The sequence below is a fragment of the Epinephelus lanceolatus genome, chromosome 22, assembly GCF_041903045.1.
Source record: "Epinephelus lanceolatus isolate andai-2023 chromosome 22, ASM4190304v1, whole genome shotgun sequence".
Taxonomy (NCBI): Eukaryota; Metazoa; Chordata; class Actinopteri; order Perciformes; family Serranidae; genus Epinephelus; species Epinephelus lanceolatus.
The window spans coordinates 17282794-17571151 of record NC_135755.1 but is presented as its reverse complement, the minus strand read 5'-3'; the positions used below and the strand labels follow the sequence as shown (position 1 = coordinate 17571151).

The window sequence follows — 288358 nt, the reverse complement described above, 5'->3', positions numbered from 1 at the left end:
TTCTGACCCTCAGAGTGGGCGGACCTTCGCTCTTCATATCTCACCTGGCGGCCATCGTCGGACACAACCAGGTTCCTCTGGGCCGTGGCAGGATCCAAAATCACCTCACCTGGACAGGACAGTGCAGAAAATAATGGTATTTCAACTATCACAGTAAGGAGTTGCCCATGTCTGAACATGTCTGCTTGATGCAACATTGTATAAGTGCCTTCTAAAGCTGGCTTTTGGCATAAATAAAGGACCTGAATCCCCCCAAGAACTCACCATGCCTGTCAAAAAGGTTTCTGTCATAGCTCACCCTTTAATTTACGCACTCTTTATTTGATGATTCAGACCCAAACTATTTTGTCCCAAGAAGTGTGCCACTGAATTCACCTAAAACAGAGTTGCAGTGGTAAAACCTGTGTGTAGATCCTTTTATATAAAGGTATACGATGCAGGATTGTCGAATACAGTTTGTAAACACGCTTGCCATCAAAAGTAAAAGTAAATGCCAACTCCAGATTCACTCTTGTTTGGCATTTTGCCTCGCTATATTTGTATTTTTGTCTGTGTTGTGTCTCTTGGGTGCCTGCTGTTTAATGTCTGGCACCTGGTTGCTACCTTTTTATAAAGCCTGGACCTCACCTGAGTGCTGTGTTGGTACACACCCATGAACTTCCCAAACACAGAAAACAAGAGGAAAATGTGCAATACAGGAGAGTCTTAGTAGTAGGAACTGCAAAGAACTTACACTGACACTCTTTCCTGAGTGGGAATACAACTAACTGGGAAATAAAAAGCACTATCCTCTTCCTGTTCTTGCTGCGCAATGGTTGATGCACTTACTTTGTGACATAAATCAGGCCTTCATTTTCAAGGGCGGTGAAAGCGAGGACTATAGGGCCATTAAAACTAATTAGTTGTATTTATTATGGATTTTGGTGGCCACATCAAAATCCTAGTGTAGCTTTGTACAATTCGTATTTGAAAGCCACAATACCTGTAAACACCTGCATGGGTTCACAGGGCCTTAATCCATAATAATAAATCATATTTTGTGAATTTATTGAGGTTTTTATTTATTTATTTTTTTTTTTACATAAGATCAAAAAACTAAATCTGAAGAAGTACAATGTTTGTTGCTGAAGTGAACTTAACACTCTTAAAGGGCTGCATCGCCCTGCATGGAGCTCATCTGTGCTGTGGAGAAGTGGCGCCATCTTGTGGACAATTTTGAGAACTAAATATATGAAGATCATCAAAATCTTCCTCTCTTTTCTGAAATCTCATATGGAGAGTCATGACTCACTGCCACAGACAAAACATAAGAGGAAACTACTGGTCACCAAGCTGACAGTATAAAGTTTTACTCACTTGAATAGTTCTGAACCTTCCGGAGCTCTGAGGGAGAGAGAGAGAGCAAACAGAGAGACAGAGAACCAAGTCAGCAAGTCGTTCAGCTGAAGAGTCAAAGTCAAAGCAGATGGCACGTGTGGGTGGTAAACATGTCGATCTAATCCAGAACTGTAAATGCTCGAGACATGTGCTGCTGTCAGTCAGCTCTCTACTGAGTCCAAGTGGGTGAACTCTGGCATCAACACTACATCCATCTGTCCGACCATCTTGTATGTGTGAACGTGTGAGTGCTGTGGAGAGGTGCTGGCGAAATGATGAGTCACTATTCTATTTCAAAGTGCTCGTACAGTGACCTACATATCCCTGTGCTGAGTTTTGCACAGGAAGTGCTGTTGCTATTAGACAAGGAGGGATGCCTTTTACTGTAAACAAAATTTGAACAAATAATCCAGCAGCACTGCATTTTGGGTAGGATTATTTTCAGTTGACAGGGATGGACACCAACAGCACCGATAAATTATTAGAATATAGTTTAGTTTACTGCAGTTACTTACACTAGTACATACTGTATATCAGTGGTTCCCAACTGGTGGGTCGTAGGTCTATTCTAAATGGACCACAAGTGACTCTCAAATGTGTCAAGTTTGTTAAAAACACACTTTATTCTGAAGTACAGTGAATTTCCAGCACAGAGCCTCTACTTTGAAGTGCTGTTTCCTGCTGTAGAGTGTGACTAATGGACAGCTACTTGACAGAGACAGCAAACCAGCTCTACAACACGGCCAAACCTAAGTTTGTGTTGAATATATTAAATTGGACCTAAGACGAATTACTAAGGAGAAATCTGGACCCATTGACCAGACCAGTTGGGAACCACTGATGTATATCATTATGAGCATTTGGCTGACTTTTATTTTTCTAATCATTTCTGATCTATGCACTTTGCACAACTTAGCATATAGACTGATGCAGGGATGGTTTTCTGTAGGCCGATGCGGAAGTTAGCATCACCCTGGTTCCTCCGCCAAGAAGCCTATGGGATTTTACTAGTGATGGCCAAATGAGGCCTCATGAACCACTGTCTTTATTTTCTGAAGCCACCAGATGGCGCTGTCTGTTCAACAAAGGTTTGAAAGCACACTTCATTGCAAGTCCTTCAGCCTTTATCTTTAAACCAAGAGCGCCATGTGGTGGGGTCAGAAAATAAAGGAAGTGGTTCATGAGGCTTCATTTGGCCATCACTAGATTTTACAATTGGATTTGGCTTCTTGCAGAAAATACACTCTGCGGCAAACAAGCATTTATAACAGGGCTACTTACATGTTCTGTTCACAAATGAACACAACTGTCATAATATTAGTATCGTAAATGCAATTGCTAGAAGTACACAGCTTACGTTAGGCAGTAAACAAACTACACTTTGGTCGCATGACTTAACATCACCACCACAACGAGGCTTCAAAGCAGTGTTCGGTATGATAATGCTCTTCAGTCTCATTAGCTACTTGCTAGCAATCGCATTTTGTATGACACATAACTGATGTATTTTATATTGTAGAACAAAACCTGAATGTCTCTTTAGCTTGTGTTACCACAGACCTTATTTCAGGCATCTCACCAAAAACCCATTTTGAAATGAGGGAACCGGGACCAAAGTGTGAACTAATTTCCAAGTTTAGGACTCATTCCTGCAGCAATCTATTGTATCTGAAGTGGACTGAGAGAACACTAGACTTCAAGTTCAGGTTTATGTAGCTAACGTTAGCTAGAGCCTCTAATCACAAACCACAGCTCAGGGGGACCGCACAGCCCTGACTCCCTGCTAAAGCAGCAAACTTTCTGTTGCTGCCATTACACAGCTGTGACCAGCTCTGGGGGGTTTGCGCTTCAAGCCACCACAGCTGCCGAATGGAGGTCCATCTCTGAGCTGCTGCCCGCTCCCCTCCCAGCAAAGCAGTCCACACCAGCTAAGAGTGAGTTGGAAGGACCCAGTCTCACTCCGAAGTTGTTAAAATCCGGCACTTGGGCAGTGACTTGTGACATCAGAAACCAACAAATATAGGCGTCATCATAGTTTAACGGCACCCGGCAGCATCAGGGGGAAACGCGGCAGGACAATGACGAAAGTTGGCTAGTGATGGCCAAATGAGGCCTCATGAACCACTGTCTTTATTTTTGGAAGCCACTAGATGGCGCTGTCTGTTTAACAAAGGTTTGAAAGCACACTGCATTGCAAGTCCTTCAGCCTTTATCTTTAAACCAAGACCGCCATCTGGTGGGGTCAGAAAATAAAGAAAGTGGTTCATGAGGCTTCATTTGGCCATCACTAGTGTTCGCGTCCCGTAAGATTCTAAAGCTAAACCCTGTTTTTTTCCCCTAAATCTAACCATGTGTTTTTGTTGCCTAAATCTAACCATGTGTTTTTGTTGTTGAAGGAAAAAAACATCAATTTGCAGTATTGTACCGACGTAGTGCATTTATTTTAACTGCCCATAGTAATCATGTTACAAATAAATTCCTATTTATTAACTTGTTTTAGTTTGTGACACATCTGTCAAAAAAACCCTTTGTTTTATCATAACAGTGAGAACCCCTGCCCTCACCTTTCCCGTACAGCCTCTTGAGCTCCTCCTGGAACTTGTCTATAAGGCTGCTGACGGAGGAGCGGATGGTTCCCAGGTAGAGGTCAGTGTTGATGCTGACCGCTGACCAATCGGTGGGCTCGGGTGGGGGCGGCAGCGTCGCCAGGCTCTGCAGGAAACGGAGGAGAAAGGTTATGCAAGGTAGAGTGAAATTAAAATTGAATGACCCCTCAGGGGAAATAAAGTCTTTGCAGTGAAAAGAACAAACTAAATATGATTTCCACAACTGTATGCAATGAGAAATCTTGACAGTGAGCAGATTTATCTCTATAAATAATTGAAGAAGCAATTTTTGTATCAGAGGAGTTGCAGATACAGAACAGTGAATGTATTTGTCCTCAAACTTTGTTCTCGCAAACAACTGTGTTTGGGTGTGTGCGGTTATAGCTATGCCTTCACTTCCTCTCAACTATGTGCAAAAATTCTGACTTCAAAGATGTTTTCATGAGAGAAAAATCAACATTTTATCAACATAAACAGTCCAGGGTAAACGCACAAGGGGGTACTTCCATAACAGCTGGCTCTGTTCGTAGATGCTTTTGATGTTGTGTTATAAATCTCTTAGCAACCCGAGCTGGAGGTCTGCTGGATAATTGGCTGTGTGGATATTATTTGGATGATTGCTGACGATAAAACAGAGATATTTCAAAGTGTATTTATATAGTTGCAGCCTGGTTGATAACATTAATATTAACAGTATAATGTCTGTTTAGGTTGTCTTTCCCATTTCTATTACTGTAAATGGAACATCAGCATGTGTTTGGCATTTTAACTAATTAGCTCCCTTGCTGTGTCCTAAATGCATATTAAGTGTGTTCTGTGTATGTAGGCTACACACCGGAAAACTGACTAATGAAGTCATAAATAATATGCCGGCATTCATTTTTAAAATTGCATTTGGAGTGTTGTCTTGATTTCAAATATTGATCGTCAATAGAACTGGAACAAAAATGGAAGAGCTCCGCCAACAGCCACAAAAAAGTGGGGCATTAATAGAGGGTGGTGTAAATGTTGCTCCAGTAACAGCTGGCACACATAGAGAGATTTATTTTGGAATTTGAAAAGCAGATTTCATCATTTCCTGTTGTAACCTGAGCATAAAACATATTGGATCCTGTATCTGGACCTCCAACATGGCTGCCACAGGGTGTGCCTGTCTATCTGCTCTACCTGCAGGAAGACCACTTTGTCCTGGGTCTGTGCGCAGGCCTCCAGCTCGTTGCTCCTCCTCCTCAGCTGGCTGAGCTCGTTCTCCAAAGTGCGGGCCATTTCCTGAGCATGACGCTCGGCCTCGCGTTGCCTCGTGGCGATCAGCTCCACCAGCTCCGCCTGACTCTGCTCCACCATGCGCTGCAGCTCTGCGTACACCTGCCAGCTCTCCTCCAGCTCCTTCTGAGAGCTGGCCTGTAAAGGAGAGGACATGAGGTAAGGGGGAACGTGACATTTCAGTTAAGATCAGCTTAAGAGGGAGTCCACATAAATCAAATTTACCCTGAGAACAAAGTATCAAAGTGTGTGAAACAACCCTCTGTGGCTCTGAAGGAGCTCTCCAAAGAAATAACCCTGATGATGTCACAGTAAAGTAGGTGTTGTGTGGTGACCCATCATTGTTTCTCCAGCTGCTTTTTGGCCACCAAATGTGGGTGTTCTGTGGTGACCAGCCGCTGTTTTTCCAGCTGCTTTTAGGCACTAAACATGGGTGTTTGGTAGCAACCCATCACTGTCTTTCCAGTGGATTTTTGGGCACCAACTCTGGGTGTTTGGTAGTGACCCATCAATTTTTATCAGCATGTTTTTGGGAAGCAAATGTGGGTGTTCTTTTGTGACCTGTCGCTGTTTTTCATGTGTTTTTTTTAGGCATCAATTATGGGTGTTTTGTAGCAACCAATTACTTTATTTCCAGCAGCTTTTTAGGCACTAAATGTGTGTGTTTGGTAGCGACCCATCACTGTTTTTCCAGCAGCTTTTTGGGCACCAACTGTCTGTGTTCTGTGGTGACCCTTCACTGATTTTCCAATGGATTTTGGGGCACCAAACATGTTTGTGTTTTTTTAGCGTCCATCACTGTTTTTCCAGCTGTTTTTTAGGTGCTAAACATGGGTGTTTGAAAGTGACCCATCACTGTTTTCCCAGCGAATTTGGGGACCCCAAACATGATTTTTTTAACAACCCATCGCTGTTTTTTCAGCAGCTTTTTGGCCACCAAATGTAGGTGTTCTGTGGTGACCTACTGCTGTTTTTCCCACTGCTTTTTAGGCACTAAACATGGGTGTTTGGTAGCAACCCATCACTTTTTTTTCCAGCGGATTTGGGGGAACCAAGCATGGGCTTTTTTGGCAACCCATCATTGTCTTTCTAGCGGTTTCTGGCCAACAAATGTGGGTGTTCCGTGGTGACCCATCACTGTTTTTCATGTGGCATCAAATGTGGGTGTTTTGTAGAGTCCTATCACGTTTCTTTCATCAGGGATAGTGCCACATAAAATGTTTGTTTTGTGCCTAGAACTAACCACTTGTTACCACAGCACTGAAACGTAAAGTTTCAGTGTGTCCACACATTAATATGTGAATCTCCTGCTTCATCTGTTTTATTTTTAATTTCATATCATGTTTTTATCTGCTACAGTATGTAAATTTGTGTCTTTTAATATCACCTCATGTTTCTTTTATCTCTTGTCTAAATTATTTTTTTGTGTTATGTATAAGCTGCCTTGTTGTTGAGGGTGTGATACAAATTTGCCTTGCCTTAAACTGTCTGTTGTCTACATTGTTTCTGTATCCTTAACTGGGTTAGGCCTAAAATAAAAAAACATTAAGAGCAATCAGAGTCCAACCAATTAACCTGTGAAAGGCTAGTTTCAAAAGTTAATGCTCACCTGTGCGACTGGACAAACAGGTCACGAGCGAAGGAAACTACCAAGCTTTTTAACTCAAACTTATCCTGAATAGGTTTCAATATTATTCTCCGATCTCCAGTTATGTTTGTACTCACCAACAAATGAGCAACATTATGCTTTTAGAGAGGATGTCATTCATTTATTAATATGAGGTTTATGTCAGGTTTAACTTGGGTTTGTGATTGCGTCATTGTCTTTATTTGCATGTCTATCAGTGGCATCAGTCGAGCCCTCACATACAACACCATGCACATGAGCAGTCATGTGTTTGCAGTACACACACGCACACACACACACACACACACACACAGATTTGGATATCCTGATATTCAACCCTCTGGTAACTGAATCCTCATTGTAGTCGTAAAAGTAGATAAAAATGTCGTCAAGCAGGAAACCAAAACAACCAAAACCTCGATAGCACTGCAGTCATTTTACAGCTAATGTTAGGATCCTTTAATTTAAATGAACAAAAGCAGTGTAATCCCTCACGTTTTCACACCCTATCCTTGGGTTTACTGTAATGAGGCTGAACGTAAAAACAGGGTGTGGGAAACTAAAGGTAAATGTGAACCCTGGTCGCACCGGTTGGGCAGCCTCAGACATGGAGACAGACAAACAAACTGCAGTCACCAGCTCACCACAGAACACGACAGGTATGCAAAAGACGTATCTAACGTGTAAGCGTGTCACAGATTTTCCAACAAAGCAAAATCTTCAGCGAGGTGGGCGAAGTGTGATCCCATCAACAGCTGTGTGTCCTGCCAAAGTGCCCTTGAGCCACAGCCTGATAATGTTTTGTATCCTTGCCTAGATCAGAGTGCTGCTTGAAGTGCAAATAAAGCCTAACAGCGCTACATGAGAGGAGACTGGGCAAATATTTAACATGCAGTACCGAGGGGAAGTACAACAGCAGTGCTGCCTGATCAACACAGACTTCAAAACACATGGCGTGCATGTTTTAAATGGTACAAAGCAAGTACTTATACTAGCCAGACAGTGTCATCCAGGTCTGATAAGATGTTGTCATAACACATTTATTACATAAAAAAAACAACATAAAATTTGATGCTAGTTTTATCTTTTTCAAATTGAATTCGTCAAAACAACTTGATCTAAAGGTGCTAGTTACTAAGAAAGAGATCAATTGTCTTTTAATGCCTTGAGGGGAAAAAACTGTCACCCAGTTGTTGATAGCCTGCCTATTGTGGTTGTTATTGTGCATCATAATACCACCAGGTCCTGTCCTCTACCTTTAAATGTCAATACCAGGCTCTCAATTTACTGTCTTTAAATGCCACATGCCAGCGTGGTCCCTGTGTTCCCCTGTGGTTCCCTCAGTCTCTGCACAAACATTTGAAAGGCTCCCATTCACTTGGATAGTTTATATAGAGTTAGAGCAGTGTAAGTTTTGGCATTGAAAAAAGAAACATTGGCACTAAATAAACGTCCCATTGAAAAATAAAAGCCATGCATAAAAATGTATTTTCAATTTAATTATATATTATACAATATGTTTTTTTGTTTGTTTGTTTTTACGTCATGTCACTGTTTTTTTTTTTCAGGGTGTTTTTTTTACATTGACATTTATTCACTTTTTTTCTGTTATAACTTTGTTACTTTTTGTGTGGATGAAGAAAAGATTAAAAAATTTTAATGCCTTTCTTTCTTTTTTCAGTGTCAGTGTTTTCTTTTTCAAAACCAAATTTTATTTTCAATGCCAAAACCTACTGTCACTTTTCTAGCTCCATTAATTCACAGTTGCACATTAGATTCACATTCACATTTTTTTTTAGGATTTATCAAAATAAGCCTGAAATGAAATAAAATAACTTTCCTCTTGCTTCTGATTTTTTTAAATTTTTAATTTTTTATTATGATTATTATTATTATTATTATTATTATTATTATTTTAAAATTAAAGCTTTTTTCACTTTTTTTTATTTTTAATTTTATGTCTTTTTTTGTGTGGAAGAAAATACATCACAGGAATACCAATAAAAAATGATGCAAATAATATAAAAATAAAATTACAATACTTTTGAATGCCTTTTTTTTTTTTTGCGGATTTCTTTTCAGTGTCAGTGGTTTCTTTTTAGAGGCCAAATTAAATTTTCAGTGTTCTAGCTCCATGAATTCACAGTTACACTTTAAATCTACAATATTTTTTTAGGATTTTTCAAAACGATCCTGAAATTAAGTTAAATTAAGTTCATGTTACTTTATAATTTTTTTCTTTTGTTGTATGTTTTTTTATGCAAAACAAGATGTCAAGAGGGTTTTCCTGTTAAAAAAAAAAGTGTTTTTAATTTCAAATCCTGTTTTTTTTTTTTTTTTTTTACTTGAAGTTATATATGTGGATTTGTTAAAACAGGAGCCACTGTACAGGCATCATCAAAAAAGTTGTTGCTCCCACTGGTTTCATGTTTTAAAGAGCTGAAAATCGACACCCAAACTCTCAAACACGCTGTGTTTTGTCACCCAAGGCTCTAAACACAAGGACTCACAGGTGAGATCTTGTTTCCTAAATACTGTCTGTTGTCAGCCCAGTCAGCAGAGGAAAATGTTGGCATGGTATATTTCCACATACCACGAGTATGTTGCATTTACCTTGTACATTCCATGTGTACTATATCAACGTTCATAAGGTGTATATAAGGTGACATAGTAGATAAGCTGACTTTGACATAAGGACATGGAGGGGATGGTGGATGCCATGACATCTAGGTGAGATATCTGCCAAGCTGCAGACAACTGTTCGAGACCAACAAACATCAAAATTGGTTTTGATTTAGCAATCATCACTGTGTTTCCAGTGTAAACCCAACCACATGTTAACCACAGCACTGTTGAAACCTATTGTATCGGCCCTCAGATGACTCACCTTGATGACCTTGATGGATTGTTTGATCTCGTCCAGTTTCTTGGTTCTTTCCTTGATCAAATGTTTCAGCTCCGACTTCTTCTTACTCAGATTACTCTGTCAGAAGACGATAAAAAAGGATTGAAGCATACTGGAATCAACATCAACACAGCTTTATATCATGAGAGTCACATTACATTGAAACCCTCAGCGAGGTGTTAATCAGGTGCCTTCGAGGCAGGATATAGAATCTGAACCCATTCACAAACAGTTTAAAACTAGACCTCTCTAGCCACCACTCACCATCCTCTTCTTCCACTCGTGGTCAATGGAGACGATGTCGTGGGACTTGTGCGTGGCCTCGGCGCAGGCCGTGCAGATGCAGGTGTGGTCCGTGCGGCAGTAGACATCCAGAAGACGTTCGTGTTTCTTACAGATCTTGTCCTCCAGGTAGAAAGTGGGTTCAATCAGACGATGAGACGTCAGAGACTTCACCTGGGAGTTACAGCGACAAGGAAGAGTCATGAATTTCAATGGCCAGTTGTAGACATAAAAAACTCAGGGCTGTGGTTTGGTTGATTAGTCTCTGAACAAGACTCTTAGCCCAGAGTACAGTCAATGAATCGGCTGATAGTAATCTAAATTCTGATATGACCGTAGTTAATATTTAATGTCTGAATGAAAACATCAAATTCCAACAGGTCTGAGATCACTGACTACATATTAAAAAGGCTTTAACTTGCGGAGTAACCTTTACTCCACAGCTCAGGCTGCTCACATGCACTGTTCATATGAATACCTACGAAAGCTAATGCACCAGAACTCTTATATTACCTACATAATCATGAGCAGTAGTTGTGTGTAACCCACATTATCAGGGAGGCACAAATCACGTAACCAATGTGCTGACAGTAGTAAGAAATTAAGTAGTATAAAATCAACAAGTCCACATAAGGTGGTGGGTTGGGGTGGTGGATCGGTCAAACACACACAGGACTTTCCCCCAGCAGACTCGTGTTCAGGATTGTATATCTCTTTCCCTAAACCTAAACCACGTAATTGTACTTGCCTAAATGTAACTTACGTATCTCTGTATTAAGTACGTAACTTTACGTGAAGTACGAAATGTGAGGATGGCCAAACAAATTTATTTTTCTAAAGCTAACCCATGTAACTTTGTTAACAATGTAACTTAACATTTAATGTGTAACTTTACTTTAAGTACATACCATGACAACACCAAACCATGTTTCTTTTCCTAAACGTGACCTACATCAGTTAACATTATGTACATAAAATGACAATGCCCAACCATGTTTATTTCCCTAAAGCTAATCTACATAACTTTACGAAGTGTGCGTAATGTGAGGATGGCCAACTACATTTATTTTCCTAACCAAAACTACCTAGCCTATGTAACACTGTTAACAACGTTACTTTACATTTAGCATGTAACTTTACGTTAGGTACATAGCCCAACCATGTTTCTTTTCCTAAACCTAATCTACATAACTTTACGTTAAGTACGTGATGTGAGGATGGCCAAACATGTTTGTTTTCCTTAACCAAACCTGCGTAACTTTATTTTCTTAATCCTAACCTATGTAACTTTTTTAACAACTTAACTTTAAGTACGTAACGTGAGGATGGCCATCTATGTTTATTTTCCTTAACCAAACCTAAGTAACTTTATTTTTCTAAACCTAACCTATGTAACATTGTTAACAACGTACTTTTACATTCACTACGTAACTACGTTAATTATGTACCATGAGGATACCCAACTATATTTCTTTTCCCAAAGCTAACCTATGTAACTTAACATTAAGTACCTAGCATGACGACGGCAATTGTGCGGTGCTAATTCGTTAAATATCACACAAACAGTTGTACGAGGATACACTGCACTGGGAAAATCACTGTAAACTCATAGTGCAGAAAAAGATTTATAAATTCCACAAAAAAGTGTACTTAAAATTGTAGTTTAAGATCAAGTCAAATGACACCATAAAATGCAGAAATTATTATTGTTCCAATATATCAATTTACAATGCGTGATATATGATGTAACATCAGTAAAGGTCTCTCACAAGCAGATGTAAAGTATATACAGAACATGATGTTGTCAAAGAGTGCGGAAAAGTAAATAAAGTGATTATGAAGAAAAATCTTGCAAAATAAGAAGTAATTAAATATAAGACAAATGGAAGTGATAGAGGCATTGTCAAGGAGACAGAAAACAGATATTTATGATGCAATAATTCTAAAAACTGACCTTTTTGTGATGTCGGAGGTGAACCTCACAGAACGATCCAAGACAGTTCACACAGGACTTGAGCGCCTTCACCTTCCTCCCAATGCAGGCGTCACAGGGAACCTCCCCCGCCCGGGCAAACTCCCCGTTGTCAGACCCTGTGGAGCCCCCGTGGCTCATATCTAGGCTCATGTTCAGAGTGGATCCCTTTGAGTTTCCCCTGGTGCCCACGGCCCCTCCAGCGCCCACGGCCCCTCCAGCTCCCCCGGCCAGCATCAGCCCCTGGAACTGGGAGGAGATATCAGCCAAGACCCTGTTGACACTCATCTCTGGTTTTTTGGAGTAGCTCTTCTTGCACATGGGGCAGAGGAACTTCTTGCTGTGGTTCCAGTAGCCCTGCAGGCAGGCCTTGCAGAAGCTGTGGCCGCAGGGAGTGGAGACGGGCTCCACGAACACCTCCAGACAGATGGAGCAGCTGAACTGGTCCTCGGAGAGGCCATTGCCTCCCGGAGAGCTCATGCCTGGAAAGAAATGGGAGAGACAGAGAAACATGACATACTTTAGGTTAGATGCACAGAGCTCAAGTTAAATTGGCAGACAGACAAAACATTCTATATCTAAAAGTACTGCTGGACTTGTTTGACCTCTAACACATCTCACCACCCACCCAAGAGGGTCGTTCACACCTCTCTGTCCTGTGCAAGTCACTGACTACACAGCGGTCATGTCAGAGTCATGAGACATTAATTATCTGAGGTGTGAATTGCTGTGAAACTGCCTGAGACAGGATTTCAGGACAGAAGTTTAGCTGTTGAACTTGCAGATTAAGAAAAACAGGATTTATTATTTGACTGAAAACAAGGCTGTACTTTCAAGGGTAAGTCTCAATCCGACATCGGGGGAGACACATATTGTTCCATCAGACAAATTAGAGCATCAAACACTTAATTTCCTGCATTGTGATGAATTTTGATGCATCAGTTTATGGTGTGAATGTCATCAGTTTTCTCAAAATGCATGGATGGATTACTGAACAGGCCTACAAGGCACAGGCCCAGGGACCCAAAGAGTCAGGAGCCCCCTAACCTTCACCTGCAAAATGTCACTTGAAGAGACAAGTACTGACAAGGAGGAGACTCAAGGTGACCACAAAGAAACAACTGCTATGAGACACAAAACAACTACAGACAGAAATTGCTCAGGACGATTAAAAAAAGGCACAAAAAGGAAAAAAAAGACAAAGAGGCTGAAAATAAAAAATGGGTTTAAAATGACTATTGACAGATGCAAAACAGCTACAAAGAGAAACAAATTGCCTACACAGAGACCCAAAATGACACATAGGGACCCCAAATTACTTCAGAAATACTCAAAATGACCACAAAGAGATGCAAAGTAACTAAGGAGACATAAATTGACCGCAAAATGATTGGAGAGAGACTCACAGTGACTATGAAGAATCTCGAAAATTACCATAAGGAGACAGAAATTGATTACAAAGAAACTTAAATTGACTACAAAGATGCACAACATTACTACAGGGGGGCTCAAAATGACAACATAGGACAAAGAGCCTCTATGCTACAACATAGAGACCCAAATTACTGACCACAAAGACACACAAAATTATAATCAAGAAATTCAAAATGACTACAAAGAGATGCAACGCAACTACAGAGAGATCCAAAATTACTACAAAGAATCCTACAGTGACCATAAAATGAACAAAATGAATACAAAGAAACTCAAAATGACTACAAGGAGATGAGAAGCAACTACAATGATTTAAAATATCCACAAAAGACACTAGATGACCACAAAGATACACAACTCACACTCACTGCTTTAACTTGAACTGACTTGTTGCAACATTTCCATGAGGCACGGTGCACTTTTCATTTTAACTCAGGCTTTTAAGTAAGCTTTTTTTTGTTTCTGCTGTGATGGAAAGTTCTGGTATTTAACCATATTTAGCCGATAATGTGTTCTGCATGTTTTGTATACCCATGTTCTAAGGTTACTTGTTTTGATGAAACTGAACTTCTCACCTAATGATATGTGTTGCTCATTTAACCCCTACTGTGATAGCAGTGTGACATACAGCAGGGGCCTAATCGAAGCAGGTTAAAGGTTATGAGTAGTGATGGCCAAATGAAGCCTCATGAATCACTGTCTTTATTTTCTGACCCCACCAGGTGGCACTCTCGCTTTAAAGATAAAGACGGAAGGACTGGCAATGAAGTGTGCTATCAAACCTTTGTTGAACAGACAGTGCCATCTGGTGGCTTCAGAAAATAAAGACAGTGGTTCATGAGGCTTCATTTGGCCATCACTAGTTACGAGCCAGGGAGGCTCCCACATCAAGTGTCCTTGTGAGCATCAAGAGACGTTGTGTCTTAGGGATGCTTACTGCAGAACCACCTGCGTGCTATATTTTGACTATTGACATGCATGTGTTTTGGGAACTATAAAGATAGCATGGCTGAAGAACATCTAGGCACTCACTCACTGACTGACTGTTCACGCGGTTGTATGTGTGTGACTCCATTCAGGAATGCTTACTAAAACTCAAGAAAGACAGCCGCCGTGTGAAGACTTTTTTTTAAACTGCTTATTAAATAGACCGAAGTTGTTTTGCCACCACACTGCTTTTTTATTTATTTTTCTTAATATGAGACTGACAAATAAGAATTTCACTGTACGGTGCAAACTGCTGAGTTCTCGCCTGTGCATATAACATTAAACTCCTTGAATCTTGAACACGACTACAAAGCAGGGGCGTAAATACAGACAGCGCAGGTGGCGTGGACGCGCTGGGGCCTGACTGCCACCTGGAAATACGCCCATGTTAAAAAAAGGACTAATGTTAAATCAAAAATGGTGCGATTTTCTACATATGCCCTCAAAAAGGCAAACCCATCTCCATCGTTTTCTGCTCTTGTAAAATAGTATCAGTCTATAACAAAATTATATGTTTATTCTACATAAACTAAAAAAAAAAAAATCTAGAATTTAACGATAAAAACTACTTAGTTGAACTAATAATTTTTCTCAAGACTGACACGCCTGGCTCATCTGCAAGTGGGTATAACATAAAGCGGCAGTAAGACTCACTGTTAGTAAAATATATACACGCCTAAAACTCTGTGTGTGTGCGCACTCCATAATAACTAGTAGCTAGGGCACATCATAATAACATGCAGTGGGGCCCATTGTAACTACCTTACGCCACAGAGCGATGTGTAACCACTACAAAGAGACTAAACAGCCAATAAATCTGCGTGTCTTGCTTCTGTAAAGGAGAGGTGGTGGGGCCCTCTGCTAGGTGCCCAGGGGCCCATTATCTCATGATCCACCCAGGTCTACTGTATGTGAACAATATGTTGTTTTGTAGCCACACAATCTGACACTAATCTGGCTCGATGAAACCCCAGCGGTGACACTGACAAACCTCTTCTCATGTCAGGGAGAAATGAGCTGCAGATATGTTAGTCTCAGACTACGGGGTCAAAGGTCTGTGTCTGCCGTCGGCCTGTATTGTTCCTCTGGCGATTGAGCTAGGTCATAAAAAGAAAAGATGTTCGGCAGCAGTGAACACAAAGTCTTTTCACACAAGCAGGAAGTGGATTAAAGAGCGTCACAGGCAGGTGAGGAACTATCTGAGGAATGCAGAAAGTCAGGACCTTCAGCAGCGGCTGCAGGTTTAAAAGAAAACACCAACTCCCACTGGAAATTCAGCCAGAGTTGATTCAACTAGAGTTTACATAAAATTAATAAAATTGGATTTATTTAAGTTTTACAGTGATGTAGCTTATTCTTTTTTATATTATGTAACAGCATATAAGACGAGATTTAAACATCAGCCGGTGTAGAATCATTTCAGGACATGGAGCCAGCTAAAATAACATTATTATTTCCATTCTAGTCGAACAAAAACATGCGCTCAGCTTTAATTTTTATTAATATATGCCACTGAAAAGGTGCTTCATTGTAAAGAAGTATGTCAAACTTCAGTCTGTTTGTTACCTCTGCTGGACATAACAACCCTACTGAGCTGTACTTAACACAAGATTCACAAAACAGTCCAAAGAAGAGGCAATCTCTAATAAAAACATATATACATATATATATATATATATATATATATATATATATAAAGTACAACTTACTCTGCATGTTTTCCTGTGACGTGGAGCAGTGCAGTCCTTCACTTCATGTACTTGCTATGAGTCACACACCGACAGGTGCTGCACTCTTCCTGAAACTTGCAGTGGCCCTCCCACTCTCAGTGCAACACACCCAAACGTCCACACATGCCCTCCCTTTGTTATCACACACTCTGATTTCTATGGCTCTGCGCTGTGGATATGCAAAACCCTGAAGCAAAGGACATGCTGTGTGTTTTTCTTCCATTTGAATAAGACTGAGGAGGCTCTTGTAGAGGTAGGAAAGCAGTTATGGACAAGATAAAGAAAAGTTCTCCATAATTTTTTGTAGTTTCTGTCATTACATAATCTTAAGTTCTCGCTCTCCAGACGGTCGCAGAGACACGTGTCTGTGATCATAAACTCTGATTTTGAGACAATCAGTCGATCACTTTCACTCACCGTATTTATGACTCTGATAAGTGTCACACTGATATCTGTGTCTGGCTGCGGTTACACTGGGGCCTGTGAGGTGTGGGGCCCATGGGGAGAGTGGGCCCTCTAACAATGTGTTGGGTGGAGAATGGGCCCTTATGAGTGATTGCCACCATGAAAATATCCTCCTGAGACCCTATGTCTTCATATAGTGATGGCCAAATGAAGCCTCATGAACCACTTTGTTTATTTTCTGACCCCACCAGATGGTGCTCTTGGTTTAAAGATAAAGGCTGAAGGACTTGCAATGAAGTGTGCTTTCAAACCTTTGTTGAACAGACAGCGCCAACTGGTGGCTTCAGAAAATAAAGACAGTGGTTCATAAGGCCTCATTTGGCCATCACTATCCTCATATGAGGACATCACATTTTCGGTTCACTTGACCTTCTACTTCATTCTACTTAACTTCATGGGCACTTTTTGTGCCATCTAGTGGTAGTAAGAGCACAATACACTAATCCATGTAAAAACAAGATGGCAGCCATCTCTGCCAAGTCAGGTTGTGTCCACAAAAGTGGACACAACCTGATCAAATTCTTTGGTTGAAACTTGTCTATTTATGATCAGTAATGTTTGTAGTTTGACACGGCAACAAATTTGACCAATTTTAGCAACAGTAACAAGATAAGACGTTGTTAATTAGGAAGTACTTGTTTGAAGACATTGGGACTTTACTGTCATCTCATTTGTGGATATAAGGACTTAATAATCTTTAACAATGTTTAGTTTTTTATACTTATTGGTTCCTACTGATCCCAAATAGCTAGTAGAAATCAAAAATGCATACCGTACAAAAGTTCAGGTCTCAGGAGGATATGCCTGTTTTTTTTAATGAAGAACTTTTATTAAATTAAAAACAGTGCGATCTGCTATATATGCCCTTGCAAAAAGCAAACCCATTTCCATCATGTTTATTTTTCCTTTATTTGTAAAATAGTCAATAGCATCTATAAGAAATCAACAAATCAATTGTTAAATTAAATTAATAATTTCATATATATAGTGTCATACAAGTCACAAGTTGTAAAAAAAAAAAAAAAAAAACACCCTCTCACAAACACTTTCTTGCTGTGTTTATATTTATTCATCTCTTATTTTTGTCTTCACTCAATCACATATTTTAAATATTGAAAACTGATTCATTCATTAATCATGTAGGTGTTTTGATAAGGACTGGAACCAGGGGTGTAAATAAAGACAGTGCAGGCAGTGCAGTTGCACTGGGGTAGTGATGGCCAAATGAAGCCTCATGCACCAATTTCTTTATTTTCTGACCCCACCAGATGGCGCTCTTGGTTTAAAGATAAAGGCTGAAGGACTGGCAATGTTCCAACCTTTGTTGAGCAGACAGTGCCATCTAGTGGCTACAGAAAATAAAGACAGTGGTTCATGAGGCCTCATTTGGCCATCACTACACTGGGGCTTGTGAGGTGGGGGCCCCATAGAGAGAGTGGGCCCTCCAATGTGTTGGGTGGAGAATGGGCCCCTATGAGTGATTGCTATCTGCCTGTTTTCAAAGAAGGACTCTCACTAAATTAAAAACAGAGACAGTGCCATTTGTTTTATATACCTTTGAAAAACGCAATTATCTGAAGGTTAATTGTTATTTTAGAATATAAAAACTGAACCCTGTTCCAAACTTGTCCTTACCTGATCAATGATGTCAGGTAAAATTCAGGAACTTTAATAACATTTTCTTTAAAATTAAAGATTATTTTGAAAAAGTTAGATACACAAAAAAACATCTAAGATACATCTTTAAATAAAAACAGATATTTGGAATTGAACAGATCAATGAAAGAAGAAAAGGCTGAACAAACCACACTCAAACACCAGGAATCATATTAGGTGATTCCTCATATAAAATGGCAAACAATTAAAATTATACAAGGAAACATATAAACATACATTAACAGACTAGAAAATACAAATTGATGATAAAAATCTAAAACAATGAAAAATGAGTGAATGAATGTACTGAACTGTATAAGCATTTAATAGTGCTATATGGTAGTGATGGCCAAATGAAGCCTCATGAACCACTTTCTTTATTTTCTAATCCCACCAGATGACACTCTTGGTTTAAAGATAAAGGCTGAAAGACTGGCAATGAAGTGTGCTTTCAAACCTTTGTTGAACAGACAGTGCCATCTAGTGGCTTCAGAAAATAAAGACAGTGGTTCATGAGGCCTCATTTGGCCATCACTGATATATGGTATAAAAACATGAATTATATACAGTAAATGCACCATGATTAAACCCCATTATAGCTGGAAATATATAGATGTGATCAAAATCAATTCTATGGAAATAATATCAAAGCTAGTAAACAACAATCGGCCTAGAAATATAGCCTTAATGGAAGATAAGATAATACATGTTCTACATCATATTGCACATTCAAAGGACCAGTGTGTAGGATTCAGGGCAATATACTGGCAGAAATGGCATATAATATAATAAGGATGTTTTATTTAGTGTAAAATCACCTGAAAATAAAATTTGCTGTGTTTTTGTTACCTTATAATGAGTCGTTTTATATCTACATCCCTGTCCATTCATGTTTTTCTTCAGCCACTGTAATTGGCAGCCCCTCCATGACGGGCAGAACAGTGTCTGAAAAACACTGATTTTAACATGAAACTGCTTTATTCAGTGTTTTAACGGTTATTAATCATTGAGTCTGTTTGTTCTAGAGAGGAGGAGACCTCCGTGGATAATTCCGCTCCTGCTAAAAACCTCCTGAACTGGATCTTAAGCTATTAGAGAAAAAGAGGTGAACACATATTAGCAGTAGTGATGGCCAAACAAAGCCTCAAATTTCTTTATTTTCTGACCCCACCAGATGGCGCTATTGGCGTAAAGATAAAGGCTGAAGGACTGGCAATGAAATGTGCTTTCAAACCTTTGTTGAACAGACAGCGCCATCTGGTGGCTTCAGAAAATAAAGACAGTGGTTCAGGAGGCCTCATTTGGCCATCACTAATTAGCAGGTGCTAGTCAAGTGGTTCATCTGCAATGTACTGAACAGCATTGGAAAAACACTGATATGTAACATGAAACGTCTTTATTCAGTGTTTTTACCGATTTTAATCATGTCTGTTTGTTTTGAAGAGGAAGAGACCTCTGTGGATAATTCAGCTCTCAGTTAAAACCTCCTGAACGTCTGGATTTTGTTAGCAGAGACAAAAAGTTAGTGCAAATAGAGTGTGCCAGGGCTGACGTCAAAACCCGGAAGTTTAGCATCGCACTGGTTCCCGGAAGAGAAAGTGAATGTGATTTTTGCATTGCGTTTTGGATTATGTCATAAAATGAGCTCTGTGGCTAACACAAGTTTATGATACTTACAGGTTTTGTTCAGCGAGATAATCTTCACATATGAACACCTTTCATACCGCATTTGAAGCTTAAATGCGATCGCTCGAAGTAAAAAGCTAGCGTTAGGCTTTAACGGACTACTTGACTACTCCACGGTTGCATGACTCTTGATGTCACCGCCATAAGCTTTCAACTGATTTCAGCCGCTTTATTTTAAAAACATTGTATAATAGGGAAATCGGACTGTTTATAGCTAAATAAGAAGCTGTAATGACGGACTGCCAGCACTCTTGCCTGTTCAGGGGTGATGGCGTTTAATGTCCCCGACAGGGTTTGTAGTTGTATTGAGCAACTTGCTAGCAACCGCCTTTTTTACGACAAGTAAAAGCTTCAAAATTCACAAGTAGGGTATTTACTGACGTGTTTTATGTCGTAGAACAAAACCTGAAACTTGCTTAAGCTTTTGTTAACCGCAGACCTTATTTGAGGCATTTTACCAAAATCCCATTCAAAAAACGTATTGACTTTTAGACGAGAGAACCAGAAGTGCTAAAAGCGCTAACGGAGTTCCGGGTTTACTGGCACACTCTATTAGCAGGTGCTGGTCTAACAGCCTGTCTGCGATGTACCAAACAGCATTGAAGAAACGCTGATTTGTAACATGAAACTTCTTTATTCAGTGTTTTTACCGGTTTAAATCACCTAGTCCATTTATTTTGGAGAGGAGGAGACCTCTGTGTATAATTCGGCTCCCGGTTAAAACCTCCTAAACGTCCGGATTTTGTTAGCAGAGACAAAAAGTTAGTGCAAATTAGCAGGTGCTGGTCTAGCAGCTTGTCTGCGATGTACCAAACAGCATTGAAGAAACACTGATTTGTAACATGAAACTTCTTTATTCAGTGTTTTTACCGGTGTTAATCACTTGGTCTGTTTGTTTTGGAGAGGAGGAGACCTCTGTGAATAATTCGGCTCCTGGTAAAAACCTCCTGAGCAATAAACACTGAGGGAATTTTAATTGGTAGAAGATTCAGCTTGTTGCAATTTGCAATGCTCGCCACTAGATGCCACTAATGGATAAAGCATGTAACTACTATATTGTGTAAGTCTATTTCTGGTTACATATTGATAACTGTGACTCCTGTAATGTTGACCGCTGCTCAGGATGATGAATCTATGTCAGTGTTTTATTTTGTGAGCTCTACCATCATAATTTTCAGAGGAGCCACCTCCTTTTTTTCTGCCGCCACACAGGGATCAAATACGGGGTAAACCTTCTGTGTAAAGTTACACTTTGTGAAGGTGAAGATGTGAGTCTTGGCCTCCACATCGAGGAACGACACCTGCCTCTCCTCGTAATCCACAAACACACCCACCCTCTGGGGAGGGGTAGACGGCGTTAAAGGGAATGGATTTCGGGTGTACACAAAATACTGCCCTCCATCCCTGTGACCTAAGGTCCACAAGCCGTTCTCCGGGGAAGGAGCGACGTGTTCCCTCCTCTTCACCGTGCCAGAAGCGACTCCCAGCACCCAGTTGGATTTCTCCTTCACCCTGACCTCCCAGTAGTGTCTGCCTGTGGTGAAACCCTTTGTTGCAACAACAAAAGTGTTTTCTGTGAACCTCGCCGGGCTAGTCAGAACCTTGTGCTTCTTTGGAGACTGCCTGACTTCTTTCCCATCGTCAGAGACAATAAGCCAGGGTCCTGCGGTGTCAGGGTCAATGGTGATGTCCTCTGTTAGAGCAGACAGGATGCAAGAATTGAATATGTTAATCTCATTCTCACAATGACATGTAACTTTTTCATTTTCATTTTAAATTGAATTTGATTAAAAAAATCACAGGAAAACATCCATCTTAGACGTTAGGGGTGACAAACCTGCAAATTGCTGCATTTTCTTAAGCTCTGCAGGAGGAGATAGACCATAATTAATGATGTGATAAATGATGCAATTGATGTGTTCAATGACAAATGAGAGTGCTGTAAAAATAGCTCAATTCATCAAATCACCTGTAGTGTTCAAATCGTCCTCAGTGACAACATAGTTTATCACTCTGTTTCTAATGTGTTTTCATCAAATGACCTTCCACTTATCAGACTGTCAGCGACGCAGAGTCAGAAAAAGTGGCCGACCAATATGATCGCATATTTTCATTTCTAATGTTCAATGATCAGATTAGGATACGCACATCTGGACCAATCAGAACAGAGCTGGATAACACTGTCACATACTTCCATATATGGAGCAAAGCACGCCTCTATGGCAAAACCATGACTCTCAATCGTGTATATCACAACCTCCCGAGTGATCAATTGAGATTACAATAATTAGATTAGATTATAATATAACATGACAATGCCTTTTCATGTCTTGTGGCTAAACCTAACCATGCCTTAACACTGTTGTCATAATGTAAAACTGAAAATTGAAATGTGAGAAAATGTTAAGTTTCAACATATCCACTACATATGAAACATACAAATGTACCATATCTGTTGTCTGCAGAAATGTACAATGCCAACATTTATTCTGGTGATTAGGTTGTAGATGTTAGACACCAGTATGATACTTTGCTTCAAACTTACTATTGGCTGACTGTTTCTTAATTTCCAGGTTGATGAACTCTCTTGCTTTAATCAACGACGTCTGGATATAACCCAAGAAATCCACCTCATTGACGGGGATGCTTGGCCAGGTCTGAGTTGACGGTAGTGTGTAGGCTTGATTGAATGCCTGTCAATGGAAAACAGAAACAATGTTGTCACAGGCTGTTGGGTTGCTGTTCACTGTGAGTGTGCTGAAGTTCATATGCTAGCATGGTACATGCTAATCATGAGTATATTTAACACCCAACTGTTGTTGATATTAGCTTGTTAGCATGCTAATGTAAAAAGATATATTTAGCTGTAACAGCTGAGTTTTACTACAGATTGTGAAGGCCCTACAAATGAGTGGCAACTACCGGGAATGAAAAATGAAGCCAATGCAAAAATTCCCAAAAGTGCAGTTCTGCAAATGGCCACTTGAGGCTGGCTCAAAAAGTGAGTCTATCCCTATAGATAGTGACGGCCAAATGAAGCCTCATGAACCACTTTCTTTATTTTCTGACCCCACCAGATGGCGCTCTTGGTTTAAAGATAGAGGCTGAAGGACTGGCAATGAAGTGTGCTCTCAAATGTTTTTTTGAACAGACAGCACCACCTAGTGGCTTCAGAAAATAAAGACAGTGGTTCATAAGGCCTCATTTGGCCATCACTACCTATAGACACCCATGATAAAATGTCCAACTTTACAGAAATAATAAACATGTTTACAGCCTGATACAAAAAACAATTTCAGTCTTTATAACTAATTTTTATATAACATTTATAAAACTTTTTTTTTTTTTTTTTTTTACGTTTATATTTTATGGAGTCCTAAAGTTATGTATAATTAAGGGCATGGCCGCTGTGGGTACCATCCGTTGACAACTAGCTATCACAGCAACAAAGTAAGGTAATGTAGCCATGTCTTAACGCCAGTTTTCAGTTTGTGAAAGAAAATTTTAACATTTTGGTTGCCCCCAAAAAATCTTGCTCAGCGTTTGCTTGTACTAAAAGACCCTCTAAGGAGTCGAATGTTTGGTTTTACCAATGATTAAATTTTATTTTTTTGGCTTTAAGACTGTTTTTGTGCCAGTGAATATTAGCATTAGCATTAGCATCATCACAGTTAACCATAGGTTATAGGGTTATCTCCACCCTCTTGAACACATATGGTCTCTTCTGGCTCCAAAAATCCAACAAGGCAACTGTCAAACTTCAAAATGGGAGTCCACAAACAAATGGGTGACATCATGGTGGCTACGTCCATAACCTTTATACAGTCTTTGCCTCAAAGATATTCTGATTATGGACCATATAAATGAGATTGACTGTACTTATCACAAGTACAGACTCAATCAGGAAGTTGTTGTACATTTAACATCCACATAAAAGACGAGGTTAGATCGTTTCTGTACTGACCTCCAGGAGCTCGATATGGTCTTTAATGCCCAAGAGCTGCTGTAGTTCAGCACTCTTCTTCTCCAGTTCGTCGATTTCCTGCCTCAGCTCCTTGATGAGCTTTTCAAACCTCCTCTGTTCTGCATTGTGTCTCGCCTCAATCTCCTCCATGAGCTCTGTGTGGATAGTCTTCATGGACTCCATCACAGACATGAAAATCTCGGTACTGTCCTCTATTTCTTTCTGCGCATTTTCCTAAATGTCAAGTATAAAAACCATGTCATCATTAAAACTATACGTACCTTATAAATGATTATATACTGTACAAGCTCAGTTATCTAACTTATAGATAAGCAGTGTGGGATTTATTTTGTACTTGATCGATTACATGAACTTTATTCCAGCTCTCACTTGTCCATGTGGTCAAAAAAGGGAAAACACCATCCACCATTGATATTTTTTTTTGTTTAGGTTAATGTAATTCATGTTTACAAAAGGCTCACTTTTAATTTTAGTGACTCTTCTGCCAGGCATTTGTGACGTGATTGTTTGTATGTTTTTGCCATGTGAAGAGCTCCAAAATATTTTTGTTTTTAACTCTGTCTCTAAAACAACAGAGAACAAGAAAATAATGACAAAAAATTCCAAACAACGTGAAGTTAGACTAGAAAATACTGTATTTCCTGAAGAAATTCTACGCATGCTTACTGCCAAAAATTAAATAAACTGCAGTTTACATATTTTAAAAAGCTGGAGTCGGAATATAATTATTGAAAGGTTAAAATTAAAGTGCTGAAAGAAGTTTAAATGTATGCGCAAATTAGAGTTAAAGATTTAGTTGAAGTTCAAGCACGGATATTTAGGTTATAAATAGGCTGGAGAGTGTAACTGGTAAATTGTGCCGAAGTCCTGAGAGAAATTTAAGCCAGTTCAAGTGTCTAAACTGAAAGATTTCAGTTTCTCGATTAAGTAGTGAAAGCAGTTGAAGTGTAAGATGTGGTAATTATTATTATACTAATCCTTTACTATTATAGTTCCAGCCATGTTTTAAGCAACAAAAGCAGGTATTTTTTAACGAAAGCTCAGGATATATTCAGCTGTGTTGGTGGCAACAAAAGCAAGTATATATTAACCAGAGGTCGGGATTTTTCCAGGCAACTCTGTGGCAACAAAAGCGGGTATTTTCTAACAAAGAGTTTGGGGCATTTCCAGCCGTGATTTTATCAAGAATAGAGAGTATATTTTAACAAGAATTCAGGACATTTTCAGCCATGTTTTAAAAGTCAAAAGTGGGTATATTTTAACAAGAGGTTGGGACATTGCCAGCCATGAAAGGGAAAGTGAAAGCATTTAAACAAGTGTTGGCATTACTGAAAGCAGTGGAACTGTCATTTTGAAAATACGACATGCAAGTAGTTGAACTTTTAATTTTTTTCAAATGTCTTTTGAAGTGAAAATACTGAAGACAGTTTACAGTCAGTTTAAGAGATAAAAGGAGTTGAAAGTGCCAGAGAAGGTTGCGGGTGTGTCGTAGGCAGCTGGAATGAGACGAGCACACTAACTGATTACACCTGTGAGATTTTTTTGTCTGTGAGTTTTTAAAGAAAACCTACCTAAAGCAGTTTGCCTCACCCTGCCTAACTGTAGATACATTTCATTTAATGATTTCTACATGTTGCTCTTGATGATGTTAACTTTTCATATTCTTACAAATAATGCTATAACGTATACATGTATTTTATGTGGAATTCAATATTAACAAAATTATTTCAGTGATTCACAATTGTTTTTAACTCCAGGCTGCTCCGTGTTGATTTAGAAATGAAGGTGTGTGACCATATATTGTTATTTGGGAGCATTTCTTTGTGTAAAGAGCCTCTCAGGTGTGGAGAGTGGAGGGTTAATGAAGGCAGATCGCTAACAGGTGTGTCTGAGTTAAGGCAGGTGTGCAGAGCTGATAAATAGGAGCTGCTATGTGCTGCCTGCGACACTCTGATCGTCTCTCTGCCAGAGTGCAGAGCCTTTTTTTTTTGACACATTTGACCAGTGAGGGTTTTGTTGTGTTGAATTTGAACTCACCTTGGTTTGTTTCTTTGAGTGACTGATTTCTTCAATCCTCTTTTGCCGATCCTGAATCATCAGCTCCACTTCTCTCCCTTTCCTCTTAATCTGAATCTGGGAGAGGAATAAAAACATCCATCTATCCATTTTCTAACCGCTTATCCTCTTGAGGGAATAAAAACAGTTGGAGTGAAAACACATATCTGCAGATACCCTAACCAACCCTAACCCTGCTCCCCATAGACCACATTTAAACTAAACCTCACTGTGTCCTTTTTTTTAACAAATAATGTACATCTTAAATTTAAGATGTTAAGTTTTCTACCATATGTTACTGCCAGGAACTGAAACCTTTGACTTCTAATGTCAAAGAACAGCATCCTCTGTTAACTATGCTTAATGTGTGGTTATGTTTAGGCACAAAAACCACCTGTTTCTGGTCAGGAAAAGCTTACACAAACAACTGCGTTTCATGTCACTATCCCCCACTGGAAAAACTGTGACGGGTCTCTATAAAACACCAACGTGTGGTGCTTATAAAAAGCCACTGGAAGCAAAGCAATGCCATGCTAAATCATAACCAGTTTGATGGTTTGTGGATCTCATACAGTGGTTTACAGTTTAACAGGCTTGCCAAGATTACAATTTCTGTTGGAAAAGCAGAAGTGTCTGTAAAAAAAACAACTACTTGCCACTATCCCCTCTGGAAAAGCTGCTTTTTAGTGCCACTATCGCAGCATAAAAAGCAACATGTCAGTAAAAAATAACTGGTGCTGTAATGGAAACACAGTGATGGGTCCCAAAAAAAAAAAACACCCATGTTTGTGCCTAAAAAGTTACTGTAAACACAGCAATTATGGACTAAATCAAAACCGGTTTGGTTGTTTGTTGGTTTCCAACAGTGGTCTCCTGCTAAAAAGCCATTTTACCTAGCTGACAGGCTCAAAAATCTGGGTTTGGGGATACTTTCCCTGCTGGGAAAGCAGAAATGTCTTGTTTAAAAACAACAGCTTTTGGGGCATCGGTAGCGTAGTGGATAGTGCCAGCGCCCCATGTACAGAGGCGATGCCTCGCTGCAGTGGTCGCAGATTCGACTCCGGCTTGCAACCCTTTGCTGCATGTCAACCCCCACTCTCTCTCTCTCACCCCATTTCAATCTGTCCTGTCCATTAAAGGCAAAAAGCCCCCCAGAAAAACATTTAAAAAACAACAACAGCTTTTTATGCCACCACACACACTGGAAAAAGTGATGTCTTGGCAACTATTTTTCATGCCACTATGTTGGCAGGAAAGGGAGCAAGGTCTAAATAAAAACAATTGCTTTTTGTGTCCAAAAAGCTGCTCAAAACACAGTGATGAGTCTCTAAAAAACACCCACATTTGGGGGCTGAAAAGTCGCTGGCAAAACAGCAGCAAGTCCCTAAAAAAAAAAAAACCCACTGTTTAGTGTCTCCGCTGGAAAAGCAGAAATGTCTTGGTAAAAAACAATAGCTTTTTATACTCCTATGCTGGCAGAAAAGGCAGCAGTGCCTCGGTAAAAAAACTGCAGCTCAAAACACAGTAATGGGTTCCTAAAAACCCTCCACACTGGGGCCTAAAAATCTGCTGTAAATACAGGGTTTACTGACTAAATCACAACTGGTATTTGTTGGTCTCAAACAGTAGTCTATAGTAGTTGGCAGGTCGTATTTTGACCTAAAAATACCTAGGTGTGGGCACACAATCCCCGCTGAAAAAGCAGAAATGCCTTGGTTAAAACACAACTCATTTTCATGCCACTAACCCTGCTGGAAAAACAGTGATGGGTCACCACAACATACCCACTTGTTTGGCCTAAAAAGCTGTTGGAAACACAGCAATGACGCACTAAATCACAACCAGTTTTGTTGTTTGTGGGTCTCAAACCATGGTCTGCAGCGTGACATGCTTGCCAAGATGACAGATTATGTTTTGGCGTATAAATACCAGATTTGGGGGCCACAATCTTCGCTGGAAAAGCAGAAATGTCTTGGTAAAAAACAACAGCTTTTTTATACCACTATGCTGGCAGAAAAGGCAGCAATGTCTCGGTAAAAAAGTTACTGCTCAAAACATAGTAATGGGTTCCTAAAAACCCCCCACACTAGGGCCTAAAAATCCGCTGTAAATACAGGGTTTACTGACTAAATCACAACTGGTATTTGTTGGTCTCAAACAGTAGTCTACAGCTTGGCAGCCATTTTGCCGAGCTGACAGGTCATGTTTTAGCTCAAAAATACCTGGGTTTGGGGACATGATCTCTGCCAGAAACGCAGAAATGCCTTGGTTAAAAAACAACTGCTTTTCATTCCATTATCTCCGCTGGAAAAACAGTGATGGGTCACTACAACACACCCACTTTTGGTGCCTGAAAAGCTGCTAGAAACACAGCAATGGTGCACTAAATCACAGCTGGTTTTGTTGTCTCTCGGTCAGCTCACATACTTTGTCACTTACACAACTCATAACGACAAAATAAAAACTACATTTTGCCATTTTCTGCTGTGACGCGGCCTCTGCTGTTAAAACTTGGTGTTGGCTGTGGTCCGTCTCGGCACAAATCTGACATATGAACCTCTCCTCCATCTTACAGAACAGCTCCAGGATCTTCCCATGCTTCTTACATATCCTGTCCTCCAGGTTCCTGACTGGCTCAATCAGCTTATGTCTACTCAGGGCTGCTGCTGTCTTGTGAGGCTCCAGGTGACCCTCACAGTACGACGCCACACACACCAGGCAGGACTTCATGGCTTTTAGTTTCACACCTGTGCAGACGTCACACGCCACTTCACCAGCTTTGGCCTCACAGGCTTCACCGCTCGTCACTGAGCCTGCGTTTGTGTTTTTAAAGTCATTGACGACCTCTCAGAAGGAGACGTTGATCCGCAGCTCGGGTCTTTTGTGAAATATCTCCTTGCACAGGGGGCAGCTAGACACTTCTGTGTTGTCCCAGTATTTGTTAATGCAGAGCTTGCAGAAGTTGTGTCCGCATGGAGTGGAGACAGGATCAGTGTAAAGCTCCAGACACACGGAGCAATGGAAGCGATGGTCATCCGGTGTTTGGGCCATGTCTGAAACAACGGAGAAACCCAATCTACCTGAATGACAGCAACAAACATGAAATGATTCACCATACTTCTTAAAGGTCCAGTGTGTTATTGGCTAAAATGGACTAAAAAAAGTGCTTTCTTTAGCATATTATCACCTAGAAATAAGAATCCTTGTGTTTTCATTTCCACCAACATAGCTAGCAGCCCCTCTGCGATGAGTAGCGCCGGAAAAATCAGATTTTTTTTTTTTTTTTTTTTTTAATCGTACTGATTTTGAAACTGCTTTATTTAGTGTCTTGATGGGTTTTAGTCACTGGGTCCATTTGTTTTGGAGAGGAAGACACCTCTGTGGATAATTCAGCTCCCGGTTAAAACTTCCGGAACGTCTGGATCTTAAGTTATCTGAAAGATGTGAGCACACATTAGCAGGTGCTGGGCTAGCAGCCTGTCTGCGACATGCCGAACAGCGTTGGAGAAAACTGATTTGTAAAGTGAAACTGCTCTATTTGGTGTTTTTACCAGTTTTAATCACCTGGTCCGTTTGTTTTGGAGAGGAAGAGACCTCTGCGGATAACTCGGCTCCTGGTTAAAACCTCCTGAACACTGAAGGAATTCTAACTGGGAGAAGTTTCAGCTGGCTGCAATCTCCAATCCTCACCTCTAGATGCCACTAAATCCAATACACTGGACCTTTTTAAAGGCCAGTAGGAACTTCATAGCCTCAAATAATGCAATAAAATCCATTTTTAACTCCCATGTGTTCAATGTAGTTCAGTAAAATCATCTCTTCCTTTTTGTCAAACAAGTTTTTTGGTATGTAAGGTTAAAAATAGACACAGTAGAGAGCGTACAAATCGAAGTATGGCTGTGTTAGTGTTATGTTATCTGGATAAAAACTGGATTTAGTAAGTTTTAGCTCTTGAAATACCCTTTAAAATACGATAAATCTCACAACAAACTATGCTGCCTTTCTAAAACTTGACTGGCACTTGAACACATGCGTGAGTCCAACGCTTTCATGAAACAAGTGTTTGTCGCTTTTGTTTTCTACTTACGGTGCAAAAACCCCCCGCAAGAATCTACTGTAGACCAAAAGAGTAGTGTCTAAATTATAATATGCACTTAATCTATCATAAATAGCAAGAAAATAAGTCTCACAAAAAGAACTTCCCACACATTCAACACAGTACCCATGTCTACGCAGTTGATAGATACCTGCTTGTCTCTTGGCGGTCTGCTCAGGTATGACAGGTATCAGTACTGATCTTTTTTCCTTGTTTAGACCATGGGTGTAACTGCTGAGTCATGGTTTGTGATTGGTGTATTTTCACATTTATTTTCTCCCTCCTCTCGATGCTTTTAAATAGTTTCGTGGGGAGAATTTGTACATTCCCTGGGTGTTGAGGCTGACAGTCTGACAGTCACTTCCTCGTCTGTTTAGAAGGAAGTGAGACAGCTTGAAAAGCTGCTCAGCATTAAGTCATTTATTTACACAAATTTGTCTTGGAGAATTTAACAAACCCTACATGATATAACACCTCGGCTTGTGTGTGTTTTCCTGTAGCGCTTTAACAGTATACTCAGACTATTAGTATGTAGTGTGGGATTATTTGGGAGCATTCCTTTGTGTAAAGAGACTCTCAGGTGTGGAGAGTGGAGGATTAATGAAGGCAGATCGCTAACAGGTGTGCCTGAGTTACAGCAGGTGTGCAGAGCTGATTAATAGGAGCTGTTCTGTGTTGCCTTTAACACTCTGAATGTGGTTCCTCCAGAGTTTAGAGGCTTTTTTTTGACAGTTTTGAGAATTCACCGTTATGTTTCTTTGAGTGATTGACTTCTCCAATCCTCTTTTGCTGATCCTGAATCATCAGCTCCACTTCTGTCCCTCTCGTCTTAATCTGAATCTGGGAGGGAGTTGGAAACTCTTATCTGGAGAAAGCACATGCATTCATTTTACAAACATGTCCATAATTGTAGGCCCATTTTATGTCTATGAAAGTGAGATACAAACGCGACCATACCAGAAACTACTGCTGTAAACCAGTGAGACCATGACTAAGACTATTCGAAGCCTGAACCAATGGAATAAAAAGATAACCCTAACCCTAGTTTTCCTCTGCCGAGACCAAATGCCCTTTTTTGCAATGTTAACAAAAGTGAAAAATGACTTGAGATTTGGATCCGTCCCAAAATTTAATGGATTCTTCACCTTTCCACCAAGTTTCATGAAAATCAGGGCAGAAGTTCTGCCGTAATCCTACTGACAGACAGACAAACCAACTAAAATGAAAACATCACCTCCTTGGTGGAGGTAATGAACCTCAGCGTGTCCATTTTAAAATAAGATTTATGTCTTCAGTAAAAGGTCTCCTACCATGGCAGCATGTCTCCTAGAAATGATGTTTCATATATATAACTGATTTGAAACAGTAGATGCATTTTTAGGGAAACTAAGGGTGCATCCCATTTCCACCCCTTCCCCTTGGTTTGGCGCATTCACATGAGGGGTAGGGGTGTTTCAGTTCTCATTTGGAGTAAGGGCTAGGGCCAAGACCGAGGGCTACATGGCCCTTGAAACAAAGATTCTGGAGGACCACACTTGAAAGAGAGGGCTATGAGGAATTTCACATCATCCACCGCGTAACCATCAAACAGACAGCCAGCAAAAGTTTTTCTTATATAGCAATGGCTAGTGATGGCCAAACAAAGCCTCATGAACCACTGTCTTTATTTTCTGACCCCACCAGATGGCACTCTTGGTTTAAAGATAAAGGCTGAAGGACTGGCAATAAAGTGTGTGTTCAAGCCTTTGTTGAACAGACAGCGCCATCTGGTGGCTTCAGAAAATAAAGACAGTGGTTCATGAGGCCTCATTTGGCCATCACTGGCAATGGCTGAACAATCTCCAAGAGAATCGCACAAACATATTTTCAGCATAGTAATTGATATTATAATCACAGCTCTCATGTTTCATGATACAATTAATACAATGTTTGAGCAGTTTTGCCGACGTTAACGTTTCAGTGTTCCTTTCATGTGTCTCAACCTGAGACGACGGCATTTTCGTTTGTTTGTGTCAACTCTTGTCACTTTTCCTGACGTAGCAGCCAGCTTACGGGAAGGCATGCTGATGCAAATGGTAATCGAGTGGTGTCTAATTTCATAGGGGAACGTTTCGCCTGCTCAACCCTGTATTGAGGGGCAAGTAGAAGATGCAGACGAAGGGGGAGGGGTAAGAATGAGAACTGGGATTCACCCTAAATACTGAGCAAATTACATTTTCTACTAAAACATAAAGAAGAAATGTTGCTAATGAACGTAATGGCAAGTTGCAAAAATGTTGATAGTGAACGCATCAGCAAAACGTTCACAGACAACGTATCGGTTTTCCGCAAATATAGGCGATCTTGCAATACACTGTCCAATGGCAATGACCACAATTTATTTTGTCACCTTTTGAATATTTAACACAGTGCACCTTAATCAAAGTGCATTGATGCTTTAAAAATAAGAAATAAAATGTAGCCGAAACCATGATCTTTCCTTAACCTTAACCAAAGAGCTTTTGTTGCCTAAACCTAATACACGAGTCTTCACAAGTGGTGAAGTGACATAATAATAATAATAATAATAATAATTATTATTATTATTATTATTATTATTATTATTATTATTATTATTATTATTATTATTATTATTATTATTATTATTATTATTAGGAGACAGGGTTGGTTATACAGTAGTTTGTTCACAGCAGAAAGTGACACAACAAAGACTGTTTTTCATGCACATAGTATTCCAGTTTTTGTACTTATTCGGAAAAAGACAAACTTCCTACTAAGTTGTTTATAACATTTATAATATTACACATCATCCTAAGGGGGACATGAATGTCTGCACAAAGTTTATTGGCAATCCATAGTAAACTATAACAGTTGTTGAGATATTTCAGTCCAACCAGCCACTGATATCTCAACACTATTGATTTCATTGACGAAAACTATCACAAAAAAATTTCGTCAACAACCTTTTTTCCATGATGACAATGACAAGATAAAAATTGATCTTTATAATAAAAACTGAGATGACATCTATTTTTCATTTTTGTCAATGAGATGTGACAAAAATATTAGTGGTGGACTACTGCACTTTGAAAGCCAAGAATGGCGGTGATTGTGATTATCTTCAAATGCCACATGAGCGACAGGTTGGTAAACTCCAGAAAATAGTCTGTGCCAGGATGTTTCTCTAGCCAGCAAAAGCACTTACACTGGAGCAGCGTCACATGATGTTGCGAGTTTGAGCTGTGATTCAGCAGTAGATAATTGCGGAGTTCGGTCATTCCAGCAGTTAGCAGTTAGCTCCGCTTGTTAGTCGCTGAATGGCAGCAGAGCAAGCAGCCACTAGACGCCGGACTTCACAACTGATCCCCACAGGCTTAAATCTAATCCAGATTGTCTCAGGAAGGTTTATGGGTTGATGCTGTTTGACAGGCAGGTAGGAGGCTCAGTTATCTGTGAGTTTAGCTGTGCTATAAGTAAACAGTCTGAACTCAGATCAGTTTTCTCTGACAGACATCAAAGTTTAGTTTAATCATCAACTCTGTGAGAGGCCTCCAGATTTCCATGTTGCATCTTAAGAATTCAGGCTGAAATAAATAAATGTTTCTGCTTCTTACGTAACAGTGAGATCAATGAGTCAGAGTTTACAATGATCCTGATTCAAATCATAGTTGTCTCAGATTAATTATTTGTGGTGACAAAGTTTTTGAGAGCATAAAAAGAGAGATGCTGAGCTTTTCAGAAGATGATTAGTAAGTGTGTGCTCATAAACCACCCCTTGAACCTGTCAAACAATACTGGAGAAATGACAGTTTGTACGTGTTCAGAAATGATTTGTAGTTGTAGAAAAAATCGTCTAAATTACATTTTTATACAACCCGTCACCATGATTGTAATTTCTGATACCCGAATTAGCCTCACTGGATTAGCATAAATATAGAAAACATAGAAAACCTAATGACTAAAAGTACTGACTAAAATGTTATGATTGTTTGTCGACCAAAATATTTTGAATTTTCATTGACTAAAAAAGACTAAAACTATGACAGATAAAAATGACTAAAATGTGACTAACTAATGAGCATTTTCATCCCATGAAAATGCTGTCAAAATTAACACTGCATCCCATGAACCATGCAGCTTTGTTTTATTCAACGTTTTCTAAAGATGCTCTAAATGCATTTATTTGACTCCTGACCATATCACATGGTATGGAGTACAAACATCACATACAATAACAAAACAATGGCACACCACATGGCTAAAGTAAAACTGATGTTACTTAAACAGAGGAAGGACATTCATCCAAAAAGCACCTAGTTTACAAATTACGTTTGTCTTATCTGCTTGTGGTAACAAAATTAATTTAAACATAGATAGGTGGTTTAAATAATACTTTGGCAAATAGCTTTCTGCTTACATTCTGACTTTCAAACAAAATAAGATACTCATCTCCCACACCATTATCATCAGAGGCTGCAGATCCTCTGGTTTCTGTCCAGCTCTTTATATCTTCCAGTCACTTCAGGTATTCTGGTGTTGTTTACTCTAAAACTACAAACAGCCTGTCTATGCAACAGATCCTTCTCCAGTTTAAACTCTTGTCCTCATCTTTTAGCCTCAGTTCAACAGATAGTTTTAACCAGTTGATGCTGTTACACTTTAGTGTGAGCCAGAGATGAGACAAGCCACATTCATCCAGTATCTGCTTAACCTAGTGATGGCCAAACGAAGCCTCATGAACCACTTTCTTTATTTTCAGACCCCACCAGATGGCTGTATTGGTTTAAAGATAAAGGCTGAAGGACTGGCAATGAAGTGTGCTTTCAAACCTTTGTTGAACAGACAGGGCCATCTGGTGGCTTCAGAAAATAAAGACAGTGGTTCATGAGGCCTCATTTGGCCATCACTAGCTTAACCTGCAAGATCCACGATGACTAGTGATGACCAAATGAAGCCTCATGAACCACTGTCTTTATTTTCTGACCCCACCAGATGGCGCTCTTGGCGTAAAGATAAAGGCTGAAGGACTGGCAATAAAGCGTGTATTCAAACCTTTGTTGAACAGAGAGCGCCATCTAGTGGCTTCAGAAAAAAGACAGTGGTTCATGAGGCTTCATTGGCCATCACTAAATTGGTGACACATATACACCCGAATTATGCAGGCTGAGGAAATAGTTGTACATTATTCGACTGAGTTTAGTTTCTTTACCCTCTATCAATAGCCAATAACTCTCTTTATCTGCAATGGAGTGGATATCTTCCTAACTCCCCATAGACCATGTTATTGCAGAACTTTAAGGGTATATTTTAGAAATTTGAGATGTAGTTTTTCCAATACATCTATTCTTTCAAACCCCCAAACTTCACATGCATGCAACATAAGTGGTATAACCAGCTTGTCAAAAAGATCAGGCGTGATATAAACAGGTAAATCAAATTTGCAGAGAATGGCAAACGTTGTGCAAGAAGCTTGCTTATGCAGCTCCTCGATGGCGGTCTTCAATGAACCCTGATTATATGAAATGGTATATGTATGTATTCCCCTTTTTAGATGTTCTTTGTGCTGCAATGTTTCATCTCCACCACTAGTGGGCGGCCTTGGGCTGGCAGTGAGGGAACACCAGCTTCTGCCAACAGACACTTTACATTCATGTTGTATTTTTACCCTATACAGTAGCTGATGCTGTCGTCGTACATGGCAACGTGTGAGCAAAACAATAGAACAGGTTACTCACATATGCAAAAGTATTTAATGTTGGGGCAGAAGCTGCACCACTCTGTAGAGCCAGGTTGAAGTCACAATGCAGTTGATGTAATTTTCTTCAATTTCCAGTCTTCAACTTTGAATTATGACCCTCAAATCCGCCGCCCACCCTGCTTCCACACTGATTGATTTCTTTGCACTGCAACATATTGACAGTATTGATCATTCTCGTTTAATGAGACCTTAAACAGGAGGTTCTTTAAAAAAGATGACATGTCAATGCAGGTCTGTGAGATGTAATTGATGTAATCTCCCTCTGTGCACCTCTATTTATCTGTTGCACATTATCGATTGTCTTATGACTTCATTGTCCTCTGTTTTCTGCTGAGAAACTGTGCTGATGTTATATTCCGCTGGAAAACACGGAGTTGAAAGCTGAATTTTTGGTTGCACAAATTTCGTTTTAGTTTCGAGACAACTTGCAGCAGAGGAAATAACTTTTTATTCTTTCTGTAAATCTGTGTTTGAACTGTCTCTTACCTGCATAATTGCAACCACAACCTTGCATTAGTGTGTAATTACTGCCGTGTGTGTGTGTGTGTGTGTGTGTGTGTGTGTGTGTGTGTGTGTGTGTGTGTGTGTGTGTGTGTGTGTGTGTGTGTGTGTGTGTGTGTGTGTGTGTGTGTGTGTGTGTGTGTGTGTGTGTGTGTGTGTGTGTGTGTGTGTGCACGTGGGCATGCATCTGTTCCTGCATGCTATAATGCGTGTGTAGCCCTACAGCAAACCCACTGCAGAGATTGTGTCGCATGATGTTGTGGAGCTACAATTTCTTGGAGTGGGGGATTCTGCTTTCTCTCCCTGTCGCAGTGTCAGTCAAGGTAAATGTATTCCTCCCTCCACCCTCTTTTCCTCCCCTCTCTCTCTCTCTCTCTCTCTCTCTCTCTCTCTCTCTCTCTCTCTCTCTCTCTCTCTCTCTCTCTCTCTCTCTCTCTCTCTCTCTCTCTCTCTCTCTCTCTCTCTCTCTCTCTCTCTCTCCTCCCCCCCTCCCTCCCTCCCTCCCTCCACTGGCAGCTCCAGCTTTCTTTTTGTCTTTTTTTCACCCATCTGCTTGTCTTTTCTTTTTTACTCCCTCTTTGTCCTTTCTGTCTCTGTTTTATTTTCCATAACCCAATCCAAAGATTCTCTTTCAGGTTTATAAATAGAAGCTATACCCTTTTCCTTTTCTCTCTCCCTCTCTTATTCTCTCCATTGCTTCCTGTTTTTTCTCTCCTTCCCTGCAATCCAGCACTCGGCAGAATCTCTGCTGGCAGCTACACTGCGCTGTGTTTTTCCCGTCTTAGCCCCCCTTTTCTTTCCCACACACCTCTCACTCTTAACTCATGTTGCACCTCCATATGCCTTTTTTTGTGTTTTAAATTCAAGAACTCTGAAGGAACCCCGCCTGCAAATAAACAGGTTTTTCCTCAAGGAAACTTTAGGTTACCCGCTCATGCGCTTTCCTCTCGCGTGCATCTTCCCTCTCAAACACAGTAACCAGTAAGCTCGCCCTCCATATAGTTTTCTCACATCTCAGCATGTTGCTTCCTCTGCGTCCTCCCCCACCTCCAGCTCACCTCCTCTGTGTCATCTTCCGCCTTCACTCCCCATGCTCTCTGGTTTCCCAGAGAGGGTATCAGTGCTCTAACCTCCTTCGGGGGATACGGTAGCGCTAGTGAGCATTATTGATAGTGCGGATAGTGTCACACTCTCTATGTTACTGATAACCTCACTGTGCCCCGGCAACCGGAGGACAAAACCCAAAGCTGAAATGGTGCCTCCTGGATCTGATCATGTGGCGTTTCTCAAACAGGCAATTGTGCCACATTAGCACTTCTATTAACACTGCAAGACTTAATATTAATCTCACTTGGGATATTCTCTTTGGGCTCGTTATCCTGGGTGTCTTGCTCAAGGGCACTAAAGCAGAGCGAGTGTACATGCCTGCAATTCGAAACTTTCTAAACACTCAACTAACCCTGCCCCTGCTGAATGGTTATGTAAGAGCATCAATGCAGACTGCATTATTGATCAGTCATCAGTGACATAACATGTAAATTTCATCAGCGTCAATACCATTAACAACCGGTCCAACTACCAAGTGCTTCATTAGCCCATGCCAAATGAAAATCAGTGTACTTAGGTTACTCACTCACACCCAGTATATACTAAAAACATGAATTCAGGATTTATCCAAGCTGTGTTTCCTCTTTTTAGCTTCTTCAGTGGCTGAAAAACATTCAAACAGTGGATGTTGTTTAATGGATCTAACATTGTATCAGAAAGAGACAAATTACTTTGCCAATGCAAGTTAGAGTCATGGATGAATAAAGAGAACTGGTTACAGTGTTGAAGGCAGGCCCCTGGTTAATTCCTGTAAAAGTTGCTCAGTGGTGCATGAAGCCAGAAAAGCTTGATTTCCACAGTGTGAAATTACCCAGATCTTCCACAATGTGGGGCCCAAAGAGCAAGTACATTGGAGACTTTCATCGGCCAGGCGGCCAGCTTCTGGTTTAGCCCTCCTCTAGCTTGTATGGGGATAAAAATTAGGCTTTCAAAATGTTACCAGACAGAATGGATCAAACCCAGACAGTGAAACAAACCATTTCACAGGGGTTGTGGCGCTTGAAAAATGTATCCACTGATTTACAGATGTCTCTTTAACAATGTAAGTTGTAATTCCATGCTTGGCTGCTACATAGCTTCTGACTGATTCCCACAGAGGAAATGAGCCTTTGAGATAGGGTAAGGAGCTCAGACATCTGGAGGGAGCTCGGAGTAGAGCCGCTGCTCCTTCGAGTCGAAAGGATTCAGTTGAGGTAGTTCGGCCATCTGATCAGGATTCCTCCTGGGCGCCTCCTGTTAGAGGTGTTCTGGGCACGTCCCACTGATAGGAGGCCCCGGGGCAGACCCAGAACACGCTGGAGGGAATACATATGTCATCGGGCTTGGCAACGCCTTGAGGTCCCCCAGGAGGAGCTGGAAAGTGTTGCTGGGGTGAGGGATGTCTGGGGTGCTTTGCAGGGCCTGCTGCCCCCGCGACCCAGCCCCGGATAAGGATGGATGGATGGATGTGTGGATGTGTGGATGGATACTTGGATGGATCCTTGGATGGATGGATGGATCCTTGGATGGATGGATGGATGGATGGATGGATGGATGGATGGATGGATGGATGGATGGATGGATGGATGGATGGATGGATGGATGGATGGATGGATGGATACTTGGATGGATGGATACTTGGATGGATGGATACTTGGATGGATGGATACTTGGATGGATGGATGGATACTTGGATGGATGGATGGATACTTGGATGGATGGATACTTGGATGGATGGATGGATGGATACTTGGATGGATGGATGGATGGATACTTGGATGGATGGATGGATGGATCCTTGGATGGATGGATGGATGGATGGATGCTTGGATGGATGGATGGATGGATGGATGCTTGGATGGATGGATGGATGGATGGATGGATGGATGGATGCTTGGATGGATGGATGGATGGATGCTTGGATGGATGGATGCTTGGATGGATGGATACTTGGATGGATGGATACTTGGATGGATATAATGAATTTCTCACCTGAAGAGCCGATCTCCAGAGCTACGGGAGCTGGGGCAAGCTGTGAGCGATTCCAGTACATTCAATTCCAGGGGCGGCGGGACTGGAACTGCCTGGACAGCATTTGCCACCGCTGCGTTTTGGCCTTAAAGTTTCTAGCCTGGGTTTACTTCTACAGTATGCAGCCCAATGAACGTGCCCAGTAATGTTTCTTCTGCTGGCCTCGCCCACGACTTCCTGCTCGGCTCATAGGCCTTACATTGTGAAGGTTTTTAAATAGCTTCTCTTGGCTTGAGGGAAGTTTTACACATATAAAACCTCCATGGATCAAACACTCGTAACCAAAAGAGCCATATCTGACCTTGCTTTCAGTTCGAGGTGTCCTGTCAACAGTTTCACTGACGTCTCTTTTATAATGGTGGTCTATGGGGAAAATGTTTCATAGGAGATTTTCTCGCTGTGATACCTTAAATGGACACTGGTAAAGCTAGGAGGTAAGACTGGGCTGCATTCCTGGGGGCCCGAACATCAGATAGCATGGTGAATTAGCTTTAGCTCAAAGTGTTGCTGTGTGCAGCCTCACAGAGCTGCTACCGTGGCTGTACACTAAAGTCTTACTTTGTACGGTATCAATTAATTCAGTATCAAAGTAATTGGAATGTCTTGTAAGATGTTGACCCATCATCTACATTAAGCAGCAGCTGAAAGGTCTGAGAACAGAGATAATATGTGGAAGATTAAGGAAGCCCGAGCAGAGTAATCAAAGCATAAAACTCACCTATAATTCAGCGGTGCCATTAAATCATCCACGAGCCTCCTGCTGGTGTTGATGTAGGTGTTAGTCATCACTTTGATGTTTTGCACACCGCTCCACAGAAGTAATAAATAAGACTCTAGCTAGACTTCTTCCACTCCCACCCCCCCCTTCTTTTTTTATTTTTACTCCAAACATCTTTAAATGTTGAAATGCATCACCTCTTGTGCAGCCAGGAGAGGATTTTCCCATACACATCAACAGTCTCTGAGGCCTGTGACTGCATGCAGGAGTGAATGTATTCAGCTGTGTGAATGTGAAACAAATCAATGCTGAGAAAGCCAAACCGTCCCCGTGGTTAATAGAACCGCGATTTCTACACTGCTTTAAAAGGAATTTTTATTTTTAGCTGAATAATCTTTTTTCTTTTCTTCTGTCATTCAAAAAAGAAATGTGTGACTGTGCTTTCAGTCCCGGCTTCATTTACACGTACCAACTCCTGCCTGTTGCTGCACGCTTGCAGTTTATGTGTGTGTGTGTGTGTGTGTGTGTGTGTGTGTGTGTGTGTGTGTGTGTGTGTGTGTGTGTGTGTGTGTGTGTGTGTGCTGTTCCTGGATGGGTGAAGTGAATCTTCCTCCAGTGAATTCTTTAATATCTGTATCACACCCGTATCAGGTAATACCTTTTCATGCACCACATGGCTTTTGTTGCCTGGATGACTCACATGTGTTTCTTGAATGTAGGTATGAAAGCATGTGCATGCAGGGCCAATGTAGGATTTTCTTTAAACCGTATTCTGCTGTAAACGGCCTAAACAGCTGAGCATGGCGCTGCATATGACGGCAGCATTAACCCCTCTCCCTTCAGATGTGATCTGATCTAATCTGATGCCATCTCATCTGATCCCGTCTCTCCTTATCCGGCACAATTTAAAATATTCCCCGCATCTTAATAAAGACACCAAGAATCCACGGAGGACAAAAGGCACGCAGCATGTCTTGGCGTTATGTGATCATATGAGACATTTTGAGGCTTAAGATCATGTGGTTCAATTCCCATCCTTTAAATTTATGGACTCCAAAAACAGACCTGTTGAAAACAATGATTCTTCCTAGCTGCAGGATTTTCTTCTGTTTTAAGATGAGTAGTGAAACGCAAAGATCAAAGAGCAGTTCAGGCTGAAGGCAGCCAAAAGCTGAATGATATAAACTCCAGCTACTGGAAAAAACTGCTTTCTTTTCATTATTCCCCATCTGAGCAGTGTATCCAAACATAAATAAAGACAGGCTTTAAGAAAACATTCATAGTGTCTCCTTATCTATTTGGAAATATGTCTCAGTGTGTATGAAACATGGCTCTGTGAATTTACCTTTTCAGCTCCATGAAAAAGCAGGATGACTTCTGACTTCGTACAGTATTTCTACACCGTGTGCTCCTGTGAAACTTTATTGATCTCTTGCGGGTAATTAATCTTCAAGAATGAAAAATGATCTCAAAAGGAAGTAAAATCTCAAAAGAGGGGAAACTGACGGGACACAGACACCATCACAGTATGAAGATTAAAAGGTATGCTTTGCAGGATTTTACCCCCAAAAGAACAGTCATCAGTTATGACCCACTAGAAGTGTGTGGTGGTGTATATCTGCAGAGACCCTGCCCTCTGCCTGTATGTCTTTGTCTTCTTGTGTAGGTGTTCTTGTGTGAGGTCAATAGCGTCCCGCTGAAGGACTCCAGGTTCAGGTCCACCTCTGGCGCTAAAAAAATCACCATGGATGTATGACGAGAACTAGATTCGTCAGAGGCGAGCCCCCTTTGAGTTCTATGGAAGTTGCTCAGTGATGCGTGAAGACAAATATTAAACTGCTTCATATAAAATTACCTGGATAGTGTAGCTGGCGCTGGTAAGAGCATTGTTTACATGTTGCCATGACAACACCGGAAGTCATACGTGAGATCCTTTTATGATAGTTAAACAATTTTCTTAAATGCCGTTCTAAAAGATTTTGTTTCCTGTCATTTCGGGATACTTTATTACCCAGAGTTTGCAAATGTTAACGTCACTGTATACGACAAAGCAAAGCTAGCTAATGTTAGCAAACTCAAAGTTAATACAAGTTATTTGCCGGTAACCCAGCAACGACTGGACATCAAAACGACACTGGACTTTTACCTTGGACAGATGTTAAATTTTGGTTGGAATGAAAATCAGGTTGACGATATTTCAAATGTTTAACAATGTTAGAATTTCACATTGTGTGGACTTTTACATTATGATGTTTTGCAGACATTGGGTTTTGTTTTCCATACCTGCCAACTAAATAGGATTCAATGTGAAGATAACGTTAGCATAAGATTGCTAGAGGATGTTGGATATTGGTTACTTTACAACACAAATTAAAACCAACAAAATTTCAACATTTTCTGTCATCAGTATTCTTCATCAAATTGATATTGGCATTACATGCTGTCTTGACATTGAATTTTGATTACCTGATATTAAAACCTAAATTCAACCAAATATCATTGACGAATGAGATTGATGGCCAGCTGCGGTACCTAACCTAAGTTTGCAAGTTCATTTTATCGAAATGTTAAGATTGTATTATTTGCGAAAGTGTTCTTGGTGGAGGTTGTGTGGCTTATTCAAACCAATGAACCCATGCTGTTGTATCCTTTTCTAGAGCACAAACTTCTTGTGTTTATTTGAATCCTGATAATCCCATCTGGTCTCATTCCAAAGTCCTTGAAATCCAGCACTTGGTCATGACTTCTGGTGTCAGACACCGACAAAAAAAGCCATCCTTTCACATCAGCATGATAGGTGGCTGGTCACCATTATTGTTTAACAGCACCCAGCGACATCAGGGGTAAACACAACGGGACAACAATGAAAGTTAAGGTGGCGGAAGTTTGAGTAGGGTGAGCAGGAGGGGTGTTAGGTGGGTCCAACAACTACACTACACGTAAGAGGCAGAACTTGACACTGCATCCCAGAACGTCAACAACCAACACACTCAGGGTATCTTGCCCAGTGTATCTTGATGGCCATACGTCGATATGTGACTAGGTCGGAGTGAGAATGCGTTGGATGACCATTTCTTTCTTACACGAGTCGCTTCCTTCTCCAAGCTGTGGACCAGAAGGGGTCCACTGGAGGATTTGGGCCCAAGGTTGGAGTTCGGCAGCTAGACGCTTCTCGGTGAGGTCGGGACTTAATAAAAAGGTAGCGATCAGTTAGTAGCACGCAACCAAGAGGAAGCTAAAAAGTCACAGACATAGAGCAAAAACAATATAGTAAGGTGAAACGGCAAGTGGACAAAGCAAATCTGGGGTTAACTTTCACTTCCTGGGTAAAACTTACAAACAGTAACCATCAGTTCTTGCATAGTATAACTTTTACGATCCCTGCTCACAATTAGTTCTGCATTGATCCTAACATACGGTGTATATGTTGTACAGTGATTACTTGATATGTTGGCTCAGTCTTGAATTATCAGATGAGTCAAAGAACCAGAAGAAAGGGATTTCCTTTTAGCCTGAAGTCTGGAATTTTAATATCTTGAGAGCTATTTTCCTTCCACCATCCAGAACTCTATTGCCAAAAATTGCTAGTTGGGTTGTTCATCATCATTAAGTTGGACAGAATAAAAACCTAATGATGATAATGATAATGTCTAATCTTGACCTTGATACCAAGATAATTACGCAGGATGGACTCTGACAAATGAATATGTGGAATTATTGTTGGGAAAAAGCAATTTACTGCAAAGTTTAAATGAATTCCAGATGCTATCGTGTAATGAAGTGCTATCAGTGACATATTTGGTGTAGCCTCTTTCTCTCCTTGTCTGTACCTATCCACTTACTGATGTCCTCCATCTCCCGTGATACCTTTTAGGACAATTACCACACAAAAGGTGTGTCTTGTGTCTGTACTGGATTTTGGTCTAATGAAGCCATGAAGACTGACTTATGCTTTTTCTATGACTGATTTATGATTTTCAAACATCACTGTCAAGTGGTAATTCTGTAAAAAAAAAAATTACAGTTTCTCATTGATTCTGTATTGTTGATATGAAACATCAGTATTTTTCAATCTGGACCCTTTTTTCCTGTGATTTTTGCGTCCAAGTGACCTTTCCTAAACCTGACCAAAGTAACTTTCCTTGCCTAAACCTAACCTATGAACCTTAACGTTAAGTAATGTCATTCATTGGGTGCTAATTTGTTAGATATAATGTGTGCATTTTTGTGAGGTATCATACGAACTACTGCATGAGGGTACATTGAACCAGGACTCAATTTTTACACTGCCTGTTCAAGGTGGGAATATCGCATTGTTATGCTGCCTGGCCGTGCTGTGTATATAAAGTACAATTGCGGAATGTTGAGACAGAGTTTTCTCACCTTTAAGCCAGCACAGGAGGTAGTAACAGTGCTGAAACAGTGTCTGTACAAACGGGACAGCTGGCAGGATGGGTGTAACACATATGTGTGCAACCCAATGTAGGATATTTAAAATGCAGCTGATAGCAGTTAGCAGCTAACTCAAAAAAGAAGAACAGTGGCTGAAATTGTCGGCAAATTGGGAAAACAAGGAGATTCAGGAGCTCCTTACTCTATGAGCAGAGAAAAAGATCAGCCACCGTATAACGCTGAACATTGAAATGCTGGCTGCAATTGTTATTGCCATGTTTTCCCATTGTTACACGTACTTTAAGTTCTTGGGCAGAAGTCTTTTGTCTGTTCCAGAGGCCCAGCTGAAAACTAAAGGGGACAGATCATTAAAGTGTATAGGAAATACTGTTTTAGTATAGTAGTTTGTAGAAAACCACAAGAAGATAATCTAATACCAAAAAACCTGTCTTGCAGTTACCATTAGTGATTTTTTTTTTTTTTTTTTTTTTTTTTAAATTTCAACTTAAACAAAAAGGTTTCATGTTGATCTTGGCATTTGTAATTTAGAAAATGTCTCTTATTTCACTGGAATGTACACAAATCAATTTTCGGGTGGGACCACTGAAACATGCTGGACCTCTCTGAACCCTGTGGTATGACATGTGTATGCATTCATGTGTGTCAAGGGGATATGCAAAGACAAAGCGTCCTATTTCCCCTGTGCATAATTGAGTGCTCCAAATTCCTGAGTTCCAGTGATGTAATGATGGAGCCATGTTCTGTGGTGTCATCTACAAGCCTGTTTGAACTGGAACAGCACCCAGAGGGGGCTGGATTGAAACCAGCTCCTGCGGGGACCCTCATAGCAATACCAGCATCCCCTGAAGGATCTGGGTCAGAAGGATATTCAAGAAAATGAAATTACTTCAGGAGCTCTACATTTGACACATGTAATAGAAATGGAACATGTGTTTATTGGTTTTATGAGTTCTTTATGTTGGAATTTAATATTATCTTTGGCATACCATTGTACTGTCTTGTTGGCTACGTATTGTTTTAAGCACCACTGCCCAAGCAAATATTCTTATCTTATCTTGAAGGAGTACTTTACCTCCCAAATGATAACTTGTCTATCAATTTCTGACCACATGCTACAAGTGATGAATCTGAACTCACCCATTAAAATACCAAAGCCACAGAATTACACAAACTGAGCGATGCAGCGGTAGACCAAAATTATTTATTTTTTTCGTCAGTGGAGTCTGGCTTTAAAGAGAGCACAGATAAGTTTAACGTGCCTCTCAGTTCCCTGTCAAGTACTGAGCATATGACTGGATAAATGACACTTATACTGTGGGAGGTTGTGTGAGAGTTTTTAAGTGGATGTTTTCATATAGTTTTTTACCTCAATTTATCAAGAATTTTCTTAATTTTTGGATTCTTCGTTCACCATGGAGGGGTGGGTGAAATATTCCTTTAAAAATAAAGTATATTTGAGGATTCCTACAGTTTTTAAGGCAGGTTAGATTTGATACTTTCAGGCTTTTTTAATGCCAATCAGAATGAAATTTAAAACCAACTTTACAACAACCAAAACTGAGAGAAAAAAACATGAACGAACATCAGTTACATAGAACAATGGTCAGTTTTACCCAAACGTTGCATACAGGGTTGGAAATTAACACCAGCCATCAGCCAAATGCTGGTAAAAAAGTGCAAGTGGCTGGTAGATTTTGGACTTCACCAGCCACAAAAAGTTAATATTCAACCTTAGTTGCATGGCATGGCATGAGGGTAGAACAGAACTGGGAAATACCTGGTGTTAGGTGGCAGGTTTTCTTAGTGATATTGTGTGGGATTAAACGGCCTTAATGGAAATTTAATTGATTTCCATCAAGGCTGTTGAATCCCTCTTGAATCCCAATGATGAAAAAATCCCACTTAATAGGAGACATTAGCCGGTGATAGCTAGCAAGTTCTGTTGGCCTTTTATAGACAGTAGAGGAAGATGATACAAGTGGCACATTCGGAAATACTCATTCCAAGTGCCGGAGTGCACTCTAGCACAAACTGGACCACAGAGCGCCAAGCAGAGTGAATGTGTGATTAACTTAACCCTTTTTTAATTCATATAGAAATATGACTCTCTCTTTCTCAGACCAACAGGGCTCTCATTTTAGTGTAGAGCATCAGACTGAGGTTCCGAACGCACCATGTCAGGTCACTCACTCCCCGGGACCGCAAGTGTTACTTGAATAAGTAAACACTGACCAACGGGACCAGACTGGCCGACCCGTATGCTCTCACTCAGTGGATGGATGATGTCACAGGAGGCTTTGTGGTTAATTACTATGCCAATCTTACAAAGGAGGACAACACTTGAACGGTTTCCTCCAGTTTGTTTTGCTATCCAAGCTAACGCTAGCTAAGGCACTAAAAAGTTAGCATACAGAGAAATACGATATTCCTCTTAATACCTCCCCAGTTTCTGATGAGGTGGACATGATAACCCTTAATACACATAACGTTATTCATCCCTACAACAGGAAATACTTTTTCCCTAACCTGATATGAAGTGTGCGCATTTTTGATGATCACCTCCATCCAGTCCTTTCGTCTTATCGCATTTAACCATACTTGGCTTTGTTTTGGTTGACGGGCAGTGGCGGCTGGTATGCGAGAAATTAAGTTTTGAGCCATGACTCCTTCTATTCTGGCTCCCAATAACACAACAAGACGACATTTTAAGACTCCTATGTAGCCTACAGCCCTGTGGTGGAGTGTTTTGCCTCCAGCTAACAAAATGATGTCATTGTGACGTCAGCCCTAAAAGGGTCCATCCGCTCCATTTTTAAGGTGTTGTACTTCATAATCCTAAGAGTAGATATCAGATACTTGAAGACTTTTAATAGGCGACATTGAATTCTATCAAAGTCACTTACTGGTAAGATATCTGTACTTGCTTTCAGGTACTTCGTCCACCACTGTTACTACTGTCAGTGTTTTTGATGTTCATGCAAGTAACTGACAAACTGACAAAGCCAGGTGTATAGAGTTCAAAGCAATATGCAGCAAATTTTATTTAGTGCAGAAAACACAGTACAGGGAGTGTTCTTGTGCATTCTCACCTTCGCCACCTTTTCTAAAAGTCCAACAACACATCATAGATTGAAATGTCAAAATACACAGAAGGGAATTTATAGCCTAAAACATACAAATATGGATTTCACATGCCTTCACACCAGGTAACGCAACAAAACAAGTCGGCGGAGTTCACAATAACGTAGGTATCCACATAAATAAACAAAACATAATCCAATATAACCAGCAATAAATAAAGCGTCAGTCATTATGGTAGAAGAATGAGGCAATAAAGGAGATTGGTGGGGTTGTGGGATGGGGCCCTGTAGAGCTTCCTGATTGGCAGATGCCTCCCTGAAAGGACAGTGGTCACTGATTGGCCACGCTGTGAAGGGTAAGCCCACACAGCAACGCCACACTGTGAACGTACAATCATCTCGAACACAAACTAAAATCCTACTTTACATGCTTTTATATCCATAGCATGGTCGTTTCAGCGGGATGCACTGGGTTTATTCTTCTTCTGGGCTGCTTGACTGCTGCTTTGCGGCACTACAGACAACATAACAGAAGGGATGCACAAGAGAAGATTATCTAAATATACATGTTTTTGTTCTCTAAGTATGGCTTTGATGTCATTTCTAGGCTGTAAAGCTGTGCCCAAATATCCGCTGTTGGCATACCGCACCAATTACTTTTCACTATCAAGTACATTATATTCTTGTCAAGCATAATAAGAAGTGGATGTAGATAAACACATACAAGCAGAGGAGGATACTAAGTCAGCAAGCATGGATTTGAGGAGACACTGTACAGACGCCGAAAGTGTATAAATGGTATGTACAAAAGCCCTGGCCGCTGTTTGCCAAGCTCTTGTCTGCTGTGACGTCAAGAGGTTTTTAAGGAGGATGTGGGGACTTCACTTAAGCCATCTTGGACACACTACACGCGGCTTTGCTCCATTCATGATCACAGACGGGCTTTTCATTCCACCCATTCCACTCCTCTAATTCACGGCGACCATGCTGTGCTCGCCGAACCCCTCGTTTGGTTGCCTTCAGGGGGGGAAGGGAAATGAGGTCAGGCTAACAAAGCAGAGCAAAAACACGGCATTGACAAAGAAAGAAAAGGAAAGTGTCCTTATAGCCTATACTGCGGTGCAGTATGGGGGAGATAAGAGTCTAAAATTAGCTGAAACTCTGAGTCAGATATCAGAAAACGAATAAATTAGGATGTGATATGACGCTTTGACAAATCTAACCCGAAACATCTCGCACAACATGCTGAAGCAGCAGCATCCGTCATCTATGTTAGCAAAGTGCATCCACACAAATGGCTTATTAACAGTTAATTAGCTGTTATTGGGTCGGTAAAGGTATTGGCTGTTGTGATATCACAAAGGAAAAAAGTGATTTCCCTGCTTGATTGTAGTAAGAAGAGGTTTTAAACTGTATTTGACTGCATGCAAACTCATGATGGACCACTGGGAGCTTTCTGCTGAATTTGTATCAAACTCCTTTCTCCCCTTTTAACATCAGGCAAAAGTGACATTTAAAGCAGAGGCATTTAGCTTACACTAATCCTTAGCTACTACAAGTGAAAGGCAAAAACGTCCAATGTCATGAGCAACATGTCTGGATCAAACCTGTGACCTTTCAGCCGCAGGGGTCGCCTTTATCCTTTATCTAACCGCCCCCGATGACCTCACACCCTCAAATCCACGAGGCTTATCGCAAGTCACATTTCACATTGAAATGACCAGCTTGGCGTTACTTTCTCGAGTTGTGTCTGTTGCCAAGCAACATTAAGCTTCTTTAGACTCTGACAGGTAGCTATTTACAGCCTCCAGACACAGGCTCTGTTTTCAATTACGTGGATCTGGCTCCTCAACAGCTCCTTCCAAGACAATCTTTATACGCAGTATATATTATCAAAGGTGTTACATGCTCTTATTGTTTTAAGGGGAGGTGATGCTGCCACGTTGTCACACACAAATTCAAATTGGCTGAAGCTACAGCATTATTGACTCAGTCTTAACTTGGTACCCACGTCAGCTGTTTTCTAAAGTCATTACAATCATGCAAATATAAGATTTTAGAGGACATCTGATAACAAAACTTTTTTTTGCCATTTTAAAGCATCTGAGATCTTCAAAGTCTTATTTTGAAGGGATCCTTAAAGTAATCTCAAAGATTCTCCTTTAAATGTCTCTTAAGTCTTTAGCAATGACCAGAATACCGTAAAACTTCAACTAGACGCCCAGTCCCTTTTCCTAGCCTGGTGTAGCTACACATTTTCACAAATACAGGCCTGTCTCAGTCAGAGGCCTGGTCTGGTTCCCAAGCAGATTTTTATTTTTATAGAGGTTCTTCAGATGCAGGAAGGAATTAAAAGACTGCCCCAAATATAGACCTTTTGAGTTCAGTGATTTAAGCAAATAATAGCCCGGGCTATTAGTTGAAGTTTTACGGTATTAATATTTATAAAGCTGCAGTATTATGAACTGGTTGTCCAGGACGATATTTCCTTTTGCTGCAGCTTCACATTAAAAGCATGAGCTCAGGAAATGCAATGTGTGTTTAACACTTTATCAAAAACGCATCAACAAACAAGACAAAGGTCATTTGTCAACAGCGGATACCGAGTAATGGAGCAGTCAGGAGCAGCGAGCACCGAGAGGCGAAAGGCTGCACACCTCAAACCTATCGAGGAACTCCTTTCACTGTGCTGTGTGCAGTGCGAGGGCCCTGACGCACCGAGCCAAGAGTCGGCTGTCGGTGAGCGTCCGTCACCCTAGTTTTGGTGGTGTGTCATGCGCCGTTGTCAGCTGTTATTCGGCTGATTCAGCAGGTTGATTCAGCAGCAATGGTGAGCAGACAAACGGCTGAAGTCAAGAGGGAGTGAGATCAAAACACTTTAGCAGAAACAGTTTGTAATGGTTTGTGTTGTTGATGTGCTAACTGGCTAACTAGCATCTTCTGGTTGCCCTTTAAATGACAAATACAGACTATCGCCACCTGCTGCTTTGGAGAGTTCCTCTGACGCAAGCGCAGAACATATGTACAATTTCGCTATTGTCTTTGTGGTGTGTTCAAGTGCAGCTTTTTGGCCTGGAGACAGGAAGTGAGGCGACACACCAGTTGGAATTTGTGTGTCTGGGCGTTAAAATTGCATCACGGTTGTTCACAGAAGTATGAAAAAAGGCCAAATATTGTGTGACAAGTGTCGCCATGAAATCGTTGAGATTGCCGCTTTAAAGGTGATTTTACAAAATCTGATTGTTTGTCTCACAATTATTGCTTTTTTTATTATAAATCTTTTTTTTCTTTTTTTTAATGAATGATTCACAATTCAAATCACGTCTCAAATAAACCACACGTGTTGATTAACAAGCTCGACTACATTTTCCACTGAGAGAAAATCTCTCATGTGGATCAACCGAAAGAACTTTGCCTGAAAATAGCGTGTTTATGTTGCTGTCAGGTCCTTTAAAAATCCAGAATGAGTGTTACACGCCTGCCTGCCTGCAAACAGTGCACAAATACTGCCTAAGTGTACAGTGTTCAGTGATGTCAAACAGCTGGATATGAAGGAGGCAGGTGCAGGCACATAAAGGAGGTTGAATCTCAGCGGTGTCCACTAAGCTTATCTGAGCTGTTTTATAACTTGTTAATCCGATCAGCTCGAGCACAAATGTATCTGCGCCGGACAGGCCCACACAGATTTAACAGTTTCAAACATTTATACACAAGCCATGCTTTTAACTTGAGGTGTCAAATTCAACTAAATCCGTATTACTGAGTGTATGTCAGGTAATTATTTGAAAAGCGTGTCAAATCCAGTTAGGGGGAGAAAAAGGAGGTTTGATATCAAACTCAGGTGATGTCATCAACAAATCTCTACGCTGCGAGGGAAGGAGGAAGCTGTGGGACTACGACAGGAGAGCAAGCGGGTGGTGATGGCGGCCGGTTGCGCTTTTTTCTTTTCTTTTTTTTTTTTTTTTTTTTTGCAACCGCTTCCTGTCCTCGAAATAGAAAAGAGGTTACATTCCAATAATAATTTGAGTAATTAGTGAGATTATTATTAAAGCGATGGAGAATAAGTCTTGCTTTTTAGAAGCAGTTCAGTGTGCTACATACATTGAAGGGGAAGAAGGGAGGGGGCATGGATGAAGCAGGAGTGTGTATGTGTGTGTTTCAGTGTGCGTTTTGTAGGATTCATTCATTTGTACAATGTGCTTCATATTTAGCTGCTGCAGTCTCATTCAGTGTCTTTCTTTCCGTCTCGGTCCAACAGCTGCAGTGTCTCTCTTTCTTTCTGTCTGTCTGATCTAAAGGTGACGGGGCTCAGGTTCGCCACTGGCATCTGCTCTTGTGCTCGAATCATTATCGAGAGTTTATTTAAGGATGCCGAGGTTTTAGTTACCCACTGGGGGCACTGAGTAACCCAACACCAGGCTGGTTGAGGGCTCTTAGCCATGGACATGCACTGTTTAAGTGTAACTGCGACTCACGGCGGAGGAGTAACACGATGCCGGTTGTATAGGCGAGGAAACATCTTTCTATATCCGTGGCTTCGGGCCTGCTGGAGGTCAGAATTATTCTTGGTTGTGTAAAGATAGCAGAAACATACTGAGGCGTAAGCTGTGGCATGATGACAATGCACACGATATTCAGTTTGTGTTTTGTTTCTGTTTAGTTACTTTAGTGTATGTTTTGCTCTCTAGCCTCAATTGTTTGGGGGAAAACCAAGTAAGGGGACCTTGAGTTAAGATTTTTCTGTCAAAGCTTTCAGTCACATCTCAGTCTTTCTCAGTAGATGGAGTTATGGCGATAGCTCAGTTTTCATATTGTCACGTCACTATCTTCAAACTGTTTAAATGTTTTGTTATGCACCTGATTTGTACATAACCCAAATAATCATGAGCCAGTTATTTGCGTATAATCGACATATTTTGAAAGGCTGCAACAATGCGATGACAGGAGTAAAAGATAAAGAGGGAATCTCGTAACGAGGCAGGTTGCGGCGGTGGATGGGTCAAAAAACACGGGACTTTCCCCCAGGAGATAGACGTTAGTAACCGAGTGAAATCTGAGTGAGGTTTGAGTCGTTTTAAGGTACGTCATCACCATGTTTCTTTTCCTAACCCTAACCACAGTTGCTATACTTGCCTAAACCTAGCCTCCGTAACTTTACGTTAAGTGGGTACCGTCATTCGTGGGGCGTGAATTTGTAGGATATCGTACGAACTGTTGTTTGAGGATGAATTGAATAGTTTAACTGACTCTTTTGTGTCCGATACGTACCAGGTCAGCCTGTCAAACGTTAGTGTTCGTGAATCCGATTAAATTGGACTCGAGTCGAGACCTCCGCCAACCAAGGCCAATGGTGCATTCATGTGCTCACCAGATACGCTTCCTTCTGACTCTGGTGTGTTCATGAGCTTTAAACTGCAATGTGGAAACAATATGGACGCTACAAAGACTTAATTGCGTTTAAGAGAGCGTTTAAACAACAAGGATCAAGTGAGAAATATGGTCGGGAACTAATTTTTCAGACTGTGCCAATACCATGTAAATGCAGCACAAGGGTGCAGAGATGGGATGTCTCGTTCTCGCCCCTCAAACAACGTCAGATCGTTCATCAGCGATATTTCTGTAACATCGTACTGAGCTTACGTACGAATGGGATGATGAATCAATGCATTAAAATGAATAGTTTCAATGTATGAATGTAAACCTATTCATGATGACTGATAAAGCACTGAGAAGTTTGTGGGGCGGGCATGCATGTACATGGACATGTGTTGGGGAGAAACTGACACCATGTTTTGCAGAGAGTATCAAAAGAGATATCCACTGACATGTTTCAACTCGGATGAACAGATAGTGTGAAAAGAATCACTACCTGCAAACTCCATTAGCTGAGGAAGAGCATGAGATGTGTTTGAAAGCCCCAAAGCCATCTAAAACACTTTTACAGGCAGGGAAATACCGACTAACTGAGCTAACTTTAGCATATTTTGCTAACTAGCTACAGCTAAACGAGCACCTGTCAGTGACAGCAGTCATCAGTGGAACTGAGAAGCCTGCTTCAGTCTAACTGCGTCTGGCACAGAAGAGTCAGTTCACAGCCACGATGTGTGAAAGACAACATCAGCTTACACTGGCAGATGTCTCCTCCTGTGCCAAACCCCATTGGTAGATTAATCAAATTAAAACAAACCGTAGCCTTGGACTATGAGTGACAGAGGCAGCAGTAGCCACCACTGAATCCTCTTCAGATGTAATGACATATTCTTCATTTAAGCCGCTTGAATAGTTTCTTTAAAACAAGTGAATATTAGATTTCCACCAGGTCGCTGTATCACTGAGAGGACCGTTAGAAGAAGGAGATGCTGTCGACACAAACACTTGACGATCACTAATGTGTCAATCACTGGCCGCAACGTGCGAGCGAGGTGTTAACGAGTCGTGTGAGCGCGCCCTGTGCCTGCTTTCCATCCCATATTGATCTTGCCTGCAGCAAATTGCCTCCGACTGTGCGAGTTAGCAGCCAGTTTCCATGACCACCACCTCCGTCACCTGTGAGGTCAGACTAGCAGAGGCAATCCAATATCTGGCCAACATGGGAGGCGATACAGAGGTGATTTTACACCTGAGACAGTTACTCGGTGTTATATTCATCCCTTGCAGGAAGGGAGAAAGAGAGTGACAGAAAGCATGTGATGGCGAAGGAGGCGGAAAGAAAAGAAACTAGAGAGTGTGCTTCTTCTATTTTTTTTGTGCGTTCCTGTTTCATCGGCGTTGAAGGACGTGTGCTTGTTCTGTCAGTCAGCAGAGAAAAGTGTTTATCTGCTTTTAAGCAAGACTTCTGTCTGCTTGTGCTGGGCTCGTGTTGCATCTGCAGGACTAGCGAGGACAAAGGGGGGTGGGGGTCGCATGTTCTGGAGCATCGAGGGACACACGGGTGATATGTAGGGGCATTTGCAAAGGTTAATTTGGTGACGGGAGGTTACAGTATTTCGTCATGCTAGATTATAAATTCCAAATCTCCACCTTTTTTCCTCATCTTTTCCCCTCTCTCTTGCCCCCCCTCCAACTTCCTCATCCTTTATCAGTCAATCTCTCATGCAAAAAGGCGTTTCATGACACTTTGCATAATATGACAATAAATCCTGAACAATTCAAATCCCTGCTCCGTCACCCCCCGAAACCACTCGTCTCAATCATTTACTGTATTTCTGTACATCTGCGGAAAGTTTTTTTTTTTTTCTTTTTTTACTTTTTTTTCTGGTTTCATTTTCTTTTATAATCAGTCACTCTACTTCTTTTTCTTCTGGAAACGTCTGAACTGGTTCTGGATGGCGAGTGCTGCCTTCTCCGTCTCCGGCGCCTCCAGGTCGATGTCGACCTCCTCCTCCTGTTCCTGAGGCTTCGCTGCTGATGCCTTTTCTAGAGGGGCAGAGGGCAGAGGGTGAAGGTTAATACACAGCGGACTGGACAGGAAGTGTCAGTGAATCGATCAATCTGTCAATATTTCACTTTAGCTGCAGTATCTTCAATTTTCTTCCTCACCAAACTTGGGATTGTTCCAGGTAGTGGAGGAAATAAATGTTATATAGTGAGTTCAGGGAGTGATTTCAGACAAAAGCCCTTTTCCAACATATTCTCACTCCAACCTCGTCACATATCTACGCTTGGTCATGGACCTTCCACAGCCAGATACGACGTCCAAGGTACCCTGGGTGCGTTGACTGTTGACATTCTTGACAATGTGTCAAGTTCTGCCTGTCACATGCATTGTCATCTTTCAAAATACACTTCCGTTTTCACAGAAAATTTACAGTTCACATACAGTCTCTTTCAAAATAAAAGCACTACGTCGGTAAAATGTTGAGAATTAACGTTTCTTTGCCATCAGAAACAAATACACGTCGTTAAAAAAACAAAACAGGGTTTGACTTTGTACTCTTAGGAGACGCAAACACCGCTCTCCCTGGTGAAAGTAGGTGTTTGTTGGACTCACCCATCCTACTCGGACTTTCATCGCCTTAACTTTCGTTCATGTCCCCCTGACACTGCTTGTGCCATTAAACTATAACGGCGACCGGCCTCGTATCATGCTGGCGTTAAAGGACTGCTTTTTTCTTCAGTGTCTGACGCCACAAGTCACTGCCCAAGTGCCTGATTTCGACAACTTTGGAGTGAGACTGAGTTACTTATTCGCACAGGACTATTATTACCAGGGGACCTCATGGGATTTAGAGATTAAGCCCCAACGTCTGTGTTTCATGTGTATTCACAGTGGATACGCAAAGTCTGTATTTTACTCAAATTTCTCGACATTTTCTTCCAAATATGATTTCTGTCATAAGACGTGGGATGTGCCAATATTATTCATGTTCTTGAGGCATTCTTTGGGCATGTATACAGCACATTTGGAATATGCTTCTCAAATTGAGCATGGCGTTAGTTCAGGCAGGACATGATGTCAAGCTCAGCTCACATCCCAGCTACATCAGCTGATCTCAAGCAGCCCAATCAACTGATGGAGCAGATGATTGATGGAAGGGAGTCAGCTGATAGATCACATGATTCCTTTCTATGTAACCAATTGGCAAATCTCATTCAGGGCGCTCTATTTAAACTGCTCTGGCCTGCCTACTGTTGCTGCTTCCTCTGCAAGCTGCTTTGCAACCCGCCTCCACCCCAGCTCCTCCTTTTCATGCTGTGTCTGACTTATCAATGTCATTTCTGTTTGTCATTGATGCTGGCTTACCATGTAGGCGCATGAAAGGGCAGGGAGGTTTGCTCTCTCTGCCTCAGGCTTTCACTTATTTGCACATGGAAGGGCAGAGACGTGTGCTCTCTCTGCCTTAGGCTTTTCATATAGGCAAGTGGTAGAGGCATTTTGCGTACGCCTGAGGAAGGGCAGAGAGGCCCCAGAACAGAGCCATACAGCCAAATATAATACTGCAAATGGAAAGAAAATTTTCTTTTGACTAAAGTGTTCCTGACTGGGGAACTTGCCTGTTTACAATGCTTTGTACACAAACTAATGTAACCGACACTTTGTAGGGGCTGAGATGCGTGCCCTAAAGAAAAGCCCACATTTCTGGTCAGAAGACGAAACACACCGACTTTTAAACATTTTAAGAAACTTGGATATTGCCAGGTTTTTGGATGTGCCCAAAAATCGCAACGCTGACCTTTTCAAGAAAGTGGTGGAAGGAATAAAAGTGGTTTGACTTTTTGACACGATAAACATGTCAGGGCACATTAATCGAAGTATGCAAAGCTGCATGTGAACTGGAATATAAGGGAATATTAATTTTTCATTAGCCATGTAAACAGGCTAGTAGGAATATTGTCTTTTTTGGAAAAAGGGCAAAACTATGGAATATTTTTGGGCATGTAAATGTTGTCAATGTGTGTCTGTATTTTTTGTAGGTTCCTCTTGGATGAGTCTATACATAGTCTATACATTGCTTTCGAGGAAAATCCTGCACAGTATACCTTTAACTTTAAAATCAAAATGTTAATGGTAATTCTGGATGAGGAAAGAGGCAGAAAAAAAGATGTGGAGAAAATAAAAAAAACTTGCAAAATAAACTAATTAATAAGATTCCAGATCAGTGAGATGCAGACTACCCACTGGTCAGATATCATTTGGCCTCAGTTTGGTGAAATATAGTAGGTAATATGCACAGGAATTTTTATTTGACAAATTATGGACATGGCAGATTCACAGTGGATTAAGATCATAGACGACCTACGTCATTATTACAAAATACTAAAGGTATGCTAGTCCCATGCGAATACGGCTTAAGACCTAAAAATAAAGTGCCTGTTATAGCACAAGGCTGTTTGGAACTGCTCAAGTCTTTCCAAAACATCCCATCTCTGATTTGATTTGAGATGTAAAAATGACAACAAAGAAGGAGAAAATAGAGGTGATAAAAGCTACAGACTATAAATGTACCTAACTGACAGTAACAAGTCAGTGTTTGATGGTGCTTTAAAAACCACACTGCGTGTCGGTCTAATCCACACTGACTCCTGCAAAGAGTCATGTGGATGAACAAACAGCACATCCTGTAGATGAGTCCAGTCAAGCAGAATGATCTCTTAAAATCTTGTGTTTATTAAAGACTGAGGAACATTTGTGGATATTCCGAAAACTAAAAATGTCACCATTATTTTTCAGTTTTATGGAACAGCTCATTTCCTGTGAAAGACCATAGAAATGTTCAGTCAACTTAAAACTGCCAACTAACAGACTGAGTCAGCAGCATGCTCAGAGTGCTGAAAGACTCTTACTGAAATTATATACTGATAATCAGCATGTCTCCAAAGAGGTGAAATACTTCAGACTGACGGCATGAAAGATGATCCTTTTTTTAAGTTGATTTTAGGCAACAAGTAAGGATGATTAGGATAACTGAGAGACTGGCTGATGAAAAGGCAAAACAAGCAATGCAATGTTAGACACAGCTGACGAGGAGGAAATGGGATAAAACAGCCATCAAAGAAGAGAGCTGATTTGCTTTTAAGAATGAAATTCAGTCACGATTAAAACTTCTGAGATGGTACTTGCTTAACCGCAATTTGCTAATGTAATAACTTGTAACGTGCCTATTGAGTACCTGGATGTGAATTTTATATAAAGATAATAACAATTAAAACAACACTTTTAGGCATTTTACTTGAGTTCACATGAGAACATTTCATGTTACAAGGGTTAATACCTGCATGTAAGCCAATCCACTGCTTTATTAGATTTGTTTAGTCATAAATACTACAGGCTACATTTGCAGATCATGACGCCTGCCTTGTGCAAAGACAGATTTTACAAGTGACACAGTTCTGATTACATATATACTAGTCCATACCCATTGAGTACAGCATACCATACCATGACTTAGTCATACCAAAAATTAGAAAAAACAACAACATTGGTCCACAGGGGGAGCCACAGCGATCGGTCACATTTTAGCCATTTTTAAGCATTTTTCTGTTGTTATAGCACCACCCAGTTGCCAGTTAGAGTTAAATTTCTCCAGTCACCTTGAGGCATCCTGTTCTACATATCTACTAAGTTTAGTGAAAATCAATATGGCGGTTAGGACTAGATAAGAAATTAGCTCTCTAGCGCCCCCAATTTGTTTGATCAGGTCAATAATGGAGGGGTCCCCTCAGATTATGTGTGGTCATATGCCTACAAAGTTGCGTGGTGATCGGTGAAACCCTTGAGACGTTATACACCTTTATGTGATGAGCCACGCCCTCCGCAATATTCATTGCCTTATAGAAGCTCAGTTTTAGTAAGTTTTCCAACTTTTGCCAAGAGGGAACTTTAGATATTGGTCCCTAGATTATGTTCACCGAGTTTCATGCAGATCAGTCAAACTTCCTAGGAAGAGATCGATTTGAAGTGTTTTTCAAAAAATTCAAAATGGCAGAAAATCTGTATAATCGGAAGTTATGGGTTCTTGAGGCAAATTTGTTCCTCATGAGGAGAGGCATCTCTGTGCAAAGTTTCATGTCTCTACAACATACGGGGCATGAGATATGCCCATTCAAAGTTTGCAATTTCAATGGATTGCTTTAGCGCCTCCCTTTGGCCAATTGATGTAATATTGCTTCATTCGCATCCTCCCATGACCCTCTACCACTGTGCCAAATTTCACATGGATTGACCAAGTCAGTGAGGAGAAAAACGGGGAACAGACACACACACAGACAGAGTTTTCATCTTTATATAGTAAGATGAGCTGCTTTTGTCACCGTTAGGTGCAGGGGATGGCGGATGGTATGACACCTTGGTGAGCCAGCCACCAAACTGCAGACCACTGTTCAAGACCATAGACTCATTAAAAATAATGGATGTAGCTACTGTGACATCGCCAATTGGTTTTTGGACTCCCATTTTTGGCGTTACAGCCATTGTCATTTTGGTTTTTTGGAGATAAAAGTGACCATATTTGGGCAAGAGGCTGGTGCTGTGGAGGAGGGAGGAGGGGTGGATCTGACTGAGAAGCTAAGGACACCATGAGCAGACTGCCTGTTTCTTAAAGGGAGCTGCCTTTTTAATTATGCATAACTTCAAGCCTTAATAAAACGTAAATGGGTGAGTTATATAAAAATTCACCCCCCGTACAGCTGTCATGAAGGAAAAATTAGCTATAGAGACCAAAACTGTTTTTAGCAGCGATTGTGGCACCAAAACTGGCGATTGTGGGTTTTTTTTGCAAGACATTGACAACATTTCAAGAGGTGATTGTGACACTAAAACTGGGTTCCTTTTTAGCAAGACATTGCAGCATTGCCAGCAATATCTGTGGCACCAAAACCAGATATTGTAAGCCAAAAACATAATCTTTTTCTTTTTTAGAAAGATATTTTTAGAGCTTTTTTTTTTTTACCTTTTTTAAATGATAGGGCAGTTTATTAGCATGAAGGGGGAGAGAGAGGGATGACATGCAGCAGGGGGCCAAGGGTTGGAATCAAGCTTGCAGCTGCCGTGGCAAGGTCGAAGCCTTTGTACATGGGGTGCCTGCATTACCAGGTGAGCTAACAGGCAGCCCCATGATCTTTTTCTAACCATAACCAAGTGGTTTTTGTGCCCAGACATAACCACATATTCCTACTCCTTGACTTGCAGTGTCACGGACAAAAAAAGCTGTCCTTTAACGTCGGCATAATACGTAGCTGGTTGCTGTTATGGGTCAATTGTGCTTGGCTATGTCAGAGGGAAACGTGGCGGGACAAGAATGAAAGTTAAGGTGGCGAAAGTCTGAGTAGGGTGGGTGGGACGGGTGGTGGATGGGTCCAGCCTTTCACCCAGAAGAGCAGTGTGTTCACGTCTTTTTTCCTAAACCTAACCAGGTGTTTTTTTTGCCTAAACCCAACCACGGAACCAAAAGGGAAAAAAAATGTCAATTTGCGTTGTTGTACTGACGTAATGCGTTTATTTTGAAAGAGACTGCATGTAAACGGTAAATTTCCTGTGAAAACAGAAGTGTATTTTGAAGGAAGACAATGCATCTAACAGGCAGAACTTGACGGCGTCCCAGAACATCAACAACCAACACAGCCAGGGTACCTTTCACCTCTTATCTGGACGTGGAAGGTCCATGACCAAACGTCGATATGTGACGAGATCGGAGTGAGAATGTGTTGTGTTGACACATTAAAAAAATGTGAAGTTTTTAAATATTTGCAACAAGAAAATTTATAAATGTTACTTATTTGTGGCTTGCAGAAATGTACAGGGCATTAAAAATCTGCATAAAAAATTGGTTTCTAGAAAAATAAATGTCTAGAAACCATTTGGACCATAATCAACCAAACCTGTGTCAATAGGCCGAAATATAGAAACTGGAGGTGTCTACATTTATACTGTACATTCATACTTGTATGTTAGCTTCGAGGCACCAAAGTCAGTGCAGCAGGTGAACCTTGCTTTGAGGTTAGAATGGAAAGCATTCACAAAAGATTTTAGGCACATTCTGGTGACAGAAATAGAAGGTAGAGATGGAGTATATAGTTACAGACAAATGGAGGTAAAGATGAGAAGGATGAGGAAAGGACTATGCGGTCTGATAGGGAGAAAAGCACCGGAAAGGACACAAAAGAAAAGACTTTTGATGTTGTTTTCATGAAATATTTCACAAAACACAGAATAAGGAGAAGTATAATAAAAGGACTCCCAAAGTAAGAGAAAAAGACATGTGGAGAGGGGAAACAGAAACTGTGTATTCACATGTCAAGCAACCTCATCCTAGTGGCTGATCCGAGCTGGTGCTGCATTGATAGATGGTAAATTCTGCAGTGCTGGAATTGGTTATTGATGAGCAACGTTGCACAAAAAAAGTAAAGCTGCAGCCAACTTTTCCTGGCTGACAACACTGGTGAGTCCTGCCAAAAGACTGCCTTGTCTTGGTTGCTTAGCTCATGGAAAATCAGCGGTCTGACCTCCGTAACACGGTGTCAAGTTTTCTTGTATTGTGGAAGCTCAAAGAGGGAGGGAGCACGGCCGAGAAAGAAAAACAGAGCCAGTGACATCCATGCCTCTTAGACACATCTGCCACTCTGCAATGTTTCTGATTCCTCTGACAAGTTTATCTCTGCAGTGATTTATCTACAGCTTTGACTTGCGTAACCATCAAATGCAGTCCTTTATCTTTGCTTTTGCGTGATTAAATAAAACTGATTATGAAGGCAGTAATTTAAGAAATACTCTGAGCATTCCTAAAAACTCGACTCAACTGCAGGCGTAATGTGAATTTGGGAGAAGAAATGAGCACAAATAAGCCTGAAGACTCCCAGAACCGCAATAGAAACTCGTCCAAGGAAAATCATTACTGTCTTTGCTCAACTCTTAATGAATAAAGCTGTTCAGGGGTTGCCTGAAAAGTTGCCAAGTCTTTCAACAAAGTTGCTAAGTTGGCTTCAGTGACACCGGTCACGTTGTTTGCCAATTTCTGCAGCACTTTTCCTCTGAAGAGAAGCAAGCGAATGATGAAATGACACCCTCTGACTGTTTATCTATCAGTGCTTTGAGCAACCAAAAGCTACTTTCCGACTTTCTACCTGTATATTTGCATAACGTGCAAACAAGGGGACGTATAAAATACAGCTGGACATCATTATAGAGAGACAGTAAACAAAACTCAGACATACCTTTGTTGTCAGCTGCAGTCGTCTGGCTGCTGTTAGCAGAGTTAGTGGATGCCAGCTGGAGAGAAGAAAGAACACTTTGAGAAACATGAACTGTAACTGTATACGTCATACTGTCACATTAACGGGATCTACCTTTGTTCTTAGACGCTCCTGTAACACACACTCTAACTGGCACGCTTACACAAAGCATGTTGCGTGATTCAACATATGTATAATTACTACACAATAAAGCCACTTCCTGGTTGCCAAATTAAAGTGTTTTCATCCATAATTAAATGATCCAAGTCTCATGGTTTTATTAATAAACATTGCAGCTTCCACGCAGACTGTGGATAAATCTGTACTCAGTTCTGTTGCTGCCAAACAGCGCAGCTCGATAGTCTCATATTTTGCTCAGAAGCGCTTCCTGGCAGGCTGGATGAGAAGCAGAAGACTGTATGGTGTCTTCTTGGAACTGTTTGAATGACTGCGAGGGACTCGAAATGACACGTTCGCTGTGCGGAGAGAGCTGAATGAGAGGGAGCTGAATGAGTGCGAGTGTAAGCCAGGTTCTCCTACATCTTCTCATATGCCAAATTTGCCATGAGTCTACAGTCGGAGAGGATAAACAGAACAAGGCAGGGGCGAACTGTGGCTAACATCTCCACTGTGTCCAGATGACAGGGAATCTAATTTTGGGATCTTTCATCTCTGTATCTGTTTCTCTGCCTCAAAAATAAAACTCTGCAGTTTTGGTTCAGTCTCAAAACCTTGTTTCCAGCAGCAGCTGCTTGTTTAATCAGAAAAGCTTTAATAAACCCACTGTACGCTGCCTGCCCAGCTCCAAATCATAGACAGAAATAGTAACAGAAACAGTAAAGCATTTAGCATTTTCCCGCAGCAGTTGGTGGAGACGAAAACCAGAGCTCAAAGACGAGTGAATATTGGACTTGCAGTTGTCGAGAGGCCAGAAACATAACTTCCAATGAATGCTAATGTTACTCGTGTTTGCTGGATGCGTAAATTGGCAACGTTCTCTACGTTCTCTGGTTCATACGTATACCTACAAAAACGAATGCACCACAATTCATGTATAACCAGCGTAATTATGAGACGATTTGTGTAAAGTCCACGTAACTTGGAAGGCTGCGATCACATGACCAATATGCTAACGGGAGCAAAGATGCAAGTAGAGTTGGGGTGGTGGATGGTTCTAACACTACAGGACTTTCGGTCAGGAGACCGGTGATCGGAACCGTGTAAAACCAAGTGAAGTTTAGGTTACTTCAAGGTACATTGTCACCATGTTTCTTTTCCTAAACCTAACCTACATAACTTTACTTGCCTAAATCTAACGTATGTAACTTTATTGGCCAAAAGGTCACGTAAGTATCTCTATGTTAAGTACATAACTTTACGTTAAGTATGTAACATCATTCATGAGGTGCTAATTCATTCACTATCACACGAACCACTGTAGATATCATACAAACCGTTGTATGCCCCCAAGTGGCCCAAAACATCAATTGATACAGCTTAAAATACAATGCCAAGCAATGTCTTGTAGACCCTTTTACAGTTTGTGAACAATAATGACACACATGGGTGTGCACGCAATATGGCGGTGCAATAGCTTGTCAAGCTATTTAAGGACATTAACCACTAAAGGTCACCAGTACCGATTTGTTGGTCTGTGTGTTGAAGATATTGGCAAGTGGCCAGATAGGAACATGTATTTTGTTGAGAAACGTAACGTGTACACGCGAGAAATTACAAGTGTACAAGTCACGATACACTTCCAACTAGTGTCACATTATCTGTGGTCATAGGCCGACATGACATTGAGTACCATGACAAAGACCCAGCATTTCATGTCTTGAAATCAAAAGTACTCCCTTACCAAAGACACAAGACCACTATGTATGAGGCTTGTGTTGTAATTAACATACCATAAAACTAACCACCTGCATTTTGTGTTGTTGGCCTGCTAGCTAGCATAGTTCAGGGCTTGATATAGTTATATGCAAGCATGAATGCAGCCTCTGTTTTACTGTAACGAGAATTTCTGATCATGTCCTCAGTCCAGTGGTGAGTCAATACATGTAATAGCTTGCAGTTGCTGCCAGCATTTTGGTTGTAGTAATGAGTTACAGTGTTGACTGGTAATTAATGATAATCAGCACAGATGAGTATAATTGATGTAAGTAAGAATTAAAGGCTTTAACAGGACACCTACATGTTCTCGGTGTTTTTCACAGCTGCCATTGCTACGAGCAACCACAATGAATTTGGATGAGTTAACATCATCACCTGCGAAAGCGAAACGGTCCTGATCCTGTCAGAATTCAGTACAACCTGAGTCCACTGTTGGAATAACGATTATGACTACTGAACACGTAACTATTTTGAGGCTGGTAACAGTTTTAATTTAATGTTTAAAGCTTGCCAACTCGTTTCCCACTCCCGCTGCCAGCTTGCATGCATGTATTTCTGATGACGAGGGCTTTAAAAGGGTCCATATAATTTTCTTGGAACTAACATTAACTGGGAACAAATAGGGTGTCCATTTTTTGTGGAACTTTTTGGCATGTGATCTGTTGTTGTCATTGTTATCGTCTCCCAACTAAAAGTGTTTCTTAAGTCGTGAGGTCACGGATGGATTACTGAATGGGCTTACAAGGCACAGTCCCAGGGGCCCAAAGTGTCAGGAGTGCGTTACTTAAATTAACACATACTGACCAGGAAGAGACTCAAAATTACCAATAAGAGACACAGACCACAAAGAGATGCAAAGGAACTACAAAGAGACGCAAAATAACCAACCAAAATAGACACAAAAATAATCACAAAAATGGACCACAAAGTGACACAAAACAGCCACAAGGAGACATACAATGACCTCAGAGACACAAAACAGCTATACAGGGACATAATATCACCTTAAAAAAAGACACAAAATGACGTCAAAGAGACACAAAACAGCAACATGGAAACATGAAATGACCAAAAAATACACAAAATTACCTCAAAGAGGCATAACGTTATCTCAAAGAAACGCAAAACAACTATGAAGAGACTCAAAACGACTACAAAGAGACACAAAACAGCCCCACGGAGACATAAAATGACTAAAAAAGACACAAAATGACCTCAAAAAGACACACAACAATTACAAATAGACACAAAACAGCCACATTGAGACATAAAATAACCAAAAGCAACACAATATGACCTCAAAGAGACACCAAACAATTACAAATAGACACAAAACAGCCACACAGAAACATAAAATGACCAAAAAAGACACAAAAGTACCTCCAAAGAGACACCAAACAACCACAAAGAGACATACAATGACCTCAGAGACACAAAACAGCCATACGGGGACATAAAATCACCTTAAAAAAAGACACAAAATGACATCAAAGAGACACAAAACAGTAACACGGAAGCATGAAATGACCAAAAAATACACAAAATTACCTCAAAGAAACACAAAACAACTACAAAGAGACACAAAACAGCCACACAGAAACATAAAATGACGAAAAAAGACACAAAAGTACCTCCAAAGAGACACCAAACAACTACAAAGACACAAAACGGCCACACAGAAACATAAAATGACCTCAAAGAGACACCAAACAACTACAAAGAGACACCAAACAACCATAAAGCGACACCAAACGACTAAAAAGAGACACAAAACAGCCACACAAAAACATAAAATGACCTCAAAGAGACACAAAATAACTACAAAGAGACACAAAACAGCCCCACGGAGACATAAAATGACCAAAAAGACACAAAATGACCGGAAAATCTTGGTGTCTTGCTCCTGTGTAGGAGAGGTGGGGGGGGGCTTTTGCCTACCTGTGCCCCGGGGCCCACTGTCTTATAATCTGCCCATGCATGAGCATGAGATGCAACAACAAATGACTTATTGCTAATGGATTTTTCTTGGAGTAGAAGATGTCCAACTCTTTTTGCTGTCTTTTTTTTTTTCACTTAAACACTTTGTCTTCTGTACTTCACTCACTTCCCTTCTCAAAAATGTTATTTTTACTCAGAGCTCCATCAGCTGTCATACTTCTAACAGCTTCCCTTCCTCGTGCTTCTCTTTCATTTTTTTTTTTTATTTCTCCTTCTGTCCTTTAAGTTCTACTTGCCTTTCTGCCACCACACTATTAGTGTTACACTTGCGGGCATGTGAGTCAGTGATACAGGAGAGAGAGTGAAGAAAAGTGACAGAGAGGAACATGGACGGAGAGGAAGGGAGAGATTTAGACAGATTCTGCCATTATGCAATATCGTGTCAGACCCAGAAAAAAGAAGTTGTGCGTGGCAAAGTGTGTGTCTGCATGCATATCCATGTGTGTGTGTTTAAGTGTGTGTGTATGTGTGTCTACCTCTGCTTAACTCTGTCCTTATTGCACTTTATGATCCACGTAGCAAATGGCCCATGCATAACACAATCTCCAGCAGAGCGTGAATGAGTTGGTGAAGAGAGGCCTGTCACTCCAGCGCTGCCAATAACTCTGCAAGACTGTGTGTGTGTGTGTGTGTGTGTGTGTGTGTGTGTGCGTGTGTGTACCTATGTCTACAAGCATGCATGAGCGCATGTGTGTGCTGATTTGTGTGGGCGTTTTTTTTTTCCCCTCCGCTCATAGTGTGTGAGCATGATGTGTGGGATTTAATGTTTGTGTGCACACGTGCAAAAGAAACCCATCGGGTCAACAGCCAATCCGGGGGCCCACATTCAAAGCCAGACAGGGGAAGAAAACTAATGTTCAGTGACTGCGAGTGTATACAGTATGTGTCTGGGAAGAGAAAGAGAAAGATTGGGGGTGAGAGGCACTGGGAGAAGGGAAGAAAAGAGAGGGGGAGAGAAGAAATTCAAATGACAGGCAGGGAGGAGGAGGTAGAGACGGGGCGTCGCAGAGCAAGTCGGAACGAAAACAACGTCTGAGCAACTTTCTTTAGCCTTTCACCGCAATTTCAAACAGTGTCACATTTAATTTTAAGTGCCTTAACAAGCTGTAGGAGGTGAAAGTTTAGTGTTAATTTTGCTGGCTATAATGGGCTGTTGTCACAGCAGGCAGTTTGGCCTGTCATAGCAGGAAAGGCACCGATTTTACAAATAATTAACAGTGACTCAGCTTCAGTGCCGCGTGCCAGTCTGAGTTGGAGGTTTCCAGTTGAAATTTCCAACTTTCAACCTCCAGCATTTCAGGTGCAAGATGCCAAACGTAAACAAAAAACACTGCCACCATGACAAGCCAGTTGAACTCAGTGATACAGCCACCTCACATATATAAATGAAACAGGAGGAAAAACTACGCATGAGGTACTGTTATACATTTCCTTTTTATGGCACTTGCAGACTATGTAAATATTCCATTCACTGGCCTAACACGGGATTTATACTTTTGCATCGGACCAGCACTGTACTGACACCGTAGCCTGACGTAAGCTGAAACCATTTCCCTCAGTGGAAACGAAGCTTTTATTTACTTTAATTTCACAGATAAGAAACAATAAATTGTGAAGACAATAAAGCCTCCACAAAAATAGCATTTTAAGTCTTGTGTGTGATTTATCCTGGCTTCATGAGTAGAGGAAAACTCTGCTAGCTGCTAGGCTAATTTATACAATGTAAAATGCCATAGGGCTTATGCTAATAACGTTAGCATGCTATATTTGATTGGAAAATGTGTTTAGTATAAGACAGTTGTTTTGTCAGTGAACCTTGTGAGTTGTAATGGAGCCAAATTTTGTAACATTACCTTTGTTAAATGTTGCTGTTGTCCCTGGCTTCATATGAGTAGAGAAAGTCTGCTAGCCCCTAGGCTAATTTATACAATGTAAAATGCCATAGGCTTGTGCTAAAAACATTAGCATGTTGTATTTGTGGGGAAAATGTGTCCAGATAAAGACAAGTGCTTTGTCTGTGAATGCTGCAATTGTCTCTATTAAGCCATGTTCAATGTGTGTTTAATGTGTGTTTTGAGTCAGCTAAACTTTACAGCGCTTCACAGAAACCTCTGCCACCGACTAATGTTTTGGAGGTGTGACCTCAGAGTGACACAGACACACCACTGCACAAGTATAAATTGCGCTTTAGAGTCCATGCTGTAAAGGGTGCAAGGTTTGTCAACTGCTGCCAGAAACTGGACACTGATGAGAAAAACGGCACAAAAACTGGCCCAAGTTAATTTAAAAAGTTCCTTCTAGAGAGTCTTTATACCCTAATGTACACAATTTGTGTATCTTTTTTATACTTGCTCTCCATTTTCTCTTACACCTCTGATTTTTGGTTCCTCCTCCTCCTGGTTGCCAAGGCCAAACTCCCTCTCCCGGCTTATCAGACTCACCGTTGAGAGAGGATCCTTTGAGTAAAAGCCTGTTTTAATGCCTCCTTGACCGAAAGCTTCTGCACTTCTCACCGTGTGATGTGTGCTAATGCTCAACATACAGCCTCCCCCATTTTCTCTCTGCAGTGTTTCACCCTCTTGCTGCAGACGCACTCACTCATATCTCTGCTGTCTCTCTCCATCTTTCTACCTCACCGTGTCTTACTGTTTTTTTGTTTTATCCCCTTGTTCTCGCTGCCTTTCTTTCTGTTTCACCTTTGTTGCTCATTTTCCTGTTTGTAGTCTGGTGCCTTGACGTCTCAGCATGACTGCAGTGCTGCAGTAAGATGTTCTCCCTCAGAAAGGGGCTGAATAATTTAGGGAAAAAACAAATTGCAAGTTCTCTAACCAAAACTGCAACTGCGATTTCATTTTTTTCCTATAAAATGTTACCTGGCACATCAGCAGCTTTGGTTTTAGGCTAATTTACTTCACTTTAACCTGTGTCATAGCTGGTAAAAAGCTTTAAACAGCCTGGGACAATTCTGTGGAGAAAAATGGCGTCACATGAACACACTTTATTTCTCCTTCTGTGGCGGCTAACATATCATACAGCACCTTGAGTTTATCTACACACTTCATTGGTGCAGTCACAAGCTCCTTTTAAGAGACACTGTGAAGGAAATTCAAATAGTTAAAACCTGATTTTGTGGCTTAGAATTAAAGCTTGAACTTATCAGGGCTGTCAGGATCATTTTTTAATAGCAGCTCCTTATTTCCCCTTTAATTCCCTTCTGGAGTCTTTTTACTTTAGTCTGCGTAAAGGGCCTTACTTTCATTAAAAGTACTGGACATACTGTATCTGTACGTGTGCAGATGGTGACTAGCAAACATTATGTGTTAATTACTGGCGAGTAAATGGGCATGCAGGCATCTGGGTGCAGCGAGATGGGATTGGAGGAGGAGAGAGAGACTGAGTTGACCAGGAAGTGCCAGGAAAAGACAGTGAGATGATTGAAAAGACCAAGGAAGTGAGAGATGTTAAAGAGAAGGAGAGAAACATTGAACTCAAGACAGACAAGCTGAGATTGTGACGTGACCTTGACTTAACCTTGAGCGTTACTTTTGCGATCATACGAAATGGTGTTTCACTTCAGCAGTAATGAATTCCTGTTCTATTGTTGCAGTGTTTCTTTACTTTTATGACCCATATATTGTGTTGTGTATTGTGCCAGCACTTAAATACCCTCAGTCGTCTCCCAGTTTTATTGTAATTTACTTTTTTATGTGTTTTATGCTTCCTTGCCGCATAAAGAATTTCCTCTTCTGGGACACTAACGCCTCGTTTCCACCAAACACTTTCAGTATGGTACCTTTGGAACCAACAGTAACCCTTCAGACATGGTACCTAGACCCTAGTGTTTCCACCGCAAGCAGTACTCTTAAATGTGGGCGGGGTTGTTGTCACTCACTGCTCCGTCCAGCACTCACTGTATTTCCTTATTATCGGTGACACAGAGGGAAGTCTACACCTTGTTTATCGTATAGAAATTCGACTCTATAACTTGTGCGTCAGCTCTATGCAGAGCCTACACACATGGCCTACGATCTTGCAAGCATTCACATTTGTTTGGTGGTGTGTCTGTGTCACTCTGCAGTTACACCTCCAAAACACTAGTTGGCAGCGAGCTTTCTGTGAAGTGCTGTAAAGTTTAGTTGATTCAAAACACACATTAAACACACATTAAACATGGCTTAATAGAGACAATTTCAAACACAAGTACACAAATCAGCTTCACTATAACTCGCAGCATTCACAGACAAACACTTGTCTTTATCTGGACACATTTTCCCCACAAATACAACATGCTAATGTTATTAGCACAAACTTATGGCATTTTACATTGTATAAATTAGCCCAGCGGCTAGCGGACTTTTCCTCCACTCATATGAAGCCAGGGACAACAGCAACATTTAACAAAGGTAACGGTACAAAATTCAGCTCCATTACAACTCACAAGGTTCGCTGACAAAACAACTGTCTGATACTAAACACGTTTTTCAAACAAATATAACATGCTAACGTTATTAGCACAAGCCTATTGCATTTTACATTGTATAAATTAGCCTAGCAGCTAGCAGAGTTTTCCTCTGCTTATAAGAAGCCAGGATAAATCACACACAAGACTTAAAATGCTATTTTGTGGGGGCTTTATTGTCTTCACAATTTATTATCTGTGAAACTAAAGTAAATAAAAGCTTTGTTGCCGCTGAGGGAAATGTTTTCAGCTTACAAAAATAGACAGGAGTTCTGCGTCGCCGAAATATGTAGTTACATTTCTGGGGAGGTGCACATCAGGCCACGGCGTAGGGTCCGGTGTCAATTCAATAGAAAAGTATTAATCCCTAGGGAAAAATGAGTTACTGACTGGGGAAATTCAAGAGTTGACGTCATCTATGCCTAAACATTGCAAACGTAAATAAATGTTGATGGTAATAGAGTTGTCATTAATTCACATATTCCCTTTCAGTTTTCAGTGCTCACATGTAATTTGAAATATGGTATTAGGTTGTGACTGTTAGTTGCAAGATTAGTTTGAAAAGTTATTTATTAGCATCTGTCAAGTAAAGAAGTATTTTGGTCGTTTTAGGGGACGTAATGCTGCAGCAACAAGCCTGGGACAAAATAACCTTGTAACATAAGCTTTGATTATGTATTTTTCATAATATAAAGCTTCAAACTGTCATTAACATGTTGTTTAAATACTCTGAGCAAAGAAATAAAATGCATCCTTGTAGCATCCATGTTGTTCCCATATTACAACCTACAGCAAGTCAGAAAATGGGACCATCCAACAAGCAAGTGAATGCAGCATAATTCTTGACACCACCACCATGAAGTCTGGAGTCTAATAACTGTGTGGAAAATCACATGTGGTTGATTTGTTTTCAGATTAAATATTCAGATTTTGGTTTACCACTGATCTCTGCTTCCCTTATCATCTCCCTCGCAGCTGCCTCCCCTGTCCCCACCATCCTTAATTTCCTCGCACCTTCTCTTGGTGGTCAATTCACAGTGGCAGTCAATTTACTTCCCTTTAAAAAAAACCCCAAACCCTGGGTTTACAGAAACCTGGCATCTGACTGCAGGGAAGGTCATCAGTCTGGCGCTCTTGAACCTGCTGGGAAATCCTGCTTGAAAATAGCGTGTCAGAAACACTTTCCCCTCCCACTGGCATTAGTTTCGAAGGGCACTTAACCCCCTTTTGCTCCAGTGAAGCTGCTGTGTGATCGACAGAAGATTAATGTTACTGTGCAGCGCCGCTTCCCGTAAGAAAGTAACTGTATTAATGTGAAGTGGGGCAACCTTATTTGCTTCTAAATCAGCACTTTTCTCCTCGTGACGACGTTTCCAGGGCTAATGGTGTCAGAAATTAGCTGTCTAAATTGGCTGAAATGAAGTTAAAGATTGACCTCCGACCCTGGAATCCTCGTATGATAATCCTCGTATCATCTTTCCATCCTTTGTCCCATCCTTTCTTCTTCCTCTCTTGTCCTCTCCACTTCCTCCTTCTTAATCACAAATGACGAGCTAGCTTTAACCCCCCCCCCTTGAGATATGTCCTTATCACCTGCTCTCCCTCCACCCTCTGCTTTTAGTCAGGGGTTTCCCTCTTTTACATGTAGTAGTTAGTGCTGTGATTCATGAGCGGCGAGCCTTGGAGAAAGGCTGAGAGAAAGAGAGGGAGGGAGGGGAGGGTAAGGATGGAAGACAGAGACAGATTGCAGCATTTAACAGCCTGCCCTGGGGAGCTGCTGAAGGTGATAGAGAGAGAGAAAGACACATATGGAGGAAGAGGGAGGCAAGATAGAGAGAAAGAGACATGCATTGTAGCAAGAGGGTGATAAAAAAAAAAAAGCTCGCAGACTGGCTCAGTGAGAAAGATTGGAACATACACGGTCTATTCAGAAAACACTCGGCTGGCATAAATGGAGTCCAGATGGACGCACGCGTGCACACGCTCCTACTGTACACACATATACAGAAGCAAGAAACACGCACCACCCCCCTCCCGCGATTCTCTCTTCCTCTCACACAATGTGATGCACTTCATTTACAACAAGGTTTTCCCTCGGGGAATACACCTCTCCGAGCTGTTTTCCTCACACTTCTGTCACATTTCCTTATCCGTTCCAAGCTGGAACTTTTCCACCCTCCCCTTGATCTCAAAGCCAAGTCTTCACGGAATAAACGCAATAAATATTAAATGAGTTATATAAGGTCCTAGAGAGCTGCTTGCAGTTGTCAGAGATGATTAAAATCACAACCCAGCCCACTGTTTCCTGTCTGTTGTACAATCCAAACTTATTAGTGGAGGAGATGTTCTGTTTTGGAGGGATTTAGGGTCACCGTTTTAGGGACTGTGGTTCATCCTTGTTTTTCCACCATCATTATCAGTTGTTGGACATATTCCCAAATAACTAATTAGTCGTTTGGTCTATAAATGTCAGAAAACAGTAAAAAATGTACATATTCCGCCAATTAACTCAAAGATATTCAGTTTATTGTAAAGGAAGACTTTACTAATGGAGACGTTTATTGATTTTCCGATAGACTTTTATACGTTTGTTCATTCTTTATTGTCCCTTTACTATTCTTTATCGTATTGTATCAAACTTTGGTAAAAATACCTGAATAAGCAGCTGTCAGTTTTGTCGTTAGCTTAAATTACGGTACATTTATTCAGCTTTTTTTGGCTAAATGTTATTAAAACTGTTTAAGATCAATTATGTTTTGCTACAAATAAACTGCTGTTGTTGTTGTTGTTGTTGTTGTTGTTGTTGTTGTTGTTGTTGTTGTTGTTGTTGTTTTCTAGAGCTTAACGTACCCCATGGGTAGGGTTAAATGTAACATGCAAAGGGTTAGCTGTAACACTTGCTGGAAAAGTCTGTTTAACATAATTCATTTAATATAATTTGATCTATATACTATAGGTTGATACTGTTTATGGATCTATCTATGATAGATATCCAAACATCTGTACATCCCCCTACTATTTCCCCATCTACATCAGGGGAAGGACAGGTATCCATCCATCCATCCATCCATCTGTTAGTCTGTCATCCATATTCAATGGTTGGGCCGATAGATGTAGGTAGATTGGGTAACCTAGATCCACATGTTCAAATATGAGTAATGAATGTATGAATATTGACAAGTCTAGACAAGGACATTAGTCCAAACTGAACATAAGATTGAAGTGCAAAAATAGAGAAAATGTGCTTTAGGTGAAACACCATGTCACAACTAAACCCGCTGTGTGGAAATTTTTATCAAGCCTAGCTAGCAGTTGCTGGGAGTCGGTTACATAGTTCAAAATGGGGCTACGTTTTAGGCAACAAGTCAGTTGTTAAGATCATATATGGTTGGATCCAGTGACTTACACAGACAGCTCAGTAATTGAAAAACCAAAAACAAAGTATGGTATAGAAATTTACTTATGTTGGCTGAAAACACGTCCAATCTCTGTGGAATTTCATGGGTTTCTGTTTAGGTGTAGTGAGGTCAACTGGCCAGAAGCACGAAAGGATCGACCCTTTGTAACCACCTAAAGTCTGTGTTACAATTAGCCCCATGTTAGGAGGTTCCCCATGCTCCCCTACATTTACCCTCTGTAGGAACAAGACCTCTATGTCATTGAAAACTGTGATAATCCCTTCAGCAAATAAGCAAACATGTGTTTAGTTCTTCAGGACAAGAGCTTATAAGTCTTTGTGCTTAGAGCTACAGCTTAACATAGCAATATACAGTGCTTATATTTGTTTTATTAACTGTTATCCTACAAATAGGCCTATTGCTCTCTCAGAATTTCTCCATTGTATGGTGACTACAACCTAAACTTAGGATAACCAATTCATGGTATTGCCAAGATCGTAACATTACCGCCCGACTGCAAGTTTTTACTTACAGAATACCATGTGAAATCTGAGGCCGTGATTCTCTTCCGAAAGCCGGTGGATTGCCCCCTGAGTTGAGAGTGAGATATTGCCTTGCCTTGTTGAGTCTTGTTCACGAGTGAGAGTAGAATGGAGCATGAGATGGATTGGCGGTTTGGTGCAGCGTCTTCAGTGATGTGGGCGCTGCGCCGGTGCGCTGTGGTGAAGAGGGAGCTCAGTTAGAAAGAACCGAAAGAAGTGACCGAAAGAACGAGATTGTGGTTTCCTCCATGGGGTGTCTGGGCTCACCCCTTGAGATAGGGTGAGGAGCTCAGGCAGCCAAAGGGAGCTCGGAGTAGAGCCGCTACTCGCTTGAGTCGAAAGGGGTCAGTTGAGGTGGTTCGGGCATCCCATGAGGATGCCTCCTGTTAGAGGTGTTCTGGGCACGTCCCACCCTTAGGAGGCCTTGGGGCAGACCCAGAACACGCTGGAGGTATTACATATCTCATCTGGCCTGGGAATGCCTTGGGGTCCCCCAGGAGGAGCTGGAAAGCGTTGTTGGGGAGAAGGACATCCGGATGACCTGGCCCCAGATAAGGGTATGAAAATGGATGGAATACCATGTGACCCAATTACGGTGTAACGTACAGAGTGCTGAGGTCACAATTGGCCTTGCTAAAGTCTCCCTCTTTGTGAAAGCAAAACTGAGTGTGCATGAACTGGACAATGACACTCAGAAGGCATTGAAAAAATGTCACGTAAAGCAATTTGTTCATTCTTGAGTGCATGTGACATCTGACGTTCTACCGATTATGCGAAATACAGGAATTAGTAGCTGTTAATTATCTTGTTACCTTAAATTACAATTGCATTTCTTTGGTTTGTTGATAAAAAAAAATCCAGGTACATTTAATCTCTGTAGAAACATGACAAATAAGTCTTGTTTTTTATTATAAAAAGTGCATTTACTGCTTCAGTACAAGAACTTGTAACTCTTTGTGCTTTAAATTACAGTTTGAAATTAAAAATTACAGTTTTGAAGTGCTTATATTTTTGTTTTTTTTTATACTCAATATATTGTACTTTCAAAAGATCACTTTTGTTGTGTCTACATCTTAATCTAAAGATAACAGATTCATGCTTTGCCCCACTGGAGGTTTCTGTATGGAACTGGGTGACCAGCTGTCCCGCCTTATGTGGGACTGCACAGCATTTTTATCCTCATCCCACGTTTGACATATTGAGACGACGTCCCGCATTTTGATTGTACTGCAGTGGTTTGACTTCTGAAAACTAGAGCCAAACGCTTCTCTGATATCTGGCTTTTATCCAGTGGCTGTGAAGAGAGAAGAGGAGGCTGTCACGGGGATGTGTTTGATGTCAGCGCACACGTGGGTCAAGTGCAGGTGAATCTGTCACCGTTGTATACACTATGCCCAACGGCTTAAATTGTGGGGTCGCCACAAAGTCACAAGCTATGCCGATTTAGGCAGAATATGATGGAAACTACTACAAAGAAAAGGGAATGCAGCTACAACAACGACTGGGAAACAACTTATAAATGGGTAAAGCCAGTGACTGCGTTGGTGGCAGGCCCCTGTTCGTTGCTATGAAAGTTGCTCAGTGGCACATGAAGCCAAAACCAACCCAGTCGGCATCTAGTTTTCCTAAACCCAAGAAAGAGACTGTATGTATACGCTAAATTTCCTGTGAAAAACAGAAGTGTATTTTGAAAGAAGACAATGTGTGTCACAGGCAGAACTTGACACGGCATCCCAGAGCGTCAACAACCAACGCACCCTTTTACGTCATATCTGGACGTGGAAAGTCCATGACCAAACGATATGTGACGAGGTCGGAGTGAGAATGTGTTGCCAAAACAGTATGATGTCCGCAGTATAAAAATGACCTCAATCCTCAGCATTGTGAGGCCGGCTAACTTCTGGCGGCCAAGTGGCCAACTTTCAGTTTAGCCCTCTGCTAACCTGAACTTGAGGGTAAAAATGATTTAATCACGTGGCCCTTCTAGACTTTCAATATGTTATCTGACTGAATGGCTGAATGGATGATTTGAATGGATCAAATCCTGATAGTGAAACAAGACATTTTGTGGAGGTTGTGATGCTGAAAAAAATGTGTCCACTAATTTACCGACGTCTCTTTCACAATGGAAATCTATGGGCAAAAGTTGCTCTGGGCCCAATGGCATCACGAGACATACCCAGAAGTTGTAAATCTACACTTGGCCACGATGTTATATTGGCTTCAGTGCCCGGTGCTCTTCCAGAGGGCTTGGTCTAGATGCTGGATGCTGTAAACTAACATGGCTTAAATCATTAATGGATGATAGCCAATACTTTCTGGGCTTGTTAAAATAGAAGAACGTGCCTTGTATCAACATTCATAGTCTCTACAGTAATGACATTACATTACATTGCTCCAGTCAGTAGCGGACTACAGAAGTTCACAGTGTGTCCCCGAGCTGTGTTGTCTCTCAGATGTCAGTCAGCTGCTGCCATGACAAACACCAACACAGAGGTTTGAATCTAAGGGTGCTGTCAGACCTAGAGTTGTCTTGCTTTGGTCTGAATCAGGGACTAATTTTGTTACAAAGCTGCATAATTGCCTAGAGTTGGTTTGAGTTCTCACGGCAGCATTTACAAGCGGACCAGATCAAATGTCTTGTGTGAGAAAGCTGCTCTTGATTGGTCAGAATTTCCATGTAGGAAAATCCAGGAAGTAAACAAAACGTTGAAGAAGAGTACACTTGCAAGATAAATGTGACACTTTCTAATGTCACAATGGAGGGACAGCTATGTGGGTTGAATATGTAATGTGACTGCAGTTGGTACAGATCGAGGTCGGAACATTCTCACCACAAACGAACCGCACCAGAGTTCACTTGTAACCGGACTGAGATCACCTCTTCAAAAAGGTCTCGGTATGGTTGTTGTGGTGTGCACCCGAGTGTGACTGCTGTGTTCACACCTGCCCAAACAAACTGACTTAGGGGGCAAACAAACTTGAGTTTGACTGAGCTGAACCAAACAGAGCAGGTGCGAAAGCACCCTCAGATTCTACAAATAGGTTCAGCAGCAGTTTTATATTCTTAACTATTTTACATATAATTCCATTTTTCTTTAGGATCATTATAGATCAGAAAAAATAAGGAGAAATCAAATATCGCTTTGACTTTAAGTCTAATCAAGCCAGCCAGTTGACTAATTGTTCCAACATTACTTTAGTCAATCATTATGAAGTTTTTAATTGCTAACAGGAATGCCTCCATGATGATCATAAGAGACTCTAATGCAACATCAACGGGACAATAAAGAGATTATGAGATAGTTCAGCCCCATGCATGAGAAAACAATATTTCCATCTCCACATAATGATGAAATTAAAACGTTGTCTTGGGGAAACTGGCCTAAAAGAAAAATGGGTACCACAAAAGTGCTAACTAGCCCAGCGGGGATGTAATAATTACGTGTCAAAATAAGGTGACGCAGTGGATTCATTACTGATTGGTCCAGAGGGAGGATGCATCATTCGTAGGAGGCGACTTTTTCAAGAAAAAGGCAGCAGGCTCTGGCTGGGGATTTCTTTATCTACACCTATCCATCTCTTATATCCTCTTTTTTCCTCCTCTCTTACATAACGTATGCCATTCCGGGGGCTGTTTTTATCCACCTTATAGTTTCCACGAGTGCTTACATTTTTTAGTCTGGGCGGACTCACTCACTTCTCGCTTTTCATCTCCTCTTCTGTCCTCTTCTGCACTCTACCCTTCAATTTTACACCCACCCAGTTGTTGTTTCCATCTCATCTACGCTGTATTCCCCCTCGCTGTCCTCCTCCGCCTCCTCTGAGGACACTCAGCTAGCGGCCTGTGTTCGGCCAAGCAGCCAGATGTGCTTCGGTAATGCTGAGTGTGTGCTACTGTACAGGATGAACATCTGCTCAAAGCTGCTCTTACTGTACATTAAGTGGACCAAGCTGTTAAGCTCTCTGGATGCTCCATGCAGCCAGGAGTTGTTCATTCACTGCGGCTTTTAGAGCTCATTTACAGACTCTGATGGGTTATAGGTTTTAATGAACTTTAGCCTCTAATGTAATTAGAATGAGCGCCATATAAGATCCAGTCCGACATAAAGAACAGGGCCATAATGATAATGATGATAAGATTATGTTCTTATCATGGGTGCATTGTATTATTAAATCTGCTTTTGGCTCCAAAGCTAGACGACCTCCATTTTTAGAGCTTAACCTTTTCTGTAGGTCCACTTACATATTTATAATCTGCCTCTCTGTCCCTCAATATCAACATCTGCATCCGAGTACAAAGTGAATGTGATCAGCATAACGGCAGGTTAACGAAAACTACTCCAAAAAAGTCTTGGTTTCGCTGCATTTATTCATCGCATTGACACATCCATGTGTCATTTTGACTCTTTGACCACTTTTATTTTTAAAAGCGGAGCCTGCTCCCCCGTCTGTTGAATTCTGCAGCTCGGCTCCCCTCAGCTTCTGTTCTCGAGCCGTAACAATCTCCTCATGCTGAAACACACGGTACCTGCCCACTATAAATAGCACAATGCCAGTTAATGGCTTTATATAAGTCAGTGGGTGTGGGTCTGCGCGGTGAGAGCGATGCAGAAATAGTTCTGATTCCTGAGGGTAGACGGGGAATGGTTGGAGCTGTGTGTGAGGAGGCTTCGTATAGGGAATAATTACAGAGCATCAAGACAGGGCAAACAGAATCTATAGATCCTATAGTATATAGTCTGTTTTACTAGAGATAGTAAAATCAGTTTTCATTGTAGGTGAACAAATGTTCACAAAAGGGCACATTTTTAAATGCAGTAAATGATACAATCACTTTGGCCAGAGAATATACTATTAATAATTAAAACCAGTTCCTGCTTTTTCCCAACAGTTCATCCACTATAGTTCTTGAAAAAGTTGAATCAAAGATGTTAAATTCATGGTGCCACTAGAGGAAACGTCTGGGGTCACCATTGTAATTAGGATGGATCCTCTGGGAAACATGAATACCTGTAAAAGAAATTGGTGCCACTCCATCTCACACATTGAAACATTACACTAGATACGTGAAAACTTGGGCCTGCTGGTAGATTACCAAACTCATGATGATTCATCCTCTGGGGATCATGAATATACAAAATTTCATTCGTTCATTTCATTTGAGCCATTCAGGTCTCACTCAGAAGTCGGCAAGATAAAGTGCTTTGGCAGGGACTTTCTGCGTCAGACATCAACAAAAAAGGCCTGTCACCATTCTAGTTCTACGGTGGCCGGTGGTGTCAGTGGGAAATGTGGCAGGACAAGAGCAAAAGTTAAGGCTTCTGCATTTATTTTGAAAGAAGACAATGCATGTAACAGACAGAACTTGACACGGTGTCCCTGAACATCAACAACCAACGCACCCAGGGTACCTTTCACGTCGTATCTGGACGTGGAAAGTCCATGACCAAACATCGATATGTGACGAAGTCAGAGTGAGAACGTATTGTTCAAGAAGTCAACAGCGAGGACTACAATATGCCATGGAAAGATATATTCACAATGGGATGCTAGACATCATGTATATTCAAATAAATAAGACCAAAAGTTACTTTGGGGCGGTACATAGCCTTTATAGAGATAAATTAAAGAAAGGAACGTTAGCCTTGATCTGGCTAATGATAGAAGATGTCAGAACCCAACCTTCTGCAAATCTCTTAAACATCACCACAGAAATAAGGAGGAAGCAAATCTGGTGACGTGACAACAGTTTAACACCTCTACATGTAGCTATACAATAGCTAGCTAGTTAGCTTGCGTTTTGCTAACATTAGCTAACTTAAAGGTCCAGTATGTAGGATTAAGCGGCATCTAGTGGTGAGGTCGCAGAACTGAAACTTCTACCCTGTGCCAAGTGTAGGAGGACTATGGTCCTCTCTGGAGCCAGTGTATATTTTGTCCATCGTGGGACCCACTTCATATATAATCAAAAATGGCTCATTTTAAGGTAACAAAATGACAAGATTCTTATTCTAGGTGATTATGCACAACTGAAAACATACTTAAGATACTATATTCCTTTTCTGCCCTTAAATCCTTCACACTTGACCTTTGATGCGACTATATACGTGTCTGAAAGTGTCTCAAGATTGTGACAGTCCCCAGCCACATCTTTTAAACATCTTCAAAATATGGTTTTCTTCTCAACATAGACAAACGTAGCATGTAGCATATCAAAGTCTAACAGTAAAGGGGAAAGTTGACCGAGGTTCTGCCAAGTTCCAAGCTCGCTCAGCTGTTATTGGAGCACAGAGCTAAAAGGGGCGGGGCTTACCAAGGGCCAAAGACCAATTGCAACTGTCAGCGTTGCTTAATAGAGTGGTGCTGGAATTGACAACTCGGAAATGAGTTCGCATTTGTGCACTCCTGGTTCATCTTGAAGTCAATGGGTTTTTTGTAGCGGGTTTCTGGCTGAATTGAGGTCTGCGGTTAGCACAAGCTTAAGAGACTTTCGTGTTTTGTTTTACGACATAAAATACATATGGAAATACCCCACTTGTGAATTTTGCAGCCTTTACGTGACTTACAAAAGACTTGCTAAGGTTGCTAACAAGGTGCTAAATTAGACTACATAAAGTCATCATGCCAAAACGTGGCTCTCCAGCCTTGTTGTGGTGGCTTCGTTAGTAGTGTAGCTCGTTTATGGCCCAACATTAGCTTTTTACTTCTGGTGAATGAATTTCAGCCTCAAAAATCAGAAACCTGGTGTTAATTTGTAAAGATTATCGTCATGTACATGCAGTATCATAAACTTTTATGTGCTGCAGAGCTTATTTTCCGCAGTAATACAAAATCCAATGGAAAAATCCCATTGGCTTTTTGTCGAGGGAACCATGGCCACACTATCAGGTCAGCCCACAAATGTGTGTTTATGCCACACGTTGAAGGGTTCCAGCTTGGCTACTCAAATGTGAGAATTTGCTGTTTTTTATGTGATTGCAGTTAAATCATGTTTTGGTGTTTGGACTATTTGGCGAGAAGCTATTTTAAGACGTCTCCTTTGGCTTTATGAACTTGTGACAGGAATTTTCTCACTATTTTTTGTAGACGAAACAATTCATGAAATAATCTAAAAAGAAGTATAAATCCAAGATACTAGTTTACAGAGAATGGATGACTGCTTCTACGTATTTTTTTAAATTAAAAAACACTGAACCACCATGTGCTTGTTCAGAGGAGTAAGTGCTGCTGGTAAGAAGGGAAAAAAAACTCAGTGGTGGCTTCGACATCTTCAAAGTAATTTGCAATTGATATTCAAAGCACGAATCCCACTCGTCAAACATTCATCTATTCACATTTCAGCGCCTGATATCGGATAAACACTCACAGCTTCACCCCACTTGGGAAATGGAAGAAGGTGATTGGGTAGCAGATGAAAGGAGGGCGGACAAATGTGGTGATGATGGGATAAGGAAAAAAAAAAAAGCAGTGGCTAAAAAGCAGCTGCAACAACCCAGGGACTGACAGCACATATTTCCTTTTAATAGAAAAAAAACACACCTCCTTTCCTGGTCCCTTTTCTCAGCTTGTGCTTGTCTCCACTCAACCCTCAACGGTGTCTTCTTAAACACACATACAGTACATTTCTTAAGCCATACACACACAGAGCTTAGTGCTGCACTTGCTGTCAAAGAGGGGGGGGCAGCAGAAAGCCTCTAAAAGCTCAGCAGAAATGTATTTATAGACAGAAATAAAAGGATTATACCTCCATGAAGGAGTAAGGGGAAAGCCAGTGATTTCCAGACATGCCAGATGCTGTACAATCTCAGTTTGAGGGGAAGATGGGGGTGGGAAGGAAGGGGGGGGGGGGAGAAAGTGGGAGAAGGGGACTGACAGATGGAGAGAGGCAGATTGACAAAGAGAAACAAGCATTGGCGCTCTCTCGGTTTTACTTCACTAGCTTCAGATTGGCCTCGGAGCCACATCAGACCCTGGTAATTATCCCCTGCCAGCTTGCTAGCAATAGGGTGGCTTTTTGTGAGGGGTAAGCCTGCTAAGTGATAATTACCAGCATAATGAGAAAGCTACCTTTCTCTTACTTTGCGTGTGTGTATGTGTGTGTGTGCCGCACATGAAGGCACCTTTTGGATTACCGGCCTTATTTTAAAAGTATTAAACCGACTTCTTATTTTTCCTTCTAATACCGTCCTGCTTTTGAGAGCGAGCGCGGATAAAAGGAAAATCCACCAAACAGCTGTCAAAAGTGGAACCACTGCCAAACATGTATTACGTAACACCCCCAAACTCATTTCACTCCATATTCCATTCATATTCCTGCAAATTAAAAGTGTCGACCCGCTTTCCCTCTTCCTTATTTCCCCTACCTTCCTCTGTTTTTTTTGACTTTCTCCGCGCCTCATGCTGTGCAGATGTTAGCTCCCGGATGTGCGCATGCAAGTGTTAATACCCTGCATGAGTCCTCACTCGCTGTTGCTAAGGAGAATACAGTCAAGGCTTGAGAGGGAGGAAAAAAAGCAAAGAGGTGGAGGAGGGTGGGGGGGGGTTGGGGGAGATGAATAGAAGCTCGTGAAAAGAAAGAGGAGGAAATGAGGCAGTGGGTGACAAGATTTCAGCTGGAGGAGACAGTCTGTCAAAGCAGTGGGAAGGTGCAGTGCGATAGCTCATCGCCATTACTTCAATGAGGCTGTGTGTAGCTCGCAGATAGGCTGAATTCACTGTGGAGTTATGACACGCACCCTCATCTTCATCTGTAAATTAAAACAAGAGGAAGTGCACATTAAGATTATCTGTGGGATGTTCTTGTAGTAATAAGTTACTGAATGCTATCACTGATTGTTGAACACTTAAGCTCGGCAAATTGTCATGTGCGAGTTCATCACGTTCTGTTTGCTCCCTGCGTGGACTCAAAGTGGACATATGTGTCTCTTACGTAAATTTGTACACGTTTGTTTTATCCAGTGTCGAGGGGAGTAGGTTTAAAATTGAAATGAAAAGCAAGAAAGGCTTTTTGCTTTCCACTTAATGCTCCATTCACTGGGACTGTGGCATGGCTGCAGTCTAATGCACAGGGTCAGGGGTTCAACTTGTATCCATCCAAATGGCGTGCTATAGAAGTAGGATGGCACGCAGGGCTGCCAGAGATGTGTGTGCGCTGTATGGACTCCCGAGCTGTTGTACAGCAACAGCGCTGCATTTAGATGGTTATGAAAAATTTAATGTTTAAGGCCGAACATGAACGGAGAGGGATGATGTTTTTATCTTTTTGAAATGACCGTTTTTACTTGAAGGAAGGGAACAGAAAATGGATGAAAGACGTTATAAGTACATTTAAGTAATCAGATAACATAAAACTAGATTTTTATGCCATTTTGAAAATCAGATTTTCTTGTTTCTCGATTACATCATCAATCGTTTCTAGCAAACATTGGTCAGACAGTGACGTTTTGTCCCTGGCCAAAAATGTCGGATGACCAAAACAGTAACCCGGTTATAAGGCAACACAATTTATCCGACCTCGTCACATTTCGACGTTTGGTCATGGACTTTCCAGGTCCAGATATGGCATGCAAAGTACCCTGGGTGCGTTGGCTGGGGACATTCTAGGGTGCCATGTCAATTTCAGCTTGTTACAATGACGCAAATTGACGTTGTTTTTTTTTTCCAACAACAAAAGCATGTGGTCGGATTTAGGCAAAAAAAAAAACAGAGTTGGCCTTAAAATCTTAAGGGACGTGAACACCGCTCTCCCAAGTGAAAGCTGGTGTTTGTTGGACCCTTCCATAACCCCTTCCGCCCACCCTACTTGGACTTTGCCGCCTTAACTTTCATTCTTGTCTTGCCACGTTTCCTTCTGATGCCACTGAGCGCCATTAAACTATAATAGCGACCGGCCGTGTATCATGCTGACGTTAAAGGATGCCTTTTTTCGTTAGTGTCTGACACCACATCACTGCCGACAAATGGGGAGTGAGACCGGGTTGAACGTACATGGTTGAGTTTAGCCAACACACACAGGTGATTAAGTTTAGGCAACAAAAGCACGTAGTTGGGTTTAGGTAAACATAACAGGGTTTTGCTTTATAATCTTCTCAGAAGCAAACATCGGTCTTCCAAGTGAAAGTTAGTGGTTGTTATCAATATAATATTGATATATTGTCCAGCTCTACACAGTATAAAGAGCGACAAAGTCCACGTTAATGGGAAGTTGTGGTTAATGAATGCATCCAGCACAGGACTTTCACCCTTAAAACAGACATTTGTCTCCCATGTGAGTCAACGTTGGCGCATTTGTTAGTGTTAACGTCATATTTCGACTTTGCTAGGACACCCAGGAAGGACGTCTAGCTGATGGCGAGGTAACATTCCAGACATCCGCACAGCTTTCACTTTGAAACTATTTTTTTTACCCATAATGGGACGTCTTGATTTAACATTCATGTCATGGTCATTCAGCATCTCAGTGTTAGCTGGGTTTCATCTATAAACTACCCGAAAATGGAGGGAAATGTCTGTCAAAGCTTCTTAAAGCCCAAGTCAATGCCTTATAATAGCTTTTTTAAATGATAGATTGCCTCAAAAAAATCAAATAATTGAGTTGCTATCACATAAGACAAAGAAAAAATAGCAAATCCTCTGCAACCAGAGATTTTTGCTTGAAAAAATGACTTACTCGATTATTTGATTGTCAGAAAAGTAGGGAGGTAAATCACAAGTTTCATGACAATACAATACTATATCGATTCTTTGGAGAACAATACGGTATTTGCTGATATCACAAAGTCTGCCATTACTACAATTTTGATTTGATTCAATTCAGGGGCCTGCGATCAATACGAGACGATATCACTAAATATCATCTTTGTCTTTTTCTTGGCTGCTTTCTTGACTGTCTTTTTTCTTGGATGGAAATGGTGACAGACGTCAAAATAAAGGCATACCTTAAAAAAGTCAATATGTTTACTTTTTTTTTTTTGCATCTATGATATTGGATCGTTTATTATTGAATCGATATGCCGATCTAGATCGATGTTACACCCCTACAAAATAACTGTTCATTCATTTTTTGTCCACCGGCTAATCACGTTAGATCAAACATAAAGAATTCTATAGGAGCCATCCATGGTGTAAAATGTGCGTAGCTTGCTAATTTGTCCTGTAGGGGCCACTGTATTGCCTTGGGCATCTGTCAATAAAGGCAGGAACCATTCACTGAGGGTTAGGTATTGCTAGACAGGGGAGCACACGTAGTTCTTTGACCGAAATGTCGGGCCACGTCAAGACAGGTGTGTGGTGCTCAATGTAATGGTGAAATTTGTACCTTTTTGAAGGGTTTATGGACACAGTACCATGAATGCTTGCACTTAATAGAAAACTACAAGGGTGATAAATAAATTATGCATCAAAGAAGAAGATGAAGTAGGTCAGGTGAGTGCGTCAATTGGTAAGAAGCCTGTCTATGCAGCCCCTCAGTGGCTTTAAGTTTATGCTTAGCTGCTATGAATTCCTTAAATTAAAGGACATTATAATGTGGGAACTACCACAACAAGATTCTCCAAATTGTACCTGACACTGTACCTCCATCTATAAATGCACTTCCTCCAACCTGAAGGCATTAAGCGGTCTGTCAAACAACCATAGCTCTCATGTTCAGCTCAAGCCATTTCCAGGCCCCTGAAACGCAGCGATCTCTAGTTATCATTGGACTGCAGAAGTGACCAGCAGATGTTCTATCAATCTGTGTTTACATTTCAAACCTCCCATGTGCAACAGTGGCATCATCTGCTACGTATCAAGACACTGACGCTTCCCGTCTGTGCGGGGCTGAGGAGAGAATAACAAGGACTGTAGTAATACGGCACATGCACGGAATGAAGGGTCCCACCGGAGCAATGCTCTACTTCTGTGACAGAGGGGTGAAAATAATCACTCCACGGGGACGTTGGCTTTATCAACGTGGAATTGATCATTTGAGTGGCCATCGCCGCAACAAGACACCGAGTTAGTAGATTATATAACGTATAAATACAGTGATTCCACCTTATTCACATTAATATCAAGCACATTTTGCACAAGTTGTTGCAGCAGTTATACATCATTCCTTTCTTTATCAATGGGTCACCATACAAACCTGGATCTCAGAGCTTTAGCAGACAACTCAACTACATTCAAGCCACATTTTCACACATCTATAGACTGTTCTCTCCACTGTAAAGAACAAAAAGCATGTATTTTTCTTTGCTGCAGCCACACATCATTACAGCATTACCAACAGCCAGTTGGGTGTCCATAAATACCGCTACAGCCTACTCTTATTATACATTAAAATGACTCCCCAAGTCTTCCTCCATTAGCCCTGACGCCTGCAGCTCCGAGCCCCGTATCCATCATTAAAAAGCTACTTTATTATGCAAGGACAGAAATGATGCATATGTAGCCCGTTTGGAGGGATCTGTGCAACGGTTCTGCAGCAAATAAAGTACTTTATATGCAAAGTAAGCTTTCTTTTAAAGACTCAGCAGGGAAGATGGGGGTCTTAGAATTTTCCCTGGATGCTGACAAACCATAAAGCATCACCAAATGATTCATGTTGCTGCCCCATGAAAGGAGTTTCTTATGTCTTATGTGTCATGTAGGTATTTTGTGCTGATTTTAAATGTAAGAAATGCAAAAAAATCCCAATTTGTGGACCCTCTGGAGCCCCCACAAGCCCCCCCCCGCGGGTCCCCGGACCCTACTTTGGGGAAACCCTCATGCTCCATCACCACCAGATGTTCATAGTGCCCACTGGCGATGTGAGCTGGTGTCACTGCTGCTGCTGCTGCTGCTGCTCGCCTCTCATTGCGGTGTTTCTCGCAGACTTGGGACCAAAGCCAAGCGCAAGTGGAGAGCGCTGCTGCTGCGCTAAAAACATTTTGTTCTTAACCGCACCTTGGTTGCGGTTTTTTTTTTTTTTTTTTAATGGGGCCAAAGATGACGGTGTGGAGTGAATGAATGAGTGAGCGAGCGCAGAAATAACAGCAGGTTGCGTGCGCATGCTTGCCGGTGTGAAATGACACGGTTAATTCCATACAGGTGCACGATGTGGACACAGAGGTTTGATATGATGGAGAGAAAAATGACCCCCCCCCCCCCCCCCCCCCCCCCCCCCGACTGCAGCACTTGTAGCCTGCACCAAACTCGATCTCAAACACCCCGATCATCGTGATTTTAATGCCTTGCATCGCGCGCGCACTCACCTCGCTCATCTTGGAAACGTGCGCGGAGGGAGTTCTGCAGCAGGAGTGGACTTGAGTCTTCTTCTTCTCTCCGTGTTCAGCCCGCGTCAGAACCGAAGCCAAGCCGAGAAGACAGAGTGCTGCAGTGTGTGTGTGTGTGTCTCTGTGTGTGTGTGTGTGTGTTGGATGAGCAGTGGGAAGCAGATAAAACAGTCTTGTTGCCTGTGGATGCTCCGAGGACCCGAGTCGAGCAGCGGCGGGCTGGCAAAGTGGAGTGATGCTCAGTTCTCCTCCAGTAGAGATGATGGAAGGAAGCTTTAGTGCCTGTAACGGTGCGGTTTATGGGCAACAGGATCTCCCTCCCTCCCTCTCCTTCCCTTTCTCTCTTGTCTCGCCCACTCAGTCTCAACCAGTCACCAGGGAGCAGACTATTGCCCTAGTACAGGGATGTAGGCTAATAGGCACATAATAAGAAGGGTAACCCTGGAGCATTTAACGCTGCCTTTCACGGAGTAGTGTTAATTGATGTTTTATATTTATTAATTTATTTCCTTTGAAATCTATTTAGTCCATAAGCTCACATGGACATGTAGTTTTACACATTAAAGGTATAGAGGATACCTTCTTCTGGGTGTTTTGCACCTTTTTATAAAACCCTCTGCAACAGAGCTGATGATTTTCCCTAATAGTGGAGTGATTAAATGTTTTATATCCCAGGTTCATAAAGCTAACCCCAAGTGATGAAGGACTTCCTTTCACAACTTTCAAAATAAAACATGTTTATTAAACCACCCCAGTGATGGCACCATCAGCAGCCAGAAACCAGACAGTTTATTTAACCCGATTCTGGGGCATGATTCATCCCGAGTCTCAGCAAAGTCCGGCGACTAGAAGTGGCCCGACTTATTTCTTCCAGCATGCCAAGTTTGGGCTGAGGCCAGGCCAGGTCATTTTTGATAACGGTCATGCAATGCCAGTACCGGCAGCCAGAAACTGGTCAGTGTATTGGCCCGATTCTGGGGCGTCATTCATCCCAAGTCTCAGCCAAGTCTCTACCAAGTCTGACAACTGGATGCGGCCCAACTTATGTCAAGTTTGGGCTAAGGCCAACGCAGCGATGGCAGTACCTGCAGCTAGTGATGGCCAAATGAGGCCTCATGAACCACTGTCTTTTTTTCTGAAGCCACCAGATGGCGCTGTCTGTTCAACACATTTCATTGCCAGTCCTTCAGCCTTTATCTTTAAACCAAGAGTGCCATCTGGTGGGGTCAGAAAATAAAGAAAGTGGTTCACGAGGCTTCATTTGGCCATCACTACATGCAGCCGGAATTTGGCCAGTGTATTTGGCCTGTTTCTGGGGCATCATTCATCCAAATCTCAGCCAAGTTCAGCAACCGGACGGAGCCCGCCTTATTTCTTACTGCATGCCAAGTTTGGGCTGAGGGTGGGCCAGGTCATTTTTGATAACAGCTGAGTGATGGCAGTACCAGCAGCTGGAATCTGACCAGTGCATTTGGCGAACCTGGTCTCTCTCTGAAGTTGTCGAAATCCGGTGTTTGGGTAATCACATCGGCATGATACGCAGCCGGTTGCTGTTGGCACCCATCCACATCAGGGGGGAAACGCAGCGGGACAAGGGTGTATTATTAAAGGTGGTGAAAGCCCGGCAAGCAGGAGGGGTGGTGGATGGGTCCAGTAAACACCGACTTTCACCCAGGAGAGTGGTGTTTGTTACCTGTACGATTCTAAAGTCAGCCTGTTCTTTTTTCCTAAACCTAACCATGTGTTTTTGTTGTTGAAGGGGGAAAAAAAGTCAACTTGTCTTGTTGTAGTGACTTAGCGCATTTATTTTGAAAGAGACTGTATGTAAACGGTAAATTTCCTGTGAAAACAGAAGTGTATTTTGAAAGAAGACAATGCATGTAACAGGCAGAACTTGACACGGTGTCCCCGTACGTCAACAACCAACGCACCCAGGGTACCTTGCACGTTGTATGTGACATGGAAAGTCTATCACCACACGTCAATATGTGACAAGGTCGGAGTGAGAATGTGTTGATTTGGCCTGTTTCTGGGCATCATTCATCCTTCGCAAAGTCTCAGCCAAGTCTGGCAACCGGACGTGGCCAGTTTGGGCTAAGGCTGGGCCAGGTCATGGTCCATGGCCCAGCAATGGCAGAACCTGAAGCTGGAATCTGGTCAGTGTATTCAGCCCGTTTCTGATGCCTGATTCATCCCAAATCTCAGCCAAGTCTGGCAACCAGATGTGACCCGACTTATTTCTTCCAGTATGCCAAGTTCAGGACAAATTGGCTACCTGGGTATAAAAGCACAAACAAGATTATTATTCTGTGTTAAATTATAATAAAAAATAATTTTCTTGCATTTTCAACCATTTATTACCTATTTAAGGGGAGACACTGGTCAGTTTTGTCTATTTTGCCTTGATAACATGTCTCTTTTTGGACTAGAGGAAAGAAAATGTCCAAAATGTAGGGGTTAATTATCAGATAGCTCAGATTTCTGTTCTGGAGATTTATGCAAAATGTATATTTTTAATAAGATAATTCCTCATTTGCATATTTAAAGATAACATTTCTCAAAACTTGCAGTACAAAAACATGTAAGAAAGCAACTGGGAAGGATTTATAGTGATTTATAGTAATATTCTATGAGTTTAAAAATGTTACACTGTTCATATGGGGTGTTTACTTCATTTTATTTTGAAAGAAAAATCTGTGACATCCCCTTCATGCAAACTTTTAGCTGGCTTCACCCAGGTTGCATTTCTTTCTGTGGGCTACACAATATCAACTTACACAATTAAGAATACTATTGTTTACCTAATGTACTTTTATCGTTATTAGTGTCACTGATAGTTTATAACTCAGAGTTGGTCATCTCAAACCTGTCATTTAGTCTATGTCTCCACTGGAGGGCGCTGTCGCGTCATAAATCATCACACACTGAACTCCCAGACTCCTGGCTGGGGATTTGGAGGCTGCTGTAAACTCTCTCCAGATACAGATAATTAGGATATGATTCATTAGTTGATGCCTGAAGACACAAACAAAACTGCAGTGGGCTTTATAGTTGACAACATCTCTGCTGCAGTCAGGAGCAGCTGAGGTACATGGATGGGTGACAGCTTCATACAAAGGCTCCTAAGCCTCTGCGCATGCTCATTTAGAGTTGTCTCTATTAACCTGTGAGTTGTTAACACAGTGGGAGCTTCCAGACACACCAGTAGCTCAGCCATAGGGACTTGGGTTGGGTTTCAGAGGGTGGCAGGTTCAAGTCCACCCGCTGGTAGCTGAAGAGGTGCCAGTTCACTTCCTGAACCCTGCTGAGGTGCCCTTGAACAACCAATATACACTCAGTGTCCACTTTATTAGGTGCACCTTGCTAGTACCAGGTTGGACCCCTTTGGCCTTCAGAACTGCCTTAATTCTTGGTGTCACAGATTCAACAAGGAGCTGGAAACATTCCTCAGAGATTTTGGTCCATATTGACATGATAGCATCACACAGTTGCTGCAGATTTGTCGGCTGCACATCCATGATGTGAATCTGGAGTACAGTGAACTCATTGTCATGTTCAAGAAACCAGTTTGAGATGATCTGAGCTTTGTGACATGGTGCGTTATCCTGTTGGAAGTAGCCATCAGAAGATGGGTACACTGTGGTCATAAGGGATGGACACGGTCAGCAACAATACTCAGGTAGGCTGTGGTGTTTAAACCATGCTCAGTTGGTACTAAGGGGCCCAAAGTGTGCCAAGAAAATATCCCCCACACCATTACACCACCAGCAGCCTGAACTGCTGATACAAGGCAGGATGGATCCATGAACAACATCTACAATCAAGCCACTGCAGTATAAAACCCTGGCTCAGACATCCAGACTCTGTCAGATTGTTCAGTCTTCTCTGCAGTACAGACATCAAGACTAACTTCTAGTTTTTTGACAGTCTTTTGGACATCAGTTCACACTCTGTTGTGTGTCTCAGGTTCACCGCACCGGCCTCAACCATGACCCACCACGTCCAGCCTTGTGCTTGTCTTCTGCCTCCAGATTTGTGCTGCTCTGCCTTCAGCTAATCTGCCTGCTCTGCTTGGCCATCCCCTGCCCACCTCAGCCATCATTTCATTCAAGCCTTCAGCTCCACTTCTTCAAACTACAATAAACTGCCTTTAACCATTCCTAAATTCCTGGTTGTGTTTGCGTTTGGGTCCTAAGTTGAATTGACACAACAGATACCGTGTCATTTGGGGTTTTTACTGCAATTTGTGACACGGCCTATTGCCAACATTTAGACATGCATGCCCGAAAGACAAGCCCACATTTCTGGTCATAAGGAGAAACACACCTACTTTTAAACACAGGTAACAGCACTTTTGCACGGTCCAACAAGCCTGCCACTGTGATCACTTTGAAAAACATTTTACATGATAACAACATGTTAGGGCACATTAATTAGAGTAAACAAGCCTGCATGTACACATGAATATTAGTCGAACACATCAGTTACGTCAACAGCTTAGTTGGAATATTGTCTTCACAGACTAAGGGCAAACCATGGAATATTTTGTGCATGTTAACATAGTGATTGTTTTGAAAGGACTTTGAATTTTGACTCCTAAACAAGTCATAAGGAGCTCTTTACCAAAGGTAATGCCAAACAAAAGTAATGCCAAACAACACATAACATCATAATGAGATTTTAAATTTACAAAAATTGTAATTGCTTTTTGAATTTTGTATTTATTTGTTAAAATAAGTTGGTTGGTAGTTGTTACGTCTCCATCTTTAATTTCAAATCCACATATTTTGCATAGTGCAATTTATTTTTTGTTGACCACTGCATAGTTCTCTTAAAAAACCTCGCTCGGTATCTCACTATGGGAAGCGCCTTCAGGCGTGACCAAGGTGCTTCCCATAGTGAGATACCTCACTTGGTTATCAGAAAACTGGGGTTACCCTGGTAACCTAAAGTTTTCGTATGAACAAACTTATCTTTGGTATCATCTTTAGTAACTTGTGCTCAGTAATGTAACCTTAGTTCTTCCTGGGGTTCTCTCCTGCTACTTGACTGGATGCTGCCGAATTGGTTAAAACAAAGTGGACCTGGAGAATTGAGTGTCGACATGCTGGAAATTAATAGCCGTTAAGATAATTAATTCAGGAAATTAAGGCAAATTAATTGGTTTGTGGCTCACTTTTTAAATAACAAGCTTTAATCTTTGGACTTGGGGTAAGGTATCAAGTATTTTCAAGTCAAAAGCTTAAAGTCCAATCATGAGTCATTGGTGTCAACTTCCAAGTCAAGTTACAAGTCTTTTTTTATTTTGTTAAGCCATCAGATTTGTGACTTGAGTCAGACTTAAGCCCAAGTCTACAAAGAGTACAAATAAAACCCACGGTTTGACAAGATGATTGAGTTCGGAGGAAATATTTCTACCATAAAAAATAGGTTCATTTATCTGACTTGAATGGGATTACTTTAAAACACGAATGAAAGTGTGTATATATGGACCTCTTTGAATTCCCCAGTTTCTAGCATTACATGATGTAACAAACTGTTCTCAAGGGCCGCTTACTCATTCTCCTTATTACACTCATTCTCAAATTGAATTGTTCACCATTGTAACACCTTTAGAGCTTCTTCTATAACCTCGGAGCAGAAACAAAGATCAAGTCAGTAGGGGATGATTGAGGAGTCCCTCATAATTCCTGCAATTCTACTTAAAGCCACAAGAGGGCTCCCTCCTCTAAATGTTGTTTGATTCAGGCTGTGAAATGTACTGAGGTGTCCTCAACTTCTCTTGACATGAACACATTTTACAAGCAATAAATACATATTCAGAGCTGATGATTGGTCAGAAGTCTCGGGATTATGATGTCATCATATGGTGTGTTTACCATCTTGAGTATTTCAAACGTAAGAGTGAAATGGCATCAGGTGTAAAAAGACATGAAAAACAGAGACAAGAGGTTATTTTGCATGTTTTTATTTATTTCTAATGTGTTTTATTTTTATTCTTTTTTTATCTGTCCACAAAGTCATATTAGTCACTACTATGTTAGATCAGTTTTCCCTCACTGCAATGGCAGTCAACTACACAAGAGCTCAAACCCAGCATGGCCCCCTCAGCTCGCAAAGATTTGTCATTTCACAATGAACGACGCCTTCAAAACAATCAGACCTACAGATACTGCGTGTGGAGGGTCAGCCCATGATAGCCACTAAATCGTTCTGCTTTTGGTGAAATTATCTGATTCACAATCAGGAGATAAGGTGCAAATTTTCAGGTGTTTGAAAAGGGAGCCACATTTTATTCAGCTGAAATCAAGTGCAAATGTAAAGGCATAGTTTGCTTTGTGGAGGTTTTTTGCCATTTATGAAACTCAGACGAACTCAGCGACGCACTATTACGTCTTCTTGCGAACTTTGACGGTAGTTTGCTCAATCAGTGGAAGTGTACGGAAGCAAGTACGTGAATACTGAATATTGAAATTTAAACACCACTTAACTCAGCATTGATATACTTTACTCTGAAAATCATGTGTCTAAACTGACCTTTTGATGTATGTCACATGACACCTGACATTACATTACATTAGTAACAACTGTGTTTGTTTAAAGCCAAACCATGATTTTTTTAAACCCTTACCATTAACTAGTGTTGCCTAAACTTCTGGAAATAAACCTAAAACCAAAGTGTTTTACCTATGTAACTTTATTTTGAAAAAGACACAATGCATGTATCAACCGTCAATTGAGACGTTGTCTACAAATGTCGAACTACATTTTGACACTGACAAAGCACCAGTATTTGATTAGTTGGGATGCAAACTGGTTGAATTTCTTTATTTGCAAAAGGCTGAATTTGAATATATATATATATTCATTGTTCACAAATTCAGATCAAAAATTTCTGGGTTTCTCAATTAAAAAAAAAAATCCACGAGCAACATTTTAAATGCAAAAGAACCGACTTCAGCCCTATTAGAGCACAAAAAATGGTTAGAAAATTCAAATCCAAAGATGACTACCAGGGAGAACGATGGGATGATGGGACGATGGGACAGTAAGTCATCCGGTTTCTGCTATTTATGTGCAAGTGATTGTAAATAAACATTGCTATTTGAATTTTTGACTTGTCAGTTTTCAGCAAACTAAACCTATTTTTATTTTATTTTGTCATTTTATTTTATATAATTTTATGTCTCTTTATTTTATCTATTGAAATTCTGAAACTTGAAGTTTTTGATCTGATTTTGTTTACATTGAAAAAATGATCCAAATTCAGCTTTTAAAATTGCAGATCAAGAAATGTTATGTTTTTATTCCAAAGAGGTAAATTCAGAATTCAATAATTCAGAACAAATGAATTCAGGTACCTGGTTTTCAAAGAGAAATATTTCAGTTCTATGAATTCAATGGTGTATTCATTGGTTGTTCAAATTAAAATCAAAATACTCATGTCTCTTTTTTGCTTCCATATCAGTACGAGTACCTCTCATAAACTGGGAAATACGCCTTTACCACTGGGGATTTTGGAACAATTCTATCTTCCTGCACTGTGGCTGGTGGCACACAAAAATAGAAGTTTGACAACATCTCACGTCTTTATGTGAAATTATCACCTCTATTAACACTTTTTTAATTTAACAAGAGGTTGAAATAGACCAACTGTAAATCTTTGGAATAATGTTAAGGTGTATTTCAGCAGTTTTCAAAGACACGCCTACTGATCCCATGGATACATGAGCCAAAGTGGGCTTAACTTCCTGTTTGACTTACTTACTGCACAGACTGCTTATGGATACATTATAGTCACCCATATGTTTCATAGTAAACAGGCAAAAACGTGACTCTGAAATCAAACTATACCTTTAGAAGAGTAAGAATATTGGCTCAAGTGCTGCTTCAGTCTTTCAGAGAGGATTTGTTTTCTGTGTGAAAACAGGGAGTAGAGTTTGACTCGAAGGCTGCCTTTTTACATTCAAATCTCCAGAGAAGAACGCTACTTAGACAAAAGGATTTGTTTTGAAAATCTGTCATCACCGAGGACATTTTTGTCATTAGACATCTAGATTGATTGGCAGGCTGTTTTATTCCCATCTGCCGGTGGGAGGAGTAGAAGGGACCATCACTCAGGTTTGTGCTCTCTTTAAAAAAACACAACATCTCTAGTGCTATCTGTACAACATTCAACAACACATGTCTCTTTTTTTTTGTTTTGTTTTTGTTTTTTAACCATAATGCCAAAACAATAATAATTATCATTATAAGAAGAGCATTTTTCCATCTCAACGGCATTGAACAAACACCACACGAACTGAAATAAAAATCTAATAAAGGCCTCAATACCAGATAGTACACGTCACCTTCAAGTGGTGCTAGAGATCGACAGTTTACGGACGAGAGAGCGACATGGAGGAAGAGCAAGCATGAGAGAAAGACGGAGAGAGAGAGAGAGAAGAGGGGAGGATGGGTTAAAGAAAGTTGAAAGAGAGAAGTGAATTATTTCGTTTTCTCAAGTTGAGCTTTAGTGTCACCTCGGACATGTTTTGGCACATTTATGAGATTAAATATAATATTCATTAGACTTGGGCTTTGGTTTACAAAGGATTAGTATAAAGACCAAAAGTAGACTAACCCTACATCTATTTTACTCGTCTAAAGGTTAGGTAGTCCATTCTTTCAAGAGTCTAGCCATGCTAGATTGTAATAAGGCCTAGTGACCTTGTTTAAGGCCGAACGGGCCTGAACAGTAGAGAGAGGTCTGGTGTGAAAACAGCTTCCCTCAGAAGAGAGGGGTCAAGAGGTAAAGACACGAGAAAAAGATTAAGGGAATGGTTCTGAGGTGATGAAGGAGAAGAGGAAGAGAAAAGAGGAGAAAGGAGGGGGGAGACAGTGAGGAAGAAGAAAAGAGTGTGTAGATATAGGCTAAGTGCTTTTGGTGAGTTTTACAAAATACACCAGGAAGTGCTTGAAACAGAAGGCACGATGGCATTGACAGTAGTTGTTAAGGAGACACCACTAAGGGACTTTTCACTATGAAACTCATAAGGTGCTCTAAAGAAAGGAACTTAAACACATTAATGCACATTAAGGTGAGGTTGCAATCATAGAATACCCCATCAAGAAGTAGTCGGAGGAGATAAATAGTGGTTGTTTGACAATGTGATGACGAATCCGCTCATTCAACTTAAAGAAATTAAGGTAACAATTTGCTTGCATCTTTTTAAGTACGTCCAACTCTGGCCTTAGACCTTCAACATCGAAAAGCTTAATTAAGTTGAACCAACTTAATATATATCCAAAAGTCGTGGTGTTATTTGGTGGTCAAATCTTTATGTTTAAGGTATTCTAACTTATTTATTTACATCAATCCTACACAAAAATGTCAAAGATGTTTTGATTTTGACCAAATGAATGAATATTTTTTAGAGTGTACTGTCTCACTTTATAATTTTTCCTATTGAAAACACAAGAATTCATGGCAAGTGATTGTTTTCATTTATAGCAGTAAACGTGTCTACCCGGTCTCACTCCGAAGTCGTCGCAATCCGGTGCTTAGGCAGGGACTTCCTGCGTCAGACACAGACGAAAAAAAGCCGTCCTTTAACATCAGCATGATACATGGCTGGTTTCCGTTATCTTTTAACAGTGGCCAGCAGCATCAGGGGGAAACGCAGCAGGACAAGAACGAAAGTTAAGGCAGCAAAAGTCCAAGTAGGGTGTTCTGAAGGGTTGGTGGATGGGTCAAACACCGACTTTCATCCGAGAGAGCAGTGTTCTCGTCCCATAAGATCATAAAGCCAAACCCTGTTCTTTTTATCTAAACCCAACCACATATTTTGTCTGAAGGAAAAAAAACTTCATTCGCAGATATAGTGCATTTATTCTGAAAGAGACTGTATGTAAACGGTAAATTTGCTGTGAATACGGAAGCATCCTCTTTGCACGTTATATGTGGATTTGGAACATCCATGATCAAACATGGATATGTGAGAAGGTCGGGATGAGAATGTGTTGCCAAAGTCATCGAAATCCCGCTTTTGGCAGTGACCTCCAGTGCCTGGAAAAACGTCGCCCTTTAACGTTGGCATGATACACGGTTGGACGCCATTATAGGTTAGCGCCAAGCGGGAAGGAGCACAAGATCTAAAGTTAAAGTCCAAGTCAGGCGGTTGGGAGGGTTGGTGGATGGGTCCAACAAGTATTGACTTTCACCCCAAGAGCGGTGTTTGCATCCCGTAAGATTATAAAGGCAAACTCTGTTCTTTTTTTTCTAGACCTAACCATGAGCTTTTGTTGCCTTTACCTAACCACATGCGTTAGTTGTTGAAGTTTAAACAAAATGTCAATTCACGGGGCAAAGAGAGGCTGTATATAAACTATATATTTCCTGTGAAAACGGAAGTGTATTTTGAAAGATGACAGCACATGTAACAGGCAGAACTTGACACGGTGTCCCAGAACATCAACAACCAACGCACCCAGGGTACCTTGCACATGGTATCTGGAAGTGGAAAGTCCATGACCCAAACGTCAATATGTGACGAGGTTGGAGTGAGAATGTGTTGGACGTGTTGATGTTTACACAAAAAAAAATGACTTTGAATGTGAACTTAATTTAACAACCAGTTCAACGGTTAGATATTTGATACAACCGATCGACCGTCCTCCACTAATTGATGGGGTAAATCTATGGAAACCACAGCTTTACACATTTAAAACGACAACAAAAAGTGACAACTTCCATTGAAAAAACGTTTGGTCTATCGATTAAAGTCAAAATAAAAACAACTACTTTGGGAACTCAAACCTTGCACAGTGCTCTGTATAGACATTCCAACTAGTCTTAGCTCACGAACATTATAATCAATATTACCTATATTGATAACCTTTTTCTGTAAGCATCTTGAAATGAAAATAAACAAAAGTCTGCTGTTTTTTTCTTGTCTTTACAAAAGCTACACATATTCTACTGGGATGTCTATGCATTTGTTAGTGTTTTAATAATTATTCCTACCATTGTCTTTTCTTTTCTTATAAAAAAAAAAGAAGAAGAAGAGAGGGAATCTACTCATCTAAAAGACACCATACCCCCAAGAGTACAGTTTGTTTCTCAGATTAAGTCCTGTTTGGCAGGGGTACTGCTTTCTTTTTCGGTCTCTACCTTGTATCTTTTCTCCTGTGGAGAAATTGTTCCTTTTTTGACACAGTTGCTAAGTCTCTGTCTCTTTTAAAATAACGTCAGTTGATTGTGTTCGGAGGCTATGGCCCTCGAACGGACTCTCGCTCTGAGTTTTGTTCCTATCCACGCATCTACGTTGTCTTGACAACCCAACCCGCATTCGGCGCTATTGTAAACACTGAATTTTGACCCCATTTTATCACTCAGCCTTTGACCTTTTTTTCATCACATTATGTATATCACCTACTTTTTTTGTTTTCTTTTCAAGCTTAGCCACAAACGTCCGCCGTCTACGTCGGGGACGTGGCGCTACGATGTAGCATTTCTTTTACAACTTAACTATTCACAACACCCTAGAACCACTTTTAACAAATATACTGTACTTAAATTGTTTTAAACTGTATATTCAGATAAAATGAGTGACCTATCGGAGCCTCGATGCGCAGGAATACCAAAGACTCTCTTGACAACGCACATGAACAGGCACTAACTGAAAAAGGAAAAAAAAAAGTTACAAACGTTTCTTTCAGTTATTCTTCAGGACAATCGTGTAGAAACACTTTTCAGACAAACAAGGCAGTGATATATAGTCGAGGGAAAGCACATGGCCTGCAACAGTTACCTCATGCCTTAAATTAATACCACATAGCTTAGCTGAGGTGCACAGCTTGAAACCTTTCTGGCTAAACTTTCCCCCGTGTCCGTGTAGGTTGAGGAGGAACTTGAAGTTTGAGGTTTCAAACTGGTCAGGGGTCAGTCAGGAGAGCATCTCTTCACAGCTGGCTTTAGCTTGGTCAGTATAGTAGTCTGAGATATACAGTCCAATATTATTAATGTGGAATAAATGTGGAATGATGCAGGAATTATGCCTTAGATCTTAAACATGTTCCTTTCATTTATCAAACAGGAGATCACCTTAAAAATTCATCCATCTTGGAGTGAAGCTTGGAAAAAAAAAATAGAAAGTGGCCTACAAAATCCCGAAAAGATGCATCTATGCTCTTTTGTACAGGAAGTTTATTTTGTGGATGACCACACTGTCGGAACTGAAGTAGACGAATAATGTCAGAGGGAAAATAACAGCTGTGATGTTTCTCTCTGTCCTTTTCCAAACCCTCAGGGGTCAAGAATCCTCCATTCTCAAAGCTACCTGCCCCTTCTTCAATCCCGTGTCAAATGTGGTTGAAAACATTGAACCCAACTCTCCAATTTAAACGGTGTCATCCCAAATTAATCTGTTAAGACTCTTTCCTCCTCTCCCACCATGTGGTTGGAGCTCAGAGCTGGTGAAAGAGCAAGAGACATCCTCAGATCCTGGTCCTCTGAGTCCTCCAGACTGCTGTTCTCCAAATTCTCTTCCAACTCCTCCTCTTGCTCTTCCTCATCCCCCTCCATCTTCCCCTTGAACACCAGACCGTCTCTGACATTCTTGGATACAGAGGCTACGTCCGGGTGGTCGAGGATGTCGTCCAGATGGTCCTCTGTATCCTCAGAGAGCCCATTATGGGTCTTGACCTGCATTGAGGACCATTCCCCCAAAGGTGCCTGGGACTCTGCCTCTGTCGCATGCCTCCATATTGTCAGAGAGTCGAGGTCAGGCTGATCCATGCGGTGCTTGGTGGCCTTTGGGGCTCCATCATCATCCAAGGCGGTAGAGGGGGCTCTTTTGCGCCTGGATTTACTGGTGTGGTTGACCTGGAGGTGCATGGCCATTAGCTCCGCTGAGGACGTACGGAACGGGCAGAACAAACACTGGCTCAGTTTGACCCCTGTTGAACTATCCCCAATGCCATCCCCGCCACTGACACCTCCTCCCTCCCCTACACTCATGCCTCCATCCTCCTCCATCCCTCCGAGGCCAGGTGAGGGGCGACGGGACAAATCCAGGGGTTCAAACCCACCCTCTTGGGTTGAAGACGCAGGTCCGTCCTTGTCACTCGACGGCTGAACCATTCGGCTGGTAGTAAGAGGCTTCCGACGGGACACTTTAGGGGCCTTTGGTGGGGGAGACTCCCTGATCCAGCCTCCTTCCATTCCACCTTGGTAAAGGGCCCCCATCACCCCAGACAGATACCTGTACTGGGTCTCCAAGTCGACATCCCTTAGAGCTGCCAAGGCCTTCCGATGCTCCCGCTGGTCTGGGAGCCCCAAGAGCCAGGACTGCTGGCCGGGCCGAGAGGTGGGGGCGTCGGTTGGGCCTCGGTTCACCGGGCAGTGATTGAGCTGTGATCTGCGCTGCTTGGCCAGCCCAGAGGTTCCAGAGGTCAGACTGTTGATGGTGGAGGTGAGACCACTGGAGGAGGAATTGGAGGAGGCTGACAAAGCGTTGCGTTGCTCCCTGTGGTGCCGCTGGAGGTGGTACTTCAGCGAGCCTGACTGGGTGCCCGCATAGTCACAGTGGGGACATTTGTAGGGTCTCTCACCTAGAGACAATAAGACGAACAAAATAAGGGTGGGGAAATGGTATTGGTCTGTAAAGATAAATGTTATGTTATGTTATGTTATGTCATGTTTGGAAAGCACTGAGAATATCACTGGACAAATGAGATTTGCATTTTACTGCACAAGCTCTGTAAGAGATTTTAAAAGGATGTTTTCATTTCATTAAAAGGGGCCCTCTTTTACTCCAATTCATGAAATCTTTTCTCCGTTTTTGGATTCTTTGTTCACCATGGGGGCAAGTTTTCTTCACCTTACAAGATGAGAGATGCCACTATTGTTGTCATTTTCTGACAGGGAACTCAAACTATTATCTCAAATCCACCATTGCCACTCCATTGCCAAAAACAGTCATTTTACTTTGCATAAAATTGGAAGTCCTGGTCTACCGCTGCCTCGATTGGTTAGTGTGTAAGGTAAAGCTGAGAAAATTTTCTAAATATAGTGGTCAATTGCAATAATATTGATTTGCCTACGTGAGACTTTTTTCGGATGGCTAAAATACATACATTGTTTAGCATCCGTGTTGGTAGATTTGGTTTATAGCATGATAGCAAAGCAACTCGGTATAAAAATAAGCACAGGTCAGACTATTGTGTTTAGATATATATCTTTAAACGTTACAGTTATGGCTGACAATGACAGCAGAAATAAACAAGTGTGCCTATTTCATCTATGTCCACAGTTCAAATCAATTGGCAGTTGTCTGCCCAGAAGTATTCGTTGTTGTTAGCGCCACATCTTGGTGAGACTCATACAGAAGTAATCCCTGTCAATCATCTCTTATGACTCACTAGAAGTGTGTAGTACATCTACAGCTACAGCTTAACCTCATGAAATGACTGCGGTAAAGCCATTGTTGGTGAACGGCACCTGAACGCCTCGCCATCAAAAAGCTAGTTACCAGCTTATAACGAGCCGAGCTAATTAATGTTAATAAGCCATAAGTTAATAAGCCAACTGCAGTTTGGAGCCAGTAAGCTGTCACTGAAAGAGGTAACAGTAGTGACCAGGTGCTAGACCATGAGCAGCACGCATTCAAGAATCACAGTGCCGAAATATGCAAATATAGCGAGGCGAAACGGCAAACAAAAGCAAATCTGGGATTGGCTTCCACTTTCACTTTCGCTGGCGAGCATTTTCACGAATAGTAAACAACAACTGCCTAGTATACCTTTAAAGGAACCACTGATTTTTAGTGTTTTAGCTTATTACTACAATTCATGCAAACTTAAACCATTTTTCATGTATACATTTTTATATATGGAAAACTGCAACAGTACAGCATTTATTGAAAAAAATGTTGAGCAGTGACTTGCTTAATAACTGGTATGGTCCTTTAAACAGTGTTGAGTGGGAGCTGTAGTTGTGCATTTTAAAGGGAGATGGCAGTATTCCATCACTGATTAAAAATTACACTGCTGGCGGCGATAAAAAGGAGGGGGGGGGGGGCATCATGCTGGAGGCACATCAACAGCAGGAAATGCATTACATATGAAAAGCGTAAATGATCTTATTCACAAGAACAAAAAAAACACACAAGAGGAACACAGCTCTGTTGATGTATGCAGATGTACATGCGAAAATGTGAACAATTTGATTTTGTTGCCGGAGCAAAAAAGAAGAAGAAAAAAAAAAAGGGATATAAGTCTCAAGGGGTAATAATCTCAAGAGGACAGTAATATCAAGAGAGTATTATTATAATTTGATGCCTTCATTTAAATTACTGACCATGTGGTAATCACTTGATGGCACAGAGAAGCAATAGTGCACGAGAGAGAAAGAGCTGTGCGCTATCATGAATAATACAGCTGTGATGTGATAGGTCCTGTCAGTTATAGACGATTACTCATAATGGCAATATTCAAATAGATTTCATTGAATGCATTTTGGGCAATGTCTTGCTGGAAAGACTTGGATGTGCTCCAGTTACCTTTCATTTGGAGATTGGTGGCATCTCAAAAAAAAAAGGAAGAAGGGTCTTAATTTTGATCAAATACATCAAGTGAAGAAGGCAAATAATAAAAAAACGGCAATGACTCGTGCTGATAAAGTCTTATGAATATGGATCATTAATTAAGAGTGTGAGTGAGTGCTGTGAGAGTTCCCAATTTTCATTAAAAATCCTACTCACTTATCACCAGAAATTCAGTATGAGGCTTTTTTTCTCATTTTCATTGGTTTTGTTTTTTTTAAGTCTGGGTAAAGCCTGTTAGAGTCTGCTGGAGTGTCCTGTGTTTCTGCTCTACGGTCAGAATTATTGAGAAACTATGTGAGGTAAATTTAAGAGGAACAATTACAGATTCACTTGTTTCAAATATCAGAGAATGTGAATCTGTGAGATTAAAGGCAAAAAAATGTTATCAAGGTCAAATCTGTGACTATATACTCATGATGTCCTGTTTATGTGAGAATCATTATTTTCATTCATCCTGTTAGGGGTCGCAGGGGGGCTGGAGCCTATCTCAGCCGACACTGGGCAAAAGGCAGGGTACACCCTGGACAGGTCGCCAGACTGTCACAGGGCTGACACATAGAGACAGACAACCATTCACACCTACGGACAATTTAGAGTCACCAATTAACCTGCATGTCTTTGGACTGTGGGAGGAAGCCAGAGCACCCAGAGAAAACCCACACTTACATGGGGAGAACATGGGTTCGAACCCCCACACCGGGAATCAATATAGTTTACCTTAAAAAGACAAATTACTTTGCACAATTTTGAGTTAATGAACTTGCCAAAAAAGAGTTAATTACTTGGGGAAAATTAAGTGTTTTCTGTACCTTTTTTGGGAGTGACTGGCTAGTGAGAGAAGTGAGCTTTCTACTGAGATTTTACCAAATTGAATCCCTGGAGTGGCTTGATTTTTCCTCAACAACTACTGTTAATATACCCTCGAGCAAGGCAGTTAACCAGGAGTTGCTCCGGTGGGGCTGCTCGGCTGCCTGCAGTAGAGGGCTATGATTAGCACTGGCCAGCTCTCTGGGGTGAACGTGTAAAAAAGAAAAAAAGGTAGCGCTGCTAAAGTGAGGATGCATAATGAAAACCTTTCCAGGGATTTATAGAGGTTAAAAAAAGTAAATGTGGTTTGTTAAACTCACAGCAGCTTCTCACCTGTGTGAACTCTCAGGTGCACTTTGAGATGATGTGAAGAGCGGAAGGCTTTACCGCAGTAGGGGCAGTCTTTTATCCCTCTGCCACGCACTCGCTCCCTGGTGGGAACTGAAGGTATGGAGGAGACTGCTGTCAGGCCATTTTCTCCTGCAAGTGGAGAAAAATGTAAAGATAACAGCTGGTGTGAATGGCCCCATGAGAGCTTCTATTTACAACTGAAGAAAAACAGTATGAAAATAATATGCTCTTGTGATAAAAACACCATTACATGTGAGCAAACAAACGTAACCCAAAAGTCGAAATAGAGGAAAAGCGCACGTGAGTGTACCTTTGAAGCTTGAGATGACAGAGTGAAACCCCGTAGCTGCTCCTACTTGTTGTGATCCACCACTGTGCAGTTTTGATTCCTGTCTCACTTCCCCCGTTTGTTGGGATCCGCCACCGTGTAGCTGAGATTCCTGTCTGACTTCACCGCTGCCTCCTCTTCCAAGCCCTGCTGCTCTACGACTCCCCTCCTCTTCGCCGCCGCCGCCTCCTTTCTGGGGCCTCTGAGTGTGAACGCGAGCATGAACCACCACCTGCTGCAGACTGCGGAATAGCTTTCCACAGTCTGGGCATTCCCAGGGCCCTCCAGCTCCGCCAGACTCCTCTCTTGGATCCAGGCCTCCGAGGTAGGCTCTGACTTGCTCGGCCTCTGTGATCACAGAGCTCCGACCGGGGCCTCGCTGGCTGTGTTGCTGGCCTCGCTGCTGGGGCCTCTGCTGCTGTTGCTGCTGAGCTACAGCCAGGCTGCGAGCCACCAGCTGCCACCAAGTTGCCTGGTCACCTCCTTCTGAGATTGATGCGGTAGTTTCACCTGTGCCGCCTCCTCTAGTTGCTCCCCCTCCTCTTCCTGGGCCTCCTTCTCCTGAGCCACCACCACCATTGCCCATCTCTGCCACCTGAGCCACTGCTTGAAGTCTCTCCATGCAGCTGGCCCCACTCCCATCACTGGGCAGCCCGAGGTATCCCAGGATGGCTGACTTGCTCGAGCCCATCCCCATTCTGCTTCCAGTTTCCCTCTCTGATCTTCCTTGTCCACCTCTCCCACCTCTTTGCTGGGCCAGAAGGAGGCTTGAATAGAGGGCGTTGAGAGACTGATTACTAGCAGAGCCTTTGGCTTGCTGCTCCGCACTTCCCGGTCCCCCAAGGGTTCCCAGCCCGGCCTTCAGCCCAAGCTTGTTGAGATGTACTTTCATGTGGTTTTTGAGGAACCAAGGCTCTTTGAAGCCACGGCCGCATACTTGGCACTTATGGTCCAAGGAGTCCTTGTGCTTTCGCATGTGTCCCTTCAGGAACCAAGACTGGGTAAACCGCTGTCCACAAGTATCACAGCGAAATGCTGGCAGTGTAGGGGACGCAGCCGCTGTAGCTACCACTGTCACCTGCGGGGTACTTGGGGTCGGGGCTGGGGTATGGGTTGGGGTGGGCACAGGAGTATCTGGGGTTGCAATGACCGCCCTGGAATTGAAGGCCGGCGGCAGAGCAGGTACCTCAGGGGAAGGGTGGCACTCCTGCAAGTGAGATGCCAAGCTCTCCTCTTGGCTGGCAGAGAAAGGACAAAGAGTGCATTTATACGGGTTGTGGAGAATGCGGACGTGGCGTGCCAACTCCGAAGCCGTGCGGAATTTTCCTTTGCAGGCATGGCAGCGGAACGTGGGTGCTGAAGGAGTAGACGCACCCTCCCCAATGGTAGAGGAATAGGGAGGGGTCACAGAAACAGGGTCCTCTGTAAGTGGAGGGGTCAGAGGTGTGCTGTCATCCAGCAAAAAGTTTGGGTTCTGGTCTGTGTGTAGGCCGTCATCTAGACCTTTGACCTCATCATCCTCTTCTTCTGTGAGATGCTGGATGAGAGTCCCTGGCAGTATACGCTGGTTTGGGTGACTTCTGTGATTCAGGATTAAGTCTTTGTGGTTCTGTTGGATTTTGAGGTGCTGCTTTAGAGGTGCTGAGGGGAGTCCAGTACGGTACAGGGCTGAAGCTCGGCGGTCTCGGTCCAGACTGTGAGCTCGGGCGTGAAGAGACAAAATGCTTTGGAATCGGAATCTCTTCCCACATACATGACAGGGAAACCTGAGCGCCGGCCCCGGTGAAGCCGCTCCCACTCCAGGTATCGCCCTGGTGACAGTATCTTTCTGAAACAGCTGGAGGTCTAGCTCGTCGTTGCAGTTTCCACTCGGCCCAGATGAGAGGGCCAGCTCCAGGGCTCCAAACCCAAGGGCCGGAGCGGATGGTGTGGCTGGAGGAGAGGAGTCCAAGCAAGGGCTGCACCCAGCCTCTTGTCCCCCTCCTCCTGGGAACAGAGCCACCGCAGGGGTCGGGGATGGAGGTACTCCATCCAGCCCTTCCTCGTCATCTTCTTCATCAATATCGTGGTGATTGTTGTTGTTGTCCTCGTGGAGGGGGAAGGGAGAGAGGGGGAAATAAGGTGTGGTGTCCGGGCTCTGGGGGGAAGGTTCGGGGCTTTGAATGGGCAGCACGACCGGGCTGTCAGGTAGAGAGAGCTGGGTGTGAGGAGAAGAGGCCTGGGGGCTGTGGTCCAGGGACGGCAGTGTCGGGGGAGACTGGGGCTGCTCACAAGAAAGAGACAACACACACTCTGGCGGAGAATCCATCCTCTATCAGTATGAAACACAGAGAGAAGGAGAGATACAGATAGTGAGTGGAACTGATGACTTAAGAGGAGTCACAACTTTAAAAACCTGGAGGAAAGGTTAAATTTGCATGTTGTGCATAATTATCTTCAACTGTAACATGACCTTGACCAGATCTGGAAAACAGCCAAGAAATAGACAAATAGTATTAGTTTGCCTAACAGGTTCATATGCGTGAATGCATGTGGTTAGAGTTAGGGTTAGAGGGTTCGGGTTAGGTTGAGGTTAAAACGCAGCACTCTGAAAAGAGCACTCCAAGGGGCAGGGGCTCTCGGGGAGTGGTAGTATGGGATCTACTTAAATATGTCCTTTTATGAGTCCTGATAGGGGTTAGAAGAGCCCCATAAACATTACAATAATTCAAAATTTTAGATAAAATCTGAGGTTACTGGGCCACTGCACTGGGGCAACAGGAACATTGTCATTTAGTAACAATGCTCCCATCCCCCAGGGTCTCTGAAGAAAGAACCTGGTGACTGCTGATAAGTAAATAGATAAGTAGGTCCATGGTTAGGGTTAGGGTGAATGCATGTGTATGAGAACAGTAGAGAATTACCAGAAGTGTGTGTGATGTTATGCCATTCTTTAGTGTCTTGGCTGACAGGGGACACTCTTCTGTGGCAGCCTCCTCCTTTAATTTTCTGGGGACAAAAACAAGCAAAATTTTAAAAATGAGGTATTTGCAATCATAAAAAAAAATGAGTTTAAAAACACATATCGGCACATTATTGTAGCTATTATCTAACTCAAGACTTTATTTTACTTAATTAGCAATATCAGTGTTGATGTAGGCGTAAATGCTTTTTGAAATATTGAGTGATGAACTGCAGGTAGCAGATATTTGTCAAACGGGATAAAAACCAATTTGCTCCGAGACCCTTTGAATATATTCCATCATAAATGCTAATAGCAGAGAATCAAACGCATTACGGCACCTTTTTTTTTGCATGTGTTTTAATGCATGAAAATGTTAAGCACAAAAGCAAATCTTCATTTGATCTTCATTTACTCCTCAGTCTGTGTAGGTGTGCGCTATGCATGTGCTTCAATGTGTAACAGGTGTGCACCTGTTCTGCCTCCTGCGTGCGTTCACAATGCGCTCCAGCATACTGTTAGCACATATGGGATGATTAGCCGGAGTGTGAATGTGCATTGGCGTGTATCTGTGTGTGTGTTTAGGAGTTAAGGGCACCACCACAGGACATGGACTGTCCCAAACAGGATGGGCGCGCGATGTTTTGACTTCCCCACACGCCCTTCCTGTGCACTCATACAGTAGCAGCTTTTTGCTTAAATCAGGAGTGTATGCACACACTCACACACACAGTCATGTACAGTATGCATGCACTTATGCACAACAATGTTTGTTAAATCTACAGCCTGGGTGTGGTGGCTTTGACCCTGCTTAGTCATGGTTACTTGTTGAAGTAATGTACAAAGCTTATTCCACTGTTGTGTCGACTGGCTGCAGATAACAAGAGTCAGCTGAAATGTAAAGTGTGATATACAGCATATTGAACACACAAGCATTTTTTGGCAAGCACGCTCACACACCCAAATATTTTGAGTGCACAGCAGTTTGCATCAGTTAGACCGGATTTATGCACATCGGCTGTTTTCGTCCATCATTTGGTGGAGTTGAGAAGCAGCAGAGGCGCCCGCAAACAAAACAAAAGGTCATCAATCATTGTGGCAAAACAATGGAACATCTGTGTTCGCAGGTGTGTTGCCCATATTTGTGTTCACGCGGCAGTATGGTCACATATGTGTTTATATGATCAGTTGGGTTTGTGTGTGAGTGTGTGTGTGTGTGTGTGTCACTGAGCCTGGATGACAAAGAGATTCTCATGTAGCCAGTTGACATTTTAGCTCAGCTATGACTCACAGGGATATCACACCATATCAATCACATAAACACACACAAGCACAGACACACACTCGCACACACTGAGTCCTTTCTTAATCCACCATTATTGTTCTTTCTCTCTCTGTCTTCCTCTCCCCTCTGCCTTTCTTTTTCCCCCCGATTCACACTCCTCCCATCCCCCTCTCATTCTCTCGCTCCCTCCCTCCGTCTATTATTCACTAATTTTCTTTCATTCTCTCCCTCTCTCTTTCTTTCTCTCCTGCAGTGTTGCCAGTTGGCAGAGTGCCAGGGAATGCTGATATCAGCTGGTAGATTGGGCCCTGCCAACATGGCGAAGAGCAAAAAATGAGAAAGGAGGCAGACGGAGAGAAAGAAAGAGAGAGACAGAGAGAAACATACAGTGCAGTTACAAACTGGGCAGCGTTAAAAAAAGAAAAAAACATTGTCAGAAGCCATGTGAATGAAAATGATTTAACGCGATTGCCAGCATGGTGTTGAGGGGAAAAGGGGGGAAGAAAAATAGGGTAAAGCGACAGACATGCTGGAACAGAGAATAGGAGAGAAATCAGAGTGGTGGAGTGGCAGGCTGGGGCATAACATGAAGAGGGAACAAGAGATTTTAAAATCATTTGAAAAGTCAACACACACAAATATACATCCAGAGAAATACAGAGAGAAAGGAAAAAAAGAAAGGGCTCGGGTTTCTAAATGTATCTGCAGCAGTGTTAAGTCTGATGGCATTATCATATGAATATCACCATCACAATGCATTGTTCCACCGTGACGGTGGCTGTCGCCAACCACCGGCCCTGTCATGCCAATAAAGAAAATTTGGATAGATGGAGAGAAGGAGATAAGGTGCAACAGTGGATGCGGGGAAAAAGGGGGTGGGGGCGAGTGAGGGACAGAAATCAGATTGGAATCAGGTGGAGCAGAAGCACATGAAACCCAGGTGTTAATGAACCAAGAAAAGCAGTGAAAAACCAGCCACCTAAAGCACCTCCGGACACGGTCTGGGACACATTTGTCCGCATTACTAAAAACTGCAATTCATCCCCCAATCTGCAGATTTTAACTACCTTTGTATGCAGGAATTGGCCACAAACGGATTGTGCAGGTGCTCAACAAGGTGTTAACTGTCAGTTTTAAAGGATGTAGGGAGAAGCGGTGCGTGCAGAGGTTTGTGCAAAGGAGGGGGAAATCTGATTTTAAAAGATCATCATAGAAATGCATTTTTTGATGGCAGGTGCAAATGTGATCCACGTGAATTAAACAGTCAGTCTTGACGCGAGATGCATGTTGATAATGGCTACAAAAAGTACAGAGAAGAAAATTTTATTACAGAAGAATTTCAGTGCAGTAGAAAGATACAAATATGAACGGAGGAAACACAGGAAAAGAGCTGAGGCATTTGCTTTAGCTCAAAAGGCACAGAATACACTGTGCTGCACCAGACCAATAAAAGCCCCTGCTGCTGGGCTACGTAATGCACGATTGGCCGGGAAACAATATGGCGACCAGCTTGTAACAACCAATCTTGAATTACAGCACAACAGTACAGTAAAAGATGTTTCTGAAAACATTTTAGGTTAGAAAGAGGCAACGCAATAACAGTATGTTCAGCCCACGTTTTTACAATACAGGAAACAGTATGGTGCCCACTTCCTGTTAACAAACTCTCATACTACAGCCAAACAGTGCACTAAAATATGTCTCTGGAGAAATTTTAGCTGAGAAATAGGCAATACAATAAAAAAAATCTTCATTTGTATTTCATCAGCACTGCCTAGTTGTACCGATTTATCTGAGTTCACTTCTACAAAAACGTATCAAGAGAGAGCCACCCAGAGTATAGAAGCGGACTGAGAGAGAGAGGGTGGCGTCTCTCTCTTGACTTGCTTCTAAACAAAGAGTATAGAAGGTGATCGAGAGAGAGAGAGCTGCTGATCAAGAGAAACAGGAGCGTTTCTTTCTCTCGATTTGCTTTTACACAAAGAGTACAGAAGCGGATCGAGACAGAGAGCTGCGGATCAAGAAAGAGAGAGAGGGTGTTTCTCTCTTAATTTGCTTCTACACAAAGAGTATGGAAGCAGATCGAGAGAGAGCTGCGGCTCAAGAGAGAGGGGGCGTTTCTTTCTCTCGATTTCCTTTTACACAAAGAGTACAGAAGCGGATCGAGAGAGAGAGCTGCGGATCAAGAAAGAGAGAGAGGGTGTTTCTCTCTTAATTTGCTTCTACACAAAGAGTATGGAAGCAGATCGAGAGAGAGCTGCGGCTCAAGAGAGAGGGGGCGTTTCTTTCTCTCGATTTCCTTTTACACAAAGAGTACAGAAGCGGATCGAGAGAGAGAGAGCTGCAGATCAAGAAAGAGAGAGGGGGTGTTTCTCTGTCTTTTAATTTGCTTCTACGCAAAGAGTATAGAAGCAGATCGAGAGAGAGCTGCGGCTCAAGAGAGAGGGGGCGTTTCTTTCTCTCGATTTCCTTTTACACAAAGAGTACAGAAGCAGATTGAGAGAGAGAGCTGCGGATCAAGAAAGAGAGAGGGGGTGTTTCTCTCTTAATTTGCTTCTACACAAAGAGTATGGAAGCAGATCGAGAGAGAGCTGCGGCTCAAGAGAGAGGGGGCGTTTCATTGTCTCGATTTTCTTTTACACAAAGAGTACAGAAGCAGATTGAGAGAGAGAGCTGCGGATCAAGAAAGAGAGAGGGGGTGTTTCTCTCTTAATTTGCTTCTACACAAAGAGTATGGAAGCAGATCGAGAGAGAGCTGCGGCTCAAGAGAGAGGGGGCGTTTCATTGTCTCGATTTTCTTTTACACAAAGAGTACAGAAGCGGATCAAGAGAGAGAGAGCTGTGGATCAAGAAAGAGAGAGAGGGTGTTTCTCTCTTAATTTGCTTCTACACAAAGAGTATGGAAGCAGATCGAGAGAGAGCTGCGGCTCAAGAGAGAGGGGGCGTTTCTTTCTCTCGATTTTCTTTTACACAAAGAGTACAGAAGCGGATCAAGAGAGAGCTGTGGATCACGAAAGAGAGTAAGGGGCATCTTTCTTTTAATTTGCTTCTACACAAAGAATATAGAAGTGGATCGAGAGAGAGAGGTGGTTTTCTCTCGATCCGCTTCTATACTCTTTGTGAAAAGTTAGAGGGGAGAGGGAGGCGGTTCTCTCTTTCTCTCTCAATCCGCCTCTGTACTCTTTATGCCTGTGGTGGCAGGTATACAAAACTGTGGTGCTTCAACCTGTAGTTCAACAACCCTGGAGCCGGCAGATTTGAGTTAGGAGATGAGCAGGGAGATCTGGGTGCTGGTAAGATGGGGGGAAGTTTACCACAGTTCATTTACACATACTGCCCACATTGTTATTATACAACGCTGGTAGAAAATCTGTAAAGTATCCCTTTAAGCTGCTCTTTCGCTGATTTTTCTTCCGCCTGCTTTTTCTCTGACCCTGAAATTTGCAGTGTACGTGCAGCAGTGCAACAACATTGCAATTCACTCAGTAATGACAGCTTAAAAGCATATCCTTGTTGTGTTAAGCATGTTGTCATTACCGTAATTGCAGTGCAACTTTGCGGGCACTGAGATAACTGATGTACTGAATTACCTTCGCTGGAAATGAGCTTTTATGACAGAGGTCAAGATGCCAACTTTCTTTTTTTAGCCCAAATCTGCATTGTTTAAATACTGATAAGTACATGCTCCTGCACTTGTGTCACAAGGTGTGTGTAAAGGGAAGGAAGGGGGAGGGGGCGGTGGGGGGGGGGGGGGGGGGGGGGGGGGGTTGCTGAGTCATACATCACATCCATGATAAGTAGTTGCCGAGGGAGTACAAGCACAATATGTTCAGACAAGTTTATTTTGGGGCGTTTTGATGTCATTGTGTAAATATCCACTAGTGGTACAGTTTTATTGTGAAGGCAGTTAGAGCATGTTTGTACACGCCACAACGCTACACATCATAATTGTAAATGCGAGGGTGTGAACACCTTTCACTTAGTGTTTTTAACAGTGTGTGTGTCGTGTGTGTATGTGGGTGGGCAGGAAGTGCTCTATCTGCTCAGCTTTACATTAATGAGATGAGTGTAAATATGTGTTACAGGCTGAGAGGGTCTGTGTGTTGTGTTGCCTGTACTTTTTTTGGCTTGTTAGCTTTTATAACCGAGCAGTGCCTACTTGCAACAACTCATCACAGTTTGCATAATTAAGTCTGTGAGCTCTTAAGAGTGTGATTTGTCCTTAAGGCCCAGACACATCAAACAGACATCAAAGAACTTGTGCCGATGAAGGCCGTCGCCTGTGTCTCGACCAAGAAGATGCACATGAACACACCGCAAAGACTGCAGCCAACTAGCACGTATGTTGTGCGCCTACGTGAGAGGAATTAACTCGCCACACCAGCTGGTGGCGATAGTCTGTGTTCGTCATTCAAAATGGGAAACTGGAAGACCAACAGGATGGATTCAAGATGCTGGTTAGCCAGTTAGCATATTAACAACACAACCCGATGTTGGAATAGGACATGATATTTAATCGTGTGCCAGCAACCATTGACACAATTACAAACCATTTCTGCTAAAGATCTCAGTGGCTTTTGTTTCAGTCTCACGCCCCTGACTTCTGCCGTTAAGTTGCTTTCCTCACTTCCATTTCTCTTCTTGTGCGCTAAGCTGAACTGCCAGTCAGAGCAATTTCACTCACCGACCGGCTCCACCTTTTCCAACGCCAATATAACACATTGAATCGGCTAAAAAAAAAAGCAGACAAAGGCCAACTGGTGCCAATGGTGCAGGACACACTGCAAAAACTTAGGTGATAGACGCTCCCGATGACCCAACATTGACTTACAGCCGACTGACTGGTTGGTGTGTCAGGGCCTCAGGTTGTTTCTTTCACACGTTCGCACTCTGACCTCGTCACATACTGACATTTGGTCACGGACTTTCCACGTCCAGATCATGACGTGTTGACGTCTATTTTCAAAATGTACATTTTCACAGGAAATTCTACTTTTACATACAGTCTCTGTCAAAATAAACACACTACATGAGTAAAAGACCGCTAATTGGCGTTGTTTTGCCTCCAACAACTAACACACATGGTTAGGTTTAGGCAACAAAGAACAGGGTTTGGCCTTAGAATCTTACAGGAAACGCCAACCTCCTGGGTGAAAGTCTGTGTTGGAGCCTTCCACCCCCCGTACTCTGACTTTCGCCACCTTAACTCTTGTTCTTGTCCCACCGCGTTTCCCCCTGACGTCGCCGAGCACTGCTAAACTATAATGGCGGCCGGCTGCAAATCATGCCGTTGTTAAAGGACGGCTTTTTTCGTCATTGTCTGTCGCCGCAAGTCATAGCCCAAGCACTGGATTTTGACAACTTCAAAGTGAGACTGAGTTGTTCTTTCGGGAGTGACTGCTCAAGAGAGGCAAACCAGGCTAATGTTTGAGGTCCCACAAAAAAAACTAGGAACAGGGGCCTTGATGGCCACTCAATCTGGCATATTTAGCAACTATAACCCTCCTTACACCTTCTTTAAAGGCACCAAACAGTGCACCACCACTGCCCCCAAAAACTGGAGCCCTTTCTAGCTGCTGTACCGCACCTGGATAGCGTTAGTTTGGACAAAGCCTCTGTGGGCTTCTTAACCTGAGGCCCCCCCAGAGTCTAGGATCGCCCCTGGACTTGCATTTTAATCTTTTTTTATAGCCTAAAGAAGCCTGCAGTGCTTCATAAGAAAAAAGCTCTCTCCAAGCTTGTTAATCATCTCACGACCCTACAATTAATTCATTCATTTATTTTTGATCCCTCTGGAGGCCTGAACCCCAGGTTGAGGACCCCTGGCCTGCAGGGACACTGAGGAGTGAAAAGGATACACTCCAGCTACCTCGGTGTTCTTATCTGCGTCTGTATTTGTGTGTTTGTTGCACACGTCCTCCTCCACGAACCTAAAAATAGGCATCTCCAAGGTCTCAGGCCTGGGCCTTAGGGCATAAAGTAAACAGTGTATCTGGAGGCTGTGTGTGTCTCTGTGTGTGTACTTCAGTGAATCCTTACAAGTGTACCTTTCTTCCAGCTGTATTACTTTTACTCTCATGTGATGAAGCGTGTGCGAGGTGAGGCGTCCTTCGGGGATAAGTGGGTATATGAGAGACTGACCACAAAAAGGAAAAAACACAAAGGTGAAAGAGAGGATGAGCGATTGAGGGAAGGAAGAGAGAGGAGGGGAGTGGGCTCTCTGTGCGGTACAGTATAATTTGGTCCTGTGGTTTTTATCGCGTGGTCACGTGGCGAACTTCCCCACAGACGGTATTCATTTCCTTTACTTCACCTTTCCCTGAACCCCCTGCTTCACTCCCTGCTCCGCTCCAACTTTGTCTGGCTCGCACTCTTCCCTCCCCTCATCTTCGGCAGTGATAACGGGGAAAGTCTCCCACTGTGCCGCTGCCACAGACTGTAAAGATGTGACTCCTTATAGAGAAACTTTTGTGTATCATTTTAGTCTGAGAATACAATATCAAAGACCTCACTTCTGCCTCAAAACTGAAACTACAGGGACTCATGGTGCTGTTGGGAAAAACTGTCCTTCAATTGGCGATAGATTGATACCTCTGTGATAGGAATTTTGTGAGCCAGGTGAAGAGGACTTTGTGAAAATGATACATTCAACCCCAACTCTCAATCTGTCCTCAGCTCTTTCATCTTTTGGAAGATCCGGGGAGGCCACCAGCAACATTCACCACTTTCTCCTGCTTTTTATTTCTTCCTGCCTTACCTTACCACCTCATTTCCTCTCCTCTACCTCTACCTCTCCCTCCACTCCCCATCTCCTCTCAATCTGTTGCTCGAGCTCTTTCTGAATGAATTCCTCCTCCAGCGGAGAACACGAGCCGACACTTCCCCGCAGTTGCGGGGCGCCGAAGTGGGAGTGATGCGGCGGTGCCAGATCTGAGCAAGTGAATCTGAACGCTGGAAACATCACAGCGTCTCGGCAGAGAGACGAGGCTCTCGCTCCGAGTCATACAGGGCCGTGCTGTGTCTAAACCAATGAGCTGAGGCGCTGACTGACTCGTCTGATTCAGGATTACAGGATTGAGGCCTTAAAAGAAGAATTGGTTCGGAGCATGCAAATGTCATAAGCAAATCACTGGATGTGTTCTTTCTAAAAGGCTTATCCGGGCGCGTTGACGATCACCTGCAGGGGTTGAGAGAAAAAAAAAGCAAAGGAAGGGGTGATCGTGTGTCCCACAGGTGAAACAAACGCCTATGTGATGTCTTTATTTTCTAATCAAAAATCCAAGTATGTGCTGAAAACTGTCAATCAAATACTGATCTAATTCCGTCAGCAATAAGCACCCCATTGTCTCCGAAGTGTCCTTGAGCAAGATGCACACTACCCACAAACCCTGAGGATACTGACCCTGCACTGTGACCTCCTTGTGGAATAAGTGTATCACATATATCAGACATGTGAGCACCTACGGAGAAAAATAGAAACTGTTAACATAGGTTGATTCTTAATTCACCCTGGGGAAATTTGCAGAGCATGTGTTCTCTTTCTTAGTAACACTATGCTTCACACACACTCAATTACACCTTTATATGTATATATACAGCAAGTAGGGTTGTCAATACTCGAATTAACACCTCTTGGTGTAATTTGATGTGATGCACCTTGCACAAGGGCACCTTGACAGTATGTTTACGAGGCTGGAAAGCAACTTTGGTTTCTCAGTCGAGGGAGCCTAAAGTAAATGGATGATTGACTTGCACAGCGCCTTTCTAGTCATCCGACCACTCAACACGCTTTACACTACTTGTCACATTCGCCCATTCACATGCCGGTGGCCGAGACTACTGTACAAGGTGCCACCTGCTACTCAGTTAACCATTCATCTGCACTCAATTTAGGGCTCAGTGTCTTGCCCAAGCATACTCTGACATGTGGTCTGGGGGAGCCGGGGATCGAATCGCTGATCTTCAAATTAGTAGACCACAGGCTCTGCCTCCAAAAGTTGCGGGTATACTTAAGAAGAACTGGCTTGTGTTGTCTGAAGGCGAAAGTGCTCATAGCTGTTCCGAATGACGTGGTGAAAGGCACATCATAGAGAGGAACGGGACATAATAATCATTTAAATATAGCGCAGATGACGCCGTACACTTTTGGAAAGACCTTCTGAAAAGGCATTTGTGATCTTGCACTTGTGAAAAGTGCCAAAATAAGTTGCCTTATGCTCTCAATTCCTCAAACCTGACCAAGGCTGCATGTCGTGAGTGTTCTCAAGGGCATGGGTTTTGTTTCAAAATTTGGTGGTACACATATGAAACGGAAGGTGTGCAGTGGTGTAGTGGAGGGTATACTCAGGTATACGGGGTATACCCACCTCTTTTACCCACACCCATCAGCCAAAAAGCCGACCAAGTAGTGTATCCACCTCATCAACTACCACTACACCACTAAGGGTTTAGGGATCTTCCACCAGAAAATTTTAACCCCGAAATTAAAGAATCAGAGTCTTTTATTTTGTCCTCTGCAATTTTAATGTTTTTATGTTTTTATCAAAGGGAACAAATGCACTTGTTCTAAATATTGAGGGGGATGTGTCCCCTGTGTCTCCCTCGAAATCTACACCGCTGTGCGTGCTTGTCTATTTTGGAAAGACATTGAATTTGCATAGGAACCCAGCTGGCCACCAACGTCGCCAGACATTAATATTTGATTGAATTTGGGTGACCGAAATTCAAGGTCAGGATGTGTGACGTAGGATACTGACGACAGACGATGCCGATATTTTGCTGGTTTTAAGTTGTGTTGTTGAACTCTAAACTCATACCTCCAAACTGTCCTAATTCTCATTTCCAGTCTCGGTGACATTACGTACAATAAGTGCAATAACAACATCGGCCTCTTGTTGTTGATTATTATTTATGTTATTCTTATTTATCAGTGATGTGATGAAGGTACTTTTCTGGGTTGTCACTTGTTCCGTTTAACCTGCACTGCCAAAATCAAACGTCTCACGCCAACGTCATCTTGAAGTAGAATAACATCTAGTCAAAAGGTGCAAGGAACACAACCCAACGTCTGCAAAGCGCTACAGTGTTAACATCTATGCAACATTAAATTCTTTTTTAAAGAAAATGTTTATGTCTTTATTAGATAGGACAGAACAAATGTGAAAGGGAGACAGAGAGGTGGTCGACACGAAGCCAACGGACGCAGGCTGCTGTGGCGAGGATGGTGCCTGCTCTACCTACTGAGCCACTGAGCACCCAACAACAATTCTAACGTCATTAGACATGTAAAATATCGTCAACCTGATTTTCATTCTGACTTAAATTCAATGTTTTCTGACATCATATTGACGTCCGGTGCCAGCTGGGAAAGGTGTGTGTGGAGGAGTAACTGCTGGACCACCCCAACAAGCGCTCCCGACGCTTTAATACCTCTCTACTAACCTTAAGGCTCCCTCTGCTCACCATCTCCTGACACCCACAGCGCTGCCGCTCTATCTTTTGCCTGACCCGCTGTCTGAAACCACAGCGGACCCCTTCTTCTGCTGCTGTGACCCGCTTCGCTCGCTTTGCTATCAAACTTCTGATTCCTAGTCAAACGCACGCCGCGGTCGATCAGAAAACCGAGCCATCTACCTGTCCGTCTCTACTGTAAAAACAGGAGTTTGAAACTGGTCTGTAAACTCAATACAAGTGGCACAAGTGGCGTACTATTTAAGTAAGACCCTAATGCTCTAAATACACACTAATCCCGAGCAGGCGGCAGAACTCTCAGCAGTCTCAAAATGTCACAATGCAGTAGCTTCTCCCTAACTGAGGGCAAGCAGGTGCCTCTCCCGCAGCGCACTAATGACCCAATTATATCAATCAGAAGCCTTGATTGGTGCTACACTCCTCTCCCTTTTACTCTGTCTCTTTCTCCCTCACATACAATCTCTTCCCCCAAGAGCCACCTGGATTGGGGTGTATGTGCCCCCTTCAAGTACAGTACAGTATGTACAAAGATGGGGAGGAGGGCGGCGTTGATGGTGGCAGAGGAGGAGGAGGAGGAGGTGGAGGAGGAGGAGGAGGATACTACTTGAGTACAACAAGCAGAGAGAGGTCTTAATGAGGCAAAACCATTAGACTCTTTTTAGCATGGGGCCAGTGTTTCATATTGGTTAGGACAGTGAGTTCCTGATGAGGATTTGGAACATGAAAGCATCATCTCAGCACAAAAAAAGTGCATGTACCTGTGGAGGGATACTTCAGGTTACACTTGTGCTTTTATACTTTTTTTTTTTTTGTTAGTTTTCTGCAAACACTTATATAAGATTCAAGCGACGAGAGGACGTCACTATAGTGAGCAAAAATCTTTACTTTATTTCATAGATTAAATCAGTTTTCAAGTCACAGATGTGTTGAGATAATTTAGGTTTATTGGGTTTAAAGGATAAAAAAATATCCAAACATAAAAAGAGTTCAAGGATCCTGCACAACATGCCTGTTTATAGGACAAGCCAGCAATGTCAACCTACTTCCACTACGCACACGCTCTCAAAAGTGTGACATTTTGGGTGGATTTTCAAAAATAGGGCATTTCAGGATCCCTAAACATATTCCATTGGATATAGAAAAGGCGACAGGAGTGTCTTTGGTCAACCCAGATGACACGTCTGCGCCTTATCTCATGAGGAATTTCCTCCTCGCCCCTATGATGTGCGTCAATAACGTGCAACCATTTTCAGTCGCTCTTTCCCCTCTTCTCTCTCGCGGCCATCTCAATTAGAGGCACATTAATGAAATAAATAACCATCAACAAACAATGCACTAATAAACACCCCCCTCCTCTAAAACGAGATTAACCCTGCCCGCAGATGGTGTCCGCGCACGATCCCGTTCCCAAAAAAAAAAATTTAAAAATCATAAACAGTGTGGGATGTAGTTTGGGGGAGAAGTCGGGGAGGTTGGCGTGTGTGTGTCATGTCAGCCCTATCTATCGCTCTCTCCCCTGCTCCATTTTGTTCTTAAATTTTCTATACAAAAGATTAAGGGAGGGGAAAAAGACGAGTGAGCGAGCGAGGGAGAGGACGGGGAGGAAGAAAGTGCCATCATGGATTTCATCTCGAGTCCCTCTGCCAATCTCTCAGTCCCAAAAAAGCGACATCGTGTCCAAAAAAAAACGCACATTATTCCCCCTTAAAAAACCGGTAACTTCTCTTTGCAGAATACAATCTGGCAACACGCGTTTTGCACACACACACACACACACGGCCACAGCGTTGCATGCCACACTTGCTATGCTACTTTCTGAGCTTGTAGACACTGGAGGTGATGTTAGGACAAGTAAACGGGTTGTAGTAAACATCGTAGTAAAGGAAAAAAGCAAGGTGGGGGAAAGTGGACGGTTTATAAAACACTGTGGAAGCCCGTGGATGCGTTTTTGCGCACATCCCAGATGAAAGTGGCGGTGCTTATCTCGAAAACAATGCACTACACAATGCCCAACAAAAGAATTAGTCAAGCTAATCGCATCTGGCCCGCAAATTACGCTTTTGTAAATCAACTTGCTAACATGCAAAAATCCACTTTTACGCCTGGACAATATGTCTGCGGCTTATCGAAAATCCTCCGTTACGCACCGAGAACTTGTGCCTCTTTTAGTAAAAGCTACTTTTTGGGGTTGGTGTGTGAGTGTGTGTTTGTGTGTGTGTGTGTGTGTGTGTGTGCGGGGGGGAAGCAAACGTCGTTTCTTTTTTCCAGAGAGGTTAAAACGGGATAAAGAAGAAGAAGAGGTCAAAAACTGCTTTCCTTTCCTTTCCCTCGCGCGGATACGAAGTGCTCGCGAGGAGAACTTGGTTTAAAGTTAACGCGGATTTATAAAATACATCTTTGGGCACTCCGAGTGACTTTCCGTGATCTTGCAACCATTTTAAAGTCGCGTTTAAAATCGAGTTGACCTACCGAGTCGACTTGTTCTACATGTTACACCGAGTGTTCGCTGAATTAGAGTGCATTTCTCCGTCTTTCTTTTTTTTTTTTTTTTTGTCATGTCACGGGCTATAGGACGGCTCCGAGGCTTACATGCATGTCGGCCACGCGCGCACATACGCCGGCTTACATACATGACACACACGTAAAGTGCTCCGGAGCGCGCGGATAGATACATACATACATACTACATGCCAATCACTCACATGCAGGCACACGCGCGCACACATTCCCCCCGAAAAAAACTGCACAAAAATAAAACACAACTATATTGGCCATTATCCCGTGTGTTGCTCGTGAGAAGAAGAAGAAGAAGAAAAAAAAAAACAGGCAACAACAGTCGCAATAAATTCAACAATTTTGGAAATGTTTCATCACCGGTGTTTCACGCCACCATGCATAAAAGTGTATATGTAAACAGAGTGGTGGATAAAATTAAACTAGATAAATGGAGATATAGGATATATGTTGAAAGTAAAGACTCAGTGTACTTACGGGAGAGGCGGCGAGGAGATTAATGACACGACACGTCATGATTACGTTTCACTTGAATTAAATACATTACGAGTTGGGAAAAAAATGGAAATCAGGGTTGTATACAAGCATACGCCGTTTCCCCCTCCCTCCTCCCTCCGTTTGGTCACCCTCTCCTCTCTCTCTCTGTCTCCCTCTCTCCTCCTCCTTCTCCTCCTCCATCTCCCTTTCTTTCCCTTCTCCCTTTCTCTCCTTTTCTTCTTGCATTTTTTCCCATTTATTGTACAGGAGTGGGTGAATAGAGAGAAAGCAGAGGAGAAGTGGGAGGGAGAGTGATGTAGGTTGGAAATGTTAATTATAATCTCGGCACGGGCACCATTTTACAACGCTGTCATCTCTTCACATTTGTATCCTAAATATGGCATCTGGGGTGGCGGGTAGCTGACAGTTTAGAGAGACATTTTTTTTTAATCAGGAAGGAGAAGAAGAAGGGGAAAAAAAAGTTTCACACCAATTGAAGTGTGTTTATAGTGATGACAGGGACAAGAGGAGGCTTAAATGTTGTGGTGAGCCACCCCGGAAGCACATAGCCACTTCCAGGATGGGAAGATACAAAGTGCACATATTTGGAGGTAGGATTCCCAACATAAGGTCTGGGGACCACCGGGAGTCCCTGTGGAGGTTTCCAGGGGGGTCCCAGGCAAAAATAGCAGCAGTGGGAACGACACTTAGGGTGCTTTCAGTTCGCTTGCTTTGGTCCGAATCAGGGACTTATTTTGTTACCAAGTTGCATCATTCCCGAGAGTTGGTTCGTGTTCTCACGGCAGCATTTACAAGCGGACCAGATAAAATGCCTTGCGCAAGAAAGCTGCACAAGTTTATCAGTCTAGATTTTTTCGGGGTGAGTGTTGGAGATCTTTGCCTTCTCTTGAATATAAAGGCCAAGACACACTAAACAGATGTCAAAGAGCAAGTGGTGACAAATACTGTTGGGTCGCCTCACGTCATACATGTCTTTGACACACTGCAAAGACGACAGCCAGCTGCCACCTTGCAGGTACATTCTGTGCCACAATACCAGCAGTTGTGGGCTGTGTTCATCATTCAAAAAAAGGGAAACCAGAAGACGAATCTTAGGCTGCTTTCAGACCTAGAGTTGTCTTGCTTTGGTCTGAATCAGGGACTAATTTTGTTACAAAGCTTCATAATTGCCTAGAGTTGGTTTGAGTTCTCACGGCAGCATTTACAAGGGGACCAGATCAAAGAAAGCTGCTCTTGATTGGTCAGAATTTCCATGCGGGGAAAAATCCAGGAAGTAAACAAAACGTTGAAGAAGAGTACACTTGCAAGATAAATGTGACACTTTCTAATGTCACAATGGAGGGACAACTACAGTTTGAAAACGAGGCGCGTGTGTGACGAGACACCAGTTGGTTCGGATCGAGGTCGGAACACGTTCTCACCACAAATGAACCGGACTGAGACCACCTCTTCAAGAAGGTCTCAGTCCGGTTGTTTTGGTGCACACCCAAGTGCGTTGCTGTGTTCACACCTGCCCAAATGAACCGCACTTAGGGGGCAAATGAACTTGAGTTCGTTGGGGACAAGAGGAGGTTTAAATGTTGTGGTGAGCCACCCCGGAAGCACATGGCACTTCCAGGATGAGAAGATACAAAGTGCACATATTTGGAGGTAGGATTCCCAACATAAGGTCTGGGGACCACCGGGAGTCCCTGTGGAGGTTTAATGGGGGTCCCCTGGCAAAAATAGCAGCAGTGGGAACGACACTAAAAGTACAGTATCACTTTGGAAAAATACTCCTAAAAAATTAGACTTTGTAAAGCAGCAGACGTGTAGGTGTAACCGATCTGGCCTGATGCTTCGGTTTTGCTACAGACTCTGCGTTGTGTTGGAGGACAACTTCTGCCTTGCTGACCAGGGGGTTTTATTCTCTGTGCAGAACACATTGAAATCAGTCCAGCAACTCTGCATAACCAGCTTTCCACAAACACACCTCTCCTCACAAGGTCCAGAAACGAGTGAGGAGGGTAGCGCGAATGTACAGGAAAGTATGTCACCGAAAGTTCGGCGGTCACACAACAAAAATGTATAAAATTAAAGCTCCCCAAAATAAGTACAGACCCAAGCATGAACACATAAAAAACAGCAACAAAATACGAACAAATACGAAAGATGGATTTGGTGAAATATAAACCTATTCTACATAAGTACTTATTGTAAAGAAGGGCTTCTCATACGGTTTGTCCTGATCTGATAATGCACACTTTTTTAGTTGCCAATGATTAAGTTGTAGCAGGTGCACGTCTCTACCAACCAATGTACCCACATGAACAACATTAGCATAAAAGATCCCCTGCGTCATCTTATTTATCCTCTTATTAATGGAGCATGTGTTGATGCGTCTCCCTGTGCTGAAGGTGGGAAATTTCTCAAAAGCTACAAAATGAAATTCAAAGATTTTAGGCCAGTTGAATGCAAAGGAACTTCAAAAAACATTGTTGTGGCTGTTGTGTTAGTTAGTATTTGTCTATTCACAAATCCAGCCAATACGGAGCAGCGGCATCATCCCTTTGTCTCCTTTTAGCTCTTGAGTTTACCACCTTTTAAGAACATTGTCTCAGTCTTTAGCTGTTAGATATTGGACCTTCTTCATCAGCTAGTTGCTCAACTTGCACGCTAACGGTTTGGTGCTGGGCAGGTAGCGTACAGAGAGCTTTTGTTGTTGTTGTTGCTGAAAACAGCTGCTGAAATCCATGAGGATGTTGTGAGAAGGTGTGTGATCACTGGACGTTTCAAGTTTCCACATAATACCAGTGTAAATTGCATGAACTCCGACTGGTTTTCAAACTAGTTGTAATGTCGTAAAATCCTGAAGGTGAGCACAGTTGAATTTCAACCCCTCAACACCTGCTTTAAATGTTATCACTCGATTAAATGGGTGTTATCAGTGGTTATCAGCCTCATAGAAATTGGTTAGAAGGGACCTGCTACACCTACTAGTGGGTTTAGATCATTATCAGTCCATTTAGTAGATGTTATCAGTTCAATCAATCGGGAGCATAGATGGTGACTTCAAGTGGCCTTAGTAATTATGACAGGAGCAAAGGAGGAAGTCAGGTGATGCAGTAAAGGAGTACATTCACACATGCACAAAATTAACCTTGGCGAATATTCACCTCCTGATCACTTATATTCAATGTGAATGATGGGGTAAATAAAACATTTGATTCTGGTGGCAAAGGAAATTTGCATTTTTGCATTTTGTGGTGTTTAACTTTGGTGAACTTTGATTAGTGAAGTCGCAGCATCAACCAATGGCAAAGAAGTATGTAAGGAGGTGACATCGATTGTTGCCATGTCAGTATTGTATGCTAAGTACAACCTACCCTACATGTGATGCTACCCGGCTGGCAGTGAGTCGGGAGGCAGGCATAACTTAAGAGAATGGAAAATGTACAACCATAGTTCGCAGTGTTTATTGGCAAGCTAGCTAACATTAACGAGCAAGCTAGCTTTCTGTGCACATCACATCCGGCATTGCCCACATTCAGCATGAAAATTGCCTCTGCAGGCGATAATCACTCACCTGTATTCACTCATGTGCAACCGTGCCCTAAAGAGCAACAAAGTCCACATAGGGTGGTGGATGGGTCAAACAAACACAGGACTTTCATTCAGGATACAGCTGTTTGTGTCCTGTGTAAAGTTCTTGTGGCCATGTCGCCTTTTCTTTTGTCCCATTGAAGTTCAGGTTACACAACGAATGCACTTATTTTAACCCAAACCATGATATTTTACTTTACCTCAGCACGTCGTTTGGCCGCCTAAACCTTACGCAACTGAAAGTGATACCTTACAAAACTGCAACTGTTTTAATACACTGATAATGGTCTTCTGAACCTACTAGTAGGTGTAGCAGGTCCCTTCTAGCCCATACCTATGAGGCTGATAACCACTGATAACACCCATTCAATGTAATGATAACATTCGAAAGAGGGTGTCCTTTTTCCAGTGTCAAACTTTGCACATACATCCTTCTGCACAATGAAGCAAACATCCAAGACAAGTATCAATAAGCAAAACTCATTCTTGAATGGAGGGGGCTTCAAACGCTTCATTATAGTAAAGTGATGTAACTCTATCATCTTTCCAGACGTTTTATTTGTTTGAATGCTTGCCTTAACCACTTATCCCGTTGGGGGATGCGGGTGAGCTGGAGCCTATCCCAGCTGACATTGGACAAGAGGCAGGGTACAATTAACCTGCATGTCTTTGGACTGTGGGAGGAAACTGGAGTACCCAAACTCCATATGGAAGGGCCCCCCACCCGGCTATGTGAACCCGTGCCACCCCACGTTGCTATGATTCGTGTATAATGCATGTAATTTGGAGCCGGGAGGCTATGATCAAGTGACCTATGTGCTGCAGGCTGTCCTCCCTCATTTGATGAGAGCAAAGGAGGAAGTCAGGTGATGTCGAACAAAGAGCAACAGCGTCTGCTTTGATAGAAAGGTCATGGTGGTGATTGAGTCAATCAAGCACAGGACTTTGACCCAGGAGACCAGGGTTTGTGTCCCTTGTGAAACCAAAGCCAGCATTGCCATATTAATGTAGACTTTCTTTAACCTTAATAAACTGGTAGGGGCACTAATTCATAAGATATCATATGAACTGTGTGCATAACCTTTCCTAGGATATCATACGAACCGCTGTGTGAGGGTGTGTTGGGTGGCGTGAAAATGCTCAACTGTAAAAAGTTCTTGCTCTGAGAGTGGCTGTTTCAGGATTCACACACTTGTTGCTCACAGACAAGTGCAAATCTTATGTATACGTATATCCTTGATCTTGATATGACTGATCAAGATTTCGGTCACACATAGCCACGATTGTCTGGGGGGAAAAAAAGCTGTCTCAACTCTCATTACTCAAATATTTTCATCAGACCTTCACCATCTGTTTTATCTGCTCCATCTCCATCAGCAGTTTAAAGTCTCAAGCGCTGAGTTTAACACAGACTTTGTTTTCCCTCCGACGTATTCTTGTTTTCCATGTAAGTGGCTTGCGTGAGTGAGCGTGCCGCGGTGCGCTGTGTAAGGCCAAACGACAACAACAAAAAGCAGGGAGTCAGATCTACAGTACGTGGGCTAGGGATGCGCGTAGAGTGGTGAAGCCCACGCGCCTCTTCCACCACCACCTCTCTGCCTTTATCAAAGAGAGTTACAGAGTGAGATATACACAACATAGTGCAGAACAAAAATCCAGCTGAATAGTCTGCCAAGTAATGACTGCAGAAATGTTCACCTTTACATGTTGTTTTCCTTATTCACTTTGGGTTTATTATTTTTAATGATAGGGCTTCAGTCTAAACAGTATTTAGATGTAACCTCTGCCTTTGTGTGTTTCCCTCAGACATATGGAAGAAATGTGAATCGTAAGTCGGAACGTTTCTCAGCTAAAGGCCTTGGTTTTAATATTTAAATGTGATGTGCTCAAACACTGTGTGAAGGTAAATGTTGGCTGGGAAATTCAAATGTCTTTGCTGACGCAGAACATATCTCCTGGATCAGCCATTGTAAGCCTGCCATTGTGTATCTGAGAGTGACTGACTAAGTCTGTGGCACATGTGCAGTGCATGCTTGTCTCAGTGTGTGTACATAGTAAATCAACGTGCGCATACGAGAGTGTGTGTGAGCACATTTTTGCATGTCAGCAGCTTATATGTGTGTATACAAGTGCATATATGTATGCGTTCTCTGTCTGCTGATGTGTCCCTGCAACTGAACTTATGTGTGTGTGTCGGCCTTGCGTGTGTGTGTGTGTGTGTGTGTGTGTGTGTGTGTGTGTGTGTGTGTGTGTTTGTGTGTGTGTGTGTCTCCCCCTCGCTATCTGTTTGTGTTTGTGTGTATGCTCACGGTACATATGTGTACGTGTTTGCGGCTGCCACAATGGCATCATCACCCGCCCCTGACGCTTTGATTGTTTTCTCCGCCGCAGCAGAAATGCACCAATTAATATGCAGAGAGTGAGTGAGACAGTGACACACACACACACACACACACACACACACACACACACACACACACACACAAAACACCAAAAAAAAAACAAAAAAAAAAAAAACAGCCGTGAGGGAGGGAGACGGGGAGGGAGGTGTGATGGAGAGAGAAGTGAGGTGGGGGGGGGCAGAAGAGATGGCACAGAGAGAGGGAAAGAATAGGGGAGATGAAATGAAAGATGAGGAAAGTGAGGGAGAGAAAGAGATGGAGTGAGATAAGGGGCGAGGGTGGAGGGGAGAGGGGCGTAGATAGAGGGTGGGGGGGGTGAAATCTGATAGATGCCTGAGTAAAAACAAGAGAAGGAGAGAAAGAAAAGAGTGAGGGATGAGGCTGAGGTGGGGTGAGAAGGAGGAGGAGGGGGGGGGATCAATATGTACATATTCAGTGGGATATGGTGGGAAATCAATTGAAAGGAGGGGAGGAGGAATTGATTCGGGGGGAGGAGGTGGAGGTGGTGTTGGTGGTGGGGTGGGGGGGGGGTCGCAAGGAAAGAGGGAGGGAGGGAGGATGGAGACGACGGAGGAGGAGGAGGAGGAGTGCAGAGGTGGAGTGATATGTGGCTACGGCTGCTGTCCTTTTTGTCGCAGTGTCAGGGTATTGATACTGTAATACACTCCCACCCCCCCATCCCACCCCCACCCAACACAGACACACCATCACCCCCCCCCCACCACACACACACCCCCTTCACCCCCCCATCACAATGCTGCCGTGACAACGGCTGTCGCGGCGACGCCTACTGGCACAATGCAGCCACAATACAGAGGGCACTGAAGCATCACACACACACTCACAGAGAAAGAGAGAGCAGGCCAGAGAGAAAGAAAAAAGGAGGAGGAGGAGGAGAAATATAAGGAGGGAGAGGTGGAGATTAAGATGGATGGATAGAAAGGGGGAGAGAGAGAGAGAGAAAGGCATGGAGATGGAGATGGAGATGGAGATGGAGAGGAAAGAGGGAGGGGGGGGACGTGGATTGATGGAGAGACAGGAGCGAGGGAAGGAAGGAAGGAAGGAAGAAAGGAGGTGGAGGAGAGATGTGGCGGGATAATATTACATGTGTAAAACGCCGGAGGGTGTGTGCCCATAGAAACATGTTTAATGGCTTTTATTATTGCAGGGAAGGTTGTGTGAGGTGCAGTTTTTTTTATGACAGTGTGATGTATGCACTGTGTGAGTGCAAACAACAAGGTGTTTATTGTGTAGTGAGGGTGCGTTTAAGACGACAAATACATTATACATACCTGTGTCTAGACACTGTGCATGTTATACATGTACAAGCATGCATGTGTGGGGTTTATAAGATTATTACTGGAGTTGTAGGATATATCGGTATCAATTGGTGTTGTCTTTTATGATCAATTTTATGTGATTTTTAATTTTTTCATACATCGATTGTTGTGGAATGAGGGTGCATTTTGGACAACAAATATGTCATGCTTTTACATACCTGTGTCTAGACATTGTGCATGTATACATGAACAAACATGCAGAATTTTAGGATGTATTGTTAACAATCAGTGTTGTCTTATAATCAATTTTAAAACATTTTCATATTTTCATACATTATGTTTTGTGTAGTGTGGGTGCATTTGGGCGACAATAAATTATACACACCTGTGTCTAGACACTGAGCACATATACATGTACAAACATGCACATATTTAGTTTATAGGATTAATATCGGGATTTTATGATGTATTAATAACAATCAGTGTTGTCTTATGATTAGTTTTAAGTAATTTTCATATTTTCATACATTAAGTTTTGTGTGGTGTGGGTGCATTTTGGGCGACTGAAATACATACCTGCATCTAGACAATGAGTATGTATACATGTACAGATTATTACTGGAATTTTAGGATGTATTGGTAACAATCAATGTTGTCTTTTAAATAATTTTCATATTTTCATATATCAGTTATTGTGTGGTGTGGGTGCATTCTGGGCGACAAATATACATACCTGTGTCTAGACAATAAGCATGTATACATGTACAAGCATGCATGTAAGGAGTTAAAAAGAATTTTAGGATGTGTTGATAACAATCAGTGTTGTCTTTTTTAATCAATTTTATGTACTTTTCATATTTTCATACATTAACTGTGTGTAGTGTGGGTGCATTTGGGCAACAAATATACATACCTGTTTCTAGACAGTGGGCATGTATAGGGTTAATAAGGTTAATATTGGAATTCCAGGACATATTGGTGATAATCAGTGTTGTTTTTTGATCAATTTTAAAGGCGCTGTATGTAAGAATGTGGCCAAAACGGTTACTGCACTCAAATTCAAAATACTGCCGCGAGTCGTGTCTGCCCCCCCTCCCCTACAGATTCGAGGTTGCTGGACAGCGGCACGCTGGAGACTGATTTGTTTGCCCACAGGCGGCTGCTGTGGCAGGGCTGCATCACCGCGTCCTTGATCTTCGGTTTTCCAGCGGACCGTTCGAGCAAGTCCAGCTTCTCTGCTGCTAACGCTGCTGCCGGAATACAGCTGAGGAGGAGCCGGCTGCTAATGCTATGTACCGGGACACTGCTAATGCTGCTGCCGGGATACAGCGGCGGAGACTGCTAATGCTATGTACCGGGAGACTGCTAATGCTGCTTGCCGTGTTGCTGTAGCTCAGTCGTAACTGTAACTGATGCTGAGATTCTACTGACTGCATGACTGGTAGACGGCGGTGGGTGGCGCAACAGGCCAAAACACAAATTCAAAACATAAACATGATTTGCGGACTGTAAAAATGTTTTTTAAATGCGAATATTCTGGCTGTACTATTGTTGTCGGTGAGATCAGTATGTTATATGAACATTATTCCTTAGTCTCTGTGACATATTAGGAGGATTTTATGACCATTTGCTTTAGATTTCTTACATATAGCTCCTTTAAATAATTTCCATATTTTCATATATATCAATTATTGTGTGGTGTGGGTGCATTTTGGGCGACAAATATATTATACATACCTGTGTCTAGACACTCTGCATGTTTACATGTACAAGCATGCATGTAAGGGGTTAATTAGAATTTTAGGATGTGCTGATAACAATCAGTGTTGTCTTTTATAATCAATTCTATGTAGTTTTCATATTTTCATACATTAACTGTATGTAGTGTGGGTGCATTTTGGGCAACAAATATACATACCTATGTCTAGACAGTGGGCATGTATAGGGTTAATAAGGTTAATAATGGAATTTTGGGATGTATTGGTAACAATCAGTGTTGTCTTTTATGATCAGTTTTATGTGGTTATTTTCAGGAATGTTATATATTAATAGTTTAATGCACCCTCCTGTGTAAACCATGAATCTCCAGGATGTCAGCCGCTGTTTTCAGCTTTGTGACAACACATTAATCTGCTTATCCAATTGGTTTTTAAATGGTTTATGTAACTTAAGAAGTAGGATCATTCCTCCACCCCAAAAAGAAACACTCGATCCTTTTAGTTTTGTTAAAAAAAAAAAAAGAACATATGTGGGTATTTTATCATCACATCTGCTTCCACACTCTTTTTATATTTGAGCTAGTCTGTTATAATGCAAGTCTGGTCTGCCGTTGTGAAAAAATATTGATAAGTTTGATTCAATAATGTGATAATAAAATGCTCAAATCATGCCGTGAAGCTGAAATCAGTGCCCGTGTGTTTGTTTAAGAGATCACTCTGGTGGCAGATTGTTCCTCAGTGCTTTAAATCATTTGTGTCAAACTTGTATTCAAAGCAGAAAAAAAAAACCACTGCCTGCTCTGACCTCCCTTCGCCAAAATGTCTGTGCCGGCATATTACTGTATCTCCCTCCAACATGCACTCTCATTTACAAAAGAAACGCTTGGCTGGCTGCCTATAAGTCAGTTTATCCGCGTGAGATGACCAACGTCCCTCTTTTTCTTTCTCTTTTTTTTTTCCTCCCCTCTCTCACTATCTCATACAGTGTGTGTGCGTATGATCTATAGTTCCCTGCCCCCCCCCTCCCTCCACCTCCCTCCACCTCCCTCCCTCCATCACCCCCTCCCCTCCTCCCTCCCTCACCCTAACCCTTCTTAATATGATGTAAAAAGCTAATCGCATGCAAATGTCTGTTGTCCCGGTAACCGGGCCTGAAAAATCCCTTTGATGTTTCCCCCGACTCATTCTCTTCACGTTCTCTTTGTTCGCCACAGTCTCGCTGCTTTGTCAACATCCCCCCTTTTACCCCGCTCGCTCTCTCTCCTTCATCCATTCTGCAGCTCTCTCGGTTCCTCTCTTAGTTCTCTCCATTAGGAAAAAAAAAAAAAAAGTTCTAACTCTACTTTGTGTCTCCCTCTTTCTATAAGCCCCCCTCTCTATTCTTCCTCTCTTTTTTTCCTCCTCTCCCCCTCGCGCTCCTGCTCTCCCCTTGACTGTGCCTCTCTGTCTGTCTGCCCCTTCGCCCTCGCTCATTTCCCATCATTCCCACCTACTGTCTCCTGTCCTTCTCCTCTGTCGCTCCCTTTCTCTCTCCCTCAGTTCTGCCCCTTCCTGTCCTCCCCCTCCCTCCTCCACCTCCTCCTCCTCCTCTTTACCCACCCTTTATCTCTCATTCCTCTCTCTATGTCCCTCACATGCACAGATGGACACACACACTCGTGCTCTCAAACCGCCCTCCCCTCCTTTAGAGAATTTGATCCCTGGAACTATTTGATATGGCGCTGTACTGTAGTTATCTAATCATTCTGTTTTTTTGTGAGGCCCGGTGGAAGCGGCAGCACAGCTGGCTCTCACAGAGGAGACCCCCACTCATTACAGCGAGTTTAAGGTCACGAGGTTACAGGCCTCATTTTGAGGTTAGACCTGCTACAAGGCACTCGCACAACCTCTAACCCTCCCTCCTTCTCCTCTTAAATCCCCTCGGAGACATTTGGAAGTTGCATCCAGTTTTAATTCAACACAGAGAAGTAAAAAATAACAGTACAATTATCAAGTTAGCATAACATGCATTTCCAACATTCCACATTCCTTCCGAAAAAATGTAAACATCAGGCAGAGTGTGTCGTAGAAGAAAAGAGCAAGAGGAATAAGTCTATACATTAATACTGCCTCGCCGCCACAAAAAAGTGAGGGATTTTCTGCATATGACAATCTATACTGCAGTAAGAATGAAAGATGGTGTTCATTACATTGCTTCCAATATAACGCAATGTACCAAACAGCTAAAGGCCATGAAGTGTACGGGCCTTCTCCGAGCCAACAAATTACATATTGATTCAGAAACGGCTCAATAGCCATTTGCAATTTTTGAATTTGAATGCAGATATGAAACGTGCTGAATCTGATAACGGCAGCAAACTGCTGCTGCTGTCTGCAGACAGCGGGCTTGACCTCCCGCCATCGCCACCGCCACCGCCACCGCTGCTGGCTTTCGCTACCTGATGGTTTCGTATTGTACCTTAAGCGTGATATTGTTTGGTAGCGATGCACATGCGATGATTGGTTTTACTGACTGCGTGCTTGCTGTCATACAATATGAACTACATCATCATATGAAATATTGATACCTTTTGTTTTGCCTGCATCATAAATATAAAATGACAGGTTTTAAATATGTCATGCAGCACTAATGTTGATGCATATGGGATGTTCCCTATAATTTCTATTAGTTCTGAGTTTGAATAAAACTCAGCAGTGTCACATGTATGAGTCTGTCAGAGAGGTAAAGGTCACAGAGCTCTATATGATATTCAGAGCATTAGCAAACTACTTTTTGCTATGTAAAGATATATTTGAGTAACAGCGCCCTGAGCAAAGAATGAAGTCAGGCTTCCTCTGTAAGTGTTGTAATCCAAGCTTCTCCGTAATTATGGTTGGCTGTACATGCATGTTAGTGCATAATGAGTCCCTGTGTGAGTATCTTTGGCTAGCTAATCCCATCCCCTCTGTTCTGCCCTCAAACGGCGCTTGGTAGCACTGTCAGCACTGCTGCCATTGTTAGCACTGTTAGCCACATTAGCTGCTAGCTATCAACTCAGTCACCTGCATGTTGAGAGCCATATGTAGACAATCTCTGAATCATAGATCAACTCTGTCAGCACTGTTACCGTTGTTAGTACTGTTAGCCCTATTAGCTGCTAGCTGTTGGTTTTAGCCACCTCGATGTTGAGAGCCATATGCAAACAACATTTGAATTATAGATAAGCACTGTCATCACTGCTGCTGATGTTAGCACTGTTTGCACTGTTACGACCGGTAGCTGCTAACTCTGTTAGCTGTTAGCCATCGGCTCAGCCACCTCCATGTTGAGACCCATATGTAGACAACCTCTGAATCATAGATAAGCTCTGTCAGTACTGTTACCATTGTTAGCACTTTTAGCTGCTAACTGTCAGCTCAGCCACCTCCATGTTGAGAGCCGTATGTAGACAATCTCTGAATCATAGATCAACTCTGTCAGCACTGTTACCGTTGTTAGTACTGTTAGCCCTATTAGCTGCTAGCTGTTGGTTTTAGCCACCTCGATGTTGAGAGCCATATGCAAACAACATTTGAATTATAGATAAGCACTGTCATCACTGCTGCTGATGTTAGCACTGTTTGCACTGTTACGACCGGTAGCTGCTAACTCTGTTAGCTGTTAGCCATCGGCTCAGCCACCTCCATGTTGAGACCCATATGTAGACAACCTCTGAATCATAGATATGCTCTGTCATCACCCTTACTGTTGTTAGCACTGTTAGCACCGTTAGCTGCTGGCTGTTGGCTCAGCCACCTCCATGTTGAGAGCTGTATGTAGACAACTTCTGAATCATAGATAGGCTCTGTCAGCAATGTTATTGTTGTTAGCACTGTTAGCTGCTAGCTGTCTGCTCAGCCACCTCCATGTTGAGGGCTGTATGTAGACAAACTCTGAATCATAGATAAGCTCTGAATATTTCTCCTTTAAGATGCTATTTTGCAAGTGTAACCTATCTTTGTAACGCCTGTTCCATTAGTTTAAAGAAAAGTTCAAGGAAAGGTCCAAAATTTTGGGAGATATGCTAGTTTACTTTATTTACAAGAGTTGGTTTAAAAAAAGATTGACCACTCTCATATCTGTAATAGCAATATAAAGCTACAGCCAGCAATCCGTTAGCTTAGCTTAGCACAAAAATAGGAAGCAGGGAAAACCACTAGCACCACTATATTTAAAGGTCACAATCCACGTACAAGTCTTCTTTATCAAATTACACGTATTTCAATTGTTTTATAGAAAAAAAAAGAAACTGTAAAAACTGCTAAGTTTTTCAGGAGCAAATAACAGGACTTTCTCGGACAACTTCACGATGACGACAAGACTCCAGGAAGTTACTGTTCCCAGCCAGGAAATAGTCTGACCCAAACCTCCCATAAAACCACAATTTGTTGATTACACTCTTTATTTTAGTTTTTCTACAGATTAAACAACTTGACATAAAGTGTTTAGGAGCTTGTTGCTTTTGGACAGAGCCAGGCTAGCTGTTTTCCCGTTTCTAGTCTTTATGCTAAGCTAAGCTAAGCTAAGCTAAGCTAAGCTAATCAGCTGCTGGCGTTAGCTTCATATTTAACCTGCAGATATGAGAGTGGTACCATTTTTTCATCTAACTCCTGGCAGCACAAAAATATGTTTTCCAAAATGTGATATTATTCCTTTAAAATGCACGCTGAAGAAATCCCCCGACATCATAGCCATCATTAAAATTTGTTCAAATTGTTTTCTTTCAGCTCCAAATATTCACATCCAGAAGCTGATAAGAAACATTTTGGGGCATTCTAGGAACACCGTCTTCCTCTGAGAAATAACCTAGAAGTGAGATTTCAGTAAATTACCTCTTCAGGAATAATCAGATGTAGTTCATGTCTTCTGGCCGTAAGCACAAAACCCAGTAAAAACCAGAATATGGCACATCGAACACATCCACCTTTCTCCATTTCATGGAGGTCAGGAAAGCTCAGATTAAATGTAACAACAATACCTCTTTGTACACAAATAAACATTGCACAAACACCCATTTTATACCTTTGGCATATAGAATATGGTACTTATATCAAACGGTATAGCATTAAATTCATTATCAGTACACATATAAGGCACCAAGAAGCTCATGTTGCTGACATAAGTTACACTTTAAAGGAGACTAAATACCATTTTGTCCTTGCCACTGTTAATACATCATTAGCTTAAACAAACAGCTGGATATGAAACTGTAAAACGTTCATTATCAAGGCAATGCTTTCTGTATGTGATCAGATGTAACCTTGCCTGATGTTGATTTAGCCACTGTACCAGGCTCTAAAACGGCCACAGTGAGTGTGTGTGAGCACGTGAGCGTGAATAGAGCTCCACTGTCTTATAACAATAAGAATGACTGCATGTGTTGAGGGACACTGTGTGTGTACTTGTGTGTGTGCATGCTCACACCACCCCTGCCTCATTTACATAGATGCAATCACACCTAGCCTATGCCACACATTTTTACACAGGCAGGAGAAAAAAAGAAAAAAGCCTACAGTACTCCATTCAGCGTTATGAAAATGACAAAGTACATAATACATTCTAAATCTGCAATCCTACGGTGGATTTACGCCCCGCATATTACTTCCTGTTTATTATCAGATGCTGGAGCATGTGATGCGTACAGTCAGCCAGCCAGGCAGTCAGTGGTTCAGACCAAGTGGTTTGGCCTAGTGGGGAGCCGCGGGGCAGACAATGGCCGCACTGTGTGGCTGAAGTGCCTTTGGTGTCAATGACTCTGCCAGCAACTGAGACTGGCAGATCCAAAATGGCGGAGTGCAGAGAGCCCTGCTGGTGCTTGTCATGGTTTAAACAGGGCAGTTTTGATCCTTTTTTTTTTTTGGGAGGCAGCTTTTCTTTCGGGGGTTCATATCAGAGCTGGGAGGTTTCAAACGCGGGGAAAGCAGTGCAGTAGAGCTGCTCCGGCTAATCTGCTGGCATTTTATTTGTTTTAATGAGGCGAAGGGGGCATGAGGGGGGAAAAAGGGAAGGAGAGGAAGCATGTGGGAGAAGTTCAAATAGAGTCTGAGGGTCTCTCTTTTGTCTTCTTGCTCCTCGAAGTCCAGTTTGGCGTGCCCAGAGGTGGAACGGAGATGTTTAAAGCTTCAGAAAGTCCAGGGTCCAGTTTCTGATTGTAAAAAGGTACAGGACAAGACAAAAAGAAATTAATTATTACATTTTTACATTAAAATTTCTGATTTTTGCATGAACTTTAAAGGTACACTATGCAGGAATTGTCGCTCACTGTTTGTAAACACAACATTCAAATGTGGCCCCTCCCTACACTGCTAGTGCATACCCTGCAAGTTACATTTGTTGTAATGGTAAAACCAATACTTTAGCAAGCTAACTGGGCCAACTCCAAGCCTAGATTGATTTTCATTTCAACCCAATTGCCAGAAAAAATGTTCGTGTTGTACATTTTCACACAACACAGATCACATTTGCACATTATTTTATGGTGGATACAATGGAACTTGTGAAGGTTTGGTTTGGTTTGGTCGATCATGTTGTAGCTTGAAATACCCACATTTGGTGGTACAAAATCCGCTGGAAAAGCAGGGAGGGGTTTGTAAAAAATGCCCAGGTTTGGTGACTCAAACGCTGCTGGAGAAGGTTATGATGTGGTGTTAAAGAGACCTGGGTTTGGTAAAAAATAGTAGCCTGACAGGTACCTCGCCAAGGTTACACGCCATCCACCTCCTGATGACAAAATTCAAGCTCTGTCTGTTTTCATACTTTTAGCTTGGATGCATGATGCTACTACCTGGTCTGTACCTAATTATAAAGTCCCGACACAACATGTTCTCATTCTGAAGTCGTCAAATACCAACACTTGGTCAGTGAGTTCTGTGTCAGACACCGACGAAAAAAGGAGTGTGAGACACCACTTTAGTTTTGGCTTTAGTTTGAAACGCCACCAGACAAAGTCCTAATTTAAGGAGCTAGAAAGTCACTATAGGGTAGGCGGGAAGGGTGGTGGATGGGTCCAACAAACACTGGACTTTCACCCGGGAGTCTGCTGTTTGCTTCCTGTATGCCAAGCCATGATGTTTTGTTTTTTTAAACCCTGAAAACATGCTTTAGTTGCACAAGGAAATAAACGTTAGGTATATTTCAAAAGACCGTATGCATCTAACGAGCAGAAACTGTACTATTGCAGCTTCCAGATAAGTTTGAAAATAGCCGCCCAAGGATGCCATGACCAGAGATATGATGGACTCACTGTCTTTGGTTTAGTCTTACTCACTGAGTATGTTTACATGACACTTGAAAAAAAACGAATTATTGCCTTAATCCGACTATAACTGGACAACTGAAGTGCATGTAAATGCGTTACTCTGACTAATATCGGAGTTCTCCAACTCCGATTAAGACACCCAGAAAATGCGATTGGAATTCGATTTTCTCCGGCATGTATATGCCGTAATTGGAGTTAAACTAGTCAATACATGTGTGCATGCTCCACACCCCCCGCGCTAGCGTATGACCCCGGAACAGACAAGACATGCTATTGCTGTAGCCCTCCAACAGCATACGGCGTTCTTGTCTGCCTCTCGAAATCACCATGACCACGAGGGATAGCGTGCACCTTATCTGCACAATCAGTAACGTGTACATTACGTACGAGATGAACAAAGCTGTATGATTATCCATCTTGCTGTTGTTCGAAAATGCAGGTCTGCCGCCTGACTCCAGTTGTTTATTTTTAAGTGACGTAATAGGTTAACCGGAAACGGGGCCGTATTAACCCGCTGAAACGATGCATATCGCCACCTAGTGTTGTGGAGGAGGACACATTCCCGTCAGTAATTCGATTTTCTCAGTTGCTTGTAAACTGGGACAAGGACAGAAGTGCGATTAGACGCCAAAATCGAATTTTGAGCATAGCTCGATTAAGCTGTGTATGTACACATACTGACTGTTTGATGACCCAGGTGCTTCATTTGGTTTTAGAGTTGACTGATTTGCAGGATGTATGGAGAGTTTGAAGATGACGCTATGAACTGATTGTCTTGACTGTCACGTTAAACAAAAAGTTCAAATCAACGGGGTATTAAACGACTTCATCAAACAATAAAAACTAAGATTAACCAATAACACGGTGATTAAAGACTGTTACCCTGTAGCGTCCTCCACGCTCCACACTTGCTTAAGCACACCTGCCTTTAATGAAAGGTTCCTGAGATGCCAGGTCAGGTGGCGCATTTAAGTAACAGGAAAGACTTGCTAGAAACGGCTCAAACATGTACGTTTTCTATGAACACAGGTGTAAGTAACAAACGTAAATTGACAAGTCGTACCAGAACATTGACAACAGAGGCACTGAGGATACCTAGTGAGTCATACGAAGATATTAAAGTCCACTGACCAGGCCAAGATGAACTGGGAGTGAGAACATGTTGCCCAACCTCACCTCTGTGCTGTTAGTGGCTCGGGACTACACATAACTGGACAAAGGAAACTGTCCATAAATAAAAATAAGGAGAAAATCCAGGCAGACAAGTCTCTGCAGATAAATACACCGTCACACACTTCTTGTGGGTCATAAGTGAGATTCTTAGGAAAATCCTGCGTAGTGTATCTTTAAACATTCTTCATGATACATTTGTGATTTCTTTCCGTGAAGAAGAATCAGTAAAAGGTGGGAAACCATAAAGTGAGCGATGCAGGGATGCGGTGACATGAGCAGCAACATAAAGAGAGCAGCAACAGAGAGGGAAATAAGATGAAAGAAAGGTGCGATAAAAAAAACAGTAACTTACTCTCATTGAGATGACAGTTACACAGCTGTGGAGGGAGACTGACTCTGAGGAGGAATAAAGAAAAACAGAAACAGTCACATTTTTGTATGCTGTGCTAAAGTGTGTGTGCGTGCCAAAGCGTGCGCGGGCGCAAGAGGCAATCCTCCCTCTGTTGTTGAATATGTGCGTATCGCTGTCTGTGTGTTTGCCCTATCTGTTTGGGCTGCGTGTGTCCGTCTGTCTGTCAATCTGTTCCCAGCGCAGTCTGTTTGCCAATCTGTCATATTCTGTTTGCTAGATAAGGAGATTGAGAGAATGTGTGTGTGTGTTTGTCTGTGTGTGTGCATCAGTGTGTGTGTGTGTGCACAGAGCAAATTCATTTAAACTTTACCATGGAGATGGCAGGCAGGTATTGCTGTTTTCTTACAGCTTAGAAGATGCATACTGACTGTCTTCACTTTACTAATATATAGAGATGCCTGTGCTGTTTGAAGGACACCTTTTGATATAAATCACCTCTCTGAAACTGTAGCAGCTGTTGCACAATGACGCCACTAACCTCAGACATAGGTTATATTCAGATAGCTGCAGTTCCACAGCAGCTGAGGGACATTTGAGTTGCAACATTCAGTCGGGAACCTTTGCTTCATGCTGCCCATGCTTTCCCTCCCCTCAGTCCTCGTCCATTCCCCTGTACTGTCCGCTATCGAATGGAGGCAGAAATAATTGAAAGAATACCTACAGAGGTGGACGAACGACAAGACGTTTTTGCATTTTATGTCTTTATTAAACAGCAGTAGTAGAGAGATGAAAGGAAATGGGAGAGAGACGGAGAACAGGCGGATTTGATCTGGGGATGTTGAGGTTCAACATGGACCCTGTTAGCTCATGTTTTGTCAAAAGCCCCTTTTACACTGCCAGATTTTCCGCGAATGTTGAGCCGCTTTGCCGCAAGCTGTGAGCGGATTGGCGAGTTGATCCGAGGTGCCCAATTTTTCGCCTCGTAGGGTAGTCACATTGGCAGAACCCCTTTTAGTTTAAACAGACCGTGGCGGCCTTCCGCAAGGGGAGGGGCTGTTGAAGACTTGTGGGAGGGGCTGTTGATGGCACCGCACATGCGAGCCACTGCGGTGGATAAACAGGAAACAGCTGATCCACCGCAGACACTGTAAAGATGAGCAACTGGGGAGACAAAGAATTGCGCGCCCTCCTTGTCCTCGCAAACAAAGAGGCCATTAACTGTCAGATGACAGGGACGGTGAAGAACGGGTCGAGTTACGAGAGAATCGCCGAAGGACTGACCAGCCGCGGCTTCCCTCCCACGTCACTGATTATGTCACACGCAGAGCTACACATTTTGTTACTTGCTCACACCCCCCATTGCCCCGAAAAAGCCACATTCTGTATAAACAAAAGTAGGCAGGCGGAATTTTGCTGCACTCCCTGATTTTGTTTTTATGCTGCCAATGCTGAAAAAAGACTGATTGGACTTTCCTGCAAATTTGCACAGATCCTATCTAAAAAGGGCTTATGTGACTGATGCAAACAACAAGATTTGAAATTGGTCCACAACTGAGTGAGAGTGCTGCAGCCACTGACTGCTGGAGACGGCCTTTTGTAATTGCTCGCAGTTATTGCGTTGCGACGTGCCTTGTGTTTCTTCGCTCTAGATGCCAGGCGTTTTTGCCGAAGCACTCTGAACTCCTCAACTTAACAAAAATTTCAACTCAGAACGGAAAACGCCCCACGTCATCTTTTTCCCCATTGTCCAATCGGATGATTTGAGAGGCGGGTCTTCTGTGGTTGTCACGACAAGTTTACAGTTGGTAAACAACGGAGGAGAAACTGGTGGTAGCGGCTGCAGGATACCCAGAGCTATACAGCCCGAAAATAGACAGCAGGTTGTCAAACTGCCCCTGAGTCATCCTAAAATATGGCTGGAAACGGCCATCATGGAGGAGAAGCTCCTGGACCAACTGGTGGTACTCCCTATGACCCACCCTCTTTATTAGGGTCTCATGCACCCACACAGATCTCTGTTTCCCTGTGCCCAACAAACTTACTGACAGCCTCTCACCCTCAACCAGAGCTACAGCAAGTACCCTCTGCCTCAACATTTTCGGAACTAGAGCAAGATCGGGGGCCTTAATTCACCCACTCAAATGTACAAATACACTGGCTCTATTCATGCTAAAATTACTGTTTATTTAAACGGAACCTGGTGGTTATAACAATATAGCGATTTTGAGGCTGCTTCCTGGTTAAACTAAAAGGTATCTCTGTAGGGATCCTTCCCATAATGTTGTCAGACACTTACAAAAACAATCTGAGCCTGTCAGTGGCAAAAACAGGCACTTTTAGTGGACTTAAAGTGACGGTACGCACGTGCTCCAAGTGGTTACGCTGCAGCCTGCAGTGCTCTCGCTCAGTACTGGACAAATTTAAAAATATATTGTTCCCACTTCTCATTCAGACACAAAAACATGATAAAATATGGTCCAGGTTGAAAAATCCTAACGCTACCCTGTAACTCCTAACCCACAGGGTCACACCCTGCAGAGTGTTTTTTGGTTTGGTTTGGGTCTGTCACAAGACTACCCACACACAACACCGTTTTTCACATATTCAACAAAGACACAAAGAAAAGCACACAGCTTTTCAGATGACATAAGCAGTTACGACAACTTATTGTGATAGCGGTCTCTGTTATGACAACAGCACAGACTGCTGGGCCTCCTACATCACTGACTCAAGGTTGAGTGAAGTTGAAAGTGAAAGTTATTCTTTAAGATTCCTCTCCGTCTCATCAGCCCACTCTCTCCAATCCTGCTTTTTTAAACTTCTTGGGAAATGCTGTCATTTCCCGCTCCTCTAACAGGCCTCGCTCCACCCCAGCATCCACCTGCAGGCTCTGAATGTATATTCCTCTACAAAGGAAGTACGATCAGTCCCCGCTCCCTGCTGCTCTGAGTTTGGTGTTTGGGGAGTGACAAAATCTCTGCAACTGTGTGCATACTCCACATTCACATAATAATCCATTCTATGTGAGCTGGCTGAATGAGCTGATACTAGTGACAACCGGAGCGTGGTTTGAAAGAATGCTGCACTCATTAGCAGTCTCAAGGCTCGTCTTTGACCATGTACAGCATCGCAAACTCCACCCTGATACTTCCTGGGGCCGTCAGAAAGTCCCATCAGGGACTTTTTTTTGGGGAAACACAGGTTCCTGAGTTCCTTAAAAAAGATTCCTGGAAAACCGTCTGATATTTGTGAAAGCGCCCGTGGTCCCACTTCACATTCCTCGCATTCCAAATCTATATTTAACCAGCGTTGAGCCATTTGTGCAAATAAAAAATGTTCTCATCCACCTTGGAATGGCTGGATTGTGTGTGTGTGTGTGTGTGTTGCTGTACGTGGGTGCACTGTGAACCCCACCTGTGAGTAACTTGTTGATCCAGAGCTTCTCCTGGGGTCCCTCCCAGATGCCGGGGATCCCCCCTCCTTCTGACTGCCGACAGAGGAGGAGTCTGAGCAGCTACTGTGGACTGAGAGAGACAGAGAGAGGTGGTTATAGGTTAACAGATCTTTAAATATATCCAGCAGCTTTAAGTCACTAAAAATTTGTATTTTTTCTTGGTTTTTGCTTCAGGTAGTGGACCAAATATCAAATAATAATATCACCCTGCATCCCGGCATGATTTGCATGCATGGATTCTCTGCTTATTTACATTAGCATTGTGTGTGTGCACTTTTGTAACGCAACAAAACAACACTGTATCATAATGGTTTTCTTGAAATGAAAAATGGGGGGAGATTGGGTGTGGGAGAGACAAAGAGAGAGGAGTCAGAGAGGGAAGGCATTTTTTCTCATCCTGTTCAATGAATTTCTAACACAGCGTTCTGTCCCAGAGGACAATTCATGCATTGAAATCCTGAGCTGCTGCACTCAATGAGACACCTGGTGAGCAGTATGTGCATTACACTGAGCCATGAATGGGAAATCACTTTGTGCTCTAGGGCAACAGCGGCCTTTGGAGACTGGATGGTGGGTCTGGAATCTGAAGAATTATCTTTCCGATTATGTGTTTTTATTTGAATTTCAAACCCAGTGGACGGACCTCGCTTCTTAAAGGGGAACGCCACCGCTTTAGATGTTGTGATATTACTGTATAGTCAATATGTGATGTGTGTTCTGGGAGTTATTTCGTGACAAAGATCATACTTCCCTTCAGTGTGCCTGTAATGCTTCTATCAGCTGGTAATTTCCTCGTTTTTCAGATGGAGCTGTGACTCTACTGCGTGTATTCAGCGGGGAACTGTTGTGAACCTGTTGCTGATTATATGAGTAGGTGGAGAGCGTGCTAATGTTGCTGATAGCGTTGAGTACAATAGTAAGTGCAATATAATGATTTTTCAGTGTCTCTTACTCGTTTTATGGATGTTTTGTTCATGAGTTTAAAAGAATTGACAGCTTTCTCTTCATTCATATCGCTGCCTGAGCACTAAGCAGATACACTCACTGGCCACTTTATTAGGTACACCTGCTCAACTGCTCGTTAACACATACAGTTAATCAGTCAGTCACGTGGCAGCAACTCAGTGCATCAGAATGGGGAAGAAAGGTGATTTAAGTGACCCGGAACGTGGCGAACTGCTGATCTACTGGGATTTTCACACACAACCATCTCTAGGGTTTATAGAGGATGGTCCAAAAGAGAGACAATATCCAGTGAGCAGCAGTTCTCTGGGTGAAAATGCCTTGTTGGTGCCAGAGGTCAGAGGAGAATGGCCAGACTGGTTCAAGATGATAGAAATGCAACAGTGACTCAAATAACCACTGGTTACAACCAAGGTCTGCAGAAGACCATCTCTGAACCAACAACACGTCCAACCTTGAAGCAGATGGGCTACAGCAGCAGAAGACCACACCAGGTGCCACTCCTGTCAGCTAACAACAGGAAACTGAGGCTACAGTTCACACAGGCTCACCAAAACTGGATGATAGAAGGTTGGAAAAACGTTGCCTGGTCTGATGAGTCTTTGGGCCCCTTAGTACCAACTGAGCATGGTTTAAACACCACAGCCTACCTGAGTATTGTTGCTGACCGTGTCCATCCCTTTATGACCACAGTGTACCCATCTTCTGATGGCTACTTCCAGCAGGATAACGCACCATGTCACAAAGCTCAAATCATCTCAAACTGGTTTCTTGAACATGACAATGAGTTCACTGTACTCCAATGGCCTCCACAGTCACCAGATCTCAATCCAATAGAGCACCTTTGGGATGTGGTGGAACGGGAGATTCACATCATGGATGTGCAGCCGACAAATCTGCAGCAACTGTGTGATGCTATCATGTCAATATGGACCAAAATCTCTGAGGAATGTTTCCAGCACCTTGTTGAAATTATGACACCAAGAGTTAAGGCAGCTCTGAAGGCAAAATGTGTACCTAATAAAGTGAGTGTATTTACAATGTAAACTGCATCTTAGGCACTCAGAAAACAAATCAGTTTGTAGAGATTAATGTGCAGGTATAAGGATGGGCCACATGATCAAAATACTTATTTCATTAACATTAAAAGTTCTAGCAGTTCCTCATTCTTTGGCTCCTTTTTCCAATTCATTTTAGCTGAATGTCACAACTCCCCTGAGTTAATCAGAGGGATATTCAGATCACCTGTTGCGCAGGGTGTGAGGACTGACTCCTAATGATGAATTGAAAGCAGCTTGGTACATTTTTCCCTGTGGGCCAATCAGGGTGTGACGACGCCCTTACTTAAGGCTTAAGAGAGGAGGAGAAATGCACTCTCGAGGCATTCTGATCTTTCCTCCACCTGATACAGACCTCATGTTAGCAGATAAAGTCAGCCAGTAACTCTGGTCTCAAGTCACTTTTGGACTTTGCTGTCTTTTGCTGTTTTTTTTGAGGGGGGGGGGGGGGTTGTGCATTCTGAAACCTGGGTGTGAATATTAAAGGACACCTTTCCACTAGTTTACCTGCATCAGGGCAGTTTACCCAGTTCATCCCCATGAACGTTGCTCAATGGTTCGTTAACCCAAAACTACTACTTTGGGTTTAGCACTCACCTAACTTAAACAGGGATAAAATGGTTTAACCTTGCAGCTCCTCCTGACTTTCCAAATGTTATCTGACCAGATCAGATCCTGGAAGTGACACAAGTCATTTTGTGGGGGTCTTGACACTCAAAAAAATGTATCCACTGTTACAGATGTCTCTTTCACAATGTAAGGCTATGGGAAAAAGTCTTTTTGGGCCCGATGGCATCACCTGATGGACTCGGATGTTGTAATTCCACTGTTTGCCCACTATAAAACTTACTGGAGGCCTGATGGTAGTGAGATGGTTCAATACTGAAATATTATGCCAATAAATGACAGTGTTCCCCCATTGTCTTAAACATCAAATCAAGGACTTTTCAAGGTCCTTCCAGGCCCTACTCCCTCAAATTCCAAGACTCAACACAACATTGTTTGAAACACAGATTAAAGTTAATGACTGTTTTAACACTGAGACTTCTTTTAATGCGAACTAGCTGAGTTTACAAAAGCTCAAAGGCAACACTTAAAGACAGAGAGAGGCTTGAATATGTCAGCGCTTCTCAACTGTGCTGTGTAGGTGGTGGCAGAGGTCGCAAACATTGACGCCACTGCAGGAGAGGCAATGTAGCCTACTTACTAATGTTACGTAAAAAAAAAAAAAATCAAAAGACCGTCAATTTCGATTAATGCACAACAATACGAATTCAAGCACGTTCAATGACCCAGGTCTATTTACGTCTATTTTCAAAAACTTTCAAAGCTTGCAAGTATTTCAAGGACCTGTGGGAACCCTGAAATTAGGTCTCTGCTGGATCACTGTGTTGCAACATGGCATGCAAATGATGGAAAATGCTGCATTACTGTTGCTGAGTATAATTTCGTGACAATATGATAATATGACAATATGATGATTTGTAAAAGTGATTGCACCGATTTATCAGTCACACGTTCGTTCGTCTGCCATCAGCATATCAGCAAATAAGGTGGCATTCACCGATGTCAGTGGCCGATGTTTTATCTGTTGTGTCACAAAGAGACGCACTGTTGTGTAGGCTAAAAAGCAGGGCTCCAAACTAACAGCATCTTAACGGGGACAATAAAAAAAAAAGAGTTGGGACGAACTGAGATCTGAGAACTGAGATCTTCCCCAGGACACCGTCGGGAAGAAAGGTCGCAGTAAACTCACTATCAACATGTCAGGGGATGCACCATATTGTTTCCCCGATGATACTACATTGTGAACATCAAACTCATGTTGACAGCAACAGAAGCAGAGGTAGTTAACGCTAGCTGTTAGCTGTTAGCTGTTAGCGGCCAGTGGCCACAAACTAACAGCTGACGGTAGTGATGGCCAAATGAAGCCTCATGAACCAATTTCTTTATTTTCTGACCCCACCAGATGGCGCTCTTGGTTTAAAGATAAAGGCTGAAGGACTGGCAATGAAGTGTGCTTTCAAACCTTTGTTGAACAGACAGCGCCATCTAGTGGCTTCAGAAAATAAAGACAGTGGTTCATGAGGCCTCATTTGGCCATCACTGGCTGACGGAGGCTGTTTTAGCTACATTATGATGCATTCATGCTCTATTCAGTAAAAATGAGTATTGGGCGAAGCTAAATTGTAACGTTCTCATGATGTGTTCAAATGTAATATTGTAAAAAGGGTTGGGTTTTTTTTGGCAAGAAACTTGAATAAATACAGCTGTTTGAAGGAGAAATTTGATGTTTTCATAACAATATAAGTCGATATTAGAGCAGTATTTTATTTACTTTTGAAGCTGTTATTTAAAAAACTGTGTATGAATGAATTTGTGCTCATTTGAATGTCGAGTAATGAAGGACTGATTGGCTTTAAAACAGTTCGGCTTTTTTAATAATAAAGATTTCTTTGTTATCCTGGCACAAAAGAGGATAAATAACAAAAACAACAAAACAAACACCAGTATATAAAAGTGGTGGTGTCGGTTATCAGCCAAATTGTTACTTTAAAACATCGGTATCAGCCCAGAGTTGAATTGGTGCATCCCTAATATGCAATGATCATCTGATGTCTCCTGTGTTTCCCTGTAAGTTAGAGCAACTAGACAGGGTAAAGGGTAGTGATGGCCAAATGAAGCCTCGTGAACCACTTTCTTTATTTTCTGACCCCACCAGATGGCGCTCTTGGTTTAAAGATGAAGGCTGAAGGACTGGCAATGAAGTGTGCTCTCAAACGTTTTTTGAACAGACAGCGCCACCTAGTGGCTTCAGAAAATAAAGACAGTGGTTCATGAGGCTTCATTTGGCCATCACTAGTAAAGGGGATATGACACCATTGACAGGCGACCAACTGAAACACTGTTACTTGAATAAAGTGACTGATTTCTCAGGGTTGGAACATTGTTGGAAACATTTGGGATAATGTAAATACACAACCAGCTTTAACACATTTAAATGCAGGAAGGTTACATATTCTAACTTAAGGTAAAGCACCTCAATACTTCCACGCTACCACTACTAATATAATACCTTTGCAATATAAATGTGCAACACTTGTCTAAACAGCTCACCAGTCTCAGTACTGGGATGGGTTTTTGGTTCACAGGAAGCATGACAAAGCCAGGGTTTGAGGGCGACACAGGACTGAAGGTTGTGATGGGATTTGATCAAAGCACAAGTAAAAGGTGCTTTTTGATGGAGCTACATATTCTCTGCAGGCACGTCAGAGCTCTTCAAAATTTCTCAGTGTGAGACAAATATCAAAAATTCATAGAATAGCCCGGGGGCGCCAGATTGAAAAAAACATGTACTACGTTATTACCTTGTCACATGGGGAGAAACACCCAGGACCCGTTTTGTTTCCTGTCTGTAATCTCAGGGCCACATCACTTTCAGGCTCAGAAAGTATATTTGAACAATCCAGTAATCTGACCCGGTCACATAAAACCGACCGACTTCCTGAAGCCACAGTCTGATCTGAAAAAGGGTTTAGACTTTCTGTTTTTGTGAAGTGAGAGGAAGGTTTCAAATTAAGCCTCTAGACTTATCTATTATCTAATGTTTACTACTGTGTGTTCAGGTTTTAGTGATCTACCTGTAGATATCAGGTCACGTTCAGGTCAAAGAGTTTTCCTTAACATTATCATTTCAAATCTTTGATGCAAATGTTGTTCTTCCTGTGCGGCTCCCCTAAGAGCGCAGTACTGCCAGAAGCAGCAGCATCCCACACATGTTGTAGTGTTACAGATGGATTCCCTTTAGAGCTCCTACCTCTGTCGTTGAGACTGTAGATGGAGTCCAGTTCTGAGCCTGGAGTTCCTGTCGCGTCTAGCAGCAGCTTACTGGAAATCCCCATGCAGAGTGACTCCTTCAGACACAACTCTGGGAGAAGAAATCATTAAAAACACTTTTTAAAAAATCCCAAACAATATAGTTTTATACAGAAATCAATGGTTTCCTACATCCTATATCCTCCTGAGACCCTGTGTCCTCATGAGGACATCACATTTTGGGTTTACTTGACCTTATACTTCATTCTACTTAACTTAGACCTGTTGTCCTTGATCGTGGACACTTTTTTGTGCCATCTAGTGGTTGTAAGAACACAATACACTAATCCATGTAAAAACAAGATGGCAGCCATCTCTGCCAAGTCAATCTGCAGCCAATCCAGACACAAAAGTGGACAAAACCTGATCACATTCAATGGTTGAAAAGTTTGATAGCAACAGTAAAACACTAAGATGCTGTTAATTAGGAGGTACTGGTTAGAGGACATTGGGACTTTATTATCATCTTGTTTGAAGACATTGGGACTTTTTATCGTCTCGTTTGAGGACATTGAGACTTCATTGTCATCTCATTTGAAGACATTGGGACTTTATTGTTGTCTTGTTTGAGGACATTGGGACTTTATTGTTGTCTTGTTTGAGGACATTGGGACTTTATTATTGTCTCGTTTGAAGACATTGGGACTTTTTTATCGTCTCGTTTGAGGACATTGGGACTTTATTGTCATCTCGTTCGAGGACATTGGGACATTATTATCTTCTTGTTTGAAAACACTGAGACTTCATTGTCATGTCATTTGAAGACATTGGGACTTTATTGTTATCTCGTTTGAGGACATTGGGACTTTATTATTGTCTCGTTTGAGGACATTGGGACTTTTATCGTCTGGTTTGAGGACATTGGGACTTTATTGTCATCTCGTTTGAGGACATTGGGACTTTTTATCATCTCGTTTGAGAACACTGAGACTTCATTGTCATCTCATTTGAAGACATTGGGATTTTATTATCGTCTCGTTTGAGAACACTGAGACTTCATTGTCATCTCATTTGAAGACATTGGGACTTTATTGTCATCTCGTTTGAGGACATTGGGACTTTTTATCATCTCGTTTGAGAACATTGAGACTTCATTGTCATCTCATTTGAAGACAGACCATACAACAGGTCTAACAGTATAAGGGAAGATGTTGTTTTATTGTTTGGGTGCACAGGAACAATGGCGTTTGAACACCAGGTAACGCAGCCTTAAAATGTGTCAGCCAGCTGCAGAGCGTGTTATCCAGTGTGATGCTGAAACCTGAACCAACGACAGGAAGCAATCCCGAGATATGAGGTTTTACGGATACAAGGAGGTGGATATGACATGTGATAGCCTGCAGCAGTGCTTGGAAGGTTGGCATAAACAGATGAGCCGCAATCGAGTAGCAGACTGAACTGCCGCTGGTAGTTTTTAGTGTTCTCTACTCATGTGAAAGTGGAGAGCACAGATAGGGTTACACAGGGAGGAATCAGATTTGTCTTTAACCTGGACAGAGGACAAGTGAGTCTGTGTGACTGCTGTCCAGGCCGCTTTTGTCCTTTCAAACAAATAATGAAAAACTCAAGACTCGAAGACCGAAAATCAGGGTTGAGGTAGTTTAATCTAAAAATTGTGACAGCTCATTGAAACTAAATGCAGCTTCTGTGTGGATTTTAGGTTGATGACATTTTTCTAAAACTATCAAAAAGTTGAGGCCTCTGAGGTCGAAGGTCAGACTGTACCTGTGTTGTTGATGGCGTGCGTCCACAGCAGATGGGCGATGTCATGAGTCCAGGCCACCTTGTCTTCCCTGTCCTTTGCCTGCAGCGTGATGCAGTCTTTGGTTCGAGGCGCCTGTCGGACCCAGACTTCAAACTTCACTCCCTCCCCACCCACGCTCTGGGTCAGACCCATCTCACCTGTCTGCACGGAGAACAGAATGGACATGTCAAGTCAAGAGGACTGAGAATAAATGGCAAGAGGACATTTAAAAAAAGACAAAAACTAAAAAGTAAATTGGTCCGAAAAAGTAAATTTTAAAGGAATACTTCACCCCGACAATGATCACGTGTGTATCAGTTACTCAACCTGTTATGTTGAAGTCATGAAGAAAACTTTTTCTTGTATGCCTCTACAGTGAACGAAAAATCCCAAAACTCAGAGAATTCTTAATAAACTGGAGAAAAAGGGTCCACCTGTCGCATGCGAGTCATATCCTCAGTACTTCCAATACTTGTTTGATCCCGGATTTAAAACAATGCCGGATTCAAGCAAATAAAAGAGGCAATTTTAAAAAATACAAAGAATAATAAAAAATAAAACACAGATAAAATAGGCTACTATCACTGAAGCAGATGAGCAAAGTTGGCAACTAATTGCCCTGTAGATTGCACTGAGGTACAGCAATTAGAGAAATACAAAATAAAAGAATACAATAGACCCTTTTACTGTTAGTAAACAATGTACTGTGTTTTGGTGGGCGGGGCTTAGCTGGAGGCAAAACAAATCTCTGCGGACATTAGTTAGCACTAGCTAGCACGTTCTGTTGGCTTGTCAGGCTGAATTTACGAACGCACCATGTCAGGTCACCATGAGTGTTACCTGAATAAGTAAACACTGACTAACAGGACCAGACTGGCCAACCCGCATGCTCTCACTCAGTGGATGGATGATGTCACAGGAAGCTTTGTGGTTGATCACTATGCCAATCTTACAAAGGAGGACGACACTTAAACAGTTTCCTCCAGTTTGTTTTGCTATCCAAGCTAACGCTAGCTAAGGCACTAAAAAGTTAGCGTTACAGAGAAATCCAATATTCCTCTTAATACCTCCCCAGTTTGTTTTTGTTGACCGGTAGTAGCGGCTGGTATGAGATAAAATAAGTTTTGAGCCATGACTCCTTCTATTCTGGGACCCAATAACACAACAAGACCACATTTTAAGACTCCTATGTAGCCTACAGCCCTGTGGTGGAGTGTTTTGCCTCCAGCTAATAAAATTACGTCATTGTGACGTCGGCCCTAAAAGGGTCTATAACCAATGACAACACAAGATATGGAGACTTGGATTGTACTGCACGAGTTGTATGACAGTTTGTAAACTGATGTTTTAATGTAGTTTTGCTGTTAAACTTGGTCCCCCTTTACTCCAGTTCATCAAGAATTTTCTCTATTTTTGGATTCTTCGTTCACCATAGAGACAAGCGAGAAAAACAAAGTTTTCTTCATGGATTCAAAGTATCATGGGGAGAGTAATTGGTATACAAATAATCATGTTGTGGGTGAAGTGTCCCTTGAAAGCAAAATAGCGTGAGAGTTTACTTTTTGTAAATCTCTACGTTTGCGTTCAATTGAATCAATACAGGAAGTGGATTTATCTCAAACCTCTTCAAACACAGAGCGCTCAGGAGATAATGAAAACTGAAGGAAAAGATTATGTGTGTGTGAAATACAGAGAGGAGAATGGGAAGGCAAGCAACAGTGTGTGTGTGTGTGTGTGTGTGTGTGTGTGTGTGTGTGTGTGTGTGTGTGTGTGTGAGACTGTGTGTGCACCTTGATGCTGTGTTTGTAGCTGTAGGCGGTGCGTCCTGGGCCGGGGCTCTTCTGTTTGGTGAATATGATGATGTGCTGGTAGAGGAAAACGTTCCTCACCCCGGCCCGCTTCCTCCGATTCCCCCCACACACTGTCAGCTCGCCATGCCGCACCAACTCGCCTCGCTCTGCCACCGGGATCTGAAATCACACACACACACACACACACGCGCACACACACACGTTAGGATTCACTTATCTTGGCCTGAGGCCCAGGCCGAGGGCTTTAATCTGAAAAAGATACCATCTTAATTTATATCTTAAGAGGCCATTTAGCCTTGAATTGAGTTTTAAATCATGTTTTTTTTTTGCCGGTGGGTTGAAATATTTGACTTTTTTTCCAATCTGGTGTCGTGTAATTGTCTTGAAACAAAAATTATATTGAAAAAAAGGCACATAATTATACTGGAATCTTAAAACAAATGGTTTCAGAAACAAGTGAATTCTTTCAGACTCTTCAGGACACAATAAAGGGCCAGTACATGCAAATTTTGTTGCCCCATAGCACAAAAATGAACACCTGCTTTCAATCTAAAAGTCCTCACGAGGTTATTAACGCCTTAATTACCTGACAGGAGCGCATTCTGGGCTTCAAACACTCACTCTCTGGCCTGCTCTTTGTTTCCAAGCAAAGTCTCTGCGTCACCTACTCAAATTTTTGATTTGGAGTTGCAAGACATTTCAGCAACAAAGACTGAAAAGCCTTATTCTGGAGTCAATAAGAAAAAGGACAAAGCAGTATTATAATTACAGTGCCTTGCGTGGCGACATGCTGAATTCCCTCTTCACGAGGATGCGTCTTTCTGTTGGATCTTTGCTCTAATTGGCCGGCTGACTCACGCCTTTTGTGACAATGTGACTTTATTGTTCATGTCAATTACAGGGTTAAAGGACTTTATGATGTTGCCGCGACTCCAACCAGAGGCAGGGAGAGTTTGATAAAAGTCAGATCTTATGTAACGCTCCTTAAGGACTCGATACTAGAGGCTTGCAGAGACACAAACAAACAGCGCTAACATTTTCTCAGCCGTAACCGCTCTGCCAATAAAATTAAAAGGACTGATAATTTAACACCAAACGGTCACACTGAGCCTTTATTTTTAAACCCCTAGAGATGTGCGGGTCATGATATAAGTGATGCTTCACACACATTACGAACACCCACATACACACCCACCCGTACACACACATGCACACACACCTGCACTTACGGTGTTTTCACTTGGAGAGCTTTTGCAGTGCGATTTGAAGTAGCTCAATGGGAGTGTTTGTGCTGCCGTAATCTCTCCCCTTGCTCGAAAGGGGGAGGAGAGGATGGTTGTGTGTGTGTGTGTGTGTGTGTGTGTGTGTGTGTGTGTGTGTGTGTGTGTGTGTGTGTGCGTGTGTGTGGGGGAGTCAAACGTTTGTCACGACTAGCTCTGAATGATACTGCTGTGTCAGAGGAGCACAATGTGGGGCAAGTGGATGTGGTGTGTTCTGACTTCTTGATAAAGGTTAAAGCTGTTCTTTTTAAATCTGCACCTACAAAAGTGTCTTTCGATTGCTCCGTCTTTTCTCCAGCTTTTCTTTCCTACATTTGAGTTAAGGCTGGGCGGACAAAAATTCGTATGTCAGTATTTTCAGACTGAATGGTGATATATGACATATACCTTGGGATTTTCTACGGAGTGGGCTACATGCTATGAAGTTTACCTGTTGGAGGTGAGCTGTTTGCAGAGGTGCAGTAAGAGCCTGTTGTCTGCAGCTCTTCATTAACATCTCACTGTGGCTGTTTCTGCTTTCACTCTTCCTCCCTGCTGTATTATTACACTTGTCTTAACTGAAGAAAAGTCGCTATCAAAGTTTCACTTATTCGGTAATAAGCTTTTGGACCTATTCTAGAGAAGATCCATCTCTGGCGCTGCTTGGTACGTCTAAGCTGAGTGTTTGTCGGTGTTGTCTAAATCTATATTTTGCTTGAAAATATATCGCTATATCATACGTAGTCAATATATAGCCCAGCCCTAATTTGAGTTCGGAGAAAAGAAACAAAAACCCAATTCTAAGGAGCACAACGGTTTGCTTCTACAATATTTCCTCCTGCATTTCACATTGACACACTTAAGAGTTGTTGTGTTTCCTGCAGCAAGATGTTGATCATTGTAGTTAGCAATAAACTTGGTCTTCTTGTGATGAGCGAACCTCACAAAATCACCTTCACTCTGAGTCCAACACATTCCTTTTAAGTACATTTTAAACATGTTTAACCTAAACAACATTTATACTTTTTAATATTGTAATAAATACTAATAAATTCCCTTTTTTTAACAAACAAAAAACAGTAAATAATGATCTCTGGATGAAAGACAGAAAAGCGATCATGATTCCATCTCTCCCAGCTGCCTGACCTCATCAAGATGAGTTAGTTTCTCTCCCTCTGAGAGCAGAAAGTGGGACTTGATTCACAGTTGTGGAGTCATAAACTGGGACAGGCATTCTCACCGGACATCCGACGATGAGGTCACTGGCCCGGAGGTCCTCGCCGTGCCGCTGGGCGTGTCTCAGGATGGAGAGGGCGGAGTCTGAGGCCGGGTTGATGCCTCCCAGCTCCTCCAGGGCCTCGCAGTACTGCTCCAGTCTCTGTGTGGGGGCCTGAAGGCAGTGAGGGAAGGACAGAGGGGAGAGGGGGGAGGCTGGGGGGAGTTTGGACTGCGGGAGAGAGGAGAGAAGAGGGATGTCATTAGACCTAATTTTCATATTCAGACCATAAGATGCTTTATACAGCATAAAAAATATCCCACAGTACAACATAGTTTAACATCTATGGCCACCAACCAAGATTTATCTACCATGATGCATTGCACAGACCAAAAAAAGAAGGTACATTTAGACCAGGCTGACAAATGAAGTGCCACAAACTGCAGTTCCGCTAATGGCCACTTGAGGCTGGCTCCAAAAGCGAGTCAATCCCTATGTTTACGCCCCAACTTTACAGCAGTAATACAGACATTTACAGCCTGGTATTAAAACCGGTTTCGGTCTCTATAGCTAATATCCGCGTTCATTAAAACTGTATGGGGGGTGAAATTTTATATAACTTAGGCTACTTTGAGTGACAGCCCTTCATCGGAAAGTCGCTACTATGGCGACATCGACAACCATGGCCCAACCCTAGATTCACAACATATAGCAGTAGCCATAGCTGTCGCTATTTCAGTGTGTTTTCAGTTAATAAAAGTTTGATTGTGACATTTGGTTAACTAAAAAGCGTTTGGTTGTATTAAAACAAGGGGTTGGCCCCTAATAGTTGACCATAAACGTCATTAATTGGCGCACTCAAGCACAAACTTGACCTTTCATAAATTCAGAGCGCTGTCTGAACGTACCGCACTCTCACGGCCTATTTCCACCAGATGCGTGCTGGTTGCGTCTCCGCTCCGGCACGGCAGCGGAGCCGATAGGATTCAATTCTAGTCAAGTCACTCCGGAGCCCTCCGCAACAGATACTCAGGACTTCTATTTTTGCCAGACGCCGGAGCACAACGTAGCAATTCAGCACAAAGCAGATTGTGCGGGGCAGGAAGTCGTGCACACAAACAACATAAAACATCCGGTTAATTTTCAAAATAAAATACACGTGTTCACGGCGGATCATATTTCCCTGCACTACACCTTGAAAACTACATAACGGGCAGAGGCAGGCCTGAAGTCAACAGGTCAGAGGTTTTCAGACGTCATTTCACCCCGTTGACACCATGGACGAGGAGATATTAATCATGGCAGTGCACCAAGATGTCTTCTGGCGGACGCAGCCGGTGGGTATTGACGGATGGCGGAGCACGCAGCGGATAACCAGCGCTGCTGTTCCACAATGGACACGCATCCAGTGGAAATTCGGCGTCAGAGTTTTGAACCATGACTCCTTCTTTTCTGGCTCCCAATAACACAACAAGACAACATTCTAAGACTCCTATGTAGCCTACAGCCCTGTGGTGGAGAGTTGTGTTTTGCCTCCAGCTAACAAACTGACATCACTGTGACGTCGGCCCTAACATGGTCTATTGTCTATGATTTAGACGATACCAGATGAGAGGAAATTTGCCATCTGATACACTACACAGGAAATAGTAAAGGATTAAATAATGTCGGACACAGCCAAGATGCTTTTCAAACAAATGTCAGTTGCATTTTTGAACAATTTCCTTTGTATAAATGAAGAAAACAAATTGCTTTTTTCATGTAGAAGTAAGTTTTCTAATGTGAAATACATATTATGTGTAATGACAAGCAAGGGCTTAGGTTTAGTTTCAATATCAGAGGGGACAAATAAGAAACTTGGGGTTGGTGGACATCCACCAGAAATGTTTGAGCATCAAACACTTAGTTTCCGTCTGCTGGTGCCCCATTTATGCCCCATTTTGAGCCTTTTCTGCATCAGTTTAAGGTGTAAATGTCTTTAATTAACGTTCCACAAACTAAGAACGGCCATGCACCACCACCCACAAAATTGAGAAAGTGCAATCAATCTGTCAATCCAATCTTCCATCAATTCCTTTAAGTTTCAACTACTGATGGCCAAATGAGGCCTCATGAACCACTGTCTTTATTTTCTGAAGCCACCAGATGGCACTGTCTGTTCAACAAAGGTTTGAAAGCACACTGCATTGCCAGTCCTTCAGCCTTTATCTTTAAACCAAGAGCGCCATCTGGTGGGGTCAGAAAATAAAGAAAGTGATTCATGAGGCTTCATTTGTCCATCACTAGTTTCAGCTTTGTAACCATACTCCCCCTGGAACCCAAAGACTTTGGCTCCCTGGACGCTGCCCAGCAGGTCATGGGAGTAACGCCGCCGGATCACTAATTTGCATCGTTTATGGTCAGAACTACAACGGTATCTGATCGTTTTCGAAATTACGACTTTTGTTCTTGAATAAGGAAAAGTATCCTTGGGCAAATGCTTGCGCTTTTATTCGTCTTGCGCCAGTCCAACAATATCACCTCTAGCTAGCGATGGCCAAATGAGGCCTCATGAACCACTGTCTTTATTTTCTGAAGCCACCAGATGGCGCTGTCTGTTCAACAAAGGTTTGAAAGCACACTTCATTGCCAGTCCTTCAGCCTTTATCTTTAAACCAAGAGTGCCATCTGGTGGGGTCAGAAAATAAAGGAAGTGGTTCACGAGGCTTCATTTGGCCATCACTACCTCTAGCAACTATTTAGGGCGGCAAGGTGGTGCAGAGGTCAGCATTGTCGCCTCACAGAAAAAGGGTTCCTGGTTTGAACCCAGGGTGGGGGAGCCCTTCTGTGTGGAGTTGGCATGTTCACCCTATGTCAGCATGGGTTTTGTCTGGGCACTCCAGTTTCCTCCCACAGTCCAAAGACATGCAGGTCAACTGGTGACTCTAAATTGTCTGTAGGTGTGAATGGTTGTCTGTCTGGCGACCTGTCCAGGGTGTACCCCGCCTCTAGGCTCCAGCCTTCCTGTGACCCCAACAGGAAAATGAATAAATGAACGTCTTTAATTATGTCTGCAACATTCATGTTTTTATTGATGGGTGCGTGTCCCCTTCATCCCCCCCCGATAGCTACGCCTATGATGACTGTGAAAAGCTGTGAAACTGAAAGGAAAAAAAACAAATGTAATTTTGTTTTGGGCCCTTTTTTGTCCCTTTTGTCCTGTTACATATTACACTTTTTACAAAATAACACCACTAGGAATGTATAGCTTTATATTTTACAACATAAATAATAAAACACATAAAAGCCAAAATAAACAAACCAAAGCCAATCTATTTTTACTGAAGAGCTCCTCTGGTCTGCTACAATCACTACACGAGACATGTGTAATCAGGATAATTACTGTTTTGGTCGTTTTATCTTAAAGTAACTTGATTTTACAGTCGTTTCATGGCCAAAGAAACACAAACACAGTACACACATAATGACATCTCCATCTGTTTCTGCCTTTGTCAAATGCCATTCTCCTTCTGGGTTTCCACTGATGACTGTAACCACGTGAGAGTAGCCACATGTGCTGCTCCTTTCTTCCTCCCCATAACAATCATCGCCACCATCCCCAAAATGATCGCCATCATCACGTCCATCACGATAACCATAAACCCTCCTGCAGCCATCATCCACAAGCTGTTTCAAAGCTGCTGCGGGACGGGACGTGAGCTCACACCGCCTCCTGGTGGCGGCTCCTGGGAAATGCTCCTTTTGTGAGACACTCCACAACTTGAATGAGATCTTAAACACTGTGATCTCTCCTTGTAAAGTCCTCTTAGTAATCTCACGATGCCGTCGATGTATTAGTTTTAGTTAATTGTAGCTTGCAAGCTCAAATTACTTTCCCTATAATCCGCCTTTAATTGGCTTTTCTAGTGTACATTAAACATGTAATTAGCTTTACTGTATACAGCTCATTTTTAATTGCTGCAACCGTTGAATAAAGCAACTTTAATTGCTTTGTGCTTGTGATGTGCTCCAAAATTACCCATGATGTTCTCACATTGTGCTTTAACAGATTTTCTAAGAAGAAAATAACCAAATAAAACTCTTATGACCCTGACACTGTTATTACGTGCAGATTCAGGAATGTTTGATCATCGCTGGGAAAGCAGGGCACTTTTCTTTAATTGAAATTATGTTTACCGAAATAAGAAAAGCAGGGAGACATGGGTTAAACTCCTCGTATTGGAACACTAATGATGAGATCTCTGTGGGAACAACACGCCGAGGCTTTACAGATTCAAGGACTGCATTCAACAGCAGCAGCATCATGAGTTTTACCTTAAAGAAGTCGGCGGCCTGCGTGACCAGAGGAGAGTCCAGGTCTGGTTTGTTCCTGATGTAGTGGGAATACTGCAGAAACTGCTCCCGCTGTGTGAGGGGAACAGAAATTTAAATATGAGAACACAGGAGGAGTTTTGTAAAGACACAGTTCTGCTTTTTTATCACCTTAAATCTGATTATTCACGCAATAAATGAGTCATTTAAAGCCATTTCTGGCTCATATTTTTCTATAAAAATGTTTATCACAGATGTATGTGCCACAAAAATGATTCCTGTCCTCCTGTAAATCCCCTGAAGCATTTTGTTTCTTCTTATTCCAACAAAAGATGTGCCACGTTAACATGATTTCTTGAGGTTTGGCTCAAAATCTTTGTCTTCGTGTTTCCAAGCAAATGTGCACAAACCTTTTTTCTGCCAAAAAGAAAATCTTTCATGTGCTCAAACCGCCATTGCCGATTATATTTCTACACCAAAGATGAGGGAGTAAGAAAAAAAAATGTCTTGCACAAAATAAAATGTCCTTCTTTTCTTTGTGCCAGTCAGTTATAATGAGTAACTTTCTCAAAAAAATTACTTCAATTCAGTTTTATTTATAAAACCCAATATCACAAATCACAGTTTGCCTCAGAGGGCTTTATGATGGACACCACCCTCTGCCCTTGGACCCTCACAGTGGATAAGGAGAAACTCTTTAATGGGGAAAAATGGAAGGGACCCTGCTGCCAGGTTGGTAGACATGCCACAGGTGTTGTGTGTACAGATATCTCTAAATCAGAAACTCTTCAAAGAATGACTGGGTAATCTTTCTCATTATTTAAGGTGTGCTGAATCATTATTTTAAGAAGGCTTCTCATTACTTTGAGATATTAAGTCGTTATTTTTTTAGGGTTTCTTATTATTTTAAGAAAAGTCATTATGTTAAGATAGTTTGTCAATATTTTCGAGATGCTGAGCCATTATTTTAAGAGTTTCTCATTATTCTAAAATACCTACAGTGTAGGTCATTATTTTGAGATACTGAGTCATTTTTTTGAGAGTCTCGTTATTTTCAGATACTTTATCATTATTTTGAAAAGGTTTCTTATTGTTTTGAGATATGGAGTCATTATTCTTAAATACTTTATCATTATTTTGAGATACCTAGTCATTATTTTAAGAAAGCTTCTTATTGTTTTGAGATACTTAATCATTATTTTGATAAAGTCTCTCATCATTTTGAGATAAGTCATTATTTTAAGAAGGTTTCTCATTATTTTGAGATAACTAATTATTATTTTCAGGCACTTAATCATTATTTTGAGAAAGTCTCTTGTTATTTTGAGATACGTAGTCGTTATTTTAAGAAAGTTTTTCATTATATTGAGAACACTTCTTGTTGTTTTGAGATACTATGTCGTTATTTTGAGATATGTAGTCATTATTTTAAGAAGGTTTCTGATTATTTTGAGATACTAAGTAGTTATTTTAAGAAATTAAGTCATTATTTCAAGAAAGTTTCTCATTATTTTGAGAACATCTCTTGTTATTTTGAGACACTTAGTCGTTATTTTAAGAAAGATCTCGTTCTTTTGAGATACTTTACCATTATTTTAGGAAAGTTTCTCATTGTTTTAAGAAAGTTTTTCATTATATTGAGAACACTTCTTGTTGTTTTGAGATACTAAGTCGTTATTTTGAGAAAGTTTCTGATTATTTTGAGATACTAAGTAGTTATTTTAAGAAAGTTTCTCAGTGCTTTAAGAATGTTTTTCATTATTTTGAGAACATTTCTCGTTATTTTGAGAGAGTTTCTCATTATTTTGAGACACATAGTCGTTATTTTAAGAATGATCTCGTTCTTTTGAGATACTTACCCATTATTTTAGGAAAGTTTCTCATTATTTTTTTAGTTATTTGGTCATTATTTTGAGACAATGAGTCATTTTAAGGGTTTCACATTATTTTTAAAAAAGTTTCTCACTATTTTGACATTGGTAATATTTTTGAGAATGTTTCTCATTATTATGAAAAACTCTCAGTATTTAGAGATACTAGGTCAATATTTTACGAAGCTTTCTCATTATTTTGAAATAAGTGGGTCATTATTTTGAGATACTAAGTCGTTATTTTAAGAAAGTTTCTCATTGTTTTAAGAAAGTTTCTCATTATGCTGAGATTCAAATTTATTATTTTAAGAAGGTTTCTGATTATTTTCAGGTAAGTCATTTATCAGGTAAGTAATTTTTTTTAGAAAATTTCTCATTACTTAGATATACTAAGTCAATATCCTAGGAGAGTCTCATTATTTTGAGATATGAGGTCATTATGTTTAGATAAGCAGGTGATATATATTTCCTATATTGCTGAACTTACATATTTGCTGAAGCAGTCCTGTTGCAACAAGCTCTGCACAAGAGCGCCCTCCATGGCAGGGAGGAGGTTCTGCGAGTGAAAGGTGCTGAGGCTGGCCCAGTTGGGGAAAAGGGTGTCTGCCTTGCCTCTGATGGAGGCTGGGGTGTCTGACAGCTCCAGCAAGGGGAGGTATGTCTCCTCCACCCCCTTCAGGACGGCCACATACTGCCTCTCTGAGCTCAGCATCCTACACCAGAGCAGGTACAGCTTACTGCAGGACAGGCGGGGAGAGAAACGAGGAGATGATAAGGACGGCAAGAAAATGGATGAGTGAATTTGCAAAAGAGCAAACAAATGTGGGAGAAAGAGGAGAAGCGGGAGGGAAGAGGAAGTGGGAGTGAAGATAGCAGTGAGCTATGGCCAGAGATCAAACAGTTAGTAATGATAAAATTATCTGAGATTGCATGCTGACTGATAAAATCATTCTGAAACAGATTTCAGCTGTACTTAAATGATCCCAAAAAGGATGAATCGCTTCTCCCTTTCATCTCAGCCTGGCCTCATCTTAATGTAATTTATAATGTGGGTCTTGTTTTGGAGCTCTCAGCCAACTCGGAGCTTCTCCCGCTCATTTTCTCATATACAGAATCACTCACAGAAAAACACACACACGAGGGGCATTTATCAAACCAGAAACAGGGAGGAAAGAAACACAAAAGACAAAACACACCTCTGTGAAGTGGATCCGGCCCTATCTGTCCCCGTCTCCCTCTCTGTCCTCCCAAGTAGCACATGTTGCCGTGGTGACCCTGTGTGGTCCACCACCTCCTTGCTGCTGACCTCTACCCCTCGAATCAACACCCCTCCTCCCCCACCTCCTGTACCCCATCCAGGTATGGCTGCAGCCATGCCAGTGGTAATCACCGGGTCAGCTACCGCACGTCGCCCCAGCCAGGACATAGGGGAGTTGCGGCTCGGCCCGCCAACTGGAGACTCAGCAGGTTTGGGGGTGGCCGTGCCTCTGCGGGGAGCCAGGAGAGCCTGGAGGTCAAAGCTCGGGTGGCGCTTCCTGGGGGGCTTGGGAGGGAGCGGGGCCTCTGTGGGCTGAAAGTTTACAACATGGTTATTAATGTATCTTCGACATGTTAAACCTACATTAAATGATTTTTTTTGACCACTGGGGGCAACAGTACACACTGTAAACACAACATTGCCACATTATCACCTTGGTAAAGGAAAGTCCAATAATCATCATCATTTTAGCTCAGTTTTGGTCTCCACCAGCCCTTGAGAGAAATATCTGGGTCATTAGCAGCTAGCTAAATGCTCTACTGGTGCTGTTTACTGCTGCTGCTACGGTGTAGGGGTGTCACAATACCAGATCTTTTTTTTCCCAAAACTTCGGTACAATAGTAGCATGAAAAACAATAGTACTATCTGTTTCAATACTACAACAAAAGAAGCTAGAATTGCTGGCTTTGGTTGTAACAGTCAAGTGACAGTTTACATCCATGTCAATCCAGACTCATATGAAGCCATGACAGAGGGCAAAGCTTCAAATATGGATCTTGCTGCAAAGAAGCTGCATATGATAAAACAAGGATGCTTCACACATCAAAGAAGGCAGCAAAGACAATCTATTCAAACAGCACAGTTTCAAGGTGGGCACCCAAGATTAGTGTCACCAGTTAAGTATCTGACCAAATGTCTCTCCCTCTGTTGAAAAAGGCCAAGAGAAGGTTTTTTGACCTTTGACCTTTTGGAAATAAAATGTCATCACTTCATCATTATATCCTATTAGACATTTACCTGAAATTTTGTCATGAGTAATGTACAATTTTTTTTAAATTATGGCCAAAAACATGTTCACAGGTCATAGTGACCTTTGACCACCAAATTCTAATCAGTTCATTCTTGAGTCCAAGTGGACGTTTGTACCAAATTTGAGGAAATTCCCTCATGGTGTTCTTGAGATATCGCATTCACGAGAATGAGACGAATGCAAGGTCACAGTGACCTTGACCTTTGACCACCAAAACATAATCAGTTCATTTTTTAGGCTGTTTGTGCCAAATTTGAATAATCAATCAAGATATTGCATTCACAAGAACAGGAGCCAGAGAACATAATGTCCTCGGCCACACCTGTCACCAGCAAAGAGGTATTAAAAAAATATAATAAATAAATAAATAACATAAAAATACAATAAATGCATAACATATAATAAATATATTTTAATTTTATTTACTATATATAAAATAAATAAATATATAATCATTAATCATTGCTTATAATTATAGATATTGAATAATAATAAATAAATAAATAAATAAATAAATAAATAAATAAATAAATAAATAAATAAATAACAATTATTTCTGTTGTTGTTGTTGTTGTTGTTGTTGTTGTTGGGGGTGTTTTTATTACCAACCTGCACCAAACGCACACCTCCTGTCACATGGTGGGTTTGTTGACTGCCGTAACAGCCACAGGTTGACAAGTTCATTTTCTTACCATCTGTGCTACCTTCTGTTGAAAATCTGATTGTAAATTTGTTTTTTTTATAGCTTTACTACTTTTGATACTATTGAATTTATAATTAACGGAGACTGTATTGTTAAGTTATAATGACAGAGTATCCATGTATTGATATTTACGACAACCTTACTACAGTGGGTTTATCAGAGCTGTTTTGATAACAACAGCTACCTGAGGTCAAGGGCCAGAAAACCAAAACAATGAGCTGAAAGGCACTAAAAAGCTCCTGAAAGTTGGGAGGAACTGCAGCGTAAGGTGATTTCTCTTTCTGAATTCATCACCACAAGCAACCACACTCACACACAAATTATCATTCAATCCAGTGTTAGTATAAGAACATAGATACCAGCAGCTTTAATGATGATTTTAAATGTATTTCTTCTAAATTTGGCCCTTTTTAAAGAGGAAATGTTTGAGGATGAGGTGACACAAAAAGATTCAATAGAAAACTCACACTCTTCTTTGCAGGATTCAGAAGGTTCTGCAGGAACTTCCCTCCTCCAGCCCCGCCTGCTCCTCCCCCTGCTCCATCTTTCTTATTCCCTTTATCCTCTCCAATCTTCAGTGTGGAGCAGGTCTGCGGTCTGAACAGTGACGCCAGGGATCCCCAGGACTGCAGCCCGCCCTCACTTCCTCCAGCTCCCAGTCCCCAGTCACCCTCTCCCTCAGGACCCATCAGGTCCCACAGGCTGCTGGCGGACGGCGTCTTCGGCTTCCCCTGGCCCTGATTCTGGGTCCTGTCGGGCTGGAGGAAGCGGGGTTTGACCTGCGCTACGGTCCGCTGGTAGCGCTCTACGGTCTGGGTCCACAGATCCAGGAGTGCCCCACCACCCAGCTCTATGGCTAAAGAACGAGCGTCCTGGAAACGGGACGGCGGGATCGGAGGGAGGGACGCAAGAGGGCAGGCGGAAGAAGAGGAAGAAGGGGAGGATGAGGTGGAGGATACCACTTCACACCACTGGGTGGCCTGCAGAGGAGACGGGAAAGAAAAGATGACTCCCCTTTGCCCTTAGGAAGATTAAAAACATAAGCGTGTGATTATAACTTCCTGTGTGCACAACAGATGGCTTCCTGCATTACCTCGGTCAGCGTGGACAGCAGCCTTTGTGTGTTATCCAGAGTGGTCCAGCAGTCAGACAGACAGTGAGACATGTCTCTCAGCTTCTCCCTGACCGGAGGAAGTCGGATCTGGACGTCGCTGAGGCCTACCCAGTCCAGCTCGCACCAGCCCTCCAGATCACTGAGCACTGACAGAGTCTCGCTGTGCAGCTCCTAAAGCATTCAGGGACATCGACTGTGAGCTCTGTGCCTGGAAAAACCTTCAAGTGTTTAATGTAGAGGCTTGACAGTCGTGCACTCGGGGACATAATGAATGGAATAATGGTAACTGCCTCTGTTGGGAATATGCTGACAAAACTTCCACAAGAATGAGACAAATATACCACTGAACAGCAAAGTGGCCTCAAAACACATCTGTTTACATTTTAGTTATTGACTCGTCGAGTCTGTCAGTTAGTAATTCGAAGTAACGTGTAGCTTCAGGGTCCTGCGGGGCTAATAGTCGTATTGTTCTCACGGAGGGCTTTAGAGTGGCTCTGTATGGAGAGACATTATGAAACCAAAATTTCTGAATTCTGTTCCAGAGATGGAAAAACATGATTCAAAATCAGACAACTGAAAAAAAATTAAACTACAAAAATCTAGCCCCAGACCATAACCTTGCTGATCAGTTTGTTGCGTAATTCCTTCCAGTTGTCTCGACAGGGATGGAAAACTAATAGAAAAACAATGTCATATTGCTGTTTATGTAATATGTCTAGTTGTAGCCCATGCAACATCTGCTGAACAGCATCCAGTTTGATCACAACTGGCAATTATGGGATACTGGTAAAAGCTAAAATGTGTAACAGTTGCTTAAGTAGAGGCTCAGTAATATCAGTTATAATCAGTATCTATCTAACATTTGTTAATAATAGCTAATAGGTCTGAAAGTCTTTTCTTTTTATGCTTCACACTGCTGCAAGTCTTTTAAAATCTTACTTGATTTTATGATTTATAGTTTTACACTTCTATGATTTTATGACCTCTTCTGATTTATTTCATCTAACAATTTTTTTTCAATGGTTTGTCTGTGAAAACATGGATGGTTCACACAAATCTTACCCCCGGAGGTCACGATGACTTTGACCTTTGACATTCAACTACTAAATTCCAATCATTTCATTCTTAAGCCTAAGTGGAAGTTTGTGCCAAATTTGATAAAATTCCCACGAGGTGTTCTTAAGATATTGTGTTCATGAGAATGAGACAGATGTCACAGTGACCTTGACCTTGGACCACCAATCTCTAATGAGTTCATTCTTGACTCCAGGTGGATGTTTGTGCCAAATGTAATGAAACTACCCCCAGGCATTCCTGAAATATTGTGTTCATGTGAATAGGATAGGCGTGAGGTCACAGTGACCTTGACCTTTGGCCATCAAAATCTAATCAGTTCATTCTTAAGTCCGAGCGGACGTTTGTGTCAAATTTGAGGAAATTCCCTCTTGAGTTATGGCATTCTCGAGAATGCGACAGATGGACAACCTGGCTGGCTGTCACGGGCATGGAAAACCCTTAGTGCTAAAAATTAAAAAAGTCCATGTGTGTCTACATGTCATTCTTGATGCTACCACTGAACGGTGCCAAAGTAAGGAATTATAAATTCTACATACAGTGGCTTTAATTTTTGGAAGCACACTGATTGTGAGCCAAGTACACTGAGATATGGCATTCTAAAATATATTTAACATGTATAGAAATGAACAGACAATTTCATGCTGTGCAAAAGTCTTAAATTCTATAGTAACACTCACATTGGCTGTTTCTCTGAAAGTCTTGAATTTCTGCTGTTTGAGCGAGAGTCTGCTGAGGGACAGAGGAGGGTCCTTGTAGTCTTCCAGCTGTGACTGGACTTGCTCAATCTCCTTATCACACTGGGGTAGAGAACAGAGTGGGAGAGGGGGGTGAGAGGAGGACACAAGGCATTTACTGTACATGGGGGACAAAGAGAGGAACGTGGGAAGTGAAACACTGTGGAGGAGTGGAGTAATTTACATGAGGCAGAAAAAGACAGGGGTGAAAGAGATCATGTCTTTTATATCCAGTGGTCTTTATTGCATTTGGGCACTGCAGTTTCTGTCTTGTTGTGAAGAAGAAGCGTATCTTAGAGAAAACACAAAACAACAAATCAGGGAGTTTCCTTCCCATCCCTGTTGGGAGCAGTGGAGAGGAGGGCGGACGGGTGGAGTGAGAGCAGTTAAAATTCGTCATGGGGAGCGCAATGCTGGACACTGAGCAGCAGCTAACAGTCTGCCAGGTTTGTGAAAAGAGAACTAGAATTACAGCCTCGTGGTTGTATGCCTCCACAAACCAGTCAAGTCGCAGTTACAATTTACGTTCATGTCTGTGAAAACATGGAGGCTTCAGACAGATCTTCCCCCAGCAGCACAGAAAATCTATATGCCAGCACAGTTTGAAGATGGCCACCCAAGATTAGAGCGTTATGATGTCACAGTAAAGGTGACCTTTGACCCTTTGGACATAAAATGTCATCACTTCATCATTATATTCTATTAGACATTTGTGGGAAATTTTTTAATAATAAGCGTATGAATTCTTGAGTTATGGCCTGAAACATATTTTGTGAGGTCACAGTGACCTTGACCTTCAACATTCAAACATCAAAATCCAATCAGTTCATTCCTGAGTTCAAGTGACACTTTGAACTCAGTGTCACCTCAACTTTGACACTTGTGCCAAAGTTGAGGAAATTCCCAGTGTTTTTCTGATATTTTGTTCATGAGAAAGAGACAGATGCAAGGTCACAGTGGCCTCGACATTTGATCACCTACTAATCAGTCAATTTTTGAGTCCAAGTGGATGTTTGTGCCAAATGTGAAAACATTCTGTCAAGGGGTTCCTAAGATATCGTGTTCACAAGAAAAATATAGACGAGATCACGGTGACCTTGAACTTTAGCCTCTCATCCCCAAAGTCTAGTCAGTTCATCCTTAATTCCAAGTGAATGTTTGTGCCAAATTTGAAAAAAAAAATCCTTCGAGGTGTTGAGATATTGTGTTTACAAGAATGAGGCAGACAAGGTCACAGTGACCTTGAACTTTAGCCTCTGACCCCCAAAATCTTGTCAGTTCATTGTTGAGTCCAAGTGGACGTTTGTGCCAAATTAGCAGGGGACAGACAGACAACCACAAAAAAAGAGATATGTGCAGAGACATAATAAACCACACTCTTCCCCCTCTACACACCTTTTCCAGTTTGTCCACCAGCCCTGCCAGTCGTCCCAGAGCTTCCAGGTCGCGGCCTCTCTGGTTAGACACTCTGACAAGTCGGTGGAGGGCGTCATCCACGCTGTCGTAGAGTTTAGAGGTCGCAGCGAGAGCAGCCCTGATGGGATTAAAGTAAAAAAATACCAGGGCAGTCACTCATGAACAGGAGGGAGAAAGTATTTTTATTTATTTATTTCAGTTCTAATGACAGTGGGAACTTATTGTTGCCAAACCCCACACGTTTTGGCTGGTAGGAATGATGCAATTATGAAAAACAAAAAAGCCTCGCAGACCAACTGTCGGGTAAAAAAAAGAAAGAATCAAATCAGCAATCAGCCTATCCTTGTATTTGGCCTCATTCTTGAGCAAACGGAGCCAGAACTCATTACTGGATAAGAAGAACAGCTACAAATACAGCAGTCTTTAGATCATCTTTAAGCTGTAGTCAGGCACAAACAAACAAGCGGCACCACTCTGTCCTCCATTTGATGTTAAGTTCACATTCCTTTTCTCATCCGGCTGCTTTTGTTTTTTTTTGGGTTGAAAACAAACAACTTTGTTTTCTCGATGAGGAGTATTTTTAACCTATAACTCATCTTGACAAAAAAAATCCCTCAATCAAATACAAGAGCTGGGAAGGCAAAGGACATGCAGATCCCTTTCCTGCCCCTCGGGACTGAGCTGCTTGTGTGAGGTGGTTTCTGTGTGTCTGCCCAATTAGAATAGTTGTGTTTGTCATGACATCTTTGTATTTAAAATAGTCCTACTTCAATAGGCCTGTGTGTGATGTATATATTTCAGCCGTATACAGTCTCATTAGCATCATAACAAGAGGGAGTATATGCAGATGCTCACGTTGCTACTGTAAATAATGAGTCTAAATCCGTTCTTTAAAGGGTAACTTTGGTATTTTTTTAACCTTGGCCCAAATTCCCTGTGTTTCTCTGTCTAAATGACTAATGGGAACAACAACTTTTGAAATGGGTCCAGTACTGAGGGGGAGGGCTGCGGAAACAGGCTGCAACGTAACCACTTGGGGCATGATGTCAATGTACGTCCACTGAATGTGCTTGTTTTGCCACTGACAGGCTCAGATTGTTACAGTGAGTGTCTGACAGCATTATGGAAGGGATCCCTACTGAGATAGACCTTTTTGTTAAAGAGTAAGATCCTTTATGTTTAATTAGAAACAGCCCCAAAATTGCAATCACCAAACACACCACACGGAGCCATCCGTAAGTCTGTCTCTGGTAATTTTGTCATTGTTAAACACATTTTATTTAAAATCGAGACAAAAAAAACAAAACAATACTGAACAAAATTCTTAAAACATTCAGCCTCTAGTACCTGCAGTCCGGTGACTTCTGTGCCAGTCCAGATGCGCTATTGGTAAGTCCTGCAAGCCAGGCCCCGCCCCTTTGCTGTGGCTCAGTCAAGCGCTGGTCGGCCAGGACGCTCGCCATGAGCTGTCTGTGCTTGTCGATGCTCAGAGGAACTGCCTGAGGAAGAACAGTGTGCACACTGTAAGAATTCTGTAAAGGACTCATATACAATCACTGGCCACTTTATTAGGTACACCTTGCTAGTACCAGGTTGGACCCCTTTTGCCTCCAGAACTGCCTTAATTCTTGGTAGCACAGATTCAACAAGGTGCTGGAAACATTCCTCAGAGATTTTGGTCCGTATTGACATGATAGCATCACACACATCCCAAAGGTGCTCTATTGGATTGAGATCTGGTGACTGTGGAGGCCATTGGAGTACAGTGAACTCATTGTCATGTTCAGAAAACCAGTTCGAGATGATCTGAGCCATTCTGGTGCTCAGTTTGAACTTCATCTTTGTCTACATGCCTAAATTCATTGAGTTGCTGCCACGTGAACAGGTGTACCTAATAAAGTGGCCAATGAGTGCATATACTACCTATTAAACCCACAAAACAGGCAGTGTTGCTGTAAGAGACATGAAAGAGTATCAACTTCTGTACCTTGATGTTGTCTGGCATCGGCTCCGAGTCCATAGACTGCAGTGCTTCTCCGAGGAGTGCGAGGGCGCTCTCACAACGCTCTGTCAGACTCTCCAGGCTCTGAAGGTAAAAAAAAATAGGGAAGGAATCAGTGATTTTGAGACTTTTTTTGTTTTACTTATGACATCAAATTAACATCAAACACAAACAGTAAGTAAAGCAGACTCAGATTTGTGTATGAAATTGCAGGAAATCCCGTCTTTCTTTTCCTTTTTTTCTAAGTCCATGAGAGAGGTCAGAGAGAGGGCGAGGGACAGGAAAATGTTTTCATCTGTTTGGATAAAGCAATATAAACTGTCTACGGGAAAAGCCATTAAGAGCCCATAAGATTCTTCTCAGACCCTCTCCCCTCGATTTATCCTCCACGCCCAGTTCATCAAGAATCTTTGAAATCATCGACCACCATGGGACAGATGCTCTTTCCAGCCAACATCCACTTAAGTGTCCTTCCTCCTCTCCAAACTCTAACTTTTCCTACTTGCCTCCTTCATTTTTTGCAGTAATATCTTAATCTTAAGGTTCACAAAAAGCTGTGATACGTCACACTGAAAGCTATTTGTGTGTATGTATAACAGTCAGACTGTGAGGCAACAACCACTCTGTGAAGGAATACTGAATTCATACAAATAACTAAATCTGAATAATTTGCAAAAGCATAGATATCAGTCCATCTTAAATGCCTCAAGTATCATTTTCTGCTCAATTTCCTCAAAACCACTTAAACACACGCTCAGGTCAGTAAATCAGTTCGCCTCAGCTGAGTGGACCTACCATGGAAAAGTTTAAGAAAAAATAAAAAAATTATAGAGTGTGTAGAAATTTAGGAGAAAGAAATAAGAAGAAAGGAAGTTATTTTATCTGACCAGACAAAAAGCAGCAGATTCTCACCAGTCTGAAGGCCAGCCAGTCTGAGTGACAGTGGGTGAAGTCTCCGTCCATCTCTTTGGGCAGCTGCTGTTTATCAACATATTGCTGAAGGACCCCTGTACCTCGCACCGAGTGGATCTGGACAGGAAAGGACAGGGATACAAATTAATGGCAGGCAGTGGTGCCTCCAAGACTAAAACAACTGTTGGCCCCCAAAGGCCAAAAAATAAGTGGAGGCTGACAATACTGTCTTTAAGAGGCATTGGTATGCTCAGTTTTTAAACTAGTAGTGGTATCTTGTGAAACTAGACAATCGATAGGGCACCCATTGGTACCATTATAGCTTGTTGGGAAGAGAGCTAAATAAAGCTCTGAATTTAGGCTAAATTTTGGTGAGGGACCTGGCATGGTCACTTTCAGAGGGGTCCCCTGAACTCTCACCTCAAGTTATCTCAATGAAAATGGGTTCTATGGGTACCCAGTAGTCTCCCCTAAACTTGAGAAGGCTTGTTCCCAACAAACATTTTCACACAAGTACACAAATCAGCTTCACTATAACTCGCAGCATTCACAGACAAACACTTGTCTTTATCTGGACACATTTTCCCCACAAATACAACATGCTAATGTTTTTAGCACAAGCCTATGGCATTTTACATTGTATAAATTAGCCTAGCAGCTAGCGGACTTTTCCTCTACTCATATGAAGCCAGGGACAACAGCAGCATTTAACAAAGGTAACGCTACAAAATTCGGCTCCATTACAACTCACAAGGTTCACCGACAAAACAACTGTCTTATACTAAACACATTTTCCAAACAAATATAACATGCTAACGTTATTAGCACAAGCCCTATGGCATTTTACATTGTATAAATTAGCCTAGTGATTCGCAGACTTTTCCTCTACTCATATGAAGCCAGGGACAACAGCAACATTTAACAAAGGTAACGCTACAAAATTCAGCTCCATTACAGCTCAAAAGGTTCACTGACAAAACAACTGTCTAATACTAAACACGTTTTCCAAACAAATATAACATGCTAACATTATCAAATAAAAGCTGTATATTTGTCTTTTATTGACAACTGGCCAATCTAAAGAACAATGAATCGCCTAAGATGTACATACAGATACATAACGTATCAAAACAGGGTTGTTGTGGGACTCAAAATCTGAACTGAGCCAGTATAAGTCTATGCACATCAGATGATTAGTAACAATATCTGTAAAGTAAGAAACCAAATTGTGTTAGCAAATTCCTGAAATCAGTTATGCATTTCGGTTTTGGTGTGCCACCCAAAGATTTTCATTGGCTCCATCTGGCCACCCCTATGAAAAACTTCTGGAGGCGCCACTGCAGATGGTAGAAACACAAATGTGTAAAAAAAATAAAGAGATTTTGGAAAATTAGGCAAAAACATAAGGTATGAGAAGATCCTGCAAAAGCCTTGAGCGTATAAACTCTCATCTAAGAGCTTTAGTGTTTGCAAATGTCTCTGTTTTATAAAGACTTAACAAAGCTGATAATATTTTGCACTCATGGCGACAGATAAATGCTCCCCCGCCTTGATTTGGAGAGCCTTTTTTTTCAGCTTTCTTAAGAAGAAAGAGCTGAGAAAGCAAAAACATTTGTTGCTCTTTGCATCATCTCCATTTTGTTAATTTATCTGCAGCGATAAAAATAATTGCAACCAAACAACAAAATGGACCGAGGAATGCAGCTGCAACAGCTGTTAACATCTTTTGGGTGGGATTTCCCTTTAATGTGCAACGTTTTATCGCTGCCAGGTTGTGATACAAACCACATGGCAACAAACAATTTCTCATGCGTGTGTGGAAGACAGATCTCTACGGATCGATGCAAAGCAATGAGCTGAAATGCAGGTAGAATAAGAGTTATTTGCAAACTGTGGATATGCCAAATGTATGGAAAAAAGGTTGTGAATGTGCGCTCCGGCTAACAGCAGCTGACATCCATCGCATTATAGCATGGAACAGACACAAAGCACAGTGTATGAAACGTTATTTCCTCTTGAACGTTCTACATTTCATACCCGAGCTGTTATCCCTGCTGTTGCGAGGGCCAGCTTTTATTTTCCGAATGTTTCCCACACAGTTCCATGTGGGTGTTCTACCTGTGCTTTAACATTTAGACATACAAATAAAAGTAATAAAATTAACCATGAGCTAAAAGGAAATGAACAGCGCTGTGCCGTGTGTGTGCCGGATCATAAACTGTAAATGCGATTTGTATGACCTCACCTCTGCTCCTTCCACGTTAAAAGAAAGGGAGTCCTGCTGCTCCTCCACCAAAACCAGAACAGATCCGAGACCGCCAGGAACCAACACCTGGAATACACAAAAAACACACATACACCCAGAAACACATGTGCTTGAGCTACTTCATCACATCTGCAGGCAAATTAGAGCAACAAAAGCAAACATTTAGCACATTTGGCTAAACAACATTTTTTTTTTTCCTGGCTGACCTGGAACAATTTAAGCGCAGAGAGGCAGAGGTTGGAGGGCGGGGAGCGTCTGCTGTCCATTAACACCGTGAGACCTTTTTCTTTGGCTGCAGGCCTGATGAGGATGGATGGAGAGAGAATGGAGGGTTTAAACAGGAGCAGTAGTTAGAAGAGAAGAGTTATAATCTAAAACGAGACACCTGGAATGTAAAAAATGAAAGGGCAGCTCTTACAAAATGATACCATGAGACTTGAACTCATTACACTCTTCAGAATAAACGTGCTGACAAGAATCATATAGGGTTCTTTGGCTCGTCCTTTCGGCAGTATTTCTTCAGCCTTTCCTCAAACAAAGCTTGTCTCCCTCTTGTGATCAACAGCCACATAACGAGAAGGAAGACCACGAAATGTTCGATGTTCTCCACTGACCGACCAGCCGATTACAACCACGCCTACATATAAAGGGTACTGTGTGCAGTGGAAACAGTAGGGTCTAGGTACCATATATGAAGGGGTACCTTTGGTTCCACAGGTACCATACCGAAAGTGTTTGGTGGAAACGGGGCTATAGGGGAACCTGTTTTGGTTTTTCATAGAACCTTTTACAAAGATGCCACCTGGAACCCTCGCAGAGCGTTTCACTTAGAAACAAGCAAAGTGCTACACCTAAAACCATCAGTGAAAGGTTCCACCCAGAACCCCCTATCAGACATTCAAAGAACAAAGAACCCATCAATCGCATAATTACAGCGAATTAATTACTACTTTTACTTAAAGATCTGTACTTCCTCCACCTCTGCATTAGCTTAAAATCATGTGTGGACAGCCTCTAATTGAACATGATTTCTCATCTGGACAGTCAATGTCCAGAGCGATGACTCGCCAGGCGATATCTTCTTGGCCATTGTCTTTATAATGACAGGATAGTGGGTCGTTAAGCTCAGGATATTTCTCCACCTCAGTAATGAGTCTCTCCTCATCCATTCTTCATCTCACACGAGACAAGGCAACAGCTACAGAGTTCTCATTGCATCAATGGTGAGGAGAGGAGATGAGCTGCCATAGGAGCAGAGAAAAAGAGCTGCCACGGGAGTTGATATGTAGAAGAAGAGAGTGAGTGGGGCAGCGAGGTTGGAAATAAGACATTAAGTGCTGTGGGGCTGCACATTCAGGAGCACTGACACGTGTCTTGCCACTACTGTTGGGTTGTACATTGAAAATAATGGGAGTGGGGTTTTTTTTTTGAGGTGCTAAACGTAACTAAATCCATCCATGGGTTTCTACCAAGATCCCTTTAAAAGTCCAAGGGTTTCATCTGCAACCCACTCAGGAGGGCTACAAAAGTATCAGTTGACTACAATACCCATAGATCTCCCTCACTGATCATGGTTTTAGTCTAAGAGGTTGATGTGGGGCCAAAGGAACCACGTCCAGCAACCTCGGGCTTCATAAGGTCCCAAAAGGGCCGTAGCTGATGTGGTCCAGAGTAACCCACAACTCTCATGGTTCATAATCATGTTTTAGAGGGTGGGAATTTCATAGAATTACTACCACAGCCTTTACTGTTTCAACCTTTACTGTTGCAGTTGGGTTGGGCCTCAAATGATAGTAAATATATCAGCTGTGGCAGAACACAAATAAAATGAACTGATTAAGGGGGTTTCTGATACATCTACATTTGGAAATACCATTTGAAACTTTGAGAAAAAGCCATCAGTTCATCAAACCTTTAAGAACTCTTTCTTCCAAAGTGTTTTTGGAAGAAATGGGTTCTTAAATGAACCATTAGTCTTACAAAGCCTTAAAGAACCCTTTCTTCAAAAGTGTTCTTCAGAAGCAAATGGTCCTCTCCCTTTGGGTAGAAACCTTAAGTAACCCATTTTTCTTGTGTATAGTACTTATTCGAGGGCAGTTAGGGGTCATGTATGTTTTACAGACATTACCCTTCATATAATTTCTTTCCAAACCTGCTGTGGAACTTTTGTTCAGACTTGCCGTGAGCAACAGACAGACGGTGACTGTGCCAGGTAAACTGGAATGCTGAAAGACGGTTGTTAAATTGACTTTCAATCAGTCTGTTATGGCTTACTCAGCCTTTTGGCACACAGGGTGTATTCTTAGCCCCACCTTTTGCTTCATTTGGCAAAGTCAGCAAAAAGCAAGTCAGGTCAAATGTATTTATGGAGCACTTTTGGTTGAACGGGTTTATAAATGAGCGGCATAACAAGAAACAAATGACACAAGTCCAAATATAAACTTAATTTGCTAATCATAGATTTTACGACATAAGTACAGTAATGATTTTTAAAGGTCCCGTATTATGCTCAATTTCAGGTTCATACTTGTATTTGGGGTTTCTACGAGAATGTTTAAATGCTTAAAAAAACATTATCTTCCTAATACTGTCTGCCTGAATATACCTGTATCCAAAAGCTATTTATGCCAGGTGTGGCGCCATAAGGCAGTTTAGTGCATAGGACAAAATGATTGTGGACAACGTTTTCTTACAGTGCGTAAAAGACGACATGACATGAAGTTTGCGTTGGTTTGGATCGTAATACGTTTTTGGTGTTAAAGTGTAGTAATGGGAATACGATAAGAATAAATCGGTCGGTAGTGGACCGTGCAAATTGTAATTTTGGAAGGACTTGGCCTGTCACTTTGTTTCTTTTATTTTTATATTCTCAATTAACCTCGTTTAACCTTTTCCCTGCCTGGTGTGAGGACTATGGCTCATCAGTAAAGGAACCAGAACACAAGTCAACTCTGAGACACCTTACAGACTAAGTGGCCTAGGAACTTTGGTATGCTGAAAAAGCCACTATACCATCTGACTGAAATGCTCCGTTGTGGCGCCTGTCTCTTTAAGTCCCCTCCTGAACTGCTCTGATTGGTCAGTGTTTCTGGGTCTTTCACATCTGTGCTCTCTGCACTCTTACTGCAGGGGGAAATGACAACCAGCACTGTAGTTGCACTTTCTATCTTCACTTGAACTGCAGTGCTCAGCAACAGCTTGGATCCATCCATGTTTACTTCCTGTCAGCTGATGTCATCCACATACACTGCAAAACATTCCAACAGGAAGTACAAAGGGACGGCAGTAGCTCAGTCCATAGGGACTTGGGTTGAGAACTGGAAGGTTGCCAGTTCAGGATCAAATATGGAGTGTGGACTGGTAGCAATAGAGGTGCCAGTTCCCCTCCCGGGCACTGCCTAGGTGCCCTTCAGCAAGGCGCCAAGCTCCCAACTGCTCGGAGCAGCCCCCACACTCTGATATCTCTTTATTTAGTGCATGTGTGTGTGTGTTTTCTGGCCTGTCTGTGAAAAAAAATGGATTTCCCCTCAGGGATTAATAAAGTATGTCTTCTTCCTCATCTTCTTCTTCTTCTTCATTTAGAAAGTTTTTTTAGGTTTGAAATGGTCTATACAGTCTAACTGTGACATCACAACTTCCCTCAAGTATTGATGGCTCGTTTAAAGGCACAGCTCCTGAATACGGACTGTGTGCACTGGTCTGAGTTTTTATGTAGCACCTATACCTGCTTTACATTCAACAGACATAGAAATCTGACTTTTTACAGTAGGGACTGTTAAGAGTGTAAAAGCAGAGGATGAATCTGAGGACAACAATGAGATAATGAGCCCTGTAAGGTCTGCTGAATTTACAAGCCTTAATTCCCTGATGATATCTAGATACTTACAATTAAGGGACGTCGAAAACAAACTATTAAACTCACTTACCGAGTGATTTTGTGGTAGCAGGCCAAGACCCGAGCCATCTCCTCCTCAGAGAAGTTCTCCTCTGATGCATCCGTCTCCGTGACAACCAGAGCACGTCCCAACCTGTCCACTGTACCTGTGGTGGGGAAGCATCATATTACGCATTGACAGGGAAGGCCAAGAGAAAGTTTAGTCAACTACATTGGTTTATTTGTTTTGGGGTTTTCTTCCTGTAAGCTTGTCAGTTTCATCCACCTCTATTAAAAAGGGTAAACTAGCTACATTTCCAATAATGCTTCCCATAATGCTTTGGGGGATGAAAGCAGGAAGTAAAAAGTTGCCATAAAGCTAGTGAGTTAGCTGTGGGCTACACCTTAAGCTCTGTTTTTTGCATATATATGTTTACATTTTATAAAATTTGTACCATGACAACTTGTGCAGAATTAGCTATTAACAGTTTGCACGGTTAGCATGGATGTACAGATATAAACTTGTGGGTTACTTTTAATACTAAAGGAAACTTCCGGACATGATGTAAACTTAAAAGGGGTGTCTTTTTTTCTAGGATATCTGAGTGGATTTATGGACTTTTATATGTGATGGACATTGAAGATATTGATATACCAAGAGAATGAAGTCACACTGAATCTAACAGTATGTGTATAATGTATGTATGTTCAGATTTGTCTGATTTGTGACTCAGAAAAGAAGTGCGATTTTTGATGTAAAATTGTGCTAATCAGATGGTAAGAGGTAAGGACCTACTAGCCTACCAATGTGTCATACTGGACAACAACAAAAACAACAACAAAGTCATATTTCTACAAGACTAACTGTCCAATTTGAGGTTTGAGCCGAATTCTAACTAGCATAACAAAAATCCAGAAAAGGAACTTGCCTGTTAACTTCAGCTTCCCTGACTGGAGAAGCTCTGTGTCCAGTTCCCTCAGCAGAGGAGGATCTTTAGACGTAACACCATTGAGTTGGTCAGGACATGTCTCTCCTGTCCCTGCCTCCTCATTAGAGTGGTTAAGTAAGGATGTGCCTGATTGGCCGTTGCAGACAGGCAAAGATTCGGCATCTTTCTCTGTTGAGGGATGCAAAAGTTAAAGAAAACACTCTATGGGATATTTTAGGGACCTTTAGTTCATGCATTATCACCAAGTTTCCTTCAGACCTGCTCTGCTTTTCCTTGTGTCTTCTGTCCCCTCATTTGTTGGAGGCGGTACTCCATCGGGTTCGTCTGCCTGATTTCTTTGTTCAGACTGGTTCTCCTCTGTGATTGACAGCTTTGTCAAGTCAGAGGAGGTAGTGGGACTTGGCTGAGTAGCTTTTCCCTGCTGTTTTGATCCCTTCTGGTGTCCACGGCCACCAGACCTAGCCCTCCCTTTGGCCCCCTTTCCCTTCCTTTTTCTCCTATAGACAAAGCACAGGAAGGTACTAATGAGGTGCAACAGACAGTTAATAATTTGTATCACTTTAGAAATCACTTTGTTTGGACATAATGTCCCTCAGAAGGTGTCTTTTGTACCACTGGTTTCAAGTCTATATGTGTGTGACTTCAAACAATCTATATGTCGTGTGCAGAGTTTGCACCAAAGTGTGACTTATCTGTACTTTCATATGGAAGTGTGAAAAAGAAAACAAATAAGAAGGAGGAGTGTCTGTAAGAAATACAACACTACCTTGGTGCTCTGAATCCTGCAGTTTTAACTTCCTTTCCTCTGGGACAAACTCTGTCCTCCGTCTTCCCATCATCCCTTTCCTCCGTCACCTTTGGGTTGGAGGAATTCTTAAGTTTAGATCCACTGTTGGTAATTTCCCCACTTTCTAAAACTCCAGTAAACAGTCCCTCTGGTGCGTCTGATGTTGGGGTGGTGGCATCACTGTCTCCACTCAGTGGTTTATCTGTATCCTCAAAAACAGAGTCTGAATGAGATCCGTGATCTGAATGGCCCTCTATAACGTGCCCGACTTTGTGGATCGTCAAGTCAGGGATTTCATTCGTGGCCAAACTTTCGCCGCTCTCAGAGTCTTTACCTCTATGATTGTCTCTACACGGTGGCGTGAGGCCGTTGCTATCTCTCTCCTTGCCCACGCCAGGCCTCCTTTCTTTGAATGGGCCGTCAAAATAAAGCCGGTGGCTTTCCAGGCCCTCAGAGTCTCTGCTTGTTTTATCTCCTTCATCAGAGTCGTGGACAGATGAGGAGTAACACCGCCTCCCTCTGCCAGGTTCAGGGACTTCTGGTTGAGGCTGAGGTGGTAAAACATCACCTTTTGGGGTAACCATGTCTCTTTTGGCACCAAGGACAGCTCGAAAGCTTCCTGACCCTTCCAGCTTTCCATATCCCCAAGCTCTCCCCTTCCGAAGTTTGATGGCTTTCCCTCGCCTGCACAGAGGCAAAGTCTTGGTCTTACAAATTCCATGCATCTCCAGGTACCTCTGCCTTGTGTCAACCCCTCCATCGGGGCCCAATCTGGGCTCCAGCAGCTCCACATAGTCCCCATCCAGCTGAGGGTGCCTCGTCGTCCGCCCGAGCCCGTCTTCGCTGCGCCTTCGTCGAGAAAGCCCAGGTTCAGAGTCCAAACCGTCTGGTGGTAAACCATCATCTTCCTCCTCATCCCAGGACCAGGAGTCAAGTTCCCCAGAGGATGAGCCACCCCAGCCCCCGAGGCTGCTGCCCCCCTCACTGGGAAGGCGGTCGGAGCCCTCGTGGCTGGACATCAAGCCCAGCTCTTCGGAAGGGTCGTGGATGAATTTTGGGTAGACAACTTCCTTCCACGGGAGTCGAACCACACCATCACATGTACTAACCAGGCAGGTGTCAAGTCCTCCTCCAACTGTGCAAAGATGAGAGAGAACTATGTCAAGCTCATGTTCACAGAGGGTACACATTAGGCAGAAAGGGGTCCTCATATTTAATAAGAGGAGGTACCACCATAAGCTACATGAAAACCAAATGTGTAAACTTTTGCTGCCCTTCTGTAGCTCTAATTTTGGGTTATTCTCACTATTCACCACCTGCTGACGCCCATAAATATCTCCTTTGTTGTTGCCCTTCCACATGCCATCCCTTGGTCATAAACGTCTTCTAGCCATCTGTTTCTCTTCCCCTGATTTAAGTGTGGTCTTCTTCACGGTCATTACTGACTAGCTAAACCACAACATGTTAATCATTTTCACTTTAACACCTGATTACAAGCGTAAATGTGGCTTAAACCCTAAGAGAAACATCAGTGGAGACTTTTCCAGACTCTTAAAGCTCATTTATACTTCTTTTACTTACAAGTAAAGTAAAGTGGATAAGCCTGTTTCAAAAGTTGTAAATGTCACTGCCTTCATACTTTCATGCTTCTTTTATGTTGGCATTGATACAGCCAATAGATGGCACTAGAGGGCAGGGTCAAACGTTCCAGACAACAACAAACAAGTTGGCAGTGGAGGGGGTCGTAATAATGTACCTTTTAACAGAGGCAGTGTTGTAGACAGTGGTGGTCTGTGAGGCCATTAAATACATAGCAACATGTGAACGGACGATTCTTTTCACTATATTTCAGTTCAGTCAGGAACATTTTAGTCTAAGAAAATATTGTTTCCTTTTGCAGTATTACATTTGGCAGTATGGCTCTGTTCTGGGCCCCTCTGCCTTTCCTCGGGCCTAAGCAGAAAGCCTCTTCCACGCACCTATGTGGAAAGCCTAAGGCAGAGAGAGCACATCTCTCTGCCCTTCCATGTGCAAACGAGGAAAGCCTGAGGCAGAGAGAGCACACCTCTCTGCCCTTCCATGTGCCTACATGGAAAACCTAAGGCAGGGAGAGCAGCAGCAAAGACCCCCGGGAACAGAGCTGAGCTTGACATCATGTCCTGCCTAAACTAACACTATGCTCAATATTTGTTCCATTCCGCCATTTTTTAACTGCCTTCGTTCTCTCCTACGGTTGTATCTTGCTTGAATTACGCTGTAATGCCCTCTTGATTTTTCGATGGTACTTCTCCCTTGTGTCCTTATCCATAAGCTTTCAGAAAATATGCAAATAGCGGACAGAATGAATGCAGAGTATATGTGTCTAAGGTTAAACATAACCTAAAAAACTGAATAATACTAACAATTTATGTTCACAAACAAAGTGAAAGAATTAAATGTCACAGGAAGTTGACTTTTTACCTTCTCTCTTGTGCCCCCGTTCTTTGTTGACGCTGTGGAGCCACTCAGTGGTGAACACAAGGGGGTGCTGTGACTCGGGTACCAAAATTTCCTGAACGGTGCGTCCCCCAGGGGCCAGACATTTTAGTGCCAGGCGAGGGCAGCGCGTAGAGAAGGGCACCACCTGCAGGTAGAAGTCATTACTGCGCAGGATCCTCCAGTCCAAGGTTGAGAGCTGTACGACCACTTTCTCGCCTAAACACAGAGGCCAGCCGGAGTGAAGGAACAGGCAGCCCAGGTACTGAGACTGTGATGACAAGAAGAAGAAGAAGAAGAAAGGGAGCGTGTTGAATGTGTAGATACAAAATCAAACCATCTGCATGACACTAAATCCTCTCTCTGCACCTCTTTACGTCGTGTAGTGTGCTCTCTGCCCTTTAGAAATGTCGCCTTTAGAGTTCCCTCCTGCCACAAACTATCCTGTTTAATGCTCACACACAATCTTGCACTCCCATTCACAAGCCATAGCGCACATGAGCCAGTTGGAGCTTGTCTGCATGGTTGTGTTTGGCATTCAGTTGAGTCGAATTTCTAGAACTGATAACGCACCAGTCAACACTATTCACTAGCTAAACTGGCCAAAAGCCAGTGCCACATACAAATGTCAGACATGTGACTCACACAGTGTTTTCCAGTGCTTAGCTGGCATGACACAGTGAGAAGACTCTGGATAGCTGCAGAGAGTTAGTGCGAGTCAGACAGAAACATGCAGATGACCGGCTCTTCACAACAGCCAGCCACTGTTGAAAGAGTCCACTGTTTCATTAGAGGAAAACACATTAGGTAAGGCTGAGAAAACCAATCTAAATCCAGCAAGCGAAGCAACACGGGTCTAAATATAGAAAATCCCACACTTACTCAAGAACTGTGTGGATTTAGGTGAAGGACAGAAGGCCCCTAGTGTGATCAGCTGATCTATTAAGAAAAAAATACCGTATTCCATCTGCTGTTCCCGTCTTAATCAATCCTGTGTCAGATCTATATCCTCTCCCTCGCAGTCTGCACTATAAAACTCATCCAGAGCCTCTCTCTGCTGTTCCCAGCCACGTCTAATCGACTCGGGGCTGCTCCCCCTCCCCCCTCCATGCCCTTCAGACTCACGAGACATGATCAAATTATATTCTTTACTCGACCTCCTCCATCTTCCCTTTTCTACCTCTGTCCCCTATTCAGTTTCTTTCCTTTAAGTCCTCCCTGTTGCTCTACTGAAGCAAAGTTTCAGGGCAAGCAACAGTCTGATATCAGTCAGGGTGGGTATTGAAGAGCATGTGTGACTTTTCCCCTCTTAAAAAGTTTGTCTGCCCTGAGTCACTCCACATTCTGTAACTCCCTGCGTCCTCTGGCCCTCCTCCTACTCCTACCCTCAATGTACCCCAGTGTTTGCTCCGTCCTCCTCGCCTCCCGTTTCACCAAAAAAAATTTCCTCAATCAGTCCACTATAGTCTGCAACCTCCAGCATCTTCTCTTTTTTCGTACGCACGCACGCACGCACACGCGCGGGTGTCCTGAATGAAAGCCATGTTCATTCTCTCCTTCGACTCCCACCGCTTCTCTGTTACTCACTCTCTCTTTCTCTCACAGCAGTAACACGCTCACATATGGAAGAAATTATTGTCATGACTCACAGTCTAACTCCCGTCCCAGGCAGCTCCACTAAGCGACAATGAAAACATAGTTTGCTCACAATGCCTGCGCATGTGTGTGTGTAAGTCTCGATCAACTGTAAAGGGAAATATGAGACAGTTCTTAGCCTCCAAGCTTGTTCTAAACAGTGTGTGTTGTTTATCTGTGTGTGCTGGAACGTAAAATAAAAGGAATGCTGTTCAGTATAAACCTCAGAGCTTGGAGTTAAGTACATGTTGCATCTCATTTGTTTGTCTTTTGTGTGTGTGAGGCTGAAAGTGCAAAGGGAGCGATGTAAAGGCACAAAGTGGAAGCTGCGTGTGTTTGCACAGTGTATCCCGTGTCATACCATTTCCACGCATTGGCTTTTTCTGCGTGGGAATCTGAGAATTACAACCAGAGCTCCTTTATTCATGCTTCATGTTGCTGTATTTCACAAATCTGTCAATTCAGTGGAGCTCCCAAAGGCAGGAAACCACCTCTTTTGTCTGCAGGTCACAGGGGCTGGTAAATCTCAAATTTCACAAGTCACTTTCATTCATTTTACCGGCCAGCTAGAATTTAAGAGCAGGCTCGACCCTCCGCAGCGCAGGGAGGAACCATCACACGTGTGCTAAATTATCAAAGCCTTGAACTTTTCTTTGCACTGGTGTCTTCATGTCATCAGGTGCTGTGATATGAGGCTGAGGTCCTGACACTTAAGCCCCTTTTCCACCAAACACTTTCGGTATGGTACCTTTGGAACCAGAAGTAACCCTTCAGACATGGGCACGTCCCTTCGGTTACAAAGGCTGATTCAATGGCGGAGAATCCTGCAGAGGAAGTTGCTATAGCAGCACTGGTCTACGCTGCAAAGCAACCCCAAAAATGGAGGATGGGCTTGTCAAAACTACAGTGAGTCTGAAAAAAAGTCTGACAATTACCGAAACAAAACCCACATCAACATCGGCAAAGCATTTCAGAGATTGAGAGAAAATGTTGCTAACAATTTAGCCTTCTGCTAACTAGAGTTGTACCGATACCAGTATCGGAAATGCCTCCGATACTGCCTAAAATGCGGTATCGGTTATTGGCGAGTACAGTCTATGCCCAATCCGATACCACGTAATGCCTCACGTCATTACACATACGCACGCTACAGGCAAACGAAACAGAGCGGAGTTTAAAAAGCATTCTACTGTAGCCTTTAAAATGTCTTTTTTTACCAAACTGTGTGGCTGCACTTTAACCTGTGTCTTGATCTGTGTCAACACTGGATAATAATAATAAAAAAAGTTTTATGGCATTCATTCTACTATTATGTATTTATTTCTTAATATTTTACATAGAGTTTTAGGAGTTGAGACATACAACAATTCATATCCCATCGATTTTTATTTTACGCGCTGGTATCAGATCAGTACTCAGTATCGGCAGAGACCTAAGGTTCAGGGATCAGAATTGGTATTGGAAGGAAAAAGTGGTATCGGTACATCTCTACTGTTAATCAGAGCCAAAGGCTCACAGCCACAGCATCAATTTCCTGTTTACGTAGCTAACGTTAGCTAGAGCCTCGAACCACAGTGCCTCTTCCGCCTCACTCCCTGTCGCTACAGGCCACCAGCAACTCCAGAGACAGACCCCCAGTAAGGGGCTGCCGCAACACTAATCCTGCCTACCTCAGCTTTGACTCACTTGAGACTTGACTTGACTCGACACTTGTGAGCAAGTCAACTTTCTACCTGCTAATTTCCTGGGGCTGGTTGCACAAAACTCCTCAAGTCAAGATTTTCCTTCAAGTCCTAGTTAAGGTTTCCTTAAAATAAAACGCGGTTGCACAAAACACTTTTAAGTCTTCTCCTTAAGGTTTTGGACTTGCCCTTTAGACCTGAAACTTGACTTGAACTTGTGTTAACTGCCTTGGTGTTGCCCTGAAAACTTAAAAACAAGTCTAGTCCTTTGAATACTTGAAACTTGACTTGAATTTGTTCTTTAGGACTTCATCTTGACTTGGACTTGTCTCAACTGGCTTGAACTTGCCATGAAATACCTATAAAAGTAGGACTTTAGACTTTATTTCTAACGTGTCTTAAATTAGTTGAGAGTTGGTTGCCCCGAAGACGTAAAAACAAGTTAAGCCTTGTGAATACCTGAGACTTGACTCTGATTTGTTCTTTAGGACTTCAACTTGACTTGCCTCATAAGGACTTGAGACTTGGTTTCAAACTTGTCTTCAGTGAGCTTACACTTGGTTGCTCTTTCAGCTGTACCAGTACACACATGTGAAAATGAAATCAAAAAGCTAACAGTTGACAGATTTCTCACACTGGTCCTTTTGCACTTGACAGCTGATCCTGCTCCTGATTATACAACTGTGTGTGTGTTCTCATCCCCAGTGTTTGCAATTTAGAACTCACGCAGGCGTGCTGCTGGAGTTTGTGCAGGAGGTGCTTGGCAGGAACGAAGTAGTCCAGGAGGTAGCGAAGACTGTCGTGTTGATAGGTCGACTCCAGGACTGAAAAGACCTGGCAAAAAAAAAACATTGATTGCAGTTGTATTTAGAGCATTTGATGACTGTATGCACGAAACAAAATTCTGTACTCTTTACATATCATTCACGTCTGGAGAAAACCTTTCATAGTCAGAATATCAGCGTCTGATAAACCAAGAGCAGCCTTTGTTTCAACTAGTCCTCCATGAATTTTTGTATCCACTCAAATTTGAAAGGGTTTCATTTGCCCAAGAGCAGAGGAATTTCCTCAACCCAGACAGCACGTAATCGGAAAGGCTGCTTCATGTTATTCATATTATTTTATCAAGTCATCAAGCAGCTTTCTCAATAGCAACAAAGAAATCTGACTGGAAGCTAAATGGCAACTTGAAACAAACTTTCTCATAAATGCAAACAGAGAGGGCTCAAAAGCTTCAGCTCAGAGGCCCCTACTGTAAGTTCACTGGCTCGTAGGGAGACAAAGCTAAAAACACTAATAAACAAATGTGACTTTGGCTGTTTGTAATGTTAAGTTGGGGATATTAGAGCCTACAGAAATGACTTAAAATGCACCTGTCAGAGATTGCCTGTTTTGTCCAGCTGACTGTAGGCCTGCCATGATAACTGCATTACCACATATCGGGGTCAGCAAAAAATTATCAAGGTCATATTCGTTAAACCTACATAAGAATGTCACCAATATTTCAGCCAACATGATGCCAGAAGAACTGGAAAACTTAGAGCTAAAATGTTGCTTTGCACTTTTTGTTAACAAACTAACCATTGAGAAACTGGATTAAATCACTCTCTATACCCCCTGCCTAATATTCAATGTTTAGTGGCATCTAGCGGTGAGGACTGCAGATCACAACCATCAGAAACTTTTCCCAGTTAGAATTCTTTCAGTGTTTATTGTTTAGGAGGTTTTAACCAGGTGCCAAATAATCCGCTAAGGTCTCTTCCTGGTGATTAAAACCAATACAAACACTAATAAAAAGTAGTTTCATGTTACAAATCAGTGTTTTTCAGATGCTGTTTGACATGTCTTAGAAAGGCCATTTGCCCAGCACTTGCTAATGTGTGCTCAATTTTGTGCTCCGATAACTTAAGACCCAAACGTTCAGGATGTTGGTACCAGGAGCCGAATTACTCACAGAGGTCTCTTCCTCTCCAACACAAATAGACCAAATTATTTAAACTAGTTCAAACACTGCATAAATCAGTTTCATGTTACAAATCAGTGTTTTTCAAATGCTGTTTGGCATGTTGGAGACAGGCCACTAGCCCAGCACTTGATAATGTGTGCTCACCTTTTTTGCTATAATAACTTAAGAACCAGACATTCAGGAGGTTTTTACCAGGAGCCGAATTACTCACAGAGGTGTCTTCCTCTCCAGCACAAACAGACCCAGTTATTTAAACCGGTAAAAATACTGAATAAAGCAGTTTCACGTTATAATTCAGTGTTTTTCCAATGCTGTTCTGCTAGTCATGGAGGGACTGCTGACCATGAAGAAAAATAGCTAGCCCTATCAAGACCCAGTGTTTGGTTTGTCCATTCTGGGCTACTGTAGAAACATGGTGGTGCAACATGGCAATCTTAATAAATTAAGACCTGCTCTCTATGCAGATATTGACGGCTCATTCTAAGGCAACAAAAACACAACAATTCTTATTTTCGGGTGATTATACACTAAAGAAAACATACTTATTACATTTCATTTCTGCAAGTATGTCCCCTTAATCCCACACACTGAACCTTCAAGTGCAATTTTTGTTAACAGAGCCCAAGAGTCCATTTTATTTATTTACATTTATTTATTTTTAGAATATTTAAAAAAAAAGTATCACACCTTTTCAATTTTGAAGTCTGAATATTCTTCAGAATTAAAAGTTCATGGCTCTTTGAAAGGGTGTACTTGTATTATTGTGCTAATATATTATCATTATATCTAGGCTGACCAAACGTCCTCTTTTGCCCGGACATGTCCACTTTTCACATCCTGTCCGGGGCGTCCGGGGGGTTTTTATAAACTGATGATAATGTCCGGTTTTCCGTGTGTGTGTGTGTGTGTGTGTGTGTGTGTGTGTGTGTGTGTGTGCGTGCGTAATCCCCGAGAGGCTGCCTTATCGGCGGATCTCCAACACTCACAACGAGGAAGCAGCAGACACCCGCATTATTCTGAGCTTCCAAGATGTCGACGCGCAAGTGCAGCTTCACAGATGAATTACAGAAAAAATTCCCAACTTACTGTCCCGACCCGGTCAGGACATATGGGAGGCTGTGTCTAATAAAGGTGCCGGGGACCTCAAAGTTGGATTTTCTAATACAGAAGAGGTATTATTTAGAACATTATTTCATATTATTTATTTATTTTTCCATTAAGACTTGAAAAGATAGCTATTATTTTACAAGTTGATTTTTCTAATACAGAAGAGACATTATTTCTATCATTATTTCATTCCAGAGATTTTACATTTATTTTACATTTATATTTATTTTTGTACAATTGAAACTTGTAAAAAGATTATTATTTTAGGCATAATAAAAGCAAGTTGAGTAACCTCTGAGAAGCCTATCTAAGTTTCTGTCTTTGACAGATATTATTTTGTAATATAACTGAATTTTCTATCCATACATATAAACTTTAAATATATTAAAATTATAAGGCATCTTTGAGTAAACTGCAAGTATCATTTAAGTAGGCTATCTCGCGGCCGGGGCAAGTGTCCTCTTTTTTGGAAATCAAAATATGGTCACCCTAATTATATCAGTGGCATTAAATGGTCTTAAAATGACAATAAAGGGGTTTATCATGATTATTTCTTGAACAATAGTGAACAGTGAATTTCCAGCACAAAGTTTTTATTTTGAAGTGCCGTTTCCTGCTGCAGAGTGAGTGACTAACAGCTAGCTACTTAATAGAAACAGCAAACTAGCTCGACGACATGGCCAAATGCAAGTATAACGCTGAATCTATTAAACTGTGTGGACCTTGAACTATTGACTAAGGACAAATCTGGTCCCCGTGGTTGGACCAGTTGGGAACCACTGCTTTAAATGTTATGAAATAGTGTGCGGTTTTTGGTGAAACGAGTCATGTGAAGCTCCTGGTTGGAGGAAGAGGGTTTGGCTTTAATTGACCAGCTTGCTTTTTGTTTGTGTTGGCTTCCAGCAGCAGTTTATATCTCAGGAAATGCAACGTTATCTGCACATAACATCGCCGTCCCCAAATACTCCAACATCGCCTTATCATTTAATTGAATCTGCATTATTTATATTCCCCTGTTTATTGCTGTAAAGACGTGAGACAAGAATAAAGGAGTGGGTGTGTGTGGGTGTGTGTGTGTGCGCATCACTGCGGGATGTACCTGGGAGAGGAGGGGCGGCGCCGTACTCTCAAAAGGAGGATAAAGCGACGAGAGCGCCCCCTGCACACAATCCTCCATTGCCTCCGAGCCCTGAGGGTGGTAAGAAAGGGTTAATCCATAACCGGACACTGAATCAACTCTAATGTCTGTGTTTGTGTTTAACAGCCAGGTTGTCTCGCTTTTTGCTGACACACACACACAGACAAATATACACACATATTCTACTTTCAACTTCCTGTTGTATGGTCTGGGGAGCGTCATACATTTCCTCCAAGGCCCTGTCTATGCAAGCACCCCCAGAACAAAAGAAACCACTGCAACATGTGAGCTCCCTGCACACACTGCAAACATGCATGCACACACACATCGTAACACAGGGGCCGGCCAGTGAGGTGGAGGGTGACGGAGCAGAGCACGCAACACATGCGGTGTTTATTTTTCTACATGAACGGTTGGCATGGCAACTTTTTTCTCTCTCTTTTCCAACTTCTCTTTTCTCCCTCCCTCCCTTCCTCTCAAACCTCCCATCTGCTTCTCTTCCTCAGTTCGCTCCCCGCTCTCTCTTTTTTTCTCATCTCCTCTCTCAACTTTCTTTGTTTCACCTCCATCCGACTCTCTGAATGTCATCTGACAACAATTACGTAGGGATTCTCTTCAACAGACGGCATATTGTCCTGAGTGACTGCAGCGAGCGAGGGGATGGATGGAAAGCGATGGGAGAAAACCCAGAATGGGAGAACAGAGTGTACGGAAAAAGAAAAGAGCGGCTAGCGCGAGAGGGGCCAGGAGGGAATGAGCTGGTGGTGGTGCGGGGGTTTTATGGAAGAAGACCTAAGTTCAGCCGTATTGAAAATCATTCTTTGGGGTTGTTTTGTGTACACAGAGGGTTTGAGGTTAGCCGCGGAGGAGGACAGAATGAGTGTTACAAGCAAGAGAGTACTGTTTTCCAACTTACGCAACTTTGGCTCAAACACCCTGACAAAATGAATTTAACAAATCGGATATTTAAGGTTCAAACAATCGACTTATTCACAAGTTAGGTAAAGACGGAGAAAAGTGGAAATTCAAGCGCAGAAAAGAGCAAGAAGTTGCAGGGTGGAGCAGAAAACAAAGTCACAAGGGGACTGAAAGCTAAGGAGGAGAAAGTCTGAGACTTATTAACAGAGCAAGACACTTGAAAATGCCACATCAGATCTACAGTATACGTCTGGTTGGAGACCTGCTCCGCCGAGGTTGCTCAGGGTCACTCACAGTCGATGTTAGGTTCTGTTTCCTATCCACCCTCTTGGCTGCGGAGCAAATTTTTCAACTGTGACTTCAGCCCTCATGGCACCGACAACACAGTGGCACCGCCGGGCTCAGATTCATGCTGCTTTATTTTTCCATAGTAACAAGAGAAATTTTGGACGGGAGCATATAAGGCAACTTGGAAAAAAACACAACTGACAGAGCTTCCATAAATGTTGCTGAACACAGATTTCCAGAAGCCAAGCAGCTCCAAGGGTCATGTTAGTCCGTTGGCTTTTTAGTAAACAAAACTTTTTGGAGGCCACACATAAAAAGCTCTTATTAAAAAGACGTAATTGTAAGTGTCCAAATCGTTCTTATTTATCTTAAAACAAGTGAAAACTTTGCCAGATGGTTGGCATGTCACACAAGTATCCAAATAATTAACCTTTTTAAGAGTCCGTTTGCTAAAGCAAGCCAGAACAAAGCACCTCACTACTGGAACAAGTTAAATTTTTATCACTACAATAAAAGCTTTTCTCTTATTTTCAAAAACACACCTTATTTTCCTCTTACCTGTAGTGCTTTTTATCTAGATTGTTTTGGTGTGACTTGCCGAGTGTTGAAGATATCAGCCGTAGAGATGTCTGCCTTATCTTGAATATAATGGAACTAGATGGCACTTGGCTTGTGGTGCTCAAAGCCCCCAAAAATATGTTTGAAAAACTCGTCAGTAGACTTGGGTGGTACCAAGGTATTATGGTATACCAGTGTATTTAGAATCCCGAAGGTATGATTGTCAATACTGTCAAAGATTAGGGCTGCCCCTCTAATAGTACACCAAACGTTAGTCGAACAGAAAGGTCATTAGTCGACCTTTCATTGGTCGCTTAGTCACAAAATAAATCAAAACCTATATGACTGGACCATGTGTGAATTTAATTTGAAAGGACAGACACAGGAAGTGGCCACGCTCAGCAGTCAGACAGGAGTCACGTTAATTTCCAGGGCTGGTACCTGCGGTTACTAATGGTGCATTCATTTTGTACTCAGAGGTCGGAAAGTCCCAGTTCCTAGTCGGAAGTTTAAACTTGAACGCACCCTGAGATCGGATGTCCAACTCAAAACTCGGAGCAACTGCATCAACCCCGACTTTGGAATTCAAGATGTCTGCTGGTCACATACATAGTGAGTAAACACTCTGCTAAAGTACTGTTTATAGCAATTTTATCTTATTTGTTTTACATTAGGTCAGCCATACCCATAGTACTGTTCAATTTTTACCTATGGGCATGTTGCTACGCTGTCTGTATGTGCAAAATACCACATAGAGCATTGTTATCAACTGATATTGTTAACAGTGCTATGGCTAGCCCAACAGTAGAATGGTAACGTTCTTGCGTGCGTCCATGTTTTTTTTCCAACTTGTCCACCGTTGCCAACTAGAATGCAAAAACTGTTGTCAATTTGGAGGTGACATCATTCCCACTTCCGACTTCCGACCTCCGAGTACAAAACGAATGCACCATTACACAGGCTAGTTAATAACATGTCGGGCAGGAAATCCAAAGTGTGGGATCATTTTGAGAAGGTGAAGGACGAACCCAAGGTGATATGTAAACTCATCTTCATTGGTCAACTACAAACATGACGTATCATCTGAAACATGGAAGTAGCTACATGCCCATTAGCCCACAGCGTCATTAACAGGTCGCTCAGTGTGTGACGTGCACTTGTAGATAAAATATAGGCCTATATTAATGAAGGTTCATTAGTACGGTTTTGTATTTCTCTGTAATGTAGCACAGTGTTAACAATGTTACTGACACTATTCTTTCTCACACCTTCAGCTCAAACCATTGTGTTGCCCCGCCCAAAATATATCATTTAATAATTACATTAATATCATAAACTAGTCGACTAACGGCCCGAAATGACAACTATTGGTCGACTAGAAAAATTCTTAGTCGGGATTCCAGACATTTTATAAACCAAACAACTAATCGATTAATCAAGAAAATAACTGACATGTAAATCAACAATGAAAATAATTGTTAGTTGTAGCCTGAGCTCACATCTCACAGTGTCACAGGCATACGTGAGTAGATGCACTCTTCCTTCTGCACAGTCATACAGTTGGCAGGTGTAGTTCGTCAGAAAGAAAATAGTTCCTACATGAAACTGCTCACAACAAGGTCTGTGGATTATCTTGAATAGTTGGATCATGATTTCTGGAAAGAGACATTGCTGTTGAGTTTTTCAAATGTATTTTTTGGTCCTTTGAGCACCACAAGTGCCACCTAGTTCTATTATAGTGGCAAGAAGGCAAACATCTCTACAGCTGATATCTCCGACACTTGGCAACTCACACCAAAACAATCTAGACTGATAAATAGCACTACAGGTAAGAGGAAAAACATGTATTTTTGACTTGGGGGTGAATTGTTCCTTTAAAGTCCTAGGTAACATACACTATCTATACTCCAACTACTATAAGAGGACACAAACCCTGCGTTGTATTCAAAAAGTTTCTGTTCATTGATAAAATGATGATGACATCACGTATTCAGGAGAGGGTGTTTCAGTGCTGTGACCATGGTAAACAGCAGTCTGTCAGAGGGCATGCTGTAGTAGGTGTAGCGGTTGTAAAAGAGGTTTAAGCAGCCTTCTGGCTCACTGACAGAACATATTGAGTCTAGTAAAAGCACAGCAGGGGGTTCAGGGGGATTGCAAGGCAAGCCAGCAGGAACTTCCTCTTTGAGAAAAAGCTCTTTAAAAGCATACCACAAGACTCGAGTTAATTCAACACAACACTATATTAAAGCAAAAAAAAAAAAAGATCAAACATGACAGTGGACACTCTCTAATGTCTTTTGGTGTGTTTTCTCAGAGACACAGCTCTTTATGTATAACCAGACTGACTGCGAATGCCAATATAATTTTGTGTAATGCTTCTGTACTTTCAACACAAGCTGAATGGGAACAACTCTGCAATCTGAGTCCAACTGGCTCAATAGAGCCCCTTGGGATCAAATATGCGGCTTGTGCCAGAGAACACAGCTCAATGTACCACTCATTCATTACTTAAGTGTTCGTACAAATGAGCCACTCAGGTTTGGAGAGCTATCTGAAAACTATTTTCTATACTTATTAGCATCATGTTATTTAACATTGTTGCTCCCACTGAGACTGGCAGATAGCTGAAGTCCGTGTAGCTTAGTCAGTGACAAGCTGCAACAATATTTGGTTTGGATGTGTGATGCACCGTTTACTCCGTTTTATTTCCTCAGCATTCACTCTGTGTTTGCATGCCTGTACCGTACAACAGGATATTCCACTGCTGAAATCCAAAGAATGGAATTCCAATCTGGAAGCACAATTACTCAAATACACAAGGAATGGTGTCTAACAGAGGGAAGGGAAAAAAACGAGGCTGCTTTTTCTTCTCCAAACCACAAAATTGTTGTAAAAATGTGAACATTTATTTTCCAGTACAGTCCGGGTAATGCTGTCAGCTCTGCCGTGTGTTTTGTCTAGGTGCAGGGGTTGATTCATGCTTCACTCCTGTCTACCTATAGCTAACAGCACCCATGCATCTAATGCAATTAGTCACTCTTCTTTACGACCACAGACCCATACATGCACATGAAACAAAGCAGCCCTGATGAAATTTGTAAATTAGATTTCCTTCCAGCAGGAGCCTCTCACATAAAAACCAGGTGCCTCTTCTTTAAGGGACTATACGTTTAACTTAGTTACTCTTCAATCGGATATCTGACGCTAATGTACTCAGGTGTCTTACGTATTTTAGGTCACTTTGGACAAATCTGCACGTATGTAGTAATGTGATGCGATGAATCTTGAATAGAGGCTTTGTTTTCGTAAGATTTTCCAGCGCAGTCTCCAAAGTCCTTTGGAGGAATAGCTGTACGCACATTATCACCAAATGAAACCAAACGGAAGAGATAATGAAGAACAGATCTGAGTCCGGAGCTTAACAAGACGCATGACAGTTCATTTTAAGGCACAGAAGGCTAAGAATAACTTTTACCAGAGGAGCGCATGAGAATTCTGGTTTGTTAAGACTTATTCTTAGGGCATGTGTTTGAAAACGCACGTCATCATTCTGGGAGAAATTGTACTGACACATTAAGAAAATATTAAAATGTTAAAGGACAATCAAACAAACAAAAGCAAGCAAACAAGATTGTAAGTCTAAGAAAAAAAACCCATATCAGCCAATACGCAGCCAATACCAATTGCTTTTTTGTTTTGTTAGCGACAAGTATAGCAGTGTTATAGGTCAGGTTGACTGCTTTGTAGGGTATTGGAATCTCCACCAGTTGGTAGCATAACCTTGGCTATAGTTTAGACTTCCAGTACCAATGACAGTACCAGAAATGCCTCCAATACGGCCTAAAAATGCTGAGTACACAATTTGTTACACCGATCCAATACCATATTATTCAATAATAAACTTCAAAGGATAAAACAGCGGTTGTCCTGGAAATCAATTCTTTTTCGCTGCTCTAAAACAGTACCCCAGACAGAAGGTTGCACTGTGCAGCCACTGGCAACAACTGTTTTAAAGCCTTGACAAAGAACTGATTTTCCATAAATAGTGTAACGTTAGCAAAATGTCAGCAATTTGGCAATATTTTACACTAGAAAGTCCCACCAGTAAAGAGGCTTTAGTTTTTGTGGGGTGGCACTGGTGTCGCTTGCTACTAAACTGTGGCTGCTGTTTTTTAAAAGAACTGTAGTTTACTTCTAAAATTTTATTTTTTATGACTGACAGTCAAATACAATAAAAGAAAGTTCTATGGTAGTATACAACTGTTTTTTGTGTATTGATTTTTTTTAGTTTTGCACAATGGTATTGGATTGGCACTCTGTATTGACCAATACACAAGTTAAGGTATCGTCATTAGTATAAGGAAAGAAAAAATGGTATTGAAACCTCTCTACTTTAAGTGTTCAGTGACTGTACAGTAAGAAGTAAAGAACTACAAAAAGTCAGTCTGAATGTTGTTGTTTTTTTATTGTGTCAACAAGCTTTTGCTATGTCCATTCAATCAACATAGTACTACAAAGAAATTTCAAGGGGTAATGCAACAAGTAGCCTACAGTAAACCTACAAGCACAACTGAAATACAGATCTCTCTCCACCTCCTCTTGCACCATGCAAAGGCAGTCAGTGTGAGGATGTGTGGATGTGGGGCAGGCAGAGGGACTGTAGTTGTACTGAGGTATTGGCAAAACCTACCTAGGTACCTACTGAGTACAGTGACCAGAGCATTAAGTCCAGTTCAGACCAATGATCTGAAACAAGACGAGTTGAAACTTGCCATAACTTGCAATGCACTGGTCTGCAACATTCTGAAAACCTGCTGGTTCACTCCAATGCCACAGATGGTGGATCTTCTCTATAGCAACAACTCTATGTACTTCCATTGATCACAGCCTCAGATGCACTGTATTCATAATAAATACGACACAATAATTTCAATAACTGGCATCAATTAATCAGTCAATGAGAATATGTGTGGAACAAATCTACATACAGCAAACAGCAGCAATGGCCCATCGTCCAACAACACCACAAAGTGAGGGCCAAGGAGGGACATACGTGTCAACAGCTGCAGGAATGTAAATGAGATGGACTCCAGCTGGGGCGGAGGGCTGATGTAAGAGCTGATTGGCTGTTGAAACAGTTGATCTTCCTTATGTTCCAAAACCTGCCACTGGCGATTTGACAAGCTGAGTTGCAGGTGACACCATCAGCCTGCTTGAGTCGAGATGAGAAAGGCCAGTTCATACCGCTGCAACTTTTCCTGCAACGTTCTAAGACAGTTTCATCTCGTCTCGAGTCTTTGACTGAACTGGGCTTGAGTCCTATTTCTTAATGGTATATTTTACTGAATCTTGGCCGATAACAATCACTAGCCAATCGATCTGGGCATCCCTAATCCATCCATTCATCCATCCATTTTCATCCGCTATGCGGGGCCGGGTCAAAGGGGCAGCAGTCCAAGCAAAGTACCCCAGCTGTCCCTCTCCCCAGCAACACTTTCCAGCTCCTCCTCGGGCACCCCAAGGCGTTCCCAGGACAGATGAGATATATAGTCCCTCCAACATGTTCTGGGTCTGCCCCTGGGCCTCCTACCAGTGGGACGTGCCCAAAACATCTCTAACGGGAGGTGCCAAGGAGGCATCCTGATCAGATGCCCGAACCACCTCAACTGACCCCTTTCGACGCAAAGAAGCAGCGACTCTACTCCGAGCTCCCTCCGGATGTCTGAGCTCCTCACCCTATCTCTAAGGCTGAGTCCAGCCATCCCACAGAGGAAACTCATTTCAGCCGCTTGTATCTGCAATCTCATTATTTCGGCCACTACGCAGAGTTCATGACCATAGGTGAGGGTTGAGATTTTGATGGACCAGTAAATCGAAAGCTTTGCCTTCTGGCTCAGCTCCCTCCTCACCACAATGGTCCGGCACACCAAACTACTGATGCATTCCACTCTCAACTCGTGAACAAGACCCCGAGATACTTGAACTTTAATTATTTGCGCAGAGGGAAGACTGTCTACAGAAAATCATGCATCTCCAAATCTGGTCATTTTAGATGTTTCGAAATAATATAAGGGTCCTTTATAGGTTGAGAAAAATTTCCTGTTTCTTAAGTTAGACAACTAGAAACCTCTTGGAGTAGCTAAAAATACATTGTCACAAAGCTGAAAACAAGAACAAGTTTTTCTGGGCTCATGACAAGTTGATGTTTCGGAGATGTGGTTTTCACAGGATATTGGTGGCATGATATTTTTAAAAATACATAAATTTAGGGAAATTCCAAGAAGTTATCACATGACCGAAGTTCCATACTAAGATTGCATGATTACCACTGAGCTATCGTCATGACTACTGAGCAAACTCCATCCACTGGTGAGTCAAAACATCTGGAAAAGGTAGTAAGGGGACCCTGAGACAACCAACCCCAAAATGCCCTATGACAAAGGGTTGTTCCTTGTTTTTGCCTACTAATCGGTACATCACCTATCAGGCTGAGCGTAGTTTCACCAGCTGACTGGTTCAACATGGTCAGCAACTGCAAAGACAAATGTCCTGTCTTCAAAACTACCGGTCATAATCCGGTGGATGACGTCTTACTCACAAGAAAAGAGTTACCGGAAAAGTGTGTGTTTGAGCTTTCATACAGCACGTGGAGTGTCCGTGCAGACAATCAGTATCCATGAATGTGCGTCCTCCTGTTTGTGTCAAATACGGACACAGTACAGAATCAGGGTATGTCATTCTTGAGTCAGACTTCCTGTCTTTCTCCTCTCTACGCAGACTGAAACGGAGGAAGCAGAAGTGGTCTTTCACACAGACGCCTGGCACAGACAGAAAACCAAAAAGAAAAAAAAGAAAAAGGATGTCTAGAAAAAAATAAGTTAGATGAAACAAAATTGAGAAGACAAGGATAAAGCAATAAAGTGGGAACTGGAGTGGTTCTGGAATATAGCACTTGAACTGTCCTTCATGTCAGCTCGGCTTATTGAAGTGTGAGTGAATAGAGAAACAGATTGAAAAAGAGACAGAGTGACAGGGAGACGTTGAGAGAACCAGACAGCCCTACAGAGACCGGGTTCAGACAGAAAAAGGAAAAGAGGAAAGAAAAGGAGCAGGGGGAGGAGGCTGACCGGTGGGAGAGATCGATGGGAAACAAGAGCAACAGCAACCATGATATAAACCAGATGTAGGCCCATACAGTACATGAAGGAACGGAGAAAGAGAGGAAGAGAGCTGGAGCAGAAAGGAGCTCGGAGACAAGACGACATGATTAGGAGCAAAAATGAGAAAGATGCCGACAGAAGGAAAGAGGGAACAGAAAAGAGGAGGGGGAGACAGGAAAGGGAATGAGGCAGGGCAGACAAAGGGAAAGGAGGATGAAGAGGAAGAAAGAGGAGAGGCCTGAGAGTGATTTCCTTTCCTAAATCTTCCTGTATAATCTAACCTGACCTACAGTAGGTCAAACAGCTTCTTTACAGATTACCTTTGACTGCTTAAGTGCTACAGTCTGTTGTTGAACAGAGGAAAGGGGTTCACAGCAGATGAGATTTCACACTTCATTGTCTTTTTTATTGTCTGTGACAAATGAGCATGGTGTTTTGTCACATTTATTGGTGTTATTGGTCTTCATGGTGTGTGACATTTCCTGAGGCAACCTAGTTTAGGCTTTGCAAGGCTAAGCAGGATGCTAGCTTTGCTGATCCTACTTTAGGCTTTGCTCAACTAAGCAGGATGTTAGCTTGCTAGCTTAACTGATTCTAGTTTAGGCTTTGCTAGGCTGAGCAGATGCTAGCTTACTAGCTTAGTTGCCTGTGGTTTAGGCTTTGCTAGGCTACACAGGATGTTATCTTCGCTGACCCTAGTTTAGGCTTTACTAGGCTGAGCATGATGTTAGCCTGCTAGCTCAGTTGCCTGTGGTTTAGGCTTTGCTAGACTAAGCAGGATGCTAGCTGACTAGCTTAGCCAACCTTAGTTAAGGCTTTGCTAAGCTAAGCAGGATGTTAGCTTGGGGGTCATCCCTATGTTTCCAGGGTTCTATGTTTCCCAGGTTCTGTGTTCCCCGCTTAACCCTGCAGAAAAGCTTCTATGTTCCCTGTTTACACAAAAAGGGTTCTATGTTTCCAGGGTTCTGTGTTCCCCGCTTAACCCTGCAAAAAAGCTTCTATGTTCCCCGCTTACACAAAAAGGGTTCTATGTTTCCCGCTTGGTTGAGCGGGCAACATGGAACCCGGGAAACATAGAACCTTTTTTTTTGCAGGGTGAAGTGGGGAACATAGAACCCGGAAAACATAGATACGCTCCCGTTAGCTTGCTAGCCTAGTTGCCTGGTGTTTAGGCTTTGCAAGGCTAAGCAGGATGCTAGCTTTGCTGACCCTAGTTTAGACTAAGCTAAGCAGGATGTTAGCTTGCTAGCTTAACTGATTCTAGTTAAAGCTTTGCTAGGCTGAGCAGAATGTTAGCTTGCTAGCTTAACTGATTCTAGTTAAAGCTTTGCTAGGCTAAGCAGGATGTTAGCTTGCTAGCTTAACTGATTCTAGTTAAAGCTTTGCTAGGCTGAGCAGATGCTAGCTTGCGAGCCTAATTGCCTGGTATTTAGGCTTTGCAAGGTTAAGTAGGATGCTAGCTTTGCTGACGCTAGTTTAGGCTTTGCTAGGCTAAGCAGGATGCTATCTTTGCTGACACTAGTGTAGGCTTTACTAGGCTAAGCATGACGTTAGCCTGCTAACTTGCTGACCCTAACTCAGGTTGTGCTAAGCTAAGCAGGATGTCAGCTTGCTAGCTTAGTTGCCTGTGGTTTAGGCTTTGCTAGGCTAAGCAGGATGCTAGCCTGCTAACTTGCTCACCCGGGAACTGCCCATTGGTCCGACAGCCCATTGGTTTGACATCCCATTGTTCCAACCATATTAAACTCATTGTTCCGAAGTCCGTTCCGAAATCATCATGATGCCCTGTGGTTAAGGTCTGGTTAGGTTTAGGCACAAAAAACACTTGGTTAGGGTTAGGAAAAGATCATGGTGTGGGTTAAAATGAAAAAGAAAGTGACAAACACATAAGCCGTGAGCCTGCTCCGCCTCTTAACATTAACAATAAGAAAGAGCAGCTGGTATTGTAGTATTGATACTGCCTAAAATGAGTATTGAAGCTGTTTCAAATATTTAGAATCAATATTTTTGACAACACTACATACTAATAAATATGTCTTGTAGATCTCTAGAGCTCGTATTCAGTTCTGCACTTCCTTGGATCCTCAGCAATACACCCACCATGTGTGAAGTCGATGAGATAAACGGTTGTCAAGAAAACTGATCGACAGACACAGACTCCTGCATTTTTGTTAGACAAAGCTATATTCTAAACTGCAGAGTCACAGAAGATAAACGCCACAATGAAAGGCAATTTAAAAACAAGAATACTGCTTGGATGCCCAGTAAAGATGCCAATGATACGGCTTGTAAAATTGTTGCGTTGAAAAGTATCCATCCTCGGCCTGCATGCACTGTTTATGTCAGCGAGTCCTGACAATCGCAGGAAGCTCAGATCCCTGTGATTGACAACGTCGCTGACCCTAATGGGATTGTTCTACTGCCATTATCACTGCCCGCCTGGTACTCCGAGCAGGTTAAAACAAACACAGAGAATCAATTGCAATAACTTTCATCAGAATTTTTCCCCCCGCCTGACTGTCTGATGCGTCCCATTAGAGTTTCAAAATCAGAGCTGACCAGACGGAGGGAATGGAAACACCCTCCGCCACATATCCTTGGCAAAGATTTCTGTGTGTGTCACTGTGCTGTATGATGCATTTAACACCTACGTGTATGTGTAAGCTGCCATGTTTGTCCTTGAGCGATATTGCACACATTCCTCATGTGTTAAGTACTTTTTGGACACATGTTTGGACAGTCGTTAATCGCACATACAGGTATTGAATTTACTGCGGTGAGCCTGGTGTCACAGGAAGTGTTCCCTTTCTCGTCTTTGGTGTAGCTATGTTTTCCTGTGTGTCCATCTGTTACTGTTTTCCACGCTGAACTTTCACAACCGCTCAAAGAGGAAGATGAAACTGTACTGCACATGTTCTTCCTCCCCTACAGTCCATGCCATCCCTTGTTCCCCCCTTTCTCTCCTTTTTTTTCCCTTCTCTCAGGTCCAATGTGGAAAATGCGGCATCACTGAAACCACCGTCACTGCCGTCCAAGTCTCCTAAAATAAAAAGTAACCCTACCCTCCTCTTTTATTCCGCTCTTTCCCACTCCAGCTCTCCCTTGCCGCTGCTTTCTCTCTTCCCCTCCCTGCCAAACTGCTCCACCCTGCCCGACGCACAGAAGCGGGAATACGATCCAAATCTCTTTCTGTTAATCTCCTATTATCTCTCTTGATTCAGTTTACCTACACAGATGTGTGCATGTGTCTGACTGACTCATCCCTCTGTCTACCCTCTGCCTCTGTGTGTCACTGATCAGACCATGAGTGGGTGGGGATGGTAAACACAAATCCCTGGAGACGGCAACAGAGAGCCCTTGATTGCCTCTGCAAGCCAACCACAAAAGTCATCACCAACGTCACACTGTTTAAATCATGTCATTATGATTTGCTGTCATTTGGGATTTGACAACTTTGCATGCTGGGAGTTATAAGTGCTGACTTCAATTTCTTCCTAAATCAAAAGCATGCCTTTATGAGAATGATTAAAGTGGAATACATGGGTAAAAAAGGGGTGCTGTTTTGGGTTAATGTGGAGGTCTGCTTGTGTTAAGTGTATGAAAATCCTTAAAAAGTACAACTTATAAACTTTTAAAGTCATGCAGAAACAGAAAACATTATGGTATTGGTATGGTATAGTATGGTACTTTCAGGGATCAAAAAATGAAAACAAAGTTGAGGACAAACTTCAGCCCTCCATAGTTTTACAAACTGGGACTTACCATGACTTCAGTCAGGAATTCCTACATAGTCCTCAGCTCCTTTCCTGCATTTGCTTCCTCTCCACATTCTCCGCAAAAACTTTCTCCTCTCACTTCTTATCAAACAGCCTCCATTACCCTCCTCGAGCCTTTTCCCCCTTCTTCCTCTTCTTCTTTATGTAAGATTTCAGCGCATGAAAACAGTCCTCCTCTCTTCCCCTCTCACTCTCCTCTATGTTTCCCAGCCTGGGAATGTCCAAGCTGCATTTTTTTTCCTCCCCTTCTCCGTCTGCCCGGCAGTCCCACACACACTCCCACCTCCCCTCCTCCCCTCCTTCCCTCCTCCCCTCCTTCCCTCCCGTCCTCTCACCTAACAAGAGCACTACAGTCCCTCTCTGCACTCAAACTTTCCATTTATCCCCCCAGAGTCACTTAAATGAATAGACAATGAAAAAAGGCCGTTACCCCACCCAGGAGTAATTGCAAAAACAAACCTCTGATGTTTTATTGTGTCAAATTACACTTTTTTTTGGAAGGTAATTAAGTCTGGTTGTAATTGAGCTTAATTTGATGAAAAAGAGTTGGTGCAATCACTGAGAACACTTAAATAATAGAAGCTAAAAATGGGTCTGCACGTGTTTCGTGTATCTGCAAAAAAAGTCCCATAATGGCAGAGAGCCTTTATAATTGTTACACCACAGGGAAAAAACACACGCCAGATTGCATTCACAAAAATCCAGAGGTGGGACTTAAGTCCTAAATCATTCCTAGTGAAGACAGGGAAGTCTCGAGTCAAGCTGCAAGTCCAAAACTTTGAGTGTGGACTCCTCATAATGCGCTTCACCGAATGTAGGGGAGACCGGGGTTGGTTGTCACGGTGCTTATTACAGCCACAATCCATTTTATAGATTTGTGATGAATATTCGTCCATTGTTACATAAAATTCTCTGTCAGAAAGATAACATTTAAACCAGATAAAAACAGTGCCAGAGAGGCCAACCAGATTGTGAAGTCTAGCTAAAAGAATTGAGTGGTCGACTGTGTCAAAGGCTGCAGTAACATGAAGTAGAACTAGTATGTAGTGATGGCCAAATGAAGCCTCATGAACCACTGTCTTTATTTTCTGACCCCACCAGATGGCGCTCTTGGCGTAAAGATAATGGCTGAAGGACTGGCAATGAAGTGTGCTTTCAAACCTTTGTTGAACAGACGGCACCATCTGGTGGCTTCAGAAAATAAAGACAGTGGTTCACAAGGCCTCATTTGGCCATTGCTACAGTATGTCCATATTTGACCAAATATTGTGGGAGACCATAAAATCATTTAACTGATTAAAAACAAGCTTCTCTGAAATTGTACTTAAAAATGGCAGATTGGACACTGGTCTGTAAATCTGGTGCTTGGGCTGTGACTTTCTGCGTCAGACACTGGTGAAAAAAGCCGTCCTTTAACTTCAGCAAGATACGCGACTGGTCACCGTTAAAGTTTAACGATGCTTGGGGACGTCAGGGGGAAACACGGCTGTACAAGAGCTAAAGTTAAGGCAGCAAAAGTGCAAGTTAGGGGTGGTGGATGGGTCCAACATACACCAACTTTCACCCGGGAGAAAGGTGTTCGAGCCCTGTAAGATTCTAAAGCCAAACCCTGTTCTCTTATTCTAAATCTAACCAAATGCGTTAGTTGTTGAAGTGCATTTATTTTGAGACTGTATGTAAAGGGTAAATTCCCTGTGAAAACGGAAGTGTATTTTGAAAGAAGACAATACATGTAACAGGCAGACACGGTGTCGCAGAACGTCAACAACCAACACACCCTGGTACCTGTCATGTCGTATTTGGACGTGGAAGGTCCATGACCAAACATCGATATGTGACGAGGTCGGAGTGACAATGTGTTGGACAGACAGCACATCACACAAAGAGTGAGTTACGGCACCCATCATACTGACATAACACCACTTTATCCTTTTAAAACAATACCCACAACTTGGATTAATCTTTATCAATCAATCAATCAATCAATTTTATTTATAAAGCCCAATATCACAAATCACAATTTGCCTCACAGGGCTTTACAGCATACGACATCCCTCTGTCCTTATGACCCTCGCAGCGGATAAGGAAAAACTCCCCAAAAAAAACCCTTTAACGGGGAAAAAAAACGGTAGAAACCTCAGGAAGAGCAACTGAGGAGGGATCCCTCTTCCAGGACGGACAGACGTGCAATAGATGTCGTACAGAACAGATCAGCATAATAAATTAACAGTAATCCGTATGACACAATGAGACAGAGAGAGAGAGAGAGAGAGAGAGAGAGAGAGAGAGAGAGATGCAGGTAATAACAGTAGCTTACAACAACATTATTGAAAGTAATAATATTATAGTTATAGTTCTGGCTACTGTGGTACAATATGTTGAAAGTATGTATTAATATCTGGCAGTATACATGTGTGACAATAGTCATATGTGTATAATAACAGTAGAAGTATGACTAATGACTAATGATGGCAGCAGCAGCAGGAGGCATCTGGCAGGACCACGGCAGCAGCACAACCACACACGTCACGCTGTCCAGGCACCGCTGCAATACGAGTTAATCTGAGAGACAGTGGAGCACAAAGGCTCCGGAGAAGAAGCCGAGTTAGTGACATCCAGAATGGCCGAGTTAGCAAGATGCAGTAATAGAATACGAGAGAGAGAGAGAGAAGGAGAGAAGGTGCCCGGTGTATTATAGGGGGTCCTCCGGCAGACTAGGCCTAAGTCAGCCTAACTAGGGGCTGGTACAGGGCAAGCCTGAGCCAGCCCTAACTATAAGCTTTATCAAAGAGGAAAGTTTTAAGTCTAGTCTTAAATGTGGAGACCTTGTCTGCCTCCCGGACCGTAACAGGAAGATGATTCCACAGGAGAGGAGCCTGATAGCTGAAGGCTCTGGCTCCTGATCTACTTTTGGAGACTTTAGGGACCACAAGTAACCCTGCGTTCTCAGAGCGCAGTGTTCTGGTGGGATAATATGGCACTATGAGCTCACTAAGATATGATGGAGCTTGACCATTTAGAGCTTTATAAGTTAACAGTAGGATTTTAAATTCAATTCTGGATTTTACAGGGAGCCAGTGCAGAGAAGCTAAAACAGGAGAAATATGATCTTGTTTCTTAGTTCCTGTTAGTACACGTGCTGCTGCATTCTGAATTAGCTGGAGAGTTTTTAAGGACTTACTAGAGCTACCTGATAATAGAGAGTTACAGTAATCCAGCCTTGAGGTAACAAAAGCGTGGACCAATTTTTCTGCATCTTTTCGGGTCAGGATAGGCCTAATTTTCGCAATATTACGCAGATGAAAAAATGCAGTCTGTGAGGTTTGTTTTAAATGAGAATTAAAAGACAAATCTTGATCAAATATTACTCCGAGGTTTCTTACGGTAGTGCTAGAGGCCAGAGCAATGCCATCTAGAGAAACTATGTCATCAGATAAAGAGTCTCTGAGTTGTTTGGGGCCAAGAACAATAACTTCAGTTTTGTCTGAATTTAACATCAGGAAATTGGTGCTCATCCAAGTTTTTATGTCTTTAAGGCAGTTATGGAGTTTAGTTAATTGATTACTTTCTTCTGGCTTCATCGATAAATACAACTGAGTATCATCCGCATAACAATGGAAATTTATAGAGTGATTTCTAATGATGTTACCTAAAGGAAGCATATATAGAGTAAATAGGATTGGTCCGAGCACAGAACCTTGTGGAACTCCAAAACAAACTTTGGTACGTAAGGATGATTCATTATGAACATCAACAAACTGAAAACGATCAGATAAATAAGATTTAAACCAGCTTAGTGCAGAACCTTTTAGGCCAATTAAGTGATCCAGTCTCTGCAGTAGAATTTGATGGTCAATTGTGTCAAACGCCGCACTAAGATCTAATAAAACAAGTACAGAGACGAGTCCTTTGTCTGAAGCAATCAGAAGGTCATTTGTAATTTTAACTAGTGCTGTCTCAGTGCTATGATGCACTCTAAATCCTGACTGAAATAAAATAAATAAATAAATTATTATCATGGAGAAAATCACACAGCTGGTCTGCGACTACTTTCTCAAGGATCTTTGACATAAAGGGAAGATTAGATATTGGTCTATAGTTGGCTAACACCTCTGGATCCAGGGTGGGCTTTTTTAGTAGAGGTTTAATTACAGCTACCTTAAAAGACTGTGGTACATAGCCTGTTAATAAGGATATATTGATCATATCTAATATATGAGTGTTAACTAAAGGAAAGACCTCCTTAAGTAGCCTAGCTGGGATGGGGTCTAAGAGACACGTTGATGATTTAGATGAAGAAATCACTGCTGTCAATTCTTGAAGAGAAATTGGGGAGAAGCAATCTAAATATATATTAGGTCTTACAGCTGTGTTTGAGGTTAGATAGGTAGGCCTACCATCTGAGGGCAGGAGGTCATGAATTTTGCCTCTAATAGTTAGAATTTTGTCATTAAAAAAAGCTCATAAAATCATTACTGCTAAGGGCTAAAGGAATACAAGGCTCAATAGAGCTTTGACTCTCAGTCAGCCTGGCTACAGTGCTGAAAAGAAACCTGGGGTTGTTCTTGTTTTCTTCTATTAATGCTGAGTAATAGTTTGCTCTGGCATTGCGGAGGCCCCTCTTATAAGTTTTGAGACTGTCTGTCCAGATTAAACGAGATTCTTCCAGTTTGGTCAATCGCCAATTCCTTTCAAATTTTCGCGATATTTGTTTTAACTTACAGGTTTGAGAGTTATACCAAGGAGCGAACTTTCTTTGCTTTTTTAACTTCTTTTTAAGAGGAGCTACAGAGTCAAGTGTTGTTCGCAGCGAGCCTACGGCGCTATCGACAAAATGATCAAAGTCGGTACAGGAAACCTCTGTTACTGAGGGACTTGGTATTGAATTTAACGACGGAGTAATCTTTTCCTTAAATTTTGCGACAGCACTATCTGATAAACATCTAGTATAGTAACTGTTGCTGAGTGGCGTGTAATCGGGTAAAAAGAAATCAAAAGTAATCAGATAATGATCCGATGGCGAGGGATTCTGTGGAAAGACTTTTAGGTTATCAATTTCAATTCCATACGTCAGAACTAGATCGAGGGTATGGTTAAAACAATGAGTGGGTTCATGTACACCCTGACTGAAGCCAATGGAGTCTAATAATGAGATAAACGCGGTAGCCAGGGAGTCATTATCAACGTCGACATGAATGTTAAAATCGCCTACAATAATAACTTTATCTGATTTAAGAACTAAACTGGATAAAAACTCTGAGAATTCAGATACAAATTCAGAATACGGGCCAGGAGCACGGTACACTATAACAAATAAAAGTGGCTGCGAGGTTTTCCAGGTCGGATGTAAAAGACTAAGAACGAGGCTTTCAAATGAATTATAATCTAGTTTAGGTTTAGGGCTGATTAACAGACTAGAGTTAAAAATGGCTGCAACTCCCCCTCCTCGGCCGCTGCCTCGAGGAATGTGGGTATTATTATGACTGGGAGGAGTGGACTCATTTAGACTAACATATTCATCTTGACACAGCCAGGTTTCAGTGAGACTGAGTAAATCAATATGATTATCTGATATTAATTTGTTTACTAACACTGCTTTAGACGATAGAGACCTGATATTTAACAGTCCGCATTTAATTCTCCTGTTTTGTCTTTCTGTCACAGAAGAGGTTTTAATTTTTATGAGGTTGTTATGCACAACTCCTCTTTGTTTAATTTTAGATTTAAATAATTTAGGTGGTCGGGGGACAGACACCGTTTGTATAAAACTATGAAAACTATGGCTGGGTAACTGAACTAGAAGCTCAGAGAGGCGTATAGGACTGCGTCTCCGAGTCCTGGTCTCAACTCTGGGTTGTCAGGGATTTGATTTACTAATAAAGTTTGCCAGTTTCCTAGAAATGAGAGCAGCTCCATCCAAAGTGGGATGAATGCCGTCTCTCCTAATAAGACCAGGTTTTCCCCAGAAAGTTTGCCAATTATTAACGAAACCCACATCGTTTGCTGGACACCACCTGGACAGCCAGCGATTAAATGATGACATGCGGCTAAACATGTCATCACTGGTCAGATTTGGGAGGGGTCCAGAGAAAACTACGGAGTCTGACATCGTTTTTGCATATTCACACACCGAGGCAATATTAATTTTAGTGACCTCCGATTGGCGTAACCGGGTGTCATTGCCGCCGACGTGAATAACAATCTTACTGAATCTACGTTTAGCTTTAGCCAGCAGTTTTAAATTTGACTCAATGTCGCCCGCTCTGGCCCCAGGGATACATTTGACTATGGCCGCTGGTGTTGCTAACTTCACGTTCCTCAGAATAGAGCTGCCAATAACCAGAGTTTTATCCTCAGCGGGTGTGTCGCTGAGTGGGGAAAAGCGGTTGGAAACGTGAACAGGCTGGTGGTGAGCCGTGGGCTTCGGCTTGGAGCTGCGCCTCTCACGAACAGTTACCCAACCTCCCGGCTGAACGGGAGTTGCCGGAGGACAGTTAGCAGAGGCTAAGGCTATGCTATGTGGCTCCGCACTGGCTACAGGGGGCTGGCTAACTACCGCAGCTACTGAATGGTTTTCCATGGTGTGGAGCCGCGCTTCTAATTCACTAAGCCTCGCCTCCAACACAGCAAATAAGCTACACTTATTACAATTACAATTTTTTATCTAAGGACCTTTACGGACGAAAAGGAATATGAAAAACTTACAGGATAATCGAGGAATGGGAACAAAATTCGAGGTAGCCAACAACCTGGTTTTATACATCCAAAGAATTTCTATTAAAAAAAAAAGAAATGCTTGGCAACCAGACCAGGCCTCTAATTGAGACAGACCTTTATTTTTCAAAATGTGTAGCCACCCCAGGCTAGTAAAGAAGTTTTAGGGTAAATTAATCAGAACTGCGGCCATGGTGGTGCAGTGGTTAACATTGTCGCCTTGCAACAAGAGTATTCACCGTTTGAATCCAGGGTTGGGGTTCCACCCCCAGAGTAGAGAGCCCTTCTCTTGGGAGTTTGCATGTGGGTTTTCTCCGGGTACTCCAGCTTCCTCCCACAGTCCAAAGACATGCAGGTTAATTGGTGACTCTAAATTATCTGTAGGTGTGAATGTGGGTGTGAATGGTTGTCTGTCTCTATGTGTCAGCCCTGTGATAGTCTGGTGACCTGTCCAGGGTGTACCCTGCCTCTTGCCCAGTGTCAGCTGGGATAGGCTCCAGCCGCCCATGACCCCCAACAGTAGATATAATAAATGCAATAAATCAGGACAATTTACTCCAAGAAAATGTAACGATTCCGAACCGAAACATTATCAGGGGCTACTTTTTCAGGCCTCACACAGTTCCCCTGGAGTCACATAAGAAATAAAAGCTCTGTTTTCACTTGCTAAGTAGTGCATGCCATGAAAAACAAACTGAAGGTCATGTGGGGAGCCTCTTTAAAGTTATTTGCCAAGAATTTGTTAGTCAGTCTTGATTCGTAAATTCAAGAATCCTCTCAGGTCAATCCCCAGTAGTCTGATTTAAGACAGGAAACACAGCGCAGTATTATGGGATTAAAAGTGTCGGAGGATATGATTTACATCATGCAGCATCTAAATCAAACGTTTCAGTGTTTGATTCCATGTGAATCATCAGTGACAAACCCACCGTGAGTTATGGTGTCCTTTAAAACAATGGAATAGCTCACTTTGAGTTGCTACAATGGAGGAGAAATTTCCTGAAACTCACCAACTTGGCACAAAAGCTGTCATTTTGAAACCTTACATAGAGTATTTTTAATAATACCTATATAAACTATCCATTAGACCTACAGTGGGGGAATGTTTATATGAAGACCTACTTTGTCCATTTACACAAACATAAAGTCACATTTCAGGCTCAAGTTTCCATTACTCACCCTTTCTAATGTCTTTTATTGCTTTTTTGCCCCATAATTGTCACACACCGTTTGCTGCTACATTCATCCTCTGTGGTTTTTATGTAGACTGCTGTAATAAGCAGAGGAAGGAGTCCATTTTTAATAGTTCAACAGCACCTCCCTGTGTTTATTGTGTGATGTTGCAATAATGGAAAGTAGAGGAGAAAAAGGAGCTTGGAGCAGAGGGAGGTGGTCGACTATCGACTAAAGAACATGCCTGCCAAGCCTGTTAGGAGACGTCCTTATCAAGTTATTAATATATAATATATATCATACTACAATAGATGGAGGCAAACACCTACACTCTAAAAAGAATCCACTCGTTCAATTAAAGAAATTAGGTAACAATTTGCATGCATCTTTTCAAGTAGTCACAACTCTGGCTTTATGGAGTCTTTTATAATCTGACAAACTTGATTAAGTGCAACCAACATGATTTGCTTTGACCTCGAAAAACTTAATTAAGTTAAATCAATTGAACACTTTTTTGTATTGATATTTCGTGGTCAATCTGTTTTATTTATTTTAATTTCTATCCTACTCAAAAATGTCAAAGTGTTTTTTTATTTTGACCAGCTTCAGTTCTGTCAACTGATTAAAAAAAGTTAATAAAACAAACACCATTTTTTATGATGAAAAACTTGCTTATTTTAAGTGTTATCCACTAAACCTACGAATCATTTTTTACAGTGTACCTCTTGATTGAATCTCTTAGATATTCGGCTTCATGCAAGAAACGATATGAACAAAAATTCACACTTATTTTTGTTCATATCCACAACTTGTTCTTATTTAAAATAATAATAATGATGATAATAATCATAATAATAATAATAATAATAATCAATAATAATAATCAATAATAAATAAATAAATAATGAATACAATTTTATGAGTGAGAAGAGCACTGTTCCTGATAAAAGAAAAACATCTTGTTTTCACAGTCCACACACTGTTGTCCATGGCAAGGAAACATAAGTTTTGAATTTGAGGGACATTAAGAAATACATGTATTTCATATAATCCAATCATTATTATGTTAGTATTATAATGATTGGATTATTAAATTTCAGGGCTAAAAAAGGACTACCATACTTGGTCCACTGAGTCCAATTACAGTAATTTCAGTTACTGTGCTTCCCTTTGCTGACCAGTGGTGGAATGTAACTAATTACATTTACTCCAGTACTTAAGTAAAAATTTGAGGTACTTTTACTTTACTTGATTATTTTAATCTCATGCCACATTCTACTTGTACTCCACTACAGTTATTTGATATGATATGATGAGATTGTTGCGCATATGAAAATATGCAAGTGCAGCTGAAATGATTAGTTGGTTGATTAGAAAATTAGTTGGCAACTATTTTTATAATTGTTTAAGACTTTTTTCATGCAAAAATATTTCTTAGTTGCAGCCTCTTAAATATGAGGAGTTGTTGCTTTCTCTTTTTAATATGTTAATTATTTGGGTTTATGAACTTTATTTACACTTTTCTGCGTGAGTACTTTTACTTTTAATACTTAAATACGTTTCCCTGTTTACTTTACAATACCTTTATATAAGTTACATTTTCAATGCAGAACTTTTACAAGTAACAAAGATTTTGTTTAAAACTTTTTAATAGCCAGACACATATAAATATTTTGGAAAATTAAGTAATCATTAATTTTTTATAATGTATGTTTTTTGTTTTTTTTTTTGTTTAAAATATGACTTGTATTTTATTTTTCCAAATTACCAACTGTATCTCCCGAGGGGCCCCGAGGGGCCCCGAGGTGCGTTGCCCATTTAGGGCATAAATGTAACCCCCACCCCTCCTTTTATTAATTATGTCATGTTCCAACCAATTAATTCACTTCTTTGTTTCATGTTTTGCACACAGTTTTAATAATGTTAAAAAAACCAACTGAACAATAGTTATTCACATGCAGAATGTTTTGAACCTCTAAAAAAAATCCAGTGCCATACATTAGTAACATCCTCTCAATTTCTCTGTAATTTTACACTATCTCCTGTGTGTGTGTGTGTGTGTGTGTGTGTTAGAAAAAGAGAGAGAGATAAAGGTGTGGTTCCTTCCCTCCTCTCATATAGTAACCTGCATCACTATACAATACATCAGGTATTGTTGCAGACACACCCACACAGTACAGTATGTACAGTGAAACCACCTAAGCATCAACCTAAACATCTTCCCTCACTCACCCTGGTCTGTTCCCTCCTCTGCCTCCTCATGAGAGCTGCAACTCAAATTTTACTGCTGCCGTCACTGACCTTTGTCTTCCTCACTAGTTCCTGAATCTGAACTATCAGGTGACAATACAATAAGGCGACGCAGAGCCTACGCCGTACCCTATACGTTAGCCTGACGTGCACCTCCCCAGAAATGTAACTACACGTTGTGGTGACACAGACCTCCTGTCTTTTTCTGTAAGCTGAAACCATTTCCTTCAGTGGAAACAAAACTTTAATTTACTTTAATTTCACAGACAAGTAACAATAAATTGTGAAGACAATAAAGCCTCCACAAAAATAGCATTTTAAGTCTCGTGTGTGATTTATCCTGGCTTCATATGAGCAGAGGAAATTTCCGCTTGTTGCTAGGCCAATTTATACAATGTAAAATGCCATAGGCTTGTGCTAATAATGTTAGCATGTTATATTTGTTTTGAAAGCGTGTTTAGTATAAGACAGTTGTTTTGTCAGTGAACCTTGTGAGTTGTAATGGAGTCATATTTTGTAACGTTACCTTTGTTAAATGTTGCTGTTGTCCTTGGCTTCATTTGAGTAGAGGAAAAGTCCGCTAGCTGCTAGGCTAATCTATACAATGTAAAATGCCATATGCTTGGGCTAAAAACATTAGCATGTTATATTTGTGGGGAAAATGTGTCCAGATAAAGGCAAGTGTGTCTGTGAATGCTGCGAGTTATAGTGATATTTTTCAAAGTTTGGAATTGTCTCTAGTCATGTTTAATGTGTGTTTAATGTGTGTTTTGAATCAACTAAACTTTACAGCACTTCACAGAAATCTCCACCACCAACTAGTGTTTTGGAGGTGTAACTGCAGAGCGACAGATGCACCAAAGCACAAGTATAAATGCTCACAATGGTGTAGGACACGTGTAGGCTACGGCGTGGGGTCTGCCGCACAAGTTTAAATCCCGCTTTAGTGTTTCTCATTAGGATCTGAATACTTCCTCCACGCTTGCTGCTGACACTGCAAATGTTTTGCCATCACGGGGCTTTTAATGTTCCTGTAACATCTTTCTGCCACTCTGGAAAATACTTTGTTTAAGTTTATTTAGCATCTACTTCTTGCAGCCTTTTTTGGTGGCACCTCTCCAGTTCTTGGGTATGTGCCAGAGTATTTGGATACAACACCTGCCCTTATATAGAGTTTAGTAGGTTTGCTATGCTGACAGGTTACTTAGAATCAAGTGAGATTTGTCATTCAGCACGCCTTGGCAAGAGCAGGTTTGGATGGTTAAGAACGTTTGTTGTTGACTTCGCTTGTTTTTACTCTGAACTGAAAATTGAGAGAAAATATAAGAGGAATTTTAAGAGAATGTTGCTGCATGAAGCCCAGTGTTTGTCGCTACTTGGTTCAGTTACATAAAAAACAGAGCAGTTTCTCAGTTTTGCAGTTTTTATCGAATCTCACTGACTGTTGCATCATTTGATAGGTTTTGCATCCTGGGTAAAAGCACTGACTCAACACACACCTGGCCAAGAAACGTGGCAAGAAGGACCAGAAGAACCAGGTTATTCCCCGCGTCTGGGTGTGTTTGTTCAAACTGCTGCTCAGTTTATTTACACACTCCTTGATGCTGTTTTGATTACACTTGTTATCCACACTCCCTTAAACCCACAGGATTGTGCCACACCTAAGGTAAGGCACTGTGAGATGTGTCCTGGCTGTGGGTTTAATGTTTTCTGTTTAATGTGCCTTTTAAAATGCTCTGTCACACTATGTTAATATAGGTGTAACTGAAACAGTACACTGGGTAAAGGGACGCCAGTGACGCACAACTTGAGCAGGTAGATCCTAATCTCTCACATCTTTAACATTCCTGATGCCGTAACTGTTTGGCAGATGTTTATTTCTATATTCAAATGAACTTTACACAGTTTAACAGTCATTTCGGCTTTATTTACACCGACTCAATTCTCTCCTACCTCAAGGTCAGTCAGACAATTAAAAGACGTTTGATGTAGTGAGCTATTAATGGTTCAGCTCTGCATTTCACATCTCCAAGGTCTTTCACACACTTTAAAACCAGCTGTAGTGATACACAATGATAAAATGTTCAGCCAAGAAGCTTTACAACTTTGTGCACTGCACCTCTTGCTGAGGAATCAAACATATCGTACACAAAACATATTAAGGGAGATAATATGTAGTAAAACAGGTTCTATGTTGATATTGGAATGAGTGTCAATTATTATCATAATTAGGGTTGCTGAAGTGTTTCATGTCTGAGTGATGATTGGGGTAAACAATTGGTTCAGGACTGAGTGAGAGCGCTGCAGCTGGCAGCAGTGAAACAGACTGCAGTGTATCCACTGTGGCATATGCATACCATCAATTTATGTCCACTAAAGGAGTGTGTTTTTGCCAATGGCAGGCTCAGATTGTTACTGTAAGTGTCTGGCAATATTATGGAAAGGATCCCTACAGAAATAGACCAGAAACAGCCTTGAAATCAGTATACCCAAACACACCAGACTCCATTTAAAAAAACAGCAATTTTAGCGAGTATAGAACATGCATGTTTTCATATCTAACCGGATGGATTAAGAGTTTATTTCAACCAAACCACAGTTGGCAATTGTTAGAAAAGTGGAAAGACGAGGCAAGATGACTGTTGTGAGTTTTATTTGGTTTCTGTCAGCTTTAAATGAAGTGTGTTTTACGATGATAAAATTACTGCTTTTTTATTTGGAGTCTGGTGGGTTTGGCGATGGCGATTTCAGGGCTCTTTCTGGTCAAATAAAATGGATCTTACTCTTTAATAAACAGGTCGACCCCTATAGGGATCCTATAATGTTGTCGGACACTAAAAAATAACTGGAGCCCGTCAGTCGCAAAAACAAGCACTTTTAGTGGACATCAATTGATGGTGCATATGCCCCAAGTGGTTACATTTCAGCTTGTAAATACTGGACCAACTTCACAAAATTTTGTTACCATTGGTCCCTTAGACACAAAAACTTAGGAAAATAGGATCCAGGTTGAAAAACCCTTTAAATCAGTCATTCATCACTGTGATTGCAACTCAGTACATGGCGGTATAGTTCACAGAGACCACACAAGCTTCACCACAGCACAAATGCAATAACTGGTAATATGAGATTACAGTTACTTTAACCCACATATCAAGAGCATGAAAATAAAGGCATCCAGGTGGTCGAGACTTTGGGTTCTGATCCATGTTTTGTGCAGAAACATAACGTGTTGAAGAGCCACTCAAACACTAGTTGATAACATACAAGGAGCGCAGGCAGTTTATAGTCGCTATTTGCAAGCTAACTTAAAAATACAGATTCTAATAGTACAACATGTTCTCACTCCCAGCTCCTTAAATACAGCTGCTTGGACAGTGGCCCTTAGGAAGGGTGGAAGGGCAGAGAGGTGTGCTCTCTCGGCCTTAAGCTTTCCACTTAGGCACATGGAAGGGCAGAGAGGTGTGCTCTCCCTGTCTTAGGCTTACCACGTAGGTGCGTGGAAGAGGCTTTCTGCATAGGCCTAGAAAAAGCAAAGAGGCCCCAGAACACAGCCATACTGCCAAATGTTAAACTACAAATGGAAATACTAAAGTGCTCCTGACTGAGCTGCCGTATATGACAAGTTGGGAGTGAGAATGCCTTGAATATTATTAACCCTAACTAAGGATCTGCGGCTTTCCTTGTGCTGTAGAAATACACTCGTTGTGTTCCGCTCTCAGCACCTACGGGACAGAAAGAGCTCATGAGGGTATTGTGGTGAAGTCCAATATGTACACATGTGCAGGATGTGAGGTGTAACCCCTACCTGACTGGCAAATGAAATTGAGGTGCTTCCCACAAGGCTGGTCCTCCCACAGGAAGAGCTCTCCTCTGGCCATACCTCCACAGGGGCTGGAGTAATGGCTAGGAGCAGAATCTCGCCACCATTTGGTGAATTTCATGGAATCGCCAGACATCCAGAACCACCTGTCGCCCATTAGGTATCTGCCAAACAGATTGATTAACAGATTTGACAAAATGTTGCTGTTACTGTACTGCACAGTTGTTTGTGGTTGTACTTTGTAATCCCCCCAGTGCAACAGGTGTCAAGGTCCACAAATATTGTAATTTCTTAAAAACATTTACACATAGATCCAACTTTATCTTTATGATATAAAGTAGGGCTATAACTAATAATTATTTCAATTATTCTGAATTATTCGCTTAGTCACTGCAATGTCAAAAACATGTTCGACACAAAGTTTTTGAAAATTCAGGGTGACAGCTCCAAATGATTTGTTTGTCCAACTAACAGTCTGAACCATAAACTGTATGAAAGTGGATGTAGCCACCATGATGTCACCCATTAGCTTATGGACTACCGTTTTAAGGCCTTGAGTTTGGCATTTCGGCTGTTATCATCTTGCTTTTTGACACTAGAAGTGACCATATTTGGACGAGAAGGTGGAGCTGTGGAGGAGTGAGGGGTGGATCTGACTGAGAACCCAAGGTCACCACCATTGTTACAACTTGTCAATCATGAGGTAGCCACACCCTAAAATATACCCTGCTTCATTGTCTGTTTTACTCTAAATGGGAACATAATTTACAAAATGTATCGAGGAAGACTTGAAAATTGCCATTGCATCTTTTTGCAACCAGTGGAGTCGCCCCCTGCTGTCCACTAGAAAGACTGCAGGTTCAAGGCACTTCATTTAAAACACAAAAAATGAAGCAGCAAATCCTCACACTTAAAAAGCCAGAACCAGGTAATATTTGAGCGTGACTGAACTGAAACAAATTATGGCTGAGTGAGTTTCTGTCAGTTGACAAGTCAAATGCTTGCTTCAGTTCTAATGTTACAATAGGCTTGTCACAGGGTGTGGCAGTGAGGAGGCATTCATGCTCATCTTTCTTGGAATGGCAGCAATGCAAAGGAGCAAATATAAGGACACACAGTATTTGACTCAAAGACCTGTGTCTGAGTGTGTCTTAATTTGCAGAATTCAAATCCTCAAAGAAACCAGGGTAGGGCACCTGCCCTCTCAGTCTATCCCAGGACAAACCCTTATTATTTTTTTCTCTTCATTAAGGCAGGGAAGTAGCCTATATGTTAAAAGATCAAAGTCTTGACTATTAAACCTTTTAACTGACCAACATCCCAGTGATTTATTTTTTTCTCTTGAATAGCATACATAATGGATGTCAAAGTTAAGATCTGACAGGGTTGACCTCTTACAGAGTTCACAACATGTTATATTTATTGAATTTTTCTGCAGTCGTAGTGACTACCCGTTTTAATTTTCCTTTTTTATTTCAAAATATTTTTATTTTTTAAAGCCAGGGCTGGGCGACACACATCACATCTCTAATTTTAGGCAGGATATTACGTCTCGAAGCCACTGGCCATATGTGGGCGGGGCAGCCCCCTTCTGTTTGAGCAAGATGGCGTGCCCGGCCAAGAGCTAGTTATTTTATTTTTATTAATTAAAATATAATTATTATTAATTAGAACCAGCCATTTTATTTTTCACAGTTGGTAAGAGTTCTCTTAATGCGAATCAAAATACTAATATTTAAACCATAATTCTCATTTAGTGTGGATTTAGAAACACTACGGTGTGGACCTGCTATGGTTGAGACACACCCGATAGCAATATTATTTAATTGATTTATCATAAAATAGGAAGCTGAGCAGTACTTGAGCAGCATTCCTGCCTTTTTGGAAACTAGGAAGTGAGACAGGAGGTCTCACTTAGGATAGAGCTAACTCCTTTAATGCATGATGAAATTATGTTTTTTTTAGAAATCTGACGGAGTTGAAAAAACTCAAGGACATCTTACTATTAAATGACGAAAACTCTGTCTGTGTGTGTGTCTGTGTGTCTGTTCCACATTTTTCTCCTCACTGCCTTGGTCAATCCATGTGAAATTTGGCACAGTGGTAGAGGGTCATGAGAGGATGAGAATGAAGCAATATTACATCAATTGGCCAAAGGGGGGCGCTAAAGCAACCGATTAAAATTGCAAACTTTGAATGGGCATATCTCATGCCCCGTATGTCGTAGAGACATGAAACTTTGCACAGAGATGCCTCTCCTCATGAGGAACACATTTGTCTCAAGAACCCATAACTTCCGCTTATATAGATTTTCCGATTTTTGAATTTTTTGAAAAACAGTTAAAATCGATCTCTTCCTAGGAAGTTTGACCGATCTGCATGAAACTGGGTGAACATAATCTAGGGACCAATATCTAAAGTTCCCTCTTGGCAAAAGTTGGAAAACTTACTAAAACTGAGCTTCTATAAGGCAATGAATATTGTGGAGGGCGTGGCTCATCACATAAAGGTGTATAACATCTCAATGGTTTCACCCATCACCACGCAACTTTGTAGGCATATGACCACACATAATCTGAGGGGAACCCTCCATTATTGACCCCAAACTTGGTAGATATGTAGAACAGGACGCCTCAAGGTGACTGGAGAAATTTAACTCTAATTGGCAACTGGGTGGCGCTATAACAAATAGAAAAATGCTTAGAAATGGCTAAAATGCGACCGATCGCTGTGGCTCCCCCTGTGGACCAATGTTGTTGTTGTTTTCTAATTTTTGGTATGACTAAGTCATGGTATGGTATGCTGTACATAATCGCAGAAACTGTCAGTGTGTCATTCTATCAGTCAGTCATTCTGTCTGTCCCATGTTTTTCTACTCACTGACGTGGTCAATCTATGTGAAACTGCACATAGGCATTGAGGATTGGCATAGGTAGAAGGTGACAAAGCTACCAATGGGTATGGACTAGTATCTTTAAAAGGCCAACATTTTCACACACAAAAAAGTAATACAACGATTGTTATGGCAGTGCATTTATACACCAATGTGTTATCAATATAAAGTATTAGTTTCAGATTTAGAAGGTTTTTAACACAGTTTCTAGTCAATTGAAGTTGTGAATTCTTGTCTAGGACAAGGGTGAATTCTGGCACAGGGCAAGTTTAGAAGGCAAAATTAAAAGCAGATATTAATGTTTTTAGAAATCATATTTATTTCATAGAAATAAATCCTTTAAAAATAATGTTTCACCCCAGAAATTAAATTAGTGTGTTAATAAGTTATGATTCCAAGGCTTTCTTTTGGTAGGACATGATTTGACTCAGTTCTCAAGAATGGGTGTAGTATACAAAACACGAACATGGAAACACGAGGCCTTTATGGGGGTTAAATATTACAATCCTTTTAATCATTGGGCTTTGGAGTGATATTTTTATGCTGCAGCTTTTAAGAAGATAAGCAAAGAAGTCATCATGTAAAAGTAAAACCACGCCATTCATTCATTAATTGTCCCTAACCACTTATCCTGTTTGGGGTCGTGGGGCGGCTGGAGCCTATCCCAGCTAGCATTGGGTGAGAGGCAGGGTGCACCCTGGACAGGTCACCAGACTATCACATGGCTGACACATAGAGACAGACAACCATTCACACTCACATTCACACCTACGGACAATTTAGAGTCATCAATTAACCTGCATGTCTTTGGACTGTGGGAGGAAACTGGAGTACCCGGAGAAAACCCACGCTGACACAGGGAGAACATGCACAATCCTGCACAGAAAGGGATCCCCCACCCTGAGCTCGAACCCACCACCCTAAGTTTGAACCAGGAACCCTCTTGCAGTGAGGTGACAATGCTAACCACTGCACCACCATGCTGCCAAAATGTAAAAGTAAAACCACACCAGCTAATTCATATTATTTCATGTTGAGTTGTGCATGTGTTAGACAGTGTCAGTGAAGAGTACCTGCGCAACCCAAGCCAAACATAGTCTGTGAGAGGGAAAGGACTGCGGCTCAGCAGCTGCTCCACCTCGCTCTGCTCTTCCTGGCTGTGAAGGCTAAGCAGGTCCCAGTGATGACGTCTGCAGAAGAACAGAGCATCGGCCCAACACAGCCTCTCTCCCACCACTGTCACGTTCCTGCCGCTCAGCAGCAAGCTCACAGCCGGAGGGGGTGGAGGCGGAGGAAGAGGAGGAGAGGGCGTGATAACTTTTGGCAGTGGAGGGGGAAAAAAATGTTGTTAGGTTTCAGTTGGCCCGGTTCATGTTTGATACATTTTTTTAAACAGGCTTGTCTTGAACTTGGAGTTGCCCGGGGACTTTTGGTTCCAAAATGCAAAGCTAACGCTGAAGCCACAGAGTCGGCACCTAGCCTTGTTGCCAAAGAGCAACTGGAATCAGTCCACATCTTATCAAGCGATTATACTGACATGTTGTTTTGTGCAAAGAAGTAAAAGCAATGTTAATGCAATGTCTTACTCTTTGTTAAAATGTAAGATCCTTTTTGTTTAACCAGAAACAGCCTTGAAAATTGTTGTTGCCAAACCCACCAGACTCCATTTAAATAAACAGTAGTTTTATTATTGTAAAGCACACGTCATCCAGAGTCGACAGAAACAAAATAAAACTCACAAAAGTCATCTTGGTTTGTCTTTCCATTTTTCCAACAATAAGGTTCTGGTTTGGTTGAAATTAACCCTTAACTCACCCAGTTAGATGTGAAAACATGCAGGCTCTATGCATGCTAAAATCTCTGTTTATTTAAATGGAGTCTGGTGATGGCGATTTCGAGTTAAACAAAAAGAATCTTACTCTTTAACAAAACTGTCGGAATCCTTTCCATAATGTTGTCAGACTCTTATAATAATAATGTGAGCCTGTCAGGGACAAAAACAAACACTTGCAGTGGAAGTAAATTACTGATGTGTATATGCCCGGAGTGTTTACACTGCAGTCTGCTTTGCCTACTCGACCGGATCTGGACCAGTTCCTAATAACATGTGCATACAGTACAGTTATCTTCAGAAGTCAACAATATTAATACCAATACCACTTCAGACATAATACAGCATTTCCCACTGATGAAAGGAGTATTCAGACATTTTACTTAAGTAGAAGCAGCAATACTACAGTGTAAATACTCTTCTCTTTTACAATTTACAAGTAAAAGCCCTGCATTTTAAATATTACTCAAATAAAAGCATCAAAATATACTTAAAGCAGGGTTCCCCATATGGGCAAAGGTAGTAGCCAGTCAAAACACATTTAAATGCAACAAATACAGCATATAATAAAAAAGAATCCACACTAAAACAACAACTATTCAAACATAAGCCCCCTCTCCACCAAACACTTTCAGTATGGTACCTTTGGAACCAAAAGTAACCCTTCAGACATGGTACCTAGACCCTAGGGTTTCCACTGCAAACAGTACCCTTAAATGTGGGCGAGGTTGTTGTCACTCACTGCTCCATCCAGCACTCACTGTATTTCCTTTATCAGTCTGCACCTCGACATTTTCAGAACAAAACAGAACAGGCAGCAGTGAGAGTCTTTCACTATGGGTTTGTGCATTTAGTCCTTCTCAGGCAAGCTCAGCAGCTTAAGGCCTAATTTTATGGGGCCAGGGTCATTGGTGTGTCTCCACCGCAGGAACCACCCCCGAAGGACAGAGTTCCGGAACTTTTACAGGGGCTAAACAAGTCCCTGCCTCAGAGTAGGTACTCAGAACGGCCCCGAGAAACTCCTGGCTGGGGCTTGGGGATTACTTGGTGCTGATTGAATATACTCAAGGCGGGATGTGACGTTTTGTAAATAACAACATGGTTATCGTAGATTAGCTGGGCTAACCGTTAGCTGTTAGTGGTGTCTGTAATAACTCAATAAACGGTCCGTGAAAAAAAAAACAATTTCCAGCGGATATCTTAGTTACAACATGATTAAGCTAGCAAAGCAGTTTTGTGTTGCTATGTGTGGTATTTATTCAGTTATGGGAAATCACAATGTCTAGAAAGCATCAGCTGACAGGGACAGCTAACAGCAGCAGCAAAGCTAACATCAGGACGTCATCTGTTAAAAGCCTCCCGTTGTCGGATACGACATGAAACTACTCCAGTTAGCTCAATCATGTTGTAACTAAGACATCTGCTGGAAAAAATATTTTTTTCACGGACCGTGACTGGAGTTACTACAGACACCACTGACGGCTAACGGCGTCCCTACGCCCCTACGTCGCCCCGGTCAAAATGGTTGCGCAACGATTGCGTCACATACAGAGCCCAGTAACTTTACAGGAACCTTCCTCCTACTCCGCTCTCTCAGTGGAGACATGGCGGTTGAGAGGGCCGAGCGAGAGGATGTTCCTGTAGTAGTTCCTGCCCCCCAGTGGAAACGGGCCTGTAGTGTTGCCGTAGCCCACAGGAACTACGCTCAACAGGAACTACACTCCACAACGCATTTTTTTTCTCTGAGAGAGGATTAAAATATATGCAATTCACATAACCTGGTTGAAATTAATATATATAAACGCTTGAAGATCCACTCATTACTAAAAGTGTATGTCATATAAAAAGTAGTTAAAGTTGTCTCAGTGAAATTTAAGGTGTGTTGATTGATTCATGTCATCAACTCATGCATGGAGTAACATTACAAGTTAATGTTCCACCTTTAAAGTTGCCGGCAGTCGGCTCAGTGAATTAAGTTATTTTTTTCTCAGACTCCAGCTGCTGCAAGAGAGGGGGGACCAAAAATGGGGACGGTACAGAACGGTTCCATTGGTACCATCCACATCTTTTCACAGTGGAAACAGAAAAAAGTGTACCGTACTGAACTGAACAGTACTGTACTGCTCGGTGGAAACAGAGCTGTTGTGGCTCTATCACCACATTCTTTATGATTCTCTTAAATTCATCAGTGGATATAAGTGTTTCTAAATTAAGATCTTTTTGGAGATTGTTCCCCGCCCACAGTGCATAGTAGGAAAATGCAGTTTTCCCCAAATCAAAACAGATTCAAAATTACGCCAAAGAGACACATAACGACTACAGTGAGACTGAAAACTACAAAAAGATGCACAAGACCACAAAGTCCATGTGTCGTGCTCCTATGCAGGATAGGTCCATTTGCATATCTGTGCCCAGGGGCCCATTGTCACATAATCCGCCCATGGCCACAAGACCTGAGAAAATTGCTGATCTAAACTAGGAGACAGAGTGCTCGGCATGCATTGATATAAGTAGAGCAGATCTGGGGAGCCTCCAACCATTTCTGTGGGTGGACCTGGCTTAAGGTACCAAAGGTAAAAGTACTCATCATGCAGAATGGCCCATTTCGGATTCATTTATATCACAGAGTTACATTATTGATGCAATAATGTGTAAATCATTGGTAAAGGTGGGGCTAAGTTTATGTACTTTATATCCTGCTGGGTATCACTTACATTCCACCAGGGATATTTGATAGCTAGTCAGCTATTTTTTGTTTGATTTCCATTGACTAGACATAAAGGACCGTACCTGCCGAAGCGAACACTTCCACTTCACACAGTGTCAGCACCTTAGAATCTCCTGGAATAATCACTTTGACGTAGCGACCTTTCATGCCTGCGCAGTCAAAGGTGTACATTGACGTATCATCCGTTGATGAGATAGTACCACATCTGATGGGGAGAGAGAAACATAATGGGTGCCAGTTTTATTCATAAGAGGTTACTCTAATTGTATTTGCCAGTGGTGTAATTACAGCATGGAGACAGTTTTTCTAAAATGTAAATGGCAGTGGTTTGCATTGTGCAGTTAAACCACAAGAAACACATACTTAGTAATTATTTACTTTCCACTTGAAGATATTATGCCTCACCTGGGGTTAATGAAGCCATAGGTTGACGGTGTGTTCCCAATGCGGATCTGTGCCCCCCTAAGTTTGTCAGTACAACAGTCTCGCCTGTTGATGATGGTGATGGCACTGACCTTGTGCACAGCTAACAAGTCTACTCTCCACCAGGGTTCATACTGTTCCAAAGTCTGGCTACAGCAGTGGTCAACTATTCCACCTCTACACCCACTGACAGCTTGAGAGGACAACCCCCCATAGACATAAGCAGTTGTTGATTGTCTTGTTGGTTTCCTCAAGGCCACATTTCGTAGAGGTTCCACTTAAGTGTGAAAAAAAAGAAAACACAGAGATGAATCAATATCAGACTGCTGTGTTATGATAACTCCAAGCCAGTCAGTCGTAGTTGTACCTTTTGGGGCAGCATACACCTCCACTTCACACAGGGTGAGAGTCTTGCCCTCTCCAGGGATAATCACATTCACAAAGCGACCCTCCATGCTGCCGCCATCACAGTGGTATGTGTTGGTTTTACCCGCTCTGATGTGGGCGATGGTAGCACACCTGACAGTGGAGGGAGAAGGGGATGATTGGTTGCGGTTATCTTGTAAGCTTCTATGTTAAAGAGAACAACATGAGGTCCAGAAATCTGGAAATCAGTCCACATTTTTAAGCCTTCTATCATCAGATTTTAAATGTTTTTTTTCCTACAGGGCTCTTAATTAATGCTGGGAAGATATGTAGTTAAGAGAAGCCAGCCAGAAGTAAATTGCTAATACTACTACTATGCTAACATGTCCTCTTTTGGAGATTATCTTGTTGATCATAATTTGTGAATAAAATCACCCAAGTGAGGGAGTTCAAGTATCTCAGGGTCTTGTTCACAACTGAGGTTATAATGGAGCGCGAGATGGATCAGCGGTTTGGTGCGGCTTCTGCAGTCATGTGGACGCTGCGCCGGTCCATCGGGGTGAAGAGGGAGCTGAGCTGGAGGGCAAAGCTTTCGATTTACTGGTCCATCTACATCCCAACCAGCTCCTATGGTCATGAGCTCTTGGTAGTGACCGAAAGAATGAGATTGCCAATACAAGCGGCCAAAATGAGTTTCCTCCATAGGGTGTCTGGGCTCAGCCTTAGAGATAGGGTAAGGAGCTTGGACATCTGGAGGGTCCCAGAGTAGAGCTGCTGCTCCTTCACGTCAAAAGGGGTCAGTTGAGGTGGTTCGGCCATTTGATCAGGATGCCTCCTGGGCACCTCCCGTTAGAGGTGTGTCAGATTTGAAGCCAATTATGGCGGCCAGACAGTGGAATTACACATTCTGGGTCCGTCATGTGATGCCATTGGACCAAGAAAGATGTTTTCCCACACACTTACATGGTGAATACTTACTTACTTAGGCCTTTAAATTCCCTGAGGAACATAGGCCATTGACGAAACTCCTCCATCCTCTTCGGTCTTGTGCCCTCTTAGTCAGTTGTTGCCATGACAGCCCTTCCGCCTTCATCTCCTCCTCTGTGGTTCTTCTCCACGTGGTTTTAGGTCTCCCTTGCTTCCTCTTGCCTTGCGGGTTCAATATTAGTGCATGTCTTATGATGGAGGTGTTTGGTCTTCTGAGTGTGTGGCCTATCCAATTCCATTTTCTCCTCTTGCTTTGGCTCTCTAACAGTTCTTGCTTAGTGAGACCCCACAAGTTCACATTTGAGATGGTGTTGGGCCAGTAGATTCCAAGGAGGCGTCGGAGACAGCGGTTGACATGGTGAAATAGATGTCTGTAAAACCCCTGTGAAATGACTCGAGTTGACAGATGGCATGGATGAGTAACTGGGTGCGTCTTAGCCACTCTCCCAACCTTGCCCATTTTGATACTCCTTTTCACGGTCCACTTACACTTAAATATAACTATTCTAATCACTGTAAAATAACATTAGCATTTAATTCTACTTGTTCTGAGGTCAGTACCTGGGGTTACTGTTTCCGTTGTTCTCCAGGGAGTTCCCAATGCGGATCTCAGCACCATCCAGTCTCTCGGCACAGCAGTCTCCTCTGTTAGTGATTTTGACAGAATTGACTATATATGTCCGTCGCAGGTCCACCCTCCACCAGGGGTTGGTCTTTTTCTCGGCAGTGTGGCTGCAGTACCCCTGGCTGTAGTATGAGTTCCGTCTCCCATCGATGGCTTTGGAGGCAGTAGCGAAAGACAGCGTTGATGACTGGGTGGCATCTCCTTTCAGTGCCACGTTGGATAAAGGATGTACTTGAAACAAAAATAGACAGATGGAAAATTTAAGGTCATGAGGAAAAAACAGTGTAACCCAAGATATTGTTTCTGATCATTCAGGAGAGTCAGAGCTGGACAGGTAGCCTGGTTCAGGACTACTAAATCGGCATAAAAATAGCAATACTGGACTTATCTACATTATATCCATGTATCAGTACCATAGTTTTCAGGGAACACCTCCACTTCACACAGGGTGAGAGTCTTGCTTTCTCCAGGGATAATCACATTCACAAAGCGACCCTCCATGCTGCCGCCATCACAGTGGTATGTGTTGGTTTTACCCGCTCTGATGTAGGCGATGGTAGCACACCTGACAGTGGAGGGAGAAGGGGATGATTAGTTGCGGTTATCTTGTAAGCTTCTATGTTAAAGAGAACAACATGAGGTCCAGAAATCTGGAAATCAGTCCACATTTTTAAGCCTTCTATCATCAGATTTTAAATGTTTTTTTTCCTACAGGGCTCTCAATTAATGCTTGGAAGATATGTAGTTAAGAGAAGCCAGCCAGAAGTAAATTGCTAATAAGCTACTATGCTAACATGTCCTCTTTTGGAGATTATCTTTTTGATCATAATTTGTGAATAAAATCAGCCAAGTGAGGGAGTTCAAGTATGTCTGGGTCTTGTTCACAAGTTATAATGGAGCGTGAGATGGATTGGCGGTTTAGTGCGGCTTCAGCCTTCATGTGGGCACTGCGCCGGTCCATCACGGTGAAGAGGGAGCTGAGCTGGAAGGCGAAGCTTTCGATTTACTGGTCCATCTACGTCCCAACCAGCTCTGGGTAGTGACCTAAAGAATGAGATGGCCGATACAAGTGGCCGAAATGAGTTTCCTCCGTGGGGTAGCTGGGCTCAGCCTTAAAGGGATAGTGCACCCAAAAATGAAAATTCAGCCACGTGAGCGCGGAGCACAGAGAAGCAGTCAGAGCTACAGGCTACAGTGAGGCTAAAAACAGAGTTCATATGACTTTTTCGAAACAACTTTTTATGTCAGGCTGCAGCACACTTGGATCACTACGGATGAGCAGTATGGAGATACTCTGTGGATTCAATTTTGTGTTCTTGGACGTTAGTCTGGGGCGCCGTCTACCATTAGGTGTGCTAGCCGCTCCACCCACTGATCTCTGCAAGGGATGTGAGGACTCTAAAACTTCACCTGGGCCTCCATCGGCATATGGGTGAGTAGATAATGGCTGAATTTTCATTTTTGGGTGCACTATCCCTTTAAAGAAAGGGTAAGGAGCTCGGACATCTGGAGGGAGCTCGGAGTAGAGCCGCTGCTCCTTCGCGTCAAAAGGGGTCAGTTCAGGTTGTTCGGGCATCTGATCAGGATGCCTCCTGGGCACCTCCCAGTAGAGGTGTGTCGGACTTTGAAGCCAATTATGGCGGCCAGACACTGGAATTACACATTCTGGGTCCGTCATGTGATGCCATTGGGCCAAGAAAGATGTTTTCCCACACACTTACATGGTGAAATAGATGTCTGTAAAACCCCTGTGAAATGAATCGAGTTGACAGGTGGCATGGATGAGCGACTGGCTGTGTCTTAGCCACTTTCCCAGCCTTGCCCATTTTGATTCTCCTTTTCACGGTCCAGGTAGGAGTCACTTTGGTCTGAATCTTGGGGTTTAGTAACTCTTTGAAGTTAGTGGAGGGCTAAACAGGAAGTTAGCCGCTCGGCCAGGGGAAGTTTGTTGTGCACTTGCCCTATGGGCCAAATGATAAAAGATCTGGGTAATTTTATACCCAGAAAGTTTAACTTTCCTGGCTTTATAGGCAACTGAGCAACTTTTGTAAAGATCAATGGGGCCCCACCTCAAATATCGTTCCCAGTTGTCTTTGTACACCCATGATCTCAGCATGTTAGCATACTAACATTTGCTAATTAGCACTGAAGATGCTCTATAACAAAAGATGATGCATTACAAGCTGCGCCAACGGTGTGACATGGTATACACTTCCTGTCTCTAAAGTAGGTGCTTTTGGCCCCCACCTCATTTTGAACACTTAAATATAACTATTCTAATCATTGTAAAATAACATTAGCATTTAATTCTACTTGTTTTGAGGTCAGTACCTGGGGTTACTGTTTCCATTGTTCTCCAGGGAGTTCCCAATTCGGATCTCAGCTCCATCCAGTCTCTTGGCACAGCAGTCTCCTCTGTTAGTGATTTTGACAGAATTGACTATATATGTCCGTCGCAGGTCCACCCTCCACCAGGGGTTAGTCTTTTTCTCGGCAGTGTGGCTACAGGACCCCTGGCTGTAGTATGAATGCCGTCTCCCATCGATGGCTTTGGAGGCAGTAGCGAAAGACAGCGTTGATGACTGGGTGGCATTTCCTTTCAGTGCCACGTTGGATAAAGGATGTGCTTGAAACAAAAATAGACAGATGGAAAATTTAAGGTCATGAGGAAAAAAACAGTGTAACCGAAGACATTGTTTCTGATCATTCAGGAGAGTCAGAGCTGGACAGTAGCTCTGGTAGCCTGGTTCAGGACTACTAAATCACTGGCCAGAAAATTGGCATAAAAACAGCAATACTGGACTTATCTATATTATATCTATGTATCAGTACCATAGTTTTCACGGAACACCTCAACTTCGCAAAGACTCAAAACCTTGTTGCTTCCTCGGACAAGCACCATGACGTAGCATCCCTCTGCAGCGCTGCATGGAAAGTAGACTGTTTGTTCGCTTGGGATGTGAGAGATGACTGCACATCTGGGTGAAGTGGAGGAAAGAGGAGGAAGTAATAAGAATACATTTTCATCCCACACTGAGATATGTCTGAAACAAGCTGTTTTCACCTGATGCTTTTGGTGTCATTGGTCTCTATTGAGTTTTTAATCCAGATTTCGGCACCATTCAGCCTGTGACTGTGTTCTTTTCTGTTGGTTATTGTTACAGCAGCAATTTTGTACACATTCTGTAAGTCTACTCTCCACCAGGGATCAGATTCTTCTTTGGTGTGGATACAGGTTTTGCTTGTTAATCTTGGGTCTTTGTTGCCATCAACTGCCCTGGCAGCATCACCGAAGCCTACTGAAGACTGGATGGCTTTTTTATTCAGTGCCACATTCTGAAGAAGATGACCTTATTGGCAGACAAAATAATTATTAGACAAAAAATCAACAGAATGTATTGAGGGGAAAAAAACAGTTTACCTGCACATGCTCCAGATGTCAGCATGAGGGCAATGCCTGTCAAGGGATCGGATGTTAGTAAAAAATGCTTGCTTTTCTCTCATTTTCATACAGCAGACGTTAATTATAATGACTTTGAATAGAAAGAGGAAGTGCCCTAATTTAGCTGTTGATGAGCATCAACATCACTGCTGACATGCCAGTGGAACACTGATATTCAAATAAGATGTCAGCAAATTATGACAAAAGGATCATAACACCTGAGGCCTGTACCACGAAGCAGGATTTGGAGTTAGCGAGGCAACTTAAGGGTTAACTCTGGGTTTCACTGCTATGAAACTGGTTCTCTTTTTAAACGGTGACTAAATCACCATGTTAACAGATGAACAGCTAACCTGCTCCATACCACGTGGAGTACTCGATTCATGGTTCTGATGATGTCGCTTGTAATTAACTCTTTCACATGAACGCGTTCGTGGCTGGATAGAAAAACCTAGAGCTGACTGAGCTAGTTGATGCGGTATTCTAATAATCTTCGCCAGGTGTCTGGAGGGGATCATGTGTTTGGTGGTGTGTGTGCATGTGTGTATGTAAGTGTGTGTATCTTTCTGTCTACAGCTAATCTCACAAGCTATTGGACCAATCAGCCTAATATTTCATGTGACTGTATGCTCAAGAACATCTTGTGGTTGTTGTGATTCACAGTTGTTGAAAAACCTGTTTTATTGTATTGTATTGAGTTTAATACCATCATTGACTGCTGACTCCTCAATCCTCTTATTTGCCAAGCTAAAAACAAAAAGCCTTATCTCGTCTATTACAGGCCACATTTTGGCCTTGGTCATGACTAAAAAATGTCATCCATAAAAAAGTTGGTCTCATTTTGAGCATCTGCCGATTAATTCCAAACCCAACATGTTTTGATCCACTAAAGTGAGGTGCGATACCTGATGAATAAACCTCCATTTTTTTTTGTTATCTTTGCCACTATCTTGACTGAAAGGGGGCCAGGAGGGACAATTCCAACGGTTGCAGTTCTCCACTGATCTGCCTGCTACCTTGTTCTGTCCTCCGCAAGACGTCATACCAAACTGAGAGCATTTCAGTCACGTCTTTTTTTGCCTGCCTGATTTTGTAGACTTGCAGATTTTGTTGACTTTGTCATTTCTTATTAATAATTGGGTTTCTATCAAACGGAATGTTTTTTTGTTGTTTGTTTTAATTGTTTATTGTTGTTTTATTCTTCTTTGTTGTGCTGTAGCAAACAGACAAACTTAATGCCATTAAAAGTCAAGTTATAAATGACATCGATCAAAGGCCTTGTTCAGACTGCCAGCCAAAATCCGATTTTTAGCCAATCTAGATTGGAACCAGATGGCTCTTATGAAGTCTGAACAGTCATAAATGACATGAAATACGATTACAAACCAGATTGAAACCACCTTTGGGAGGTAGTTTCAAATCGTGTTTGGACAGATATGTCTGAGTCTGAACAGCTCCTTATATGACATCACACAATACACGCTAGATGACTCCTCTGCTCCCACGAGGTTGTTGCCAAAGCAACCTGTCAGATTGGTCAATAATGTGGCCCAGTCTGAACAGAGCCAAATCCGATTTGGACAGTCAGCAGTCAAAAATCGGATTTCAGAAGGAATCAGATTTGAATCAGATTCGCCTGCAGTCTGAACGCAGAGTTGTGGCTGTATTTAAGTTATCAAAAATACATTCATTCTGATAATCACATCATCTGTATACTTCGCATACCCATCAGATGGAGAAATCAATCCACTCTGTTCAATGCACTGCGGCTCAGTAACAATAAACACAGACAAGACGTGTTTTTTTTAGCTTCTGTGACGCTTTTGAGAGATTCTGCTGCGCGTCTGCTGGAATTACAAGACTTGTGTAGACGGCCGCGATCAGCCGGCACTTTTCAAGTTAAATGATAATGTTTCTTCATGTCTACTGGGTGTGAAAGTGGCGACTAAATGCTAACCCACTAGCAATTGCAATTTTAAAAGCTGGGAGGTTTGGGGGGGGGGGGGGGGGGGGGGGTGACTGTGTATCTGTCACTTTAATTTTTTAAATGTTTCTCTGCCCCCAAGTGGCGAAAAGTAAAATATCAACAACAGCAACAAGAAGCATTTATTGCAGCTTTTAGTCATCTGACCTTGGAAATTATCTTTTCAAAGTATTTACATTGAATCAGTTTACAAATTTTAAGAGAAATAACAGCATTAAATTAAAAACTATCAACATAATAAAAATCAAATAAATATATTTATTGTAATGTGACTGACCAATGAGGATCCAGATGTACTGACTTCCATTCATGGCTTTAGAGGTAATCCCAGAGTCAAATTTATAACATTCTTAGTGAAAATACACCTAAGTTCAAATAAACACAAGAAGTTTGTGCTCTAGAGACTCCACAATACACTCCAACTAGTGCATACACTTACTGTCTTTGTAGTTTTCCTCTGAGCGTCACCAATCACATACTGTACTGGATAATTTATTCTGGTACATGAGAACATGTAAATTTCAGTGATGTTTGCATGAAGAACAATACACCCAGATGGACATCTGCTTACTGCAAACGAATCCTGCCTCTGCGTTTTCACCGACTTTGATGATGTTTTTCCCACTTGAAAGCAATTATTTCTTCTCCAACTGACCCACATGTTTTTATTTAGCATTTACAAAGTGACACTAAGTATTACTCAGACCTTTCAAGTTTTCTGAATTTTGATTCTTGAGTGGCACAGGTCGTAAAAATCTGCCTTTGCAAATGCTGTTCTGCCCTGAGGGCAATCACTGCTTTACCTGGAAACCAGACAAATCTGGAAACTCATGCTTTCATGAGTCAAGTGACGTCAGGCTACCTACTGCACATCAGAACTGTGAATCCACTTTAATCCATGTTTGTTTTGGTAAAGTCAGTGATGCATTTGACGACGTTAAAGAACCAGTCTAACTGCCAGCTTGAGTATTTACTTTGTTTAGCTTCACGAACCACCCAAACTTGTTAGGAAATCCATTCTGGACTTAAAATCTGACATGCAGTCTCAAACACTGGCTTGAGGTATGCTACAATATGTTTACAGTATCTTTTTGTCCAAGAGTAATTGGAAAGACACATATATTTTGACAGTTAGTATCCACTGTGTCCTTCAAAGTCATTACCACAGTGTGAAAAAGATATCCAAAAATTAACTGATCAAAATAAACAAATGAGTTGCTAACCGACTTTTTTCTGCTGGTACTGCCTTTTGTTGTACAGCAGGACACTCTTATATAATTTTTACTACATTCTATGTGTGTAAATAACACCATAATAAATAATTTTATATTTCACATGTACTATTTTTAATGTGTTTTAAAAGGATTAATATGAGAATGTTACTGGGAAAGAAACGTAGACGTTTTGTTGATGCGATGTGAGAGACAAGCAAGATGCTATGTCACTTCCGGCGGCCATCTTAGATCCAGCGCAAAAGAACAAACTCGGACCGTGCAGCCCATGGAATATTTTTTATTTTTCTTTCAACTGAATAGTCATTGAGACACCTCGAAAATATCATAACAGCGGTAAGTGCTGTCAGGTGACCTGTTTAGTTTGCATTTATCTATCAGGAAATAGCCGTAACTTATAACATAAAAATTCGCACATCTAGAAATGGCGAAGCAGCTCTTAGCTAACGCTACAACGGCTAGCTAGCGTTAGCAGAAATATTTAACCTTGAGGTCGGTGTAACTTAAAACACATTTTTATTTTTTGCCCGCTTTTACTCTAAATTAGAGGTCTTTTCACCCCCAAATTACGCACTGGTTACTTGGTGTTGTTAAACCGTTAGAAGCCCTGGCGACTGAGCTAGCTATATTAGCTTAACTGATTAAGCTAGCTACATTCTTTGATTAGCCAGTGTTTGCTAGGCTATGGTGAAGGAACCGTTAGCTGTACCTGGCTGTCAACGGGCAAGCTCTCTATGTTTTGAGGGTCTTATTAAAAAATGGAGCCCCAATCCAATTCGTTTTACTCTGTTACCACTTTTAAATCAGCTATTAATCTATTTTGTAATGTTTTAATGCTGATTTTGTCGCGTAATATTTGAGCACAAGAGGTTTTTGATGTGATACTCTGTGGCAATTGAATAACACTTAAACAGACCTTGATTTTAATCATATTTTCCCTCCAGTGTGAAATATTGCTGTGTGCATCTCCTTGATGGTGACACAGTCTACTCCAGGGTTTTCCATCTGTCAGTGATATCTCACAGTTAATTAATGCCACTAAGAAAATCAGTTTGGTAAAATATTTATTTCAAAAATACACAGTAAAAACTCAATTGTTACATAACGCAAAGTGCAAAATCTGTTTCACCAATATTAGGTATCATTTATACAGTAGCATTCGTTATGAGCAATTGCTCATTTGCATGTGTACTTGCACATACACAAATGAAAATATCAGCCACACAAGGCTTCATTGTAAAAGTATGCTGTATCATCAATATATACATTCACACAAAAGAGAACATTGTAACGATAATATAATGCAAACACACATGTTTTCCATTTGCTGGTGTCATTATGAGTGGCAGAAGGGAGGGGAAAACATTGGCCCTCTGCTTGTCTTGTGTGTGTCACCAGAAACATATCATAGTAATGTAGATGTGTAGTGACACACACAAAGCAAAAACAATTGCGGTCCTTCATTAGGGCTCGTCTGCCTCTTCTGAGGGTAAACTAAAGAATGTCATGGTTAATATAAAGTTCTTCATTAGTTAGTCAGCAAAAAGTTTTGACTTTTATGTACTGTTTTACCAATACTGATAACACTTGAATAATTTGATGGCTCCAGTGTTGTGGATTCCTTCTGTTTAATCACCAAGTCATGAGATTTTTGCCTGACAGTGGTAATGTGGGCTTAAAAGATGACCAAATGACAAACCCCAAATTTGTATTAAGCATGACATCTACTGGTCAAAGTCAGATAGTCGTTCATTTGGTTATGGTTTGATGTTTGAGTACTCTTGGTGGTCCAAATTGCCTCTCATTTGTACCCCATTCTAACCATTCAAAGATTGATTTTCACCTGGGGCAGAGAGTTAGTGTATCAGCCTGCAATTAAGTATCTTATAGGACAGAAATCCAGCAGTCCTATGGTTACAAAAAAACAACAAACAAATTAGAATACACATTAAATTAAAAACTCCTCTAAATTAATTTTTTTTAGAGCCTTCACGGACGTGAAAGCAGTCAGAAGGCTGTAGAAGAGTGACCACCCTCCACCACTCCTACATTCACCTGCGGTAAGTTGATACAAATTGAAGCATGACCCTAAAAATTTGGGATGCACTGTGTATAATAAACCTCCTGTGAGATGTATGTTTTCAGTTGCATGTGTGTATCAATAGGGAGTCACTCTTGAGTCATGGGGGCTTTCAGTTTTCCTCAGTGCATGACCAGACCCAGCATGGCTCCAGTGATCAGCAGAGCTATAGGGGAGGATAGGAGGACAGAAAAAAAGAAAAAGATTTATTAGGGACTGTTCAAATGCAGTTTTTGGACAACATTGCTTTCTGAAGGAAAACAACCCTATCTCATACACTCACCTTGCATCAGAGATTGCTGAAGTGTAATGGCGTGGCTGGTGGTATTGGGGGCAGCAGTGGGGTTGGCGTTAAGCGTATTGGTGACGGTGGCGGAAGCATTCGCCAGGTTTACAGCAGTACTCTGTAATCTGGTGGTGGTGTTTCCCAGAGTGTTTGAAGCTGAGAGTGCAAGCAAATGACAAAAAGATCATGGTCAGATAATCAGTCTCTGTAACAGTGGGTCTTAATTGGGTGTTGAAAGTGCATATAATGTTTGTGTGAATGTGTATCTTGAATGTGTCCGCTTACTGGCGTCGAAAGGTCCTGTGGAGATTCCGAGTACGAAATTGGTTGTTCTGGCGGTTGAGTTTGGTACAGTGGCTGCAAATGTACACTGGATTGTGCTTCCATTCACGCTGCCCTTTACATTGTTCACGGGCAACTGCAGAGCAAAGACAGTTTATCAGATGACCAAGAAGACAATGAGTTTTTTGTGCTGAGATATTTTATATTATGCAGATGGTGAGGTTTTGAATTAACAGGGAGTTGCAGGTTCAGAAATGCTCTCTGAGGCATATTGTGCTTCTAGATTTTGAATCTGTTCAGTATTATATGTGTAGAAAATAAAAAATTAGCTGTGTCTACTACTGTCCATGTCAGTTCTTTACACAATGTAATGCATTGTAGTGCAATGTTAGATGGCTGGCCAGTTATGAGTGTGCCATGCTGCTGCTATGAAGTGTAATTTGTACTTTCTTATTCATGTGTGGAAAAAAATCAACAAAAGAACATATTCTCACCCAGTTCTACATCCACCAATACTCTGAGTAGAGCTTACCTCTGTCGTAGTCAGCCTGCCATTGTCGAGGAACGCACCAAAGAATTTAACGGTGCCGTTGTTGTTTGCACAGACGTAGGTTGTGTCGTTACCCCCCTGTGGTGTGAAAGCAGAAATGATAGATTGACCCTCTTTTACATAGATGACTTCAAACTATATGATTTGCTTTGGCACTTTCGTATGTGAATGTGTGAATTATATTAACACAGCTTACCAATGTGGCATCAGTTGACAGGGTGGCAGCCACGTAGCCGGTTGACTGTCCTGCAAGCCCAAACTCAAAGTTTTGACCACTGGTTTGCTTGGCGGCAAGAAAGAAACAGTTTGTTGAGGAAGGATCACAAGTGGAAGGCTCGGATGCACAGAGCTGTTGGGTCCCACATCCTGTCCTAGAAAGAGGTGTCTGCAAAGGAGAGGAGAAACTTTCAGTTGGCTGGACATTGTGCACTTTGATGGTGTTCGACACCATAATCTGTTCCACTATGTTCTTGTTTTTGTTTTTTTTTTTGTTGTTTTTTTTTTTTGCATCACTCACCCCAAGAGCTTCCACTGTGGTGTTGGGCATCAGTGGGGCTGCTGCTGTAGTTCCTGCTGCAGTAGTTCCTGCTGCAGTAGTTCCTGCTGCAGTAGTTCCTGCTGCAGTAGTTCCTGCTGCAGTAGTTGCTGCTGCTGCTGTAGTAGTCATTGCTGCTGCGGTAGTTCCTGCTGCGGTAGTTCCTGCTGCAGTAGTTGCTGCTGCTGCTGTAGTAGTCATTGCTGCTGTGGTAGTTCCTGCTGCGGTAGTTCCTGCTGCGGTAGTTGCTGCTGCTGCTGTAGTAGTCATTGCTGCTGCGGTAGTTCCTGCTGCGGTAGTTGCTGCTGCTGCTGTAGTAGTCATTGCTGCTGCGGTAGTTCCTGCTGCGGTAGTTGCTGCTGCTGCTGTAGTAGTCATTGCTGCTGCGGTAGTTCCTGCTGCGGTAGTTGCTGCTGCTGCTGTAGTAGTCATTGCTGCTGCGGTAGTTCCTGCTGCGGTAGTTGCTGCTGCTGCTGTAGTAGTCATTGCTGCTGCGGTAGTTGCTGCTGCTGCTGTAGTAGTCGCTGCTGCTGCTGTAGTAGTTGCTGCTGCTGCTGTAGTAGTCGCTGCTGCTGTAGTAGTCATTGCTGCTGCTGTAGTTGGTGCTGCAGTAGTTGGTGCAGCTGTTGTTGGTGCTGCGGTAGTTGGTGCAGCTGTTGTTGGTGCTGCGGTAGTTGGTGCAGCTGTTGTTGGTGCAGCTGTGGTTGGCGCTGCTGTGGTTGGTGCAGCTGTTGTTGGTGCAGCTGTGGTTGGCGCTGCTGTTGTTGGTGCAGCTGTGGTTGGTGCAGCAGTAGTTGGTGCAGCTGTGGTTGGTGCTGCTGTTGTTGGTGCAGCTGTGGTTGGCGCTGCTGTGGTTGGTGCAGCAGTAGTTGGTGCAGCTGTGGTTGGCGCTGCTGTTGTTGGTGCAGCTGTGGTTGGTGCAGCAGTAGTTGGTGCAGCTGTGGTTGGTGCTGCAGTAGTTGGTGCAGCTGTGGTTGGTGCCGCAGTAGTTGGTGCAGCTGTGGTTGGTGCCGCAGTAGTTTGACCATAGGTGCCCACAGACAGCCAGGTCACAAATAGGATGGTGAGGATCAGCCTGTTGTCCATGCCTAGAGTAGGGTGGGTGAAATTATTCAGTTAAATGACATAATGGGACACTATGTTTACAGTTAGTCGTGTTGTAACAGAGATTTTATCAGGTGAGCTCAGTGGAAAAAATGAAATGCAAAAATTTTTTCTCAACATAATACCCAATAAACAAAATCTACAACCCTCTACTGGTAAAGGCCTTTGCACACTGAGCCTGTCCTTTTTTTCCAGTCAAAATTGTCGCACGTCTAAAAATAAATACAACCTCACACGACACAGCCGCGACAAGACGGTGGAAGAGGTCGCACTGTATCTTTTCATAACTCAGATAGCTCACGTTCGACAGGTCACACAGTAATAATCATGTGGATGATGATGAAGAGGAGGAGGATGTTAATGACAGAGAGGGAGGCCAGCTCCGCCCCTTCATGCAGATGCAGTGCCAAATGAAAAACAGGGAGAGAGTGGTGACAGCCAGATAGGTAAGTCCAGAGGAGAGAGGCATTTTTCATTGTGTCAGGTATTGCGATTTTTCACAACGAATACAACAATAAACAACTTTCTTTTTTTTTTAAATCCCAGGAAAACTACAAGGCACTTTCTTTATGAACAATTTCAGTGGCTTTATTATTGTGGCATGGCCATGTAAGACCCTCATGCAATGCCTTTCAGCATCAAGCCTTTGTCAGGGGGTCTGAACAAGTACAGCAGATGTCGCTAAAAAAGAAGCATATTTAATGATGTATAATGTATCCTCATACATTATATGTAATGGTATCCTTAAATAAATTTGCTTTGAGGTGTAGCATAGTGCACCATATGAAAAGCAAAATCTAATTATAAAACATTCTGCACCATGATGATGATGATTAAGGTGATAGCTAGTTGCAATAAAAGTGTTGATGTAAATTAAATGTGAAGTGGCATTAACACAGAGCATCATGTAATTTAACTTCTTGTGGTTTTTGTGAAGTCTGTTACCTTAAAACAGTTCAATTGAAGACATCAAATGTAAATAAGATTAGATTTCACATAACATTTTTAACTTAATATTACTAAATGCTCATAATAATTATCAGTTACTGATAATGTTTTTAATTATCAGAAGTATTGATCACTCTTAGTAATCAATCTTAAGATATCATTTAACTATTTACATTTTACATACTTTTTTACTTTAAAATTGCAAAAGAAACTTCAGCGGGATTTGGAAAAAAAAAAAAGCTTACATGTACCATATCGTATTCCTCCAATAGATATCAATACCCTGCATACACATTGTTCAAGCCTACCTGTAGATATTGTCTTCACTTCCAGTGATGGGTGAAATTGGGTTGAGAAGCAAAAAGATGCGCAGTTCCTTGCTATGAAGATCTTGTGTAGTTTTAGTCTCAGATGAGGCTTACAGCTGGACCGCTAGCACCCCTGATGTTCCTTGCTGGATCGCAGGTTAAGTTGTGACACCTGTACTGTGTGTGTCACTATTTAAACTACCAAAGATGTCACTGCCCCCAAAAAAAATATCTCTGACATCATGGGCAGTGTTTCTAAAGGGTGGAGCTGTCAATGTGATTTTAAGGGTGTGTATTACGGAAGCCGCACATTTAACCCTTTTTGTCTCTGCTTAAGTTTAGTTTCTGAATGTAATACTTCCTTGAGGGCTCACAATGCTCGTAAACTACACGATTGACATGAGGAAGACAAGGAAACAAAAGCTATTGCGGTGTCTTCCTGGATGTTTCTCTTATCTGATAATAGCAGTAACAGTAGTTCACCGTCTTTGTGATGAAATTTAAAATATTACACATAATACTGAAAGTTTTAGGCTTTTACACTTTATGAATCTTCAGATATTTGAGTGGACAGATGGACCTGATCTGGTCTGATCCAGAGATGTGACTGCAGAACACTTGCACTTGCCATTCTCATCCCTTTAATGATCTCCCGACACGGACCTCCAGCAGTGCAAATGTCTTTCAGACAACGCAAGATTGTTTGTGAATATGTGCATGCACAAAGTTGGGAATATGAAACCAGTCATGAGGCTGGTGACACAATGCCAAGAACTGGTTTTTCAGTGGCAGCACTTGTGTTTGCTTCAATATGGCCATTGTTTTCTGCAGTTTCTTGTGAGCATTTACCCACCCTATCTATTGAGAAGGCAAGTACGGGCAACTCTCAACTGTCAATCTGTTATAATGGAAAGTGGCAATTATTCAATTACGGGTGCACATTGTAAGGAAGTGTGATCAAGGGAGAAAATGTTTGAAATTTGATATTTTATCGAAGAAATATGCTATTACAATTTTTTTTGACTATATTAGTTTATGCATTTCTCCCTGCAAATGTACACATTGAGAATGTGGCAGAAAATTACTATAAAAGCACACAGATGAATCTTCACTGGCTTAAAGTGCTGGTAAAGTCAAATCTGAGATTTCTGGTTTTCTGTGTTGGCCTGAAATCATGGGTGTTTATGGCTGGGAAATGAATTGAAAATTAATCGAAACTGACATTCAGAACCTCTAATTGACGTAATGCTAATGAGTCTGTGGGTCGATCTCCATTTCAGCTCCCTCAATGGTCCTACCCCCAGTGTTACAGAGCAGAGAATACTGCTTATTTTTTTCCTGTTTTTAAAACCAACTATAATATACTTACATTATATACATTTTTTTAATCATTCAAATTTGGCTGGATGATCAGTAATGGCTAGGCACATTCTAAGTGAAGGAAACACCCCCACTGCAAATTAAGTACAATATGTGAGGGGGGATGTGATTGCTGCAACCGTTTCAAACGGCCATGTATTGTTATTAGGTCAGCATACCAATGAGTAATATCTTACCTTTAATGACAACAGCTGCATTAACTTGCTCTAAAATATGTAGTCCACCAAATTAGCAAATTAGCTGAAAATCACATTTTTAAAAGTTACATTGTCAATTTAGTGTTGTCATAGAAACATACCCAAATGGACAAACTTAAGATGAAAACATGCTGCCGCGGCACGTTATATGATGAGTGCTGCCCCAAGCACACGCTGGATGCGTCACGCTGCAGCTCGGCAACATGGACCTGGATGGACCTGCATTTGTATAGCGCCTTTCTAGTCATCTAGTGACCACTCAAAGCACTTTTTTTTTACACTACGAGTCACATTCACCCATTCACACACACATTCATACACTGGTGGCCAAGGCTACCATACAAGGTGCCACCTGCTAGTCAGTTTCAACACACTCACACACCGATGGAACAGCCATCGGGAGCAATTTGGGGTTCAGTATGTTGCTCAAGGATACTTCAACATGCAGCCTGGAGGAGCCCGGGATCGAACCGCTGATCTTTCGATTGGTGGATGACCCGCTCTACCTCTGAGCCCCAGCTGCCCGCGACCATGCAAACAGACGACCATGCGAAGTTATTATTCCTTTAACTGAAAGATCTGCACTTCCTCCAACTATGCATTAGCTTAAGATCATGCGTGGACACCAACTAATTAAACTTTATTATAGTATTATTTATAATAGGACAGTGGCGTGAAGTGCAACGGGGCGGTGTGTCCAGGAGTGCCCACACGTGCCTAGCTGCCTCTGGCGTGGAATTTTACATATAATAATGGGTGCATATTTTTAGACACACAGTGTTCACCACTGGTGTGTTTGGGCCTTTAGGCATAAACTATTTTTGTAAACAATATGTTGTTGGTATCAAGAATTTTCATTTCAGAACATCTCTCACTCTTTCGTGTGTGACACCTGCATGTATTCAAATGATGATCTGTGATGCAAATTGTACAGTAGTACAATGAAAGGTATATTATACGGGCAGTTGAAGAATCAGAGAGTTTATTAAGCAGTATGTTCAGGTATCAGACCTAATACAACCTAGTAATGTAAAAAATAGTCCTCTTCTCACATACTAACAAACATCAAATAAAATAGTTAATACGTTAAATATTATTTGACTTTGTAAAGTTGAATAGGTGAGATAACGTCTTGATCCAAAATTGAGTAATGTTTTCTTTTTGGCTATACAGATAGGCTATACATGAATATTAATACACTGAATGTTTTTATATAATTAAGTAATTATTATAATTAATATAATTGTGTAGTGACTGAATTCTTGGCAAAAGTCAGGCTGTTAATTGTGTAGTCAGTTCCTGTAAAGTTGTCATTACAATGACCCAGGTTTCTGTCATTGCCAACATGTCTGAGTGGTAAAACCAATCACGTGCTGTGTTAGTAATAGTAAAAGTAGTCGTGGTTGTAGTACAGTTACATTGACACGAACCTGTGCTTTTAATTTTGGGTAAGGGTAGACTGTAGCAAACTGAAATGTGTATGTCCCTGGGCTACAGTCAGGTCAGAACATTGTAATTAGCATTTCTCTTATAATTGTACAGTTCTGCCAAGTCGACCAAGGTAACGTTGTCTGCAGACTAACAGATGAAAACAGCTCAGAAATGAACAACTTGCTAACTATTGACAAATTCAGTGTGGCTCTCAAGGTTGGGCAAAAGCAGTCAACCTGGTATTACCGGTTAATACACATGGTTGCCAGCCTATCAGGTGATCATTTCAGCTTTCAGGCTAACCAGCTTTACAGCAAGACACAGAGTACTGTTGAGACTACTTTCTGGAACAGGCATTTTCTGTGAGCCCCATTTATAAAGTGCAAATCTGAATTCTTACTCTGACAGATGTAGGCGATTTCTGCTTTGTAAAATCCCTCAAGTATTTGGAAACAGGATATAGAAAAGCAGGAAAAACAATAATTCTGCTGCATAAGTGCTTACATTTTGAATTTTGCTTCATGCCATATCACTATTTCCTTATTTTATGAACTGATTTTGTTATTTTTACATCCTTTAAGAAATTAATTTCTTTTCCCATCAGCTCTGGAAGTTGGCCAACTTCATGCAATTAGAAAAACCTCCCTTTGTGTAAAGTGCAAATTGAATTGACATAAATGGTGATTATGGTCAAATTACATGACTTGATATTAATACCCAGTGAACGTTTCCCTGAAGACACTAGACAATGGCACGGACTGTGAGTCATACTGTGCCACGGAAGTCTCTGTGACGTACTCCATGTGTTAAACCTGTTTGGCTGGCATTAGAGAAGGGTGTCTTTTCATATGAAACTTGTCTTGTGATTTGTTTCGACACATATTAATGTGGTGAATCAGGCACAAGTTTGTTAATGCACACGAAACAGCTTTAAGTGACAATAAAATTCTTTAGGAGTGTGTTACACTACCATCTTAAGGCATGCAGTGTGTCATGAGAGTGCCGTAATGCTACAGGGTTATAAGGAAGATGTCATAGAAAGTAGGAGAAGCAGCAGTGTATGAATCTCTACACACATGTATTGTGATTTCTTTTACAGGGGATCTTAGGCTGATTTGACAATGGTAGAATTTTTTGCCAACCCTATGTTAGTCAGCAAGTGGATGGCTAAAGGTTTCCCCAACTCATCGTAAACTGATGATTCGTCCTAACACACAGTTGTTGCATGCTGTAAGGGCACACTCTACTGATTATTTCAGACAATTAGAGAGGTATGTTTGATGTAAGAAGCTTTTGGTTTTACTTTTAAAATGGTCACATGCTTAAGTCATGAGGAACAACAGGTGCGCCAGCTGATTGCCCAGCATCGTCAGTTACCGTCACTTACCTGTGGTTTCTGTACAAGACAAAGCTCATTGGACTGGTTGCTGGCTTGTGGCATGAGGAAGTGATCTGTGTTGCTTTCAGGTGAACCTTTGACTGAAGGTGCTGTATATAACAACAGTGCCAGGGGGTTGAAAGAAACTTCACTTGCCTCTAGATGTCGTATTCACAGCCACCCTTGGAGTCAGCTTCAGGGGTTGCCCTCACTTCCTTTATGGGGGAATTACACTTACATGGCTCAGTGTATAGACGTCCTAACACTAGGGCTGGGCGATATGACCAAAATCTCATATCACGATACAGGTCATTTCATATCCCGATAACGATATATATCACGATATAGCACATTTTAATCCAATAGAGTTATATAAACTTGGTATGTTACTGTAAGTGCAGTAAGTGCTTTGTGAATTAAAAACCCAAGAAGAGTAATTTATCAGTGTGATACGTGCAATCTGTCCAATAATTTCCTCTTTGTTGGTGTCATGACTGCCCAGGGGTACCTGAACAGCCGAGAGAAACGAGCCGTTCACATTTTTCTCTTTGTGGCAGGTAATGGTCCGAAGTGACTGGTGGAAAATGCATGACCCTTCACCATGAATTAGATTTTTAAAATTTACCTGAGTTCAGGCGATGAACTCAGGTAAGTGTGCCAGGCGACCCAACTACAAAAGCCAGTGGATTAGAGACATCCTTTGTGTCTAATAGTAGAGCAGTAGGCCCAATGTAGCCCTGTGAGTGTGTGCTGGGCCCTAATTTATTCCATTGAAATAAGTAATTTATTCCATTGAAATGTCATTGATGTATTAAAGAAAAGTGATTTATCTTTTTATAAATGACAAAAGGCACATCTGCCTCATTTTTGCTGTGGTATCCTGATACTACTCAGAACTGTGATACTTTCACTGGTATTATACTGTGGGTCCCAATTTTGGTACCGTGACAACACTATGTGTCCAAGTGTATGGACGTCCTACTACAAGTGCCTCTGGTGCAGGAGTGGATTTATAGATCAGTGTCTGAATTCACTTATTGATAGGAAGCTCTGTAAATAGTGCAGCATTTTTTTTCTAGGACTCCCTGCTACTGCCCCATCATTTTAGTAGTAATGAAAATAACACTAACTATTAGGGCCGTAACGGTACATGTATTTGTGTCAAACCGTTCGGTACGCGACTTTCGGTTCGGCACGACCCTGTACCGAATTATTGGGCGCAGGATATTATTTTATTTTATTTTGTTTTATTTTAATTCCGTTTTTGCGAGCCGAACCATTTAAAATATCTAGTTCCCCGACGGACATAATTGAGTGACGGACCGAGTCCGACCGTAAATCTCCGCTTTCACTTTGTGCATGGTGTGGGTTAAAATGAAAAAGAAAGTGACAAACACATAAGCCGTGAGCCTGCTCCGCCTCAAGCCGGTCGCGGCGCACCATACGCCCGCTGCGAGCCGTTCAGCACCGCGGACAGTCGGACTAATGGGCTGTCGAACCAATGACATGGACCCCATGGCAAGTGAGCCTGATGAACCTGAAGACCCACCCGCAAACCTTAACTCCTCCGTTTGGGAACACTTTGGTTTTAGGGTAAAATATGAAGATGGAAATAAACAAGTGGACAAGACAAAAGCAGTGTGCCAACACTGCAGAACAGCGGTCGGGTATGTACTTGGAAACACGTCTAACATGCTAACGCATCTAAAGTGACACCACCCGAGTTTGAACGTTAACCGGCACGACTAGATTGATTGATTGATTGATTGATTGATTGATTATTTTTATTTTTATTTACGTGTCATGCACAAAGTGCCCAACCCTCATGGGTTTATAAGACACCAAAAAAGTACAGTTGCAGTGTACATTATTATTATTATTATTATTATTATTATTATTATTATTATTATTATTTCATTTCATACATAATTACAGCCCCTTTTACGGCTCAGACTTTAAACAGAATATTCTGCCTTCTCTCCCACGCTTGACAAATAAAATCTGCAACAAAAAAGATTCCCTTTCTAAAACACAACTCAAGTTTCTCATACTCGTCCAGCCAAAAGAAATCAGCATAAATAGAGGACATTTTAATAAAAAGTACACCCCTTAAGTCCTCATAAACAAGACAGTAAAACAGAAAATGGACCTCACTCTCAATTTCACCGAGCTCACACACCTGACAAAGTCTGTCCTCCTCTGGAATGGCATTAAACCTGCCGGTCTCTAAAGCCAAGGGTAATGTTCCTGAACGTAACTGTGCACGTAATGATATTTGTCTTTTGTTTAAATTATACTTCACATACATTTCAACATCATAACAGTTTTTTATGAGACAGTAAGTTCGTAATTTTGGTTTATACCATATATCGACAGACCACTTTTCCTTATACTTGAGAAACATATTATTCTTTAACTCCCGAATATTACAAAGTAACCTGTTATGAAAGATAAATGAAAAATCATTCAAATTAAATAAGGATTTGCTAGAAAAAGCAATCTGGTGCAAACAACGATATCGTCGTCGTTTAAAAGAAAGAGCGTTTCCCTGACCATCGCGTTAAGAAATAACCAACGCCATTGGAGTTGAATAAAATTGTTTAAGCTGCACTTTAGATATAAGCATGTTTTGTTTACTGCACTTTAACAAAGTGGGAAAGCTAAGTTCCTAGTAAAAGTGAATCTAAACAGGCTTCAAAGCTGACCAGCTGCACTATACTTTTTATTTTAATTGAGTAAAACTGTTAAAGCAGAAATGTATATTTATATTTTTCATTCAAAAATGTGTTTTAAAAACAGCAGGATTTTATTTTTCACTTTTATATTTCTATTTTCATTTAAACAATGTGAAAAAGCAGGATTATATATATATTTGTTTCATTCAAAAATTGTGTAAAAAGAGTTAACTGCTGTGGTGGTATGTTTTAATAAGGTTACCAATAAGTAAAAGATATTTAATAGTTGTCTATTTTTTCATTACTGTACCGAAAAAAAAACGAACCGTGACTTGTGTACCGAGGTACGTACCGAACCAAGATTTTTGTGTACCGTTACACCCCTACTAACTATTGCACCTGTGTCAGGTGAGGCCAGGTTGTTCATCTGTCCTGTTTCTCGTGAAGGTGGTACCTCAGGAATGCCTTGCGGGAATTTCCTCAAGTTTGTCACAAAAGTCCACTTGGACTCAAGAATGAACTCATCAGAATTTGGTTGTTGAAGGTCAAAGGTCAAGGTCACTGTGACCTCATAAAACAAGTTTTTGGCCATAACTCAAGAATGAAAGGATGAAATGATAAAGTCATGACAATTTATATCCAAAAGGTCAAAGGTCAACTACATCATAATGTTCTGCAAAAACCCTTTTCAGGCCATTACGTAGTGTCATATCTCAGGAACAGAAGGGAAGACATTTAGTCAGATACTGAATTAGTGACACTAAGCTTGGGCTAATGGTATAGATCTTTTTTGCTGTAAGTGCAGCTTGACTGGCTTGTGGAGGCACAAAACTGCAAAGTGGTAATTCTAGTTTTATTTGTTTCATGGATGCAGTGGTTTGTTTGTACAGTCAATCTGTTTATTTAAAATTTCAAAATAGAACATGTAGAAAACACAGTCATATTTGGTCAGTCCAACAGTGACACAACTAAAAAGTAAGTAATAAGTAAAATAAGAACAATTCAAAAGCAAGACAGGACTAAGATAAGGCAATACTACAAACCAAATCATTCATTCATTCATTCATTCATAAATAAAATAATGGAATAATATAGTAATAATATAATATTGTTTTAAGTAATGGTCCTGTTTGTATTGATGCCATTACATTACACTGTCTTGGCTGGGTCTTAGGGCTGGGTGTTATAACAACTGTGCAATATGTCAGTACATTTTCAAGCAAGATACATATTTAGAAATTATCATTTATATTGATAACACCGTTCCTGCAAAAACCACTGTGCATCTCTCTTCTCTCACACACAGCTCCGCCCCACTCACCCACTCACATGTTCCCCATCAACACTCAGAGAGACACAGAGCTGCTCCTCTGTTTAATCTGCCTGTTAAGTAGTCTACAGTGGCACATCAGGCTATATGTTGCACATGCTATGCTAAATTATTCTGTGAGATGAACTAAATTACCATAGAAGCACATGTGCAATACAGTGCTGCGCTGCAGGTGTGAGACAGAGCTGCTCCATTGTGTTAGGTGAGTGTTTGTTTGCCAGTTCAGGTGTGAGGTGGATCATAGCACGTTGCTGTTCTCATCGGTAGTTGCAGTCTATTATGTGACCTGGAGACCGAATCTGGATGTAGGCAACAGATGTGTTTAAAAAATGCAGCGACAACAGAGATATTTTATATACAAGACGTATATAATGTCTCTCCCCCGGTCTCTCTGATGTTGCTATGCACATAAATAAGATTAATAGCCTAAATAAATAGAAATATTTAAGTCATTTTCCAGCACAAGCTTCATTTGAAAGGCCATGGAAAACAGTAGATTTAGGCCTACTTAATACTTTTATACTCATAGTGTTGTGTCCTGTGCTGCAAACCTTTAAACCTCTGTAGCTCCAGTGCTGCGTGCAAAAACGTTAACATACAGCCCCGATTTTATATACATATAATATACATATACACGTTGTGCAGCTGTATATTTTCAAACAGGGAAAAAAATGTGTCTTTGATGCTTATTTTGATCATTCTGTTTTTATAAAAGTGCTTGTGACATCTAAAATGTTAAAGTTATAGATAAAAATAAATAAAAGTATGTAAATATATGTGTGTATAATGATACAGATAACATAAAATAGTTAAAAAATTTCCCCTGGGAGCCCTTCATTATGAACCTCTTTCTCTTTCCAGTGTGTGAAGGAGCAATTAAAGACTTCTACTTGAAACACTATCCGGCTGGTAGGTTGCCCCGAGGGAAGAGAGTGGTACTGTGGGTGGAGTTACACCAAACAATGCGGTCATAGCATTAGGTTCAACAGACTTCCAGTAACCCTTGACATGATCTAAAAATTTCTGCTTAGTAGGTATGAAAAGCAGGCGTCACTGGGGCGAAAGTGACGTTCATTTCCTGATTCATGTTTTCTTTACATTTTTGACTGTCCAAACGTCACACTGCTCTTTTGCAGACACGTATGTCCCTTAACCCATACAAGTATTAAAGAAAGACAAAACATAAGCCTACTAAGCTTTATTTTGGCAGGTCATGTGAAGGTGTTTAAGACAGCTTAGTAATCACTGTCACTCGCACCTCTCTACCTGCACGTAATTTCCAGAACATCTTGTTCCTCCCGATAAACTATTTCACCTGTCATTGTCATTACATGTGGGTGTGAGCGTGTGAAGGAGGCCTGTTTGTACCAGAGTTGGAGCTGTTTACTGTCTTTTCGATAAAGCTACTCAACATACAGTTGGATCACGTGGCTATAGTGCAGCCTTTTCAGTTGCCAAGTCACGCTTGTGAAACAGAGGCCTCTTGGCTAGGGCTGCCACGATTAGTCGACTAATCGATGACTAATCGACTATTAAAATAATCGGTGACTATTTTAGTAGTCAACTTATCGGTTTGAGTCATTTTTCATAGAAAAGTACTATAAAAGTACCCCAAAATACTCTTACTGCAGCTTTTTACGTTCAGATATTGGCAGTTTTACACGCTCTCCCGTGACAGTGAACTAAAATCCTTTGGCGTGAGTATGAAACAAGACATTAGATGACGCAATTTTGGGGTTTGGGCAAGACAGACCGACATTTTTCAACATTTTAACACATTTTTCGATGAAATGATTAGTCGAATAATCGAAGAAATAATCAACAGATTAGTCGACAATGAAAATAATCGTTAGTGGCAGCCCTACTCCTGGCTAAATGATAATGGAGGTATAAAAAAATAAGCTTGCCACTAAAATAAATACAATGAGCTTTTTACACTTGCAGAGAGATTCAGTGAATTTGTTTATCGGACCAGTAGACTTTTGTCATATGATCATTAGTTGTGATATCAATCCTGGAAGATGCTAATATTCATTATAACTTTCCGTGTGACTGATTTGACTTTGAAAAGGAGTGTGTAACCTGTAGTTTATGTGCAAATGAGGGTAAGAAAGGCTGAGATGTAGTGAGAAAACGTGGATGATTTAATATCCCATAATCCTGACCTAACACAGCAAAAACAAAAAACAGTTCTGACTCTACATGCTTGCCAACATTAGGCTGTGGGAAAGAGATTTTCTGGGGTATCCTGCCCCCCCTATAACCCTACACTACAGATGAACATAATAAATACAAGGATGTGAAAGTAAAATGACTTTAATCAGTATTAAATGTACAGTTAACAGTCAGAGAGAGGGAGATGATGAAGCCCAGTGTTACTGTGTAATTCTCTGGTGTATCAGTAAAGTGTATAAACTACACTGCAGAGTGGGGTCTCTCCCAACAGAGACAAACACTGACAGCTGACTCATATGAACATTGGCAGGTCCGTGTTACATCTGGTGTTTGAAATGTTTATATTGTCACGCTGCGGTTTTAGAAACATGCTCAGGCGCCGTCTCACTGTCCCATGATAAACAGGCCTACAAGTACCAAGTAGAATAGAGATGCACCATTGATTCATCTCACACATTAACACTCAACTCAGACAAACAAGCTGCTGTGTCTCACACACACACACAGGCAGCCAGAGAGGTAACGATACAAATAAACGCTGACTGTAGCATCACATGGCTAACAGTTATTAGTAAATTTAATAAGTTAACAACAGAGTCGAGCCTTTTAGAAGCTTGCTGTTGGATGTGAGCCCTAACTGGCTCATGCTAACACTCTGGAGATGGTCCTTCAGCCCTGTGTCTAACCTGTGCCAGGCGGTCGGAGATCAGACCCTCAGTGCAATCCTGTTTTCTTTCTCTGGAACTGTGAAAGACGTCCACACCGCGACATCTTTTACCCTCTAGACGGCGTGCTGCAGTTGTTGTTGTTCCTTTTCTCTGTGTTAATTGGCGGCTCACAAACTAAGTTTAAAGCTACATGTGCTGTCACCCACTGTAGATGCTGCCTGTGTTAAGTCAGTGACAGCAGTCTGGCTTCGTATTAACGGCGCTATTTATTGGCTATAAGGTGCAGGGTCTGCACACCATTTGACCATTATCATGGCCCGCAGATCCTCCTGGGCCCTATTTCAGAAAGCAGGATTAGAGAAAACTCTGAGTATGTTGAGCCTGCTTCCTGAAATAGGGCCCTGATCTGCTGCTAAATTTTACGTCACACGGACCACATGGCCTATACAAACACAAGTCATGGGACTTTGATAAGGGGGAGAAGTGATGAATGTCAGGCAGGCATACATAAAATACATAACGTGAACATTACTGTCCATCCAGATAATGATTTGTCAACAAGGAAAGCTGCGATGGCCTTTACCCTGTAGGCTGACATTCTTGTTTGTTTTGTCAGCTGACATTTGCAATGGTTGCTGCTGCTGGCTGACAAATTACACTCTATTTAAACAACTTTCCCGGCCCTCACCTTCACATGTCAGAGGGTACCCAGGCGCACTGAAATGGATTGGAACCTGTCTTTCCCCTGGCCGTCTGTGTTATCTTGCAGGCCCGTGGTAGATGGAGTTTATCAGTGCACCTGGGGGCACCTGGCTCTTCCAGTCCGCTGTCTCTCTCCGTCCTGCTGGGCACAGTTTGACTGGCTTTGACCTTGTTACTAGTTTAGGTAGGGCTGCTCGATTATGGAAAAAATCATAATCACGATTATTTTGGTCAATATTGAAATCACGATTATGTCTTTGAATTTGGAACAGCATTTATTGAACATGTTTGGAACAGCATTTATTGAACATGTTAAAAAACACTCTCCTGTTAAATATATAAAAATATCTTGTAATGTAGTAGCAGGGTCCGACGTTAAGGTTTTTTCCTACTTGCCCTGTCGGGCAAGTACTTCTCAAATCTACTTGCCCCATCTAAATTCTTACTTGCCCTGCTTAAGAGGTTCTTTTTCTGGCTGTGTGGTGCATATTTTCGCTCATAACTTATATCTTATGTCAGCAGAGATGATCAGCCAATGGAGGCAGCAGCACGTAAAAAAGCAGCACACTGCAACTGGCCCCTCCGAGGACAGAAACAGGAGAGGAAATACACAATTACGGGCCTGGAATTAAGTCATTTTTAGGGCAAAGCCACTTTGGCCTTTGATAAATACAAATTTATTGGGGCATCATGGCCAAAATGTGGGGCACCAAGGCCAAAACCAATGGCGCAATAACAATATGTGCTAATTACATTGAATGAAGACAAAACAATATATGTGTTGAAAAACAGCACTGAGTTTATTAAAACTGGGTGTGCATGACTGGGGATATATCTCGTTTCTTGTTGTTTTCATTCAAGTCTTTGAAATCTCCTTATTCTTTTGTTATCTCCTAGTTATTAAGAAATTATTATTAGAAGAAGATTCTTTATTGTCCTTTCTCAGCACATAACATACATTGAAACGAAATTTGACCTCTGTATTTGACCCATCCTACTGTATACACTGGGAGCAGTGGGCAGCTGCAGTGCAGCGTCCGGGGACCAACTCCAGTTCTTTTGCCAATGCCAGTGGTCAGGGTCACTGACAGGTGTATTCACCTAACATAGCCTACATATCTTTAATTATATAATTATTCATATGTCTGTATGTATATTTTTACATAAATTCCCAATATTTTATTTGCCTTTTAAAAAATTCTCTTCCTTCATTTAATTAGACAATGTTTATTGTATTATATTATATGTATTAATTCTCTACAGAATCTTGTATGTTCTTTAATGTGTGTTCAATTTATTAAAAGAAAAAACAAAACGTTTTGGTGAATCCTGCAGCAAAGTGAGCCCACTTCCTTAGAGATGATCTTTGCCTCCCAGTTTGTTCCTGGCGGCAGAGCAGAGTGAACCATCTTCCTTCTCAGAGGATCTTTGTCCCATCTCCGTGTACGCAGTGTAAACATCTTTCACTGGCGATTTGACAGTCACTAGAAGCACATTATGACCCTTTGTAAAAGTTTCTGTGTGGTAACTGTGCTAACATGAGCTAACGTTAGCGGCTAAGGACTGAGAGGCTGTCCGGTAACGTTATGTGTGTGTGCATGTGTCTCGGAGCGTCAGTAGCGTTATGTTAACTTAGCCGTAGCCTTGCTATGCTGTTTGTCATAAAAAACAGGGCATGCTACACTGGCCGTATGGGTAGGAGGGGCATTACGGCCACACACCGGGGACTCCACGGCACTGGCCGTTTGGCCGTGGTATAATTCCTGCCCTGCGATTAGAAATAATAAAAATAAAAAATCCGAGTCGGTGCTGCTTGCCCGATCGGGCATGTCTGCGCAGGGACTGCTGGCCCGCCGGATATTTTTACTTGCCTCGGGCATTCGGGCAACCGTTAATGTCGGACCCTAAACTGTTGTAGGTTACTGCACTCAATCTTTTGAAAACAAGAAATAAATAAAATACAATAAGAGACAGATACTTCAATAAATGAAGTGGTTCTACCTTTTTAGCCAAGTTAGGAAGCTGCCTGTTCCTTAGAGCAGAGTGAAAGCGAGGAGCGCTCACTCTGCAGCTAAATCTACTAGACTTAAAGAATCACAGTCGACTGAACTTTTGCGTTTGGAGTTAAAAAGTCGCTTTCCATGGCCTTTCAAATGAATCTAATGCTGGAAAATGATTTTAATATTTTTATTTATTTAACCTATTAATGTTCTGTATGTGCATAGTAACAGTAACAGCGAGGCTGAGGGAGGGAAGGACCGAGAGACACTTTGTCCGGGTTTTTTTTTTGTTTTGTTTTTTCCAACACAATACTTATTGACCCTGCAGAGGTGAGATCTGAGGTTAGTGTTACCTTTGCATAAGATTTGTTTTAAGATAACTGAAACCACAAAAATCCAGCTCCACTTGTTGATCTGCATCACTGCCAGATTGTGTTAAGTTTCCTCATAGCGATTACAGTAAACGGCAGACAGCAGATATTTGGCATCTCCTGGTGACTTGGTCACCTGTTAACCTCTATTAACCCTGATTAATCCACCTGGTGATCACCAAACCAGGCAGACATACATTGAATCAAGCAAATACACATGAAAAGGACTGTTTTTGTATTGAGCGTATACATCTTAACAGTAGTTTGTTCATACAGAAAAAAAACATCCAAACATCTGCATATGTGCGCACACATTGTAGGCAGATATTGCATGTAAAAATATATATAAAATACTAATGCCCACATCACACAGCACTTGTTGACTTTTGTCACAAGGAAATTAATTACTTCACCACATCCGTGTTGTCAAGGATGGGAGAGGTGTTTACTTATGCACACAGCGAGGCTCAAGAAGAGGACCACGGAAAGAGAAAATGACCAGGCCACTTGTCTATGGTAGTCATTAATTGACTAAAATTGCATTTACTGAGCCTTTTACTATATTTGAAGTCTCCTAAAAAGAAACTTTTTCATTTTAATCAAAGCGTAACACTCAAAAATTAAGACCATTTGGTTAAATATATCCAGTCTAAGATTTTGAGCCAGTGAGAACCGTGTTAAATAGATATATATATTTTTTAATAGCAAGTTGCTTTATCTTAGTGGACACTCTTTTTCTTTCCTGCCATTTCTGACTTACAACCATTGACTGTATGAAATAAAGCATGTAGCCACTGTGATGTCACCCATTGGTTCGTGACCCATTTTGAGTTCTGCATTTTGGTCATCGCCACCTTGATTTTTTTTTAAAGTTACCATATTTGGATGAAAGGATAGAGTTGTGGAGGAACGAGGGGTGAATCTGACTTATAGATTGTCGGAGCCTCGCAGACAGCCAAGCTGTTGTCATGGAGTGATGACAACTCAATTTTCTACTCTAAAGAAAATGATAGCTTTTATGTAGGTTAATGGTGATTTATTTGGCAGCTGCTGTCACTTACCTGAAATGAAAAGTGAACAAATGTGAACCCTGGGGTTTGGCCTCAGGGTTTGTCTTTCTGTAAACTCAGTTTGTGTCACCTTTAGGTGTGCGCATGAGTTTCTTGCTGTGTTTTGTTGAACTATTACTGCCCCTGCTCCTATTGCAGTTTTGCTAATACTGTTCTGATGCATACGGCCACTGTAATTGTTACTATTGTTACCACTGTGGATGTTGTTTGTAGAAATGTTTCTAAAAAACTACTTCTGCAGTCAGTGTTAATGTGAATAATACCACCACCATAGCTGCTGTACAGTAGTGAGGGTGACTGCCTCTGTAATGTCACTAATCTAACAGGAGAAACATGTTTCCGTGTACCCAAAGGGCATGTTTTTGTAACCAGATATTTTTTTAGGACCCTAAGGCTGTGATCACACAGTAAGCGTTTTAGCAGCTGGAGGCGGCTTTTGTAATTGTTTTTAATGAGAGTAAAGCTTTTTGCTAGTGTTTGTCCATCATCCAGTTGGATGATTTGAGAGGCAGGCCTTCTGTGGTGGTCACAACAACAAGTTTACGGTTGGTAAAAAGTGGAGGAGAAACTGGTGGTACGGTTGCTAGATACCTAGTTATCTGGCCTGATGATAGACAGCAGGTTGTCAAACTGCCCCTGAGTCGTCCTAAAATATGCCTGGTAACGGCCATCCTGGAGGAGGAGCTCCTGGACCAACTGGCGGTACTCCCCGTGATCCATCCCCCTTTTACGGGTCTCATGTACCCACACAGATCTCTGTTTCCCTGTTCCCAACAAACTACTTCCTGACAGCCTCTCACCCTCAACTAGAGCTAGAGCAAGAACACTCTGTCTGAACATTTTGGGGACCAGATACTTATTACTGTGAAGAAAAAAATAAACAAAACAAAACAGTAGATTGATTCCACAGGAAGGTTAGTGTAAGCAGGTGATGGGGTGGTTCCCTGGCAACCTGCAAAACGCTTTCTGTGTGATTGGGCTCTAATAGTGTCTAGTGTTGTTACAATTTTTTCATGTTGCTGATGTGAACTAATGGTCCATGGGGTTCATTTGGTGGCCTTCTTGTACTGATGTCCAAGCAAGTGATGAAAAATGTTGATTTGTAATTACTTCTGCATCAGACAACATACAAACACAAATGAACTAAATTTTATATATATTAGGGCCCGACCGATATGGATTTTTTGGGGCCGATGCCAATTCCGATATTATGGAATAAAAAAATCCGATAACTGATATATCAGCCGATAAAATTTTTATGTTTTTCAATTTAAAACCCCCCGAAATACCTGTTTTTGATGGCTTAAATATAGTTCAGACACTGGTTACAAAGATATAAATTGAAGGAAGAACATTTTACTATTTTCAAATACACAAATCAAAAATATGATGTGCAAAAAGGCCGTAAATCTCTGGGAATATGAATTAAGACATTCACATGTATATTCACAGTACCAGAGTTGTTCTTATTATTGCCAATTTAACAGAGGTAGGTTGTAGTGCAAAAAGTAACAAAAGGACATAATTTCTAAGTAAAACACCATGTTCCCTGCATTTTATTAACGATGAAAATGTAAGTGTTAACTTTTTGCCAATTATTCTCTAATGGCTATAATCGGCCCTAATATATATATATATATATATATATATATATATATATATATATATATATATATATATATGTGTGTATATACAGTACAGGCCAAAAGTTTGGACACACCTTCTCATTCAATGCGTTTTCTTTATTTTCATGACTATTTACATTGTAGATTCTCACTGAAGGCATCAAAACTATGAATGAACACGTGGAGTTATGTACTTAACACTCTTGGCATTCTCTCGATGAGCTTCAAGAGGTAGTCACCTGAAATGGTTTCCACTTCACAGGTGTGCCTTATCAGGGTTAATTAGTGGAATTTCTTGCTTTATCAATGGGGTTGGGACCATCAGTTGTGTTGTGCAGAAGTCAGGTTAATACACAGCCGACAGCCCTATTGGACAACTGTTAAAATTCATATTATGGCAAGAACCAATCAGCTAACTAAAGAAAAACGAGTGGCCATCATTACTTTAAGAAATGAAGGTCAGTCAGTCCGGAAAATTGCAAAAACTTTCAATGTGTCCCAATGTGGAGTCACAAAAACCATCAAGCGCTACAACGAAACTGGCACACATGAGGACCGACCCAGGAAAGGAAGACCAAGAGTCACCTCTGCTTCTGAGGATAAGTTCATCTGAGTCACCAGCCTCAGAAATCGCTAGTTAACAGTAGCTCAGATCAGAGACCAGATGAATGCCACACAGAGTTCTAGCAGCAGACCCATCTCTAGAACAACTGTTAAGAGGAGACTGCGCGAATCAGGCCTTCATGGTCAAATAGCTGCTAGGAAACCACTGCTAAGGAGAGGCAACAAGCAGAAGAGATTTGTTTGGGCCAAGAAACACAAGGAATGGACATTAGACCAGTGGAAATCTGTGCTTTGGTCTGATGAGTCCAAATTTGAGATCTTTGGTTCCAACCGCCGTGTCTTTGTGAGACGCAGAAAAGGTGAAGGGATGGATTCCACATGCCTGGTTCCCACTGTGAAGCATGGAGGAGGAGGTGTGATGGTGTGGGGGTGTTTTGCTGGTGACACTGTTGGGGATTTATTCAAAATTGAAGGCACACTGAACCAGCATGGCTACCACAGCATCCTGCAGCGACATGCCATCCCATCCGGTTTGTGTTTAGTTGGACGATCATTTATTTTTCAACAGGACAATGACCCCAAACACACCTCCAGGCTGTGTAAGGGCTATTTGACCAAGAAGGAGAGTGATGGAGTGCTGCGGCAGATGACCTGGCCTCCACAGTCACCGGACCTGAACCCAATCGAGATGGTTTGGGGTGAGCTGGACCGCAGAGTGAAGGCAAAGGGGCCAACAAGTGCTAAACACCTCTGGGAACTCCTTCAAGACTGTTGGAAAACCATTTCAGGTGACTACCTCTTGAAGCTCATGGAGAGAATGCCAAGAGTGTGCAAAGCAGTAATCAGAGCAAAGGGTGGCTATTTTGAAGAAACTAGAATATAAAACATGTTTTCAGTTATTTCACCTTTTTTGTTAAGTACATAACTCCACATGTGTTCATTCATAGTTTTGATGCCTTCAGTGAGAATCTACAATGTAAATAGTCATGAAAATAAAGAAAACGCATTGAATGAGAAGGTGTGTCCAAACTTTTGGCCTGTACTGTATATATATATATATATATATATATATATATTTGTTATTTGCCTGTTTATTATTAATCAGTCCCTCCAGAAAATCGTGATTGCAATAATTAATGTAAATTCAACGAAAGTCTGCAATATTTGCGGGGGCTTGCAAGTTTTCCGAAGTCCCACAATTTTTCCATATTTTTCCTCATTTTCCGGCCGACCAGAAATCATTGCGCATGCAACGTCATTTGAAAGGTCATCAGACGCATCGTCAAATCGCGCTAATGGCAATGCAGTATGGAGAAACGCTCTGTTTTGACATAAGAATTTGCACTGTTTAAATGCATACAATATGTGTTGAATTTATGAAAATGTTATGTTTACAGAGGATGTAGCTTTCGTGTTGTTTTACTGTCACATTGTCTGGTTTGAGAGCTACATTATTCACTCAGGATTTTTTGCAACATTATTGGTGTTTTGAAACTAATTAAATAAAACTAAAGAAGAGAACTATAAAAAACATTGCAGCTATTTTTGTAATATTCAGTATGATTATTATAGCAAGTGATTACATGACTTATTTTTTTGGAGGTAGTATTTTAAATATAAAAAAAAAAAAAAACATTTTTTCCCTCTTGTCATTTGCAGCAATTTCCTGCCAAAAATCACATAAAATGCTGCAATTTTTATCACAGTTTTTGACAAAATTGGCTGCAAATTCAAGTTTTTTGTTTTTTTTTTTGTTTTGTTTTTTTTTGTCACGAGATCCTGGAGGGACTGATTAATAATAATAATTATAATAATAATAATAATAATAATAATAATAATAATACATTTTATTTATAAGTGGCTTTCACAACACTCAAGGTTGACCTCACAGGCATAGATACAGAAAATAACAGCAGATTAAAAAATTCAATGAGATAAAGAATAAAGCAACATAAAGTAAATTACTAAATATACTAAAAATAGAATAATAATAACAAAACAATCAATAAATATTCAGCAAAACATGTTTAGTTGATGCTACAAATGTCTGGTGTCACAAATATATGAAAGTGGGTTTACTGGTCCTTGTGTGTTGTTTGGTTCAGGAGTTACAAAAATCATTGTTTTTGTTTTTTTGGCTTTGATATCAGTTCAAGATGGCTGCCAAACAAACCCCATGGACCATTAGTTGACAATGGCGACATGAAACAGTCTTAACTAGACACCATCAGAGCCTTAAGAAAACAGCTTACAAAAATGCCGAGCAGGTACACTGGAACCCATTTCTCCTGCTAGACTAAGTGTAACAAAGTAAAAAAAATGCTACACTTAATACAACAGGGGGTAAATCAGGTTTTAAGTATTTAAAATGAATGCAGTGGGATCACTTCAGCTGTCATACAGCATTCTGCGACTTCATACAAATGGCACAAAGTGGAGGAGCCCCTTCCACTCTGCTAAAACCCCCTTACTTGGCTTTCATTTTGATCATAACTACACATCATGATTGCATCTTGCACAGTCACATTGCTATGGTATTGACAAGATCTGTCCACAGACAGACAGACAGACACCTGGCACGTACTTTAAACAAGTTCTGTCTTCATTCCTGCTACAATAGGACCACATTATGCCATGATAAAAGCTGCTGTGATGTCGAGTCTGGTCGTAATGATAGCCATTGAAATGTAAAGCTAAATCAACACAAATCAATATTGTGCTCTCCGAAAGTGCATTTTTAAGCAAACACCTTTGTTTATTTAATGAACAAAGGCTATTCAAGTGGAGGAAGCAGTCAGGCATTTGGTAAGCACTGTTCTGGCAGCGCCGTAAACAAGCTAGAGCACATTCTTTCTGTGTCACACAAGAGGCATCAGGGAAAACTTGTCATGATGGGAAAAGACAGATGTGACCCGTGATCGTGATGATTGATTATTAGTTTCCAGAAACCTCATAATATTCATTCCTTCTTGTTGTTCCTTTATCGGAGCACGTCAGTGTGGAGTAAATGAATCAGTCAAAGGGAGTTTTTAGTCCGTCACAACTGAGGATGACATTATAATCAGAAATAATATTAAAGGAACTAAGTTTCCTCATAACTTAATTTCTACTGCTGCGTTTACTGTAAACGCTTTATACGTTACTCTGCTCCCGGGTTTGATTGTAAAAGGTAAAATGAGGGATCCAAACATGAAGAGCTGGACTCCAGACATTACATCAACATTTAACTTGATATCAGTCAGTTGGAGCATATATACTGAGTCACACTGGAGTAAACTTCTACAAATACTGATGGTGCAGGGCACACAATGAACACAATAAACATCAACACAGGAGAAACTGCTATGGCTAATTTTTGTATACCTAGAGATTGTACAGATTGACAAGCACATGGTGGTAAACTCTCTTGTGTAATATGTCAACACATACACAGTGAATTGGTGATGTCTGTGATTATGTAGTCAAGCTTCAAATGACAGTTGTTCCGAAACCAGGGGAATTATCTGAGGAGTCACCATAGTTACGGGATAAGAAAACACATCTTAACTGTTTTATTTGCTTAATATTTTATTTTTTTTTTTTCTCATGAAATATTGTTTACCTCTGTATTTTCACCTCCTCAGGACCCCAACTGTTTAAAACTTTTGTTCATTGACGCAAAGAGAGACACTACCCGGTGAGATAATTAATTCACCAAACATGACATTTTGATGACGAAGAGCTCCATTTTGGTGCTTTGAAACCAAACAACCTTATATATATGCTGTCTTGTGACGCAGGTGTACATAGGCAGTTTCTCCCATGTCACAGACATTTGGTTTTATTATGCGATGTTATTCATATGAAATGAATCGTACCAGCTGCATCTTATTGTGTTTTAAGTGTGCTATTGAAGCAACGTTGCTTTGCTCTGCATCGATGCGTGACATTCTGTTTATCCTGTTCATTCTGTCTCTCCCTCCATGTGTGTAAGCGAGTTGGAATTGTGTTTGAATAGAGTTTGATTCCGTTATGTTTGAAAAACGCCAGGCAAGAGGAGCAAGAAAAATAATGGTGTGACAGTGTGATTTAACATGTAGGGTCATAAATCCTGAAGTTTCCGTTAAATATGCCGATTTAAAACGTCAGTCACATCATGTAATATCAGCATGTCGTGTAACTCACGGCTTGGGCGATGTGAGGAAGGGGACCTCAGGGACATACTGGTTTGCGTAGGACAACTATGGAGTAAATGATTCCGGCCAGAGAATCAGGTTTGAGAAAATACTTCAATTTTCAATGCAGGAGGTTCACAACAAGTGTGTGTGTGTGTGTGGTTCTGAAATAAACAAAAGGAAAAGTAGCTTTACACTCAATTCTTACAAATATGGCTTCTCACCTTAATCATTCACGCACACACATCAAAAGAGAGAAGGAGAGAGTTGTTAATTGTCCGTGTTAAACAGGCGCGTCCTCAGCGCCAAGGGCTTTCATACAGACAACCTACACCATGTCGGCCGTATGGAATTTTTGTCTATTCAAGAAATTACCCACAACTGCTATACACCAAGAATTATTATTTTATTTATCTATGTTCTTATTTATGTATGCCTTTTTTACTTATTTTAATACTGTTCCTGAAGATATATTTGAGCAAAAAGGAAAATGTTTCTTAACCTGTGTGTGTCACTGTTTTTGTTTGTTTGTTTGAGATGTTTATTGAAAAGCTGGTTGTATCTTGGTTAAAATGCTCTAATTGAGCAAAGATAGAAAATATTGCAATATCTTGTGTGCTGTAAAGTGGTTTGAAAAAAACGGAATCGGCTGTCCAAACACTCTGCAAATCGGAAATCGGGATCGGCCCAAAAAGTTGTAATCGGTGTACGAATATTTTTAACTGCCTTCACATAGAGCATGGTTGTTAAAAGGCACAGATTTTATTTTATTTTTTAACAAATTAACCAACATACCATTATCCATGGACCATTTATAATAATATAATTACCATTTGAAGTAGGTTGTTTGTAAACGTGTTGAATGGTCATGGAAATTATATTATGAGTCATTTAAAGGTCATGGAAAAGTTTTGGAATTTCTCCATGAAAATATGTGGGAACTTTGACACAGGAAATCTTAATTACAAACTATGCTTTCTGCTGTGGGGAATATTTTTACAGTTATTCCACACATGCATTGTCTCACTGTGTGTTTACAACTTGTAACAAGTAATGAAGAAATGGTGTAGTGTGTAAAAATACCTTTAATCATGTTTTTCATTTATCCAGTCTCTATATCGACGAGTGTTATCAATCTTATAATTTTCAGACAGCCAGAGGGACATCTCTAGTGGGTGCTGATGCTGCTGTGATTCTGCTGGATGTGTAAGTAGACGACTGCTTTCCTACTGCTTATTTAGTTCTTTATTACAGCCATTGAAAAACACTGTAGTGGCATAATAATACTAAAAAGGACAAACTAGGTACATATTCCTACTGTGAAACACCTGGAATCTAACAGTAACCAAACAGTAATCTCCACCCTTTGAATGTATGATCTCTGCTCCATTCACTACATATTTTTACAGTTATTTGCCCAAGGCTCATACCCAACAACCGGTACTGTTCTTATTATTATATGAGCCATAGTCGACATGGTTGAAGAAGCAAAATGGCCATACCCTCACACTGCTTTGTGCATCTTGAGATGTGGCATCAGCTCCACAAATTTCTTGATATGAAATTTTGGTGTAAGGATTGGGTGTGATCTTTGAAAGTCTGAAGCTCACTGACAAGGACAAGTAAATTAAGGCAGTAAATAATAATCAGTCCAACAATTAGAGATGTATTATATTATTATATTGACACATAAGAGAGTTTTTTTGGATTGTGGTTGATTGTCCTTGCTGTGCATACTGACTGAAAGAAATCCCGCTCTTAAAGATGAAGTTCAGAGATTTTGTTGTATTGTATTTCACATAATTTTTGTTAGTGTAATAGGCCAGTATCAGATCAAGTGTTTGTAAATTATCTTCATAAATGTCCCAACACAGTGACCCAGCAAAAGTTCTCTGAAAGAATGAGGAACTACTCAACACATTTTTCAAGTGTTATCTAACAATTCCCATATGTACATTAAAGGGTTATTAGTCGCTGTAACTGTTCTTCCTTCTTGAAGCTATTTCAGTTCTTCAGGACAAAGTACTCAGTCTTTCTTTGTAAAAACCTAAAGCTTTTATGAGGTCTCAGTAATCTTAGTTGGATCAATCAATAAGGAATCTTCCCGAGTTAGTGTTCTTAGTATCAAGTTCCTGCTTTGTGTCACGATCTCTGCATCATGACCCAGCAAGAAAACACTACTTTAACCATGGGATCAGGCACTTGGTGCTACTTCTATGCCGTTGTTTTTTGTTTTTTTTTTGTTTTTTTTTTTTTTGGCCAGCTTTCAAGAGTACAGTGGCAGGTTGGGTCTGAGGTTGCTAAGCAACCTTAACAAGCATTGTACCATAGCCCATTTACCTGAAATCCTGAATACAGGGCTGATTTTCTTCCTGGTGCTATTTATAAGTGTGTAGGTCTATCGTCCGTGGGATTGTTGTAATGCTCTGGCAGCTCTGCACTAAAATGATCAACTTTTCCATATTGACCACAGACTGATATTTACAGGAGAAGGCTGTGATTGGTTGTACCTCATCACGACATGCAGTGTGCGCTGCTGCATTCCAAAAGTTGAACTCGGTTTATCTCAGTGTGCAGTCGTTGCACCCTGAAAAATAGGCGCTTGCGAACACGTGTGCACTGCATGTTATGTCTACATTTAAAACAATGAATTTGAGGTCGCAAAAAAACGCGGCATGTGTACAGCCCCTGACTTTCGAAGGTTACCACTTGATTTCACTCACTCAGACTGCTGAAGCCTCCTCACAGCTTCAGCTAAACTTAGTATTTTTTTGCACAGACTTGGGAGTGTGGATTTTGTCCCTCAACACTGACATTGAAATCACTTAAAGGGATAGTTTGGATTTTTTAGAAGTGGGGTTGTGTGAGGTACTTATCCAAAGTCAGTGTATTACCCACAGTAGATGTCAGTCGGCATGCCCTCAGTTTGGAGAAGCAGGCAGGAGTACCGTCATGAAAGCTAAGCAATGTACTGCTGTGAACAGGTGCAACAGCAAAACGCATTTTAGCCACATACAAAAGTCAACAGTACATCTGCTTTGCAGAACATGGGAGTTGCTGCACTATCATTGCCTCAGTTGGTTAGTTAATTGTTTGACTTCGTGTCATTGAATTTGGTGACTCTGGACTAACCCTTTAAAGCACCAAACTCATCAAGGCAATGGTAGAACAGCAACTTCTGTGTGCTGCAAGGTAAAAATAATGTTTTTATGCCTCTGCAGGGTATAGCAGACACACTGGGAGGCACACTACACTATGCTAGCTCACTGCAATCTACAGGTCTGGTGGTTGGAGCCTCTTCAGTTTCGCTGTGATGTGATTATGAATTGAATTACAACTTGATGGCCAGGAAGTGGTGGACAAAAACACAACAGTACACACCAAGCCAAAGAACGAGCTGCCGCACAGCTACAGACTCTCCTTAGCAGCTAAGCAAATAACTTAATTTCTCTGTACAAAACAACCTCTCTTATAGCAAAGCAAAGCAAAGTAGTGACACTAGTATCTAAATATAGCATACACTTAGATGGATACTGATCTTTCCTTAGGTGGCTAAAATAGGTTTTGCTTCTGCCCCGAACACCAGCAGTAGACTTCTTGGCTTTCATGGCGATACACGGTCCTGCTTCTCCAAACTGGACCATCTACAGTAGGTAATACACTGACTAAGGATAAGTACCACATACACCCCCACTTAAAAAAATCTAAACTCTCCCTTTAAGAGAGGGATTTCTTTCAGCTAATATGGACAGTCAACCACAGCCAAAAACTGGTTCAATATAGTACATATAGGCATGAGTATTGTTTTAAGATAAACTTTAAGAATTGTAAACTTATTCGTCCACAATTTAATTAATTTCTTCTGTTAACCCTAGGGATGGGTACCGATAAAAGAACTGATGCTGTCAGAGCGTATCAATATTACAGTCTTTGATAATTAAGCCCCTTGGCTAATTTAGTACCGGGTTTCGGTACCCATCCATAGTTAACTCTCTTTGCTCTTGTTCAGGGTAACAAACTGTACGCGCTTGCACTAGGTAAACAATGCATAAACAGTCAGCAGACCATCAAGTTGGAACCATTCCATCTTTTGTTTCTGGATTTGCTCGACCTTTTGTTCTTTCTTGCCTGATTCAAAGGAAAACCGGTATGCTTGACTTGAAATGAACTCACCGAGTTATTTTTAAAGACTTCCTCATTCAGAAGAAACTCAGCTGAAAAGCGTCATGGTTTTCCCATTACCTTCATCTAAAGTTTTTCTCTTCTTTTATTTTTGGCCATCTGCTATTGGCCTTCATGCTGTGTGGCCCATGTGCTGTTAAAGGGGAGCGATGTCCATTTCTAAAACTGATACGTTATTCCTATGGTCTAAGATAATATTAATTGACATGAACAACCCACCCAAATCCAAAAGCTAGAGTGCTAAAACCCAAATTTGCGATGTCATAAGGTATATAGTCTGGAGCTGCTCCATTGACACTGAACTGGGAAAGATGTTTTAGGTGACACAGAGCACCCAGGGGAATATTCTGAGGTATAAAAAAAAAAAAAACAAAACAAAACTATCTGTGGGTCCACAAAATCAGGCCCCCGTTCATTGTCTGTGGAGCAGTGCCAGACTCTTGACCCAATGAAATCACAAGTTTGAGACATCTCTGCTTTCTGGCTTTGAGAGAGTAGCTCATGTTCACAAATATTGGTTGAACTCTAATAGGCCATGGAAATAATAAGGGAATTTTGAATGGTGTTTTCCTTTAAGAACAGTTGTTCACTTCTGAGATGATGGATCACCAAGATATGATTAACATCAGGGAATTTGTGAAAAAGGACTTTGAAAGCCTGGCAGACAGAGTTGTCCTTCAACATTTTTCTCTCTTATGCACGCATCAGTGCATCACTCTCTGAGCACACGGTGATCACGCCTCACCCACCCACCCTGAATTCTGCTTACAAATGTTTTCCTCCCTTTCACAACCGAAACAAAAAAAGCCAAACAAATAAGCATGAAACCACTTTTATTGCAAAACAAAGTGACGGTTTATGGCACAAACACAATGTACATACAAAAAATTAAAATTACTACCAATATTATAAATATACCTAATAAATATTTAAAATCTATTTTACTACAAAATAGGTCTTGTGAGAAACAATTACAGTAGTAATAGTGATTGTTTTTGGCATTGGGATTAAAGGTGCTGTATGTAAGTCTGGAGAAACATAGTTGAGTCAAGGTCATTAAATACTGATACTTTGGGTTTGCAATCCAGTCTGACTACCAGCCCAAAGCGCCGGTATTTGACGACGACCTCCATTCAGCTACATTCCCCCAGAGTCACATACAGCACCTCTAAAACAGAGAGGCTTTCATTTTCCAATCACTATCCTTCTAACTCAATAAGTTTCTTCAGATCAGACTTCAACAGCTCTTCATCCTCCTCCTCGTCTACCTCCACCTCTATCCCATCGATGGTTTTCTGCAGTTCTTCCTTGATGCGGTTCAGCTCCAGCAGCCCGTCCTGCAGGTCTTTACAAACATCTCGAATCTTACCAGCAAACTCTGTCTTGGCTCCCTGTTTGAGCTCCATGCCGTCCTTTGCCAGGAAGAAGACATCGAGAGCGAGAAAGAGACCCGACATAACTCCGGTGGTAACGCTCATCACCTGGGCGGCTTTAGCAGCACCCCCTGCAACACTGAGGACCTGAACTGTACTGATCAGGCTCTCCGTGTTGATCACTAAAGCCTTGCCGGCCCGGCCACCCTCCTTCACTACATGTTTGACATTCTGGTTAAGGTGCTTCTTCGAAATGCTCTCAGCGTACTTCTCAAAGTTCCACTCTTCAAGCGTGTCCATCCCTTCCTGTTGTGTGGATAAGGATAAAAGATTTTATGTTATTAGTAAAACTGCAATTAAGCAGTGCTAAATAAGAAAGAGGACTTGTTTACCAACCAATCCTGGTAATAGTAGGGTGGAATGAGAAAACATTAAGTTATGTGGTGGTCAGTTTTTAGCGCTGATGCCCACATTATCATTTCAAATTGCACGTCTAGACCTTGGTTAGCATGAAAGCCTGTGTCATCGTCATTGGCATAGGACCAAAAACCAAAGATTCCAGTGTACCATTGGGAGGAAAAGCCAGAATTTAATAGTCAGTTGCAGATTTTAAATGACTTTTGTCACTCCTAGTTTAGTAGAAAATCCTATCTATGCCTACATTTTTAACCTTAAAGGGATAGTGCACCCAAAAATGAAAATTCAGCCATTATCTACTCACTAGTGATGGCCAAATGAAGCCTCATGAACCACTTTCTTTATTTTCTGACCCCACCAGATGGTGCTCTTGGCTAAGGCTGAAGGACTTGCAGTGAAGTGTTCTTTCAAACCTTTGTTGAACAGACAGCGCCATGTAGCGGCTTCAGAAAAAAAAAGAGTGGTTCATGAGGCCTCATTTGGCCATCACTACTACTAGCCCATATGCCGAGGGAGGCTCTGGTGAAGTTTTAGAGTCCTCACATCCCTTGCGGAGATCGGCGGGGGGAGCGGCTAGCACACCTAAGGGCTGGCGGCGCCCCAGACTAACGTCCAAGAACACAACTTTTTATGTCAGGACTTAAAGACACTTGGATCACTACGGGTGAGCATGTTGGAGATATTTTGTGGTTTCAATTTTGTGTTCTTGGACATTAGTCTGGGGCGCCGTCAGCCATTAGGTGTGTTAGCCGCCCCCCCGCCGATCTCCGAAAGGGATGTGAGGACTCTAAAACTTCACCAGAGCCTCCCTCGGCATGAGAGTGAGTAAATAATGGCTGCATTTCATTTTTGGGTGCACTATCCCTTTAAGGCAAATATGATTTCTCACTCAAAGCTAATGAGTAAAATGATTATATGGTTTTGCAGTTGTTCTCAAGCTTTGCCTGCAACTGACAAACTGAAAACCTGCCTCCTTTCTTCTCACCTGCAAAAACTCCAGGCAATCCTTGATGTCCTTTATCTCCTCCTCGTAGTCGTGGATCATCTTCTCCACCTTCTTGCGGTCCGTCTTCGAATAGACTGTGTCGGTGATGTTGGCTGAAGCAGATGCAATCCCACCCGCCGTAGCGACACCAATGCCTACAGCGGTGACGATGAGCGATGCTCCTGCAGTGAAGGGCGCCAGAATGAGCCCGGTGATGGTAGTGATAGACCCTGCAACACTGGCTACGCCGCCACCGACACTGGCTGTGACGGTTTTCTTATGGAAGATGTCTGCTGCATCAGCCAAAGACAGCAATCCCAGGATACGCTGCTGGAGGGAGGCGCCACGCTGGTTGAAGAAGCGAACAAAAAGACGAGCCGCCATGAAGACACGATCTGCTGCTTGTTCCACCACTCTGAGACAAGGAAACAAAGAAAAATTATGAGGGTGCAGCTTTTGATGAATGTTAGTTCAGTGGACAAGGTGCCATCCTTACTTGTGAAAGGTAGAAATTTAAATATTGTAAATTTATTGTGATACCAAACTAGGTTGTTTGGGATTTTGAGCACAGTACTGTGATACAGCTTTTAAGTTCATTTTAAAGGCAGATTTACTGCTCTTAATATTGGTCAGTGTTACTCTAAGGGACAGTTTATCCAAAACAAAATATGTATTTTTCCTCTTCCCTGTAGTGCTAATCATTGATCTAGATTGCACTTTGTTTGAAAAACTCAACAGCAATGTCTCTTCCCAGAAATGATGACTTGGTTATTTAAGATAATCCACAAACCTTGTTGTGACCGGTTTCACGTAGGGACTATTTTCTTTCTATCAAACTAAACCTGCCAACTGCAATATAGCACAGAAGAAAGTGTGTATCTACTGCTAGGTCACCAAGCACCACTGATCACAGCTTAGCTGAGAAGAATGGCATTAAAGGAGAAGTCTGGTATTTTGCACCTTGAGCCCCATCTCTGGGTTGTTTATGATACAGAGACCAAAATTGCGACGATTGCTCATTTTCCTAAAACCACCCTAAGCGTTTGTTTTCAAAGCCATGAAACTCACAGAGTGGTCAGTGGTTTTCGTTGATGTTCTGACATAAAAATTGCAGCAAACTGGTTTCCGTGAATGATTTGTTTGACATTTTGTGTAATCCATTGGTTTTCTATAGAAGCCTAGCCTTGTAGTTAGTGATGGCCAAATGAAGCCTTGTGAACCACTTTCATCTAGTGGCTTCAGAAAATGAAGACAGTGGTTCATGGGGCCTCATTTGGCCATCACTAATTGTAGTCTTTTAGCTACCGGCTAGTTTAGGGTGGTGTCAATTTCCGGTGGCAGATTACTACCAAAGGACAATGAGGCTTCTATAGAAAACCAATTGATTACACAAAATGTCAATCCATGACGTGATGCATGCTTGCTTCTGCGCATTGTTAGAATGTCTGTGGAGTGTCTTCAGTAACTGGGTCATTATTTTTGGAAAGACACCAATTGCTATCTAGTCCCATAATATTGGAGAGAAGGCAGACGTGTCTCCGACCATTATCCCCAACATAGCAAACACTCTGCAACAGCTCTACAGGTAAGAGGCAAAAGATCTATTTTTGATTTTTGGGTGAACTGTCACTTTAAGCTTTAGAAAAAATGAGTTCTACAAGTGAATTTATAACTTTAATGTACTACTTACTCTTCAGGTTCATCATTCTCGTTGGCCTCATTCCACTCATCCCAGCCTAACACACAGGAAATAAAGGATTGCAGCTTCAGTTTATATTATAGAGTATATGTATGTAAGTGATAAGCAGGATCAGCAATAAATCAACAAAACATTGTCAATAAAAAGCTTACCCTCTACTGTTCTCCACCACAACAAAAGGCCTTCCTCATCCTGTGTGTGAACAATTTGAAACTCGTTGGAAAAATTCTGCATGTACTGTAAAATAAAATACACCTAAAACAAGCATCATGTGACATTTTATTATAAGGCATAAAAAATGAGCTTGCTTCGAGAGGGTCCAGGGCCGCTCCTTCACTGGACACCAGCACCTCAGCCATCTCCAGCGTCTGAACCTCCACGACTTCCTACAACACAGGAATATATCACACTGAATGTCTGTCCACAGTGCTGTTAGATGGTACCACTTACTAACAATCTTAAGATCCTATGTTGCTGTCATACAATGGCTGAAACGTTTCACCTTGATGCATCCTTTGTTCCCATTTCAGAAATGCTGACTGATGACTAATAGACATGTGACACTGTTGTATTATCTTGGCCAAAATGGTCATTTTACAGTATTTTCTTTTGCAGCATGGCTTTTTCACCTTTTGCAACAAAGAAGTTTTGTCTTGTCTCCTGCATTAAATAATGTACTAAAATGTTCAAGTATTATCAAGACAATGTACTTAAAGTAGGAGAGTATGTTCTATCAGTAGTATGCATACATAAATCATTGGGATCCTCCACCACTGTACTTTGATTTTCCTTATGTGTCCCATGAAAGTAGTTGCCTCTAATCTGTGACAGTTTAGCCTTAATGTTCAGTTTTAATCACTTTATTTTACAAACTTTTATGTAATGATTTTAAACATTTTATTGTTATAAATTTCTGTTCTTTCAAAATTCTGTGTATTAGTTTATTTGGTTTATTTTTTGTCTGTGTTGTTTCATAATTGCTATGGTAAGCACTTTGTACTGCTTGTTTGTATGGAGAGCATGACAAATAAAGCTGAATTGAATCATTGTTTTCAAATGATTTATTAACATACTATACTATGACTTTTTTCATGATTTAGAACAACATACTATACTATGACTATGATTTTTATGATTTTTGGCGACATACTTTTCTATGATGGTTTTTCATGGTTTTGGACGACATACTATACTACGACTTTTTTTCATGATTTAGGACGACATACTATGACTTTTTTTTCATGATTTTGGGTGACGTGCTATACTATGATTTTTTTTTCATGATTTTGGACGACATCCTATACTATGGCTTGTTTTCATGATTTAGGACGATATACCACACTGACTTTTTTTCATGATTTTGGACGATATACTTTGGATGACACATGATTTTGGACGACATACTATACTACGACTTTTTTTCATGATTTTGTATGACATAATATTTGTTTTCATGATTTTGGACGACATACTATGACTTTCATGGTTTTGGACGACATGCTGTGCTGTGACTTTTTTATGATTTTGGATGACATGCTAACTGACTTTTTTATGATTTTGGACGACATGCTAACTATGACTTTTTTATGATTTTGGACGACATGCTAACTGACTTTTTTATGATTTTGGACGACATCCTATACTATGACTTAATGGTTTTGGACAACATACTATACTATGGCTTGTTTTCATGATTTAGGACGACATACTATACTATGACTTCTTTTCATGATTTTGGACGACATACTATGACTTTTTTTCATGATTTAGGACGACATACTATACTATGATTTTTTTTCATGATTTTGGACAACATGCTATACTATGACCTTTTTTCATGGTTTTGGGACACATGCTATACTATCACTTTTTTTCAGGATTTAGGACAATATACCATACTATGATTTTTTTTTTGTGGTTTTGGACAACATAGTACGCTATGACTTTTTTTCATGGTTTTGGATGACATACTATACTATTGCTTTTTTTCATGATTTTGGGCGACATACTATGCTATGATTTTTTTTCATGATTTTGGACGACATACTATACTATGATTTTTTTTTCATGATTTCAATTAAGTCTTAAGTTAAAAGGAAATAACAATATTGTGGCTCTGTGTACCTACACATCAACTACATTAAGTTAAATGTGAAGCGATAACAGACGAAGCAGGACAGATACAGTACAGAGTGATGCAACAGATGTTATACAGTGTGTCTTTTGTTGTTCTTTAAAAGCCATTTTGACAAGCAGGTTACATTTCACTCAAGTATGCTGATCTGTCATTTCTGCTAAGAGTTGCCACAGGCACAGAGTGCTCTCATGTTCTTGCCAGCAGGAAATAAAACATATGGGAAACTGTGCAGGGGAATTCACCCGCTGAGCCACATAGTGTTATGTGATGATGAGGTTTATATAGGACAAAATAATTCTGTGAGAAGAAACCATAGGCCAGAATTTTAATTTTAGAAACATTTTAATCTGAATATATTGTGACACAGGGCCCTAATACATGGGCAAATAAAGGCTATCCTTTTACCACACACCCTTTATAAAAATATTATCATGCCGTGTTAATAGAAGCCGCTGCACTGTATGTTGAGCTTTCAATTTTTTATTTACATATGTGACGTAATACTGTGCTAAATGATTTGCATGTGAGTATGTGTGTGCTCGACACAAACAGTAATTTGCACCGTGGGAAAAGCAGCTATAGAGCTGCTCAGCTGGAGCATTTGGTTCATCTCCTACTGCACTTTGCTTTTCTTCCGTAAGAAACCTCGGAGTAATATTTGATCAAGATTTGTCTTTTAATTCTCATTTAAAACAAACCTCACGGACTGCATTTTTTCATCTGCGTAATATTGCGAAAATTAGGCCTATCCAGACCCGAAAAGATGCAGAAAAATTGGTCCACGCTTTTGTTACCTCAAGGCTGGATTACTGTAACTCTCTATTATCAGGTAGCTCTAGTAAGTCCTTAAAAACTCTCCAGCTAATTCAGAATGCAGCAGCACGTGTACTAACAGGAACTAAGAAACGAGATCATATTTCTCCTGTTTTAGCTTCTCTGCACTGGCTCCCTGTAAAATCCAGAATTGAATTTAAAATCCTACTGTTAACTTATAAAGCTCTAAATGGTCAAGCTCCGTCATATCTTAGAGAGCTCATAGTGCCATATTATCCCACCAGAACACTGCGCTCTGAGAATGCAGGGTTACTCGTGGTCCCTAAAGTCTCCAAAAGCAGATCAGGAGCCAGAGCCTTCAGCTATCAGGCTCCTCTCCTGTGGAATCATCTTCCTGTTACGGTCCGGGAGGCAGACACCGTCTCCACATTTAAGACTAGACTTAAGACTTTCCTCTTTGATAAAGCTTATAGTTAGGGCTGGCTCAGGCTTGCCCTGTACCAGCCCCTAGTTAGGCTGACTTAGGCCTAGTCTGCCGGAGGACCCCCTATAATACACCGGTCTCTCTCTCTCTCTCTCTCTCTCTCTCTCTCTCTCTCTCTCTCTCTCTCTCTCTCTCTCTCTCTCTCTCTCTCTCTCTCTCTCTCTCTCTCTCTCTCTCTCTCTCTCTCTCTCTCTCTCTCTCTCTCTCTCTCTCTCTCTCTCTCTCTCTCTCTCTCTCTCTCTCTCTCTCTCTCTCTCTCTCTCTCTCTCTCTCTCTCTCTCTCTCTCTCTCTCTCTCTCTCTCTCTCTCTCTCTCTCATCCTATTACTGCATCTTGCTAACTCGGCCATTCTGGATGTCACTAACTCAGCTTCTTCTCCGGAGCCTTTGTGCTCCACTGTCTCTCAGATTAACTCATATCACAGCGGTGCCTGGACAGCGTGACGTGTGTGGTTGTGCTGCTGCCGTGGTCCTGCCAGATGCCTCCTGCTGCTGCTGCCATCATTAGTCATTAGTCATACTTCTACTGTTATTATACACATATGACTATTGTCACACAAGTATACTGTCAGATATTAATACATACTTTCAACATATTGTACCACAGTAGCCAGAACTATAACTATAATATTATTACTTTCATTAATGTTGTTGTAAGCTACTGTCATTACCTGCATATCTCTCTCTCTCTCTGTCTCTCTCTCTCTCTGTCTCATTGTGTCATATGGATTACTGTTAATTTATTATGCTGATCTGTTCTGTACGACATCTATTGCACGTCTGTCCGTCCTGGAAGAGGGATCCCTCCTCAGTTGCTCTTCCTGAGGTTTCTACCGTTTTTTTTTTCCCCATTAAAGGGTTTTTTTTGAGGAGTTTTTCCTTATCCGCTGTGAGGGTCCAAAGGACAGAGGGATGTCGTATGCTGTAAAGCCCTGTGAGGCAAATTGTGATTTGTGATATTGGGCTTTATAAATAAAATTGAATTGAATTGAATTGAATTCCGTAAATTTGGATCCATTATGCACTACAGCTGTATTTATTGTCAGTTGTATTTAACTGTATTCTATTAAAATTGGTCCTATTTTTTCATGTGCACTGACTTGTTTATTTGAAAGGTGTGTTACACATGAAGCAGCATCGGCTACTCACCTGGGGCGGTGCCTCGGTGTCAGATGAGGAGCCCTGTGGAGCACATAACAAAAGCAAAATTGGACTATGGAAAATAATACTTTCAATGCAATACATTTTAATTGTACAATGGAAAGAAAATATAAAATTTTGGAATTTAGCATATGATTAATAGTACCTTTGATCCGGGCCCAAACAACGCAGTGGGCAGGATCCTCTTTATTCTGAAAGTCTAGAAAAGAAATAATAACACAAATATTTTGAGATCTTCACAAACACCTACAGTGAACGGGCGAAGTATTAATACAAAAAAATAGGATTAATCTTGACACAAGTGTTAGTGATCAGACAGTACTATACACATAGATCGCTTTAAGTAGCATTTTTACTTCACGTTAAGTCAACTTAATCTGAATGTAACCTGACCAAGGTCCCTGTTTTATATACCTTGTTTATTTATGTTATTATTATTATTGTTATTATTATTATTATTATCATTATTTTCATTTTATTAGTTTTTTTTTCTCGTCTTATTTTTTGCTGCAGGTACTTAATAATTATATTCAATTTTTTTAATTTTGTTTATTTAAAAATGTATTAACTTGATTTATTATTAAGATTTTGCTAAGAAACTAAATAAAAGATACCTTGGTTCTTTTTTTTTAATGTTATTATTTTTGTAGTTATTTGGGGGTTTTGGGTCTTATTTATTTCTGCATGTATTTATTATTATTATTATTATTATTATTATTATTATTATTATTATTATTATTATTATTAATAATAATAATAATAATAATAATAATAATATTGAATATTATTAGTCACTATTTTTATTTATTTATTGAAATTTTGTATATTTATTTATTTATTCATTAATTTATTCCTTCTCTTGTTCCAGGGTTACAAAATAGGTCAATTTCTCTTTCTGGAGTTTCAACAACCACAAAATTTGTGAAACATGTGGACCTATATGGATGAGATGTGGCTATGTATATTTGATTTATTATTAATATTTTGCTAAGAAACTAAAAGTTTGTTTGTTTTTTTTTTTTAAAAAAAACATACCTTGGTTCTTTTTTTATGTTGTGTTTGTAAGTTCTTTGTAGTTATTTGGGTTTTTTTGGGGGTCTTATTTATTTCTGCCTGTATTTATTTTTATTATTATTATTATTATTATTATTATTATTATTATTATTATTATTATTAATTATTAATTATTATTTTTATTTTTTATTTATTTATTTATTCTCATTTATTTATGTATGTAATTAATTTATTCATTTGTTTATTTATTTATTTATTCCTTCCTTCTCTTGTTCCATCAGAGGTCATCCTAAGCTAGCTGGAGTGGGAAGGGAAGGATAATAGAATAGTCCCAACTTTTTAATATTCCAACAACAACTAAATTTGTGAAACACATGGACAAATATGGATGAGATACAGCTATGTATATTTGATTTTTTATCAATATTTTGCAAAGAAAGTTAATATACATGTCATTAAAAAAATAAAAAACAATATACCATGGTTCTCTTCGGTGCTGCTGCTGGCTTGCTTTCCACCTCACAGCTGACGTCAGCATCAGTGTACCAAATAGTCTGTGAAGAGGTAGTAGTTCATTTAACTGCAGTTTGACTCAGAGGGTCAGTGCACATGATGCCTCACACTGAATACTGCATTTCAAAAAGATCACAAACGAGGGTTTATGCAAACTCAGGCTTTGTGTCAGGAGCCTGTGATAAAAGCTAAAAGCTCCATCGTGTTGTTTTTCATGATTACAGGTGTTGAAGTTTTAACGCGTTTGATCCACTGTTGTCATATTCTCGTAATGACTCAAAGATCACCTAAATGAGCCTTTTATGATTCACTTTGTTATCATCAGACTTCATCAGTCCGGGAAGGATGAGATTAGATACTTCTATTTGTGTTTTTCTAGAACCTTTTGGCCATGTGCCTGGTGTCTGATTAACAACCTGCATGGATACAATCAATCACTGTCTCCTTGTGGTAAGTTCGTACGTCACATGCTTCTCTTGAAAGATGCTTTGCGTTTTTCTGGCTAGACGACATGTTTTCATTGTGACTTGCAGATGCGATCAGCTCCTTTATGCCGCGGTAAACACATTAAACACAATAGCTTAAGTGTCAGATACTGTTCATACCTGTGGTTAAGATGCACCTGCTGCAGATCATGTTCAGTTTAATAAAGAGCATTTGAAAAGTAAAGTCAGGACATTAAGATTTGTGCTTCGTGTCTTACACGTCTCTCGATGGCGCTGTCATCGATGCTTTCAGAGCTGGAGGAGTGCTCGCTGTGGACAGCTTGGTTCTCCTGATGAAAGATAGAAATCTTAAGAGCAGTCGGGTCTTAAAGTGTAAAAAGGGTCACCCCTGAAATCATTTCAACTTCTTCATTATTTCCAACAATGACTGTGACCATAACCAGTACCTGCGTCTTTAGTGAAGAAGCTGTATTTGGAACCGCAGAGTCCGTCTGACATTCCTCGCCTGGCGTCTGTATCGCAACAAACAGTGGGTGAAACTTAACCAACCAGCTGGTGTTTGTCCATCGAAATAAGTCCAACTTAGACTAAACTGCCTTCATTTAACTAGTAATCTCCCCTATATCAGGTATTTCTAAACAAACTTAACATCTAATATCAAAAGTTGACAGAGTTAAGAGGATCAGTACCTGTGTGTGAGACTTAAAGGGGTTTACTTTCTGCATCATCCCTTTGAACCCCCCGCGGTTCTAAGACAAAGACGAAAAGCAGTGAATCAACACATGTATTCATCACATTAACCACATTAAATAATCACTATGGGTAATGTTCAGGTGGTGGACCAACAACAAAAAACAGTAAATGGAAAAAGACTCAAAAGTTGAAACCACTCTGAGGTGTCAAATTCTCTTCTTTGGTGCCATCTTGTGGAGATAGCAAGAATAACACCGCTGCTCTGTACACCAGTGATACTTTGCATACTTTGTCTTTTTACTTTTAGTAGGTGCTGCAGCTGCCCTTAAAAAGTACGTACTGTCAAATGCAGTGTGCACACAATCAGGACATACTTGCACATTACGTCACGCCCTAATCTTTGACCCTCTTACTCATATATTCGTTTCCATAGAGATAAAACAAAAGGCCATTCACCAAGCTCGCCAGAGATGGAGGTCAACTTGGGAGCTTGGGAGTTGTTACTTTGCAATTAACCGCATACCTTGCAGATCCTAACATACTGTATTCATGACAGTAAAATTACAGAGGCTACACATTTCTCTGCCATTGTTATTTAATGCTTATTAGGGGCCGGGCAGGCAGTCCTGCCAGGACCCTCTTGTTTTCCTGCTCGTTCTTTCTTCTTCTTCTTCCAAGGAAATCATACTTCCCATGTGTGAAAAATCACCAAACTTTGCACAAAGGTCCAGTCCTATGCCAGATTTGCTCAGCTGCAAACACAAGTCAATAGTCCTGATGGTGGCGCTACAGCAAGCGTCTAAAACTCAAAACTTTGAAAATTCACAACAAATCGACTATGTGCTACAGCTTCGCAACTTTTACCAAAATGTAGCCCCAATACTGAAGAAACATTTGTACATTTAAACCTATTGCAAATTATGAAGTCCATCACTGTTTTTGTTTCAAAAACTGTAAAACCTATTAAACCTATCTCCTCCCACAATTTTTGCTGAATTGACACCAAACTTGCTACAGAGCATCTTCAGACTGTCCTACACAAATTGTCCTCACAGATTTTTTATTTATCAAAAATTGAGCCTACAGTGCATCAAGATGTTTGACTGTAAACAGTACTGTAAACATGTAACGTATCGTCCACTGCGATTGTGGGTCATAATAGCCGTAAAGACATGCTGGCTTGCAGACTGTAAAACTGGACCAGATGTTGTAGAACACCCTAGTATTTTTGGCATACTGCATTTGACCGACTATGTATTGAGACATACTAAATCTTTTTCTGGCATACTATGTAGCATGGTAGTATGGGGACTGGAACGCATGGTTAACTTACAGCCACTGGGCCAAATGTCGCCCACGTTAGGGTGCCAGGTCTCCTGCTGACTATTATAATTTACAATAACAACAAGCTGATTCACACTGGGAGTTTTTGTACTCTGAATGTAAATACGGTGACAGAGGTGCAGGCTCACATCCTAGAAACGACTGTGCACACCTGACCTGCTGCGACTGGGTTTGCTCCTTGGAAAAGATGAGTGAGGACGGCAGACACTTAAGTGTGTGTGGGTCTCCTTACTGACTGCTTAATTTCACAGGTTCTACCAAGATAGAAAATAAACTGGGGACTAGGGGTGGGCGACATGGCCATAAAATAATTTTTCGATAACGATATTCTTGACAATATGATGAACTAATTAAAATAATATATATTAATTTCCATTCTTTCATTGATCACAGATCTACCTGCTTCTCTGGCACGTTGTTATTGTCGGATAAGCTTCCGCTGCTGGAGGAGAGGTCACCGTGTAGAGGCTGGGTATCCTGGAAAGACCAGAGACAAGGCCAACAAAAAGATGAGAAGAAGCTGATGTATAGCGAGCAGTTCATAAGAATTTTCTCTCTTCCAAACACACATGTAGTGCTATCATCATCATCAGTATTATAAGTGGTACCTTCGGTTGTGAGGATTTGAACGGGTTGACTTTGTGCATCACTCCTTTAAACATACCGGGGTTCTAAAACACAATGCATCAGTATACACACTGAAACTTAAAAGAGGCCATTACAAGGGGCATATTTACTGTTTTTTTTGTTTATCTCCAACTAATTGACATGTAAAGTATGTACAGGAGTTAAATCTGACTTCTTCTGTATTTCAGAAATATCAATGCAAGTAAAAACCAGAGCTGTGTTTCAAATTAAGAGGCTAAAAACATGTTTAATTGGCCACATAAATTGGGGTGTGAGTACATGAAGGTGACTCTGGATAAGGGAAATTCACCTGATTAGAGTCTGAGACTTTTCCCTGTTCCAGTGACTCTGAAGATGATGCTTTGGAGACCTGCATGAGAGAACCAGTTGAGTGGACGCCTTATTGTCTGACAGAGCATCCGTTACCATCGCCACCACTACAACTGTAACATACACACAATGCTGTGGTTACCTGGGAGGAAGACTTGAACGGGTTGACCTTCTGCATGACCCCTTTAAACACACCCGGATTCTGAAACACAAGTGTCAAACATTTCAGAAACCGGTGCACTCAACTAGCAACACATTGTAGCTGTATTAAAAGAACTGGTAACACTTTACTTGAAGGTATCTACATAAGGGTGACATGACACTGTCATGAACTTGTCATGAACATTATGAACATGTCATAAACGTTTATGACTGCTGTCATTAAGTGTCATTCTGTTTTTGTAATGACAAGTTGACATTGTTTGGGTTGTCTTGATTATGACAACTTGACATTAATCAAAGTGACATTACCAGAAGTTGTCTTTGTCATGACAAGTTGACATTAAATTTGTTTGGGATGTCCTTATTATGACAACTTGACATTAACAAGAAATGCACCTCTCATAATAAGGACATCCCAAACAAATTTAATGTCAACTTGTCATAACAAAGACAACTTCTGGTAATGTCACTTTGATTAATGTCAACTTGTCATAACAAGGACATCCCAAACAATGTAAATTTGTCATGACAAAGTCAACTTAATGTCAAGTTGTCATAATAAGGACATCCCAAACAAATTTAATGTCAACTTGTCATGACAAAGACAACTTCTGGTAATGTCACTTTAATTAATGTCAAGTTGTCATAATCAAGACAACCCAAACAATGTCAACTTGTCATTACAAAAACTGAATGACACTTAATGACAGCAGTCAAACATTTATGACATGTACATAATGTTCATGACCGTGTCATGTCATAGTTATGACAGTGTCATGTCACCCTTATGTAGATACCTTCAAATAAAGTGTTACCAAAGAATTTACAGCTGTGGCACTGATTGAAGGCAGGCAATCACAAACAGCTTCGAAGCGTCACGGTTTATACCTAACAATTCACAGGATGCACACAATGTTCACTTATAGTTTATATAATGAGACATTATGGTTCCCAGGTTACTTTCTGCAGTGATTCAACATTCAACATTTCAAATGAAAATGCTATAACATCTACTGTTGTCTCGTGTTTGTCTGAGTAAAAGAAGAAAAGTGACAATCTTAGCTTAGAAGTGTCTAGATGAAAAAAATAAATAAAAATAAAATACACAATCTTGACACTTTATGTTTAAACACAGATGAGTCAGGGTCACTCCTCAAAGCTCCAGTGTGTCGGATGTAGAGGGATATATTGGCAGAAATGGAATATAATATAATATGTTTTCTTTAGTGTATGAATAATAAACTTAAAATAAGAATAGTTGAGAATGAGCCATTTAGATCCACACAGGGAGCGGGTCTGCCTTTTTTCTACAGTAGCCTTGAACAAACAAAACTAAACACTGGCTCTAGATAAGCCCCGTTTCAACAGCGCAGTACGGTTCAGTTCAGTTCAGTTTAGTTCAGTTCGGAACGTTTTTTTCTGTTTCCACTGTGAAAAGTCATGGATGGTACCAATGGAACTGTTCCGTACCGTCCCCATTTTTGGTCCCCCCTCTATTTTTATATGACATACACTCAAAGTGTACTTTGGTAACTATTGGTTCCAAAGGTACCATACTGAAACTATTTGGTGGAAACGTTGCTATAGGGCCAATCACACTATGTCGGCCACCATGGTTAGCTGCTCCTCCATGAAGAGTGTCAGGAAGACAGATTTTTTTTAAACATGAAATTGCTTTTTTCAGTGGGTTTACCTGACCTTGGTCTGTTTGTTTTGGACAGGAAGAGACTTCTATAGATAATCCAGCTCCCAATAAAAACCACCTGCAAAATCAACTCTGAGGGAATTCTAAGCAGAAGTTTCAGCTGGTTGTAATATGCAGTCCTCACCAATAGATGCCACTAAATCCCCCTACATAAGTGATATAAGTAAAGGAAAAAGTACTCTCACTGTAGAACTAATTTTCCCCAATCATGCAGGTCACCCACCTGTCCTGCGCATTAATGGAAGTTATGTTAGAGTTCTTCTCACCTGTGTGGAGTCTGTTTCCTGTTCGAGTGACTCTGAGGAAGCAGCTTTGCTGACTGTGGAGGGAGCCTGAATGCAGAAGGAAAGTTTAATCACATCAGTTTACATTAAGTAGTCAAGATCATGACAATTACTGTTTAATGTTTTACCTGGGAGGAAGACTTGAACGGGTTGACCTTATGCATGACTCCTCTGAATACACCAGGGTTCTGAAATACAAGGTTCAGATATTTCATACATTGATGCACTCAACTTACGATACATTGTAGCTGCAGGGGCTGAATTCTGATATCAAAGGGAGTGGGGCGCAGTTAGTACAGGCACAAAAATATCTAATCCAGCAAAAAGTGATGAAACTGATTAATATCCTGACTCAGTGAAAATAAAGAATTAGGTTTTATTATGCAGAATAAAAACACTCAAAACTGCAAAAACTATCCCTGTTTAAATCACTTCTCAAGCAAGGACAAGTTGTACGCCTGCCCTACACCCTACTGTGCATTCCCACCAAAAGCTTCATGAGGGTCATAAGCAGCCGGCAGCAATTCATTTTCAATGCACGCTGGCGACGAAGGGCGTCAGGGGCGTCGGCTGCAGCGAGCAGCGCGATGCAAGTGACCAGAGCATCAACTAGAAGTTGAGAGAAGCTGAACTTTATGCAAATGAGCAGCGCCGCCGCCAAAGCAGCAGCCAACTGCAGACCGGGACTCTCAAGGCGAGGCCAGGCAAAATTGAAAGAGAAGACGAATATGGAGGAGAAACTTATCAGCACGGTCTGGGCTCTCCTGGAGCTGTACCAGCTGGCGAAATTCCCCATGAAGTTGACGACGGATGTCCTCAGCCCTGCGTTTCCTCAGCAAATACGCCGATGCAATACAAAGGAGGCTTCCGATAGTGTGATCCATGAGCTCCCACTTATTTACCACCAATTACATTTCTCAGTGGTCCTACGTGCCAACAGGAGGGTAAAATCATAATAATAAAAGACTCATAAAGGCTATATGACTGTGTTTATTAGCATTACTTCAATTGTGCAATGAAAGTCATGGATAATACAAAGTGAAGACATAAATGATATATTTGTTCATCCTTGTAAAGTGCACAGCCGGTCAGCCTAGATGGACACATCTGCAGCGCCCGGCTCCGCCCCTTTGGCCGCTGCAAGCGCCTGCTGGAGCTGACAGTGAGCGATGTCAGAGCGACCAGAGCGCCCGCAGGCGACTATGAAACTTTGGTGGGAATGCACAGTTAAAGCAAAATGACTATCAAAATATGTACGCATTATAAAACTAGAGCCTGGAGGCTTTTAAACACAAAGTTTTCATAGACGACAACTACACATAGTGACGTTTTTAAAAGAAAGTCAGCGTAAAACTTCAGTTAGTAGCCCGGGCTATTATTTGCTTAAGTCACTGAACTCAACAGGCTTATATTTGGGACAGGCCTTTAGTTCCTTTTACACAAAACTGTTGCTCAGCAAAGATGGGAAACACAATCAAGTTGTTTATTTAAGCCAGTATGAATATTACCTGGTTAAAAATTAGCACAACCACTTTATCCTGTCAAAACAACACTCACAACTTGGATTCTTTTTTATGAAAAACCCTTTTGATTCTTTCAATCTGAGGACCCTTACGGAATAAAGCAATATGAATAACTTACAGGAAATGGACACATAATTTGAGGTGGCCAACAACCTGGTTTTATACATCTTCTTTTAAAAAAAAAATAAAATAAAAGAACTGCTTGGCAACCAGACCAGAGGCCTGTACTATGAAGCCAGTTCAACTTACCCAGGATATCTTTTCATTATCTGGTCTGACTAACCCTAACGTTGGCCATCTGTATAACCGGTACTACAAAGCTGGTTATCAACCAGTTCAGTCAACTCTGGGTTTTCCTATCCAACCACGAGCACATTCATGTGAAAGAGGCAGGGCTGTTACTTACAAGTGACATCATCAGAACCATGAATGAAGTAGGCTGCTTCATATCATATGAAAAGGTACCCAACGTGTCTGTGACTGCCAGACAATAAAATGTCAAAGACGTGGGATGTAAACTTAATCTGGAATCTTATAACAGAAAATGTAGAAACATTGAAAATTGTTATAAAGTTGTATATATCAGAGTTCTTCTCACCTGTGTGGAGTCTGTTTCCTGTTCGAGTGACTCTGAGGAAGCAGCTTTGCTGACTGTGGAGGGAGCCTGAACACAGAAGGAAAGTTTAATCATATTAGTTTGCATTACAGGAATACTTCATTACCTGAAGGATTATTTGTATGTCAGTTACTCTCCCTGTGTTACATTAAATTTGGATGGAAAAGTTCTTTTTCTCATGGTGAACAAAGAATCCATAAAAGCAAACATTCGTGATGAACTGATGTCACAGGGGTCCACGTTTAACAACAGCAAAACTACATCAAAACATCTGTTAAGGAACTCTCACACAACTCATGCAGTATAATCCAAGTCTCGTTTATCCAATCATATCCAAACACATGCGCACTCAACTGTTTAAAACACTTCAGGTTGCACACCTGCGCTGTTTATGCTTAAGTTTTTTAAATATCATTATATATATTATATATGAGACTGAACGAGTTAGAGCTGGGTGATCAGGAGAAAATCAAATATCATAATTTCGACCAAATATCTCAGTATTGATATTGTAGGGTTGACTATTGGTGCTTTCACAGAATATTTTCACAATGAGATTTCCGATAAATAATCACAGTAATGTGGATATAATGACGAGTGAGTAAAGGCAAATAACAGAACAGCTAGAACAGTCCGGTAAGTTCAGAAAAAATTACATCACATCGTTAATTGTTGATCTTGAAGAAGGACCCAAAGGCCGAAACGTCATCCGAGTGTGCGACACTTGATTTCTATGATCAAGTCCACCAGTGATCAGCACCTCGTTGTAATTCTTGGTGTGCATTACTTTTAGATTTTGGGTGCAGCCTTTAAAACCAGGAAAATACTTGCATTTTAACAATTTCCAAAATCTAAGAGGATGTCTAGCCTCATATCAGGATATCTAGCACAGTCTATGATTTCAATTCACCTTTTTTTGGATTCTTCGTTCACCGTTAAAACATGCAGGGAAATGTAGTTTTCCTTTCAGTCGTTAAAATGATGACAATCACTGTTTAATGTCGTCATGTTTTACCTGGGAGGAAGACTTGAACGGGTTGACCTTATGCATGACCCCTCTGAACACACCAGGGTTCTGAAATACAAGGTTCAAATACTGAATAAATCGATGGCACTCATGTTACGAGACGTTGTAGGTGTACCTACAGAATTTTAGCTGGGACACTGTCGAGACTGTAGTTTGGCTGGAAAGAGTACACTTGTCATTCTGCAGTTGTCATGGCATCCAGATGAGATTACGACAGTTTCAGTGAGCCACATAAATGCTTCTTTGTTAGCCGGATCAAAAATCTGATATCAATCTATTTGGGTTTTTACAGGATGCATGCAAATCAGTCTCGGCCCTCCTCCAGGACAACAGGAAGTGGAAATGCACCTGAGGCCATTCAGTAAACACCAGAGAAACAATATCTGCTATGTAACAGCTCAGCTAGCATTAGCTGCACTGTTAAACTAAAGAATCAATTGTAGTTATGACTGGGGTTGCACAATATGCACACACACAAAAAATGACATTGCAATTATCTTGACAGATTTTGCAGTTGCAATACCACACATGCTTTTAATGGGAAATGGTAATCTTTGAATTTCATGCTGGGGTCTGTGCCAATCAAGCGTGTTCCCTGACGTCTGGAACAGGGGTAAGCAACCTTTAATGTCAAAAGAGCCATTTTTGGCCTAAATGAGGTTTTTTCAGTCTGTCTGGAGCCACAATACATATTTGTGCCTTCTAATAAAGGTGACAGCCTAAAAAGTCTAAATTAGCCTGTCATCATTACTAAAGCAGGATTTATACTTGTGCGTTAGCTCTATGCAGAGCCTGTGTTGTAGCCTACTCACGTCACCTACGCCGTTGTGATCATTTAGACTTGGACGGTGGTGTGTCTGTGTCACTCTGAAGTTACACCTCCAAAACCCTAGTCCGCATCAGGGTTTAATTGATTCAAAACACACCAATAACACACATTAATCATGACTTAATGGCGACAATACACAGTACACGCAGCACTTGTCTTTATCTGGACACATTTTCCCCACAAATACAACATGCTAATGTTTTTAGCACAAGCCTATGGCATTTTACATTGTATAAGTTAGCCTAGCAGCTAGCGGAATTTTTCTCTACTCATATGAAGCCAGGGACAACAGCAACATTTAACAAAGGTAACGTTACAAAATTTGGCTCCATTACAACTCACAAGGTTCACTGACAAAACAACTGTCTTATACTAAACAAGTTTTCCAAACAAATATAACATGCTAACGTTACTAGCACAAGCCTATGGCATTTTACATTGTATAAGTTAGCCTAGCAGCTAGCGGACTTTTCCTCTACTCATATGAAGCCAGGGACAACAGCAACATTTAACAAAGGTAACGTTACAAAGTTTGGCTCCATTAGAACTCACAAGGTTCACTGACAAAACAACTGTCTTATACTAAACACGTTTTCCAAACAAATATAACATGCTAACGTTATTAGCACAAGCCTATGGCATTTTACATTGTATAAATTAGCCTAGCAAGGAGTGGAGATTTCCTCTGCTCATGTGAAGCCAGGATAAATCACACACGAGACTTAAAACGTATTTTTGCGGAGGCTTTATTGTCTTCACTATCTATTGTTTCTTATCTGTGAAATTAAAGTAAATAAAAGCTTCGTTTCCACTGAGGGAAATGGTTTCAGCTTACAGGAATAGACAGGTCTGCGTTGCCACAACGTGTAGTTACATTTCTGGGCTGGTGCACGTCAGGCTAGAGTAAAGCGTTGATTTAACGCATAAGTAAATATCACGATGTGAATTTTTCATATGATATTAAAAACTATGCTGGCATTATCATGAAGGAGATGATATGGCACACCCCTCCTGCGCAGTAACGGAAGTTATATTTGAGTCTTCTCACCTGTGTGGAGTCTGTTTCCTGTTCAAGTGACTCTGAGGAAGGAGCTTTGCTGACTGTGGAGGGAGCCTGAACACAGAAGGAAAGTCTGATTATATTTTACATCAAACAGTGAAAACAATTGCTGTTTGATGTCGACATGTTTTACCTGGGAGGCAGACTTGAAGGGGTTGACCTTCTGCATGACTCCCTTCACCCCTCTCCTATGCTGTTTATACAAACACAGATTAATTATGACAAAATAAACATTAGTGAATCCCCAAACCAGAGAAATAGTTGAGGTCAAGCGTGTCAAAATGGCTAAGAACACTTTATAAATGTGTGACTGTCTGTTCCTACCTTGGTCTTTGGGTCAAGCTCTCTTGTGACCTCAGTGTTCGCGGTCGTTTCTGCGTCCTGTGTGTTCAGGCTGTGCTCTGTGGGGTTGTCTAGATCCTGGGGATGAATGAAGGCCTTAATTAATGGATCAAACACATGTAAACACAAAGCATCCCACTAACCTCCACCACACACTCCATACCTCCTCGCTGGGTCTGGGTGAGACCACTGGAGTTGGGGCTGTTGAGCCTTTATGTCTTCTGAACATATTCATACTGAAACAAATAGGGTTTGAAATATTAGTGATGAGGCAAACATGGCTCACATGGGTCATGCTGTTTTTTTAGCACAATAGTACTATTGTACTGATCAGCTGCCAAGGTCGTGGCTACCCTTTTTTCTCTGAATGGACCCACACACCAAACTCCGTTCGAAGATTTGACAATTAAAGGTTTTATGTGTAACTGGTGATCTTGGGTAACTTTTTAAGTATGCGTTAACTGCTTTTGTGAAAACATAGGTTCTAAAGATAAATTCGGCTACATCAGCTCCAAAATAAAGCGCATGTTTTGGGAGTATTTCAACTTTATGTAGGTCACACCACCGGCTAGCGCCCGCCCACACGTTGAGAAAACTGGTGTGAAATCTGAACAAACTGTTAAAGGAAGTTTGGTAAAAGTGACGCTTTGGTAAAGATGAACTCGCCGAATTGAAACATGTGTTAAGACGAGTGGTGTACAATGTCAAAATCGCTTTCTCTACCGTGTAACTTATCGAAAAGGTAGCAAACCTTTAAATTAGCCCAACTTTGAACGGAGTCTGGCACACGGCGTTCTCACACAAAACAACGTCACATGTACCACGAGAGCGCATCGCACAGAGGAATGTTTGACAACACAAAACGCCAGCAACAACACAATGACAATGCAGGGTGCCTACCTCAGTGCTGTGACGGGAAAACAAAATGACAGTTAAAAAAGCTGCGTTGCAGGGCAACGACAGAAAGAAAGGAGTTTTAAAAGTTGTACAACACGGTCCTTCTCTTCCCCTTCCTAACGCGGAGACGTCAGACCGGTTTGACCACACCTGAGGCGGACCTCACCGGCGTTGGATTACTGCCGATAATATGCTGCTCTGATTTCAGGGACAGTTTCAGTGTTAAAGGCGAACAATTGAGGGATGGCCGTATGCTCCACACACCCATAAAGTTGTCAAGAGTTGGAGAAAAGAGCGCATATCAGAGTCCTGATTCAGATCACCTGTCACCTGTGCGGGGGCGTGGCCTCTTGGCTTCATCTTAAAATAAACACCGCAGGCTATAAAATCAAGGGGGGATTTCAAACCACAAAAAATAATAATAAAAAAAAAATTAAAAATGGGCCCAAGCTAGTTTGTATTGGTCCTAACACCCTCCTGCATCATATATTAAAAGTATACCTTCCTGAATTTAGTGGAACATTATTTTTACAAGATCAAAAGCAAATCAACATTTTACAATTACATGGTCTGAGTGAAATGATGTTAATATTGGAGGGTCCATGTACACTTATTCAACATATTTGGTGTCTTTTCCTAAATTGTCCACTTACACTTTGTGCCACACTGCTCCTACAGGTGCATCTAAACTTGGTATAAAGTCTGTATATCTTTATTATCTATGGTGTCATCATTTGGTGTAAGTTGAGGAGGTGAAGGGTTGGGTTGATGTGGAGATACAGAGTGCGTGTGAGCTGGCAGGTAGTGATGGCCAAATGAAGCCTTCATGAACCACTGTCTTTATTTTCTGACCCCACCACATGGCGCTCTTGGTTTAAAGATAAAGGCTGAAGGACTTGCAATGAAGTGTGCTTTCAAACCTTTGTTGAACAGACAGCACCATCTGGTGGCTTCAGAAAATAAAGACAGTGCTTCATGAGGCCTCATTTGGCTATCACTAGTAATATGCTTTATAGTAGTGATGGCCAAATGAAGCCTCATGAACCACTGTCTTTATTTTCTGACCCCACCAGATGGCGCTCTTGGTTTAAAGATAAAGGCTGAAGGACTGGCAATGAAGTGTGCTTTCAAACCTTTGTTGAACAGACAGCGCCATCTGGTGGCTTCAGAAAATAAAGACAGTGATTCATGAGGCCTCATTTGGCCATCACTACTTTATAGCCTAATTTTTCTCACTTTTTTGACATTGATTGGATGAGGGAAAAATAATTTTGGGGTAAGGGTACTCCCTAAGTGCACATACATTCAGAACAGGTCATATCTGATGGTTATATGTGAAGGAACATCCTAAAAAACAATGATTAGACATAAATTATATGAAAATATCATGTTCAGAGGCAGATACAATGGCCCCAAATTTTGAGCCCTGAATTTACCTTGATCCACTAAATATATGATGGTATACCTTCAATATGTTATTTGATGTCCCAGGAGATCACAAAAAAACTTGAATGATTATTATTGTAATTTTCCCTGGGTCAAACCACAGATTGACTGGATGTTT

At 41.6% G+C, this 288358-nt stretch overlaps 8 protein-coding genes and 1 long non-coding RNA gene across 9 annotated transcripts in view; all 9 read right to left on the bottom strand.

The window, feature by feature from the left end:
- The window catches only part of btr12 (bloodthirsty-related gene family, member 12), a 19301-nt gene extending 3072 nt beyond the window's left edge, over positions 1–16229 (bottom strand). The window contains exons 1-8 of the mRNA XM_033651791.2: positions 16163–16229; positions 12015–12514; positions 10043–10234; positions 9761–9856; positions 5151–5384; positions 3942–4089; positions 1357–1383; positions 1–109 (exon numbers count right to left, since the gene is read on the bottom strand). The exon at positions 1–109 is cut by the window's left edge and continues 3072 nt beyond it. Coding sequence (XP_033507682.2) covers positions 1–109; positions 1357–1383; positions 3942–4089; positions 5151–5384; positions 9761–9856; positions 10043–10234; positions 12015–12514; positions 16163–16169 — 1313 coding nt within the window. The 5' untranslated portion in view covers positions 16170–16229. The remainder of the gene's footprint in view (positions 110–1356; positions 1384–3941; positions 4090–5150; positions 5385–9760; positions 9857–10042; positions 10235–12014; positions 12515–16162) is intronic.
- A 4906-nt stretch (positions 16230–21135) lies between these two features.
- Positions 21136–28760, bottom strand: LOC117245668 (E3 ubiquitin-protein ligase TRIM68-like). The gene is made up of 6 exons (XM_078164112.1): positions 28506–28760; positions 26013–26108; positions 23955–24188; positions 22536–22683; positions 21828–21854; positions 21136–21683 (listed from the first exon to the last, which is right to left on the bottom strand). Exons 1-6 carry the CDS (start codon positions 28758–28760, stop codon positions 21136–21138), a joined length of 1308 nt encoding a protein of 435 aa, XP_078020238.1.
- A 71422-nt stretch (positions 28761–100182) lies between these two features.
- On the bottom strand, positions 100183–121931 carry znf219 (zinc finger protein 219). Its single transcript, XM_033651713.2, has 5 exons — positions 121694–121931; positions 107909–107993; positions 104988–107316; positions 104660–104806; positions 100183–101525 (listed from the first exon to the last, which is right to left on the bottom strand). Exons 3-5 carry the CDS (start codon positions 107311–107313, stop codon positions 100333–100335), a joined length of 3666 nt encoding a protein of 1221 aa, XP_033507604.2. The 5' UTR covers positions 107314–107316; positions 107909–107993; positions 121694–121931; the 3' UTR covers positions 100183–100332.
- A 10694-nt stretch (positions 121932–132625) lies between these two features.
- Positions 132626–202113, bottom strand: arhgef40 (Rho guanine nucleotide exchange factor (GEF) 40). The gene is made up of 27 exons (XM_033610010.2): positions 201874–202113; positions 189149–189238; positions 185703–185810; positions 181645–181930; positions 179164–180319; positions 178656–178894; positions 178377–178565; positions 177500–177614; positions 173780–173873; positions 173553–173639; positions 171308–171424; positions 170381–170479; positions 169741–169892; positions 168373–168511; positions 166921–167040; positions 165146–165337; positions 164520–165032; positions 162258–162631; positions 161549–161798; positions 159194–159283; positions 154904–155110; positions 152384–152563; positions 150575–150755; positions 148791–148901; positions 142913–143022; positions 139499–139542; positions 132626–136860 (listed from the first exon to the last, which is right to left on the bottom strand). The coding sequence occupies exons 1-26, from the start codon at positions 201874–201876 to the stop codon at positions 139516–139518; spliced, it is 5229 nt and encodes a 1742-aa protein (XP_033465901.1). The 5' UTR covers positions 201877–202113; the 3' UTR covers positions 132626–136860; positions 139499–139515.
- Positions 202114–214023: 11910 nt separating this feature from the next.
- LOC117272659 (uncharacterized) lies at positions 214024–220218 on the bottom strand. Its single transcript, XR_004502956.2, has 3 exons — positions 219814–220218; positions 215833–216011; positions 214024–215749 (listed from the first exon to the last, which is right to left on the bottom strand). It is a non-coding gene; the product is annotated as an uncharacterized LOC117272659 (long non-coding RNA).
- Positions 220219–223341: 3123 nt separating this feature from the next.
- LOC144458306 (fucolectin-like) lies at positions 223342–227952 on the bottom strand. The gene is made up of 5 exons (XM_078164111.1): positions 227948–227952; positions 226114–226265; positions 225637–225931; positions 224090–224241; positions 223342–223448 (listed from the first exon to the last, which is right to left on the bottom strand). The coding sequence occupies exons 1-5, from the start codon at positions 227950–227952 to the stop codon at positions 223342–223344; spliced, it is 711 nt and encodes a 236-aa protein (XP_078020237.1).
- Positions 227953–228024: 72 nt separating this feature from the next.
- Positions 228025–231437, bottom strand: LOC117245669 (pentraxin fusion protein-like). The gene is made up of 4 exons (XM_078164110.1): positions 231404–231437; positions 228765–229050; positions 228533–228678; positions 228025–228326 (listed from the first exon to the last, which is right to left on the bottom strand). Exons 1-4 carry the CDS (start codon positions 231435–231437, stop codon positions 228025–228027), a joined length of 768 nt encoding a protein of 255 aa, XP_078020236.1.
- A 4357-nt stretch (positions 231438–235794) lies between these two features.
- LOC117272877 (uncharacterized) lies at positions 235795–242875 on the bottom strand. The gene is made up of 3 exons (XM_078164109.1): positions 242847–242875; positions 236074–237179; positions 235795–235941 (listed from the first exon to the last, which is right to left on the bottom strand). Exons 1-3 carry the CDS (start codon positions 242873–242875, stop codon positions 235928–235930), a joined length of 1149 nt encoding a protein of 382 aa, XP_078020235.1. The 3' UTR covers positions 235795–235927.
- A 22294-nt stretch (positions 242876–265169) lies between these two features.
- On the bottom strand, positions 265170–286912 carry LOC117272723 (uncharacterized). Its single transcript, XM_033651757.2, has 24 exons — positions 286798–286912; positions 286061–286133; positions 285880–285975; positions 285689–285748; positions 285544–285609; positions 283655–283714; positions 282622–282687; positions 280629–280688; positions 280483–280548; positions 278492–278551; positions 278330–278389; positions 278001–278063; positions 277792–277869; positions 276045–276104; positions 275802–275867; positions 275613–275684; positions 274876–274950; positions 273528–273581; positions 273371–273403; positions 269136–269213; positions 268980–269019; positions 268819–268864; positions 267129–267543; positions 265170–266032 (listed from the first exon to the last, which is right to left on the bottom strand). The coding sequence occupies exons 2-24, from the start codon at positions 286130–286132 to the stop codon at positions 265553–265555; spliced, it is 2226 nt and encodes a 741-aa protein (XP_033507648.1). The 5' UTR covers position 286133; positions 286798–286912; the 3' UTR covers positions 265170–265552.
- Positions 286913–288358: the final 1446 nt, after the last annotated feature.

Coding starts and splice junctions, on each gene's coding strand:
- LOC117245668 (XM_078164112.1), bottom strand. CDS start 28,760: ATGAAGTCCTGCCTGGTGTGTGTGGCGTCGTACTGTGAGGGTCACCTG. Junction 26,109..28,505: donor CCGCGTCACAGCAGAAAATG/GCAAAATGTAGT, acceptor TTCCTCTCCCAG/ATTCAGATTAAGAGGAAAGG. Junction 21,855..22,535: donor TAAGAAACAGTCAGCCAATA/GTAAGTTTGAAG, acceptor CTCCTCCTGCAG/AGCTTAAGAAAATGCAGCAA.
- znf219 (XM_033651713.2), bottom strand. CDS start 107,313: ATGGATTCTCCGCCAGAGTGTGTGTTGTCTCTTTCTTGTGAGCAGCCC. Junction 104,807..104,987: donor TGTCATCTCAAGCTTCAAAG/GTACACTCACGT, acceptor CTCCACTTGCAG/GAGAAAATGGCCTGACAGCA. Junction 101,526..104,659: donor GCACCTGAGAGTTCACACAG/GTGAGAAGCTGC, acceptor TATTGTCTCTAG/GTGAGAGACCCTACAAATGT.
- arhgef40 (XM_033610010.2), bottom strand. Junction 180,320..181,644: donor ACGGGGGCACAAGAGAGAAG/GTAAAAAGTCAA, acceptor ATCTTTGCACAG/TTGGAGGAGGACTTGACACC. Junction 173,874..177,499: donor TGCTACCACAAAATCACTCG/GTAAGTGAGTTT, acceptor CATCCTCATCAG/GCCTGCAGCCAAAGAAAAAG.
- LOC144458306 (XM_078164111.1), bottom strand. Junction 225,932..226,113: donor GGTGTTCCCTGAAAACTATG/GTACTGATACAT, acceptor TTTTGTTTCAAG/TACATCCTTTATCCAACGTG. Junction 223,449..224,089: donor GGTGTATGCTGCCCCAAAAG/GTACAACTACGA, acceptor TTGACTGCGCAG/GCATGAAAGGTCGCTACGTC.
- LOC117245669 (XM_078164110.1), bottom strand. CDS start 231,437: ATGAATGGAAGTCAGTACATCTGGATCCTCATTG. Junction 228,679..228,764: donor AATGACACCAAAAGCATCAG/GTGAAAACAGCT, acceptor CACTTCACCCAG/ATGTGCAGTCATCTCTCACA. Junction 228,327..228,532: donor GGTGTTCCGTGAAAACTATG/GTACTGATACAT, acceptor TTTTGTTTCAAG/CACATCCTTTATCCAACGTG.
- LOC117272877 (XM_078164109.1), bottom strand. CDS start 242,875: ATGAGCTTTGTCTTGTACAGAAACCACAG. Junction 237,180..242,846: donor GTCTTGTACAGAAACCACAG/GTAAGTGACGGT, acceptor ACCCTACTCTAG/GCATGGACAACAGGCTGATC.
- LOC117272723 (XM_033651757.2), bottom strand. CDS start 286,132: ATGAATATGTTCAGAAGACATAAAGGCTCAACAGCCCCAACTCCAGTG. Junction 275,868..276,044: donor CCTTTAAGTCTCACACACAG/GTACTGATCCTC, acceptor GTTGCGATACAG/ACGCCAGGCGAGGAATGTCA. Junction 274,951..275,612: donor ACAGCGCCATCGAGAGACGT/GTAAGACACGAA, acceptor ACCTCTTCACAG/ACTATTTGGTACACTGATGC.